Consider the following 282137-nt stretch of genomic DNA (forward strand, 5'->3'; position numbering starts at 1 on the left):
GGGTTATCAGCGCTGTTTCCAGCACAAATCCCAAACAGCCCTGTGGGGAAAATTAACTCTATCGCAGCCCAAACCAGCACAGGGGGTTAAAGCGTCAGCTATCCCAGCAGCCCGTCTCAGCTGGTTGTCTGAGCTATGGAATTAAGAGAGGCCATTTTGGTTAGAAATGTGCTTTTCTGGGAGGAATATCAGTTTACTCCCACCACAGCCCTGCCGCCAATCTTCCAGGCTCCAGGCGCGCGCCATCCCAGCGAGAACGATCCCTCTGCCGCCAGTGCGGGCAGGTGCTCTCTGCCAAAGCGTCAGCTGATGGCGCACAGTGGGCAGCGGCCGAGCCAGGAATCAAGGTCACGAGCACTTCAGGTCTGGGTTTGGGAAGGGAACAGACCCAAATGGGGAAACTCAGGCACGGGGAACTGGGATGAGAAGCTCTGGAAAGGGCAAAGCCCAGGGAGAAGGGGCAGGCTGCCTCCAGCAGCCCTGAGTCCTCCTGCTACGCTGAAGGGGAATCACCAGCCCCACTCTTGCTCCCCAGTAGAGGCAGCGGCACCAGGAGCGACTCAGGTCCCCCTCTTCGGCACATCTGCCCCAGCAGGGATGAGCTGCTCCCAGAAGACTTCCTCCCTGGTCACCCCAGCCCGGGACAGCCCAGCCCTCTGCCATCCCTTCCCCCTGACCTTCAGCTCCAGTTACAAGATTTATGCTCTGGTTGCTCATTACCAGAAGGCACCAGACTTCTCGTAGGTATCACCTCATCACACAGCCCCTTCCCACTCTGAGGAATCTCTGAAAGGAGCCAGGACTTTACAAAAAAAAAAAAAAAACCCCTTTAACACAGGTCACGTCCCCTCCCACACAACTAGCCCTACTTTTTCACTGCCTAAGTTGAAGCATGGCATGTATAAAAGAAAAGGCCCGGTATGAAGTACAACTGGAGATTGGAGAAATTTATTTTCCATCACTTACCAAGGCAGCAAACACACCACAGCTAATGTTTACTTAAAATACCTCTGCTCCCCCACTTGCTTCTTACTCTTCCACTCCCAATGTTTGCAGACAAAATGAGTGAGGCTGGGGGAGGGTTTGCGGACCGAAGCCAAGCAGCTCTGCACGGTTACCGGCTGGGAGGACGCAGCCCCATCACAGGGCCCAGAAACAGCCACCCCATCCCCGAGCGCGGCGCGGGGACGAGCAGGGAGAGCACAGCTGGGCAGCTCCAGCTTTTACAGGCAACTGGAGGGGGGCTGATGTCATGCAGGCTCGGTGCAGCTGGCCGCACCGCCCAGGGGAGCCGCCAAGCGCTGGCAGCTTACCCAGCATAACGTGAGGCTGGAGGATGGGAGAGGTGCTGACGAAGGGGTGTAATTAGCCAATTTTGGCAGGAGTTTCTCCTGGTGGGAGAAAAGGGCAGCCCGTGCCTAAGGTACCAGAGGACAACTTGTATCAAAGTCACCACCTGTAACACCGCAAGCCGAGCATTACTTTTAGAAGGAAACTCCTCGTCCCTGGAGCAAGGGGCACGCTGATTCAGTTCTGCTCGCTCTTCGTGGCGTGCACCGGGGACTCCCTCAACACCGGTACCCCTGCCTGCCGCTCAGTCCCGGGGCTGCTTCTTATGCTTCTTTTTCTTCTTCTTCTTCTGAGCCTTGCTAGTCTTCCCTGAATGCTTGGTCCTCTTGCTGGCCAGCTGAGCCCCATCACTGTCCGAGTCCGAGCTGTCCGAGTCCGACTCGGAGGAGGACTGCTTATTCTTGTGCTTCTTTTTCTTCTTCTTCTCCTAGCAAATGAAGAAAAAATAAATAAAGAGCCTTGCATGTGGGAAAACTGTCACTTGTGCTCACCAGGGCAGCGAGATACTTTCATTAACAAGTGCCTTACAAGCTGTGACAGGGGCGAGCCTGTTCCAACACAGAAGGTGCACACGGCTTCTGCCCCAGTGAGTCAGGATTTAACCACCGCTGTCAGTCCACAGCTGCACCGGGCAGGGTACAGCAGCTGTCAGAGCAGAAGGGTGTCACAGTGTAAATCCAAGCCTGAAGACTGTTAGTCAAATCACACAAAGAGCATCCTCACCATCCCTCCATGGTCAGAGCTTACTCCATTATTTAAGGATATTCTTTATTAATAAAGGTTGGCAGGGTGAAGCCTTTTTGGCAAGGAAATGGGTTTCTAAAATAGCCAGCTGGACTGGAGCACCACCCCAGCTTCCCCACACCACCATCAGCCCCCAGACTGCCAGTAAATGAGCACCGATGTGCTGGAGCACCAACACCACCACGCCCTTCTTGCAGGAAAGCCCAAGACATGCCAGTCAGTTTCTTGCAGCCGTCCCTGGAGGGGAGGCGGGATGAGGAAAGCGCCCTTTTGCAAGCAGCAACTCTTCACACAATCCCAAAACAGACCGTACACCCTCCTGCTCTGGCAGCTTCCCGCCCTCTCCCCCCACATGCAGGCAGAGTCCAGGGCCGCACTGAGCTCCCTGGGCTGTTTTTCTGCAAAGCCCTGAAGCACCAGCTCTGCAGAGCTCAAGACATGACATTTAGATGCAGAATAAGAACAGCTGGTGCTAGAATAAAGCTCGTAAGGAGTTCTGAAAGGGATCTAACCCTCAGTCTTGAGGCATCTGACAGCAACTACCAAGCAGAGATTACTGAGATCAGTATGGCGGAACACCTTTCCTGGGAATCACGTCGGGCAGAGGATCCCAAAGCAGATAAAGACTGCTTGATGATGCAGTATAGCAATTGGTATAGATTTAATTAGAAAGCAGTACTGGGGGAGAGGATCAGGTCCGCCCGTGCTGCTGGCACACACAGCCCAGCTGCTAGCCCCGCTCTGCCCGTTGCTTCATCCCCTGCCAGCAAGGAGCAGGAGGAGGAGAAGCGCTGAGCGCGGCTCTCGGGAGCCAGCCGTGCCCTCCAAGCGCCAGCAAGGGCTCGGCAAACCACCGCCCTGCAGGCGGAGCGGTCCCGGTGCCAGGAATGCAGGCGGCTCAGAAGGCATCGGCCGGCGCGGTTGGCTTTTCTGCACAAATAAACATCCAGACCTGACCCCAGCACAACTCACCTTTCTAATTCTCTGAATCCTCACAAACCCACCACATAGACCAACTCTTGGAACAAGACAGAAAATATTTTTTTCATTGATATTTTAGGAACATGCTTTGAAAAAGCAATAATTGCCTTGCAAAATTGAGGTATTTTCTCTAAGGCCCCTTGAGTGTGGGAAATAAAAGAAACCAGCGTGCAGGTGAGAGGGCCCATAAAAAAAATGTACTTTTAATAGTTTGCACATGCTTAACAAAGCACTTCAAGATTGCTAAGATCAGCACGGCTTCCAGGTTTCCATCCAAGCCCAGCAACACCAGCCTCCAAGGAGGATCCACTGACCTCATCCACAGTCACATCAACATCAAAGAGAGACCTTCCTGTGAAAATGGCTATCATGAACTTGCTTTCTGTCCAAGGACATAAAAAGGACATAAGGAAAGCAGCAAAAGAGGGTTTCACGAAGCGGAGATGGTCCAGCAAGGCAACCCAAGCCATGTGATTGCCTGCAGTGGGCTTAGTCAACACCAACAAGCAACACTGGCCACTTTGACTAAGCCATCTACCAGCATTTTTGCTCAAAGCAAGCTGCATCTTCCCGGGTGATCCCTGTGCGCTCACCGCTCTGGAACTAGTACACCCATAAGACTGGGCACAATCCTCCCCAACTTGCTGCGATCCAGCATCCTCTTCTCTTCCAGAATTTAGCTGTGGAGGCAGGTGTCGGTAATACACGCACTACTGCTCGCTGCACTACATGAGGTTTATCCCCTAGACACAGCCCCGCTCCTTTCCCCCGCACATACTTTATCTTCACTGGATGCATCTCCTGCAGACTGGTGTCACCCTGGGTGTGTAAAAGCACGCCCGCAGTTGCGATGGCACAGTGGCACTGCAGCTGGGCTCACAGCGAGCTCTCGAAGCAAAGCGTGAGCAAGGAGCCGTCGCCACAGCACTGCCTCCCACACTGACCACCACCACTGGAGGGCCGAGCTCTCCTTCAGCAGTGGTGAGAAGTCTGCACCGATGGGTAGGAGAAGCCCAAGGCTTTCAATTCAAGGCATCGCTAGGCCAGGAAAGGTCTAGTCTTGGTAAGCCAGACAGAGCACCGTGTTTCCCTCTCCCTCCCCTCTAATTTAAATGGCTTGTTCAGAGCACACCTGTGCACAGGCTTTGGGGAGCAGCACAATGGGAGACAGACAGCAGTCAAATAACGGTCCCAAACATAACACACAAGCATGTTTTATATTCCACTACAGAACAGAGTGTAATGAGAGAAGCCCAGAGCCCCCAGGCCAACAGCTCCACTTGTTTTCTTTGCCAAGAGTGTCCCAAATGACCTCGATGGCACCCTTGGGCTTGCAGAGAGTTTCACTGGGACAGGTTTGCTCTAAGTCACCCCTGCCTTGGCAGGGCTGTTAGTGCCATGCACTCATTTCACGAGGATGCAGAGAGCCACAGCAAGCCTAAGAGCACAGTTATGCCAGTCTCAGGATTGCAGGCAGGACGAGTCCTTGGGGAGGAAGGCTGCCCTCCTCAGCCCACTGCTGCAGACATCCACAGCCACCCTAGAAGCTAAGCCAAGGGAGCAAAATGAGCACAGTTAGATGAAGGGAAGAGCAGCAATCAGCCACAGATACACGAGATACCTGTACAAAATCAGAATGACTGGTGTGGGCAAGTACTTCCACCTGCTCCAATACAACCAGGCACAGCACAGGGCTGGCCATGGGGGCTAAAGCTCTGAACCCAGCGCTGACATCAGTTTTGTGGGTTCAGCGTGAGATACTCCCTGCTCCCTCAGGCACTCACAGGTGCTGCCTAAGGCCTGTTACACACCCATCCCACCCAGGGGAAAAAGAACAACCCTGGCTGGAAATGGGTTGGAAAGCATCCACATAAAGAAACCTCGCTTCACAGAAGGAAGCCCAAGACACAGCAGCATGTGCACGTTCACCCAGAAGACTCCAAGCTGAGAAACAAGCATTCATCTGTTTGAAACAGAAGCCAGAAGCAGCTCCTGAGCACAGCACAAAAAAATGAAGCTAAGGGGGCGGTGTGGGGTGTGAATCTCCTGCAATAACTAACTTTTACACTCCAACTCTGCTTCATCTGCTGTAGGCTTGGAGGTGTTCAAGTAGCTCACAACAAGGCAGGCAAGCCCGTTAAAGCCAAGCCCATGCTGTATTTAGGTATGCATTAACAGCGAGGACACAGGGTTGCCAGTAGCCCTCCAGTGCCACCCACGACCTCCCCTTGAAGGGCAAATTGTCTTAAAATTGCTTGGGGGAAAAGTGCCCCAATGCAGAGAGCACAGAGGAGGCTGGGTTCCCCCACTCCTCCCCAGAAGACACTTCTTCCATTGGCTTCAGCCACATGTAGTTTCCATATGAAGATTAATATACTGGCTTACGGGAAGACAAGCCGAGCCTTTCTACATTTCATTTAAAAACAACATACTTTCCCATAAGAGTGGGGACACAAAAGGCCCAGCTAAAGACATCAATTTAGCACAGACTGTGTGTCGTACCACCAGATACAGGCTATCAATTAGAGACAACAAAGGAAGGGAGGCAGTAGCTTATTTAATGTGAGACAGAACAACTCTTTTAGGGAGGCTGAGTAGCAAAGACAGCACATGGCTTGGAGCTGAACATCAAGCAGAGGGTCCTCTGGGACTCCAGGAAGAGAGCAGACGATTGAGTTCACACCTAACAGCCCCTTGGCAGGTGTCAGTGTTTTGTAGCTCAACAATAGCACTATGATCATTGATGTCACCCCAAATTTGACAGTCTAAATTTTTCTGTGGGACAAAATCAGACTCAGTACAAAGTCCCCTACCCACAGAGGAAGGGCAGAAGCAAATCCAAAGAGTCTTTAGAAGAGGATGGTAAAGAGTTAAATCTTCTAAAGAAAGGGATGCAGAGCAAGAATTTTCTCAAGCTTTTCCAGCCTGTGCACATGGTGAGAAAGTTTGACAAGACCTTAACAACTAACAGAGTTTCATTCCAGAGCTTGGGAAACTTTCTCAACATGCAAAGGCTGAAGACAGGACAGGATGTCACACCAGTCCCTTCAGGATTACAGGGGAAATAAAAGTACACACGTGGATGTTGAGCTGGATGAAAAAAAAATCTAAAAACACCAACATCTCAGTTTCCCCTTTTTGGGGGGCTTCTAACAGCAAAACTGCTCACAACAACGGAAGAGAAAATACTGCCAGTGCAGTAACGTGAGCACCACACACAAGCACGTGCTGGACTGCAAATACTGCAGGGAGCAAGGCTGCGACACAAGAGCTTAACGTTTTCTGTAGCAGGAGGCAGTGCTGCTGTGCAATCATTCTGCACAAGCAGCATCCTTCTATCAGATCTCAGATTTCCTTCAACTCCAGCACCCTGGTACTGGGAGCCAAGCACGAGTCAACTCTCCGTTGCGCAAGCGGGAGCGTTTCTCCAGTTTATATATCAGAGAGGGTAGTGCAAAGCAAAGGACAGATTTCTGCCTCCAGCAACAGCAGCAAAGCCCTGCCGCACCCTGAGCTTCAAGCTGGTCTCCAGAACTGTTGGCTGCTGACGGATGAAGCTCAGCTCAGCTCTCAAGCACACCCAGGCACTCCCCCAGAACTGCAAACACTTCATTTGTGTCAACATTTTGAGTGGATTTTGCCCAAGCAGACGGCCAGCAAGTATGAAGACCTGCACGTTACGATTCCTTGCACATTCTGCCCAATTTACGTAACGATTCCACTTCTACCGACACAGAACAAACTTGCTTCAAAATCTCTCATCTGCAAAACCCATGCTGGGAGCTGGCAGGCAGAAGAGCAGTAGGCTGGGCTACAGCCTGATAGCACTGGCTTTCCTACTGCTCCAGTTATTTTTAAAAAGCTGGCGCTAAGAGGGGCCACATTAGCACACCAGGCTCTCTCCTGTCCTCTGTAGGGAAAGTTGCTCTGTGCTATGCTTTAAGAATGTTACAACAGTTCATTCCTTCTCAAGGTATTTGATTTTGAGATAAGACAAGAAGACAGGAGTGTCCAGAACTCTCCAAAATGTTTAAATATTTTTTGCCAGACCCTTTTGTGGAGTTACGGCCTCATTCGGAGACTTTATGTCTGTTCTTGTGAAAAGTTAGAAAAAGTTTCCATATATGTCCTTCTGCATCTCCAGAGAGGTGCCAGTATTCTTTCTAGGATTTTTTTTTTTTTTTAAATTCTTAAAAAGAAAAAAAAAGTGAAATTCCACTGCCCAATTTAATTCCAAACAAGATTCGTTATGTAAATCTAAAGGTATTATTGCATCCCTTACTTGAGGACCAGTCAAAATTAAACTCATTAGAATAATCTGGTGTATGGTCATTAAATAAATGCAGCACAGTTCAGAAAAGCACAGATAAGGACAGTAAGAGAACAGCATAGCGCGTGAAGATCTGTGCCCTAAGCTAATGCCATTTAAGAACTAGTAAAACAAGTACCAGCTACAAGTACAAGGATAGACTAAGGTCTGACAGCTACAAATCACTGAACAAACAACAATTAAGAAGGTGTGGTTTTTACATGAAGAGACAACATCTGCAAGCAGATTGCCTGGAAATCTTTTACAAGGCGGGATAAAGAGCAGCAAAGTCTGCCAAAAAGCCGTCCCAGGTCACATTTACTATGCAATTCCAGTGACCTTGGCAAAACTAGCCCAGGGATAAGTTAATCAATGTATCTGAGCAGAAGATGGGGCACTTTTGTAGAATTCAAATTAAAGTGGTTACTCCTAGTGTTGAAACAGCAGATCTTCTCTTCAAAGACAGACAGAAGAATCAGAAGGGTTCATTTCTTCTCAGCACGCCTCCCTCCCACGCAAGCTCAGCACAGGCACGCTGCCGCGTTCCCATAGGAGCTCCTTCACCCTGCGACCCAAGGAGTAAAAGCGAACAGGACGCAGCCACGTGCCTGCCCAGCTGTCAGTGACTTCTTGGATGGTCTCCGGTACTTCTGCGCAGCGCTGCAACTGCAGCATCTCCCCTTCTCCCTCAAGTCACTTATTTTCTCAGGGATTATGGGAGGTAGGGCACTGCTCTCGTGTGCAAAGTACTAGCAGGGTGATCTGTCTCTAGAAAGACTTGGGCCCTTGGACACACCAGAAGCCTGGGCCAGCCCAGGGGCCTGAAGCTTCCAGCTGTCTCCTACTCCTGTGAAGGGTGTGGGGCTCAGGCAGGAGGAAAACGAGGAACCACTGGGAAGGCAAGCCAAGAGAAAAAGGGAGTGAGGACCCCAGCATATCTCTGTACGCAGAGGAGTCTCTGGGGAAGAGCACCCAGGGACTGCAAGGAAGCATCATATCAAGGAAGGAGAAAACGTTGATCATAACCAAAAAATGTTAATACCATTGCTATGACACTAAACGGATGCTTGGTAGATAGCAGTTCCCTATCTACTCATTGAAAAATATAAGCTCTACATTTATGTTACAAACATCATATGGGATGGGGTCAGGAAGGCAACTGTTACCAGGTAGATGGAGCTATTTCTACTTTGTGTAAATCCCCCTGGGGCTCCAGACAAGCAGGGAAGCACATGGGGGGTCCCACAGAAGATCACAGCAGGCACTCAAGGCAACAAGGGAGCTATTCATTTCGGGAATCCCACATCCTGTCTCCAAAAAGCATAAAGTTTTGTTTTCCAGCACTGGAAAACATCTGAAAACTTTTGATCTCCTCCTTAAGAAGGGAGGAAGATCAAAGGAAGAAGCAAGATTTAAAGGAAGGCTGTTAATACACAGACACCCCCCCCAAAATTAGTGACAAATTCAGGGCAGCGACCCACACATCCTGCAGTCTCAGCAGGGCAAGACTCCGCAGGACCTCCCCAGCTCCATGGATGGGCACCAACAGGATAACAAGCTATTTGTGCACCTCTCAGTGTAGTTTTTTCCCCCATAGCATTTAAATAGCTGTTACACGAGTCTTTACCAGACAACCCATCATCACTGCTAGAGGGGAAAGAACCCAAGGCAGGAGAAGCCAGCCCTGCTGAAGTATTACCGATGGCCTGCTCTCACACTGCTCCATGGCAAGGGAGAAGCCCAACGTCTGGAGTCCAGAAAGGTCAGCTGCAGTTAGGCTGGGATCTGGGACAAGACTCGCTTCAATCGCAAGCTTCCAAGATCAGAATAGAAAGAACAGTATGTGTATTTTCTATCACAGCGTAACGACACTCCACAGACAAGTCCAAGACATTCTTGAGTAAGAGCCTACATAGTGGGGAAGCAAAGCACATCTCAGGCTGGAACCAGGCAACAGGATCTACGATCAAGAAAGATGCCGTTCCCACTACTGATCAGCCAACCGGAGCGCTACCGAGCAAACAAGAACTGCAAATTAGGCATCAAATTAACGCTAACTTCGTTTTGTACTGACCGTAGGGCAGACACAGTATGCAACAGGGCAGGGGCTGACACAAGGGAAATCACGACACACCTGGCTCTTCTACTCTGGTGCAGTCACCGCCTACAACCGCAGCTATGCCCCTCTCAAATAACTGTGTACCAAAGCACCAGAAGCCATGTTACCAGTGAAAAACATGACTGGAAGTGAGACTTCAGCTACCAGTGTCAGTCACTCTGAGCTGGTCTGAGTGTCGTCATCAAAACCGACTCCTCTGTTCCCTTTTGCCACATCTGCAGTCTCTCTTGCTAGCACCAGGACTGGTTTAACTCCACAGCGAGCCTGGGAGGACTAAGCCCTCAGAAGTTAGTTCTTGCTATGCAATTGCTAACATTGTCCTTGTCCCTCTCCTGTAAAAATGAAATTAAGCACTTTTTCTGCCTGTTGCCCCTCCCCAGGGAAACAGACAGGCCACAGGGCTGGAAAGAGAAACAGGGGAAAAAAAAAGGGGGGGAGGGGGCTTTGAAAGTGTAATTAAAAGTTGGACACCAGTTGTAAAGGGGCCAATGAAACAGTTTATTTACTGAAGTCTGGAATTGGGGTACTCGTTGCTGTATAAACAGACCAACCACCAAATGCTGTTTTGGATTCAGGTCTCCACTATGTTTTACACCAGCACGCTCTGAAGCCAGAGTCCAAATGCTGGACGTAAGAGGTCTGTTACCTCTTGGCACTTTCACATAGACAAAATTTGCTTTACAGCCTGGAAATGGAGTACGCTCCCTGTGCAAACACAACCAGCGATTTTCCCCGGCGTGTGCAGATAAGCCTAGTTCACATCGCAGCAGCTGGGTCAGGATACCCGCTGCAGCGAGGCACCGGGGCATTTAGTTCAGATTAAAGAAAGGTGTTAGGGCAAGAGCAGCGAGAAGGGAGGGGAAACGGGGTTATCGGCACGATCACAGAAATTCAGGAAACTGAAGCAATTTTCATAGAGCCTCACAAAGACCAAGAAAAAAAAATAATCCTTTTCTCACTGTAAGAAACCTCGTTTGAGGACTGTGCATTATAGCACAAAACCATCTGGAAGACAGTTTAACACGAATAAAGGAAGAAAGTATAAGAATCACTAAAAAGTCTACAGAGGAGATTCCTGTTTTGCTACAGAATCCGCACAAAACTGAGCCACCTTCTCAGCCCAGAACCGGCTACTCATAACCACGTTGCTGTAGTAAATCACAGATGTAACTACAGAATAAGTTATCTGGGTCACTTTTCCAGGCCGGCAGTAGGGCACCTCATACCTTTTTCCTTTTTTTTGAAGAATCGTCAGCGACGCTGCTCCTTTTCTCTCTTTCACATTCTGCTGCTGCCACCTCCTCTTCCTCCTCTTCTGGAATTAGGCTATATTTGGTACCTCCAGGCTGCACGAAACACTCCTTTGCAAAATGACCTGTAAAAGAGTGTTCAAAGGAGCAACCCACCCCCCACTTTTTTTTTAAAAAAGTGCATTTCAGTTACCCAAAGTGCTGCCAATTCTCTCTTTATTATTAGTCACAATAAGACAATCTACACTGTACATTTTTTGTCCCAGTATTCCAGCTAGCTTAACATGCCCTGATTAAACAAGCCAGGGGAGCAAACGCAACCCAGGTCATTCTGGAAAGATTAGTCAGGCAAAAACTAAGACACTCTTGTCTGAACAGGGAAATTGGTAGAAACATGTCTGTGCAAGGACTTAAGCAGCATGGAAAAGTGTATGGGAAAGGGAATTGGTGCGACAGGTAGCTGGCAAATGAGATCCCAAAGCCACACACAGAGGAAACCAGCTTGTTCTGGTTCTACCCTTTCTACTCCAGAGACATCAAAGTTGACCTACTAACAGTTGTAGTGGAAACTGCAGGTAGAGAGCATCTGCCTGCCTGTTATGGGTAGACATCATCATTAAAAAGGAGACTGGGAACACGCAGAACCCAGTTTAAAGTTCTGGGAGTTCTTCAAAAGGGTAAAGACAGTTATTCACCACTACAGAGAACCGTATTTGTTATTAATCTTCTCCGGAACAGCACTAACTCCAGCTTAACTATTTACTCTATGGCTCAATAACGCAAGACGAGTAGGGTGCGGCAAAAACTCCACGTACAAAAAACCTACTTGCAAAAGCTACTGAAAAGGCATCACATAAGCCAACTTCCTATTGCTGAACTAGGCAAAACACAGAAGTTTCGCCAGATTTAAAAAAACCAAACAAAACCACTTGTTTTCAGCTCTAAGACACTGCTCACAAGGTAACGCTGCGTTCCCAACAACTGACCAGTCATTTCCACCGACTGCTCTTCAGGATGAAATGATCTGGGGAAGGCACGCCTCTTTCTTAAAAGGCAAAACTGGAACGAGACCTCAGCTATAAGATATGTTAACACAAATGCTGCAAGAAGCGAACCTGGACTGACCTGCACTCAGTCGGAAGGCTCTTCACAGGAAGCTCAAAGGGATGCCATTTTAAGAAACAAACCTTTATATGAGGAGTTCAGCTAAGCCTTTCCTTTCCATAACAAGAGATAAAAAATTTAGTTCTCCTCCAAGAGAGACACGTGGAAGCAGAATTCAGTCCTTCTACACAACCATGACCAGACGTCAGTACAAGCCTATCTCCAGGTCACTACCTGGTTAGAACAAGGCTACATCAAAAGAACAGGACAACACTGCACAAACATACCTTTGCAGCCGCATTTCTTGCACACGGTGTTCAAGACAGCTTCAAGCGTGATCTTCTGACTAGTGTAGTCTCTGAACGTGCGTTTTTTCCTCTCATCCTGACTGGCAAGAGAAGGACAGTTCCATGTTCAATCCTCTCTCATCTTTAATCCTGTATGTTTATATGGACACAATCTGAACACAAGTTTTTTCAAGTGTTGCTCTAAAAGCACTACTTCATCAGCTAAATCAAAGCAGAGCTGACCAACCACTCGTTAGAATAAACCACATTGTTAACAGCCTATTACCTGCCATCTACCTTTTTCAGTTTAACTGAGCACTCTCTACACAAAGCACACAAACGCAGGGAGCTGCAGTTACGTCCCTCGTATTAGCGTCTGTATTATGTATGTGAATATACACACAGACATACTTGCGCAGTATGAAAATAAAGCGATTTTATTTGACCTGCAAGAGACACCGCAAGAAAACGTAAACAAGGAAGCTCTGAAACATCCAAGCAGATAGGATTTGATTTCATAGTATGTGAAAGTCAGACAAATCCCCTGCTGTAATGAACAACCCTTCCAGCACAAGCACATGGCCACAAGGCAGGAATTAAAATCCTGCCGTGGTGTGAAGGGCTGGAACTCACTGCAGCCTCCTCCAGCTCCTGCCTGCCTCTAGGCAGCATAACGCAGGGAGTGCCTTCAGTCACCCCTCCAGTACAGCGCTGCGGGGCTCGGGAAGAACCCCCCTCACCCTCCAAAGGAGAGGGGACCTAGAAAGTAGTACAGCAGGAGAGCCAGGAATGAAAGGCAGCAAAAAGCAGGCAGCAGCAACCTGTCTGATCTGTTATATTCTGCTCAGTAGATTTACCTACTCAAGAGAAACATTGTTTGGATCAAGGTCTTTTCCCGTGCCTTGGTTAACAACCTTCATGGAGAGGGAGAGTTTCAGTTTGTCATCTTTCATCTGGAAGAGGAAGACAGGGAACGAGAAGAGTAAGTGACAATAATGTTAATTAATACACCATGTCTGGGGGCCTATGGAGAAGGAAGGAAACTCTTGGTTAGCAAAGAGCAGCACCTCAAAGGACATGACATGAAAATGCTTTTGTTCTATTATTTTGTAGCTGAATTTAGGGCATTCTAGCTAATAAAAGAGCTTCTATTAAGCAGCTATCTCAGTAATAAGATCAGACTATAGGTTTGTTCAGATTAACATTCTGCTTTTAATATGATCAGACCCAAGAGCTACAGACAACAGTGCATGTTTGGAAGCTGTGCTATAATTCTCAAATCAGCCACCCCCACAGCAGCTCCCCCTGGACCAGTACTTTGGCTGGCTTGCATCCTGAAAAATAAACTTTATATCCTTTTTTCCCCCATTTCCATCCTCTCAGAAAACTAAAAATCTTTTAAGTATCTCTATTAGGGGGTTAGTTTTTTCTGAATCCTAATAAGTCCTTGGTTGACACACTATCACTTCAGAAGCAAGAGCAGAAGTTGTATGCTTGGGGTTTATTTCAAGCCTTTCTTACAACTTTCTGTATTTTGACCAATGCTGCTATTGAAGGTATTTCTGTTTATGACATGTTTGCAGGCAATCTAACAACAAACTCTTCCACTGTCCACCTCTCCAACACACTTCTGCCCCTTGCAGGCCAGAATAGAAGCCAGGAACCCAACACCTGCATTCCAGATAAAGAAAATACTGGCTTAATAAAAATGTACACAAGCAAAATGCAGATAGTGCAGATGACACCAAACTGGGCAGGAGTGTGGATCTGCTCGAGGGCAGGAGGGCTCTGCAGAGGCACCTGGACAGGCTGGATCCATGGGCCGAAGCCACTTGTGTGAGGTTTAACAAGGCCAAGGGCCGGGTCCTGCCCTTGGGTCACACCAACCCCAGGCAGCGCCCCAGGCCTGGGGCAGAGGGGCTGGGAAGTGCCCGGCGGAGAAGGCCCTGGGGGTGCTGGCTGACAGCCGGCTGGGCATGAGCCAGCAGTGCCCGGGTGGCCAAGGAGGCCACCAGCCCCCGGGCTTGTGTCAGCCCTGGTGTGGCCAGCAGGGTCCGGGCAGGGATGGGGCCCCTGTGCTCGGCCCTGGGGAGGCCCCACCTCGAATGCTGGGCTCAGGTTTGGGCCCCTCGGGACAAGAAGGGCCTTGAGGGGCTGGAGCGTGTCCAGAGAAGGGCAGCGGGGCTGGGGCAGGGTCTGGAGCACAAGTGTGCTGGGGGTCGGCTGAGGGGGCTAGGGGGGTTTAGCCTGGAGGAGGCTGAGGGGAGCCCTTCTCGCTCTCTGCAGCTGCCTGAGAGGGGCTGGAGTGAGGGGGGGGCTGGTCTCTGCTCCCAGGTCACCAGTGACAGGTGAGAGGGAACGGCCTCAAGGTGAATCAGGGGAGGTTTACATTGGAGATTGGGGAAAATGTTTTCACTGCAAGAGTGGTCAGGCCCTGGCACAGGCTGCCCAGAGAGGTGGGGGGGTCACCATCCCTGGGGGTGTTCAAAAAACATGTAGACGCAGCACTTGGGGGCATGCTATAGGAGGCCTGGGGGTGTTGGGTTGGCAGTTGGACTTGATGATCCTAAAGGTCTTTTTCAACCTTAATGATCCTATAACTCCCTGAAACTTCTTTTCAAAAGCACACCACAGGTGGCTAAAAAGAAGCTGTGAAGTCTTTCATATAATTTTTCTATACTGTGTAAATAAGACCAAGTTTCTTAACCCATTTCCCTTATCTCACACAAAATTAAGTCCTTGTTTGTACTTCAACCCGATTGTCTTCTTTCAAAAAAAAGAAAACTAAACAACAAAACAAAAAACAGGCAAAGCATTTATGGCCAAATCCTGTGCAACCTTGAACTGAACGCTTCTACGCCGATCCCAAAGTACAGTGGCCTTGCTTTGTTTCCATGGCTCACCAAAGCAAGAGTCTCTGGTTTTTGTTCCAAGTTATCTTTACTGACAATATGCGTATTGTCACATCTTCTGCAGGGAAAAAAGCAACATAGATTGGGGGGCAGGGAATGTATCATGCTCTTGCTTCAAAACAAACAAAAAGCTTCTGTATTTTCTCTTGGGCTTAATTCACTGCCACTGATCTTGCTTGAAAACAAACAAAGATCTCAGCTGCTTCTAAGAATGCGCCTGTCTCTCAAAACAGTTAATGAACTGCGTTCATATTGGCTCTTATCTTGGGATCCTCTCAAACCATTCATTTAGCCACCAAATCACACAGTTAAGGTGATACAAGCTGCGAAGGGGTGCGCAGGGGAACACAGAGGGGTGTTTTGTTGTTTTTAAGCCTAAAGCTTTTATGAAGCTCCCTCTTTCTGAACTGCGTTGCTGCAAATCACAGAAGTGATGTGCCCAAAGTCACGTCTGGAGGTAAAGAAAATTCACCTGGCTGTGAAACAGAGCCCGCCAAACCCCAACACAGTGCCAGGAACACATGGCCTCTGTGTACAGAGCTTCTCAGTGGTTTTGCAGTATACTTTATCTACACAGCACTCAAGAAACAAGAATTAATGTTACCTCTTTTCCAATAAGCTTCACCCATACTTTGTCTCCAACATCTACTATCTCAGAGGGTTTATCCACGCGGCAGGAGGACATGTGTGTCCTATGGACAAGGCCTGGTCATGGTGTTGGAAGAGAAAGGGAGAAAATAAGGAGTTTCCACTGAATCTCATGCCCTTGAGGACAGAACTCTCCAAAGGGGAGTGGATGCGAGACAATCCTTTCAGGCGTGGGAAGAAAATATTTTCGTACCATTAATAAATGGAATAAAATAATTAATAGAGCTCATTTCATCTTTATCTCACCCTTTTTCAATTTCTGTTTTTGAATATGTTTAATAATGTACATTAGTACAGCAGTACTTGTATATAATTTATAAATAAATACACATATTGGGAGCCATATGCTCAAAAGTTTAACTGATAGGGTTAATTGATTTTAACTGGTCATGCACTGGGGATGCACAATCAAAAACGTTTGCAGACCACTGCTCTGGGAGACAGGGAACATATTCAGCGGTTGCCCTACGCAAAGCAAACCATTTCTTTCCACCAGTACATGACGGAGGTGAGGATTCACTAGTTCCATCAATCAAACATATTGATCATCAGTATCCACTCCAAATTAAGTCAGAGAAGCAGGCCCCAAAGCAATGCCTTTGTACTCAAAACATCAGGCACTAACACCTCTCCCTGCCTCCCTGCCCTCCGAGGCCACCCCAAGCACCGGAGAATAAAGAGCCCATTTCATGCATCAGCAACACACTACTTTGCTAGCAAAGTCAAAAGCATGAAACACCAAGGCTGCCCTGACCTCCTGCACTTGCAAGGTCACACCGCCCCAAAACTGTTATTTTTAATTTGCACATGGGCTACAGGGTTATACAAGGGAGGATAAATACGGAAACACACCTTGCTGTTCAAGCTCATATTTCAGGGCCCGTTTGCATCTCAAAGTGACTTCCCTCCAGCAGCCACACTTCTGTCCAAGAACTTTTATTAGACTTGGCACTACAGTGACCGGGCACTTCAAGAGGTGAGCGGAGACAGGGTTATTTGTGGGCCTACCAGCACCTGGCAGAACATCGACCATAAGCTCCTGCTTTTGTAAAATGAGTTTGTTTGGCTTTGCAAGTCTCCCACAAACACAGATGGAGCTTTAAGTCAGCTTTTCTGGTTTGCTTTTTATCTGAGCTTCATTTCAGTCTTTTTTTGTTTACCTGTTTACACTGGCCACAGAAGAAGTAAGTTGGGCAAACTATCTAATTGGACAAACTATAGAAGCTTTCTACAACACCTTAAAACAATTCACCCAAATATCCCGAAGTTACCAAAAAGCTCTCCAAGTCTTCCGTATTCATGCAAGCATACCATCATATTCTAAATACCTTCTGAGAACTTCAACTTCAATTTAGGGAGAAAACCCCAAACTTCTCTGAGTTTTTAATAAAAGCTAGCAAGCCTTTAATTCCAAGGATGATCGCTTGGCTCGAACATGCCAACATGAAAATACATCTGAACAGAGTAAGAGCAACAAACCTTGTTTCCTGCAGCCTGGAATTTTTATAAACGCCCCATATTCCGTCACCGTAGCAACCTGTGAAGAAAACCAATACAACATCCAATGCAAAAACCTTTCACAAAACACCCGTTAGCAAACCGTAGTTAGAATATGCACAGAAAGTTTACACAGTTTGCCTGCTTTCCTTCAATTTTAGATTTCAAGGCAGGTTAGACACTGCAGCATTTGATAAATCTGGGCGTGCTCAGCCAACCACGCCTACGTTACTCACATGAGTATCTTATATGCATACAGAATCCTAGAATGGTTTGGGTTGGAAGGGACCTTTAGAGGCCATCTAGTCCAACCCCCTGCAGTGAGCAGGGACAGCTTCAACTACATCAGGTTGCTCAGAGCCCCGTCCAACCTGGCCTTGAATGTTTCCAGGGATGGGGCATCTACAACATTTTTCTCTCTATATATATACACATGTATCTATACATATATACAGAAACACACATATACAGAGGTGCGTACATAGGTGGAACACAACTGTCAGTCAAACTGCCACTGAACGAGACAGCGACCAAAACACCACCATAGAGAAGGCGGCATGCCACGGGCCGAGACACTGCCAGGTGCACACCTCGCCCTGGAAGATGGCGTAGAGCTCGGGCAGGGCCTCCATCGCGCCGCCGACGCTCCGACGGTCCCACCGACGCCGGCCGAATCCAGCCCCGGCTGCTGCGCACTAGGCACGCGAGTTCAGAGAGACGCCTTGAAAAGAAATACTTAATTAACGCATGAACTTGTATTTATTAACGCAAAGTCAAACGCATTAATTTCAATTAACGCAGGGAAGCACCGGCGGGCAGACCTATCAGCGGACAACGGTGATCATCCGTCGTGGCTCCGGCCGTGGCTCGGTCCCGGTGCTCTTCGGCCTCGCACCGACGTGGGGAGACCGAGGCTGCCGGAGGCCCCGGCCGGAGGCAGCGGTACCGGCCCAGAGCAGGCCCGGACGGGACAGAACAAGCGATGCCCGTCAGCGCTCGGAGCGGAACCGCCCAACCGCCCCCATGAGTCGCCCCTCTCCGGCCGCCGCCATTTTGTTCCCTATACACACACACCCTCCCCCCCTCACCTTGAGGGACCTCTTCACTCCGCCAATCGCCGCGCGGAATGATGGTGGGTGGCAGCCTCCAGCCAATCAGCGTTACTCATGTTAGGCGGCGCCCTCCCACCGGCGCCAGCGGCCAATCCTGGCGGGGGCCGCCCGCAGGTACGCGGCGCCTCTCTGCCGTCACCCGCGCGCCGGATGTACGGCAGAGGGGGGCGGGCCATCCGGTCGCGCTCCACCAATCGGTGCGGCAGGAAGCGGCGCGGCCGACCAATGGGGGAACGGGAGGGCGGGGCGGAGCGGGCGGGCGCGCGCGGCCGGCGGCGATGATCGAGCAGCACAAGCGGAAGGTCCCGGGCGGCGGCGGCGGCCCCGCTCCCGCCCCCGGCCCCGCTCCCGGCCCCGCCCCCGCCCCCGGCCCCGGCCCTGGGCCCGGGCCCGGCCCTGGCCCTGGCCCCGACCTCCCGCTCGTGCCTGTGGCGGCCAAGCGGCCCCGCCATGAGCTGCCGGGGACGCCGGGTGGCGGCGGTGGGGGGCAGCCCCCCCCCGGGGCGCTGCTGCAGGCGGTACGGCGGGGGGGGCCGTGAGGGAGTGGCGGCGTTTGGGGGGAGGACGGGGGACTGTGAGGGGATGGTGGGGTTTGTGGGGAGGGGCACCGTTGGGGGGTGGCGGGGTTTTGGGGGGGCTGTAGGGATGGCGGGATTTGGGGGGGGGAACGGGACCATGGGTGTTGGGAGGGGGGCTTGTCGGGGGTGGCGGGGTTTTAGGTGGGCGCTGTGAGGGAATGGCAGGGTCGGGGTGGGCCGTGAGTGGATGGCGAGGTCTGGGGGCTCCGGGCATGCTGCCTATGCCCCGGGGGTGCCCCATGTTCCTCTCCATGGCGTTCCCTCACCCATTTACCCCCCATTGTTTCCCACAGGGCCCGCCACGCTGCTCCTCCCTGCAGGCCCCCATCATGCTGCTCTCGGGGCACGAAGGAGAGGTGTACTGCTGCAAGTTCCACCCCAATGGCAACACCCTTGCCTCCGCTGGCTTTGACAGGCTCATCTGTGAGTACCGGCGCGGCTGTCCCGGCCACTGCTGTGTAGGGCCAGGGCTCGTGTCGTTTCTGGTTGTTGTGCTGTGATGGGGCTTTATCTCAGTTCACAGCTCCCTGGGTCCTAAGAATGAAGTGTTTCACAAGGAGCGGAGCAAGAAACTTCTTCCAGCTCCTTGGGCAGGTCACTGTCTTGCTGGTCTTCAGGCGGGGCTGGTAACGCACACCTTCCTTGTCACAGCCCTGTGTTCCCAGGTCCCTCGCGCAGGTACCATCGGTCTGTGTTGGACTCCAGCAGTTTGCAGAAATGCAATTTTTAACGTTTTGGTTTGCTGAGGTGAAGACTATTATTTTTCTTAACAAATTTGACTTGATCTGAAGCTGTAAATCAGCTCAAACCAGCTGTGTGTTTTTCTGGGCTTCACACGATGTGTCTTTATGGCTACATATCACCCTGGGTTGGAGATGATAGCGTGACGGTACATAGTTTGTTTTGCTGAATCCCCAGAGCATCGCTCTATCCACAGCAGGGAGATGTTTCCGTGTTTCCTGTACTTACCTCTCCCTTCCTTTCCCCCAGTGCTGTGGAATGTCTATGGGGACTGCGATAACTACGCCACCCTGAAGGGACACAGCGGGGCGGTTATGGAGCTGCACTATAACACAGACGGCAGGTAAGCGGCGTGCGGGCAGATTTCATCCTCAGGCCCGGCTCTTTCTGAAGGAAGGCGTTTTCTGCTGGCCAGAGTCCCTCAGAGCGCCTCGTTGCTGCCCCTGCTCAGTCCTCGTATGGCAAATGCTTGTAGTGTGGCTTTCCCTGACAAGGAATGGTGCCTGTTTGAGCTTCAGCAAAGGATCTGGTGTCACCTTTGACTCACCAGTGCCCTTGATTTCAGTCTTGAGTAAAGAGGAAAGTTAGTGTTGGTCATCTGGGACTCACTGGGGAGGGAAAGAAAGCAAGGGAGATATTAGTTTATTTAAGAGGCCGTTCCACTATTGCATCTGAGCTACTGCCACTGAGCTTTCCTTATTGTGTTCATCCCAGATAGTGTTTGAGGAATTGGAAGACCAGTTTATATGTATCTTGAAATTGGGGTTAGTGGGAGTGTCTCCAGCGTGGAGCTGCCCCACCACCAGGCAGCCTCCTCTTACACACCACCTTTGTCTTGGCCTATGCGGGGGAATCCTCCTCCGTGGTGTGTTCCCACTGAATACTTCCAGCTTCGATCACAGAACTTGAGTGTAAAAAAGGTGGGAGGGGAGAAATGTTTCCGATATTGTGAACCTCATGGCGATTCCTCTCCGCAGCATGCTCTTCTCAGCATCCACAGACAAAACTGTGGCTGTGTGGGATAGTGAGACTGGAGAGAGAGTGAAGAGACTGAAGGGCCATACCTCGTTCGTTAACTCCTGTTACCCGGCGAGGCGAGGACCCCAGCTTGTCTGTACAGGCAGTGATGATGGGACAGTGAAGGTCAGTGTATCATGTAAGGAAATAGTCTGGAATGAAAAAAGATTGGATCTTTGAAAGAATTTTGGAGGGTCTTCCCATTTAGGTGGGCTAAATTCAGCCTTTCATTACTCTTATAATTTTATTGTCTAAAAATCTTGATTTCAGAAATAAAAAATTCTAAATAAGATTTGACTGCTTCCTTTTTTCTGTAATTCTTGGGAGGGGGTAAGAAGATTCATCTACTCAGTTGCAGTTTTTCCACTGATCTACATTAACCAAAGATGAGAAAAGCAGGCCATTACTGAAATCTTGCCTGCTAGCCCCTTCTTCCCCCTGCCGCCATGTTCCTGTGCTCTAACCACACCAGACTTTTCCTGTTTTTTGTAGAGCTTTCCTGAGATCTAAAAGAGGGAATTTCAGGAGAACAGTCTGAGTGTCTGCCGAGTATCTGTACAACTTCCTGTAATTTTGTCATTAAATATCTATATGCAACTTTTACAACTACCGTGTCTTTTCAGCTGTGGGATATCAGGAAAAAAGCTGCTGTCCAGACATTTCAGAACACGTACCAGGTCTTGGCTGTAACTTTCAATGACACCAGCGATCAGATCATATCCGGAGGCATCGACAATGATATTAAGGTAGGACGCTGCGTCCTCGTATGCCTCTCTGACCATGCACACCTTTTCCATCCCATCATATCTTGCTTGTAGCACCGTGTGAGACACCACGTTGGTCAAGAAAAAACATGGAAGCTTGTTGGTTAGTTTTACAGTCACAAGAACCACACAGACCTGCTTGTGTCTGACCTCGCTGTTGATATAGGGCCAATAAACTCGGAGGGAGTTGCTCCAGGGCTGTTTGCCATGTGACAGCCCTGGCATTCCTGGCCAGGTGTCCCAGCACTGCTGTCACCCGCTGGAGCTGATATGGTATGCTGGCTCTTCTGGCAGCCTGTGCCCGTCCCAGAGGCTCTAGAGCCATATATGAGGTAAACTAAAGAAAACGTGGTGACACATTCACACTTGCTGCCCTCTGCTCCAGTTTGCAACTTACTTTGTCACCTGCTAGTGTGGAAAGTTCTTATTTAAGAGCAAGCTCAGTGTTTCATTCAGCTGGTAACTGAGATTCTCCTGATAGCTGTATGGTTTAGCCTGTCTTACTGTCCTTTTAGCCTCGGCTCCAGCCCTACCTAGGCGTGGGGAACACGTGCTTGTCAGAGGGCCACGGCTAAGTGTAGCACTGACGTGAGATCTGTCCTGACTGCCCCTTGAAAGGCAGTAACTCTTTGGGAAAGAACAGCGTGGAATTTGGGGGACTGGACAACTGCTGCTCTCTGCCATTGGTCAGTGGAACCTGGGAGCTGGGGGAGCTACAGACAGGTAGAGAGGGATTCCTGCATGCATGGGGCTGCTGGCATTTAGCTCCTTGGTTGTTGGACACATTTGGTAAGAAGTCTTTTAAGGGGCAAATTCCATTTTCCTACAAGACACAAAATTCTAGCCTTGTATTTTAGCCATTCAGACCCCACCAACTGAAATTGAAATCCAATATCATCAGCTGACTGATCACTACCAGTGTGAAACGCTTTGGAAACCAGTTCCAACAGTCTTGGCTGTCTTTTTGTTGAACTGCAATGTTGTGTCTGAAAGGTGTGGGACCTTCGCCAGAACAAGCTCACTTACACGATGAGAGGGCACGCGGACTCAGTGACAGGCCTCAGTCTGAGTTCGGAAGGCTCCTACCTGCTCTCCAACGCGATGGACAACACAGGTACGTCCTACCCGCTGTGAGAGCACGACTGTGCAGACAGCTGTCAGACGCTGCGCTCCTTGGTGTTTAGGAAGGAACAGCTCTAATTGTTTGACGTAGAAAAATGAGCCAGACGTGGAGATGGGCTGAAGGGAGTTTCGCTCCAGAGATAAGGCTTGAATTCATGTTGTTACAGCAGTGGCAGTCGCATCCTTTGCAGGGAGGGAGCAGCTGCATTGGAAGGGTTAGACGCGTCTCCCAAAGGGCAGTGAGGACACAAGCTATGGCACACATTATTTGTGCAGACAGTTGAACACAGTCTCGGTCTGGCTCTTGTCAGGGCGGTTTGACTGTCTCCCTGCAGCAGGGGGTGACAGCACGGTTTCCAAACTGCCTGTCTCCTGCGTGGGGGTGGCTCAGCGAAGCTGATCTGATTAGAAGCGTGATCATGGAGTGTGTTAGAATAAAGCAAATGCTCCTGTAAGGAGGTGGTGGCTCACTTGGGTAATAGTTGTTTTGGATTTTTCCCCTCCTGCTGGCAGTGGTCTTGGTGTAATTATAAATTTCTGCATTTGACCTTTCGCATCAAAGCTTTCCGCAGGGGAAAGCTGCTGGTTTCCTTTTGCTTCTGGGGAAACCTAGGCATGAGGAGCACAAGGAGCATGACCGGGTCTTTGCTTGTTAGCAGCATGTCTTAGGAAAAGGAACGTTTCCAGAAGCTGACCTTGCCCCCGCGTCTCTGCCAGCTTCGGCTAATTACTGTGAGCTCTCTGTTGCAGTTCGCATCTGGGATGTGCGACCGTTTGCCCCTAAAGAGAGATGTGTAAAGATTTTCCAGGGGAACGTGCATAATTTTGAAAAGGTGAGTATACGGCAGACTGAAAGATGATTGTTTGTAAAATGCTGCTGCTATTAACTTTTCTGTAAATTGTTTTTTTTTTAAATTCAAGTTTAAACCAGAAAGGCTTTAATAAGAACTCAAAGAAAGATTAATGTACAAAGTGGGATTCCAATTAAAGCCGCAGTAACAAGATTTCTTTGCTCGGTTCAGCTATAATTAGCTGTAAATTAAGTATTTTCTACATTTACTATCTATTTTCTGTAAAATAACAAGGCACTGGATGTTTCCAGCAATAAAATAAAATCTGTAATTACCATCTCATCTTCCAAAGGGAGATCATTAAAGCGGTGCTCGTGATATTTAAAGTCTCGTGGTGATTTTAATTCAAGTAGAAGGGGAAAAGTAAATCTTTCTTTGGAAATAGATCTGTGCATGTTCTTTTATTTTAGAATCTTCTGAGGTGCTCTTGGTCCCCGGATGGGAGTAAAATAGCAGGGGGATCGGCCGACAGGTGAGTTACAGCTGCGCTCCTCCGTTACCATCAGTCCCGAACAGTTTTGCAGGCACTCCTGCAATGAGCTGGATCATGTCTAAAATGAATCCGAAGACTCAAGAGTTGTGCACAGAGGTGCAAAGACCCGAACAAACCCCTGTGGTCTTCTGCGGGCGTTGTCTGCCCTGATGACGGTAGCGGTATCTTTATATTGGCTTTGTGTCGGCAGAGGAGCACCGTATAGTTGTAAAATCTTGCTATTGTCAAAAGCTGACTAGAGATCTGCATTACTGCTTCTGTTCAGCCACAGAATCCAACACCAGGACCAGCAGATGCTTGTGAGAGTCTTTGAGAAGCAGGGAGCCTGGGGAGGTGGGTGTAGTGAGGGATCACGTTGATAAGGACCACAAATACTGGTTAAACTGCTGCTTGGCAGCCTGTAGGAGGCACCAGTGGTGTTCCAAGGATCATTTTTGATCCTTAATTTAATTAATGAGTAAGAAGAAATAAAGATCTGACTAAATTAGCACATATTGGACTTTTAAATGAGATATTCCATAAACTAAGGCAACTGAGGAGCAATACAGGTAGAAGGAGGAAGCCAGCAGAGAGCCTGTACCAGACACTGAAGGTCACCATGAAGGGCACCAGCGTCTGCTGGAGCAAATCCAGACAGACTCAGTGACAAGGAGACAGGAATTCCTGCAGGCTGGAGTCCAGAGCAGTAGTAATCAGCAAATTAATGAGTTTCTGATAGGTGATAGGGAAAACTTTAGCCCCCACTGTCCAGATATAGTGGGGCCAGCTGTCACAGCAAGTGGCTGAGGCGTGACTCTCCTTTCCAGTCCTGCTGGGCAGTAACAGCGGCGCCCGTGGTGGAGGAATGCCCGTGTGTTAGCCTGCCAAGGCCGCGGCTGGTGCGATCGGCAGCGAAGGGCGGCTGGAAGTCTTAGGCCGATGGTTAGTTCTGCAGGTGCTGATGTAGCTCTGTGGTCCGACAGCAGCTTTGTTGTGACGTCTGTGGGGAAGAGCCCGTGGCCGGGTCCCGGGGCAGGATAGACAAGGCCGCTCAAATCTTTCTGCTCTCTCTGAGCTTTTAAATTCCTTTTTTTTTTTTTTTTTTGAGAAGGGTTATCTGCTGGGAAAGCAAAACGAGATTAAACAAATATTTCATTTGTCTGAGGACACAATAGTTCCCCAATGATTACTCTCATCCTCTGCATTGCATGGAGTGTGTTTGTGTTGGAGGGACAATTACCTGAAGGTTTTTTTTTTTGCTGTTGAGCCTTTCAGAAGGGTTGTAGAAGAATCAAGTGCTTGACTGCTTTGCAATGCTGAGTTAAAAACAGAGCAGCAGAGCACTTCGAGAAAGCATTTGATACAAGTCTTGCCTTTGCATGCTAGTTAGAACAGTTGTAATTGAAGAAATGCTGCTTTAGGTAACATTCATGACTTAAGTTGCAGGCTTGAGTTTTTCCCTTGTATGTGTTTAAAGAAAATAAGTCAAAAAATAGCACCAGCCTGAAAATGAATGCTCCTGATAAAGCAGATCTGCTCCGTGCTGCTATCCAGTGTCCTCCCTACCTAGCCAGCCAGTGCTATAAATGATTTAGTGCTTTTTGGGGAGGGGGAGGAAGCTCACTTCTACTTAAACTGCAGGACAGGGTAATTGTAATTATAAAAGCAAATCTTGTTTCTCGTCTGGTCAACAAAGCCCTGAAAAATGGAAAGGAACGGGCAAAACTGAGGAGCCAATTGTTGTTAGTGTTGGATAAGCCTGAAACAGTCAGGCCTTGCTGTTCGGAGCTTGGGCTGTGTGTGGGGCTGATGAAAGGGCTGCTGAGCCCCAGCACGCTTGGACTCATGCATGCGAGACATGGGGATGCGCAGTGGCATTAGCAGCAACCTTTCCTGGAGGAGTGTAATGCAGTAGATTGCTTTTACATGTGTTTTACGGGCCGCCCCCATGCCCTCGCCCTCTGCAGTCTCCTGTAAATAGCCATAGCAATGTCTTAGGGGTGTGTGGGTGGCAGAGCCGCCCTTCACGGCAAATCCAGCCACTTACTGCCCTCCTGTCTCCATTTTCTGCCCCATCAGTTTTTGCTTTAGCTGCCAGTCACCTCCCTAAAGAGCAAAACGAGAGGCAGAGTGAGTGTAATCCAGAACTGGCAGCTTTCCCGAGCTACCAATTTTTTTGCAGAGCTGTGAACCTTGTAACGAATGCCATCTCACGTGGCAAGGCCTTTGTGTTTGGGAGGGAGGGATGCAGCGTCACTTCACCTGGGTTGTAGGATGTTGCTCAGGACTCCTCTCATTTTGATGTATTAAAAACCCCCACTCGTTCCGACGGATGCTTACCATAACCGGGGTCAAAGCATTGCTCTGCTTCCTCACGGAGCCTGTATGTGGCCACACCGTGCAGGCAGCAGTCGGCACCGTGGGGGACAAGCGGTGACTTCGGGTACAGTGTGATTTGCAGTAAGGCACCGTTTACCCCACTCTCTGAGACCATTTATAAGAGTAACATGAAAGCTGATCTGTGCCGGGTGCCCAGCATTTCTTTCTGACCTCCTGCCTGAAGGACCCTGGTGGCTTCTGCGCTACCCTTCAGCCACGGTGCGGTGCTCGGGCAGGGGTGGGAGCCCGTGGCGAGGCCTGCAGGACGTGAATCAAAGGGCTCGGCGCAATCTGATCGGCCCCTAGTAAATGCTGGGCAGGGAGTCATGACTCTAATGGCACAGCAGGAAGAAATACGTATATAAAGCTGTTGGCTGTGAGGGATTACCCTGTAGCAGGGGCTGGGGGAGCACCCAAGCTCTTCCTCGCCGCTTGCCTGCCAGCCTGAACCAAAGGCAGACATTTGCGAGGATGAGAACCTTCCTCCCCACTCACAACGCTAATTTTCTCCCTTAGCTCACTGTGTAGTTGCTATATTGAGGGTCTCTATGGCCTCACACTCTCAAATCCATCCCCGTGCCCCGAGGGGTGAGATGGGGCTGCCGTGCCATGACATGCCGTGACAGTGATGAGGCTTTTAACACCAAGTTGGCATGTTAGCTCCTAGCTGCTCAGACCTCTGCTCTTCTGGTTTTGGCAGCACAGTATTTTGCTCCTGAGAAGCTCCTTGTTTATCCACACTAAGAGCTGCATCTATTTCAGCCCGGGTGGTGAACCGCTGCAGGAAGAAGCCTTTGGTGTGGGAGGCAGCTGCCTTCCCTTCTCAAATGCCTGCACTCACAATGACTCTCTTGTAGGTTTGTCTACGTGTGGGACACCACATCCAGGAGGATTTTGTACAAGCTGCCAGGCCACGCCGGGTCGGTGAACGAACTGGCTTTCCATCCAGAGGAACCCATTAGTAAGTCCTCCCTACCTCAGGTCAGCTGGAGAAATAGTTTCAGGGCTGGCTGAACTGCCGGTTCTCTGGAAAACAGCCCCAAAATTGCCTGTGGCCCAGAGCCCAAAGTATCAGAGGCAAATTTAGGGCTAGCAGACTCCTGCTTTCTCTTCTCCTGCAGACAGGAGTTGGGCTGGGTGTGCCCTGCCATCCGGGGCTGAGCACGAGGGTTCTCCCTCTGTCCTGTCCAGGGGGAGGCCTGGGTGGGGGCACCCGTACAGCAGCAGGGTGGCTGGTGGTCTGGGCTGTTGGTCACCTGTGGGTGGCAGTGAGCCATGGCTTGGCTGCCGCTGCCTAGGCCTTGGCCAGACTTCCCAAGGGCCATGCAAAAAGGTTTTTGGGTACCTGGGCTTGGCCACCGGGGATATAACCATACGTTTGGTGGTCACGTGCAGACATTGGTCGCCTGGGAGCACGTCTCCAGCCTGGGGTCTCTTAACTTACCCAAAAGCTGTAGGAAGCAAAGAAAGCTGGGTTTTGTCCCCAATTTAGAGGTGTCCTGCCTGTGGCGCCACATATCAGTGCTGGTGGCTTTTTTTAACCACCATGCATTGGCTGAGACCAGGTTTCCTGGCACGGTGCACGGCCCAGGCAGGACTGCAGGGTGCTGTTTGTTTCTATGGAAACATTTGCACCATCGGCCAGGTCACCGCATTGCTCCAGCCAAAAATTGACAAGAGTCAACCCCAAAGTGACGCCAAGAGCTCGGTTGTGCTGAGGATGACAGTCTTTGCAGCAGGGCAGTGAGTTATGGGTTTGTTCCTTGGTTATTCATTGCTCTGTCTTCAGATCAGAGACTGTGCTGGAAGAGCAGAGCGATCTCCCCTCTCCGGTTTGGAGCGGGTGGTTTGCAATTGTATTCTGCTGAGCTCCTCTTTGGGAATCAATCACTCAGCTTAAAATAAAAATTAAAAACCTCTCCAGGCATGTCATGCAAGTTATGCAATTGATTTCTATTAACATCTGGGAACGTTAATCTTGTAAATCACTGCACCCGCTCCACGATACTCGTCTGCACAGGAGGGTGCGCGGGGAGCCAAAATGCGGCAAGCTGACAGACACCAGTCTGTGAGTTCCTGCAGAAATCCTGCAGATCTCTCCTGGACTTGAGTGAAACCACTGTCAGTGTCAAGAACAGTGCTTCTGGGGTGGGACTGTCCTATTCCTTCAACACTTGTGTCTTGAATCTCCTGCACAGCCTTTTCTGGGTGAAGGTGGTTCAGGTGCGTGTTGTAGTTGGGTGCCAGCTGCCTTTTGCCTGTTCTGATAAAACAACAACGTCCCGGCGAGGCTTTCCTGGCCAGCCTGTGCCCTCTAGCGGCACGCAGTCCTGACGGCAGTGCCCGGTTTGTAATCTGAAGAGTCCTTGCAATGAAAATAACGCTCCAGGACGCCCGAGAGTGTTAACAGCGTGTTTATACTCCTCTGTACCATTTTAATGCTTAGACTTCACACGCCGTACGGCGTTATGCCTGCCTTGGGACAGGGGAATGGCAGCCACGACGCACAGCGTGTGATGAGTTGTCAGAGTAGTAATTCCATGGAGTGGTTTTGGGGTGCAAATGACGTTTGGCTTTCTAGATCGCTTACAGCAAGCGAAACGAGTAGTTCCATTCAAATGGTGTGTCGCTAGTGGAGGGCTCAAACCATTGTTTTCATTTTCATGTTCCTCCCTTCCCCCTCTCTCTCCCTCAGTACTCTCCGCATCCAGCGACAAAAGACTGTATATGGGAGAGATCCAGTGAAGCCGACGCGGAGATGGTGGCATTCGTGCCCTCGCGATCCTTGGTTTACAGAAGTCAGATTGACTTGCGTCTCACTGGTGCCAGCCCCCCTCACGCTTGTGGCGGTGGGAAAACGTTGAAGCAGCTTGATGTGACAAGCTGTCCTCTTGCAGGCTGTAATGCCTGCGTGGTCTCGCTGTACAGCTTTTTTCCACCCCCCTCCCTTCTTTGGGGAGGAAGGAAAATTTGGAATTGAAAGGAATTTGGTTTTGGCTGTACCACCGACTATTAAATCCTTACCCAGATCACTTGAAATTGGTAAAATTTGTTTAAATTCCATATGTGGCTTGTATATTCCCTGTCCGGTTTCTCTTGCTTTTTTTATATGGTCAAAACTGAAATAGAGAGCTTTTTACAAGAACTGTGTGAATGGGATTTATTGTTCTGTTTTACTTTTCTATTGTACAATACTAAATCAAGGCACTCACTCGTATATAACTTGGGGAAACCATAGACGTTAACTTCAGAAAAGCAGCTTTATTTTTTATTCATGGCAGTAAAAATGACCACACTTGAAATAATTATTGGGCTACTGCTGAATCCTATTTTCATGTTTTGAGTAAAGTCCACCCTCCTGCTATAAATAAATGTAAAGGGAGTGAGTTTTGTGTGACAGGCGCAGTGTATTCAGAGCTCAGGCTCAGCCGTGGGGGAACCGGCCTGGCTGCGTGTCCCCTCTCCCTGAGCAGGCAGGAGGGTGGTACGAGATGGTGGCAAGTCCTTGAGCGGGTTAGATCCATACCTCACATACCCGTGGCTGACTGCTGGGACAACACAAGGGTGCCTTGCACCCTGCCCCAGCTCTAGGGAGGGAACTTAGCTTCTGCCAGATCTTGCCCTACAGCCACGGACCCGCTGCCCGGCCGACTCTGCTTGCTGCGCCAGGGTTTCGGCCAGAAGGCAATGGTCTGCCCCGACTTCTTTTGCCAAGGCTGAAACCGGTCTCAAGCCCATGACTCGGGGCTGAGCCTCAGCTGGTCTTTGTGAGAACGCACAAGGAGCGTTCCCCACACCACAGGTTGTTGTCTGATGTTAATTAACTTGCCGTGAAGAGTACGTGCTGCATTTCTCTTCTGAGTGTGCCCACCTCAGCTTTCATCCGTTTTCCCCCCTCGGTTTTTTGCCCTGCTCCCTTTGCTGCCTCGGCTCAGGTTGTATCAAGGGTTTCTCACCTCTCGCTGCCTTTCTGCCCCTTCCCAGAGGAGGCTGCCTGAGGGCTGCAGGTCAGCTGGGACGATGCAGTGTGGACACGCGATGCTCCCACCCCAGCAGTGCCGCGCCACAGGACTGTCCCGCGCAGTCCTGGCCAGTGTTTGACCGGGAGGAATCTGCTGCAGCTGCCAGGTATTTAAGAGCTGGGAAATGGGAACAGTTTGTGCAGCAAAAAGGGAAGAAGCGCAGGGTCCCTTTGAGAGCTTGTCTTGCCCTGATTTTCTGCTGTGGGCGAAGAGAAGAGCTGGAGGATGGCACACTTGGGGCCAAAACAGACCCATCGGCTTTTAAGGAGGCAGGGAAACATGGCTGGATGTTCCCCGGGAGGCAAGATGATGTCTCCTGGGTGTTGGGTGTGTGGCACTGCCCCCAGGCCGTGTCACCTGGGATGGTTCCTGTCCCAGCGCCGTGTCCTCGGGGCTGCGGGACCTCACCCACCACAGTGTTTCTCTTGAGGCCCTTGAGGCTGGAGCAGAGCTGGTCACGGCTCCTGGTTCCTAAATCATCGCAGTCGAAGCGACATTGGGTGCAGACGGGTGGGCTGGAGACCACAGATGGGTTTAACTGTCGGGAGCCATCGCCCCAACTGTGCCTCCTTCACTGACCCTCTTCATCCGTGGGCTGATGGATTCAAACATCAGCTCCAAATGCTGAGGCTCAGCAGAGCTCCAGGTTCAAATCCAGCTTCACCAGAGCAGATCTGGTCCCTGTTGGCTGCCAACATCCACCTCCCGTCATTCCCCTGATTCCCAGTGGGAACGGCAGGCAGGAGCCTGCAGGAACAGCTGCTGCAGCCCTGGGACTCTGTCCCCACGGGGGACCCGTGCATAGCTGGAGCCAGGTGTCGGGGAGGTGGTGGTGCAGACACGGGAAGACCCATCGCCAGATCGCGGTGAGTGACTGTATCTGGACGCAAACAAATCACCCTTCGGCTGAAGAGGCGGGCGGAGAGAGCTGGAGACAGAGGGAAGATTTATTTTTAACTCTGCAGAGTATTAAATAACATGCCCTGAAACGCATGTAAATGAGAGCTGGGACTCCAGCCAGGAGCGCCGCGATTCGGGGTGGACGTCCCCGGAGCTGCCATCGTGGGAGCCCTGCGCCCGGCGACTGTCCCCTCACCGAGGGCTGCTGGGCAGGGAGGTGCCGGCATATGGATTTAGTGCTTTATTAGACCCTGTTATAATCCTCGAGGGTTTGTGGTTTTATTTGAATATATGCCCAAGTGTCAGAGGGAAGAGAGACTCGGAGCTGAGCCAGTGGTGCCAGGATAACCCTGCGTTTTACTGAATCTTGCTTGTTTAAAAGAAGAAAAAAAGTTTGGATTTTTTTCCTAATTCCCAATGCAGGAACCTGCAGGGAAGCGAGGGAGGGGCGTGCGTCTCCCCCTGCCTGGAGCCCTGGAGGGTTTTGCTGGGCAGTCCCCAAAACCAGAGCCTGGGGGTCCCATGCAGGTTACTCAGCAGGCGGCAGCTCCCAGCAGTGGGCAGCAGGGGCTGGACGGATCCGCACCCCATCCCAGGGCGAGCAGGTGCCACCCCTCTGCCCCCAGACACCCCTCCATTGCGTTGGCACAGGCGTCCACGGAGCCGTGACCCAGATCGGGGAAATGATCCAGATTAACGCTAAATCCCCCGGCCCCGAGGGAGCAGCCCGGCAGATCGAGCCAGGCGGCTGGTTTGCTTCGAGGGCATCGCCCTGCTGCATGCACCGCTGCCACCCGAGCACTAGCGCACTCGCCACAGCAGTGAGCGCCCAGCCCAGCTTCCCGGGCAGGTCCTTGCGCCCGGCCCCGTGCTATCAGATAAATCTCTGTTCCCCAGCACCGGGGAACTTGCGGATCAAAGAAACATCCGATGGCAATGGAGGGTGAGGCGGGAGACGTGGGCGGTCGTGGCTCTGAGTTACTGCTGCCAATTACCATCCGCAATTAGGGCCGAATCGATGCCTGCCCGCTTGGGTTGGTGATGGATCGGACCATGTGCTGGCATCCCAGCCCCCAGGGAGAGCCTGGAAGTGGATTTAGGAGAGGCCCCTACCTGCTTCTAACGGGACACGTGTTCAGTGGATCGTAACTATGGTGCCGTCGGGACAGTTTGTGGATTTAATATAATTTGCTATGGGGAGGTACTTGGAGCTCAGCAGGTTTAATGCTCTGCAGAGCTCCAGTGGTGAGCACGTCTGGCCCTGGGCTCAGCCTTCCTCCACCTGGCTCAGCCTTCCTCCACCAGGCTCACTGCTGGGAGAGCTGGGCCACCACCCTGGGAGGCTGGCACCCACCCTGGGGGGCTGGCACCCACCCTGGAGGGCTGGCACCCACTGCGGGGCTGGCCAGCACAGGACTGACAAATCCTTGCTGTGCAAAGTGAGTGCTGCAAGGCTGTGCCCCGCGTGCACATAGACATACATGCACACGTGTGTATGCACCAGCCCACGCACGTGCGCGCACACGTGCATGCCCATACGTGTGCACGTGCATGCAAGCGCACACACATACACATGCCCATGCAAATGCACTTACGTGCACACAGCTGCATGCGCGCAGGTGCAAACACGCACACACGCACGTTCACAGCCACATGCATGTGCACAGGCACGCGTGCACCCGCATACGTGCACCCACATGCACCCACACCCCCCACCAGACGCTGCCAGGGGCAGCACCGCCGCCAGGCCTCAGGGCCAGGGCAACGTCCTGCCCGGGCAGCGGAGCATCCGGAGGGATTCGGAGCCGGTTTCCCCCTGGTTCCCGGCTGCACCGGGCGAGCGCAGGCCCCTCTTGGCTCCCATCCCACGCCGGAGCGGCACCAGCTTTAACAGCAACAAACCATTAAAGGCATAATCCGAGTGCAGAGAAAATTGTTTTCTTAAACAGGTTTATTCCTCCAAGGGAGGTATTTGCTTGAGAGACTTCCACCATAAATTAAATCTGTCCCGGGATCCAGATAAAAGGCCTCTGTGCAATTGAGCTGCGCTGGCGGGGGGCTGCTGGCTGCCTCCCGGCCTTTCGGTGGGGCCCTGGGGGGACTGGCGGTGACCCCCTGACGTGCTCCTGCGTGTCTGTCCCCACCCTTGTCCCCACCCTCATCCCCGTCCCCAGCCCGGTCCTTGACCCTTTGGCAACGCCAGCATCAGCAGGCGATCCCGGCTGGAGGTGGATGCGGCACCCGGAGCCCCCCGCGGGCCTGATCCTGCGCTGGGTGCTGGTAATTCCTGTGCTGGGCACCACGGGGGTGTCACCGGGGGGTCCCAGCTCCGCCGAGGGCAGCCCCCGCCCTGCCACCCCTGCCAATTACCTCCCTGTCCTTCCTCCAGCGCTTTCCCCACCTTTCCCCGCTGCTGCTTGGAGGCTTCTAATGAATTTTGATAGTTACAATAAGCAAGTGATAATTTCTGAAAGAATGGAAAACAATTATTTGCTCTGTTGGGGGATTAGGTGATATTTAGTCTCTATTTAATGGAAAACTAATTAAATTACATGAGCAAGTGAATAGAAATTTTTTGTTAATTATGAATTTTGCGAGCTACAAAGGCTAAGTGATGATGGATTCTGTAATCTGCCGCGCTTTTCGCTAGACGCTGAGATAAGACGACAACTGAGAAAGAATGGCGTGAATGCATTTTAATTTCTGTATCGATTCAATAACAGCCAGCTGAACAGCGATCCATTAACGGTGATCCGCGGGAGCTGACGTTGATTGGCAGGCTGATAGCTAATTATGTTAAAACTGGGGAAAGGTTGGTTACATAGATGCGTGGTTATTGCTGGAGGTGGCTGGGGAAGTGGCTTTGGTTTGGTATGCTCCATCGTGGCACTTCCCTTAGGTCCCCACGGGGCCGGGTGGGTGGAGGGTGCCCGCGTGGGGTGACACAAGGTGTCCCCGGGGCTGAGTCACTGTGCTTTGGGGCTGCTCCCAGGTGAAGCAAGGAGGGGTGGGGCGAGGGATGTGGCCAGCAGCAGAGGTGCTGGGTGCAGGCTGGTGACTGGCACCCCCAGCATGAGCCTGATGTCTAGATTTGGGCTCCCCATCACAGAAAGCATCCCTGACCCCGGGGATGGGGCATCCCTGACCCCAGGGCTGGGGCATCCCTGACCCCGGGGATGGGGCGTCCCTGACCCCAGGGCTGGGGCATCCCTGACCCCGGGGATGGAGCGTCCCTGACCCCGGGGCTGGGGCATCCCTGACCCCAGGGCTGGGGCATCCCTGACCCCGGGGATGGGGCATCCCTGACCCCGGGGATGGGGCGTCCCTGACCCCAGGGCTGGGGCGTCCCTGACCCCAGGGCTGGGGCATCCCTGACCCCGGGGATGGAGCGTCCCTGACCCCGGGGCTGGGGCATCCCTGACCCCGGGGATGGAGCGTCCCTGACCCCGGGGCTGGGGCATCCCTGACCCCAGGGCTGGGGCATCCCTGACCCCGGGGATGGAGCATCCCTGACCCCAGGCCTGAGGCATCCCTGACCCCGGGGATGGAGCATCCCTGACCCCGGGGCTGGGGCATCCCTGACCCCGGGGATGGGGCATCCCTGACCCCAGGCCTGAGGCATCCCTGACCCCGGGGATGGGGCATCCCTGACCCCGGGGATGGAGCGTCCCTGACCCCGGGGCTGGGGCATCCCTGACCCCGGGGCTGGGGCGTCCCTGACCCCGGGGATGGGGCGTCCCTGACCCCAGGCCTGAGGCATCCCTGACCCCGGGGATGGGGCATCCCTGACCCCGGGGATGGAGCGTCCCTGACCCCGGGGATGGGGCGTCCCTGACCCCGGGGATGGAGCGTCCCTGACCCCGGGGATGGAGCGTCCCTGACCCCGGGGATGGGGCGTCCCTGACCCCGGGGATGGAGCGTCCCTGACCCCGGGGATGGGGCATCCCTGACCCCGGGGATGGAGCATCCCTGACCCCGGGGATGGGGCATCCCTGACCCCGGGGATGGAGCGTCCCTGACCCCGGGGATGGAGCGTCCCTGACCCCGGGGATGGAGCATCCCTGACCCCGGGGCTGGAGCGTCCCTGACCCCGGGGCTGGGGCATCCCTGACCCCGGGGATGGAGCATCCCTGACCCCGGGGCTGGGGCATCCCTGACCCCGGGGATGGAGCGTCCCTGACCCCGGGGCTGGGGCATCCCTGACCCCGGGGATGGAGCGTCCCTGACCCCGGGGATGGAGCGTCCCTGACCCCGGGGATGGGGCATCCCTGACCCCGGGGATGGGGCATCCCTGACCCCGGGGATGGAGCGTCCCTGACCCCGGGGATGGGGCGTCCCTGACCCCGGGGATGGAGCGTCCCTGACCCCGGGGATGGAGCGTCCCTGACCCCAGGGCTGGGGCATCCCTGACCCCGGGGCTGGGGCATCCCTGACCCCGGGGATGGAGCGTCCCTGACCCCAGGGCTGGGGCATCCCTGACCCCGGGGCTGGGGCATCCCTGACCCCGGGGATGGAGCGTCCCTGACCCCGGGGATGGAGCGTCCCTGACCCCGGGGCTGGGGCATCCCTGACCCCGGGGCTGGGGCATCCCTGACCCCGGGGATGGAGCATCCCTGACCCCGGGGATGGGGCATCCCTGACCCCGGGGATGGAGCGTCCCTGACCCCGGGGATGGAGCATCCCTGACCCCGGGGCTGGAGCATCCCTGACCCCGGGGATGGAGCGTCCCTGACCCTGGGGATGGAGCGTCCCTGACCCTGGGCTGGGGCATCCCTGACCCCGGGGATGGAGCATCCCTGACCCCGGGGATGGAGCATCCCTGACCCCAGGGCTGGGGTGTCCCTGACCCTGGGACTGGGATGTCCCATCCCCAAGCCTCTGTCCCAGCACAGCCCCAAGGAGCCGCGTCCATCCCCACCGCCTGCTTGGTGCCGCCCCATCACAAGGTGCTGGGCTGTACCTTGTCGCATCGTCCCTCGCACTCACAGCACTGCTCGGCCACTCCGGCCGCTGGGTAATTAGGGGTTCATTAACATGAATCCCAGAGACCTTCATCGCCTGAGCAGCAACGGTCTGCATATCATGGCTCGTCAGCCAAAATCCAGCCACCCATCAGCCTCTGGAGGGATTTAGCCTGAGCCAAGCGCAAAACCCATCCCCGTTAAGGGGAATTACCAGACCGGCTTAATTACGCGTGACCTGTGCCAATGATTTGCACGTATTTACCCTGCACTGATTTACATAATGCATCAGAATAAATGTCTTTTCCCTGTCACTGTAACCCAGATAGATGGGGCCCCTTCGAAGATTTCTTTGCTGATAAACACACCAAAAATCATCATTTTGTCTTGTTCTGATGCCTTGCTGCCTTTAATTACTGCCTGAGTGGGTAAAAGATGCTCGTGAGTCCCCTTGGCTTTGTCTCCGCAGGCAGCTTGCTCCCAGTCATCGCCAAGCCCAGACAATGCTTTCAGCCCAAAAGAAGAGGGAAAAAAAATCAACCCAAAGAGCCCAGGAGGAAAAGAAGGGACAAAAACCCCAACCCCAATGCCAGGGCTCGGGGCTGCAAAACTGTGACGTCCCTTGTGTGTTTTCTATTAGCCTAAAACCTCCTTTTTTTCCTGGTTTTGCCTTTTTTAAGGCAGCAAACAGCATTCCCAACCCAGCTTGCCCTCAGCAGCTTTGTGTCTGCTTCTTCCCCCAGATGACTATTTGCTGGCTGCATTGGGAGCCTTGCTGATGCTCATCGGGGGGGGGGAGGTGTTTTTTGGTGCCATTTGGAAATATTGAATAATTCTGGTGTTAGATACAAGTGCCCGAAGTCCTGGTGTCCCAGCAGGTACCTGGCTCTTCACAGTGCATCCCTGCTGGGGCCGAGAGAGGGGAGCAGGAGTTGCCAGTGGTACAATTTCTTTCTGCTCCAAAATCTTTGGGGGGGGAAGATAAAAAAGGAAAAAACTAAAAAAAAAAAAAAAACCACAATCCCTGTGTTGGTTTTCGTGAGCAAAAAAAATAGACATTTTAGGGTAAAAATATCAGTTTGGTGAAAAAAAAAAATAATCTGTTTTCATGCGTTCTGTTTATAGCCCTGGCAGAGCGATCTCTCTCTGGCATAAGGATACAGGCAGTTTTTACTTAAAACACCCTTTTTTGGTGGAAGGAGGTGAATTTGTGTACCCGGGGAAGTGATCCCACCTGGGGCCAGAGGGCTTGGCCAGGCTGAATTCGGCCCCGGTGCTGGTCCCGGGGGGCTGCCGGAGGCCCAGGGCGAGCAGAGCCCTCATCCCCCGCTGTGCGACAGCTGGGCGCGAGGATGTCCCCGCGGCCGGTGCCCTCCGCGGTGGCAATGGGGGACATCTGTGTCCCCCCCCGTGGGACGTGGGTGGCAGCGAGGCAGGGGCTCAGCCCCGGGGGCTGACGGCTCCGCTCCCATCTCCATCCCAAAGGGCCGGGATGGGGGCCGAAGCCGCACCCAGGCTCCTGCGGGCAGGGGTGCAGCATTTGGGATGAGGCTCTGCCCATCCCAGTGGGTCTTGGGGAAACTGAGGCTCAGCAGGGCTCGGTGGCAGCTCTGGGTGCACAACAAAGCACATGCCTTCACGCTTCCCCCCATCCCCGTGAATGATAATGTGCCCTGAATTCGATTTCCTCCTAATATTTCCTCCATAATTTTGGTCATCTGTGTTTTTTCTTGCGAAAACCATAAAAGCTGAGGGTTGTGGGGTAGAAGGTTACGAGTGGAGCAAAAGATAAAATGTTGGGCTCCTTTCCCACCCGCTCACAAATGAAGTTATCTCCTCGCCTTCTAGGGAAGCGCCTTGACACACTATATTGACCTCTTTTAATTTAAAATTGATTCTTCACGAAACTCCACCTGGTCGAGAGCCAGGCAGGATCTCAGCACCATTGTATCAGTTTGCAGGGTTTTACATCGGGGTGTTTTGCCTTTCGCTGGTGTTTTTGGGAGCTGACGGGGCGGGCTGAGCTGAGTGGATTTGCCCAGCCATTGCCAAGGAGGTGCTGTGGGGCCGTTGCATCTTTTTTTGACCTGTGGGGTAAAACCGGTCCCTCTGCTCTGGGTTTCTGCTGCGCTTAAATCCCAGAGGAGCCCACAAGCTCCATCCTGGAGATGGGTCTGGTCCCCCCACTTATGCGCCCAGATAACCCCGCGGAGCCCGGGACACCTCTCCCCACAGGATGAGAGAGATAGGACCTCTCAGGCTCTTGGTGAGGACCTGGAGATGATGGAGCCCGGAGTGCTGGGGGTGATGGAGCCAAGCCCAGAGTGGGGGTGTCACAGGAAGGCCAGGCCCATGGGTGGGATCCTCGGCAGCCTGCATGGCGGGGCGTGGGTGTAAGCAGGGCTGGTGGAGGCTGCAGCTCACCATGTGGTCACTTAACCAGTCTGAGACAGCGTGGAACAAACGCAGAGGTGCCTCTGTTTCAAACACCCACTGGCTCAGTCTGGGTTCAGCCACCTCTTCCAGGACCCCTGCTTGAGGGCAGCGCTTGGTGAACCCGCTGCATTTTTGCAGCAAGGTTTTTGCATTCATGGAAGCCAAGCATTTTCTGCAAAGGCCCGTCCTTCAGCCATGCATGGGCCTCCTGAAATGCTCCTGGGAGCCCAGAACAGCTGGGAGGGAGAGGAATTCCCACTGCAGAGGATGAAGGAAAAGCTCCAGGTATGGTAGGTGCTGGAGGCTGGTCCCAGCAGTACACAGGGATGTGTGGTCTGGCTGAGCCCTTCCAAGCTTGGATGGGCCAGGTTAGACCATGGCCAGACAGGCACTTGCACACAAATACATCTGTAAGGTTGGAGCCCCTCGTATCGCACACAGAGCTGCTCGGGCACCTACGAGTGTGTGGAGCTGTTTTAGGAGGTGCTTCCTCATAAAGATTAGGGCTGAGGATTAAGAAATCAAAGAACTAAAGAGCAGCAAACTGTTCCCAAGTCCTTCTGCTGGGTGGCATTACAGAAGGAGGTTTCTAAAGCACTGGAAAAGCAGCATCCCGGTTATTCCTCGGCAGATGTGCACTCTCCGATCCCCCTGAAGGTGTGCTGTGAAAAAAGAACAAAGACGAGCCGGGTGGGTGGTGGTTAGGGGCCATACCCTGCCAGCTCTGTCTGCACCCCCCTCCTTGACCAGACCTGCTGGATTTGAGCCTTCAAGCCCTCTGGGAGCACAGACCCAAAGCAGGACGGCTGGGTGCTGTCTTGCCTGTGGCCAGCGGTTGCTCCCGGCCCTGGAGCCGCGTGTGCTGGGCTGTGGAGCAGGGCTCTGCAGGGGGACCTTGGGAGCTTTCCTCCCAGGGCTGGGCCATCTGTCCTCCCTGCAAGCCCAGCTGCTGCCCTGGCAGGGCCACCCCAGGGACCCCCCCTGAGGAGGTGGCTGCGGGGTCCCTGTGCTGCGGGTCCAAGGGCCGAGGGAAGGGGGAGGGCAGCAGTTCGCTGAGCCCTTTGCATTTGCAAATCTCCGGGATTTAACCCAGCCCCACCTGGCTCCGGAGGGGGAGGAGAAAAAAAAAAAGAAAAAAAGAAATCTGGGACTAAAAAGACCAATACTGACGATAACGAAAGGCGGGCGCGCCCGGGAGCCGCGCCCGACGCCGGCTGCGTGGAAGGGGCCGCGCTGCCCGGCGCCCCCGGAAGCCGCCAAGGGCTCGGCGCGGCGCGGCGTGCCCGGCCTGGCCTCCGCCACGCCCGGCCGCGCCGCCCGCCGGGCCCCGCCGGGAGCGCGTCTCGCCTTGTTCCGGTGGCCGCGGCCCGCCCTGCCCGGCGCGCCCCCGACCCCACCCGCCGCCTCCTCCCCGCCCGCCCCCGGGGCGCGGAGCGCGGCTGTGCGGGAGAGACAATAGAGGGGCCGGGCGGGCTCCGCGCAGCCCTGCGCGCCCCGGGGATGGATGGCGAGGTGTGCGCGGCCCCGGGGCCCCTGCGCCGGGGGCTGTAGCGGGCTCGGGGGGAGCGCGGCTCGGCGGGGGGGGAAGGCGGGGAAGGGGGGCGATGCCCCTTTCTGAGCCCAGCCCGCCTCTGTGCTAACCTGGCAGGATGCGGGAGGCGGCGGGGCTGCTGTGAAGAAAGTCGTGGGGCTGGCCGGAGGCTGGAGAGCGGGACATGTTGCTGGTGCCCCCCTGATGCTCCCCGGGCGGCGGCTCTGCTGGCGAAGGGAAGGCTGGTGAGGAGCTGGAGGACGGCGACGCGAGGCCACGGTGGGGGAAATCCGAGGCTCCGGCTGGGAAACCATGGGGAGATGCAATGGGAGATGTACGCTGGTCGGATTCTGCTGCCTGCAGCTGGTAAGGCGAGGGGCCGTCTGCGCTCATCAGCATGCCGGGTTGTGCTTTGTGCGAAATGTTGGCTGTCACCGTTACCCGCTCCGTCTCGGCGGTGACCTTGCTGTGGGACCGGCTTGGGCATGCTTCGCTGCCACCCAAAAAAGAGAGAAAAAAAAAAAAGAAAAAATAATAATCAAGGAGGAATGAAATGCCACCCTCGTCCCCTGCCTCAGCCCGGCGCTGGCTGGAGTTGCGGCTGGGGAGATGGATGCGAAGCAGTTCCCCGTGCTGTCAGTGCCTGGGGATGTGTCTCCAGCAGGTGTGAGCTTTGTTTCCAACTGCAATCGCTCTCCTCCGAGTTCTCTCCTGCCAGCGGTTTCCCACCCTGGTGACTCCAAGGATGTTTCTTGGGGTGCTGGTCCCCCGAGTCAGGGCAAGAAGGAAACTTAGAGCCTCTACCAGCACTTTGTAAACTCTCCTGCTTTCGAGCGGGACCCGTCTGCCCGTGGCCAGGGGACGCCGGGATGTTGGGGCAGGGAGAAGGGAGAGGTTTAATTTTAATAGGATTGTTGGTCTTCGCAATAATTAGGTGCCGTGCTTGCCGCCGCCTGCGAATCAGTCTTCATCGGGCTGCTGACAGAGGAGCAGGGGAAGGGAGTGTGGGGCGTATTCGGGGTTTTTTCTGCTAAAACCAGCACCGATGAGGTTGCGATTAATTATCCTGGCCGGGTGGTTCGTTAACGGAGAATTGGCATCCTACGACTTGCCCCCGCAGCCATGCCGGGGCTTGTCACGGCGAGGAAAACGAGGGGGGGATCGCCGGAACGTGTGGCGGTCGGCCCGTGATGTCCCCAGGGATGGCAGGGGGTGATGGGGTGGACGGAGGCAGCGATGGAAATGGGCTCCGGATCCGCTCTGGAGATGATGGTGGCATCCTGCTGGCGGGTACTTTCTTCCTGGCACCGCTCTTGTTCAATCTCCATCCTTCGGAAGGCAGCGAGTGGGGAGCGGTCCCCACCTTTGGATGGGGATGTGTGTGTGTGTGTGAGATTTCCTGATGGGACACAGGGAGCTTCAAAGCCAATCCTCGTCCTCGGGGGATCAGAGCCCTGGTGGGCTCATCCCTGAAGTCCTGCCATCCCTGGTGGGAATGACCTCTTGCTTTCCCAGCTGTCCCCCCGGTTCGGTCTGTAAAGTCTTGCTCCGCGCTTCGCTCACCTTCCCCCTAATTCCGGATAAATCTGACGGGTGTTTTCCAGGTGTGCGGGAGTTTCCTGGCTTTCGGTCACTTTTTTTTTTTACCACTCATCTCCCAAACGGGTTTGCCGGTGTTTATTCCCTGGGATATCCCAGATCTGAGAGATTTTAATCTATTTTAAGGGAAGAACTGAATTGGTGTGAGCTCCCGGGCTGGGCGAGCAGCTCCTGCTCGCACCTGGAGAAACTTTGTGCCGCAGATTGGGGTCAGGTTTTCCCCTCTGCCCCTTGCCCTGTGTGTCCTGGTGCTGCTGGCATCCCCAAAGGCTCTGGAATTGTCCTTTACCGGTGGCCTTTCCATCCCAGGTGCACCCTGTACCCCAGCTCATCCCCTCCCAACCTGCGGGGTGCTCTCCCAAGCTCCTTCCTGACTCCGGAGGCAGCAGCTTGCATCCCACCGGCTGTTGGGAGATGCCCACCCCCAACACCCATCCCGCAGCGGTGGCACCCACCTGCCCCTCGGCAATAAGGTGCCGCTGGGTGCCCTGCCCGGAGTGGGGGGGTCCGGGTGCCCACCCACAGCCCTGGGCTGAGCCAGCCTCGGGGTGGTGGAGGGGGCAGGTGCCATCAGGGTGTCCCCTCGGGTGACTGAGGCCAACATTCATCCCTGAGGTGGCATGGCCGGCAGACCAGGCAGTGCCGAGGTTTGGGTGGGGATGATGGGCAGCGGAGGTGATGCCTGAGCCCAGCTCTGCTCCTCTCCTCCGCTTTGGCTGCTCTGTACCCCCACTGACATGGGGACGGCACCACAGGGCTTGTGTCCCCCAGCCCAGGTAGCCCCAAGCCTGCACTCTGCCCTATGGAGGGGCACAGCCATGCTCCCAGTACCCCCAGCACCTGGGCTGGCGTTGGACTGGTGTGTGTTGGGGCTGCCTGGGAAGCCATGCCCCATTGCTGCGGGGTCAGCTTGTGCCGACAGCGAGCCTGCTAAGCACGCTGCCTTGCCAAACCTCATCACGGGCTAGCCCGTGCCTCAGTTTCCCTTAAATGAAGGAGCATGGGTCAGCCTGCCCTGGGGTGATCTATCATCTCCAGGTGGTCCTCGCTGCTGGGCCGCCTTCCTGCAGGCGCCTCTCTGCAGCTCCTTGTGTGCTGCCGTGACCCCACGGACACCTGCTCACATCCCAATTCCTTTCCCTAATATTTGCAACCTGGTCCCCAGGAGGTGTGTCCTGGTCCCTTGTCCCGCCCTGGGCACGGGTCCTGGGGGGTGCTTGTGGTGGCAGAGGATGCTGCAGGGTGCCAGGGTGCTGCTGGCGCCGGCTGGCACGAGGTCTCAGTGCAAGGTGCCCCATGCTGGGGTGTGAGGAGGCAGGTCCAGAGAGGCGACACGCCCCGGCCTCGGGGCAGCCCTTGCACCTGAACCAGCTTGGGAAACTGGTTTTTGGGCTGCGGCACAGCAGGAGCCTGGGCACCTGCTTTGGAGAATCCAAATATCCTACATGCTCCTTCTCCACTGCTCAGTGAGGCGATGCTGCAAGCGCTGAGTGTCTCCGTTCCCAGGGGACAAGCAGCACCCACCAGATTTTGCCTCCATGTATGTTTTCCCTCCAGAAGAACCCCAGGGACCCGCTTGCCAGACACCCACTGGCCCTGGCCCACCTCGAGAGGGGCTGTTGGGAGATCTCTGTGCTGATGAGGTGGGACAAAATTAAAACCCTCAGCTTTTTGCTGGTCCTTCTCCTTGTCTGGGAGACCAAATACTGGCTGTGGGAGGTCGCGGTGGCTTAGTTAACCTTCCTCTGGCATGTCCGTTGTTGTCAGGAGGATTTATCTTTTCTTTATGCGAAGATGCTGCTGCTGAGGTGGTTGGATGGAAAATGACCGCGGAGGTGATACTGCCCCGCTCGCCACTGCTAGCACGGGAACAGGGGTGTGAGAGCTGCAAGCCGTAACTTTTGTTAACTCTGAAGCCTAGTGGTGTTGGATGCAGATCGGGACAGCCGCGCTGCTGCGGGAGGGTGTGCCAGCCTCGGAGGCAGCAATATGGGACATCAGGATGTGGATCGCTGGAAGCTGAGGTCTGTTGGGATCCGGCTGGCTGCTGTCACGTGCCCCTTGGCCATCCCCCCTGTACCCTGGGGCTGTGCTCAGGCACTGGCGCAGGGCAGGCTTGCTCGAGCGGGCTCCTTCTCCATCCCAAAGCGGTGACCCCGTTGCCTCCCCTTGTGGTGTGGGGCTCCCTGAGGGGTGGGGTGCAGCTCCAGCCCCGGAGCTGGGTGGGGACAGGAGATGCTCAGCGCTCCCACCTCTGCCTGGCGGAGCTCGGTGTCGCTCCAACCTGGGGTTTCATTTCCTTCTTTGTTTCTCTCCTTCTCCTTTAATTGGCTGGAACAGCAAAGCTCAGTTGGCACCTCCCGCCCGGCTGAGCCTGCCAGAGCCTGCCGGGCTGGCGGTGTGCGGTGCCATGCCGTGCCACGCTGTGCCAGCACTGGCATCCTTCCTCCCGCAGCCTCCCGGGGTCGGGGTGCAGGGAGAGGGACCGCAGGTCCATCCCATCCTGCCTGCCTGAGCCGTGGTGTTTGCACGGGGCACCAAGAGCCTCCGGGGTGCGACTCCCCATCACGGAGCCTGGAGAAGGAGCTGACACAGTTGGCTTAGCGAAGGGTGGGTGCAGGGAGAGGATGGTCCCATCCCCTGCATCCCTCAACCACCCACCAGCCCTAGGTGACATCCCCTTCCCCAGTGGGACCCCGCTGCTCCCTCGGGGGCTTCACGGCTGTGCCATCCCCTGCTGTCCTCATCACCCCTCCTGCCCTCATCTGTCTGTTTTTGGCCACCAACCCTCCGGATCCGGCACCGGCGAGAGTCAGCCGCCTCTGACATCTGCTGGCATCTTTTGTCCTCGCGCGGTTCCCATCGTGCCCGATCCCCGGCGCAGGGACGGCATGAGGACAGCGGGGCCGGAGCTGCCCCCGGCCACCTTCGCACCGCCGGGGAAGGGGGAAAGGAGCCCGGGCTGAACTCTGGATGGGGGTTTTCAATTACACAATTAAATGCACAATTAGGTATAATTACCAGCGCTCAGAAGGCGCGACTGTTCATAATAGGCATGTAATCTACTGCAGTCACTGTTTATACTGCTCGGCTCCGCTCCCTAATGATTATGGAAAGCTTTCACATTTGCATGGTTGCCATGGAAATGGGGGGCTGATGGAGGCATCAGGGATGGCGAGCCCCTCATTTCCCCGCACCCCCGTCTCGGTGGGATGGGGCACGATGGATGCGGCGGTGCCTCTGGGCCTGGGGATGCTGGTGTGGAGGGATGGGGATGCCCCGAGGATGGGCAGCGCTGAGGATCAGGAGACAGCCCCAAGGTGGGAATTGCGTTTGTTAGAGGTGTGAAAAAAACCCCAACACGCCTTGTCGCCTCCCCGGGTGACCACCCCAAGGGCCGCAGGAGGGACCGCGGGTGTGGGTGGCTGTGGAGAAGCATCCCAGCCTGGCGAGACCTCCGTGTGGACGTGCATCCTCCGGTGCATCCACATTATTCACAGGCAGAGCTTTGCTTGACAGGCCGCTATAAAGGTTTATTGGCGCGCATTGGGAAGGCAGCGCGTTACAGCTCGCAATTAAAACCGCGATTAAAGTGCAGTACGTCTAAATTTGCAGGACCAGCTAATGTACACCCAAGAGTATTAACGAGACCAGTTGGAGAACTCTCTAAATCATTCATGCTGGTTCATAACAGAGCTGGGAGAGATGGGGACTGGAAAATAAATGTCTCGGAGGGCTGGGTTGTAGAGAAAATAAAGAGGATGAGCCAGAAAACAGCCTGGCCCGACACAGAAGCCGTGAGAGCACGGGAAGGAAAGGTTGATGCACGGTGTGATCAGCAAGGCCTAAAAGCCAGTGGCCTAATTGATGTCTGGGAACATGAGTCTCATCCGGCCAAACGTGATCTTGTTTCTTATTCAGCTCCCAAGTTTGGCTGCTGAAAGGGACTGAGCTGCCACAATAGTGTTTAGATGCCGATAAGCAATTTGATTTAATCCCAGGTGGCTTTCTGTTAGGAAAAAAATTAACGCTATAAAAAATCAATGATGCTCGTTTCAGTAATAGAAAGAAAGAAGGAATAAAATAATCACTGGAGAAAACATGCGGACTGATGGGACAGTGGTGAGCATTGCTGGCGCAGGGATGGGCCCCCCAGTACCGTGTCCCTGCTGGCCCGTGGGGCAGCCGTGTCCCCCATCCCATAATGCATCGCCAAGACATCGGGAAGGGATGAGGAAGAGAGATCCAAGACTGGAAGATGTAGCAAAGCGGCCTCTTGAGAAGTTCAGTCTCTGTGGCTGCTCCAAGGAAAGCAGGGAGGAAGAAGAGATTCCTGGTACTGACGGACTTTAATGCAGGAGAAATAAGGCAAAGGGAGCTCTTCTGGGGGAGAAAAGCGACTTTTTAGCTACAAAGGGGATTAACCTTAGCAAGAAATTACCTCCAGGCATGACGGCTTTTCCCCGCTGCCTTTGGCCAACGCTTGCCTGGGTTTGATGCCGTCGGTTGGCTCTGTGTGTGTGCGGGGGATGCGGGGGACCACGGTTTTGCTGCGGGAACTCGCTGCTCGTGGATCGATGTACATCTTGACCGAGCTCCTTGCGGCTTTATTTGCTTGCAGACTCGCGCCCCAGGGGATGCTCTCCCCCAGCCTGTAGGCACGGATGGCTCCCACCGCTTTTCCCCCCTGCAGTGGAGCTGTTGGCTCCTCTCCCTGACGGTTTCTCCAGAGGGAAAGCACAGGGAGGACCCGGAGAGGCTGAATAATCGAGCAGGGAGAAGGATTCAGGGCTCAAACAGTTCAAAACTCATCACGGAGAAATTTGATTCCTGATGGGAAGCCCACATCCCTCTCTGGGACCCAGAGCTGGTGCTGAGCCCACGGCGCTGCCAGCCCTGCGCTGATCCTGCATCACACACAGACGTCGATACAGCGGTGGATTACGGCTGTTGCGAGGGTGCTGGGTGCAGGCTCTGGGGTACCAGTGCTCTGGGGCTGGGAAAGGCCTCTATAACCCGGCAGCCCTCGCACATCACCCCAGGGAGCATGGTTCTGCCGGCATCGCCTCCCTCCAAGGGGCTGGGGACCCCTTGGGATGCTGCAGCCATCGCTGGGTACCGAGGCCTGGGGGACATCCTTATGGAAAGGGGAGAAGACCTCCAGCAGTACACAGCAGGGATGAAAGACCCACAAATCCCTAGCGTTCCCATCAACACTGGCCACATGTCTTAACAGCTCGTCCAGCGCCGGCCCGTGAGATGCAGGTTATTACATATTGATTGCTGCGGCGCCCAGCCAAGCTGAGCTGCAGGTGGGTGGGCAGCTTCAGACCCCTCTCATCCGGCGGTCCAGGCTTTATCCCCATCCCTCATCCCCCTGGGATGCCTGGGGATGTCCTTGTCCCCATCGCAGCATGGAGCCGGGAGTGGTTTTTGGCTGGAAGTGATGGAGTGTTGGGGGTTGTGTGGGGACAAAATACCCTGCCCGAAGCATGGGGGGATGCTTGGAGGGGCCGACGGGCTCAGGATGGGCCCCTTGGTATCTTTTTTTTCTTCCCCCCATTTGAAAGCAGCTATTTATTTCAATTTTCAAAATATGTACGTAACGGCCTGGAAAACTGGAAAGGCAAAGTTGGCAGAGAGCAGCCCCGGTTGTATTTAAACAGGACATTAAACCCCGAGTGGTTTATTAATAAGATTAATAACGGCTCCCATGTGCTTGGCTGGGAAATTTCGCCCGTCTTTGGTTTTTGCTCTGCGGCAGAAGGAGATTTGGGGGGAGAGAAAAACCAATTGCCCAAGTGCTGCTTTGCCTGCACCCGGATGGGAGCGGTGGGGCAGGATGTGGTCTCTGCCTCAGCCATCCCTCCCACCCCGCCCCGATGGGGGCCGTACACCGGCACATTTTGCCTTGTTAATTAATAGCGATTTTTACAGCCAGTTTCCCCTGTGCCAGGGTGGGAAGCGCTGCAGGGACCCGTGTTGGGGTGATGTTTCCCCCTTCCCCATCAGGGATCGGCTGCTGGGACCCCCCAGGATGCTTATGGTGGTGGGGCTCAGCACATCCTGATGATGCCAGGGGGTTTAGCAAGGAGCCATGAGGAAGGGTTGCAGGAGGGTGCAGGGTGGGTTTCAGGGGGTACATCTGGGCTGCTCTGATGCCCCAAAGTGTGCACAGTGTTTGGGGGGCTTTAGGGAGGACCCTGCCCAGAGGCGCTGGGGGCAGTTGCTGCCTGCATCGCTTCTGTCCCCGCGTGGTCCCATGGGGCCTCCATCACTCCATGGCTTGAGGCAACACATAAACCAAGAAACTCCTCCTGATGCTGTTTTCTGAGCCCTGGAGGGGACTGCGGGGTGGGCTGAGGAAGGGGGGTGTCCCGCCAGCCCCTCAGAGACCTGCGGTGGCCCACCAGGAGCACCCCTCAGTCCTGCACTGGCTGGGGATGACCTGCAGCCACCCCTCCAGGGCTTTGGCTGCAAAAGGGGGTGCAGGATCAGGCCCGGACCCCTCCCTAGACAAATATCTCATCCCTGTGTTCCCCAGACAGGGATCGAGCCATGGGAACACAGAACTTTCCAGGGACTATTCCCCACCAAAAAAATCCTCCCCACCACCCTCAGCCCTCCCTTCCTCATCAGGGATCAGCTGCTGAGAGCCCATAGGGAGTTAGAGGGGCTTGGCCTGGGTCTTGGCACAGGGTTTGGGGGGCCTGGCACTTCCCAGAAATGCTGGGAGGGCATTTAGGAAGCAGGAGCTTTGAGGGAGGGATGCAGGAGGGTGTGGGATGGGTTTGGAGGGGTAAATGCCAGAGCTGCTTGGGATGCCCAAAAGCGTGCGAGAAAACACAAGTATTTGGGGGGGCTGCAGCGAATCCAGCTGCATCCAGGGCCAGCAGGACCCCCGAGCTGGGCTGGGGGCTCTTTGCAGCCGATGGCGGGGAATCGCCCAAGCAGGAGACTCCTGATGCGGCCCTTCGTCACACGTGGTTCCGCAAGTTGGTCACTGCGCGCGAGCGGTGCCGCGTCCCGGCTCCGACCCCGCAGCGGGGACCTGTCGCTTGGTTGGGCCGCTGGGGAGATGCAGCCCCCGGCGCCGAGCATCCCTCGGGCACCCCAGGGGCTGGCGGTGACAACAGTGGCACTGCAATGCCCCCATCACTAGGTGAGCTGTTGGGCTCCTGGCCTGGACGTGTCCCGGCACCCTTGTCATCCTCATTGCCCACACTGGGTGTCATCTAAGCAGGGGACACGGCCACCGTGTCTGGTCCGGTGTCGCAGCCACGCAGGGGACACAACCAAAGGTAGGGCAGGGAGCAAGCTCAGGGCGGGACTGCTGTTTGATTCTCAGGCTAATTGCCTTGATTAAGGCTAATTAGTGCTCTGGGCTGCTCTGGTCTCTTCCCATAACTGGATCAATAGTACAGCCCTTTCCCACTGTACGTGCGCGGGGCAGAGCCCATGTCCCGGCGACACCGGGAGTGTGGCGCTGGGGAGCCAGAGAGGAGCTGGTGCAGAGTGAGTTTGCTTCCCTGGGTCTCTTGCCAGAGAAGAGAAACATGGAGACCTTTGGTGGAATGGATTTGGGAAGCAAAAGGACTAGGGGGTGGCCTGGCTCTGCCTCAGAGAGTGTCCCAGTTTGGGGCTGGGGGGTTACAGGGAGCCGTGGGCACAGCATAGTGGTGCTGGAGTGGTGTGTCTCTGCCTGGCACCTCATCCCCTGGGCACGCTCATGCCACCCTGCAGGGATACCCCGGTACAAATCCCCAGCTGGGAAACGTCCCAGGGGAGAGGAGGATGCTTAGGGCGAGAGCCAAGGGCACTTGGGGTGGGAGCGGAGGGTGCTTGAGGTCATCGTGGAGGACACTTGGGTGGGAGCGGAGGGTGCTCGGGCAGCACAATGAGGGATGCTGAGGCTAACGAGCCCACAGGAGAACCTGTCTGCTCTCTACTTCTGTGCAGTAATGGCTCAGATTAATGGTGGTCCTCAGCTATTGCCTGTAAATGTCAAGCTGAGAGTCCTTGTCCCCGTCCCTGGTAATCCCTCGGGGCTCTTTCCCGAACACACATCCTCCCCCTCCTCCTCTACTGGAGCGGTGGGAGGCTGGGCAGCGCAGCAGTGCCAGCCGTGGCCGTGGGGTTCAGCCGGGGTCCCCACTGCCTTGAACTGCATCCCCCAGCCCTGGGGAAGGCACCCGGCACCCATCCTGCGGGTGCAGCAGCCAGGCATGGGGCAGGCAGCTTTGCACAAACTCTTTGCAGGCTCTGATTCGTATTTTCTCTTCCCTCCCCGCTCCTATTTTGGCTGAGGAACCAGCCCTGTCCCCCTTACCCATCCCGGGGGCACAGCATCCCCATCTGCGCCTCCAGGACCCCCCATCGCTCCTGTCCCTTGCTGTCCCCTCCTCTGCTGCCACTTCCAGCCTGTCACCAACTGGTTGCCAATTCCCCTCAGCAGCTGCTGGGACTCTGAGGTGAAACCATCCTTTCCTGGCCCCTTTTTGTAGCATCTGGTGCAGTTTTCCCTTGGCTCGGGGTGGGGGACACAGCAGGATCCCTGGGACAGGCACTGGGGTGGCATGGGGCTGGCACTGAGTCCCCGTGGTGGTGTGGGGACTGCTGGCACAAGGGCTGGTGGGACGGTCAGAGTGCAGCAAGGTTGGGGGGGTCTGGGGGTGCCTGCTTGCTCCCCAGGGCTAGAGGGTGACACGTGTGTGTCAGTGGTGGCATCCCCTGGCAGTCCCATGGCCATGGGGAGTGCAGCCAGGCTTTGGTGGGGACACCGTGGGGATGATGCTGTGGGGCTGGGGCCAGGCATGGGGCTCATGGGGAGCTGGGCTGGGGGCTGGGGGTCCTCGTGCCCAGCCCGGCTGTGCCTCCATCCCCTCCAGCTCCTGGCTCTCCCGCTGCAGCCCTGGACATGGTCACATCCCCTCACCCTTTGCTCCTGGGGGACACCCAGGATGTCACCCCCCCTTTCCCCTGGGAGGGACACGGGACAGAGCCTGGAGGGGCAGGGAAGCGTGTGCAGGATCAGTGCCAGGACCTGTTCTATTCCCTCCTGGGAATTCGCATCACATCCCTGACTCAGTGGCTCCAAACAAGGATTTAATTTGGCAGCAGCAGGCTGGTATTGTTACAACCTGCTCAATAAACACCAATTGATCATTAAAGGCTTTATTTATGCATTTTTATTTTTTTTTTCCGCTGTAGCTCAACAGTTGTGTGGGTGATGGCAAGTGGAGGCTGGGGCAGGTCCCTGCAGGGAGGACATGTCTGCCAGGCCCGCAGCCACCAACCTTCCTCAGGCTGTATCTCACCAGATTTTAAGGCAGTCCTTCCCAGGGCTGCTGCCCCTTAAGCCCAGCCTGGATTTGACCCTGGGCTGCAGGACTGAGCTCAGGACCGCTGCTGGGCAGGGTGCTGGCAGTGCCCGTGCCTGGCGCTGGGAATGGCTGGTCTGGGAAGCGCAGGTGAGCGATGCTACGGTATATTTGGGGTGTCTACCTGGGGCTCTGGTGGGTGTCAGGGGCTGTGTTTAGGGACACCCTCACCCATTTCAGGCCAATTTATGCCCCATCGGGTGCAGGTCCTCCCAATCATCCCATGAGTGCTCCCACCACACCGTGCAGGAGACGGGTGCGGCTGCCAAGTTTGGCACCCACAGAGCGCTGCTGCCCCAAACCAGCCCCTCTTTTGGGTGCACCTGCAGGAGAGATGAGGATTTTAATCTCAGTATTTGGGGGGAAGGCCCAGCCCAGCAGCACCCATGGCCTGAACACAGGACTGATGCTCCTACCACCTGATGGGGTCCCCACATGGGTTCCCACATGGGAAATGGGACTCCAGGGCTCTCCTTGTGTCCCCCTGCTCCATCTTCTCCTCCGCTGGGGGGGGATGCTGACCCCAATAATGACCCTCACCCCACTAATGACACCATCTCCCACCTCGCAGCAGCCCCAGGCCCTAATTATTTTTAATCAAGGCCCCCCCAGCAAAGGAGCTGCGTGGTGGCTGGGTCTGGGGGTCCCGCGGGGAGGCAGCACTTGCCAAACAAAGCAAACCCAGCCCTAACAAAGGGGCTTGAATTATACATGGGGCACGGGCTCGCTGCCTGCCCAGCAATTAGTGGTGGCCTCGTTAGCAGGGTTGATGGTGGGGTTAGTGTCCCCCACCCAGCAGAGGAGGGGATGGAGTGAGGGGATATGGGGAGAGCCCCCAAGCCGCATTTCCCATGGGGCGACCCACAGGGGCACCCCTGCAGGTGGTGGGAGCATCAGTCCTGTGTCCAGGCTATGGGGTTCCCATGTGGGGACCCCAGGAGTCCCCCCCAATCCTGCATCCAGGCCATGGGTGCTGCTGGGTTAGGTTTTCCCCAAACATTTTGATATGGAAATCCTTACCCCTCCTGCGCGTGCACCCAAAAGGGGGGTGGCTTGGGGCAGCACCCATCACTTAGCTGGCAAAGCCATCCCCTGTGGTTATGGGGGCTACAACAGGTTTTTGGGGGAAATCCCGGTTTCCCCAATGCCAGCAGAATGGGCTCGCATCCCTGTTGAATGCAGGGGACTGATGGCCGTGCCAGCCCCACTGCGGGGTTTGGGATGCTTGGGTGACATTGTCTCCGGTGCGACAGCCCAGTGTCATGCCTTGTCATTGAAGGATGCGGCCGAGGGGAGTGGGAAGGCCCCAGGGTGGGCTCTGGGATGGATCTGGGCCCAGGAGCTCCCCATCTACCACCGTGCAACAAAGGGGTTCCTAAAAAGCAACCCCCAAAAACCCCTCCCAAATGCAGTGGGTATAAAAAGAGGACAAACCAATTAATAAAAGCAATTTTTATGGATGTTTAAGAAGTCTCTAATGAGCTCCCATCCGCGGCAGCTGCTAATCGCTGCATTTAATAATGCGCTGGTGGTCACGGCACGCTCTGCTAAGGCGCCTTATTAAATCCTCGCCGCGATGAATGGGAAAGGTATTGGTGAGTTTAACAGCACCAGCTCTTTCACTAAAGGAATTGTTCAAAATATTCAGGTTTCTGGTTTTATGAGGATGGCGCATCCCTTTGGATGCCTCTCCAGCTCCAGTATTCCGGTTTGCAGTCGTTCCGGGGTGCGGGTGGGTGGGGTGATGGCAGCGGTGGGCTGCTCTGGCCCTGCAGGATCACAGCCCCGGGCTGGACCATGGTCCCGTGGCCGGAGCAGTGGGGCTCCACCCCCATCCCTGGTCGCGCTGACAGTGATGGGGAGTTTAAGGAAGATGACGGGTGGGATTGTTATTAGATCCTTCAATAGATAAAGAGCAGCACTGACGATGTCCTGTGCAGACCTTTGCGAATTAAAGTCTTCCAAAAAGCATCATGGGTGCTTGGGGAAACAGCCAAGTCCCTTCCGTGCTGCTCGCTGCTGGCCCCAGCTCCTTTTATATTCAGCCCATGGGAAGATGTATCCTTGCCTCGCCAGCACCCATGGGTGCCTCAAGCATCTTCTCCTTGCGGGGTGCTGGGCTGAGGGACACACCCAGCCAGGAGGAGACCCCCAAACTCCTCCAGGAGCTTGGGACCATTGTTCAACATAGGAATATGAATAAATTCCCAATTCTCCAACAAACTCTGGCCCACGAGGGTTTCGCTCACCTGGGGCTGAGCGGGGGCATGACAGCAGGCAGCGATGCCCCTCGCCACGCCTCATGCCTGCCCAGGGGTTGGGGAATCACCCTGAGGAGAGGGAAACCCACGGGGTTTGTCATATAAATCCCTTTTGTGCTGGCAGCTACCTCCTCGCGGGCTGCTGGTCGGCTGAATCTCTTAAACCTGTGTCTCAGTGTGGTTTTATCCTGTATTTTAAGGCTAAAAAATTGGATAAGTTCTGGAAGAAACACCCACACTTGCAGGGCTCAGTGGGTGCACCCAGTCACCCCTGGGTGCCACCTCCAGGATGCAGGAGCATCCCCTCCTCCTCCAAAACAGCTCTACCCTCCTATAAAAATCAATATTTTGGGAGCCGTGCCCAGTTTTGCCTCCCCACCGGCTGCCACCGGCTGCTCCTTTCGCAGTGACATCGCTCCAAGGGATTATTTTTGCTCCCCGGCTCATTAACGGGGTTGTTACCAGGCAGATTTCCTCACCCGATTTTCTCCTTCCCAGCCTGCGGGTCGTGGGAGGAGGGACTGCCGGTTTCCATAGCAACGCGCTTGGCTTTAATCAGTATTTCTTTCCTGGGAGAACTGATTATGAAAGGTGTCACTAAATAAGTCAGTAAATTTGAATTTTTATATATATTTTTTAATTTATTTATTTTTTCTCCCCACTATCAGATTATATTAACAGTGTCTTTGAGGTGTTGTTTGAGATCTGGGGGAAATTACCTATTTCTTCTTGTAGATGTCAGGCTAAAGAACTTAACCAGGAGAATTAGCATCGATATTGCTCGCGGCTTAATCCTTGTCCAAATGGGCTTGGCCTCCACAGGCTGGTGGGGACATCTCGGCCAGGATCCGTCCCCTCCCACCCGGGACAGTGTCTGGTGGGTTTCTGCAAATTTTTGGAGACAGTGTTGTCCTGCTCCTCCTCTTTCCAGTGGCCTAAAGCAGCTTTTCCCAGGATCCCCCCTTGCGCCAGATCTTGGCCAGATCCAAGCCTCCAGCTCCTGCTCATTCCCCAGCCCGGTCCAGCCCTGGTGTTTGTCTGTGTTTCACCCCCAGAATTTGTTATTTAGGGGGTTAGGCTCCCTGTATCTCTCCTGGTTCCCCATCTTGTTTGCTGTTCCTGTGTGCCACCCAAATTTAAGCCCAAGATCCCCCAGATTTAAGTACCAAACCCCCCAAATTTAAGCCCAAGATCCCCCAAGTTTAAGCCCAAGGTCTCCCAAGTTTAAGCCCAAGATCCCCCAAATTTACACCCAAGATCCCCAGACTTAAGCTGAAGATCCCCCAAATTTAAGCCCAAGATTTCCCAAGTTTAAGCCCAAGATCTCCCAGGTATAAAGGCAAGATCCCCCAGATTTAAGCCCTGGCTCCCCTCCCCGGGCTGGAGCGGGGCAGGATCAGTCCTCCCCTATGGCGTGTTGATGGCTCTAGCATTGCTGAGCGCTGAGCTCCTGCTGGGCTATTCCTCGCCCCGTCGGCTGTGGGACAAGGGGTTGGGTGAGCACTGGGGTCTCCGGGGTGGTGGTGGGTGTCCCCTTTGTCACTGCATCCCACGGGCAAACGAGCACCAGAGGAGACACCGGTGATGCTCTGCCAGGGTCAGGGATGTGGCTCCACTCAGCATCTCCAGTCTCATAGGGAGAAATTCCCCTGCTCCGAGCAATTCCCCAGTCACTTGGGGTTTTTTAGGGCTTTTTGCTCCATTTTAATTAATTCTCAGCCTCTCAGTGGCCATGCACTAATGTGCTTTCTGCTGTGAGTCTCCGGCGTGATGACAAGCCGCGGCTCGTTGTGGCTAATTGAGGCGCTTGATTAATCCCAATTTTCTTCATCCGAAAGGCTGGTTGTTGAAGCCAGCTTTTGTGGGGGTATGTTGCCGAAGGTTCACAGACAGCAAGTGCTTCCAGGGCTGTGCTGGGGATCAGGGATCTGTGTCAGACCAGGGCGAGGGGTTTATCTGGGGTGGGATAGATGGGATGGGGTGGGATGGGGTGGGATGGGGTGGGGTGGATGGGACAAATGGAATACATGGGATGCACAGGACGGATGGGACGGCATGAGATTGATGGATAGGAGGGATGGGATGGATGACTTGGATGGGTTGGATGGAATGCATAGGGTGGATAGGATGGTCTGGGAGGGCACTGATAGGTTGGATGGGATGGGGTGGGGTGGGGTGGGGTGTGGGGGGGTTGGGGTGGGATAGGGTGGGATGGGATGGAAGGATGGGACAGCAGGCTCCGCTGTTCACGCTCCATTCCAGACACAAGCTGGGTTATTCGGGCATGGCACAGGGCTGTAGGGGCCCTTCACTTCCCCCTCTGCTTCCACATCGATTTGCTCCAACCCAAAGGCTAACTTCCTTATTTGTGGCTGCCCAAGGCAGCGTGGGCAGGCTCTGCCCCTGGGTCCCATCGCTCCCCTGTGCCCGTTCCTCCTGCAGCCCTGTGCCGCTGGCTGTTGCCCACATCTCTTGTTTGATTTCTCCTTGTGGCTTAACTTAGGCTAAAAGTCGTAATTCAGCAAGATTCAGCCCAAATCCCATCTCTCCATGCCAACCCAGCCATCTCAGCCCCACTCCCACAGGTTTGGAGCAGCTCTCAGCCCGGTGTCCTCAGGGCACAAACTTTATCCAGGGCTTAAGCTTCTGGTCTTCTCTGCCACCCCTCTGTGCCTCAGTTTCCCTATTAGACCTGCTCTGATGGAGTTGGTCACCTTGCCCAGGAGAACAAATGCTCCCCAGTGTGACACTGAGCAGGGCCAGGCAAGACTTAGCCCCTTTCCGGGTAGCCTGAGGCACAGCAGAGCAGTGCACAGCAGCCAGGTGTTGCAGGACCAGCCATTCCGTGGCCACCACCGGTGGCCTTGGTGCTTCAGCCCTGGAGGTGTGAAGGCTCCTCAGCTTCACGGGAATGAATGGCTGGGTCCCGCTGGGGTCGCAGCCCTGTGCCTCAGATTCCCCTCCACGGCACATGCCTCCTCAGGCACCGCTGCTGTCCCTGCTGCACGTTCCCCCCCAGGAACACTGCTGGTACCTCCCTACCCCATCCCATGGGTGCCACCGCCCCAAGTCACCATCCCTGGAGGGGTTCAAAAAAATGTGTAGTCATGGCACTTCAGGGCCTAAAGGAGGCCTGGGGGTGTTGGGTTGGCAGTTGGACTTGATGATCTTAGAGGTCTTTTCCAACCTTGATGATTTTGTGATTCTAAGTCACAGAATCCCGGAACGGCGGGGGTCAGAAGGGACCCCTGGAGCTCACCCCGTCCCACCCCTGCGTGAGCAGGCACCCCCAGAGCAGGGGCACAGGGCCGCGTCCAGGCGGGGTGTGAATGTCTCCAGGGAAGGGACCCCACAGCCTCTCTGGGCAGCCTGTGCCCCTGCTCTGGCACCCGCACAGGGAAGGGGTTTGTCCTCATGTTCAGGGGGAACTTCCCGTGTTCCAGCTTGTGCCCGTGGCCCCTTGGCCTGGCGTTGGGCACCACTGAAAAGAGCCCGGCCCCATCCTCCTGACACCCGCCCTTCAGATATTGATAAGCATCGATGAGATCCCCCCTCAGCCTTCTCTTCTCCAGGCTGAACAAACCCAGGTCTCTCAGCCTTTCCTCACAAGGGAGATGCTCCAGCCCCTGATCACCTCCGTAGCTCTCCGCTGGACTCTCTCCAGCAGTTGCCTGCCCTTCTTGAACTGGGGGGCCCAGAACTGGACGCAGCCCTGCAGATGTGGCCTCACTGGGGCAGAGCAGAGGGGGAGGAGAACCTCCCTCACCCTGCTGGCCGCGCTCCTTTCCATGCACCCCAGGACACCGCTGGCCCCCTTGGCCCCAAGGGCCCGGTGCTGGCTCAGGGTCACCTCGCTGCCCCCCAGCACCCCCAGGGCCTTCCCAGCAGAGCCGCTCTCCAGCAGGTCCCCCCCAGCCTGTGCTGGTGCGGGGGGTTGTTCCTCCCCAGGGGCAGGACCCTGCACTGGTTCCTGTTGAATTCCCTGAGGCTCCCCTGGGCCCAGCTCTCCAGCCTGCCCAGCCCTCGCTGGATGCCAGCACAGCCCTCCGGCGTATCAGCCGCTCCTCCCGGCTTGGGATCGTCAGTGAACTCGCTGCAGGGACGCTCCGTCCCTGCGCCCAGGGCATTGATGAATATGTTGAGCAGGGCTGGACCCAGCACAGACCCCTGGGGAACACCACTAGTTATGGGCCTCCCCACCAAGGAGACCCCTGTGTCATGGGTTGTTTCAAGGTCATTTGCAAGGTCAGGCTGGGTGGCTGCAGAGCATCACAAGCTCGGGGTTAACAGGATCACCCTGGCTCCCTTCTGCAGGGACACTTAAATGGATTTGGAGCAATTCCCAAGGGGATGGAGTGATTCCCCATGGGAATAAAGTGGGAGGGCATTGCTCCGGAGCCAAAACATCTGATGGGCGAGATGGGGAATTGAGCTGCTTTGACTTCCTCGGCTTTCCCGCAGCGTGGAAATGTTTCCTTGCTGGGAGGCGAGAGAAAGAAAAAAGTCTTGTCTCAGCATTTAAAGGACAGTGCAAATAATAGATGTAATCTCGTATTAAAGTTAAATAGATGTAATATTGTATTAGAGTTAAGCAAGCCTGCTCATGGGGGAAATCTGAAATTTGTGATGTTTGCTGGAGAAAAAACCTATCAAAATTCCCCTGGGGGTAATGACCCCCTGTGGGTCCTCGCTGGAGACACTGGAGCTGGCGAGAGCCAAATCCACCCACAACCCGTAGGTTTGGGAGCCGACGGGCCCAGCAGTGCCTCAGGGCTTTGTGTTAGGGGGATAAATCAGGAGGAGCTGGGGGTGGTGATGAAGGATCCCTCTCCGTGGCGGACGCCCACTGCCCCAGGTTTTAGCGTTCCCGGCATCTGAGAGCACTGCAAAGGTGTGGGGGTGTCTCCCCGTGCCGCGCCTCAGTTTCCCTTCCCCATGATGGAGCCAGAACAGGAGGGGGCTGTGTTTAGTCTGCGTTGTTCAAAGGGCACTTTGCAACCCTTGAACTACATGTAGGGGATATATTATTACTACTATTATCATTATTATTGTTATTATTATCATTATCATCATCATTATTATTATTATCATTACAGCTGTTAGCCACCCCAATGCTGCATTTCCCAGCCCTCATTGTTGGGAACCCCCCCGGGATGGATGGAACCAGGAGCATGGATCTGGGGTGTAGGTCTTGGAGGGCACCTGGCCGTATGGGTACTGGGGTCTCCCGGGGGTCCTGGGGACAGGTGCAATGGGTGAGCTGGCACCCAGGGATGCAGCCCACCCCGGGGCCGTACCCAGCCCATGGAGCAGGTTGCCGGCGGCAGGCTCCCGGGGCGCAGCGTCTAGACAAGTGCATCCAGCCGGGGCTGCCGCTGTGTTCCCATGGCAACGCTGCCGGATGTGGCGAAATGAAATAAATAACCGGGAATGGGGGGGAAAAAAATAGGTGAGAGGAAGGAAAGCCTGTTGGATGGTTGGTGGGTGCTGGGTGGGTGATGGGGAGCCGTGGTGGGGCTCTGCCTGTGCCCCCAGCATCCGCACCTGCATCCCGGACATCTGGGATGCTTGAGCCACGTGCCAGGAGCTCCTATATTGAGCAATGCCGGCACTGGGGGGCAGAAAGCGGCTGCACAGAGCCCAGGAGCCCCCCAAAACCCACTGGCATCAACAAGGAGTCGCAACAGCTGGGGAAAGACCCAATTTGTGCCTCTTTTACCCCGTTTTTTGCTCCTGCCGTGTTTTGCAATGGGGCTGCTCAGTTCAGGAGCATCTTCTCAGCCAGGGGCCGCATCCTGCTCATCACCACCCGGTACCGGGGAGCAATCAAGGCTCCAGCGCCTTTAATTTTTTTTTCCTCTGCGATTTCATGATGACTTTTGCAAGTTGGAAGTAGGTCAAGAACTTGTTTCCAAGTCATTAAATGAAGTCCCTGGGTTCACAGTGGTGTTTGCACCTTCTTAATAGTCAATTCGCTCTCTTGCCGTTCATTTAAGTCGCAGCCAATTTCCCTAAGTGGAGATGGGCGGCTTGGGGGGACTGTACGATGAAAATGCCTCTGACGGTTCTTTGGGCTCCCCAGGAGCAGGGCGAGGGCACTGCAAGAGTGAAAATCAGCAAAATGCCTTAAACTGCCTCAAAAAGAGGGGTTGTGGGATGTGGGTGAGCCTGCACGGGAGTGCTGTGGGGGCTCAGGGTGGGGATGCGGGGCCCTGTAGCATCCTTTGGTTGTGAACGGGGCTGGGAGTGGGCTTTGCTTTTCCTCCTGGGGATGGGGGCAGGATCCAGTTGGACCCTGGGAGCCCCGTGCGCTTCGTTAGTCCCAATAATGCTCCATCTGCTGCGGGAAGTGTCCCTTATGGGGACTGACAGCATCAGGCATCCCACTAGTGGGCCAGATCCTGCCCTGTAGCTCTGCCTGGAGGCTGTCTTCTCCCTAAACCCCAATAATTTTTTCCCAAAACTCCTAGAAATGGGGCATTTCTGCCCCAAACATCCAGGACAAACTCAGTGGCAGGGGAGCGATGCTCTCACAGCATCTTTGGATGCAGCACAGAGCAGAATTCAAGGCAGAATAAAACCCCAAATCTCTTCAAAATGCAGTGAAATGAAAAGTTAAATCCCTGGCGAGCCCCAGGCATATGGTGTGCGGGAGGAAATCACCCGGCTGAAGGATAATAACCCATCGGGGGGTACCGAAGCCCCGCTCAGCTCCTGCCACGCCACAGCGCGGTGGGGAGGGCAGAGGGTTTATTTGAGCCTTATGCACAGATGCTGCTGCTGAGATGAAGGGCAGCAGGCAGCCGGGAGGAGTGTCCTGCCTGCGCTGCCTGCTCCGGCCTCGCCAACACCGACAACAAACGCAGCTGGATTGTCAGGGCTTTTCGGCCTTTAGGGAGAATATTTGCAGGGGGAGGAAATTCTTTTTTTCTGGGATGGAACCTCTTCCCATCTATTTTTTTCCCCTTTCTGGGAAAAATCAGGTGGGAGGAAATACCCCTTTTCCTGCCTGCATGGCTTGTTGAAGACCCTCAGGAGGGCGATGGGCAGGTTTGCTCCTGCCTGCAAATGTCAGAGCCACATCCCTGGGGAGCTGGCAAAAGGAAAGCTGCAGTTTTGGTGATGGGGAAATAAAAATCCCCTAAAAATCCCCTTTTCCCCAACCTCTATCCCTGAGGGGAGCTTCTGGCTCCTGGTGGATCAAACCCCGCCAAATTCTGGTGCAAGACCCCGTGTGCTCAGGGATGTTGGGTGCACCTCTTTGGTGGTTGAGAATCCTCCTTTTGTGGGGTGTCCCATTTGTGGGTTCACCCCTCTGCCCCCTCTGAACCCACGGCCAGGTCCCCAGGGGCTCCCGGAGTCCTGTACCCCGGCTGGCAGCGGGTGCGGGGCCTGGGTGCTTCCTGCTCTGCTGAAAGTTGTGTTCTTGGGAATTGTCATGGGGTGTGGGGTACTGCCATATACCCACGTGTGACGGGCACACGACACACGTGTGATGCCCTCGTGTCCCATTGTGGTGCAAGCAGGGCCAGTGGGATGCTGGGGAGGGGGCGGTGAGGACAGGGCTGGGGGTGTAGGGGAGACCCCGAGCTCCACGATTCAACAGCCCTGCTGCCGGTGAGGTGGGTGCAGTGTGCAGGCAGGCTGTGTGTGCAGGCAGGCTGTGGGTGCAGGCAGACGGTGCAGGCAGGCTGTGTGTGCAGGCAGGCTGTGTGTGCAGGCAGACGGTGCAGGCAGGCCGTGTGTGCAGGCAGGCTGTGTGTGCAGGCAGGCCATGTGTGCAGGCAGGCCGTGTGTGCAGGCAGGCTGTGTGTGCAGGCAGGCCGTGTGTGCAGGCAGGCTGTGTGTGCAGGCAGGCCATGTGTACAGGCAGACGGTGCAGGCAGGCCGTGTGTGCAGGCAGGCCGTGTGTACAGGCAGACGGTGCAGGCAGGCCGTGTGTGCAGGCAGGCTGTGTGTGCAGGCAGACGGTGCAGGCAGGCCATGTGTGCAGGCAGGCCGTGTGTGCAGGCAGGCCGTGTGTACAGGCAGACGGTGCAGGCAGGCCGTGTGTGCAGGCAGGCCGTGTGTGCAGGCAGGCCGTGTGTGCAGGCAGGCTGTGTGTGCAGGCAGACGGTGCAGGCAGGCTGTGTGTGCAGGCAGGCCATGTGTGCAGGCAGGCCGTGTGTGCAGGCAGGCCGTGTGTGCAGGCAGACGGTGCAGGCAGGCCGTGTGTGCAGGCAGGCCGTGTGTGCAGGCAGACGGTGCAGGCAGGCCGTGTGTGCAGGCAGGCCGTGTGTGCAGGCAGGCTGTGGGTGCAGGCAGGCTGTGTGTGCAGGCAGACGGTGCAGGCAGGCTGTGCAGGCAGGCTGTGCATGCCCACGTGCTGCCTCCTCCTGCCGCTGGCTCTGTTGCCCAGCACAGCACACGCAGCCCACGGGCTCTGGTCGGCCGCTGCTCCCCATCCTCAGCCAGCGTTTCTGATGCTGCTGGATCTCCCGGACTCAGCCTGAGCCTGGGAATCCCAACCCCGGCTCACCCCAAGGGAACCCGGTCCCTCATCCCACCAAAGCATCTCACACCCCGCGTCCCCGAGCATAGAGGGTCTTGCCCCAGATTTTGGGGGGTTTCACCACACAGCTCCCCCTGGCCAGCCCCAGAGGTGGAGGTTGGGGAAAAGGGAATTTTTAAGAGATTTCGCTCCCCCCATCACTGAAACCGCAGTGTTTCTGCTGCCGGCTCCCTGGGATGTGGCTCTGACATTTGCAGGCAGGAGCAAACCTGCCTATTGCCCTTCCAAGGGTTTTAATAATCCACATGGGCAGAGGAAGGGGATTTTTCTGAGAACGAGGGAAAAAATAGATGGGAAGAGTTTCTATCCCAGAAAAAAGGGATGTTCCCCACATAGAAAGTGTTTTACCCAAGTACTAAGACTGTGCAAACCCCTTATTCTGCCCCAAAACAGCCCAGCTAAAGCGGCAGCGAGTGGGGGGAGCCCAGGATGGGGAAGGGCTCGTGGTGGCCTGGCCAATGCTGTCGCCACTGGCAGAGGGATGGGGTGACCGGTGTCACCTTGTGCGAATTAACAGGGCTGGACCCCATGTCACCCGGCGCCCCCCCCGCCCTCATGTCACCGCTGCCCGAGGTGCTCTGGATGCCTGGATTCCCCCTCGGGAACGTCGGGGACAGGGGGCTTTTATTTAAAAGCGATTAAATACATAATCACATATCCAGAAAAATCATTACCTGGGCATGGGGGGTGTGGCATGGCTTGAGATGCAGCTGGGGGATGGAGGGGGGCCGCTGCCTCGTGTCCCCAGGCATGACTCCCTGCCTGCTGCGTCCTGGGGTGCTGGTGCACCCCAGGGTGATGGCCGGGGGGCTTCGGGCTGGGTGAGGGCACAGCAAGGAGCAGGGATGTCCCCAGAGCATCACCCAGCACGCAACCGTAGGGCTCTGCAGCTTTGGGGGTGCTCAGGGAGAGACGGGAGGGACCGGCCATGAGTGGGCAGGATGGAGGGACCACCCCCGTCCCCAGCTCCATCAGGAGGTGACGCTCCCCGAGCGCCGGAGCAATCTGCCATCTCTTTCCATCCATTAATTTTCGAGGCTTTAAGGATGCAATAATATATTTATGTATGTGTGTCAGCAAATGTGTCATCCCCATCACAGCTGAGGTGAGAGGATGGAGCGCGGGTGGGGGGCAGCGCCGCCTCCCCCACAGAGCCCAGGGGGGGCCAGGGGCCACAGCCAGCGTCCTTGCCCCGGGCCCTGGTGACACGAGCGTCACCTCCCCGAGGCGCTGCAGGAGGAGGGTATGGATAAATCGTCCCTGTGATTGCCAGGACTGCGGAGCGCCCGGACGCGTGTGCCCCGGGGTCACTCGTGTCCACAGGTGGCCGTGTCCTCACGTCCCTTTGGGTTTGGTGGTAATTAAGTGCGTTTTGGAGAAGTCTCTAAGAGCCATTGGGTGTGACAGATATCACAGAGGTTCTGCTGCCAAATCCTGCTTCCTTCAGCATCCATAAATCCCAGGCAGGGTCATGGGCTGGGGGGGCCATCGTGGCTCCAGTCTGTCCCCAGTGAGGACGGCAGGACGAGGGATGGCCCCGGGTGGCACGAAGACCTCATGGCCACCATGCAGACATGGTGTCCATCTTGCTGGGCAGATGGAGATCTTGGTCCCACAGGCAGCCTGTCCACTGCTGTGTTACTGAGCAGGGCAGGGTTGGTTTTATCTCAGAAATCCAGGGTAGGATGCAATAAGAGCCCCCCCCCCAACATCCTTGTCTCTATATTGGAAAGATGTGGGTTTGATGGGACTGATAGAAGGATAAGGAATTTGCTGGATGGCCACGTCCAAAGAGTTGCAGTCAACGGTTCAATGTCCAAATGGAGATGGGTAATGAGTGGTGTCCCTTATGGGTCCATACTGGGACCAACGCTATTTAATATCTTCATCAGTGGCATAGACAGTGGGATCAAGTGCACCCTCAGCAAGTCTGCAGATGACACCAGGCTGGGTGGGGCGGTTGATGCGGAGGGATGCCATCCAGAGGGTTCTGGACAGGCTGAAGGAGTGGGTTGAGGTTCAACCAGGTCAAATGCAAGGTCCTGCACCTCGGACAGGGCAATCCCCAGTACCAGTACAGACTGGGGGATGAAGGGACTGAAAGCAGCCCTGTGGAGAAGGATTTGGGGGTACTGGTGGATGAAAAGCCGGACATGAGCCGGCAATGTGGCCTCACAGCCCAGAAAGCCAACTGTCTGCATCCCCAGCAGCGTGGGCAGCAGGGTGAGGGAGGGGATTCTACCCCTCTGCTCTGCTCTGGTGAGACCCCCCTGCAGCGCCGCCTCCAGCTCTGGGGACACCAGTACAAGAAAAATGTGGACCTGTTGAAGCAGGTCCAGAGGAGGCCACAGAAATGGTCCAGAGGGTCGGAACACCTCTCCTATGGAGAAAGGCTGAGAGAGCTGGGGTCATTCAGCCTGGAGAAGAGAAGGCTCTGGGCAGACCTTCTTGTGGCCTTTCAATATATAAAGGGGGCTTACAAGAAAGATGGAGAGAGAGTTTTACCAGGGCCTGTAGTGACAAGACACTGGGCAATGGTTTAAAACTGAAGGAGGGTAGGGTTAGATTGGACATAGGGAAGAAATGGCATGCAGTGATGGTGGTGGGACACTGGAAGAGGTTGCCCAGAGAAGCTGTGGACGCCTCATCCTTGGAAGTGTTCAAGGTCAGGTTAGATGGGGCTTTGAGCAACCTCAAAGATGCTCAAAATGTTTCTGTGCTCATGGCGGGGGAGTGGATTAGACGGTCTTTGAAGGTCCCTTCCAACGCAAACCATTCTGTGATTCTAGACTGGAAGTGTTCCAGGTCACGTTGGGTGGCGTTTTGAGCAACCTGATCTAGTGGAAGTTGTCCCTACCCAGGGCAGGGGGGTGGGACTAGATGGATCTTTGAAGGTCCCTCCAGCCAAACCCATCCTGTGATTCTCTGATTCTGTGAGGGCAAAAATGGCAGCTGCTGGGCAAGAAGATTTCTGTTTTAACACTACAGCGTGGAGGGTTGGGGATGCTCTTCTGGCAGCCTGACGCTGCCCAGCTTGGTCGCAGGAGGGATTTCCAGTCTCTAAATATCAAATCTGGTGTGGATGGGACATGGGGGAAGGTGCTCCCTGGTGTCTGCGCAATCCTCCTGGCACAGCTGGCATGGCTGTCATCTCTCCCGTCCTTGTCACGGGGATTAAAAAGGACAGGGAAAGCCTCACAGAGTAACGGGATGGGTCCAAGGAAGGTGAAGGAGCCATAACCAAGGGGTGATTCAGGGGTAGGCGAGCTCCTTCCCACTTGAATTTGCTGCCAACACCTCTAAAAAAATCCCATTTTCCTCCAGCTCTGCCTCACTGGTTCCACCTGCCCAGAGCCCCAGGGCTGAGCCCCGGTGGCTCCCTGTCCCCAAGGGGCTGCGTACATGTCCCCGCTTGCCACCGCCCTCCCTGGGGACTCCCACGTGCTGATGGAGCCTGGTCCCCGCGTCTCGCCTGCTTCGATTTCTTGATTAAAATAAAATCATTGCAGGCAACATGTTTCAATTAGCAGGACTCTGGCGCGTGCCTGCCCCCAACTAATTGATACGATTTGCTGCAAAGGGAACTTTTGGAGCCAATCGATAAACTAGAGAGTGTTTAATTAAGAGGGAGCCCTAAAACTTGTTGCATTGATCGGCTGCAGGTTTATCTTAATTAGCAGCAGGATGTTGTGTGGTTCCCGGCCCCGCACCCCCAGGAGCATCACGGCTTTGACGGCGGAGCAGCAGCAAGAGCTGAAAGGGGAGAAATGAGGGTGGGTTGTTAATGGGGCTGCTATTAGCATGGGAAATGACCCTTACAGGAGGAGGACAGTCTGGGGAGGATGCTCTGAGGTCCACAAATCACCTGGGTTTGTGGGGGGTTGGATGTTGCTGGTCCCCAAGTTGCACAGAGGTTTCTTGCGGAGCACGCTGAGAGCTTGCAGAGCCCTTGCCGTGCTTGCAGGTGACACCGAGCCCCACGGCTGGGCTTGCTCGCTGTTCTTGCTTCATTTAGGGCCACTGTTGACCAATGGCTGCTGGTGGCTGCATGAAAAGCCTGGGTGTCTTGAAGTTTGCTGCTGGGGGACATCTCACACCCAAAGGATAAGGCAAAGATGCTCTGGGTGCTGCACCAGCCTGGGGTCCACAGCAAGTGAGCAACGAGAAGCGCTTGGAGCATCTGTCTGAGCTGGAGAAGGTGCTCGCTCAGCCCTGCCACGTCCCGTGCGAGGATTGCCAACCCTGTGCCACCCACTCCCCCTGGAGCGTGGCCGTACCTCGGTTTCCCCACTTGTGAAACCGGGCGTCAGGCTGCTGAGCTGCCCTTGGGATGCCCTTGGCGCTTTGCAGTGGCAAGTGCCGGGGACCTGCAGCCACAGACTCGCTGCGTTTGGGCTGTGTCTCCGGATTTTCCTTAACCTTAAGCAGGATCTGATGAGGCTGAAAAAAACAAGATTTGCAGATTTGCTTTTCGCATGGAGGGAATAAGCTGAAATAACGGTGCATACAAAGCAGCCTTTCACCTGCCAGGGTGGCTCCAGCAAAGCTTTTTGGTGCAATTAGCAGCCCTTGCTCATCTGCGGGGAGACTGTGGTGTTTGCCACTAATAGTGCCTCTCCTTGGGATGAAGAAGGATTCGGTTTGACTAGGCTTTTCCCAGCTCCTCCTCCTTCAGCCTGTCCTGGCTTCATGGGCTGGAATAAAGGAGCCATGTGGGTGCAAGCCCATTGCTCCAACCTGATGTGATGTTCTCAGAGACTCTTCCCAGCCCCATCCCTTGACTCAGAGACTCACTTGTACCCAAAACTCACAGCCTTCGCATCCTGCTCCTGCTAAGCAGCTCTGTCAACAGCCACCAGATCAATGGATGGCTATAAAACCCTGAGCACGGCTGTGCTTGTATCATTTATTATTTACATTCCTCAATTTAAAAGATTTACGGCCCAGTTGTAAGTATTTCCAAAGGCTGTTTCCTCAGAGAGTTTAAATAGCGTGGAAGTGAATTAAGCCTCAGTGCAAACAGCCTTGGTCCCGGCCCTGCAGATCCAGGGGCTGCCCGGCCTCGGCTGCTCCATGGCTTTGCATCACCTTTAATTGAAATGGGGATCCTGCTGGCACAGATCCAGCAGATCCTATCCCGGGGGTAGGGTAGAGGATGGGATACCACGGTCCTCGGCTCTGCCTTTGACCTTCCTCCCACTGGCGGGATGGAGCTGGGCTAAAATAGGCATGAATTAGAGCCCTCGCTAAGCCAGTTTTCAATGAGTGCATGATGCTTTATGGATGGGGAAACTGAGGCACAGCTGGCAGCTGCACACACAGATGCATTAGCCATGCCTCATCCTCGTGAAACACTTAGGGAAGGACTTTTGCCACCTCATTTATTTCTGCCCTGTAATCAGGATGCATTAAGTTGGGCTGGATGGGCAGGGATGCTGCGGGGCCCTGGGTCAGCCCCGTGGCCGTAACCCCCAGGGGAGCTTCAGGGAGTGCCGGGATGCAGCTCCCCTTAATCCAGGGCACTGGAGGAAGATGGAGGTGAGTGGAGAGGGGGATTTAAAGCCCATTTTCTCCTGCAATTGGCAGGATAAACTCTCACTTCTCTGCCAGGATGACAGTCATTACGTGCAGAGGGGAAACTGAGGCACAGTGCTGCAGGGAGGACTCAGGGCCCCGGAGCTCACAGGGTTTACTAGGCAAATCTGGGGCATCTCAAACAGCAACGAGACAGTGCTGGGCTGTCAAAAAGATAAATGTAAAGAGGTCTTTTGTTTTGCAAGGCTGCTGGAGACACATGTCACTGCAGCCCTGTCCCCGTGCCCTCGGGGACTGCAGCATCTGACGCACCCCGAAGTTCCCTAAAAGTTCTCTATAAAACCACAGTCTCATCAAATCTCCATTTTTTAACTTAAAGCCATCAGCAAATGCTCCAGTGCTCCCACTTCACCTTTGCTACCACCTTTCTTTAAGCTAATCCTGTAATTAAGAGTAATAGACCCTGAGCCAGTAGCAAATAGAGCCATAAATAAGCACTGGGATAACAGGCAGATCACACCAGCTACCATCTCTGATTTTACATGCCGTGCAATTTTTTAAGCTGCATCACATCCTTATTTACGGATTACAAAAGATAATGGTGATCAAAACCCAATGGCGTTAAATAGGGGAAGGCAGGCAACAAGCTGGCCAGGGTGGGCAGAAAAATCACTTGCAAAATACCAGGGGACCCCGTGCATGACCTGAGCAGGAGGTTTTCCCTGGATAAACCGAGCTTAGGAATAAACCCAGCCTGGGGGCTGATTTTTAGCAGTGCCTGAGACCTGGGTGATGGGGAAACTGAGGCACAAAGGGGGCTGGTGGGGCAATAAGCTGACATCTCCCTGCTCCCCTTCTCAGCTCCAGTTATTCCCAATAACCCCTCGCTCGCTGCCATGCCTTCACCCACCGCTGGCTGATGCATCACAGAGACATTTCAGCCTATTGCAACTAATTATCCATGGGACTTCCCATTAATTACGGGCTACACTTTGCCTTTAGCATCCCAGGAGCTGCTGCAGTGACTGATGCCCTGCTTTAATACCTGCAACCCCTCCTTTGCTCTGTTGCAGGTAGCGGCGCTGGAGAGGCAGATCTTTGATTTCCTGGGCTACCAGTGGGCACCCATCCTGGCTAACTTTTTACACATCATGGCTGTTATTTTGGGTATTTTTGGGACCATCCAGTACAGATCCAAATACCTCATGATGGTAGGTACCACCGCAGATGTCGCTCCCGGCGCCCAGGTGCAGCATCGTGACCCCCGGGGTTGGCTCAGCCCCAGGTCCCCTCCTATATCCAAACCCAAATCCCTGCGGATCTGGCGGGATCCAGCGGGCAGGGCGGTGGGGGGATGGACCAGGAGATGCCCGTTCGGCATGGCATGCCCTGACCAGCTCTCTTCTCACAGTACGCGGTGTGGCTGGTGCTGTGGGTCGGCTGGAACGCCTTCATCATCTGCTTCTACCTGGAGGTCGGACGCTTGTCGCAGGTATCACCCCCCACCTGCCTCCTCTCCCTCCCTCCAACCTCCTCCCCTCCCTCCCTCTTCCCTCCATCTTTCCATCCTCTTGCTCTCCTGCCGCTTGCTCTCTTTATTCCCCTGCCTGACATCTCTACCCCCCAAAAAGGGACCCAGAGCTTGTGGGTACCCACACCCTGGTGGCAAAGCACCCACCTGGGTGCTGGGGGTGCCTCCCCAGGGGCCCCTGGCTGCAGCACGAAGCACCCAGGCGTGCGTGGGACAGACAGACAGACTGTTCAGGCCAAGGTGGCAGTGTGGGGGAGGCTTTGAAGAGGGAGTGTAAAATTAATGAGGCTGATGAGTTGGGAATTGCAGGGCTCTCATTAATCACCAGCGGGCCCTTGGCACTACCGGGTTTTATGGGGTGCAGAAATTGGACGGCGCCATTTCCTAATGTGCTGGCAAAGAGATAAAGGGGAGAAGAGACATGGGAACTGGGAATGAGCAATGACAGGAAGGTTTGGGGCACGGTCTCCAGCAGCTTGGCTCACGGTGCAGGCAGGGGTAGGCAAGGCAGGGGGATGGGGGATCTCCTGGGGCTCTGCAAAGTGCTGCTCAGCCCCAGAGCACCCAGCAGTGGCACAGGAGCAGCTGGACATCATTAACGGCTTTGAAAACTCATCCTGGTTGTGATGGGGGTGAGGATGTGAGTCAGGCCATGTTTCTCTGTGTCTCTCCATCCCACTCTGGGCTGCTAAATTATAGCTCTCATACAAAAAAGAGCAAAACTGAAAGTAGTGCTGATGCATCACTAGATGGTTTGAGCATCCTCAGCCCACGGTCGAGGTACCTGTGCTGAGGATATGCCTGCTCCGGCATCCTGCTCCCGGCTCTGAGGATGCTGTTCCCTGCACTGTGTGCAGGGCATCACAGACGGCTCAGGGAAACAGGCTCTGCTCGCTCCGTGGCTGCCCATGGTGGGGAAGAGGGCTGCTTGCAGGGTTTGCAAAGGCAAAGCCACCTTCCCATGTTGCTACAGGTCCTTTGAGGCTCTACTAAAAAGCTGAAATGCTGGATATGTGCAGCAGGCACGGAGGATGAAATAGGGGGGAGAATTTGCTCCCACCAAGTGTTTTCAGTGGAAATCCCCAATTTCTCTGTGATGCTGCAATGCCAGAACACCCCCTCTTTGTGCTTCCCTGCACCTAAACCCACATCCTTTGGTTTTAGAAACTGAAACACACTTTCTTTCTATTTTTTCCATCCCCAGCCACAACAAACTTTTAATCCCAGATCGGTGATTTTCTACAAGGGATGCTCAGCGGGTTTCCCAGCCCCCTGCAGACCCAAGGGCTGGCTGTGCAGAGAGAGGCTGGGAAGACCCTCTGTGGGATGGGTGCTCACCCATCCATGCCAGCAGGGCCCCACTCTGTGATGGATGTCGCCCAGTCATGCTGGGGGGGCCCCACCATGCAGTGGGTGCTCGCTCAGCCATGCCAGGAGGACCCTCCATGGGGTGGGTGCTCACCCAGCCATGCCGCTGCTGCCTGCAGGAGCCCTGCACTGGGGCTGCGTCCCCACCTGCGCAGCCCCCATCGCCTTGCCTGATCCACGGGCAGGGATATCAGCATTAACCATGCCACAGTGCCTCCTGGGATCGAGCCAGGGAGCTTAGCCTTGCACGAGCCTGCTATGTGGATGGCACAGGCAGGGGCTGGGGGATTAGCCCTGTGTCTTATCTGACCCCAGTGACAGCCCACAGCCGTGCCTTGCAGCAGGGAGGCTGCTGCCTACTGCCCTGCCACTTAAAAGCTGCTGGAGGTGAAACAGGGAGAGCCCCAAAGCCCCATAATGGGCTTACGAGGAGGGGACATGTGTGAGCAGGGCCCCTGCAAGGCTCCGAGGGGATGGGGGGATGGCACTCTGAAACCCTCTCTGCTCTGTATCTCTGGACCACGCTGGCGAGGTGATTCCATATTCCCATCTTTTGGATGGCTGGATGTAGCCAGCAGCATCACAAGCGGCTGCCTCCCTGTCTCGAGGCCAAGGTGCCGCGTTGGTGACCGCTCTGTGACATTCAGGGTGTCACCTGGTCATCGTGGCACACCTGGATGCTGCTTGACCAAATGGTCCGTGACACTGGCGTGGGAGGAAGCCACAAACCCAGGGGACGCTGGCTGCGGTTTAGGGAGATGTGGGGGTTCATTGGCCACACTGCATTAATGTGGTCCGCGTCTCTTGGAGCACCCTCGGGTTGGAAAAGCCCATTTTCTGCCCAACCCCTCTGCAAAGATTCTCAGCTCCATGGTCTCTGCCTCCTCCTCTGCTCCCCTCCTGCAGGACCGAGACTTCATCATGACCTTCAATACCTCACTGCATCGCTCGTGGTGGATGGAGAACGGGCCGGGCTGCCTGGTGACGCCGGTGATGAACTCCAACCTGGCGCCCGAGGACCATCACGTCATCACCGTCAGCGGCTGCCTGCTCGACTACCAGTACATCGAGGTAGTGAGCAGCGCCACGCAGATATTCCTGGCGGTAAGGGCAGCTGCCTGCACTTTTCCTCCTCCTCCCTCATCCTGAATTGCGAGAGAGGGGGGATGATGGCAGGGGCCTGGGTGGACAGCCGCTGTGGCCCAGCTGGAGATGTCCCACCATCACCATCCATTTTATAGCATAAAGGGTGGCATTGACTCAGGGGTGGGAAGAGAGGAGCAGGCGGAGCCCATGCCAGCACCCTGGGGGTGCTGCCCACCCCAAAACCTGGCAGGCTGAGGGCTGGGGGCTGCATCGGAGGTTCGGAGGGTTCTCGGTGTAACGCACCCAGACGCGTTGGGGGAGTGTGAGCCAGTGGGATGTGCTGCTTGCTGGAAAGGGAGGGCCCCCCCTTCCCGGTGGCTGTCTCACCCCCTGGGGAGGTGGGAAGCGGACATACCTGGACACGGAGCTCCTGGAGAGCCTTGGGGTCTGCAAGAAAATAAAGCCTTAAAGGGAATTGGGGACCAGAGCAGCTGCCATGCACCCACCCAGGGACACCCAGCACTACGTGGGGCTCCACACCCTCTGCGCTGCCATTCCAGTGTGGTGCCAGCCTGTCCAACCAAAAGCCACCACCCTCGTCCACCTGGTGCAGCTGAAACCATAGAACCTTGCTGCATCCCAAACCAGCGCCTGGACCCACCGGAGACGGGCTCTGGCACCGTGGCAGACCTGATCCTGCCCAGGGTCCCCCCAGGATGCTCCCAGGCATCCCCATTGCAGCACCCACCTCCGTCTCCCCACTGACACAGTGTTGGTCGTGGTGCCCATCACCCCAGTAACCGACTTCTCTCTGCCCGCTTTTGTTTCACAGCTTTTTGGCTTCGTTTACGCCTGTTACGTCAGCAAAGTGTTCCTGGAGGAAGAAGACAGCTGTAAGTGCTTTTCCTGTCAGTCACCGGGGGAGAGCCACAGCGCTGCAAAATAGTCTCGGCTATCACTGGGCAGCATCTCGCCAGGGCGGCAGCTCCCGGCCGGGGATGTGGGAGCAAAGCTGGGCTGCAGGCGGGTGAAGCGACCCCTTTAGTTGGGGTTTTTGCCCTGGTTTTTTCCATCCCTGATGAGGCAGATGCACAAAGGTGTGGTGTGCCACCCGTGGTCCCCCCTGCCTGCATCGCGGAGGGTGCTGCACCCAGGCCGGGGCTGGGAGAGGAGGAGGACGGGGACACCCAGCCCCGAGCTGCAGTGTCTCTCGCAGGACTGCAGTGCTCACAAACTTCGGGTGCAGGAACGGGGACCGGTTTCATCCAGTGCATGGGGTCAGGCTTCATCCCCGCACCAGCCACAGGAGGCTGAGAGGGTCCCCGCTCCCTGATCCCCACAGCAGCACCACGACACAGCCCAGCTCCCGCTGATGTCAGGATGCTCAACCCCGTGCATGGCCGTTCAGGGTGGATTTAGGGCTGGCATTGCTCCTGCTGCTCCCCGCTGACCCAAATTCAGAGCTTCTCTTCTGGGACAGAGCATCACCCCCAGGTCCATGGTCCGGTGTGGCTGGGGGCAGAATCACCCTTGCTGTAAAAAGCCACCTCCAAGCCCTGATCAGTTCACGGTGCATGTTCCTCCTGGTGCGGATCCGGCCCCGTTGGGGCTGCAGGAGAGCCGTCCTCCCTGCTCACGTCTCCAGGAGCCACCCATCACCTGCCTTACCTTTTTGACAGCTATCTGGGGCTTGGGGACGATGAAATGGGAAACATTATGTCCCCCCCAGCCAGCATGCCCATGGACAGCGGGGTAGCAGAGCCCTGCTCCCTGCCTCGAGGCTTTTTACCCCCAAAGCAGGGAGAAAACCAGCAATTTAAGCAAAGTTACAGGCTAATTTTTATACAGTCTATATTGTGCTTTCTGATCTGACAACGATCCCTGCAAACACCCCTCCGGAAGTGCTGAGCACCCTGGCCCCGATTAACCAGGCAGTTAAGGCTGTAGCCATCCAACCGCATTAAATGCTCATCTGCCATTAATTAATTCGCACCAGCTGGCAGCTCCCAGCAGCCGACCGCAGGCAGGGCTGTGCCGCAACCGCCGGCATGGCAAAAGCCACCCGGATGCGCTCAGCATCGGGCTCCTTCCCCGCAGCATCGGGATGAGCATCCCTGCCGGTGCTGTGGACTCGCAAATGGTCCCAGCCCAGCCCAGGAGATGCTGGGGTTCAGCCTCCTCATGTTTTTCCCCCTGCTGCTGGGAATCAGTGTAGCGGAAAAGGAAAATCTCCGTGTGAAATTGGACACTGCCTGTGGTAATAACTTGTTTCTGTACTCGGGGAGCTGGCAAAAGGGTTTATCTACCGCCGCTGGCTTTGAAGCGTGTTTGCATTCAAACAAACTCCCGCATTCAATACACTTTTAATATTAATGCTGCCGGAGTCCAAGATTCAAATGCAGCTTTTTTAATGGAATATCTTATTAGATTTGGAAATGGATGGATGGCGTCAAAATTGAGAGCTGGCTGAATATTAAGTCGGGAAGATAAATATATGGGGAGAACTGGGCTCCCCCCTCAAGCTCACTGATGTTTCCCGGACACCCGTGTGCAAATCCACCCGGACCACATCTCCCTGGGGATTAATATATTTGCTTTGGGGAGATGCGTTGTGCTGTGGCTCCTGTGATGGCTCAGGTAGCCCCACCTGGTGCCTGTTCCTGGGCTGGCTGAGCAGCCGCTGGCTGTGCCTACGGGAGGGTTCTGGTCTGGGGGCACGTAGGATGATCGTGGGAGAAGCTGGGGTACCCCCAGCCACCCATCACTGCCACTGCACAAAGCCAGGGCGAAGGGCTGGGGTCTGCTGCCGCAACCCCTCCGGCAAGCGCCCAGGGGCTCGTGGGGCGGCTGATGGGCTCTGCCGGCCAGCGGGGGATGAGCCACCAGGCTGGAAACTGCAGTCACGAAAACTGATATATCGGTGTCTGCAATTCCCCTAAATGACACGCTTTAAACGAGATGTAATTACCCCATAATTCTCCTTAAACGCCCACTCTGGAGACAATGATAGGGTAATTTTACCCACTTTGTCCAGCCCGCAATGCAAGGGCTGCTGTGGTGAGGGGAAGAGAGCCCGAGGGATCTCTGCAAGTCGGTCCGGCTCCTTTCCTCCAGTTCTCGCCAGCACTTTCCTGGGATGTTGCAGCAATCTGGGAGGCTTCTGCGGCCCGGGATGCTGCGTGTCCCTGGGACGCTGCCGTGACCTGGGGTGCTGCACTTGCCCAGGATGTACAGGGACCTGGGATGCTGCATTTCTCTGGGATCCTGCTGCAAAGTGGGATCCTGCGGCAACCTGAGATGCTGCGCTTCCCCAAGATGCTGCTGCAGCCTGGGGTGCTGCATGACCTGTGCATGCCATTGAGGCAGGGAAATTGCCCCGCTGCCCTTCCCAGCTCACCTCGTTGCTCTCCCCCCTCTTCCCAGTCGACTTCATCGGTGGGTTTGACTCCTACGGCTACCAGGCGCCACAGAAGACATCACACCTACAGCTACAGCCGCTCTACACGTGAGTCCACGCTGGGCTGGGGAAAGCCTTGGGGATGCTCAGGGATGCAGGAGCCCCTCCAAGGTGCCTCATCGCACCATTGTAACCCAAAAGATTTGGGTCTGTGAGTCCGCTCAGCCTCGATATAAAGCCCAGAAGCTCCGGCGGGGCTGAGGCTGGGCAGTTTTAGGGGAGATCGTGCCCTTGTTTTGCTTTTTTGCTGTTTTTTGGCTGCCGAGCCTCGACACGCCAGGGCTGCCCAGGGGAAGCAGCAGCTCTTCAGATAAGTGCAGCTGACTTTTTTTTTCCTTCTCCCTTACCCATTAAGCTCAACTAGATAAACGCTCAAATGAGATAAGGCTGCAAAATCTAAAGGGATTAGCCTCGTGCAGGCTTTGCTGGGTGCCAAAAATTAATTATATTTTGAGCCTTCTATGCAAATTCAAGGGCACGCCATGCAATTAGAGATGCAAAGAGGGGGCTGCGGTAGAACAAATGCATTTGTGATATTGCTTGGCCCTCCCTGGACGTTTGGGCACAGACAGCCTCTCGTGTACCTGCCCTGGTGCGTGGGTGCGGGTCAGTACCCATGGGTGCTGTGCCCCCCCTGCATCGAGCTGGTCCTTCCCTGGGAGGACCCCTGGGAGCCCCCCCGGTCTGAGCGGAGCATGGTGGGATGGGAACTGCCCCGGGTGAGGACAGGGGTGGTGGCACTGGCGTTTCACCACGGTGTCACCGCGGGGTGGGAGTGGTGCCAGCACCCACGTCCTGGGGGTTGCTGTGGATGTGCTGCCCTCCCCCAGCCTCACGCCCACCATTGGGGGGACCCAGGAGACCATTGTCCCCCCGATGAGACATGCCCCATGGATGGTGTCCCCCAGGGAACCCCTTCAGACCTGCCTTGGTGGGATGGTGCGAAGCCACCGTGACAAAGATGGGCAGTGGGGAAGGCAGGGATGGGGGCGAGTGCTGCCTGACCCTCTCCTGCCTGCAGCCTCCAGCAGCAGGGGGGCTGCAGGGGGCTGCTGTAAGCCCAGCGCTCCCCAGCAGCTGCAGGATGAGTGCTGAGAGCTGCAGCATTTGGGGAGATTGGCGGGAATATCAATTTTAGGTGGGGGCAATATCAGTTTTAGGTGGGAGGAGTATCAATTTTAGATATACAGGGGATCCAAAAGCTGGTAGCAGAGAAACTCAGTGCTGAGATTCCAGGATGGGGAGACCTCAGCAGGGTGAAGAGGTGCTGGGGAAATCCCTCTCCTCCCTTTCTGGGAGATGTTTAACCCAAGTCCTGTATCCTCTGCAAAGCCCAGCCTCCCTCCAGGGCTCTTCTGGCTGCCCAGGGCCTGTTTTGGGGTGATGGGGGGGTTGGAGCTGCATGCTTTAGGGGTGGGTTGTGTACCCAGCCGGGTACCAGAGCATCCCGTCATGAAGTGATGCTGGGGACGGTGCCGCGTGGCTCTCCGGCACCGATCCAGCCTCCCCCCCTTGCCTGCAGTAACCCCGTGGGCAAGCCCCAAAGCCCTTCGTGGGCAGCGTGTGTTGGGGGCTGCCATCTCTTGCCCTGCCTGCAGGGCTGGCTCAGGCAGTGCTCCTTGTAATTAGATTGCTTCCTAATTAATCAAGCTCATGGGTCACCCGCACCTTTGTGGCCTTTCTGCAGGCACAGCCCGGGAGGGGTCACAACCGGGACCCTGCCACTGTGCTGCCAGCTCCCCCCTGCCCACAGCCCTCTCCATCCTACCCTGGCAGCTCATTAATAACCCACCACCTAATTAATGCAGCTATAATTTATATCAAGGCACCTCCATCACCCTGACAGCGGTGGCAGGCTGGGCTCATGGACACCAAAAAAGCCAGTGCCCAGGGAACGTGCTCTGTCCCCAAGGTGGGAGAGTCCCACTGGGGTGGCACAGTGGCAGCCGGGGGGACCCGAGGGGTGCCGGGACAGCGGTAACCCCACTGGGGGGAATACAAGGGGGTCTCGCTGCCACCCATCATCTGCGAGAGGATGTACAAGGTGCTGTCCCAGCTTGGTGCAGCAGATCCAGCCACTTGTGTCCCCAGGGGACAGCCGGGCAGGAGGGACGTGGGGCTGCTGTCCTAGACTGAAAAATTAAAGCTTATTCTGCAGTTCGCGATTAGCTATAATTGGATTAATGTGGGCATGGGGGTGGGTTTCCACCCAGCAGAAGGAGGACGGTGTACCATACCAGCACCCGCTCCTTGTCCCCTTGGGTCCCTCCTGCCTGGCCAGGGTGGCACTGGGTCCCCACCACATCGCTTGTCCCCCCCAGGATGGGGGCTCTCGCCTCCAAAATCCCTTCTGTAGCATATCAGCAAGTGGGGAAACACAGGCTGGGAGCTGGGAGCTGAAACCTGGGCACTTGTGACAGGGGTGTGCGGGAGGGGGGTCTGCAGGGGGTCCCCATGCGCTGTCCTGGGGGAGACAGGGGTTGTTTCTCTTTCTGGTGTGAGGGGCTGCGTGCTTGCTCTGTGCCATGGTTGTGTGCAGGGGGTGGGGGGGATGTGTGTGCGACCTCCCGGTGCAGCCAGGGCTGTGGGTGTGCAGCCAGCAGCCGGCCTCCCGTGGTGCCAGCTCTCCCCACGCGTTTTAAACACACACACGTACACATGAGGAAGCACAGCAATGCCCGTGCATGCACCCACGTGCACACACACAGTCCTGCCTGCGCACACGCTCGTGTGCAGACACACGCTCACATGCCTGCACACACTTGTGCACCCACCTGCATGCACATGCATGCACATGTACACCTGCACATGCCTGCACATGCCTCCACACGCCTCCACACGCACACAGGGAACAGCCAGCCTGCAGGTGGGTGCAGCATCTCCCAGACCCCAGCACCCACCAGCTGCTGCCAAAAGGTGTCCTGCCGGGGGAAAGGGCTGGCAGCAAGCGGGGGGGCGAGATGGGCAGCATGTGCCCCGCTGTGGTCAGGAGTCCTGGGCCCCTCCGTGTCCCCTCCGTGTCCCCTCCGTGTCACCATGCTGCCTGCAAGCAGCCGGGGACAGGTGAGCGGGGCAGGCTCAATGGCAGTCCCCATGTCACCATCAGAGGTGGGGACATCAACTCATTGGGGCTTCCCAGCCTGGCCCCGGTTGCTGTCTTACATTTTGGGGGGTGAAATGAGGGTGATGGCCTTGCGAGAGCCACCCCAGGTCACCCTGGCAGGTCCCTGTCCCCCGGGGTGGGCAGTTGGCAGCTGTCCGTGGCCATGGCTCCTCGTCCCCTCACTCAGTGCAGTGTGGGGACATGGGGACACATGGCAGGGATGACTCCCTGGACCCCGGTCTCACCCCTAACACCTCCTCTCCCCTTCTGTCCCCAGATCTGGGTAACCTCCTCCCGCCCTGGATCCGGCTCCGGCCCGGCGTGGGAGCTGGAGGCGACCGGACGCCCCTAGAGCGAACTGTCCCACACCCCATGATACGACCCCTGGCGAGGGGGGGGACGACGCCGAGCCGCCCGGTCCCCTCCTGCCTCCTCGCACCCTGCAAGACCCCTGAAAACAGAGCCGGGAGCTGCACATTCATCCCACCCTGGACGCCTCCGAGCCCAAACCACCCACCCACCGCAGGATCAGGGGGGCTGGATACTGGGGGACCCCCCCAAGCCGCGCTGCCCTCCCAGGCTCCCACTCCCTCCCCAGGATGGGGACATGGGGACACGCGGGGAGGTGGCATCGCTTGCCGGACACTGTTTTCTTCTCTTTCTCCCAGCCTGGTTTTTCCTTGGAGCAGCAGGGCCCTTCCCAGCCTGCCGGGCAGGAGGGGAGCCCAGAGCAGGATTGGGGCGAAAACCAGCCAGTTTGGAGCAAATGGGACTGGGGCGGGGATAAACACCTCTTTGGGGACAGCGGGGCATGCAGGGCAGCTTCGTCCTCCGCAGGGTTGGGATGACTTCATGAAACGCCGGGTTTTGGAGTTGGGCTGGCCCCAAAACTGGGGTTTTTGCTCCCAAAAGGAGTTTTCCAGCCCCGCTGGTTGGATGTAATGGCGTCAAGGGGCTCGGTCTGGGATGGTCCCCTCACCCCGAGGACCTGGATCTGGCCATCAGCATCTTGCCTCACCCCCCCCAGACCTGGGGATGGTGGGGGGGGCAGAGCACCCCAAAATCCCTCCACAATCCCCCCATCCCTGCCACATTTCCAGGGGGTCTTGCTCAAATTTGGCAATACTGACGCTGCTTTTGACACAGCCCCTTTCCGGCTGTTTTAATGAATCTAATGAATGTTTTAGGTTGGTTTTTTTTTTTAATTATTGGGGTTCTTTTTTTTTAATTTAAAGTGCCTGAGTGGACTCTGGCTGAGCACGATGCCCTGGCGAGCCTGCACTGGGCCGCCCCCAAGGCCGACATTGTGCCTTCAGCAGCGCTTTGCCCACCCCGGGGCTGCCTCGGTGCCCCCCAGCCCCTTGCCCAGGGCTGCAGGGGGGCAGCTCGGTGCTCCTCTGACCCCCCCAGCCCCTCCATCCATTGGGGGTCTCGGTGGCAAATCCATCCATCAGGTGCAGTGGCAAAAAAGGGGTGATGTCGGCATGTGGGGAATGATTATTTTGGGGGGGGGGCGGAATGTGCAAGGTCTGTTGGGCAGCAATCGCTTTGCAAAATGAAGACGAGCTGGGAATTAAAAGCCTTGGAAGAAGGTGGAAGGGAGAAAGTAGTTTCAGGAAGCATCCCGGCTCCCCCGACCAACTTGTTCTCCTTCTTTTCCCAGATGTGGGATGCGGCTTCTCCCGGATCCCTGGATCTCGTCCCAAGCCCACCCTTTGCATCTGGGAGCAGGGGGAGTCGCAACAATTTTGCTTCCCAGGAGTTTTTCATCCAGTCCCGGGGGTTATTAGGGGATTATTTTTTTTTTGCACCCTGGAGTGATGTTTTTTTGTCCTTCCCAACAAGCAGCCGTGAAGTGCCAACGACGGAAGCTGCCTGAGCCCAAACCCTGGGCAGGGGACAGGCTGCATCCCCCCGCCAGTCCCTCTGCCACATCCAGCCAAGCTGCGAACTTTACAGGCAATAATTTTTTCTGCCCTTTCCCCTCTTTTTTCCAAGGAAAATTGTGTTTTTCAAGCAACGGATACCCCCCATCCCCCAAAACACATCCCCACACCCAAGCACTGCCCAGCCCTGGGAACAGCAGCATCTCCAGGGTTTATTTTCCCCTCCAGGACCAAGGATGCTCTCACTGACCCACCATGGACCATGGGATGGGATGGGATGGGATGGCAGACACCCACCTGCTCGAAGCCCTTCTCAAGCCCAACAGGAAGCAGAAGGAAAAGCTTGCCGTCATTTAAAACTCATTCAAAAGAGCTTCCCTCCGTCCTGAGCTCGACAGGAGCCAGGCACCGGCCCTCCGTGACCTTGTTTTTTTTCTTTTCCGTTGGCTTGTTTTTATATAAGACTGTATTTGTAATGTGAACCGAGGATTTCTTTTCTATTCTGTAATTATAAAAGTTGAAGGAAAGTTTCATCCGATGGCTGTTCTGGTTTTGGGGCATTTCCCTTGTGCAGTTGAATCGATTAAAAATTGGTGGGGTTTTTATTTTGCCTTTTCTTTCCCTGCTCTTCAATGCTGCCAGCTCGCTCCCGTGGGCTCTGTGTCACCCAGCTTTCCACTGCTTTATAAGCCAGCGCTTCGTTTTAATGATGCCCGGGTGAGGCTCTGCCTCCTCCCTTGCTGCCTGCGCAGGTAATGTCCTCCCCAGTAGTAAAATAGCAGAAAAAAAAATTTTTAAAAAGCCAAAATGCAGAAAAGCAGCGTCCTCCAGGCTGGGTGTGGGTATCACCCACCACGTGATGGGGGATGTCGGTGGCCGGCACATCCCATCCCTGTGCACGGGGGCAGCCACGGGGGTCTGCAGCCGTCCTCCCCCTAAGAGAAATATTAGTAACCCCCAATGAAATAGTAAGAACCCCTTGGGTGTTTTTTCAGGTTGAGCTCCTAAAATAAAACTTTCCAGCCCTGCCAGGGGCTAGGGTAGGAATTCCCCAGCAGGAGACACCAGGTCACAGTCACAGCCCCATGGGAAAAGTTCCCTTTTCTCCCTAGATATTCATGTTTTCCATCAAAGAAGCAATTTTCATTGAGCTCAATGCCACCCCTTCGGGGTGATGCTTGCTTCGCACATGGTTTCATTCGAAGTAGTCAAAGCCATTTCGTTTGCTCTATTTTCAGTTGATTCCAAATGAGAGGCAGCTGCCTCCTGCTCCCATCCTCTGCCCTTGGTTCTTCTCCCCTTTGCTGCCTTTTACAGTGCAGTGGGAGAAGAAAGAGGGCAATGACATTGAATTAAATCTTGTTTTTCAAATCAAAATGGAAATGTGGTGAGGAGGCAGCAAACACGGTGTCTTCGGTGACATCGGGGACCAGAGCAGCTGGGTGCCTCTTATCCCCTGGGCTGAGCTCCCCGTGAGGCTTCTGCTCGGCAGCTCCCTGCCATGGGGGTTTGTCACTGGCTCTTTGGGGACACTGTGCCTGTGCTGACTTGTTCCTGCTTGTTCCCAAATCTCTGGCCCCATGGGAAGTGAGCCTCCATCCCTGTAAGGCTCGTCCTGGCCCCGCCGGGAGCTGGCAGAACAATGCTGTCCCTCGGCCGGGACGGTGGCACTAAGTGCACGTCACCAGGTCACCCGCAGGTCCTGCTCCTCAGCTCCACTGTGGGACCCCATCCCTGGGGGTCTGCTTTTTAACAGAAAAGACTAGAATCAGGTTTCCAGACCTAAAATCCATAAATTTTAGGGGGGTGCCCAGGGATGAAGGAGCCACAGTGTTTGGCCTGGCCATGGGGACAGTGGGGTGACCCAGCGCCCCGGAGGCAGGCGGGTGCTGCCCCAAAGCAGTGGGTGTGAGGGGTGGAGGTGGCCCCCGCTGGGGCGCAGGGGTTTCCCTGAGCATGGGGGGAGACAAGCTTCCGCTGGCCTTGCGTGAGACCCCGGGGGAGGGACCCGAAGGACCCTGCAGGGTCGGGTGGGGACAGCCGACTGCTGACAGCCCACTGCCTCTGTGGGTAAGGACGGGTGTTTGGGTGAGGCCTGCGCAGACAAGAGCTACCTCATGCCTTGTAGGCACCAGGGAAATGAGGATGATTTTTTTGGGGGGGGGGTGAGCAGGGATGGAGGCCTGTTTCTATGACAACAGGGAGGCCGATCGGACCCTGTAGCCATGAACCAGGGAAGAGGGGGGTCAGCACCGCCATGGTCCCACTGGAGCATTCCTTGGCCATGCTGCTGGGGCATCCCTTGGCCATGCTGCTGGAGCATCCCTTGGCCATGCTGCTGGAGCACCCCACAGCCACGCTGCTGGAGCATCCCTTGGCCATGCTGCTGGAGCATCCCTTGGCCATGCTGCTGGAGCATCCCACAGCCACGCTGCTGGGGCATCCCTTGGCCATGCTGCTGGAGCATCCCTTGGCCATGCTGCTGGAGCACCCCACAGCCACGCTGCTGGAGCATCCCTTGGCCATGCTGCTGGGGCATCCCTTGGCCATGCTGCTGGAGCATCCCTTGGCCATGCTGCTGGAGCATCCCTTGGCCACGCTGCTGGGGCATCCCACAGCCACGCTGCTGGGGCATCCCTTGGCCATGCTGCTGGAGCATCCCTTGGCCATGCTGCTGGAGCATCCCTTGGCCACGCTGCTGGGGCATCCCACAGCCACGCTGCTGGGGCATCCCTTGGCCATGCTGCTGGAGCACCCCGCCACACTCCTCTTCCCCAGATGGGGAGGAAGGAGCAAACCTGTTTGCCCACCCACACCCATTGATCTACCTCTTGCAAAACAACCTCCTGCTGCCCAGCCCTGTCCCAGCTCCCGCAGCCTGCCTGGGCACGCCAGGAAACCCTCCAACAGTAACGGCGCTCCAGCCTTCGGCTTCACCACGCCCCGTGTTCTGCCTCCTGCACCTTGGAGGGGGCCGCTAAGGGGAGGTAAGCACCAGACTAGAGGCTGAAATAGGGTTCTTAAAGTGTTTTTCAATTAAAATCTTTACTTTTGGGAGGCATCTTCCAGATTATTGCACAGAGTTTGTGGTCATCAAATTCATTGTCCTTTATCTGACACAGATTGGGTGCCTTCAGAGGTGGCTGCTGCAGCGAAAGGTGGTTGCAGGGCTGGGAGACGTCACCCAGGTAAGGGAAGTAAAACCCCATCGTGTGCACGTGCTGGCTGGATAATGATCACAGTGGGAATTAATTCAGAAATAGGTCTGGAACACACATCAGGGAGGTTTTCTGCAGGTGCTGCGGTGGCGTGGCTGGCGAGCTGCCTCCCAGCAGGGTTCTGTGCACTGGGAAGGTGACACTGGTGGGACTGGGAAACGTGGGGGGTGGCTCTGGGAGCCTTGCTGGGAAGGATGTCATTGCTGTTACTAGAGTGGCCCTAAATCAGAGCACGGCAATGGCTCCCCGCAGCCCTGGGCTCACGCCAGCGCTGGGAGGAGGTTATTTCTAGCAGCCACGGCCACTGTCAGCCTTCCGCAGCCACCATGAGGGAGATGGTTCCCGGCTCCAAAACATCCCCGCAGCCCAGAAAAACAAATAAAAACACTTGGGAAGCTGCTTTAAAAGCAAAAGAACCATCCTGGCTGGGGGCAGCGCCTTATTCCTGGGCATCCCCACCTGGCATGTGGGATGTGGGTGCTCTCGGGCGCAGCTGGAGCCACCGCACGCGTGCGGGGCTGCAGATGGGGCTCAGCACTGCTCCGAAGCCTGGCTCCTCCAGGCATCCTTCCTCCAGCTCCGGGGCGAGGAAGGCGATGGGTTTTCATGGTCCGGCCTGTGGTCATAGACTTAAAATTTAAATAGTTAGTTACTTTTAAGTAATGTTTATTTACTTTTAAAACTTAATTATTTACCTATTTACTTATTTATAAATAAATATATTAACTTATTTATTTATAGTAAATAAAAACAATTTATTCATTATAAGTAAACGTATTGACTCATTTATTTATAGTAAATAAAAATATTATACATAAATGTATTAACTTATTTACATATTTATAGTAAATAAAAATTATTTATGATAGGCAGATATATTAACTTAGTTATTTGTAAGTTAATAAATTAAATACGTAAGTAAATAAGTTTAAAAAGTAAATAAATAAGTAAAAAGGAAAGTGTGAAAATGCATCCATAAAGAAAGGATAAAACTGCACTGGGAGGTTTCGGGGGTTACAACAACTCAGATTTTAATGTCTTATAATATAGGACCTTTTTAAACCAAATCACCAGCCTGCAAAAGCCGGCTTTAAAAGCTTTTCCCAACCTGTATGCTGGGAAAACCCATTTTGGAGGCAGCTTTGTGCCGTTTGCTCAGGGCTTGTGGCCAGCGGGAGCCCCAGGAGGACGGGAGGGCTGAGATTTGCTTTGCAGGTAATAAATCCCCTGGGTTTGGGGCTGGACATCGGGAGGATGGTCCATGTGTCTCCCCTGAGGGAAAGCCAACAGCATCCCGACCCTCACCACGTGGAGGCAGATAGGAAAAGCTCAGGATACAGAGGAAAACCAACCACCCGCTTCCTGGCATTTCCCTCCTCTCTGCTCCCTTTCCACCCCTTTCCCACGGGCATTCCCTTCCAAACTCCTACTTGCGAATTTAGAGCCGCACCGTCCAAGCGAGGTCATTTCAAAATAGCAAAGCCAGCCCAGGGCCAGCTGCCGAAAACCAAACCGTGAGGTTTTTTGGGGTGTCACAGCTCCTTTTCCCTGCAACCTGAGCAGCATCTCCCATGCCAGAGCCGCATCCCGCGGGTGGCTCCCAGGAAACCCAGCCTGCCGCAGCGGTTATCACTGCTGGTCGCCAGCTGCACCTGGGTGCCACGCACCCACCCCAGGGCAAGGCTGGGCGCCGGCATGGACCTGTCGGAGGAGATGAAGGCGGTCGATAACTTGACCTTTAATTCACATCCCAGCATGGCTCATGGGGAGAGCGAACAGCCGGGCCTCGGCCAGGTGCATCACTGCATCTCCTCCATGATTTGGGCATGTTACATTCTCACATAACTTATTTCTCTTGGAAAATGGATACTAAAGCCTCTCCTGCCTTTCTGCCTTCCCCAGGAAAGTCTGACTCCTTTCTCCTCCCGGTTTGCAGCATCCTTTGCCAAGCGGGGAGGATGCTCGGCACCTAGGCCTTTTCCCCAGGTCCCCGCAGATGAAGGGTTCGTCACCCCCATCAGCCATAATCTGATTTTTAGAGCAGCAGGGGAAATTCTCCAAAATAAAAATGATACAAATGATCACCCAAATGGCACCGGCCATTCCTGATACGATATGCACCCCCTCCTGCTCCCAGACCGGTCTAAAGCTGGGATACGGGTGCAGCATCCCCAAAAACTACCAGGGCAGCCCAAATTTAAAAACCACATGAGTGTGGGCATTGCACTGCTACCCACAGCCATGGGGGGGGTTTAGGGGGCTTTGCTTTGAACCCCTTACACCCTGGGCCTAGCCGGTCCCTCCTTAAAGCCACTGTCCCCTGCCTGGCCATGGCTGAAATGTAATTACAGAGTCCAAGCATCTCTTGCCGCTATCATGTGAAGAAACCCTGTGTCACCGTAAACAGGAAGGGCAGGAAGAAAAACGAGTTGATTTTCTTCCATCCCAACCCGAGCAAAGAAATGGCTGAGGAGCAACAAAGGATTAATTTACCCCGTGCAGAAACGCCAGCTCCCTCCCGCAGCCGCGGGACCCTGGCAAGTCACAGATGTTAAGGAGTAAAAAAGCCGCTTTCACAACCTCAAACAAAGGCATAGAGACGCTTTTCAGGGGCTCGAGGAGATCTGTAGATCCGGCTGCTGCAGTCCTAGGTGTGCTGAGTTAAATACGGCTGGTTCCAGGGAATTGGGAGTGGGAGCAGGAGTGAGGCGGGTAGGATACGGTGGGTGAATGGGAACAATGTTTTTGTGCTCGGAGGGGAGCACACTGCTTGCTTTTGGTGGTAAATTGATCAAGAAATGATTCCTGGGCCTTATTTTCCCACCTTTGATTCATTAGTGGGGATGGATAGTTCTCCAGTTGTCCCTGCCATGTGGAAGATGCAGTGGCATCCCCAAGGGACACCCTCCGCCTGGCACCACATTGCCCAGCGGACCCATGCCACAGTGTGGGTGCAAGGCCCCCAGAATGCCTGGCCCCACATCCCTAAAAAGATGCTCTTCTCAGTGCTCCCATCACCTCCGGTCCCAGCTGGAATGTGCTACATGAGCGGGCACTCACCCAGACCAGCGTCGGACGGATGCGATGGCTGCCGTGGGGGGAGTTCTTGGGCTTTCTCTGCCGCCGTAGTGCATCCGTGGGCATATGCGCAATTTTTGGCTCTGGATGCACAACACATGGCTCACGCTGGGCAGAGACTAAAGCGCGTGATGAGTTCCCTGCAGCCTGCCTGCTTACACTGGGAGCTGGCTTCTCCTGAAAGATGCTGCACATAAACAAATAGTATATCTATCCATCTGGACCACAGGCCCCATAACTCCCCAGAAGAGCAGCTAAGATGGCTTTGCAACACCATGCTTCAGTCCTGCAACAGAGAGAGCTCCAAATCAGCTGACTTGTAGCTCCAGAGAATCAAAAAGTGGTCGAGGATGGGCTGAAGTGTGCCTGGGAGCCAGAGCTGGAGCGGAAAACCTGTCAGGGAAAGCTAAAGCACGGTGTGGGCAATGAGGGCAGAGATTGCAAGGGATTTGGTGCCAGGACTCCTGCAAGCAGCACGCCTGTCCCAGTGCTGCGGCGGGCAGGACAGAGGACACATCCAGGTGCTGGGGGGTGGTGGGAGCTGGCACAGGCAGCTGGCTGGGCAGGAAAAGCTCCACCTTGTTCCTGCAGGCAGGGTGGGTGCCAGCCATGTTACACCATTCCCCGAACTTGTCTGCCTGCCCCGTTGCCATGGGACTCCCCGTGTTGTTTCTGGCACCGGTGCCTCTTGCTCCGGATGGTTTGGTTGCATCTCCTGGGCCTCCTCCATGCACGTGGTTGAGCTGCTTTTCCAAACTCCTCCTGCAGATCCTGCTCACCCCTCTGGGCTCCAACCAGAGCTGCACAGCCAGAAAGGTGGGGGTTTGCGTGTGAAAGCGATGGAGATGCGACCAGCCATAACCACTGTGTGTCACCTCCCATGCAGGGGAAGTGCATGCGGAAGGTCTCAGGGCTGGCGGCTCCAGGGCTGGCAGAAGGATGCACAACCCTTCGCCACCACGAGCACAATCCCTGGGTGTGAGCTGGAGTAAATCCACACAGTTACAGTCAAGATGGGTGCAAGAACTGGGAATAATGGGCAAATAACCGCCTGGGGTTGGCTGAACGCGCAGCCAATGCTCAGGACCCTCCAGATCAGGCACCTCCGAGGTCTCTGCAATGCATCATCCCTCTGCACAAGCAAAGCATGGCTCCTGCTGACACCCGTTGTAGCTTTGCTCAGGCAAATCCTGGTCTGCAAGGAGGCACCCCGAGGAAGGCGCCACCGCTACCCTGAAGCCTGGGGTCACCCACATTAGGCACCTCCATCGGGTGCTGCTCCACTGCCCTCGGCTCCCTCTGGCCTCGCAGGAGGAGCAGGGGCAGGTCCAGAGGGTGAATCAGCCTTTCTAAGCACAAGCTTGCTGCCTCCAAATTACACCGAGGGCAATTATGTTTTGAAGCCAGGTGTCTCCAGGGTATACCTGAGCCTCTGTCTGTGCAATGAAGATCAAACCAGTTGTGCTGGTGAGGAGGTGGGAGCTTGCAGCTGGGAAGCGTGGTGCCGTCCCTGCAAGCTCCGGTGCACGGAGGACACGGGAGCCGAGCACTGCTCGGGCAAGGCACCAGTGGGTGGGTTCAGCAAGCACTTGAGAAACACCATTTCTGGCCCCCAGAAAACCCCAGGCCTCCCTCTGTGCAAAACCAGCTGTGCTGGGAGGTTTCTCTGGCAAAGCTGTTGCCTGCAAATCACTCCCCAGTCAGCTCCCCGCTGTGCAAAGCACCCTTGCCTTCAGGCTGAGCGGTTCGTGGAGCTTCATGGCGCATGGGGACATGGAAGCAGAGGCAGGAGGCATCCAGGTCCCTGGGCTGTCACCTCTGGCTGGGCTGGGCTGCAGCAGGCAGGCAGGAGGAACAGCTGCCTGCATTAGGCAGAGCTGCAAGAGCCGCCGGGCTGCCTTCTTGCCTTGCGAGGAGGAAGTCGGAATAAAAGCAGCCTCCACCCAGCGCCCAGGCACATCTCAGTGTCCAAATCAAAGGCTTGCGTGGGTGGAGGGACGGCTTGGAGCTCGGCTTGGCAGAAGGTCTCTGTCTGTGCAAGGGGAAGGGAGGGAGCAGGCAGCAGGGCAGCCCGGGGAGATGGCGGTGAGAGGGTCTGGGGGAGGCTGGCAGCAGTGGGGTTTGGAGCTGGAAGCGATGAGGCTCTACAATCACCTTCACCCTTTCTTGTTCAGCAAACCCTCCTGCAGCACCCTGGATTTTAGCAAAATTACTTGGGTTCTGGGAGAGAAGAAATGCAAAAGCATTTCAAGCATCAGACCTCTGTCCGTCGCGTCGCAAGCTCCTGCCAGCTTGGGCAGGAGGGGACATGGGGGTCCCACATCTCCCTCATCACTCTGCCCGGGGGCAGAGCCAGCCCTAACTGGGCCACAGGTGCCATGGGAAAAACCTCATCTGTGAACCTGTAATTAAAGACTGGATCACAAAGCATGTGCCTAAGGGGGCTGAATTAAGGTTGCGCAGGCAAATGTAACGTTGGTATTTCCTAAATTTGAGCATACGAGTCTGCAGCTGGGATGATGTTCTTCTCAACGTGACAATTTGTTGGGTTGTTTTTTAACTGGGAACATAACAGGAAACGCATCTTGAACGTGTGGCATGCAGATAGCTGTGCCTTGGGGAGGGCCCCGGGAGGCCACCGCGACCGTCTGGCAGCAGCAGCACGTTGTCACCCTGTCTGGGTGAGGGACAAGAGCAAATCGGACAACTTAAACCCTAAGAAATAAGGTCTGGGAAAGCTGGAAGCAAAGGAGAAGTGCGGTTGGGAACTAGGAAAATCTTCTGGCTGACAGACCCCCTGCAAAGTCACCGCTCATCCTCTCGCTCCTGCTTGAGCATTGCTGCCCTGAGACTCTGCCTCTATACACAGTCTATATGTTTTCAGAATAATATATATTTTCCAATATATATATATATTCCAATAAATATCTCTGTCTGCAGGTAAAGGACACCCCAGTCTCAATGCCATGCTCCAGCCTGGCTCGGCTCAGGAGATGTTAGAGAGGCAGGAGAAACTCAGAGCACCCCTCCCGCTCACTTTCCAGTGCCGAGGAAGAGCTGATGCAATGCAAATGGGAAACGCGGCGCTGGGAGAAGGAAATTGCTCCCCAGAAAACACAGTCAGGCTATGGGACTGCAAAAAGTCATGCAGGCTGAGAAGGCAGCAAGCTTCCAAAGGGCTTAGTCATGTAATTGGCTGCCGAGAAAATCCAGTGTTGTTATATTTGATAACAAACAAGGTGGAAAGCTTAATCAGCCTGCTGCTCTGGAGCTCTACTGATTAGACATCGGGGTGAGACATGGTGTGGGGGATGATCCCCAGGAAGGGGTATCTCACAAGCACCCACCAAGGAGGTAGTGTCGCTCCTACCAGTGACAGCGTATGGGGACGATGTGCCACCAGTGGACATGAAATGCCTCCAGGCAGCATGTACCTGCCTCACTGATGGGACCCCGTGTCCCATGCGCTCGCTCCTGGGGGTGTCTGTACACCCCTGGTGCCCAGGAAGCAGGGAGGTGGGTAGGTGTAAGGATCTAGCCTGGATTTTGGGGTGATCTAGCGAGGCCATACATAGGTACGACCCCTTTACCCCCCAGGCTGTGACTGCCCTGGGACTCGTTTGGAGGGACAGCCGCTGTGGGTGGGACGCCCTGAGCAGGGACAAGTCTCCACTGCAGCTTGGCCTAAGTGTTGGCCAAAAGCAGCCCTGGAGCCTGCCAGCTCCCTTCCAGCTGGGTATCGATGAAGCCCTCGCCAGCAACCCGCACTCAGCGGGGACACCACCACTGCGTCCTGCTTGGGAGGAAGGTGCCACCACCTGAGCTCTCCTGCCCGCAGCTGCTTTGCTGAGCCATAGGATTTTTCAGATGCCATCAGCTCCCAGGGCTGCGCTCAAGCCAACCGCTACCCTCCCGTAGCGCATCCCTACCTGCCCACAAGGCTCTCGGGAGGGAACGGCTGTTCATACCCAAAGCGTTCATTTATTTTATCCACCAGCATCTATCAGAGCTCCTGTTTTCTCTGCAGCTCTGGTGTTTGGGTCCCTACAGGGTTCAGTGGCTCATTAAAAAGGCTGATGAAAAGGTAGGAGTGTGGAGCAGGGCTGAGCCCTGCTCCTTGCTGCTGTGACATGTCTCTGCAGCGAGGTCTGGGGGGAAAACCCACGCAGTTTAAAAAACAAACAAGAATTTCCTTTTTCCTGGTTTATAGTTGCTGTCAGTTGTTTGTGCGGCTGTTTTTTCTGTAGGTTTCTGAATTACCTGCTCATTAATAGGCTACATCAGTGGGGTGGCAGAGGGACACCCAAGAATCCTTCCCACTGACACTTGGTCCCGTGTACTAGTGACCCTGCTAAAAACATTTCTCGCTGCCTGGTTCCTGGGGAAAATACCTTCTTGCCCCCATAAAAGTGAGAAGAACTGCTGTGTCTCTTTTCATCCTGTATTTAACCCACTCTGGATCCCATAAATCCATCCTGGATTTATCTCCACTTCTCCAGGGACTTTTTCACTGCCTGCCTCTGGCTGTCTGTCTTCTTCTGTGGTGGCTCTGCGAGCCGTGGCAAACCGGAGGGAGGACAGCAGAGGACATTGCCAGGATGCGGAGGAAGGCAGTGGCACGGCTGTTTTCTATCCGTGGGATGTGTGGCATGGCTTTGCCAGCTGCCTTCCTGCACACAGAGAGGAAACAGTGGGATTTGTTGATAGCGACCCTCAGGGCATCACCCAGAGTTGCTTGGTTGTTGTCCCTGCACCCAGGATCAGGGACTCTGTGTTGGGCTTGGTAACAACCCTGAGCACAGCCTGGTGGGAGCTGTTTAAAAACTTTAATTTTAGGGGTGTGTATTTTTGCAAGAAAAAAAGTGAATTTCCAGCCAAAATGAAACTTTCAGACTTTACTGTTGTCAGGTGGGTCTGCAGCCAGAATTTCCTTCAGCTTGCCGTAACCGCAACGTTTCACCAGCCGCTTTTAGACACTTGGCTGCTGACTCCTGAAAACGTCTGCGTTGGGTTTCTCAATAAGAGCATGGAAACCTGTAGGAGAAAAGTGTCGGTGAAAACCACAGATTTATCTGATCGCTGAAAGCTGCTGCAGAAACGAAGGATGTTTCCTGTCTAGGTCTGCTTATGACGACAGGTCCGGCCCAGAAAGCATTTATGCGTGCGTCCTGCATCTGCGTGCGTGTGGGACTGGGCTCTTATGGGGAAGGTCCCGGGGGAAAGGTTCACGATTTTAGGTCTCTGGCCATCTTTGCAAAGCAGCTGACGGAGCAATGGATGGGTCAGCATGCAGCCCATGTTCACGAACAAGTATTAAAGCTGCCCAGCTGCAGGGCTGGTCATTACTTTTTGTCTCAAGGCAACGTGGTTTGATGAAACACTGTCCTAGTGATGAAGCTGAATGATGTAGTTGGCTCTTAAAGCTTTTTGGTCAAACTGGCATGTTTTGAAAGTATCCTGCATGAAAATCTCAGCAGGTTTTGGCTTGGTTTAGGAAAAAATCAGATAATTCAGTGGATTTTTATTTTCTGATGGCCAACAGAATCGTGCTGCCCCACTGAAATATTTGGTACTGTGGGGGAAGATGCTCTTTCCTCCCATCTGGCTTTTCATTTCAGAGACCAGGTTGTCATTGAAAGAAAAATACTGGACCTCCCCACACTTCCCTGAGGCTGGAGACGGCCTGGTCTGACTGGGGGCAGTGCTGAAGCTGCTCATCTGTGATTTATGGAGTCGCTCGATCTATTTGCTTTTCCAGCTGAAGCCCCTGTCCTGTGCATGTGTCTCTTCCACAAAGCTGTGGGAAGCTCTGCTCCGAGGAGTATGAATCACAGCAGCGCTGGGTTTATTTGCTCTTAGTCTAGAAAGCTCCTTCAAAGAGAAGATACTGTCGTGTTGGGCATCGTGCCACTAGGAACAGAGTCTGGGCAGAGCATGGATGGAGGGTCTGGATTTGGGCATTCGGCTTTGGATGTGTAACTTTGATGTTTAATGAAGAGTACAGTTGACCGAAGCCCCTTCTGCAGTCAATGGAGGTAGAAAGGCGCTTCTAGCGAGCCATTCGGAGGTTAGGAGGACATCAACCACCTTCTCGAGGTACCTTGTTCTCTTTGTAGACTGAAGATGAAGCCCAGGATAACTTAACACGGATAACCAGGACTGGTTCGGAGTGAGCCAGGGCCAGGGAGCTGGGGCTGCCCTTTGTGGCCAACGGTGCGACAAAGATCAGGAGGACATTTCCACCTCCAGAAGGTTTTTCCCATGGAGGCAGAAGTTATTTCACTGCTGGCACTGCCTCTTCCTCCCGCTCTGCCTACCCTCCATGGCTCTGAAGTTTCCATGGATTGGAACAAGCTGGGAGCTCGGGCAAGGTCTGAGCGGCAAGAGAGAGGATGGCAGAGGTGGGAGGCAGAAGAAGCTGTGGGGGGGATGGAGGTGCTGGAGGTGAGACCCAAACTCCAGCTCAGTCCCATGGCCACAGAGCTGCATGTCCCCCTGCGCCATTTTGCTGCCCCCTCCTTCCTAAACCAAATAAAGGACTTACCGGCATAAGTGAGTTTTAACCACTAATATTTCATCCACAGGAGGACTCCTTCCCTCCCCCTCTCACTATACTGGTATAAATGTAATTATCCCAGGTATAATTAACAGAAACCATGTTTCTAATGTCAGCAAGCAGCCTGGGTGTGTGCTGCAACCTGCCACGGCGTAGCTGTTATCTCTGGCTCACAGCAGAGGGTCAGAGCTGCTCAGGGAGCTCTGTGCTACTGCCAGCACGATGGCTCAGGGGCAGGCGGCCCCACCAGCAAGGTGGGGTGCTGAGATTGCCAGTTTGCAAGCACAGCACCCTAAAATCTGGCCTGCAGAAGCGGGTAGGGACCTGCCAGCCCTCTTCCCCTGGGCTCTGCAGTGAAGACACAGTGTGGGAAAGAGCTCTTATGCTTCGCAGCCCAAATATTCGTCACCCAAAAGTCAACGCTGATGCCTTATATCAGCCTGGGATGTTCAGGAGATACAACCAAAGGAGAAGGGTGTCTGGACACGTTTAGTTGCTCCAGTGCCAAGATGACACGTTTTCACTATTCACATCACTGCTACACCACGAGGCTGGCCTTGCTCACACCAGCAGCATTTTGGGGACTTTGTATGGTCCACCATGGCATGGCAGAGCCAGGTGTAGAGCTCTGCCAGCCGGAGGGTGGAGAACCGATCCAGCCTCACCACACAAGCGTACTTCTGAGGGGCTGACTGCATCACTGAGGCCATTTCCGTGTAACAGGGCAGCGCAGCTCGGCAGAATGAGCTGCATCTTCATTAGAGCTGCTCGCCAGAAGAACCTGCTGATGTTCCTATTCTGGTGAAGAGCCTGGAGGCAGTCAGGCCCCGCTAACAGGAGCTACTCGTTGTGCAGGATCCATGCCGCAGATGGTTGCGGGGTGCTCAGGGCCCGGCAGGGATGCGTGATGGCAGGGCGGGGAGGGTCCATGCCGAGTGCCACACACCCATTTGGGCAACATGCTGCTGTGGCGCAGGCAGCTGAACCCAGCAGAGCTCAGTTTATCACAGCAGGGTTTTGCAGGTCAAACAATCCACGCTGGCGCTGGCCGAAAAAAGCTTTGGTGGCTATACAAGGCTTGGCTTAAAAAACAGCACCGACAGCAAAAGCCTTTGCTAACTGTTTATCCTGACGGTCCCCTGTCATGCCCAGGCTGGGGTACTCAGCACCTCCCAGGCCGTGGCCATGAGCTCTATTTCCCCAGGGTTTTAGAGGGCGGCCAGGGTGAGGCCCCACTTCCCTGCAAGCCCCGGCTGGCTGGGCTGTGCTCTCCATCGCACTGCGGGCACCTGGAAAAGGCAGCATGGTAGCGGAGACACCCATCACCCCGGCAGCCCTTCGGGGAGAAAACGGATGCAAGCTATGCAGCCAGATCTCAGCTGGATCCGGCCCTGTTCATGCTTTAACGGCTGTGATAAACCGGGCTTGAAGTAACTTCTTGTACATGAAACCACAACCCGTTTGCTTGGCCTGCAAAAGTTCAGGCTTCAGGGGACTCCCTTGCCGAGCCCCATGCAGTCTGCAGGACCCCGCTGGCTGATGAAGCCCTTTGAAAGGCGGCAGCCGCTGCTCTGGGCTACTGCTTGTTTGCTCTCTGTGTGCATGTGAGGGCATGCCCTGAGCCGCTTCCCTGCGCCAGCAGTTTCCTCCCGTTTTTCGCATGTGGTTCTCTTGCCTGGTCAGGAGGAGAGAAAATATCATACCTAGGCATCAAGTGCAGGTGCTAAATCCCACCCCAAAACATAGAAGCCCAACACCCCAGTGCAGGAGGGTGCACAAAACCAACAGCAACCGCTCCTGAACGAGCTGTCCCTTTAACATGGAGGTGTTATTGCAGAAACTACCGCTCCCAGAGTTCAGCGCTTTGTTTTAATGTCCAGGCTCTGAGAGCCGGGCCGGCGCACGCTGGGCTGTGTAGTTTCCCCCCCACACCCAGTCCTGGCTTTGTGGGGAAGGGGAATGGAGGAGGGATGAAGGGGAAACAACGCAAAATTGTGTTTGGTTGCTGGTGCTGGGCTTATAAAGGTGTGGGGCGAGGACAAGCCACTCTCCCCACCTCGGCTTTGTGCCCCTGGCATGGTTCTTCATCGCCTTTGTGTGAGCAGGCCGCGGGTGGCGGGGGGTGTTTTGGGCAGGGGCACAGGCAGCTGCCCGGTGGCTCCTGCCCGCTGCGGGCCTGGGGGTGCCCAAGGTCTGGGGCGGTGGCGGCTCAACCACAGCACGCTTAATTCAGGGTGGTGGCAGCATGGGGCTGAGCACGGTCTGAGCCCCCAGCCCAGTGGGGGAAGCGATTACAGCCTGAGGCCCTCAGCCCGGGTTTAGCACCAACCTAAACCGGTCCTGGACCTAAGCTGGCCCGAACTTGACCCCAAGCTGAGCCGGGCCTGGCCCTAAGCCGGGCCTGGCCCCAAGCTGAGCCGGGCCTGGCCGGGGAGCGGCGACACCCGCGAGGGGACGCGCCAGAGGGTGTCGGGCACGGCGTGTCCCCACCGCGCTGGTCCCGGCGGGGCGCGGTGCGGGTTTGGGGAGGGGAGGGAAGGGAAGGGGCCGCGGGTAAGGCCCGTCCCTGCCCATCCCGGCCGGGCGAGCGGCGGCCCGGCGCCGCTTGGAGCGGCCTCGCCTTCCCGGCGTGCAGCGCGACGCCCGTCCCCGCCGGGCCGCCATGTTGTCGGAGTGAAAAGCTGGGGGAGAGGCAGGCGGCGAGCGGCCGGGGGGGGGCCGAGATCCGTCTTCATCCTACCGCTCCGCCCGTGAGTATCGGCACCGGACTGGGCCCCCGCCGCGCCGCGCACCTCAGCGGAGCCGCCGGTGGGGCCATATTGGTGGGGGGGCCCGGCGGAGTGGCGCCAGGCCGCCCCGAAGGCGAGTGGCGGCGGAGCGCTGCGCCCGGCTCTCCCGCCCGGCTCCTCGGGGGCTGGGGCCTGGCCCCTATTGTTACCGGGGAGGGGGGGGCGCGGCGGGCCCCCGCCTCTCTCCCGCCAGCGGCTCTCGGGCCGCTCACCGTCGCGCCCCGGCGGGCAGGGAGGGGGTGTTATTGTTGAGGGGCGGCGGGCCCATCCCGGCCGGGCGTCGTCGCCCCCCGCCTTCCCCCCCTTCACCCGGTCCCGGCCCGCCGCGGGGGCCCCGGGGCTCCCCCTGCTCCCGGGGGGTCGGCCCGACGGGAGGGCCGAGGCCGCGCTTTGTTGCGTCGGGGGTCCGGCCCGGCGCTGGCCCGCGTTGAGGGGGGGGGTGTTTCTGCCCTCCCCGCCGGCCTTGGGGGGGGGGTCTTCGGCGGGGCTTGGGGGGCCTCGGCCTCCCCGGGAGGGGAGAGGGCCGGTGCCCCTCGAGTGGGAGGGAAGGAAAATGCAGACAATACTTTTTGATGTGCTGGGTGACCCTGGGGTTTTTGTGTTTGTGTGTTTTTTTTTTTTTAATTATTATTCCTTGTTTTTATCACCATTTCGTATAATACCAGCGTTTGGCCCTTTCTAATTGTACGCGTGTAAATTTAAGAGTTGCTCTCGTGCCCCAACCTGAGAAATACTCGTTTTTTTTCTTTTTCCTTTGGTCAATGTTTAATAACTTTGTTCTGAGCGGAGATTTTATTCGACAGATCATGAGTAAGGAATTTCCTTTATTAAGAGCGAGGGAGGTGGGGTAAGGGGTAGCATTTATCTTCTAATGTTTTAACGCTGGTTTAAGCAATTTGGTCAGTGATCAATTTACCTGCTTCCTGCTGCGTCTCCCCAGGTTTTCAGGAAAACACAAGGTTTAACGTTAAAAGTTCTGGTAGGCCACACAGCTCTCGAACAATGGCTGTGCTTTAATTTCCAGCCTAACTTTCAAAAAACAACCCCAAAAACCACCCAACCCGAACTCTTTTCTAGTTCACGATTGAACTTGTTGAAACCCGCATCTTGTGCCGACTTTATTTTTTAATACTGTCTGTTATTTTTAGAGGAATCTTGGAAAAGAGCAAGGAAGGGGTAGCTGTGCTTGATGCAGATTAAAGCTGCCTTATTCAGCGTCGTCGCCACTTAAGCTTAAAACTTACTCGGAGATTTCTCCGAAGTTTTTGTTGCCTATGGAAGGTCCCATAATCTAAGGGTTTTTTGCTCATAATGATAACACAGGATGGCTTATTTACATGCGATGTTTTGTATCAAGGGAAAAGGAAAATTTTCTGCTTTGAGCGCATTGTTGCAGTGTGAAGCCTTTGTTTGTAAATACGGAACTCTTCCAAGCAAACGGTTTACCGAGGAAAAGTTGATCATATATATTTTACTAAGACTTTGGGAATGAAAAAGGTCCCAGTAGCCATTAGCAGGGGCGAGCCTTGCAGCTGCCAGTTAGCTAATGAATGTGCGTTGTGTAGGTGACTTAACATATTTCTGATGCTCTGTGTGCTTTGAATGACAGGATTCAGCTGTCCGCTACATTTAACATGGCATTTCTATAAAAACACATCTTGGAACTAAACTTGAACTACCCAGAATGCTCTTTTCCCCTTTGCTCCCTTTCAAAATGTCGCCTTTGCCAAGTTTTTCCTCTCGTGTTTGGAGCTGCCTTGTCTGTATTAGATGAAAGAGGAAGCGTCTGGGAGCAGGAGGCACTTGAGTGGATCTTCATAGTACCTTGACTGAGATTTTCTAGTTGCAAAAACCCCCTGTCTTTATAGTAATGTGATTATTAACCACCTGCCTGCAAACGAAAGCAGAAATGGGTTTGTGCTGGTGAACGGTGAGGCCTTGCAGCCCACTGCCTTTTGGAGGAGGAAGGTAACGTTGTGGCTGCGCTGACTTCCACTCGCAACTTTGGGCGTTGTGGTATTTCCAGCTGGAAACGGGGGCTTGTGGTGATATGTAAATACTTGAGAGGTTTTGTGGATTCATAGTATCTCCTTATATTTTTTAAGACTGTCCTGAGATAACTTGTAACCTCTTTCCATAGGGGCTGCTCAGGTTTCATTGTCTGCAATTAATGTACACCCCGACTTGGTGATGTGTGAATTTATTAGTAATTACTTAGTTTTTTTCTTCTTGTGTAGAGGAGCGTTATTGTTTCATTTCACGTTACTGAAGGATTTCGTTTATAATGTTTATTAAAGGAAAGATGCCACAAAATTGTAGCATTTTATTTTTAACAATCAGGGAAGTTTAGTAATACCAGGTGTTGTCACAGGGTTGTATGAAGTATTTGGGGAAGGTGGTGATTTCCAGGCTTTATGAAAGACAGAGGAGTTATTTCTGTTAAATGTTACTGGTATTTAAGTTGTGAAGGTCTTTGAATGTATAAAGCGCCTTGCAGAGTTGCTGGCTTATGTGGCCGTGGAGGCTCTGTGTGTGTGTGTTGGCAAATGCATGTTGTAGGTGCAATAAAAAAAAATCTTAGCACGACAGTTCTTATAGTAATTTTCTTCCAAGTGTTAACACTGTTCTCCATTAGCAGGACAAACCTGAGTAAGTTTGATCAAAGACAGGACTTGGATTTTTTTTTTTTATTAGCGTGTGTGTCAACTTTGTCTCTCCACTGTTAGAAAATTGTTCTTGGAAGTTGCTTGTAGTAGTTGACCGTTGTTCAAAACTACTACGATGAGCAGAGAGGAAACAGAGCTGCCTTTCAGGCCGTTGGAGCTGCTGTCAGGATCAGGGCCAAGGTTTACAGCCACCAAGGTACAAGACTAAAAGCATTCTCATGCTGGTACGCAGCTGTGGTGGGGGTCCATATGGGCTGAATACCCCTGTCCGGGCCCCAGTTTCATCGTTACAGCTCTGTGGTATTTTTTGGGTTGCCTTTGGGTAACTGAAGTGATAAAGTAGCAGTCTTTACAAAATAATAATACTGACTATACTGTGCCTTTAAAAACAAATTTGGCTGTGTGCTCTGTGTTGGCTTAGCACGACATAACGGCGTAAAGCACTTTTCTGTTCACACGTAATGTCTTTATTGCTCTCAGGATCAGCTGATAACATCTTAAAATAACGAACTTGTGTTTTTGTGGTGCTGGCATGCTACCAAAATATTTGGGGGGATAGTAAATTGGTGAGTTGCTGTCAGCCGAGTCTGCCTGTTGCCCCCCTGTGCGCAGATGATTTTGGGTGTGTACAAAGCATTTAGGGTATTTTTGGTGTTGGACAGTTTCTGTGACTCGTCCAGCTTTCCCCTGGCGCTGTCGACAGCGGGACCGGCGCTGCTGGCTGCTCCAGCTCTGGAAGGTTCTGCCGAGATGCTGGGCACCAAAAGGTTAGCTGTTCTTTCTCCAGGGAATCTCATACAAAATGTGTTGGGGTGTTTTACCATCTCACGACCAAAGCCAGCTTCTGAGTTTGCAGGAAGAGTGCACATTGTGTTTGGGATTTAATTAACCGTATAAGCAGAAATCCAGTATTTTAAGTTTGTGTTTCAAAAAAATAAAAAAGGCAACAACAAACCTGTTGCCTTGATGTTTTGCATGACTGAATGAACACATTGTGATACAGTGGGACTCGTGTATTGATTGAAGATCTGCCTCGTAATTTGTCAGGTGTAAACAAGCACGGCAGGCACTGATGGTGTAATTTGTGTTCCACTGGGTTTTTTGGGGGCTTTTTTCTAGCAATTTTCTGTGGCAGCGCTCCAGTGGTGTTTTTTCCATCGCATAAATTGGCATTCTGATTTCAGCGTAATGGGTACCTTACATGAATCTTGCATATACTGATAACACTTTGCAGCACAAAATGTGGGGTTTTGGGCTAGCCTGCATTTTTGTATGATATTTTAGTTGGTAGGTTAATGGAGCAAATAACTATGTTAAAAGGCGTCAGATTTGGCATCGTGGTGTTTCCCTGCCAGTCACAAGATGGGTGTGTTATTTAATATGTAAAGCTGAAGCTGTAAGGATTTCATGTTTTCTTTTCCTTCTCTCTTTCTCGCCGTCTCTCCCCCTTCCCCTCACTCCCCGTAGGTGTTGGTGGAATGAGCGTTGCGTGTGTTTTGAAGAGAAAAGCAGTACTCTGGCAGGACTCGTTCAGCCCCCACCTGAAACAGCACGCTCAAGATACAGCTAATCCCAACATGCCTGTTGTATTGACATCTGGAACAGGGTCCCAGGCTCAGCAACAGCCAGCTGCAAATCAGGCGCTTGCAGCAGGGACGCACTCCAGTCCTGTTCCTGGATCCATAGGAGTTGCAGGCCGCTCCCAGGACGACGCTATGGTGGATTACTTCTTCCAGAGGCAGCATGGTGAGCAGCTTGGGGGAGGAGGAAGTGGTGGAGGCGGCTATAATAACAGCAAACATCGCTGGCCTACTGGGGATAACATTCATGCAGAACATCAGGTAAAAAAAAGTTCAATGTTTCCAAACTCAACACGTGAACGCATCGGGCTTATGATAGATGCTTTAATGACACTGTTTAAAGCTTAAGCTGGTTATTGTGCAGTTGGAATGGCAACAGTTGTACTTTCTGTTTTCTCTTTCCAGGATTGCGGTGCCTTGGTAGCTATAAGCTGAAATGTTTCTGCTCTTGAGGGTGTTGAAAGCCCAATCCACTCTCTGTGACAGTCCAATGCGTGTTTGCAACATTTATTTTATTTTTTGTTTTTGGATGTGCGAACCAGTGTAGCAGCGACTGCTGCTGCTTTTCAGATCTGTTGCTGTAGTTAAATAATTCTTATGTAATGCTATTACAAAACTGCCAATGCATGTAGGCTGAGCTTTTACCATTCCCAATATTGAAAAACACCGATCTGGAAGTTGCTGGTAATGTGTTTTCCTGGGTTTCTTTGCTTGTTTGTTTTGGGTTTGGGTTTTTTTGGTTATAAGTGGGAGGGAAAAGAGCTATTAATGTGCTTAGCTGAACTGAGAAGAGAACAGCCTTAAGAATGTCATGAAATGGTGCTTTTAGAAACACGGCTAACTTCTTACAGGGCCTTAATGTCTCTAAAAGGGTAGTGGGCCAAAACGTGTCGCGGTAGTAGTGTTTACTAGAAGGCTTTTCAGTAGTTGCATTGTCAGATGTGCTGCGAGTTAAATGAGTGCATGACTCACTCTAGCTTTCTGTCTGTGACCTGTAACTCACTCTTCAAAGAAGATGTGCTTCTTCTAAGGAAGAGTGCATGTGTAAGCACATTCTAACACCGAATGATTCCCACAAATACTGTCAGAGCAGCAGACACAAAGCTTTTGCAACCTTTCTGAATATCTCCTGCCTCTGGTTTTTCAAATGAAAGCGAACAAGCCCTTGCTCCTCTGCTCTGCCTCCCCAGGGGATGTGTTGCCAGCCGGACTGTTTAAAAGCAAACATTGCAGTGAATTTTGCAACCTCACTGAAGTCGGTGTGTATATCCACAAAGAAGTAAACACAAGCGCCCTGTTAGTTTGTTCTGGAGGAAAAATTGCATAAAATGTGAACTAAGCAGCTGGAGGAATGGTGTAGTTATTCCCTTATGTGGAAACGCAGTATTTAGTTAAGTTGTGGCTTTAAAGAAAATAACGGCATTGAAAGGAGATGTAGTTTTTCTGTCGACTGCCCAAGTTTTCAGTTACTAAAGGTAAAACCTGTTGCAAGAGACATCGATGGAAGAGATCTTAATGTGCTTTGCATTGTGTAAGAAACAGTAGGCAAAAATTTCTTACTGAAAGGCTGCAACTTTTAGGTTTTTAAAATAAAAACTGTCATGCAGTCTGGTGTGGAGATACTTGGGCAGGGACTGCTTTTGTTTGGGCATTTTGTGGAAAGATGACTTCATGAATTAAGATGAATGTCATAAAATTCCCAGTCCTCCTTTCCTTTAGCTCATATGTTCATCTTCCTTTCTCTGAAAATCCCTGGAAGCACAGACAGCAGACCTCACTGGAGCTGGGGGGTTGGGAAAAGGACACCCAAACCTTGCAGTCATTAAAAACTGCACTGGTGTTTGAACTTTTTCTTACTGCATTCTTTAATAACCAGAAGACTTAAACTTTCACTCGAACAAAAGAATCCTAGCAGTTACAGACACTTGCCCTGATGTCAGTAGGTGTGTTGCTCTTCCTCAGCTTGATTTTCTTCAGGGACTTCTTGAATGAAATGATACTTATGAATGTGCCACCTAATGAAAGAAAAACCCATTAGCTCGTTTAAGTGAACTTTTAAAAAATAATGCAGGTGTTTTTTGGAGGCAGAACAGTTCTGAGAAGGTTGCAGTGGACAAGGTATACCTGCAGGATTAAGCTCACAAGGCTCTCTGTGATGCTTTCTCTGTTTTCCCCGTGTGATCTGAAGCTGAAGAAATACCCACTATAATATAGTTAACATTAGGACCTTATCTCTTCTACTTCCTGTTGGTTTTTGCGTTGGCTGTAACGTATTTGTCGCATAGTCCTGATGTTTTGCATTCAGTATACATCTTTAAACCAATCTCCGCATTTAATTTTTTCAGCATTGACTCTGAGATGGGGCAGTAACCCTTTCCTCATGTGTTTTACTTGATACCGTATACTCCAGTGGTTGCTGGGCAGTTTTATCTATGTATTTATTGCTTCAGCCTTTCTTTAGTGCCTCTTTTGCCATGGTTCTCTCTTTGCCTTGGGGTTTTACTCATGGGAAGCAGAATTCAAGATATATGTAATCCTAATGCTGCCGTTCCCTTTGGCTTTTTGGCCACCTCTGCATCTGCTTCTTAAATTATAAATTCCTTGGAGGAAGAACTAGTTTTATGCATGAAAAATGATTGAATTCAGTTTAGGCTTAGCTGGGGTAGAATTGAATTTTCCTGCAAGAAGAGAAGTGGAAGGAAGTGCTGGGACATGCAGAGGGGTGGGGAATCGTTATGGGTGTCTGCTAAGTCTCAATTTCTTATGGATATACTCATATTATTGTACTCTTGATTTTAGACTTTCAAAGATAATGCAGTGAGGGCCCTTGCCTTGTTGCCTTGAAGACTGGTTAGGAAACGCAGTAGCTAAAAGGTAATGGAAAGTTGAAAAAAATAAGTATAGGGTAATATAGGTTAATGTCTGTCTAGAGCTTGGGAGGTCGTAATTAAAGGTAGAGGTTTTTTTTTTAATTGTTGAATCCCAGTTTGTGTTTTGTTACCCGGGTAGACAGACATCTCCGTCTGTTGGTGATAATACTCCAGTGATTTTTACCAAATGATAGCATTTCATCATGTGTTATTAAATAGCTATGAGTGTTGTGAGTCAGAACTTATTTACGGTATCCTTGCTTTTCAATTTTTATTGTGCTGGCCATTCCTCCTTGTCATGTGTTCGTACTTTGACTAGCAGCTCTGAGAAGTGAGTTGTAAATAGCTTTGGTAGGGGATGTCTTAAGAAGTTTCTCTGCTCCCAAGGAAACAGATATTTTCCTGTTGTTCACAACAAGAGGACACTATATAAAGCTAAGCAATTAAAGATGCTGCTATCATTTTGCATATTTAGGTATGAAAGATACGCCATCCATCCAAATAACATATATTATGAACTCCTCTGTGTTCTTGCAGACACTGAAGTAATGGTGAGATCAGACTTCTTCTTTCCTAGATTGGAATCTCTGAACTCCTAAGCAAACTTGCAGCTGTCTGCAGCTACAAATGCTTCATCACCAAACTTTACATGGAAGACACTTCCATCAGCCAGGTCCTAACTGCAAAGTGTAGTCTTCTTTTATCCACAGAAAGCAGCAAGATGAGGTTGGGTGTCAATGCCCACCAGTCATTTTGAGATTCAAACTGAAGAGGTTTAGGCTGTCGTGCATCTACGATGCCCGGTTACTCTTCAGGTTGCTTGGGCCTGCAGTTATGCTGGCTGCGCTGGGGTGTCTTTATGCTGTTTATCCTGTGAAAAAATGAGGAGAGATCAGAACCTCACGTAGATGAGTGAAGAGGTACAAGATGGCTCCTGACGAGTAATGGCCTGCGTTGGATTTGTTTTGGTTATGAAAGGTCACATTACAAATGCAAACAGCCATCTATTACTCCTGAGGGGAATGAAAAGATGGTCGAGGTATTCAGCTGGGACAGGTTATCAACACCGAGCAGGTTTTTAGGAAAATTGGCTGGGTTCTCTTGGATGGGGTCTCTCGCGGCTTGTGCGTGTATGTTCTTGAACTGGAGTGAAGAGAGAGTGTCTTTGGTGGTGGTCCCTTCTGAATAACAGCGAATGGATATGCTTAGACTGTCTGAATTGCAGTTAGGGTAATATGGGACTTGCTTAGTAGAAGCAAATGATTTTAGGCATTTGCTGTCTTTGAGAGCATGTTTAATTAATAATTTGAGACAATAGAACTCTGCAGGGATCATTTTGTTGAATGTGGGGAATTTTTCACATATAGTTGGTGAAGAATAGTGAGAGCAACAGGGCTGGGACTGGATTTTATGTTCAGTTTTGCCTTTTGGCAATATGACTGTGCAACTACTTAACTGGGAACTTGAATTAAAGTGGAGACAGAAGGTAGTTCTCCTGGCAGCTGCCCTTCTAGAACACAGCTACTCAAACCATGCTGCTTGCTGCTGTGAAAGTGTCTGGATTTGATGTTGTTTGACAATATTTGGTGCCTGGTGGCAGATGTCATGACCAGAGTTTGCCTTAAAGCCATGGCAAGGTCTTCCAAAAAGATCCTGGAGCTAAGGAAGCAGAAGCCCTAGTGTTTGTTCTTCCAAAGTGGAATCCCACTAAGCTAACTCTTCAGGACAGAGGTTTCCTCATCAGCCTATATAACGCACCTAGTGTATGAGTGCCACTGTGGTCCAAATAATCTGGCTTGTTGTCTGGGCTAGAGTTGAAGGCATGGGGTGAGTCCTAAATCACATACACGGTGTGATAGAACACGTGGCTCTCTTCTTGAAGAATGCTTTCTGGTCTATGTTTTGTTAAATCTGTTGAATTTTCAGGGGTACTTCCTTGTATCACAGTGAACTGGTTAAGGCTTTTCTTACATTGACACTGAAGTGGCTGTGCTAACTTGATACCTGGATAATTTAGAACATAATACCTTGCTGAAATGAAATGCCTAGTTTGGCTGATTGTTTTGCAGAGATTTCTTTACAGTAAAGGTGGTCTCTTGTGGGGGGTGGAATCAGAACATTTGATTTAGTTATGTGCTTTACATTGCCCTTTGAAAATCCTTCCTGAGTTAGAAGGAGCATGAGTCGATTGGCTAAGTTGGGTATTGGGAAAAATCCTTCTCTTGCGTAGGGGAGAAAAAACAGCCTAAAATCTTCAGAAAGTCAGTTAAGTCTGCTTCCTCTGAGTCTGTAGGTTTTACTGTCCCTGACAGGCAGTTGCAAGGTATCTGGCTCTAGTTGAGATCACGCAAAAGAAGTGATGTGCTGGCTTTGGGATTGCTCTGTGGTATATCATCTCTGTGGTGCTGCTTCCTTGCTGTGGTGCTTGCTCAGGAAGAGCAAAGATATTTTCATGCTGTTGAATTTGAAATATTTGAAATTTTTTGATGCTTCAAGAAGACAGTTAATCTATTGTGCCCAAGCGTGTTTCGAACAGAACTTTATTTGAGTATAGCTTCTGTCTGTCTTCTTCCTCCCCTCTCTCCAGCTTTGCTTTCCCCTTATCAGCTCTTCTGTGGTTTGCCAAGTTGGCGTGACCTATCTGTGCTTCTGCAGAACAGGTTGTGATACTCGTAGTGTATTTGTAAATTGGTGAAACTTTACAAAAGATACAAGCCATATCATTCATCCACGGTAGCCTCTTCCTTGCAAACTGGCACAATTAATTCCAGCTGCTGGTCGGAAGTCTCCTTAACAAAGAGCTGTCTCAGAGCATTGCTTCTAGTGTTGCCTGTGTCTGAAAACTTGCTTATAGGTGTATGCTGAGACAATTCTCTAAAGCTGTCTTCTCTGAATGATGATTTTGCGGGTCTGTGATGAACAAACTTGCCTTTGTGTGCGGATATCACGTGATGCTGTGCTCCCTCCCGTCAAGCGATCTGCCCTCAGATATCCTGTTACTCCTCTTCCTTTGTTAAGGGTAACTTCTGTTCCAGGGCAGTTGCTTTTATTGGGAGAATCTGGCCATGTTACTTACCTTGTACTGAAGCTGTGCTTCAGACCTCGATTCTGCACTGGGGTGAAACGCAAGGGTTACTAAACCCTCAAATTAGCCCTTTGCCCTGCTGCCAACAGTTGTTGTGGCATGGGGCTGCTTGCATCTGTTCCTGAGAGAAGTACTGAGCTTGGCACTGGAATGAGACATTGCTGCATCCTTTCTTCACACCTTTTTTCCTCTGAATTTAAACCTCAGAGGGTCATAGTGGTGGGACTGAAAGGAAGAGCCTTCCCGGGGGTCAAACGAGCCAGATCTTAGTGTAGCCATGAGTGCTTGTGCAAAAAACATCGATCCACGCATGCATCTGGGAAGCAGAAGACAGTTTTCCCAAGGCATTGCCAGCTGCAGTGGGTCAAAACTTAGGTTCGTTCTTCCATAAGCCAATATTTTGGAAGTTTGCACCCCAACAATATATGCCCAATACATCGCAGAGTAACCTAAATTCCACATTGATCAAGAACTTCCCTTGGTGAATAAAATCTGAGGAAAAACATAATTAGCTAACTAAGCCAAGCCATTCTGAAAGCCTGCCTTTCTTGCATTTATTTCTGTATCCTGAATCATTAATCATTTTGGCTAAACGCCACATAAAGCATTAGCCAATCTGCAATTTCAATAGCTTTTTGCTTCGGATGCTAATGGTAGTAGCAATTCTAATGATGAATCCTTTACTACAAAAATAGTAGTTTAACCACCTAATCCTGTCTAATACCTGTGACTTCACATTCTTTCTTTACCGACTATTGTTATAGGAGAGGGCTAAAAATAGTGCTGTAATCAGTTGATGGAACAACATATTTTAACCCTGGATGTAGTTGTTAGTGGCAAGCCTGTTGTTGACAGTGTGTGGTGCTTTTGTTATTGTCAGCTGGTAAATACTTTTTTTTTTTTCCCCTCCCCTAGATACTATATATGTGTGTACGTATGCACTCAGAGTAGATGTTTTTCAAAGAACTTGCTAATGTGAGCTGTTCAACCAAGACAAATGCAGGCAGTCTCCCACGGCTGAGTAGGAGGCATTTGTTTCCATCTGAAATTTGTAAACCTTTGGTAAATTTAAAAAGCTTTAACAACTTGTGAGTGTATAAATCAAGTGCTACAAAGCCAGCCATATTTTTTTTTTCTCCTCTCCATTTAAACGATACTTTATTCAGGCAGCAGCCTGAATGGTTTTGATATTTCTTGTTCCTAGTGTTCTTGTAGTAATGGTGACCCTTTTTTGAGGAATGTTTTACTAAAAGATAAAAGAGGTTTTGGGTGTTTTTCCCTATTACAAATTGATCAAGACTTAAAATGTGGAGGCCTAATGGATGGAAACTTTAGATGACACTTGCCTTTTCACGCTTGCGGAGCGCACATGAGTTAAAAATAAGTGTCCAAGTAACAATCACACTTTTGAGGTGCTCTGGGTAAGCACTCAAAATGTACCTTTGCAAACTTGGAATCTCTCATCTCTTGCTTTTTCACAGAAACAAACACCCTTTGTCTTAGGAGCTGAGAAATCATAGCATTTTGATCTATCCTGACAAGTATAACGGTAACGCGATTTCCCGCATTACTCTGCAGGAGTAGAAGAGCAAACAGAGTGGTCTTCTAGCAAGGTGGGCCTGTGAAGCTTGTGCAGAGCTTAAATTCTCGGAGCCGGGAGCACAGCTGGCATCTGCAGGGGCTGAAGAATGAGCCCTTGCCATGGATTTGTGGTCCCAGTGCCCGGCCCTTGCCTGCGCTTTTGATTTGCCAGGATGGCAGATAAGTTTAGGGTCCTTTGCCCAGAATTCCTTCTGATAGTATCCGTGGGATACCCTGGAATTTATTTGCTTGCCTGGCAGGACTGAAGGCTGCAGTTGGCTTTGTAATTTACTGTAGATCAAAGAAATTTTGAAGGCAGCCATTTACATATTCCAGGCTACCGAAATCCTGTCTTCGCAGTGTCCATCCTACCTTGGTTTCAGCAGGTGCTGTCCTGGGGGTTTTGCCTCCCGGTCAGAAATAGAATTGGAAGTGAGGGGTAGTGGCAGAATAAGTGCTGTAACCTAAGGGGGAGACAGCTGGGGCCCAGGTAGATCCTGGTGTCAGAAAGTGCTGGGGAAGCAGAAAGGAGCCTTTGAAATGGGGCCACATGGGGAGCGGCATTAGGGAGAGGGGAAATGGAGAAACTGGAGAGCTGAGGCTTACAGAAGCAGTCTCCTAGTTTGCTTTGGTTACCCTATTTAACATAATTGGCTTAATAGAAATAGATAGTTGAAACCCTCTTCAACCACTGTTACCACTAATAAATGCAGATACTTGATCTGATTAACCCTGTCCAACATCAAAAACGAAAACAAAAATTGTAAACCCTCAGGCTTCATAGTGTACTTTTAGAGACAATTTTTTAAGATCATCAGCTATACTATTTCTCATCTGGTTATTTCTCAGCTTCTTCTTTTCCAAAGGACTTTCTGGTTTGTTTATTTGCTTGTTTTTTTCTCCTGTATGCTTGGCTTTTTTTTTTTCTTTGCTTATTTCCACCTGTCCCCTCTCTTACTGGGAAACCTGACTTGCATAAGGAGGAAGAAATAATCCTTTGTGATTAAGAGTAAAATTTAACCTTTGATAGCCTTTCTGTGTCTGTCTGGGTGAATATAAATTCTACGTAAATGAGGATTCCTTAATATTTAAGGCTAGTGTACAATCCTCTGAGATACCTGCAGACCATGAAATGTGATACAGTATTGCGGTTTGTATTTATATGTAAAGGTCATATTAGCAGCCATATTTGCTTAATATAAGGTGCAGTGTTAACACTGATTATTGACATTAATATTTGCTTAAAATTACAATCCAGTTACTTCGCTGGTAGCTGTCAGTTTGGGAAAAAACCCTTGGATTATTCTAGAATAAAAAAATATGGCACTGGAAATCTAAAAGGTAAATATGCTGTTGCTCTCATGTTAATTTGTTAGGTCCTTCAAATCCCTGTTTAGTAATTGTAAGGACAGTTTGGGCCCCAGTTCCTGTTAATTTAACTGACCGCAGAATTCCTTTTGACAAGTGCCATTTAGCCCCGTGGGCCTTGTCATTTGCTGGGTTAAAGCAAAGTGGAGTTTTCAGTACCAGCAGTGCAGCGTGTCCCATCAAGTGCTTGGGTTTATTGCTTCTTTCTGTGGGCATGCTGGTGCTTTTGCAGGTTTCTCGGCTCATCCTTTGCTGTGTTACAGCTTTTTAGCACTGGAGACGTCAGACCCTGTTTTAGGATGGCTTGTTACAGATGTAACAGGAGAGGTTTGGTGCTCTTCTCTCTCTGTCCACCCTCACCCTCTTCCCTCGGTGATTCAGATCCTGGGGTCTTTGGTGGTGCCTGGGATGATTGCCTGAGTCTGCTTTGCTCTTCTGTAAGAAAAAACTTCCAAAACTTTTAAGTACCAGCTATACCTGTGACAGAGCATGTTTCTGGGGGGATGTTTGGAGGCAGGGAAGATTGTCTTGCCTGGTTTGTGGTGTGGTAGGTGAGCAGCAGGTCCAGAACCAAACGGTACCAGCACATAGAAAGAACGTCTTTAGCTGCTGGAATATTGCTTTCTCTATTTCTGGTATAGCTATATAAATTCAAAAGTGTTCCAGATACAGACAAGAACTAGTGTCTGTGTAGCTTTGGGACCAGGAAAGCATTTGCTTCTGAAATACTGTCACTGAGTTTTGCGATGGTGAGGCCCTCTAATCTCATTTAAAACAAACAAAAAAAACCAAAACCAAACTGTAATTGCCCTGCATAAGATGGCTACCTGACATAAATTAGCTGTGTGCTGCTTGAGGGGTTGAAAATCCACAGTGACTATGTTTGATGGAGAGTTGCTGAGAAGCTCTTCTGCTGTGTGGGAGGTTGAGTTCTGAAAATGGCCATTGACCTAGAGAGAAATTGGTTTGCGTGGTTGCAATCCACAGTAGGTGAGAGCAGAAAGCATTCTGTCTTTTGTCTTGTCCTCTCTAAAATAGGCGGTGGGTATCTGCTAATGAAACTTGGAAAGGCCAGAGTGTCTGAAGCCAAGGGGTTTTTATTCAGGAGCCTGAAAATAAGATTTGAGGTCTGACCTAGCGTAACTGTGTAATGAGTAATACAGCTGTCTGTCTCTTTATTGCGTGTTTTTCAGAGCAAAGGTGAAAATTGGTTAAGAGGGCTTTTGAGAGACTGAATTGACTTCAGCCTCGGCAAAGCGATGCGGTGGGTTTACTCCAGTTCCTCGGTGTGGCTCGTAGTTAGTGCACCAGGCGAATCGCTTTGGGGACGCGCTTCTGCCGTGCAGACAGGAAATTATTTATGAGTCAGTGAAGGGGCTCTAAGCTGGAGCATGTTACAGTGACATACATTCATATATTAGTGTGTGTGCAAATTGCTCTTCTTGAATGAGATTCTCATTAATTTTGGTGAGATGTACATAATTCCTGAGTGCATACACAGCATTTAATGTGAAGGGGAGGAATGTTCTTGTGCAATGAAATTGCTTTGTAACTCTCAGTAGCAGTGCTGCTGATGTACAGAGCCTTAATTTTGTTAAGCAGGCTTCAAAAGCAAGCTTGCTGGTTTTCCGTGTTATCAGAAAGAACGAGTACTCTTGACAAGAAGGTAGGGAGGTCTGTGCTTGGTAGTTGGCGAGGATGTGCGCTTTGCATTTTGCTTTGCAGAGGCAGCGTGCCTGGAGGTGGCTGTAATGGGGGTGCGAATGAGGGGTGCTGCTGCTGAGAGCAGGAGTCAGGCTTTTGTTGGATGAGTTACAAAACAATTGGGACTACAGCTGACCTCCCTTTGTTTGATTCCCGACGGTTCTTTAGATCACCCCTTCCTCCAAGGAGCCAGGTTGCCATGTCATATCCAGGTGTTGGGGCATTGCTTCCTTGTGTAGCCAGTTTACCTTGGCATTGTCTTCTGGATTTCTTTCAAAACTCTGGTTCAGTGATAATCAAATCTCACTGATGTTACCGCTCATCTATGAAGTTCTTCCTCTGTGGGCCTCCTTGTTTCTAGTGTTTACACCATCGTGACTCTGCTCTACAAGCCCATGTTCATTATAGGTCAGTGATAGATCCCGATGAGGTGGGAGATCACCTAAAGTCCCATTTAAGTCCCATTTCAGAGTATTGCCTGCCTTTTGGAATACTAACGTGTAGGAAGTCATGGCTGTGGCTTTAAGTTCTGCTGATTGACAAACTATTTGTTCTTCTTTCAAAGGGAAATGAAGGAGCCCTGTGGTACTTGTGTGTACCATATAAGAAAATGAGGTGGAGAGGTGTTGCTATCTAATATTGTAGAAGTGGGGAAATGAGAAGAGGACCTTCTGGGTATGGTCTTTGACAGCTGAATAATAAACTAGTCTGTGTTACAAACAAATAGATACAATGATCGGTGGAGATGAAGGAGCTATGTGACCAAGAGAAAGGGCCTCAAAATCAGTGGTTATGTGCATTTGGAGAATACGGTGCCTGAAAGTCAGCCACAAAGAACTGATTTAGGAAATGTTTTTGTCCCTAATTATTAGGATTGATGAGAGAGAGATGAGTAGGGGTTTGAGTTAAATATCTCTAATAAATAACTTCTTCCATTACATGACCTCTGATAGCGCATAGAGAAGCCGATATTATTTTATTTGTTTTTGATAGTCACTGGGGCAAAGAATATTTGGGAAGGAACTGGAGGCAGCCCATTTCCACTGTGTATCATTTAGCAGGGGAGGCTAGGATGGCAATTTGCAAACTAAGGCATGTTTGAAGGACAGCTTCTTTCAGACTCTTGAGAGGAGTGAAAATAACAGCCCTCTGTTAGGTGCGCAATTAAACCAACCAGGTATGAAAAAGCTGGAGGATGCCTTGCTTTCATGTTTATCCTGCTTTTTGCCCTTTACCACTCTTCTTACCTTGGTCCCTGTCACCTCCATAGTAATTAATTATATCATGGCATCGTTTGAAGACAAACATACTTTTCCATGTTGGAAACAGCCAAATAGTCAGTGCTGAGGAGAGCCATGCGTGCTTACTGGACTCTAGCTCCTAGATGAACAGGAATTGCTAAATTGTGTTTTCTGGTGGAGGATCATGAACTTGCATTGAAGGCGTTGACTGTGCTGGAGATGATGGTGTTGATGGTTACACCAGCTCTAGTTTCTTCACTGAGAATTCAGGCCAGCATGGGAGCACAGCTTCACACGCGGATGTAAATCATGTATTTGTGCCGCTGTAGGTGTTTAACAAGACGATAACGCGTTACTCTATTCAAGACAAACTCTTGAACAAGACAGCTGTAAAAATGTTCTTGCATCTAATGTGAACAAATAAAATACATGATTCTAGCATTTTTAAAAATGTTTGATGGAGTAAGGATGGTCACTAACATGCCAAAGTACCCTAAAGAAGGGTGAGAGAAAGGGTTGAGAAGAGGAGTTCATCCTTGTTTAGAAGCCACCTGCATGTTCTGCATGGGGTTTTCACCAGGGATGTTCGTGCAACTGAAGCTGCAAGGGGAGCTCAGCTCGGCAGCAGGGAGCTGGTAGGACTGGGATATGACCAAAACAAAATGCAAATGTCTCTTAATAACCTTTTGATTTGTGCTAGGAATGTAATGATTATATCTTTCTGGCAGCTTTGTTTTGAGGTTCCCATAGCACAACACCCACCTTTGGGAGTTTGTTTGTTTTGGCGAAGCTGGGGGACACGCACTAAGCAGCCTCTGTTGCTCGACTAGCACTTTCCAAGGCACTGCAGGTCCGGGATCAGTGCCACTGCGGCTGCACCTGTGGTTTGCTGGGACATTGCTTTAGCAGTGAGGGTAATGAACATCACCTACTGAATCTCTTTGTGTAGCTTCTCTATTCCTAGATCTCTCTTTGAAGTAATAATTTGCTACTGTTCAGCCTTTGTGGCTTGGCATGTCTGGGGGTTGCAGCACTTACCGTAGGTTCAGCTTGAAATGCTTCACAGAAGAATTTGGTCTTATGAACTCCTGTCTCACATGAGGCAATGGAGATATGTTTGCTGGCAGATGAGTGGTGGAGTTGACAGTAAAGGAAAGTCTTTGGTGTTGCCCCGTGCTGTAGTTTCTGGAAGGTGGAGTCCTGTTTTCACTCTGCGTTCGTGGTTGATGTGATAAGCGTCACCGCGGAAGGTGGCAAGACTGAGGCATAACTGAAAATAACTTTGAACTAAGATACAGTAATAAGAGGGTACCTTATTTTTAAACTGATTCCAAATGGCTGGCCATTGAGTATTTGCAAATTACATAAATATGTATTAGTAAATTCAACAATATGTTACTTATCTTTTGCAAAGTAGTATTGTCACAGAATAGCAGAATTCAGACTGGAAAGGGCTTCTGGGCATTATCTGTGGTGCTTTCCATGCATCTGATATTCTTGGATGGGGCAATTGAATCTTGGCTTAAAATAGAAATAAAGCGTAATCACAACAAAGCCTTGACTTGGTTCTGCTGGAAATAGTGGTGTGTCAGAAGTCGGGGTTAAGGTCAGTGAACATGCTGTAACTGCTCACAGCACTGGTCTCTGGCAGGGTGGTCCATTAGTATTTAAACCAGTTTTGGGGTTTTTTTTTGTCCTATAAATCCCCCACCAGGTATTATTGGGTTCCTTCCCTTTGCATAAAGGAGGCTGAGTCCAAATCACCTACCATGTCTTCAGTGGTGACACAGCTAAACACTGCATAATAAAGAGAGCCTGTAAAGGACTGCAGTGAATAGAGTTTGTGGATTACTTACAAATAAATGTTTTACAAACTATTACCCCTGCTCTAGCAGTAGGGTGTATCAGATCTGTTGGGTTGCAGGGATATTATGTAAATGTTGAGTAGGAAGCGTATAGTATTGCTTACGTGCCATCGTGTTTGTGGCTGTTGTAATAAGCGCTGCTTTGATACAGGTGTGTTATCTGAGGAGGGCAATAATCTAGTCTCAGTCCTAGCATGTGCTTGAACTTCTGAGCTTTGTCCTCAAGTTCGTCACTGGGTTTTTCTTCTTCACTTCTGCACATGTGCTCAATGGCTGCATCTGTAAGGACTCGCCTGGATGAGATTTGGGAATGAAAAGCAGAAGTGTTTTTTCTTGCATTTTCAACAGGTCTGACTTACTTAGCTAACGGTTTTAAATTGCTGCTTTTTTAATGTTCTAATTGAATCAACTTTCATCAAATCATGATGCAAAGCAGAAGCAGAAAATGGCATGCCTCCCCAGGTAAATGTATAGCTACAGGTCCTCCAGGTGAGCAAGGCCCATGTCACCTCCCGGGTCTGTTCCCTTGCTCCCACAGTGCCTGAGCTCTGCCCGCCGTGAACCTGGAAGGACTGACACACCTTGCGTGCCTTGCCTCAGCTGGCAAGTCTCGGCGCCCCCAGCGTAGCCACTGAGCTGTGTGGCTGCTGTGCCATGCGCCGGCAACATCTTGGGAATGAGGAAAAGGCCATACCCCATCAGGGGTTTTCTTAAGGTGTTTTGCACCCCAGTTTGTGCTTCTGTATTTCCACTTCGAGTCATTGTTGTGGGTGCAGTAACTAAAATTGGGAACTGATCTTACAGCATTTCTTGCTCTCCTTTCTTTAGCCCCCGCCCCCATTTCAAATGCTGTTTAATTTAATTTGCCGTTTGTTTCCACCGTTATGTTTTCTCTTTCATACAAATGTAACTTGAATATAAATCTGCTTGTTTTGTATGAGAATCTTTACTTGATTTTCACCTGAAAGGAAATGATGCTCACTTGCTTGCTTACGTATTGTCTCCCTCAGTTGAAATCATGCAGCTCACTGTGAAATATTAGTCTCTGCACTACACTTAGCAAAGGCAGTTTCATTAGACTGTGCGTGTCTTAAAAGTAATTGCTAGTTTTTCCTTTTTTGTGTGTGTATAAATCTAACACCAAACAAGTTGTAGCTTCTGAGAGACTTAAAGGTAAGTCATCTTTTGGAGCTCAGTGACGTTGTTATATTCTGTAATATGGAACGTAGCTCTCCGTCTGTATCAGAAAGATTGCTATAAACTATGATTATTATTAAGCAAAACAAATACAAGCATTTCCTCATGTGTTTTTCTTACCCATCTATAAATAGGTGCGTTCCATGGATGAACTGAATCATGATTTTCAAGCGCTTGCTCTGGAAGGACGGGCTATGGGAGAGGTAAGTGAAAGGCCTATAGAAAAAAAATCTGTATATTTTGGGGGGAGGAGGAAAACAAATAACAGTTTTTGAGGCTGCTGGAATGATTCTGAACTTGAGAGTTCTCCATTATGGCTGTGAAGCGTGTGTGTATATGTGTGTGTGCGCTTTAACAAAATAAAAACCTGTCAGGCTGGAATACATCTTAGTAGGAGGAACAGCTAAGCCCTCCACCTGTTGTATCATCAAACAGTAGAATGGTGGTTGTAAAAGAACAGTTAGAAATATGTCTTGTGACAAGTGTTACAATACTTGTAGCATGTTTATTTTGGGATCCAGTGACCTCAGACCCCATAATATTGTGGGTTTAGTTGTCTGTCATTGTCTGCTGCCCTGTTTCCACTCCTGGCCACCTTTTGGCTCTTGTCATAAAGCACAGGACTGCGTTTAACGTTTAAAGTAGCTGGGAATTGTAATCAAGGGCTGCAGAAGTGATAAGTACTTCGGACAGGTCAAAGGACTGAGCAGGAGCTGTCAGATAACAGGCCCTTCAGTTCTAACTTTATAGAAACCCAGTGAGGGTTATTTTAATCTCACAGCACAGGAGGAGGTGGCAGATTTGGGGGGAATGGCCATTGGTTTTCTTTGAAAAGAGAATTTACCTGTTTCTAGGGTGACTTGAAGGAATAGCAAGTTGGCTCTGTTAGGTTCCTGAAAGTTGGACGTAAACACTTCTTTTCCTTGCCTCATTCCCTTTTCCTTTATAGTCAGTCCCTTTAGAGGCTTGTAGAAGAACAGAGATGAGAAAGATCATGTCTTGCAGGAGGATATTAATGTGCGGCAAGGCAGCTTGATACGGGTCTGTTGTTTTGGAGAGCCTTCCTTTTTGCGTTCCTGTATGTCAAGTTCAGACTAGTTTGTTTTCTCCATGTTTAGTCCATCCTATTTCTGTTACCTAGTTTATGAGCCATGTTAAAAAAAAAAACCCACTCTTCTAGAACCCCAAAATTACTGCTTTGGAGAAAACAAACCAGGACTGTCGCCTGGTGGGATTCCTAAGCAGATGCGCTTTCTCAGGTGAAGCACCTCAGGGAATTCATAGTACTTGCAGCTTAGCTTCTCTTCTCTTCTCTCCTTCTTTTCTTCCTTCTCTGGAAAATCATAATACTGGGTTGCATTTTAATTTGACAGTACTTGATAGGAAAATCTCTTTCCCTAGGTTATATTAACCTACACTGAGACTATTGACTAAGAGTAGATGAAAACGATTCACAAAGGAGAAAACATGACATTAGAAATCCATCTAAAGCTGCGGAAAAACAGCTGATGTGCCGCCATATGAAGCATGCCAGTAGAATGATGGGGGTGTGAGTGTTCTGTGAATATTATTTTTTTAACTCCTCACTTGAGCAAGACGTTCATTTTCAGATATAAAGCGTACAGGCTCTTTCAAAGCCCATTAAGAGTAAGTACAGCGCTTGTTTTGTATTTAACATGGCATTAAGTCATGTTAGCTTAAATACCTGAAGGCATTCCTAAGTATGCTGTCTGGTAAAACTCTTATTTAGCCATTTCTTGAGAGAAGTGAATTTGGGTTTGTTTCTTTGGAGACCGTGAGGTTTGCCTTCTCATGATGACTCACTTTCCCCTCCCCACCCCGCCTTCTTCTTCTTGTAAAGGTGATGCAGAAAGTTTTGGAGATGGCATCCTTTTGTCACTGGGCTTTTCCACATACCGACTGTAAGTGTTTTTCCAAGAAAGGTGTCGTATCATAGAATCGTTTCACCCTTCTTTTTGAGCTAAGACACTCTTTCTTGTTTCTCTTGGGGGCTGTGTCCCTCAGTTCCACGGTTTCTCTGTTGAATTCTCTCTATTTCCCCGAGGTATTTCAACGTACATCCAGCTGGCCGATTTAAGGAACTGTGTAAGCTGCGATCCCCGCAGGATATGCGTATTGGTTTTCAGGACTGTGTTTGTCAACTACAGGCTTTGATTTTTATGGCTTAGGTGCCTTCACTGATGGTTTCTTCCTCTCCTCCTGCTCCTGGAATGTGAAGGAAACTCATGGAGAAAGTCAGTGTACTAAGAAAAAATTTAAGTCTGAAATAAATGAGGAAAAGAGTAAATTTAATTTGTATTTCTTGATCTTGTGTCTTCTGAGCCTTACCTGCAGGAAGTGCCAATTATCTCATACAGCTGATAGTGAAAAACCTGGAGGAGAAAGGTGCAGAAACGAGTGTTTATGCACTTAGTGTATCTTTTTATCTTCTTGTTTTCTTGCTTCTTAGTAAGCAACTTCATCATAATTTTAGTCATTTAAGGAGTTTGTGCCTCTGAAGACAGAGCTTTTTCTTAAAGGGCACTGTCAAACAATTAAATCTCTTATCTGCATTTTGACAGCAGGATAGACAATATTTGGTGATGAACGGATATTCTAATCTGCGAAAATTAAGGATGGTTTTAAAAAACATCCCACAACTTTAATCTGCTTTGTGGTTGTTTCCATCTTCAAAATCCCACCCTCCCCCACCACAACCAGCCTTGTACGCCCCCAAATTTCTGTGCGAGTGGAAGAGCAATACTTTCTCAAGCGTAAGAGTGAAAAGAACCACAGAAACCCTTTTGCTCCGCTTTAAAATGGAAAAGATTGGGGCCGTTGATAGTGAGCGTGGTCGATAATGTTGAAAGTAGCCTTCCAAAGGGGGGCTATTCTCCCCCTTTTTTTAGCACTTTATCCAGGTTGTTGGCTGTAACGAAGGGATTAATCTCGGAGCCTTTCTACAAGCCATGTTAGCGTAATGAAATCTTCCCTAGTTTTGTATCAGGCTCCCATTCTCAGCAGATGTTGAACTGGAAAGTAACGAAAAGCAGCAGCATATAGCAATTGGTGAGGAAAGAGAGCGGCGCTTCAGAAGTTGTGCGTAGGGGCCAGTCGCTTTTGCTGCTTTAGCACAGAGAGCAGAACATGTCCGTGCTGCTTGTGCTGTCTTCTGAGGTCTTTGATCACCCAGCGGTGATACTTATCTGAAGCTTAACATGAGCTATGCAAGTTCTCTTTCTTTACTGACCTTCAAGACAGGGGAGCTGGATATCTGCTTTTCTTCGCTTAAATCCCTTTTATCTGTAGCTTTGCAATATTCAATATTCGCAGAGTCTCTTTTGAGGATAGTGGGCAGCGCAGAGAGGCTGCGAGGTGGTGTTTGTCATCGGTGCATTACATGCACTTTGAAATGTGGCAACATTCGTGATTTGGTAGTAGGTTATGCTGTGAGATAAGCCTGCGTCTAGAATAAAAGAGCATCTGGGTGAGTAGCTAGCTGTAACTTAATCCAGGAGGGTGGGAGGAGGATGGGAACAGAAAGACATTAGGCAGCTGGGAGGTACTTAACTTCAGAAAGGGAAGGAATTGACCAAAACTTTTGGAATATGAATATCAGGGGTAACAGTGAATTTCACCCTACACTTGAAAAGAAATGCAGGTAAGAAATATTTTGCACTTCATCTGATGAGCATTTAATTACTGCTCCCTGCTGCTGTCCCCTGCTGCTTTTAGTGCTGGAGCCTAGCGTCAGTCTGGCCAAAGAGTGAAACGTCGAAGCTGAAGTGGTAGGTGGTTCACCACGTCCATGTTTGTCCCCCTCCTGCAGTTGGTCCTAGATCAGCTCCTGCCTCTCCAGTGACCAGTGCTGTTTGTTTTTTTTTTAAGCACGGTAGTTGTGACACTGGGCCTAGACAGTCTTTCTGGTTTAAAAAACAAACCAAACAAAAACCAAGGAAAAAAAAGCCCAACCCCCTAAAAAGCCCCCGCATGACTCTGCTTTCCCCGCTAATGATGCCTTTACTCTGTTCTCATAAATTTATGATTCATTGGCAGCTGGGCTGGGGAGTGTTGACAGTTTTGAATAATATTTGTTTGTTTTCTATTATTTTTTTTTTTCTCCCCTTCAACTTATCTAGTGCTAGCAGCATTAGAAATGGGAAAATTGAAGCTGTGTTTGTGAAGCGTGATGGTGCCACAGCAGCTACGCTGGCGTGTCGGGGTGGCTCGGTGCAGGGTCTGAGAGCGGCGGAACCGGGGCAAGAGCTGAGCGAGAACGCCCCAGGGCATGGTTAGGCGGCAGCGGGGGGGCTGTGGGGTCAGTGCAGTGCAGTTAGGCTGCTTAGCAGCTTGCCATCCTGGCAAGGTGGAGATACAAAAAATATTTTTTCTAACCTTCCCCACTGTATTCCCAATCACATGATTTCTTCCCCCTTTTTCCCCCTTGTGCTATCAGACCCTCCTGTGAGCCAGCTTAACTCCCGAGCCTGCAGAAAGCTGCCCGTTCTTTGGGACAGGAGAGCAAAAGCCGTCCTTGCGGCAGCTGTACAGCTGCCAGAGGCAGCTCGGATTGCTCCTTGTGTGCGCAGCCTCCCTGTCTTGTTTGTTTTTTAGATGGCAACATTTATTTTTTTTTAGGGTAGATAATAACATCTTAGTGTTTGTAAACCTGCAGTGCTGCCCAAATGTGACTTGTAAATACATGCCCTACCTGTTGCTGCAGATAAACTGAGTTTTCCAGCTGCACAGATGGCTTCTTTTACCTTAATATTTGCCTTGTCTGAAGGGGATCAGTTTGCTTAATTTGTCTAATTCATAATCTCATCTCAGTGGGATCTGTAAGCACAGGCTCTGTACTCATTGGTTGCAGAATTGCTTTTGTTGATGTGTAAGTTGTCCCTTCCCCTCCTCCCTGCTCTGCTAAATCGAATATTGGCCTAACTCTGTAAGTCCTGTAAGAGGGCTTAGAAGGATTATTTTCATACTAGATAAGGTCAATTTTAACAAAAACTGGGGAACAAATAAACTAGTCTAGTTCTAAACTGCTGCATGTTCTTTTTTAATTTCCAATCTGAAGAACTAGATGATATCAACTTAAAATTATTTTTTTTTTTTCCCCCATTGCAAGAGACAACTTCTGCTGAGGAAAAAAAAAATTGTCTTGGCAGCCTGTTGCATAATTCAGGACAGAAGATTGCTGCTCACTAGACCTCTAGTTTTGGTCAGAGCAGTACATGACAGAACAAGGACCCCCATTGCCATCTGTTAATATTGTCTTTTGGTTTTTCCCCTCCCCACTGTCTCTAAATATATCAGGAATCTGCTTGTAAAATAAAGATTTTTGTTCTGTTTCTTTCTGCTTGTGGTACAGAGCTTCCAGCTGGAAACTTGATACTTCTAGGGGGAAAAGATTAAACTGTAGGGGACAGAGTTGTAGTTGTTTGTGCAGTGAAGGTGCGTGTGCGCACGAGACAGGGAGTACTAGGAGTTTTTCTAATCCTTGTCTGTGATTCACTGCAAAACCGTAAGAAGGTGTTCAGGTGTAGTTCTTCAGGATCTTATTGGTAAGTGGATGTGTTTTCACCCTTAAGAAAGGGGTAGAAGGTAGGTGAAACGGCAAGGTGACCCTGAGCCAGCACCGGGCCCTTGGGGCCAAGGGTGCCAGCGGTGCCCTGGGGGGCATGGAAAGGAGTGTGGCCAGCAGGGCGAGGGAGGTTCTCCTCCCCCTCTGCTCTGCCCCAGTGAGGCCACATCTGGGGTGCTGCGTCCAGTCCTGGGCCCCCCAGTTCAAGAAGGGCAGGGAACTGCTGGAGAGAGTCCAGCGGAGAGCTACGGAGGTGATCAGGGGCTGGAGCATCTCCCTTGTGAGGAAAGGCTGAGAGACCTGGGCTTGTTCAGCCTGGAGAAGAGAAGGCTGAGGGGGGATCTCATCGATGCTTATCAATATCTGAAGGGTAGGTGTCAGGAGGATGGGGCCGGACTCTTCTCAGTGGTGCCCAACGCCAGGCCAAGGGGCCACGGGCACAAGCTGGAACACGGGAAGCTCCACCTGAACATGAGGACAAACCCCTTCCCTGTGCGGGTGCCAGAGCAGGGGCACAGGCTGCCCAGAGGGGCTGTGGGGTCCCTTCCCTGGAGACATTCACACCCCGCCTGGATGCGGCCCTGTGCCCCTGCTCGGGGGTGCCTGCTCGAGCAGGGGTGGGACGGGGTGAGCTCCAGGGGTCCCTTCCCACCCCTGCCAGTCTGTGAAACAATAAAGGACTAAATTAGTCTCAAGTCTCCCTCCAGCCAGAGGAAATTACCTTGCTATCTTTTGTGGTAGTGACCCACTTTGTATCATCAGGAAAACTGAAATACTTATTTGTGTTCCCCCTGCTCATTTAAATAAAAGCTTGCTCTGAATATTCCACTTCATAAACACAGCTTGTTGCTGTGGTTTGTAAAAACATACTTATATGAAGTGTTTGTTTTCCTTCTCTCTGTTAGGAGTGTACATTTGTGCAGCTATATACGAAGTGTGTCTGAACCTGGTGCCTCATGTCTGTGAATGTCCCTTTCCACCTCCTTAGTGTCTAATTCTGTTACAATTAAGATTTGAGAATGTTTCGTGAGGTGCAGCATGCCTGTGTTGGCAGTACTGGTTTAAGGCATTCTTGTTCTTACAGCGGCCAGGGCGTGCTCGCTGGTGTGTTGCAAACTTCTCCCCTTGCCTCCTGGAGCCCTCTCAGCAGCCAAATCTGCGGGCTGCTCTTTGCGAGGGCTCTGACCAATTTGCAATATGGAACTGCAAAAGATTGCTCTTCGTAAAGAGAGGCTTTGAGGGGGGCACATGCTCTGGCCCCTGGGGCGTGTGGGGGGAAATACCTTTGCCTGGTGGTGCTGCTGAAGGCAAAGCCTTGTTGAAGCATGGCCTTGCTCCGATGAATTCTGCTGCAGCTTCTGGTTCGGAAGTGTGTTGTAGATTTTTAAATGGTAGAAATGAAAAAAATCTCATTTTGTTACCACTGTTTGTATTTCATGAGAAAGCGAGTACCTCAGAGTATTAAAACCAAGACGGGAGGTTGAACTTAGCTACCTCTAGTAGCCTTCCTCAGGAAAACTAACTACAGAACCTGTATGCATGTTTGTTTCAGATTTTAGGATTGCTTTAAAAATGTTGCGATTACCTGTTGCTGTACTTACCAGGCAGTTGCTGGGCTCCCTGTTCTCCTTTTCGGCGCTAGTTTATAGATGCAGATTTCCTCTTAGGTTTGCATTATACTTGATTTTTTTTTTTTTTTTTTTGCTTAAGCTCTATCTTGCCTTTTACATTAAAGTAGAAATAAATTTCATAAGTTTAGAACTCACTATTGTTTTCTTGTGTATGTCAGGAAAACTTAATAACATTTTGGAAACTCAAGAGATTGCGCAAGGAGTTAATGTTCTTGTAAACTAGATGCTCTTTCCTTGAAAAATACTCTATTCTGCTCACTTCTTTCCTGTCTCCTTTCTGCAAGCTCATGCCCCTTCTCATCCTTCATGTGAGGTGTGACTGCAGAACAGATTGTGGCCTTCTACACTGTAAGGTATTGTCAGAGGAAATGAGAAGTGTTTAGTTGCAACTAAAATTTGTTTAATCGGTCCATATAGCTTTCTTCTTCAAAATTCATTGAAGTGGAACAAGGAGGAGAGTAGTTCTTTTTGCTGGGGTGGCAGCAGCAGGAGTGAAAAAGCTGGGTTTTAACAAATACAGGAATGACAGAAGCTTAAACCAAATTGTAACACACCTTATGTGTGTTTATTTATAAATATTAGAGAGCACTGACTTAGCTTTCACCTCCTTAATGTCAGCCCCTGGTGCAGATGGAAGAACCGGTTAGTCTGTGTGTTTTGAAATAAGTTTTGCTGGTGGGATTCACTTGTCCTTACAGTTGTCTTGAGTTATTTTGGGGTTGCGTAAAAGGGGAGTGCAGTGCAAGTTTCCCTGCTTTTATTGTTCAGTTGAGGGAATCATGAGCAGTCCTACGCTGTGTTTACGATGCAGTGGTAAACCCTAAAGTCACCGACATGTTTCTAAAGAGTGAGTGATGTGCCGATACCTCATGAAGTTTCTTCTGCTGGTTGCAGAGAAGGTGCAGCTGGGGAAAATACTGTTTTCTACTCAGTGGTCTGAGAGTTAAAAGAACATGTTGAGTCTTGTTCTCTCAGTGGAAAAAGACAGTAAAAACCCAGAGGTGTCTTAGCACTTAGATCAAAATATATTCTTCAAAGTTCAACCTTTCTGAGAGGTTTGGGTGGAAATGACTTGCTGCTGAAAAAGATTGAAACTAGAATGGGATACCCTGTAGAGAAAATAGAAAATTAAGTGATCTTGCTTGGACAGGCTGTGTGGAAGGTGTGGAGTCTGTAGGCATGGATGGTGTGCCAAATATTGAAGAACTGGGGAAACCAAGATTTTGGTGTTTCTGTGCTGAAAGGCTCTGATACTGAAAGCCGGTGTTTTGAACAAATGTTTGACTGTAGGGGAAGTAAGTTTTTTTCCTTCCTTGCACTAAAGGGAGACTTCTTTAACACAAGGAAGAAGTTCTTTACAATGAGGGTGATGGGACTTGGAAGAGGTTGCCCAGAGAAGCTGTGGATGCCCCATCATTGGAAGTGTTCAAGGTCAGGTTGGATGGGGCTTTGAGCAACCTCAAAGATGCTCAAAAGGTTTCTGTGCTCATGGCGGGGGAGTGGATAAGGTGGTCTTTGAAGGTCCCTTCCAACGCAAACCATTCTGTGATTCGAAGCTCTGCATCTGTAATGAACACTGCAAAGCAGGGTGGGTACAAGTCCTGTGTGTCCCTGACAGGTTTTGCACAGGTATTTCCCTAGGGACAGCCCAGGTACTCGAGTCCCTACGTCCAGGTAGGGTTGAAGGGCACATATCTTTGAAGGACTTTGGAGGACGCTGCATTGTGCTTGGGTATAGATGGTGAACGAGCTCACCTCATCCTTAGTTTGAAAAATATGAAAAAATCTGAAGGTTTTTTCTTTTGGATTAGTAGGAAGAACGCTGTTATGAGTTGGAAGAGGAGGTTAGGGTGGGGAAGTAAGTTACGCAAGCGTATACTTTCCGTAAAAGAAAAACAGCAATTTAATTGAGCAACATTCATCCCTAAATAAGTTTTGTTTAGCACTGTGGCAGCGAACAGCACACACACACACGGTGTCTTCAGCCTTGTAGGTGAACCTCAGCTGGTTCAGAAGTGGCGACCTCTGTGCCGGAGCTCCTGGTGTGCCTGGCACAAGAGGAGCGCTACGGGCATGTGCCACCCTAAAATTTGACCTGTTATGTGTTAGTTTGAGCTGTTGATTCAACCTCTGTATGTGAGGATTGCTTTGTTTTACATTCCAGTGTGCTTGTACAGACGATATGCAGGTGTATGCATAAATGTTTCAGTTCAGCTGGAAAATGCCCTTGCGCCAGCTCTTGCTTGGGGCTTACAGTGAGCAGCAGCAGTGAGCCGAGGAGCTGGGAGCGTGTTTCTGCTGCTGTAAAACTTGCGCGTCTGTGTACAGCTTGAGGTTTGACTGAGAGCCCCTGAAGCAGCAGTGCTTCTGCTCCGAGGTCTGCTCAGATGCCGTGCTGGCCCTCCATCTTGTGCCTGTACAAGCTTCTTTTCCAAAGGGGTTGCATTTACTTATTTTCCCTTGTAGGCAACTGCCATGTTTAAGTCGTGGATTGATCTTACCTCTCTGTTGATCTTGGTGCAAAAGCAGGATTACTTTTAGTTAACAGCAACTTTGAGTATTCATTAAGTAGCTGAATGTAGTTGCTCTCATCTCTGGTGGGTTTTTGTGTGTTGTTTTTTTTTAGAATTTGGAAGGAATTCTGCTTTTCAGATGTGGGGTAAAATTGATGTTGCTTTCATTTTAATGCCTGTCTTCTGTGTAATCTGTCCAGTTATTAAACCCGAGGTTCAGATTTGGATCTCATACATACAGACCTGCTTCATGATACGTTTATGAGTAAACAGATCTTCCTTAAGTTAAAAAGTAAATGGTGAGCGCCACTTTTCTCATTGTCTGTCTTAAACCAGAGTACACAGCAATCTGGGAGCTCTTAAAGATGAAGCAAGCATAAATGATTTATCCAGCAGCCTATTTACTCTGTTATGCCATAGCCTTAAATTTGCACGTCTGCTGATGGAGTATAGAGTTATCAACACTTCTAATATATAGGAGACATCGACTAATCTGATGATTCTTGTTTGTACTGTGGTAATTTCAAACAGATGCAAGTACTTGTTAATCTTCCAGTTCTTTTAGTTTTATTCCAACTTCAGCAGGCAAGGCTCATTTATTTTGCTAATTTGCTGTGAATGCACTGTTGTTTCCTGTCTGAATTGCATACATCTCATTCAGCCTGAAGATTTAATTTGGAGATTGTATGCTTGACATCTAAGGCACTTAAGCAGGGCTCGAAATTCCCCGTGCCATATGTAGATACCATGCGGCAGGTGTTTCCTCGGTGAAGCTGGTATTTTCAAAATACATCTGCTAAATAGGGCACGCTGTTCTTTCTGCCATCTTACGAACTTCAGAACAATCTTCCTTGGATTCATTCAAGCCAAGGATGATTTTCTGTCTTGTTCTCGGTAAGAGTATAACCTTCTTTTCTTGTCATCTGGTAGGAACAATACATGCGTGGTAGGTGCGGTGGCCCAGAACTGTTCACTCTTATTAGTGTTTACAAATAACCTTCATAGCATGGAGAGTCCTCAGCAGTCATTAAATATGTGAGAAGTGAGAGCTCTTGGCACCTCTTGAGCTATTCTGTCCCTGCCAGCATCAGAACCTCAGTACTGAAGGCAAGGATTGGTGCTGGAAATGCTGGGTAGTTTCAGAGGTAACCTCACAGCTCAGGTGGAAGTCACGATAATGTCCTGATCAGAACAGGTGCTTTTTTCTGCTAATATTTTTCCTGCGAGAGGCTGTCATGCCGAGAGGCTGGGGAATGTAAATTGTATGTGTGTGCTTACGTGTGTGGGGTTCATAAAGCATTTAAGAATGTAAGAGGATTGCTGAGATTGAATCATTATCTCAGTTGCTGTATGGCTTTCACCCGAGGAATATGTAAATATTTTGATTATAAAGCATGCATCAGTTTGTGTTTAATGATTGATTCATGTGTAGAAGGGAGACGCTTATGGTTTATGTTTGCATTTTATACTTATTTTAATCATGCTTTGTTTTTGTTTTTGTTTTGTTTTGTTTTTTTTAATTGCAGCAGCTGTTGCCGGGTAAAAAGTTTTGGGAATCTGATGATTCCAGCAAAGATGGACCAAAAGGGATATTTCTGGGAGATCAGTGGAGAGACAGTGCTTGGGGAACATCAGGTAGCTCAATTATTTACTTAATTTAGTTGGGGTTGAATACAGAAATGTGCAACTCATCTACTCAAAACTGCTGGCCAGTCTGGATGACACACAGCTTTTAAAAGGCTTTTAAAAACATCTGTTTTACATAATAGAAAACTAACAGAAAACTCCTCATTGCTTTGTGATAGAGTTAAAAGATATCCATAGTTATAAAAAGATTGTCTAATGTGAGCATGTGTACCCTTATGTTTATCTGCTCAAAAATTTTAGATTGCCATTAAAATTTCAACTTAAACTTTCTGGTGTATTTTCTGCCTTGGGACGATTACTTGAAGTTTGAACAAAGATATTAATGACCAAGATTAGTGTTTAAAAAAAAAAAAACACACACACAAGAAAAAAAACCAAACCCAGCCCCACAATTTTTAAAGTACTAAACCAGCCAACCAAAGCCCAACAACATTCCATTTAAAAAAGAGAAAAAAAAGTGATGTTTTGAATTAGTAGCATTGAGGTTTATCTGCCAAGAATTTTGTTCTTAAGTCAGCGACTGTCCTTTATTTTGAATTTAAGGAGAGCGTGTTCAGGTTGGTTTTAGTTAAATGGCAAAAAATCACGTGTGTGCTGAATTTGAAATGCTAACCTTTCACTTTTTATTTCCTGTGCTCTCTATATGTAATGAATATGCTCCTTAAAGACTGCCGAGTGTCTCGTGCAGTTTCCAAACAACTGCACAGAACCACAGCTCCAGGGGAGACGTGATTTAGAGGAACTTCACCGCTGTGTGGGGTTTTTCCCCCTGCTGAAAATAGCCATTATTAGAGTGAAGGTATTGCGATAGCAGTACATGGGCATTTTTTTATTATTTAAATTTCAAAATGGCTGTGAAAAGGGGATAAAGCTTCTCAAAATCTGATCAGCTAAATATTGCAGTCTGGCTGGGTACCAGGGAGATTTTGGGGAGCTGCTGCCTCCAGCCGTCTGACCTGCCTGTCTGCAGAGGATCTCCATAGCCGCGCCTGCGTCCAGCCCTCAACAACGGTTTGTGCCTGGCTGTGTTAACATAAACTGAAGTTGAGGGTGGATGAAAGGGCTGAGCCAGACTCTGAACAGCAACAGCTGAGGAGACTTTCTCCTTTGCTGCCTCTGTTGTTGGGCTGGTTACATCCACCAGACAGGCAGGGTAGACATCTGGGGGAGGTAACTCCTACGCTGGTTGATCACAGATCTCCATGAGTCAAAGCCTTCCGTCTCATCTCTTCCTTTGTTTTATTCTCAATTAATCCTGTGCACCTCAGAGCTTTTATTCCTGAGCCATGGCCTGCACTGCTGTCTGTGAGTCAGGGAAGTCATAGTTTCCCCTTTTGCTCATCTAAAATGAAGAAAAAAGCCATGGTCTGAGCAGTTGCTCAAGGTCGCTGCCCCACAGCAAGGAGCACGACTTGGAGGAGGAGTGTGGAAATGTCTTGGCCAGAAGACATGTGTTCCATGACCAACGGAACTAATGAAGCCTGGTTTTCTGTAAGATGCCCTTCAATCCACCCATTTTCCTTTCTGTCTGTGTTTCCACAGTATGCACTGCAGTCCTCCCGTATGGCTTTCGTTCTTCACTATTGTTCCTTGAAGTTGTAGTTTTAAAGTATTTGAAGCTAGTACCACTAAAAAAAGCAGTCCTGTCTGATGCAGGCCACTCCTTTCTTCCTCTTCTGGTGGTACAAGTAGTTATGCAGCAGTGCAATGAAACCTGCTGGGGAATTGCTCTGGGTTAAAGGTAGCTTTTATCTTTTCTTTGTTAACTTTATCCCAGAAAAGTCTCCCTGGTCCACTTCACTTTGTGGCCCCATAGATTCTTGTGCTGGCTTGAGGGAGAAGGCAGGAAAGCATAGCTGGGAGCAACGATAGAATAGAATTACTTCTTTTGACAATTTATGCCTGCTTTATAAGGAAACTACAGTACCGATATCATCACATGTCCCTTCCACCATCCCCTGGCACTACTGTCTGCTGCCTGTTGCACCTGACTCGCTGACTATTGCCAGCCTGAGCAGGCAGGAGCAGAGTACTTCATGCCTTCCCTCGCTGGGGATGTAAGGTCATCTGCTGCTGCCCAGCCAGAGATTTTTGCAGAGCTCTTAAGGACTTGGAGACGGCTGTCCTTAGTCTCTTCTGGTTGGATCTCGAACCCTCATGCTGCAGAGGGGGTAAAGGGATGGAGCGGATGCAGGAGGACAGGGGATGAGGAGGAAGAAACAAAGTTCTCAAACTCTTTTCTTGAGGAAATAGCAGCTAAGGGAAACTCCGATCATTAAATGAATATGGCAGGTCATATGGCCAAGAAAGCAAATGTAGGCTGGCGTAACAGTAGGATATTTTAAATGACAAATCAAATGATTGTTTTTTCATGGTACTAATGCAAGAGTTTTACTCAAACTAAAAATTAGAACTTTGGTTTTTTAATTGCAACCTTTACTTAGAGACTTAAAATTCTGAAATTTTGTTATTTTAGACTTCAAATGTAGTTATCGCTTGTAGGTTTACAGGTTCTAGTACTTAAAAACTGAGAAAGCCATCCTGCTTTTTCTAATGGACATTGTTAGAGTCAAAAAGTTGGCACTTCTTAGTACAATTAAGACACTAGAGAGTACGTATTTAATGACTTGCCTCCTTTGAATAGTTGGATCTACTTATAAGAATTACACATGTTTTTGTTCCAGATCACTCTGTTTCCCAACCAATTATGGTTCAGAGAAGACCTGGTCAGGGCTTTCATGTGAATAGTGAAGTCAACTCAGTGCTTTCACCACGGTCAGAGAGTGGAGGACTTGGAGTTAGCATGGTGGAGTATGTGTTGAGCTCATCTCCTGGAGATTCCTGCCTAAGGAAAGGAGGATTTGTAAGTGTGCCTGATTCTGACATTTGAGTTCCCATTATGTTATTTTCTCCATTTGCTGCTTGGTTTGTTTGTTTGTTAATCCATTCCTAAAGGCAGATGTTTCTTCTTTCTTTTGTTTGCTCTTAGTCTAGCTTGCTTTCTTAAAACGGGTCGGCTAGCAGTTTAACCGTTGTTCTTGACTGAGGGGATGCGGTATGGGAGATGGGTGTACAGGATGTGAAGGTTGCTGTCATTCCCTGGTTCTTCGAATAAGCACACCAGCAGTAACGCCCCATCTAAGCTTGTCGTTGGAAAAGTATGCAAATATACCTGTGGTTTTTGAATGAGCGTGTGGCTGCTTTGTTGCTGGCTAAGAACAAAAAACTCCATGTAATGATGCTAGAAACATAATGTAGCTACAAAAGCCACTCCAGCTGGGGAATGCTTTCAAGGGCATATCGTTTCCTAAGGAGAAATGGCATTAGTCACTGTGCTTCGTGGGGTGGGGAAGGGAGCACAGTTGCTGCTGCCTTGAATCTAAGGATGTGGTGAGAGGCGTAATCAAGCCCCATCCCTGTAGCGGGGGAAAAGAGGCTGCATCTCAGCTCTGCCTCATGAGCCAAGTGCTAGATCAGGAATTGTTGAAAAAAATAAAAGCGGTGTAGGTTTGTTACTGTTAGACTGCTGTGCTCATCTCTTCAGGGAGCTGATTTGTGGTTTCCCTCGTCCATCCTCTTATTTTTGTCCCTCATCAGTGGGCACCTGATAACCTTGTTGAACCCTCAGCCTAAGAAAGATGATTTTTGAGACATGAATGATCAGTGGAAGGAGCCAATTTCTCATTGGAATTGGGGGGTTAGAGAGGTGTCTGCTCGGCAGCATTGGTAGTCAGGCTGCCAGATCTGAAATGAGGGATTTCACTGGTGACTATAACATTGCGTGGGTGAGAATTGGGCTCCAAATTTCTATTTACAATTGGCATTTCCAAGCCTGCTCTTTAATATTAAGAAAGCACAATTTTGTTTTCTTTGAGAAGAAGCATCAGAAGATGATCGCTTTTAAAACAATCTTTTTTTCTAAATATGGGGGAGCAAATCCCCCTGATTAGAGAGAATGGAAAAATGATTAAGTTGATACAGGGTTCAAATGCTCTGTCCTGTACGGAGTACTTTTCCCTCAAATGAAGTTGAAGACAGGCTTTGAATGTCTGTCTTTGGCAGCACCAAAGCCGTCTCTGATAAATATGTTTATATGCCCCTTGCTGGTTTTTATCATAAATTATGTTGTTTTTCCTCTCCCTTTTGTTGTTCAAAACTCTGCCCCTGGCATAATCACCCTTTATTCTTCTCCCAAGTGAAATAAAATGCAGACATTAAGGGCAGAAATGCTGCTGATGTAATACGACTCATAAAATGCTCAACCGAACAGAAAGCATTTCCTCCCCCTCTTTCTTCTTTCCACCACCCCCCCCACCCCCCCCCAGTGTGCTTTAGGATCATATGAACCAATCCTTGAGCTAGTGATTGACTTGAGAGCTCTTCAGTGAGTTGTACCTTGGAAATCGCTGTGCAAATCACAGTAATGCCCCCAAAACTGAGGTGATCCTGTTCTGCTCAAATACATGCACTTGCCCAGTGAATTACTGCGTCTTTGACACCGAGACAGTGACTTTTGGGGAGATGCTAATTTGGTTTATACCCCTTCAGTACATGTGTTGTATTTAAAAGTTCCTGAATTAATTTTGAAGTCCCTAAGTCCCATCTAGAAAGAGGATTTGGATAAGTATTCTTTAAAATTATTTGGGGGTGGGATTTTTAGAGCCTATAGAAGCAGACCCTGAATTGCTAAATGGGAGAAACCAAATAGATGGATAAAACCTCTCTTGGAAGAGTGAAAACTAGTTCCCATATTTCTTTGATTATGGTTGACTGTTTTGCCTTTTTACATTTTTTTTTTTTTTTTTAAATTATTATTTGTAAGAACTAATGTTTGCGAGTGACTTACTTTATTGTGACACGTTTCTTTGATTTGTTACCATCTCGGAATAAAAGTAAAATTGATCTGAAAACGAAGCTTATTAAAATAATGTCTCTTTTGCCTAGGGGCCAAGGGATGCAGAGAATGATGAGAATGACAAAGGGGATAAGAAAAATAAGGGCACATTTGATGGCGATAAATTAGGAGATCTGAAGGAGGAGGGGGATGTGATGGATAAAACAAATGGTTTGCCTGTGCAGAATGGAATCGACGCAGATGTCAAAGACTTCAGGTACGTGCACCGTTAGCTAATAATTAATCAGTGTCACACTTAACATGTTTTGAAACATTTTTCAAGCTGTAGTGGAAAAGCCTTTGACTCATTGAAACTGTGTCATGAGGACATTATAATGTGCACAGGGAAGCACTGTGAGAAGGTGGAGGATAACATCTGATAGCCCTAGCCTGTGCAGACCTAGTTCTGTACGTTGCAATCTTGTTTTATTTTCACACCTGTTTTTAATTACTCTTTGTGGGATTCCTATGGAAATACCTACTGAAGATGTTGACTCTGCTTATATACTAGGCTAAATTATACTGGGGGTTTTGGACTTCTTCCTTGTAGCTCTCAAGAGATTAAAACCTTCCGAAATTATGGCTGTTGATATAATGAATGCATTTTTATTCGCTGCTAGCTTACCCGCTTGCCGTGCCTCCTCTTGACATGTAGGGAAACTGTAAAAGCAAAAGCAGTGTGCTGCGAGGCGCATACCGCTGGGCCTTGCGTTGAGATGAGCCATTTCTCGCTTGAGTCCAATGCTTATGTTGGGTAACTGGGAAACCATGGCAGCTCCTTGAGAACGGTTTCAAGTGCAATACAGTGCCAGAGTATCACATGGTTAATAATCATGAGTAGGCTTATGACAAAAATTACTTTGGTATTGCTGAAATCCTGTCTTGTTATTACTGACCCTCTCAATTGAGGAGGGAAAAAAAAACACATGAATTTTTTTACGCTTCTCCTGTAACAGGTCTTTGAGTCAGAGGGACTAGGAGTTTTGTGGGTGCCTCTTTTTGGTGTTTTTTTATATACATAAATTGTTCAGTAGAATTCACTTAGGGAACTATTTCAGACCTTCCTTTTATTTTTTTTCCCCTTTATCACAACGTCTGCAAGCAGTTCTGGTGAGTACTAGTGTCTGTTGCTGTTAATCAATGCTGTGTGACACAGCATTAAATGGACGTGCTTAGTGATGAGTGTCTTTCCTTTCTGCACAGCCGTACGCCTGGTAATTGCCAGAACTCTGCTAGTGAAGTAGATCTTTTGGGTCCAAACCAGAATGGATCAGAGGGCTTAGCCCAGCTGGCGAGTACTAATGGTGCCAAGCCAGTGGAGGATTTCTCCAACATCGAGTCCCAGAGCGTCCCTCTGGATCCCATGGAGCATGTTGGCATGGAGCCTCTTCAGTTTGATTATTCTGGCACTCAAGTACCTGTGGACTCAGCCGCAGCCACCGTGGGGCTCTTCGATTACAATTCCCAACAACAGGTAAAGTGTTGGCCGTTGATCCTACGCTACCGCTCCAGTTCCTCCAGGAGAGTCGTCGTGGGGTTAGCATGAGCTCAGCCTCTTGTCCTGGGGAAGAGGGATGGAGGAAGGTCGGAATGGGTTTCATCGTCCCTGTGCCATCAGTAGTGCTGCGTGTGTCCTCCTAGGGAGCTCGATGCAGGAGATCTACTTAAGTTGGCCACCTGTACAGCAGTCTTAAGGACCTCTGATAAACAGCAGTTATCAACGGCGCGTTTCCGTATATTAATCACTTTTAGTTTTGAGTAAGTTTGTTTTGGAGAAGAGCTTTAAACTAGCAAAAACTGCTAAAAAGAAAAAACCAAACAAACAACAAAAGAGAAAACAAAAAAACCACACCCCAACAACCCACCCTTGAGCCCTTAAAGTGACTTGAAGGTCAAATGACTATTCAGCCTCGGTGTTGCAGCCCTGCTTTGGGATCTCTGTGGTACTGACCCGGAGCAGGCTGAAGGAATAATGAGTTAAAACTGGCTTGCTCATACTTGAGCATGGTTTAAAACCTGAAGTCAGAGTCCAACACTACAAAACTTTATCTCAGCCCAGCGGGTTTGTTTGACCTTTTCTCCCACGCAAGCGGCCCAAGCTTCTCATCCCAGACAAGTAACGTGAGTTCTCGCTTTGCTGTTGGCTTCTATTGAATGCTGGGCCAAGATCCAACGATCGACTTGTAATCCACTCCTGTCCTGCTAGTTTGGGTAACGATAGTAAACTTTTATTGCCTTCCTTTTGTAACTATGATATCCCTCAAAGAAGAATAAAATCCTTTGTTGTAGCTGATTGTGCGAGTATATAACTAGCCCCGGGTATCCTGAAATATCTGATCTTTTTTAGCAAAATAGCCTGTTGGCACTCTCTGTTGAGGAAAAGCTGTTGCCAAGTTTGTGCTAAAGGCCCACCTTCAGAGAGTTATCATAGTCTCAAAAGCAATGAAAAGATCTGTGTTATAGTTTATTTGGTTGTTTTATTATATGGCATGTTTGGGAGGTTAATGGAAAATTTTTTAATAATTAAACTAAATAGCTGCTGTGTAGTTCAAAAAAGGGAAAAAAGCTCGTTTCAATTCTTTGTCTTACTCTAGTGTAGGACCTCAAATGCAAGAATTACACATGTTTCATTGTTTGAAAGTATATTTTTTAAAACAGTGTATTGGAGCTAAATCATTGAACTGCTTGCAGGTATGTGAAGTCTGTTAGTGTATTTTATTTAAATTAAGGCTTATTTACAAGTTCAAGTAGTTTTTATTTGTTTCTTCCAGCCTTTAGAAATAGGATTTAAAATTTGTCTTGTCTTGTACCTAGCTAGTGGAAATAAAAAGTCTCGAAGTAAGGCCGACCTGGAAAGTGTGCTGATTTCAGAAGAGATTGCGGTACGGTGCTCTGGCTCCAGCTGGCCCTCTAGACAGCCCTGGGTTTTATTCTTTGCATAAAGTGGATGGTTAATATCCACCTAGAGCTAATGTCATCACCGTGTAATTGTGCTTAAAACTTTCAGCTGGGTTGCCTGCAAATCTGCAGTTCTCTCTGTCTCTTTGAACTGTGAGTTTTGGAGGGGAGCAGGAGGTCCGGGTGTTGGGAGCACAGCTGCCTGCCCACCCCTTTGCTCTGGCATGCTTAGCTCCCACCCAGGTCATGCTGAGAATAAGCAGGCTAGGCTGTTTAATAAGGACTGTTATTTTAGTTTCAGCTTTGTTGCAATAGCTACTTACACCTCCAGTAGACGCGAATGGCAGGCTTTTGTAAGTGCAAGTGCTGTATTAAAGATAAGGATTCACTCCGCTGCTAAATGCAACCTCTCAGTGCACGTTCGTGCAAATGCAGAGTGTCTTGGCTCAGAGTTGTACCCATTTTCTTAATCTTTGATATCCAGTGTTTCTTGGTACTTGCTGTGTGTCAGTTATCACCTGTATGAAAGAAATCAGTCTTTGGCAGTGTAGTCTTTTCCATTTGGTTGTCAGAAGGAAATATGTCCTGAACAAAAGGACCTTGTCTGTAAAAGTGTCTTTCTTGGCCCATTGGGAAGCGTCATATACTTTGAAGGGATTACAAGCAAGTACAGCTAAAAGCAATATTAAGAAGGGAAGGTCTTAACCACGTGTAATCTGATTAGAGATGTCAGATGTTTATTTTGCAGAAGAAACTGGCTTACAGAAACCTAATCTTGCAGTGTTCCCATAACTATAATATAGACTGTGACGTTCTGGTTTCTTGGAATTCCCTCGATGAACTCCCCTGCGTGTTGTAAATGATACTTGAGTTGTGTTCACGTGTGAGAGAGGAAAGCAGCCTCGCTTCTTGAAATGTCGGGTGATTCTACTGAACTTGTCTGAAACTGTGTCAGTAGCTGCTAGGGTTTCACTCTGAGATTTCTAATAGGCTAAAATGCTCCGTGCACACTCTTTCATAAACTTCAGCTTCACTTTGTAGATTCTAGTTAGCATTCCTGTTAGAGGTTTCTTTTCCTTTTCCCACTTACTGGAGGCCACAATTTATTACTGCTACCTAGTTTTTTTTGGAATATAGGTCTTTGCTGTCAGCAGATGGAGACAGTGCATTGAGGCTTTAATAACCCCTCCTAAAATATGTAGAGTTGATGATTCCCAGAGCTCATGTGGTGTAGGGGTTTACCTGGCAAAGTGAAGCCTGAAATTGTGATCGTTTTTGTTTGGCTCCGCTCCCCTGTCTATGCTGCAGGCAGTATGAAGTCTGCAGCTGCAAGAAGTTTTAGCTGTTCACATTGAGTTTCTTCCAGGTAAGCTGAGTCTAGAGTCTGGGTTTGCAGGCTTGCAGAAACTGCGATTTAAAGCAGGCAGAGGGAGAGGTCACTGATTTGAGTCACTGCCCGAGTGTGTGGCTTTAGATACCAACATTTATCTGACCTTTCTTTGGAAGGGAAACTCCATACGCATTGGAGAGGAGGCCTGCTGAAGGAGTCCAGCCCTTCCTCATGCTTGCAACACAGCGTGAATGCAGAATGTTTGCCTGTGGTTTTAAAGAAGCTCAAGCATATTGGCTGAGGAAGTAAGCATTGCTAAGTTGGAGCTAAGTCTTTAGGTTTCTTTGACTTGAGGATGCACACCTACTCTTGGTGATTTTCTTGAGCAGATGAGAGGACTCTGCCCAGCTGCTCTGTTTCTTACTCCTCCCATGTGTAATACCAGTAATTTTAAGTAAAGGAGCATCTTTTCCATCTCCTTCTTTCAGTCTTTAGGTAAACCCTAGCAGCTGTTGACAGCAGCCCTTTACAGAGCATTTTGGGTACTGTGGCTTGATTTCAGCAAAAGAAAAATGCACAGAGCTAGTGTGGGTACTTGTATGTCTGAAAGCCAAATTTAGCAGTCATCAGCTGTGCTCACACATGGGGGGGAGAGCAGGCAGACAACAAAAAAACCCAGCAGCAGCAGGTGAAATATTCATGCTTTGAGTAGCTGTGGGGTTTGTTTTCTCTTTCTGCTAGTACTTCTAATTTAAAAAGGGATCATTGAGATGCATTTGGGAGGTGTGGAAGTCATCACACATGTAAACTGAGTAAAACAAAAAGCAATTTCGGGGAAGATAAGTGTTAAGGCAGGCAACTGATAATCTAGCCTGTTCCTCCACCGTTCACCTTGGTGGAATAGACATCAGCAGACTGGAAAAATGGATCTCAGGAATGCAAAATAATATGAAAATTAAAGGTTTTGATGAAATCTCAGCTGAAGAAAGCTAAAATATTGGATAGCTGAACTCAATACAGAAGTAGGCCACAAAACCCAGGATGTCTGTTCTAGATGTATCTCTACCCAGCACTGAAGCAGTCTAGGGGATATAGATTCCCCCCACCCCCCACCTGCTGATGCTGATCAGCAAACGAGATGTTGCTGGAGACTACTACAGAGCCAGTATCCCTCATTCCATTTTCTGTAGGTCACATTGTCCATGATGTCCTTGCCTTTTGTAACTAAAAGATGTCAGTAGAGCGTTTGATCCAGCTACTAATTACAGATGGTATATTAACGAAGATTACACCCCTTGTAAGTGCTCAGCTTTGTGTAAGTAGGATGTACTGTTGAATGACACGTTTAAAGAAGAAAAAAAAGGTGTGTTCTGCGTAAAGACTGCTAAGAATGTTTTATGGCCCTCCTGATGTTAGGCTCAGGGAGGTGATAAAATAACTGTGGACTCGCCATGTTTCTCCATAAGCAGCATCGTGGTACCCCTTGGATGTATGGAGGGGCCCCAGCGTGAGCAATCTTTGGGGAAAACAGCTCTGAGTAGGGTTTTGGCACACAGAGGATCAGTTCTGCATCCCCCAAGTACTGAGATCCACATCTTAAATCTAATACTGATCCCATACATGTTTGTTTTTTCTCCTTCTGAACTTGTAAAAAGAGAAGAAAATGGAGGTAGGCTATCGCCTATCAGTTTTCATATTTTCTGTCTAAACAGCGGAGTTGCTCATCCTGCTCTCAGGAGAACCAATTCCAATTTTTGCCTATTAAAAACCCCCTAATTTTCTAAATGCTTCCATACTTTTTCTTGATGTTTGTGTGTTTCTGCCAAAAATTTGGGCAGAATTATTATTTCTGCTTCTGACAGCTGAAGTGGGTCACTCATCTGAAAGGAGAGCAGAGATAATAGGTGTGAAAATTGTATGGCATTTAGGCCTGTTTTTTTTACAAGTGAGTGGAGAGAGAAAACATTTATCAGTGGTTTGTGAAGTCATTCACGCCTCAGAAATGATCAGTTTTGGAAGTAAGGCGGGATGAACGTTGCTTCTGGATAGTTTCAGAGTGGCTGTTCAGCTTGTGTATTCCTAAATGTTTTAATTGGAGCTGAGTGATGGTCTGCTAATGGATTGATTCAGGGAGTGTTTCACTTGGGTAGAGGCATGGACTCTGGCGTAGGAAGCTGGGGAAGTAAAGGATGAATGCAAAAACAAAAAAAAAAAGCCATAAGCAAAAATATTTGATCTTTAAAGACTAATGTAACCCCCTCTCAGTTTTTTCTTATTGAACAACTGTTCTCAATTAAACTGCTCCTAAGATTGCAGTAAGCTGTAAGCTGGCAAACTTGCATGTACTTTGGATGACTTAACCAAAAAGGCCCTGGGTCTGGTTTCTGTCTGTGCTCAAAGAAGAATTTACACTCCTTGCCTGGATTCACGTAGGAGATGCTGGAGGTGGAACGCTGGCAGGTAAAGGAAGCATTTTGTCCAGGGGTTCGTGAGCTCCCGAGCGTGGCATCCCATCCGATGGCTCTAAAGCCATCTCAGGCACACCATCTCTCCCACGCCTTGCTCTGCTGTCCGGCTCGCCGCTTCAGACCTTCTGGGAGGGTCGCATGGGTTGTCCGATGGTGTAACTGGGATTTCACTGTACTCAGTGGTGTTCAAGATCTGGAAGAGCTTGTGGCAGCTACTAGTGATCCACAGGCTGCAGTCAGGGGCTGTGTGTCTGAGAAGGAGTCGGGGAAGAAAACAGCTTTCAGGCATTGCGCAGAGAATAACGGAGAAAACCCTGGCTGTGGTTTAGCTGTACTTCAGAAATACATCTTTTTTTTTTTTTTTTTCAGGTGGATTATCATGGGCAATTGATTTCAAAGGGGTTTGGTTTTCTTTCAGTTCCTTTTGAAACGTTTCTCTTTAAAGAGGAGTGTTTGTCGTTGTGAAAATAAATCTAGTGTAAAGGAATTGCTTTAAAAGGAAGTAAGAGAATGCTTTCTGTGCACGAGTAAAGGACCGTATTTGTGCTTTTATCTCTTTAGCTGTTCCAAAGACCGAATGCACTTGCTGTTCAACAACTAACAGCAGCGCAGCAGCAGCAGTACGCCTTGGCAGCTGCCCATCAGCCTCACATAGGTAAGTCTTGCATTTAATGCATTGCATTTTTCTGTTGGTCTTCAGAATACGTGGGGAAAATAGCAGGGAAAAGGATTGGCAGGTTTTAGAGAATCCTAAATATGTTTCTGCGACTGGTAATCGGCGTACAAGCTGAAGTATATTGCTTGAACATTTACTTGAAGCATTCTGGAGGTATCTCTTCTTGCACGCTTTAAAAGCTCTAGAGCATTCATGTCTGGTAGGAATGTGGCACTCTTACCCTTGCTGAGAGTGCTGTTGAGTAATGAGAGCGTTTTGAAGTACGTGCTTGCTTGGAGCGAGGCATGAATTGGGGTGAGCGTTACAGTGAAGTGAGGGGAAAATGCACAATTCAATATACACCTGAATGTGCTTCATGTGGTTCAGCTGCCTGGCCTGACTTTAACTTAAAGCTGTGATTTATGCAAATACATGATTCATATTATTAAAACAGTATAGATTAACTGGGAAGAAAGCACTAATCCTGTGTTTAGACAAACAGGAGAACAGTGAAGGGCTACTCATGGGTGATTGGAGTTAAACTGTCTTAGGGTTAAATGTTTTTAGCACAATAAGCGCTTCAAGTGGCAGTTCTTCCTACCCGAAAGCCCAGTACAAATGTGCTCCGTGCAGTGCTCTTTGTATGCTTATTGGAGTTCAGGGATAGGCCTGACTTAAAATTATTTAGCTTTTTAACTTACTCCCCTTCACCTTCACCTCCCCTCCACGCCCCCCTCCCACCCACTGGTAATTTCTCTAATGATTAAACTGTTTCCTTGCAGAGGAAGGTAGTGCCTACACGGCAGCGATAGTGCCCTGCTACGTTACGTGAATGCTCCTGAGCTCCTTCCAAACTAATTATTTGAAGTACTGGTGTTGTGCGGTGGGCATGGAACTCAGAACGCAGGGTAGATTGGTTCTTGATCAACTTGCTCTTGAAAAAACGGAATAGTAACAAGCAATTAGGTAATGATGATATCTAGCTGGTGTTAAGTCACCCAAACAGTAAGGGTGTATCTGTGCTGCAGATACCTGAGCAAGTATGGGCATTGTATGTAGAGTATTTTACCACTTCAGCTTTCCTTATGGGGCATTGCGTCCTTGGAATTAGGGTTCTTTTATGTAAATTATCCTCTGTAGATTGTTCTGTTCAGACTCCGGGACACGCCGTGGTTGCTCACTCCCTATAGAAAACATCCTGTAAAAAGCTTGAAAATACTCAAGCAACCTGAGCTTTTGTGTTGGCCAGCCAGGCAGCCAGAGGTGTCTTGGTAGGGCGTCAGTTCTAGTTAAGTTTGTTTTTACTGACAGGTGTGTTTTCAGCAGGTTTAGCTCCTGCCGCCTTTGTCCCCAATCCGTACATCATCAGCGCCGCTCCGCCAGGAACAGATCCGTACGCAGCCGGACTTGCAGCAGCTGCGACATTAGGTGAGGTACTTCCGGTTTCCAACATCTGTGACCGTTGTCTTGTACCAAAACCGCTCTTGAGTCTGTGATTGTGGAAATTAATTATTAGGACGTTGTAATTTCTGAGGAGATGTAATTTAATTGTGTATCAGTAAGTTGAAACAGTTTGTGTTGGAAACCCTGTTTTCTGTAGATTAAATGTGATAATTCTTGTATAACACTTGCTGTGGGCTCTCTTTCTGTTGCGGATAAACAACCAGAGCATATCTGAAATGAAACACTTGCAGACATAAATGTTGCTACATGTTTGGGGTTTTTTGGTAACTCTGACAGTAGTGGGAGATACCTTTCAAAATACACTTATTAAATGCTAGAAAGATGGAGGGTGTGTTTTCCTGCCAGGAAAGTTGTATCTGGTTGCTGTTTAGCTTGACTTACTGTAGTGCATTCTGCAAACGTTATCTTTCCCTCTTGGTCGAGTCTGTTAAGGATTTACGCTTTTTAGGTTCTCTAGGTAAAAACATCCTGTATCTGCTGCGAGGCTTACACTATGAATATGCAGTTTTCCAGATGGCGAGCGAAGATGGTGGCTTTTGTCTTTGTGCAAGATCTTTCTCCCAAACGTTCATGTATCAGTTTCCAAATTCTTCCCAACTGTCATAGCCAAAATTGTTGTATCTTGGGATGACAGCTCGGTAAAACAGCTTATCAGGCAGTGTGAAGAACACACCGTACGTTGAACTTTTGCTGCGTACGCCTTAAAGTTCTTGCCTAAGAGTTGAGGACAAAGGAAGAATGTACTTTCAGGAAAAACATTTTTATAACTATGCTTTTCTTTCCGTGAGCCAGTGGGAAAGGAAGTCTTCTCCACTTTTAAATAAAAACTGTTTAGCTGAGAGTAGTGGTGATTTTTAGTGGAGCCTGCACACCACACTCCACTTACAACTTGTATGCTCACTGCAAATCTCTTCCGCTGTGGGATAGCTTGTACTAGCCAGATCAAAACCATAGAGCAGTGGTTGTACGTGAATGCACTGCTCTGGCAAACAGCGCTGTGGTTTGGTACGTGACTTTTCAGCGTGTTTAACAGCTCTTACATAAGCGCTGCTTAGCTTTTAAGCTTTGGAGGCCAGCATCAGGTCAAGCTCTGAAATGAGATTTCAGCAACTGTTACCCAGTTGGATGGCATTTTTAATGGATCATATGGGAGTATGTAACGAATCAAGATTATAGTCTGAAGATGTGGGCTTTGGACTTTTTGGCTGCTGTGAATTTTGTATGCTGATTGCATAATAACAATGCAAGATTAAGTTTAGGTAACAACATGTTGTTGGCAAACAAATGATGCTGTGATTAAATGGAGGAAAGCCAAGAGCTAGAGTGCAAGGATATTTCTAATAGTCAATAAACTATCATGTGGTGATGAATGCGTGGCAGTGAATGAATGACCTGAACTCCTGGTGGCAAATATAAGTAGGAAGTTTCAGTCAGGACTTAGTGGGGAAGAGGTGCTAGAACACCAGCAATTCCAGCTACAGTCAGAAGAGGTGCTTTGTAAATGAATGCATTAGAAAAGGATTCTGGTTGGCCTTTTAGCATCACCTCAGTGCTTTTAAAGCGAGTGCTTGTTCTTCAGTAACACACTGAAGTTCAGTGGAGCAGGAGGTCAGCATCTCGGTTTCACAGAAGGACCACAAGTAACTGCTGCCAAATTTCTAGAAAATGGCAAGCGTGTTTGCGACTTTGTTTTTCTTTTTATCAGCAGTACTGAAGGTGCAGCTGCCTGAATATCTGATTGGGCCCATATAAATTTGAACTGGGAAATTACATACCCCAGGATACGTAAAGCATCCCAGATCTTGGCATCAGGATCTCTTAGAATAATTTTTAAACCTGATGTCTCTTGAAAGCAAAACAAAAGAATGTGTAATGCGCTGCCACGTACTGCTAGTGTTACGCCACTGAGAAATACAAGTGACTTCATCCGTCTCATTGGGCTTTGGACCCTAACAGCTAGAACTGGCAATATAACAAACTTCACTCCTCATTGGTGTTTGTTTTTGGAAAAACACCTTTTCTGTTTTGAAAGCCTTTCCTCTGTAATGACTGAGTGCAGCACTGAAGGGGCATGGGGCAATTTCGATGCTCAGACTTATGTATAAAGTCAGAAGGCCTCCCTGATGAGTATGGGAGAGTTAAGTTGGGAGGACATGGAGAAGTTTATGAGATGCAAGAAATTAGTTTAGAGTTGTTGGTAGTTTATTGCTCACAGTTACCCTTGGAGTGGAGGGGAAACTTTTGTTGTTTTTATGGCAGAGATAATTCTGTCAATTAAGACTCTGCCGTTACGGCAGCTTTTCATGATTGTCAGACTGTCAGCGCTGTGATAATACTTTTTTTCTTCCCAACAATAGCAGCATTTTAAAGAACAAATTTGAATGCAGAAGGAAGTGCTTCCTAGACTCAAGAAAAAAAATCACTTGTGAGTTTAAACCATGGGGAGGATAATGCTGTCTTTAAAAAGTGTTGTGAAATTACCTTCTACCATTTGAGAAAGATGTCACTCAAAAAAGAGAAATCTTGCCTTTTGTAAGACGACTTGGGAAATGTTGATTCCCTCTGAGGTGGTGTGTTACAGGTAGAAAAGTGTTCCTGTTCTTGTAGAGAAGTGGATGCTGGAATAATCTGCATACAGGAAAAACACAGTGCTCCTAGACTGCAGGTAGAGTTGGTTTGGATGTGCCTGCTTCTTGAGCTTGGGTTTCTTAGAAGCCTCATTCACTTGGTGCTGACCTGTGTCCCATGCAGAGCCAGCTCAGAGCTGGAGACAGGTATGGATGCATGCACATACCGCCTAGGACCGGGGTCTGGGGAGCACGTGCAGCTGGCCCTTCCCCAGCTGCCTCAGACACGGTGTCACGCAAGGGTGCCTCTCCTCCTTTGGATCTGTGCTGACCCCAGGCACTGTGCGGCAGGCTTTGCATGGGGCTGCACCAGAGCCGTTTGAGTTCAGCTGTTTCTCACTCCCATCCCTAAAAAGACACCACTTCATGGATATCTGTGGTTGCCAAACAGGTAATTGTGACATGATCAGCTCACAAGTCGATAGTATTTGATAAAGTTGCTGTTTGCAGCCTTGCATTTTCAGACGTGAGGTTCTTGAGGCTGTTTAACCTGGTGGTCACTAAGACCTCATCCTTGGCAAGAGGGGGCTGGCTCTTCCTCCAGAGAGCAGGTATGGCTTCTGCTGGCAGAGATTTGAGTGTGAAGGCTGAGATTAAAAGCAAAAATTTTGTTATGAACACACTTACAGATGGTTTTGCTAATGTTTCTTGAAAGGAATATTTGTGGGTGTCTGTGGCCAACGTGTGAGATGTAGTAGTGGGAATATTTGATTTCAAAGGCACTAGAATGGCTCTTATTTTCTTGTGTATGTGTATCTTTAAGTGTAAAAGCAGGTGCAATATCTCCTGAAGTAAAGAAACACTGTGTGTTTTTATAAGTCTGGCGATGATGACACACTTGCCCTCACTGAGAACGCTGTTCAATAATGAGCCTCACCATGTGCTCAAATGAGCTGAGCCAGACTTGCAGCTTGTTTAAGCCCAGCTGCCTGCAAACTTCAAAGGCTTTGTGTCTTTTAAACACCTAAGGCTTTTGGAGATCTGATGAGCAACCTCTAACTAGGAAAAAAAAAAAACAAAACATCTAGACCATGCTTGTTTGATAATTAGAACTGAGATTAAAATAACCCAGAGAGATGCCCACAGTTTGGATAAAGGGTATTGCAGCAACTTCGCAGTAGCCTGAGGGCAAATGCAGACTAATTACTTGTTGCAACCGCTCTGTTTCATGCTACTTTCCTGTTGAGTGCAGGAGGACCCTGGCAGTTGCCATCTGATCTGCATTGACTGAATATAAGCAGGTTACAATCCACTGATTAGCTGTGTGGCTGTAACTACTTAGGTTATGGGATTGATTAATTTTCTGCAGGTTTTTGAGTTTTAGCTACCACTGCTCATGAATTTGCACCTTGGAAGGTAAGAAACAAGTGGTGGCTGCTCCAAGACAAATCTGAGTAAGACAGACAGGTCACCTTCTCTGACTGACAGTACGCAGCAAATCTGGCAGGGGTGGATTTTATGGCAGAGCTGTAGCGTGAGATGCAAATCCAGCCGTTCAGCATGTATTGCTAAAGTGCCTGGCGTTAGCCAACAGGCTGCTCGTAACGCCTCTGCTGTACGTAGGGCTGGGCGTGTGCGTTAATGACTCTACAAAGTCCTAGATCTGGGGAAAGTGGGGGTGGTTGAAAACAAAATAATGAAGGAGAGTAACTGTTACACCTTTGAAATATGAATTTAATATTTGACATGAAATACGAAATGAGTATCTTGAAGTGTTGCTGAATCTCACCGGTGCGCAGTACTGATCGCGGGAGCAGTGGTTCATCCGGGCTGAGGTCCAGGCTGCTGCATGGTGGACTGTGCTTGCGTTATGTAGTAGCTCATTTGAGGCAAACACACGTTACTGTATAAAAAACAAAACCAAAAGAAAAACGTACTTCCTGGGTTTTTCCCTCTTTGTCATACCTGACCTTAAACTCAGCAGTGTCTTTATCATCGCCCTTTTCACAGTCATCCCTCATTTTTGGGGGAACAGTTTTTCAGTCTCTTGGGGCAAACACGGTCTTTACGTGCGTTCCACTTGTTCCGCTTGCAGGGTCTTACTGTAAGACGTAACTGCCAGCAATACTAAAACGGCTTGGTTAGAACTCAAATGCTAACCGCCTCTTAAAATAGAAGCTATTTTTACTCCATATAAGAACAAGTGTGCAGTTCAGATTCACTAAAGGCTTGTTTATTCCACAGCGTCAAATACGACTGTGGCGCTCTGCCAGAAAAAGGCTAGCGTGCCGTAACCTACCCTGCTGTGGGGAAGGAACCCGTGGGATAGGAGGTGTGCTTGAAAAGCAGCAGAAATACTTGAGCTTTTCTGCTGACCTTTCCAACAGATAGAGAATATTAAAAGATACTATTGAATTCACCTATGTGGTATTTGGTGGGAGGGACGCCACCGCTCAGCGCAGAGTACTCGCCGCTTCCTCAGCATTGTGCTGGCTAGAATTATTTAAGGATCTAGGCTGCCATTCTGCCATCGCCAAATGAAGTGTGTGGTAGCCTAAGACTTCATAAAACTCAATCTTCAAAAGCTAGGCTGTTTCTGGTGCTCTCCAAGATTTATTTATTTTTTTTAAAGACTCTTAATGTGGAGGAGGAGGGAATGTAAGAAGATACAGGATCATACAGCCTCTTTTGTGGTGGTTTGCAAATGCAAAGCAGGACTGAGTGGCTAGAAAAATAACATTTTAAACACTTGAGAACTGATGCTGTCCAGGTGCAAAGAGGGTTTTTTAATTTATTGGGGAGCTCAATGATAGATGTTACTGAGCTGTGAACGTCAGCTGAGAATAGAAGAGATTTGTATATCTCTGTGCTTAAACAAGTTTCCTTCTCTTTTGGTTAGAGGTAAAGTTTTGGTCCTTCCCTGTAAAATTAGGGCACAACAATAAAACCACGGAATTTCAGCAGGATTGCTGGTAGCAGAATTTGGCTGTCATCCAATAAGGTGACAGCAAGTGAAGATGAAATTTCAGGTCTGTCTTCTAAGCTTTTTAAAAAATGAATAATACAAATGCCAGAGTCCCTCTGTATTTGCAAAGGATTTAAAGCAGATCACCCTGAAATAGAATTTGTTAAACCAAATATGACGAGGAGGTATTTTTGGTGACGGTTTGCTGTGTACAGCTTGTCACGCTACGGAAACTCACTGAGTCCCTTCGCGTTTTAGGTCCGGCGGTTGTTCCTCACCAGTACTATGGGGTCACGCCCTGGGGAGTTTATCCTGCCAGTCTCTTCCAGCAGCAAGCCGCCGCCGCCGCTGCTGCAACTAACTCTGCAAATCAGCAGACCACTCAGCAAACCCAGCAGGGCCAACAACAGGTAAGGGGTAGGATGCTTTGCACGTCAAGTCACGTACAGGGAACGCAGCAGCTTTGAAGAACCTCTGTGTGTGTGTATATATATATTTTTTTTTTTTTTCCAATGACCGCTCCTAATGCTCAGTTGTTAATAGAGGAGAATAGCCTTTAGCCTCTCTTAAAAAAAGATGACGAAACATCTATACATTCTCTTATGTCATTTATGCATTGTGCACACGGAGGATAGTGCACGTCCATTTGTGGTGGTAAATTATTGCATGTTAATGCTTTTGGAAAACACATAATCTCATCAGTTTGCGAACGCCGCTGAGCGACGCCGTAGCAAACTCCCGCTGTTGGCGTGCGAGTGGAGATCATCATCCTGCGATCTGGTTTTGTGCCCATTGCTGTGACTTGAAGGCCATGGAGGTGGTGATAATGTGTGTCAGACACTAAACGTCAATAAGCGTGTTCTTATCTTCAGGGTGCTGTCCAGTATAGGAGGCTTTTTTTGGAGAAGACTGGCTTTAAAAGGGTGAAAATAACAACAGAATGAATTGGTTTGGTATCCATGCGAGGACTGGGAGACAAAAGATGAGTGCAAAAAGAAAACACTGAATTTGCTATTTTTATAAGGAGAACTGTGTAGCTGTTTTGCATTGGTCTGCACAAAAATTTGGAGAATTTGACACCTGAAAGGACAAAATTAATGAAGTTAGTGAAGGTTTTTCATATGATCTGCTGTTACCCCTTTAAGCGTGTTAGGGATGAAAACTGAGACAGGTATCTGTTGTTTAAATGGTATTTGCTTTTTTTTTTTTAAATACGAAGAGGTCACAGTGGGGACTGATAAGGGGAACTTTTTCCTTACATGCTTTATAAATGATGCGTGCTTGATGGGGCTTGTACCATCCACCTCTTCTGTCTTAACCCCTTGGCACTGACAGCGTGTTGGATTGTATAGCCTGTACTTTTCCTTCTTTTGAAAATGGTTATGCATTTTTGTGATGAATCACTGTAATTTCTTGTTCAAGTTTTTTCTTTTTCTTCTGTACTTGGAATTTAACCAGGTTAATTTTCCTAACTTCAGTTAGGTAAAATAAGCATTTTAAAGGTCTGGTATTTAATCATAGCTGTACCTGTGGTGCAGGCATCACAAACGTGAATCTGGCAACTACTGCAGCAGAAGGTGGAAACTGAGAGACTGGTACAAGAACTAAACAGGGAAAAGCCATCCTAAAGGTTTTATAAGGTTGTATGGGAGTGCACATTGTTAGCTTGCTATTTAAATCTGCATTTAAAGAAAAAAAAAATCCAAACTTTCAGACTAAACTGGTGGTTGCTAAATCTGTGTAAGTTAAATGCTAGCAGGATGAGAGGCGTCCCATGCTCCTCGTTCTGGTTCTTGTTCCCCTTGGGACATGGGGTTTGATATATTCCCACCTCTCTTTTTTGAGACATCGGGAGGGCCTGTAGGACGGGTGTCAAGAGCTGACTCAGGCTTCTGTTACCTGGCCGGCTCTCCGGCACAACCCCGGCTAGTTTGTCCGGCATTTGGCTAAGCTCTGGTCCTCACCTGATGTTGCCTTTATACAGTTTTATCAGCCTCTATCCCACAGTACTTCCTGCTTGGAAACAAAATGGGTTCGTTACTCAACCCAACAGTGAGGTGGCTTGTTTCTCATAGTAACACAAAGCCTTCCTTCCTGGTCCTCATGTGTTTGAGATAGCAGTTATAGACTTACAGACGATCACAACTGGCAGCTGAATTTATCAGCTTCTGCTTTGAAAACTGAAGCAAAATCCCGTGTTTGGTAGTATTATAAGGCCTTTTCAGATAATAAAAGCAGTGAAGATTCACACCAACGATTCCAGACCAGTGATCGGGAGGAGAACACTTTGCTCCTGACAAAGTTGTTCATCAGACGTCCCCGCTTGGCAGGTCACAGACAGGAGCGTGTTGAACAGACCTCCTGCACGCGCCCAGGCGCACGCTCCGGCGTTGGGAGTGTGTTAAAGCCATTTATGCTTTGGCATTCAAACTGGGAGCCTTTCCCCATGGGGAAGGTGTGTGCTACGAGAGCTTCTGCAAAGGCGTAGGCTATTAAAAATACCAATCATCGGTAGGCTGTATAATATTTTTCATTACCGTGAAGCAGGTGTGAGTGGGGATCTGGGTACCGTTTTTAATGCAAACCTCCCATCTGTAAGAGGATACAGCGTATACTTTTTGGATTAAATTTTTCTAAGTGCTGAGGCAAATGTTTTGGAAACCTAGAGTGACGATCACGGACAGCTGATTTGTGATGCTTATGACACCTTAATAGCGTATTTATAAAAAAGGCCAGCACCTCACATCCCACAGCCTGCCTTCCGTCGCGGCTGTTGCGTGCGGTGCCCTTGCGCAGCGCGTGCTTACCGAGCAGCTGCAGCTTGTGAGACTCCCTACGCTGAAGAGTTCCCGTTCAGGCTTTGACAGCAATAGCAAGCTCTGGGATTCACGTCTAAATCGGTTAACTTCAGGATCCTCTCCCAGCCTCTCCGTGCGCAAAGTCATCTTTTTTTTTCCTTTCAGTAACTTTATCGGGTGACACGCACGGTGCTACCTTTTGCCACAAGGCATGCTGAGTGCCAAAGGATGGCTTTTTTAATAAGCTGACTTCGCTGGTGGGTGCAGACTCTTGCATCACCACTTTGAGTAAAAGGCTTTTGCAAACAAAGCCTGTCACAGGTAATTACAGGAAAGGTCAGTTTGCCATCTCCCCTTTTCAGAGGAACATGTGCGTAAACCACAAGAGCTATGTATAAAAGATGGTGTGTGATCTTCGGTCATTATTTCTGATGAGTAAGTGTCATGTCACTGGGTCGCTGTTTTCTACGGAGGCTGGAAGCTTGGAAAAACCTGTGTCACCTTGTGTCATCAGCCCCCTGCTCCCAGGTCGGGCTTTTTAAGGTTTCTGCTCAAGGGAGCTTTCAGCAGTGCTTTTGTGGCAGAGACCAAATGTTATCTGGGATGGGGCAGATGGCTTGCAAGCACTTCTAGCAAAGGATGGGTATTGAAGGTGTATCAAGAAATGGAAGAGATCAGACGATGAAGAGCTTCCACATGGTGCTCAGAAGGCCTGACAAGGGATGTATTATTTCAGTTGGGTCTTCTGCATTTACCCGTGGTGGTTGTGCGAAGGCTTGTGGTGGCAAAGGCAGCTCTGCCCTGAGTAAAGGGGAGAGCTCGTCACATGCTAGTTGTGACAAAGCTGCCGTTGCATGCAAGAACTTCAACTAGATTGCTGCTGATGCTCCTGCAAGTGTCTGGTGATTGTGGCTTACTCCTGGGTCCCAAAATAAACAGATCAACGTTCCTCTGTCTTCTCCAGGTTCTACGGGGAGGAGCCAGTCAGCGTCCTTTGACCCCAAATCAGAACCAGCAGGGACAGCAGACTGATCCGCTGGTGGCTGCTGCAGCCGTCAATTCTGCCCTTGCCTTTGGACAAGGGCTGGCAGCGGGGATGCCAGGTAGGGGCTCCGTGGGAGCTGCAACTTCTCCAGTGCCCAGGGAGATCTAAGAAAATTATATCTTGTGTCTCTGCATGGTGTCACAATTGCCTGGCAGTCAGCAGTATTTTGGTTTTATTGTTTTTCAGTTTTAATCTGTGGGTGTAGAAGGCATTTTCGTGAGGCAGTTAAATGCGAACCTAACTGCCTATGCAGCGTTTAAGTTAAATCAGGGTTTAGGTCCCAGTGTCACAGACAAAAACAAATGCTATCGACTGAATTGCTGTACGGGTGCATTAGCCGTTTGCGTACTCAAAAGAAGTGATGGCTCCTATTGGAAGCTGCTTTCAGATTTTTTCTGTGGATCATGCTAGCTTATGCTATCTTTATTTTAAAACCTCAGAGATATCTTAGTCCCATTCATTAGCCTTGTTTCCATCCCTGCCAGGTGCATGACTTTATCAGCATAAGGACTTCCTCTTCCTAAGTTCTTCCAGGCAAACACTAGTGGCATAACAACAAGAAAAGAAAATGAATAAAAGGAAGCAGGGTTTTATTTTAACTTATAATTCTGCAAGAGTGAATTTTAGCTCTGATCCATAAGGCTGTGTGGTACGAATGCTTTTGACATTCACTTATGCAGAATATTACTGTAATAGCAAAGGCCAAATGTAAGTATTTTTTTGAATAATGTGGAAGTATGTCCTGCTGGTCAAATGTGGGAGAACAGGATTATTTCGGCCTCAGGTCTCCTCACTGGAACTGTCACATGGTTGTTAACACTGGGGTTTTTTATAGCTTAAGAAGAATGTTGCTGTATTAAGTTACAGAGTGAATTATAACATGCATATTTTCAAGTAATCTGCAGATTTCCTTAAATCTGCATTATTGGGGTTTTGGAGGTTATATTAGCAAGGCAAATAGAGAACATTACCCCACCATGGATAACCACTTTTTTTGTGGAAGTTATATTTAACTGAAGAATTATGTAGGGAGGTACACAAATAGCTACTACTGAAAATCTGTTGCTTTATGCATCACCAGCATATTTGATGTAAGAGTTTTTATTTATATAAAAGAATGCTTTATGATACATACCTTTTGAAAATACGTAACTTTAAGTTCCATGTCTTGTTTGTGTGTGTGCACACACTGAACAACTTCAGCATTCGGTGGGAGAGCTGGAAGTGCGGTGTATTTACATGTAGGAGAAGTCCCAGAACACGTTGTACTTACAAAAGCACCATTTCTTCTCCCTTATATTTTAAGACTTTTTTTTTATCCGTGTAACTCAATTTACACAGAGAGCAAGGCTAGTATAGTAGGTTCAGGGCAGGAGAGTCTTCTCTACCCAAAAGTCTTGCTACTGTAAAGTCATAGACTGTTAACATGGAATTTTTATTTTCTTCAAGAAAAGCAGAGCTGTTGTTACTTTTTCTGTTTCCATTCAGATTTTCCTTCAAAAATGCTATTGCACCGTACTCATCTGAAGACAGTTGATCTAGCGTGTGTTGCGCTGCTTCTTACCTTACCTGTGCACCTGTAATTTGCCTCTTCAGGTTACCCAGTGCTGGCTCCTGCTGCTTACTATGACCAAACAGGTGCTCTCGTGGTGAATGCGGGGGCCAGGAACGGCCTGGGGGCCCCTGTCCGCCTGGTAGCCCCTGCTCCAGTCATCATCAGCTCCTCCGCAGCACAAGCAGGTGAGTCCCAGTCCTGTCAAGTGAAAACCTGCTCTGTCCCCGGCGGAGGGTGGCCCTGAAATCCTCTGGGCTCTGCTGGCAATGATGACACACTTGCCCTCACTGAGATCCATTGCGGGGATTGTTGTTGAGAACATTCTCTGTGCTCACTGTGGGCTGAGCCTCCAGAACAGCGTAACACGAACATAACATCACGTGAACTCTATCATTTTGCAGAGTTTCATGACAGTTATTTAACTTTGTCTGCTGGCATCTAGTTTCCTGTGTAATAAAACGTTTTAGCCTGTGTAGAACTCCTGAGCGATCACCTTGTGTAAAATGTTACACACCTGGCCTTTGCCGTGAGTTTTTTGAGTTTTATTAGGGTTCATTGGGAGTTCAAGGCTTTAAAAGGAATTTTTCGGCAAGAATTCATGTGTGTAAGCAGTCTTTGTCAGTGTCAGTAACAGATTATGAAATGGGCCTTTTAATTGTTTCTTTGTAGCTCTTGTTTATTCTGCCTTTTCTTTTACTTTGGAATGGGTTGAAAAACAAAAGTCCTTGGTTTTGATGTTTTTCGCACCACAGGACTGCGTTTCATACACTGAAGGACAATTTTTCTTATTTCAAAACTTGAGTTTCTTAATTGGATATTGCTAAGTGTGTGGCTGTATTGATTTGGCTCATAGGTCTTAGGAGAAAGGGAGTATTTTTGTGTGTTTGATCTATGTAGCTCTAATCATACAAACAGCCGTAATAATAACTAGGCATTGTTGGTATTCACGTGCTCTGTGCAAGTCTTGTGGAGCTCAGATATAAAATAAAGAGACTTTATGCAGAGTTTGATGTGAAAGGGAGATTTTTATCTTGAAAGAAAAAATATATGGTAACTAAAAGGAACCTGCTATGTTTTAACTTCCGAAACTGCTACAAAAATGGATTTTTCAGTCTATGCTTCCAATTACTTTCTCTGTAGCGGTTGCAGCGGCTGCAGCTTCGGCCAACGGTGCAGCGGGTGGCCTGGCAGGAACGACAAACGGACCATTTCGCCCTCTAGGAACTCAGCAGCCCCAACCCCAGCCCCAGCAGCAGCCCACCAACAACCTGGCATCCAGCTCGTTTTACGGCAACAACTCCCTCAGCAGCAATTCCCAGAGCAGCTCCCTCTTTTCTCAGGGCTCTGCCCAGCCTGCCAACACTTCCCTGGGATTCGGGAGCAGCAGCTCTCTCGGTGCCACGCTGGGGTCTGCGCTGGGAGGCTTTGGGACAGCAGGTAAGAACAGCAGCTTCTTCGTGGGGAAAAGGAAGAGAAGCAGATAGCTCCAAATGCAACTAGTGGGCTTTGAGCCGCTGGAGCTGGCGCTGGTGCAGCGAGCTGCTGAGCCCTCCTCTTCATCTCTCTGAGGTTAAACGGGGTTTTCCGTTAGGGACTGACTTGGCTTTCAAAATCTGCAGTGCTTTCTGGTGAAGCTTCTAGCAGACGATATATCACAAGTACCAAAGTAATTAATTTGTTTTGCTATATGCATTATAAGTCGTCCCTTTGTTGCTACAGATTAAGTTCTGTACAGCTTTGAATTTCCTTGCCTTTACCTGCCGTGTGCTTCGTGGATGTACTGGACTAGCAGGAACTGGCTGCAGTGGTATCCACCCGTGTGCTAACTCTTACCTCAGAGTAATGGCTAAGTCACTTGTGATATAAAAAAAGGTGATCTGAGGTGGTTGCCGTGCTTTATTCTGGGAATTGTCACTGACTGTGGTTGCAAGAAACGTTACATACATGGTTTGTTTTGATTTGCTTGTCAGGCAGTTGGAGGCAAAGATTTTTTTCAGAATAAAATCAAACCAGAATGATGTCCGTGGGTTGGGCTTTTCTCCCTCAGATTTGGTTGGTTTTGGTTTTTGTTTGTTTGTTTTTTCTTTTTTTTTTTTTGATAGTAGAACAATCGTTTTAATTACTGCTTAGTCTCAGAGGTAGTAATTATGTCCTGAACTTTCCTGCTTTCATCAGTGTGAAGGGCAAGTTAAAACATGCCTTTTGAAGCTGCTCCATCAGAAAAGACTGAGGGGCATACTGTCACTGCATCAAATCACTTTTAAATAAAAGTTATTCTAAATATTTTTCCTTAAACCCAGCCTGAGAATTGGAACCATCTTGGATTCAGGTAAACACAGCATTCGCTTCTTTCACTTCAGTTTATTGAACTAATTGAATTAAATTATTAGTTTACTCAATGCCAAGATGCACAAACTTGTTTTCCCTCAATCAATGAATAAAAACGTGAAGCGGCTGCTTCTAGGTAGAACTTGTCTGCAGTCATGAAAAATTAGTTCATTACAGTTAACAATTTCACTGTTTATTAAACAAGATTTTAATGCAAAATTGATTTTTTTCCCCTCAAGTTGACAGCGCGTTTAAAGAGTTTGTATTTGACTATCAAGACAACTCTTCAAAAAAATGTTGGGTTTATGTGTTAAATTGAATTCTGATTTCCATCTCAATAAAGCTCGGTGCAAACAGGAGCTGTTTTCTAATATAATGAAAGGTGAGCACAAGGATTTCAAGGAAATGTACACGAAGCTGTACATGCTCTTAAGTAAACACGAAAGATAAAATCTCGTGTTGGATTTGTTTTTGGCTCTAATGGCCAAAGAATAAAGATGAGGCAATGCTTATAGGGCAATCTAATATCTTCTGTTAAACGAAGTGCTATGCTTAGGGGGAAAGAGCTCTGAAGTATATAAACCTTCTTCTGAAGGCGCGGGAGCAAAGCGTTCAGCGTTGTGTCCAAAAGCCAACACGTTCGCTGCCGTTTCATTCCGTCACTTCCTTTAGGTAGATTTTTATTTTCTTGGTCTTTCTGCTTGTAGATTTTTGGAGCTGTACTTCTCAATGTGTTCTAGCGGTATAAAAACTATAAAACTATAAATGCAAAGACAGGATTCAAGTGAAATTTTTAAGTCAAGGATTTCTGCTTGATCATTAACAACGTGGTTTTAATTAATGCATTTCATTTGGGCACATGCAACACCCTTAGGAAGACAACAGCCTTATGCAATGAAGTTGTTAGTAGGTGCCGTACTGGCTCTCCAGCTAGCCGGTTGTTTTGGGCAGCTTGTTGACATCACATAATTTTACTCTCTCTCTCTTTTCAGTTGCTAACTCCAACACGGGCAGTGGCTCCCGCCGAGACTCCCTTACAGGGAGCAGTGACCTGTACAAGCGGACATCCAGCAGTTTGACACCTATAGGACACAGTTTTTATAATGGCCTTGGCTTTTCCTCCTCTCCTGGACCTGTGGGAATGCCTCTGCCCAGCCAAGGACCTGGCCACTCTCAGACCCCACCACCTTCCTTATCTTCACATGGATCATCTTCAAGTTTAAACCTGGGTAAGAGCCACAGCGCTGCAGGTTACTGCTCTGCTCTCGCTTGGCGCAGAGATGTGAACACCCCGCAGATGCTAAGCAGTGAGATACCTGCTGCCGAGTTGCTGCTCTTATTCCTGTGGCAGGGTCCCTGCTTTTGCAGAAGTAGGTGAAACACTGGAGCTGGAGTTGTAGCACCTAATGTAACGTGTTTGTCTCTTGCAGTAGTTCAGCTGTTAAACAGGAAGGTTTCTGTATTGCCTCCTTATTTCCTCATCTCTAAATTGTAGATAACATTTCCAAGTGTTTGAAAAACAAACAGTTTTTCTTCACAGCTCTCGGTAACAGCACCAGCTGTTTGTTATCCTTGAATAAAATAGATATGTAGGGCTGATCCTTGAACTTGTCAAATGTTTTAAAACACCCATTAAGTTTTCCATAATAAATTAATGAGCTCAGAATAACAGTGTCTTCTTTTAACCAAAACATACAGTGTTATCTGGAGCAGTGATTAGCTTTCAGCAGAGGATTTTATGAGTTTGCTTTTGAAAACTTCCCATCAGTGTGGCCTTATCAAAAGCATAATAGTGCATGGGAGAGGCTTCCTTAGTCTTGGGAAGATATGTTACTTTATGCAAGCTAATGCTCTGGAAGAGCTTCTAGTTAGCCCAGAACTCTTACATGTAATAAAGTAAATCTTAAAAGCAAATACTAAATAATAAAGCAATGCTTATCTGAACTTCCTGCAGTGTCCATTTCCAGGCCTCATAAACAAACAATATAGGTTATTCATTGCATCTGCACCAGATAATTTAGTACTTGCTCAAAAATTCACTTTGTTTGGTTCTGTCATGTATCTGTCTGGATTTAACAAAACTTTGGGTTATCAGAACAGTTTTCCATATATATATACACATATAAAATGCTATGATTATCATGTTTGTTACATGCATGTGTGATAAATTCAGTGCTGGCTAAAGGGTAGCATGGAATAGTAATAAATATGATTTTTTTTGAGATCAGGTTTAGATTTACCATCTTTCCTTGCTCAGAGCTTTAATAGAATTGGAAGGGGTTTTAGCTTTATTTATGCAGCTGTACAGTCCGTAAGCTGACAGTTAAATAGCTACAATAAATAAATGCTGAAGATTAACCAGATTCCAAATCTGGCACTAGAAAAAGTCTGTTGCCCCTGCAGGCAAACAAAAGAATGAAGCTTAAAAACTGGATGGGAGAAAGGTTAATCTGCTTGAGAACAAACTCTGGAAAGAAAGCGGAGTTACCATACATTTACATAAATGGGTTGAGCCCAGAGCAGTTAGCGGGGCTCTAACCATCATGACAAAGTATTCCTCTCCTTGTAGCCAGGTTTCCTCTGTGGCTGACTTCGTGTTTGGTAACGCTGCAAGAGAAATCTCATCTAGAATAGCTCTGCGTTTGTGTGGTTTCACCTTGAAACCCATGAAAGGTCATTTTATTTTTTTAAGTATCTCTTTCACCTGTAATGGAATACAGTGTTAAATGTAGTTGTAGTATCCTTTGTGTATAAGTTTTAATGCTATAAAAACAGCACTGGCATTGTTCTTCCTTATAAGAAGCTTGAGGCTGAGGCCTTTTCTGTCTGGGAGGGGTTTCAGAAGCGGTTTGTGATAGAGTGCGAGGAGTATTCCTAAATGTCTAAAAATGAAAGGACAGATGGAAACACCCAAATGTGTTGTCTGCAAAGAGGGAAATTAGAGCAGTTGGGTTTAGAACCACGTCCTGCCACTGTGTTACATGGGGGGAGACAACCTGGGGAGTCACTTCAAGTGACTTTGGTTTTGGGGTTACACAATGACATATGAAGTTGGCGTTACGTCTGACTTGCGATCAGCAGCTCTGGTTAAATGCAGTGTAAGTTGTGGGTTTGGCTGTGTCACGTCTTACGGTTGCACAAGTCGATTGTTTGTTGGGTTTCTGTTGTGTGTAAAGATTCAGTGCCGGCTCTTCTGGCTTTCCGAAAGCTCATAGCTGTGAAAAATGCTGTGATTTTTATCAAGCTAGGTTTTTATCCAGTGTTGTAAAGGGACCTTGTGAAATGTCTGGGCAATCACGAGTACCTGAAATAACCATGCAGCCGGTTCTTACAAAAAGAACTACTGGAGGAGGAAGGCTGAGCCGAATACATCCTTTAAACTTGAAGGTGTACGCAACATATGCGACTGCGTAGCTAGGATAAAGCAACTGTAAATAAATATGAGCTTTTGGGTGCTAAAGCAGCAGGGGCCCCCTTCTTCCCCAGTGTTGATCGTAATTATAGAACTATAAATTACTAAATAGTTTTTTTTTTTACCAAATTTAATTTTGGCCAGGTCATACCTCACATCAGTTCCTGTAGACCCACAAGCAGGTTTTGTCACCCCTCGTGTGTGTAGCTGGCATGGTCCCAACATAAACACGTATCACGCTGCGGCCTGGGGCTGAATGTGTCCAGCTCTGGGTTTCCCCAGTTTGGAATGGGGATCAGGATCTGCAGCGGATAAGTAATTATTTTAATTTTATGATATTCTTGCAGGAGCTGCTTGGGAGAGCACTGCCCCATACTGTAGTCGGCCTGTAATTTAAAAGGCAGGATCGGTGTGAGGAGGCTGATAGACGCATGTGGAATTTAATTTGTTAGAGGGGGTCTTTGGGTAAACCAGCTTGGGAGCTGATAACCAGTTTGCTGTGACCGACTGGGAGGGGTGCAGGGCTGCATCTCCCTGGGTGGCTGGTGGCACTGAGGTGACAGACTGGGGTGGTGACACTAGGGGTTGTCTCGGGGGCTGGTGGCTCCTTCCCTTCCCAGCCCCGTGGCGTCCCCTTGGCTGGGCGGGCGCTGCCTGGCACCTCTGCACTGAGCCCTCCGAAGGGGAGAGCAGCAGGGGCATCTTCTCTGCCTCCTTTCTCACAGAGCTCATCTTCCTTTTCTTCCCATTGTTCTGGCATTTCTCATACTGGGAACTCCTGCGCTGCAGAGCAATTTGAGGGCCTTATAAAAGTCCTCTGGAAGCTTGCTGAAGAAGCGCTTTGGTTTTGGACAGCAGCCTTTGTGTCTTTTCCTGTGTCATCTTTGACTCATCCTTTCATTGTCTTTTTCTTTCCCTGAAATCCGTAATCCCTTCACGGCTGTCTCAAGTGTCCCCACAAGCACGGAGGTGATACCACTTCAGTATTTTGAAGTGCTCAGTTGTTACGGCCGGGGCGTGCGTCTGAGTATTGTGTCTGCCTTGGAGTCCCAAGGCTACGGTCTGTGCACTTTGTCCTCTCCAGATACAGGTTTTTTTCCTGACATACCCTGGACACTAAGAAAATATGGTCGATATGTTCAGAGATAGAACCACACCACAGCTGTCCCTTCTGTGCAACCTCTGTGTAGTGCGTACAGCACTGGATTGCTGTCATGTGGGTGCCAAGTGCTTTGCACAGGCAGCGTGGTGTTAGCACGGTAAGATGTCTCCACACAGTTTGCAGACCACCTTTTGAAGTTTGTTGTGGCTGAGGATGCAGGAGAAATGATCATCGACAACATCTTGCAGGAGTCTTGTCCATCCTTTGGGGATCTTGCCCCTTTTTTCTACCCTAGTTGTCCCCAAGAACTGCAGGAGCTTCCAGCCTCTGGGTACTGCTCTTGAACAAGGAGCCGTTTCACTGTAGTTACTGGTAAGATCCTGCTGAAGTCTGGGATGTGGCAAAGTCACACGTTGGCATAAAGGAGCCTGAGGTGCTCCAAGGTTTCTGGCCTTTGGTGGTTGACAGGTGGGTTCCAGAAGCACTTGCTTGATTTTAGGAAACTTGTCCCCTCAATGTCTCTTAATTCCCAGTATGATGTTGAACATCACGGGTTAGCAGTCAGCAGATGCAGTCAGCATCTGCACCAGAAGGGAGGGTGACGGGTAGCAAAACTGGAGTGATTTGTGGTTTATTTTGAATGTCCAAAAAGATCAGGAGGCTTTTCTCAGAAAACCTCTGACAGAGAAGACTTTGTACAAACTGTGCTTTCCCTCTTAACTAAGAGATAAGCCATAGGTGATAACAGTGTGAGTGCTAAAGCCTTTCCTCTTCCTGATCGTCTGCAAGCGGCTGTAAGTAGTGTTTTCCACTTCAGTGCGTTAGTGCTATGACTCCTACTTGCTCTAGGCTTTCGAAAAGCAAGTGGTAGTCCTGAACTCTTTGAATGCCATGGAAAAGGCCAGTAAGCCGTTGCTCAGCTTGATGCTGTTGGGTTTCCGGTACCCGAGACGGGATTTACTGTTCCTTTGAATAGCCTGGTCCTTCCAGCAGTAAGGCATATCACTTGGTTACTTTTTGGAGTTCTCCCTCAGTTAAGAAGTTGGGTAGACAGAGAGGATGGTGGTCACACCATTGGCAAGGCAGCATGAGAGAGAGATGTGAACAAGAAGTTCTCTAGTCTCCTCTCCTCGAGGCTTGGCGCCAGCTCCAGAGAAGTCCGAACATGTTTGCCCAGCTCAGAGACAGGGGAACTTAATTAGCCCGTTATCAGATAATTAATTCTCATATAGCGTTACCTGCACGGGAGCTTCCTTCAGGCATTGGTGGCAGAGGAGTGCAGTCCACTCAGATCTTCTTAAGTTTTATTTAGTATTTTTATTTCAGACACCATCGTGTGCACAGCTGCCAGGAGAGGGTCTGTTCTCTTTGCAGACGGCCGTATCGATGTTTGCCTGGAAGCTCTTCCCTCCTTTGCAAAGACTTCATGTGGCTTTTTTTTTTTTTCAGGTGGTTTGCCCTCACTGCTTCATGTCGGCCTTTCAGGTGGCAGGTTCCCATGCGATAAGAATGTTATTCTTGGGAGGACTTTGTCCCACCCAGGGAAAAAAAACGTACTTGCTCAAGGCATGTTGTGGTCTTTGACCAGCAGAGGGATCCCGAGCCCTGCAAGAAAGGGAAGAGTCCTCTGCCGTAGCTCCCACGCAAATTTTGAAAAATTACAGGCAGGGAAGCAGCATTTAAAGGTTTAAGTTGGTTCCTGTCAGTGCTTGCAGTTTGCTGTAACCGTATGGTGAAGCATTACGTGTTCCCCACACACCGGTTACTGGGTAACCCAGCGGCTGTCTTAGTGCGGGTGAAAATCTTCAGGCATTTGTGAAAGCACAGGCTCTTTTAAAAAGTATTTATTTATTGTTCTAAATTTATTGTTACTTACCTGTATTTAATAGTGATTTGTTTTTTATGTCCAAAATTTTTATACTTGCTGCCTTTTGCTTATCTGATTTTGTCTTAATCCTGTTCCCCACCCCCGGTACTCTTCTTTTAAATCAGTCCTCGCACAGCAGCAGGATAGGTGGAGAAAAAAAACTGAGGATGGAGGATAAGGTAATTAGAAACAGCAAGTTAGCAACTGGTGGAATTGACAGTTTGTCTGTTTTAGATGGTTTCGACACAGAGTGAGGAACAGAAGTTGTTAAAGCCTGTGCTCTGCTGAACCTGTACCTGATCCTACCAATACAACGGTGCCGCGCTAAGGAGCCACGCTTGAACACGTCCCTGTCCAAATTATTTTGGGGGCAGCTCCCTTAGCTTAGCTGCGAATACATCCTAGTTGAACCATGTCAGGAACCCGTCTTGGTGGAAAAGGAGTAATTAAACATAAAATGGCATGCACAGGTTGTAAATTAATCCCTCGGCCACTTTATTTCATCTTGTGAAATACCCTTGTTTTTATGACTTTGCAGGAGGGCTCACAAATGGGAGTGGCCGTTACATCTCTGCTGCTCCTGGAGCTGAAGCCAAGTACCGCAGTGCAAGCAGTGCCTCCAGCCTCTTCAGCCCCAGCAGTACGCTCTTCCCTTCATCTCGCTTGCGCTATGGCATGTCTGACGTTATGCCCTCTGGCCGAAGCAGGCTGCTTGAAGACTTTCGCAATAACCGGTACCCTAATTTACAGCTGAGGGAGATTGCTGGACACATCATGGAGTTCTCCCAGGATCAGCATGGATCCAGGTGGGATTAAAAACCTTGCGCTGTGGGAAGCTCTTGGGACAGCTGCTCTTTGAGTTAGCGTTGTTTGCAATTTGCATCGTGTCCTGAAGCAGAGAGGCAGAACAGGGAAAAGGAGGTGTGAAAAGCCAAGTAGTGTAACGTTCTGACCCTTCTTTTTTAAAAGATTGAGTACAAATGGTGATAGCAGGAGTCCCCTCTCTAAAGAGGAGCTTGCTTGCTTCGTAACTTGCTTTGCTGGTCCTGCTGGCTTAGCTTAACTCATTTTAAAGAGCCTCCAGGTTGCGAGACCTCGCTGTACCGTTCTGTTGAGATCTCCTTTGCTTGGAATGAGGAGATTTTTGGGGTACCGACAATGGCATGTGGCTGTGACCACCCGAGGTTTCAGATAGCTGGGTAGGACAACTGTGTGTTAAAGGTTGTGTTTTGTAAGAGCTCAATGCGTGATGCTTTTGAACAGGTTTGTATTAACGAATGCATTGCAGGCATATATGCCAGTGGCATCACACCAGCCCTGTTTTTCAGGTTTATTCAGCTGAAACTGGAGCGTGCTACCCCAGCAGAACGTCAGCTGGTGTTCAACGAGATCCTCCAGGCAGCTTATCAGTTGATGGTCGATGTATTTGGAAATTACGTCATCCAGAAGTTCTTTGAAGTAAGTCTGCATTACCCCACAAGTCTTCCTTGAATGCGTGCTGTCCTGAGGTATTGGATGAGCTTGTAGAAACCCTGCTGCTTGGCTAAAACGGTAGATATCTGTCAACACTGATGTCATCTCCTTCCCACAGGCTGCTGCATCATTCCTGTTGGGGTGACTGAGGTGTGGGACTCATAAAGATTCATCTGAAAAGTAACACTTTGCTTTGAGATGCAAAAGGTGCAGGAATAAATAGCAGCATATCCAGGAGGTGTAGGTCCTACAAGACTTCTCAAGGATGCTGTACTGAGCTGTCAGTGCTCACATATTTAGGAACAAAAGAAACTTTTCCAGTGAACAGCATCCACTGGAAGGAAAGTGTTGTGTTTTTATACCAGGAGGTTGGGCAGACGCCCATCTCTCCTCCTTGAAACTGGACTCTTCCTTCTCCATCAAGCCTCGGTGGTTCTTTTGCCCGGTAACTTCATAGCAACCCTGTCAAGGGTTGGTGAACCGGCACGTGTCACCCTGGTGGCTCCAGCACCTTTGGCTCTAGAGTTTTTCACAGGTGTCAGGCATGTCTGACAGACACAGGACAGACGCCTGGCTTGCGCGTGTCTGCACCCACTGAGGGGTGGTTGGTATTTTATTTCTTTTCAGTAGGCACGGTGTTTCTTGTTTAACACTTCGGTGTGATGGCGTGGGAGGGCTTCGGTGCAGCTTGGCCACGTGAGGGGTTTGTGCTTGTAGTGATTGCTTTTCATCTTCCCAGTTTGGCAGCCTGGAACAGAAGTTGGCCTTGGCAGAACGTATCCGTGGGCACGTTCTGTCCCTGGCTCTGCAGATGTACGGCTGTAGGGTGATCCAGAAGGCCCTTGAGTTTATTCCCCCAGACCAGCAGGTAATTGTAAGTTTCAATTTTAACTTTCTTCTTGATGTTTAACGTTCCTTGCCCTTTGGTGACCTGAGCTGCGACCTTCTGTTCCTCTTGTGGCTGGTGTGCTTTTGGTTTGGTTTATGGCACGTTTGTTACATTTTATGTGCATGATCCGTTTGTGACACCGTTCTTGGGTGTCGTTATCTCCTTGTTCCACTTAACTGGTGATGGTGTTCGTTCTCTGTTAATTCCCTGAAATGAGATTATGTATGTAGGGGAAACGGAGAATGACAGTAAATTAGAAGGTACTTTTAAATCCCTTGAAGGAAGCAGTGCCAGAGTTTTGCCTTTAATATTTGCCGAGATATCACTGCTTTGATATGTGGGTCTATATTCCGCTTTCCTGTGGTGAGATGTACGAGGAGCTCATAGTTCCTGTCGAGCCAGGCCTGACATTGGAGAGATGTGGATGATAGCCAGAGTCCTACGCAGAGCTCATTAATAAAGGAATTCCTCTAGGGTTTTATGAACGGTGAATGAAGAAGAAAAATATGCTAGGCAAGCTAGCTAATAAAGGTGTTAGGAATTGTAATGCAAGAATCTCAGTGTAGGTTATTGAATTGAGAAAACCAAAGCAGGCTTTAGGAATGCACGTTCCCTTTAAGTCAGGCCTGGGCTAAGCTGCTGACACCTGTGAGGAGGGCGGTGAGTGGCAGCCCAAACTTTGGCACTTCTGGTCTGAGGATTTACTAGTTCTCTTCTCCCAGAACGGTGCTTCTGAGAACGCTGCACTCCTGAATGCCCGGTTTTCTATCAGCTGCAAAACTGAAGTCGTCCAATTCTGTAGCGTCACTAAATTCCCCAAAACTGTCATTCTTTGTTTTCCGATTGTGAATCTGTTAGCCTGCATGTGTGTTACTTTAGTCATATCTAAACCTTATCTTCTTGGGTTCCTTGATTATCGTACAATATTACCTTGCCTGTGTAAATTGCTAGCAAGTTCTTGTCCCAGTGCTGACCCCGTTTCAGTGACATATGAAGCTGATACCTGAAAAGTGTGTGAAGTTTGGGCATTTTAGATTTCTTTCTCTTTCAGGGGAGCAGAGGAGGGAATGGGGGATGCACGGGAAAGCTATGTATCAGTAAAATTCCTTAGATTTGGATACTTGACTTGTAAGAGGACACTCATGTTTAATGAAATGAGTGCTGCATCTTCATTTCGTGATAGTATTTTGCTTGGTAGTTTCTGTAGCACAGCAGGCTTCATCTCGGCACTTGGCTGCCGCAAAACTTCCCGTCTGAAACACATCAGTGCATCCTTCATACCTTTCATGTTCTTTACTGCTTTCAGCAGTGAAAACTTTGCATTTATCAGCCGTGAATCCTGGTGGTGCTTTCTGTTTGTCTTTCTCTCCTCCTAATAGAATGAGATGGTACGGGAGTTGGATGGCCATGTCCTCAAGTGCGTGAAAGACCAGAATGGTAATCATGTGGTGCAGAAGTGTATTGAGTGTGTGCAGCCTCAGTCCCTGCAGTTTATCATTGATGCGTTTAAGGGACAGGTAAGTCCTTAACCAAGATACTGACTCTCATTCTTTGTGTTCTTTTATGTTGCTCTGAATAGCATGATAGTGTCTGTAACTTGTTCAGATATTTTGAATTTTAAATTTTAGCAAGCATCAGGTGAAGGCCTTAGGGAGCCTAGAAAACTCTGGTCGTGTCTCTGTTAGCGTTTTTGTGCAGGTATATCACAGTAAAGCATCCTTGCAAAAACCTATTTTCCTGGAACATCACGTGTTTTTTGACTGATGGAGGGGAAACCAAGGCTCTCGCCAATCCATCTTCATAGTAAAGGTGGTGAGCAGGGTTTTGTGATGGCTATAGTAAACTTTCATTATGATCCTCTCTGTGAGGATGGCTGAGAGGACTGCTTTTTCCCAAGGGTCTTGGACCAGGGCAAAAACATGAGTTTCATCTAGAGAAGGGCAGTTACTTGTGCTTCGTTCTCCCAGTTTTTTCTTGGTATCCTCTCCTGAATTGACGTCCTGGATATTAATTGTGTAGCTGGCTTCATTCTGCCTGTAGTCAGCTTGTCTTCCATTACAGAAGCACTGGTTTGGGCGTTTCCAGCTTCAACTTAATTGGCTTTGGAGGGGGACTTTGAAGTATTGAGGGTTTGCCACAGGGATGCGAGGATGGCCTGGGGTTATTGTGGCAGGAACCAGGCTTTATTAGTTTGGCTGCTCCTGGAACAGCTGTGAAAGTGGGGACTTGCTTGGCTATGTCAAAACAAGCAGGATTCTTGCTCAGCAGACTTACTGGTTTGAGTTTAGCTTTGGACCTTCCACTAGGGAGTGAGGCAAGGCAGAAGTACCTCTGGGAACTTGGTTGATGGCACTGACCAGCCATCCCAGTTTCACCTGAACATTCATACAAAAGATTAAACTTCCTGCCTCAAGACTTTGCGCAGTTAATTGCACTTCAAGTCCTGTTTTCCTGCACAGTTTACTCAATAGTTATTAAAAAAAAATCTGTAGACTGTCAATTTAACTGCTGTGCTTGGAGTTGCTATGTTTGCTAATTTTAAGCAACCAAATAGGACTTCGTGCTTTAGACAGAAAACTGTGTAGCAATAAAAAAGTGTGTCATGTTCGTACCAACAGATTTGGTAATCCGTTAGAAATGAGAAAGAAGGTTCTTTGTTGTCACTTCTCCTAAGCGCAGTTAAGGCTTTTAAACAAATCCAAATAGTTGAGGAAAATCCTTTGCTGAGCATTTTTAACCTTTCGGGTTCATGCCATTTCTTACATAGCTTAAAATGCATAGATGGCAAACAGTATGCTGGATTTGTTCTTCTGAAACAGTGTTTTAATACAGCTTCTAATAATGCTTGGCTGCCCCAGTGTTCTTTTTATTAATCAAGAGGCTTTACCATTTGTTTTCCTCTTCCATGAATGGGGAAGCTGAAGCCCAGGTAGGGATGTGATGTGCCTGCGATCACCCAGTTAGTCCTGTGGCAGTGGGGAACAGATGTTTCCAGTTCCGGTTCACGTGATCTGGAGCTGCCGTGCTGCAGGCTGGCATTACCTACCACGCCCTTGGAAAAACCACCATGTGTTCATCTAATCGCAAAAGGTTTCTGGGATTAACAAAGACTAACAGATGTGTTGCTGCCTGTGCTTGCCTGTCCTTGCTGAACGCAGGTTTTTGCGTTGTCTACACATCCATATGGCTGTCGTGTGATCCAGAGGATCCTCGAGCACTGTCTTCCTGAGCAGACCCTTCCCATCTTGGAGGAACTTCACCAACACACCGAGCAGCTTGTTCAGGTCAGTGTGGGAAGGGGAAACATGGGTGCTTGAGGAGATGTTTCTCTGTTACTGCTTTGTACTAGGACAGCTCCTGGCAGCCAGTTTGGGACTGCAGCTGTGTCCCGAGGAGGAATGGGAAGGAACGTGGCAGATAAGAAATGCATCACCACTAATTGTTTTGGCTATGTGCAAATATCCACTAGGTATCAGAGTTGTAGTTCCTTTCCATTTTGAAAAGGATCTTGAGTGGGTGCGTGTCCTAGTGCTTTACTGCAGAAGTTAGAGTGCAAGTAAGATCTTAAGGGAGTTGATGCAAAGAGCTGATTGCTTCCAGGAAAAGAAAACGCCAAGTAACTGGGGTGCTTAAAACGTTTTGGTTTAATGTGCACCCCCTTCCTGGCTGCCTTTCCTCTTCCTTGCAGTCCTTCTGAGAACTTGTTTCTCTAGGATTCTGCTGTTGGGGCACGATGGATGTTACCAGCAAACGAACCCTGTCTTGTACGCTCATGTGTTTAGCACATGGAGAGTGGGAAGAGGTTGGGCACGGAGGTGAGGCGTCAGGTCATGCCTCTGGTATTGTGAATGGGGAAAATACGTGTCTTGTGATCTGAATATAAGCACGTTCAGAATATGAATATGCCTAAGGACCATCTCTCGTAGCTAGAACCATGGTGCAGCCCTCCAGTACGTGTGATTTGGTATGTTTGAACCTGGAGACAGCAAAGAAACTTGAAGTAAGCAGAGTACTGACATTTCATGTTCAGAGAAATTGTTTTGAGTGTTATAACTGGTACGAAGATGTAGTATTTTACCTCCTGGTAAAACTCTAGAATGCATGTTTTTGTAGAAGTACAAAGTATTTACATGACTTATACAGTAAATATTTTAATTAGTGTTTAGTTCAAGCTTTTAAGTCTTAATGCACACTGGGAACTAGTTTGACATTAATGGTTCCTGTCCACCTTTTGTCACACGCTTCTGCTGTCTCTCAAACAGGATCAGTATGGGAACTATGTTATCCAGCATGTACTAGAACATGGTCGGCCTGAGGATAAGAGCAAGATTGTAGCAGAAATTAGAGGCAACGTGCTCGTGTTGAGTCAACATAAATTTGCTAGGTATGAATTCGTTCCTTAAAGTCTCCACGCCCTGTGGGAGCATGGACACGTGCTAGAGTTGAAGAGTTAGGGGTGGGGTGTAGGTAGGTGGAAGGAGGTGAAAATAACTTTTTACTCAACAACAGAGCGCTCTTTATAACTGCTCGTAAATCGGGACGAGTGACTGTCAAGGTAAGTTTTACTTGTAATGAAGGAGGATGAAACCGTGGAAGAGTAGCTCTGTCCCAAGTTCCTGAACTTGACCAAGAGTTTTTGTGTGTTGTGGTTTTTTTTTTTGTTTGTTTGTTTTTTCATGTTTAAGTGGTCGCTGTCCCTTGGATAATAATATGCCATAAGAGCATTTCACTGCCTCTGGGATGCTGTGTCAAGCCACAAGGGAGTTTGGGAAATCACTGTAGCAACAGTTCCTTTTCATCCCACTTCTCACAGAAGAATCTGTGCCTTTTATATGCTAAGCCTTGCGGTCGTTTTTGAGACACGCATAGTGATATCCTCTTAGGGAAGCCGCAGCAGTCCGAGGTTGTTAGTCCAGGTGCTACAGAGCTACGCAGGGGTAGAAGCAAAATCCAGGTGCCAGAGTGGATATCAAGACAAAGCAATACTTCCCCCATCTGTCACTGCCTTTTGTGTGTGTGTGTGTGTGTGTGTGTGTTCCAGCCACCTGAACATGAAGGCTGAGCTCTTCAAAGGCTCAATATTCTCACCTTGTTATTATTAGTAACATAGTGCTTTGATAGTTACGGACACAAGGGGAGTGTAACATTAACAAGAATTTAGAAGAGTGTGGTCTTAATGCTGTTATTTCAGATTCTTTCTCCCTGACTTGCCGTGCTCTTGTTTCTTTTTCCCTAAACTTCTTTCCAGATGGAGCGTTAATTAGCGTAGGGTGTCCCCTGAGCTGAGCACTAGTTGTGGCAAACCACTTGGTGATTTCATGATTCAGGCAGGAGCGCAGAAGATAAGACTAGTGAAACTCTCCGTCCCCTTTCATATATCCTATTTAACTTGGCTCTCTGGAGAGCAGAGATTAGTCATCTAATATATTCAGGAATTTTTGGAAGTTTTTCTGCCTTTGCCAAGATCTTTCATTCCTGAATAAGCATTTCCCTGTTGTTCTAACCTTGGACCTCCGTTCCCGTCGAGCTCCAATACTGAGAAAACCAAACAAAGAACAACTCGTCCGCTTCTCTAGTGGGCACGCTATGAGAACAGGCGCAGGTCTCAAACGCAGCATCGTTGTAGAGCTGCACGTTTGGGTGAGATAAAACCTGAACTGGTCCTTTACCCAAATTCCCACTGAAATCCCAAGTTCCTTGGGCCGCTCTTCTGTTTGACGTGGCTGAACTTCTGTGCCAGCACGTAAGTCTCTCCCAAATGGTTTTCCCATGCTAGAAGCATAAGAGTTCTCCTTGGGGTTGAATGAAAAGCCCAGTAGAGATGTTGCACACTCACAGATTGTCCTTCTTTTATTGTTACAGCAACGTGGTGGAGAAATGCGTTACTCACGCCTCCCGTACGGAGCGTGCCATGTTGATCGATGAGGTGTGCACTATGAACGACGGCCCTCACAGTGCCTTATACACCATGATGAAAGATCAGTACGCCAACTACGTGGTACAGAAGATGATCGATGTGGCAGAACCAGCTCAGCGGAAGATTGTCATGCACAAGGTAAGCAACTGCCGTCGATTGATAAGGACGTAAGGCTTGTCACTGCCACACTGGTTGCGGAGAGAAAATAAGGCTGAGGTGATTGCTTTTGACATTAGAATTTCCCAGCGATGAAGGTATTTCAAAGTTGCGGATTTCAGTAGTAGCTGAAATATGAAAATGTGAAATAATGAGATGCCATTTGGACTTTAAACTAGCTGTTCGCTTCTAGCAATCTCTTCTGACCTAGTAACCTAGTTCTGTGCTCGTGGCGTAGCAAAGCTGCTAAAAACCGCCAAGGCTTAACTGCAGCAGCGCCGTCAGGTTGGCGCCTTGCGAGGGACCCGCTGAAGGTCTGGCGATGACGACACACTTGCCCTCACTGAGAACAGTGTTCGCTGATGAGAGCGGTTTTATGCGCTCAGTGGAGCCGAGCCAGACCTCGGCGCACCTGAAGCCCGAGCACGGACCTGTGGGTTGCGTTTCCGAGGGCAGCCGGCGCTGCCTTGTCACATCATGGCCCTGCCCTGCAGCCCAGATCAGGACAGTCGGGTTGGCTGGTAGCCCCGCGCTGACGGGGCATGTGTTGCTGTAGCGTCTCAGCCTGGAGCCGTTAATCAAATCCTCTATTTCTCAGTTTTGAACGCGGTTTTGACGAGAGGCTTCCATGGTTTAGCATTATGCTGCGGTGTTTGAATGCGTAACAGTTTCAGGACTTCATTTGTCAAAAATGAAGACATTTTGGAATTAAATATGCATTGCTGTCAGTCCTACCTCCCAAGGCTATAAGCCTGCCGCCCAAGAGCAGGAAGCTCTAAAGATCAGGTGATGTCTTCATTTACCTGCTTTTAAAGGTCACATTTGCAGGTCTTGATAATTGTGATGAATGGAAAAATTTATGCTTTAAAATGTGTAGTGGAACTGAGATTATTTTCTTCAGACACATGTTTTAGGGTCTGTTACTTTGTGAAAAATACCAGCTACGGCCAGGCCTCTTATTAGAAATAAAATACTGACTAACGCTGGCTTGGAAAACCCCATATATATTGATTTTTAAGAGGAACTGAAGTGTGTCAGGTATTCAAATCACAACAAAATCAAGTGTATGTAAGAATCCTTGAGTAAAATGGACTGAGTGATTTTTCTGTTGTTAAAAAAAAAAGAGAAGTGGGTATTATCTGTGTAAGGGAGCTGATTGTTAGCCGCACAAGGCAGTTGATCGGTGTATAAACAACATACCTGAAGCTGAAGTAATCTTCAGGGAGGTTAATTCTTAGGTTTAGGAATCATTCAGAGTAGTTCTTTGAAACCAAAATCTGTATTAGTCCAAAAGAAATTATAAAGATAATTAAACAAAAATGTGTGGCAAGGGACATACGCAGTTTAACTGTAGCAGAATGACCTGCAGCTTTGCTTATATATATATATATATATATAAAGATAGATGATAATATACAGAGTGATTTTTACTGATGTGTTCTTTTTTCCTGTCAAAGTCTTTTGAATAAAATGCTAATTAGGTTATCAGTGTGGTTGTCAAAAATAGAACTGGGATGACAGCTAAATAGGGCTGACTGAATGTGAAGATTTCAGCTACACTATCAAGCTGAATGAAAGCCTGGGAAAAGTGAGTGTATCTACTGTTGCTTTTGGGTTGTGAAGATCGCTCTTGGTACAAACCAGCGGTTTGTGTTATTGCTAAAAACAGCGCTTTTATTTAGAAAAACATAAAATATTGAAAAGTAATTTTAACAGTCAGTTCTGTCAGTTAGAAAAAAAAAAGATGATTAACAAAGAACAAACTGTTGGACCTGGGGAGCTTTTCTTCTCCTTAACCTCCGAGCAGCTCTCAGACCTTCTGGGAAATGGCATGTGGGGAGGGCCAAGGCGTCCATTTATGCTTGTTACAAGGGGGGTCCTTGAACTGAAATGGGAATTTGAGCGTTTGGGGTGCAGCTGATGAGGTAGGCTGAGTTTGGGGTGGGTTTCCCGTGGGTGTTCTCCAGCGGGTCCTGGCCCAGGCAGGTGATGGCCATGTACCTCCCCGAGGAGCAGGGAGGGCTGTAATCGCGCTCTGGTCGTTTTTTCATCCTGTCTGCAGCTTCCACTGTAGAGTGAAAAGTCCCTTATAATTGTGTTACTGAAGGAACTGTGGGATGTTTCTCATCTAGTAACGAAAACGAGTTGCTCTTATGTCTCCTTCCTCTGAAACCGCCCAGGAGCACTTCAGCAGCACAGCGGTGCTCCTGCAGCACAACCAGCTTCCCTGGTTTGGGTGCTCTGGCAGCAAAGGCGGTTTTACTCTGGCTACGGTCGTTACAGTGGCCTGGAAAGTGACTTCTGTGAAATAGTGTGAGCAGGTGAAACTTGCTTCCACAGACCTCTTCTCTGCTTAAATTAAATGTTTGAATCGTCAGGTTCAGAAATGAAACTGCTGTCCAGCCCAGGAGCGCTGCATGCCTCTCCCAGTAGCTCATCCAAATCGACTGCTGAAATTCATACTGGCAGCTTTCAGGCTTCTAGCAGTTTTTCGAAGGTCAGCCTGTGGCCTGGAAGGAGGCAGAAGGCCCTGCTCACATTCAGCAAAACCCACTAGACCCTTCGATTGCCTTTTCTGCCTTGGTGTGTTTGTCCCCGGGCTGGGGGCAGAGGGTCAGGGGAAGCTCGAGTGCTCAGCGGGTCGCGTCTTTCCAGCCTCCTCTCTTGGGACAGAGCCTTGTGTTCATCCACGTGCTCGGATCCCACTGGCTTCCAGTAATACGGCTCAGGATGATGCCACTTGCTTGACCAGAAGTTCCTCTTAAAAATAACATCAGTGGGTTATGGAAAATTAACTTGATTCCCAGTAATTTGAGGTGATCCTAGCAAACTCAGTATTTCAGGCATTTTTGTGGTCTTCTCCCGGCGGCCGGCACTCTGACCCTCCGGGACCCGGAGCTCGCTCGGCATTGCCGTGGCCGTAACTCGGGTTCCTAAGCTTCACTCCTCCTTCTTTTATCTCCTAGATCCGGCCTCACATCGCTACCCTGCGTAAATACACCTACGGCAAACACATTTTGGCCAAGCTGGAGAAATACTACATGAAGAACGGGGTGGACCTGGGGCCCATTTGTGGACCGCCGAACGGTATCATTTGAGGCAGCGAACTGGGGAGGAGCTCACTGGCCGTCGGGCATCTACAACCAGCAACCGCCAATATTCCAGTTAGAACATGTTTTATGGTTGCTAAACTGCTAAAAAAAAGGAAAAAAAAAAAAAAGCCTTTGTAAATTTCTTTAATTTTATTATGCATAACATGTACTAATTATTTTTTTTAATTAACTAATTGCCCTGCTGTTTTACTGGTGTATAGAATACTTGTACATAGGTATCAAATGTACATGGAAGGCCACATTTTTGTTCACTGTTGTATCTATATTCCAAATGTGGAAACTTTCAGGGTGGTTGGTTTGAAGAAAACAAACAAAAAAAACCCCGTTTTTAACTCATCTGCCTTGCAGGCAACTTTTTTGCAAATACCTGGGTGGTTGTTTTTTTTTTTTTTCTCATTTTAGTCAAAAGTCAGCAAGAAGTTTGGATTTTAGTTAAATGGCACAAACGACGCATTTAACGTTGTTTATAAAGGACAAACTCAACTTGCTCGAGCTTTGGTTTTTTAAAAAAAAAGGAATTAAGTTTGTGAAACTTTTTAGTAGCTTTTTTTTTTTCTTTTGAGTCTAACATGCTAAAGGAGGTAGCTTAGCTGTCGTTTTGGGGGAGAAAACTTCACGCACCCAGAAGGTTTTTAAAGCGAGGGGTGGGGCCGGGTGTACTTGTTTACCGCCTACTCGGTTTGTTCTGTTGACATTGAGAGACACAATCTGATTATTTAGCATGAGGAGAAAAAAAAAAAAAATCCAACTCGGCTTTGGTCTTGCTTCTATAAATATATAGTGTATACTTGGTGTAGACTTTACATATATAAAAATTTGTAGTATTTTCTTGTTTTGATGTCTGATCTGTATCTATAATGTACCCTAGTAGTGGAACATACTTCTGACTGTACAATTGTACATTTGTAAACCTCTGTAATGTAAATGTGGAGAAGTTTGAATCGACATAAACCCGTTTTTTGGTAAGAAAAAAGAATTAGCAAAACCTGTGCATTTCAGTGTATATTCACACCTTTTATGGTCGTAGCATATAGTGTTGTATATTGTAAATTGTAATTTCAACCAGAAGTAAATTTTTTCTTTTGAAGGAAATGTTCTCTTTATACAGCCTAGTTAATGTTTAAAAAAGAAAAATAAATGCTTGGTTTTATTTGTCACCTAGTTGAACAGTAGCGATCCTTTCTAAATGTTATACAAAAATGATTCAGTTCAAAATAGTGTTTTTTTGAATCTTAAAAGGTAATGTTTTGCTTATTTTGTGACAGTAAGAAACAAAAAGTGCAAAAGTACAGACCCCCCTAGTTTTCCTTACAATCAGAGTCCCTTTTCACCTTGTAAAGTGTGAATCACCTTCCCTTTTTGTACAGAAGATGAACTGTATTTTGCATTTTGTCTACTTGTAAGTGAATGTAACATACTGTCAATTTTCCTTGTTTGAATATAGAATTGTAACACTACACGGTGTACATTTACAGAGCCTTGTGTATATTTCCAATGAACTTTTTTGCAAGCACACTTGTAACCATATGTGTATAATTAACAAACCTGTGTATGCTTATGCCTGGGCGACTATTTTTTGTAACTCTTGTGTAGATTGTCTCTAAACAACGTGTGATCTTTATTTTGAAAAATACAGAACTTTGGAATCTGGCTTTGTGTTTACTTCGCACGCCCTCGATAGAGTGCCACCCCCACCACTTTTTGCCTCTCTCTTGACGGAAGAGCAGCCCTCCCGTGTCGGCCGAGGGCGGCCGCAGCCGCTGGGCACCGGGGACACGCGGAAAACGAAGAGCAGAGGGAGCACATGCCTACGGCTGCTTCCCACTGCTGCCATCCCTGCTCCCGCGGTCTGGGATTTGGGCTCTTTGGATCCCACCCCCCGCCTCTTTGAGCACATCTAAACCTCCTCGGAGCCCGTTCAAACTCGTAGCACCCACAGCCACCACCCTCTGGGCGGTAAGTTGGAGGTGAGAACCCACCACCTGTCTCTTGGTCGCTTTAAGCCCTGCAACCCCTGCAGCGAGGCGCAGGCAAGAGCTTGCCCTGGTACCTCTCTCCTTCTGCTCGTGGGTTCCTCTGCTACTTCCCTCGCTGCAGGCTGCGGTCGGTGTCGGCAGAGCTGAGGGTTGTGCACGAGCTGTTCATATTCTCCTCTTCTTCCTTGCTTCTTGGGGTGGGGGAGGAACGGGGCCCGGAGGGGACTGGGGAGTGGCGCCCCAGCGGGGATGCCTCAGCAATGCTGAGTGCCACGATGTTCTCTGGCTTGTTGGGAACTGCTAGAAAAACGAGCAAACACTGAGCTCCTGTTTGCATGGAGCCTTTCCCCTGTCCCTGGCTCTTCCGAAGAGGAAACGCTCAGCTCAGAGCCCAGCACTGGGCGAGCAAAGTTAGGCCTGTCCTTGCCTGCATCGTGTCCCACCCCTGCTCCGAGTCATCATCTGCTGCCCAGACCATGCTCCTGTGCAGCTTCCCAGCCTGCCCTGGCCTTTATTCTCCCAGTTCCCTGTCTCGGAGAAGCTCCAGCTCTGCGTTTCATCCCCTGGGTGACCCTTGCTCGGGGAGAAAATTTGCCTTTTAAGACCAGTTTTATTTCCTTTACCAAGCATAAAGGACCATCCCTGTCCCTGTGGTGCAGTTCAGCGGCTGCTGGTTTTACAGGCCTTTTCCGAAAGCTATCATCAGAGTAATTTGGGAAATCCCGGTAAGTTTGAGCACTTGTGCAAATAGGGTGACCTGTGATAAATTGATGGAGGAGAAGGAACTTTCCATTTTACAGGAAATCAGGGGTTTTTGGCTCAGGGCATTAAAAGGGTTTGATTTTGGAGTATGTGTCAAATTACTGACCCCTTCCCACGCTGCCATTTCCTTCTCCTCACCCCTCAACAAAAACCAATACCCCCGTGACCCAGCGGAGGGTTTAATCAGTTTTCACACCCGTTGTTTAAATTTAGCAGAGCTTGGGCGTTCTGACACCTTTTCTGCCCTGGGTTTGAAGCCAGCCTGTGCATTAAGCAACAGCCACGAGGGTTAGAGCAGCACTTGGGGTCCTGGAGCTTTTGGGGCTCTTTAATGCTTCGTGTAACCCACGGTGTTCAAGCAGCTCGGTGAGGCGGCAGCGTGGCTGTGGGTTTGGGGCAGAATGTGGTGCAAGCAAGGGATATATATATTTTTTTTTTAAGTTTAATGTAAATTAGTGTTGAGCAGCTAATTTAGGTTCAAGAGTGGGGTGAGAGTCAGCCCAGGCTCCGTCTTCTGCTGGACACCGGTGGGTCTGGGGTTAACCCTGGGCATCCTTCCCACCACAACAGCGGCAGCAAAGGAGTTTAGGAACTGGATCCATGGTTTTAGCTCTTCCCAGACCTGCAAACTCCTGCTCCATGCCTGACCCCGGGGGGAAGGATCCAGCCAGCAGTGCCTGAGCATGGGCACGGCTGGGGCCCGGCCCGGGCAGCTGCCCCACGGCTGAGGGAGGGGGCACGATGGGGGCCTGCCGGGACGGACACGGCTGGGTCGCTCCGTCCGGACCCCAGCTTTGGTTATTCCAGAGCATGGCTGCCAGTGGCTGCTGGATGAGGGATGTGAAGGGATCCATCACATCAGCCAGGGTCCACCACGACACCCACACCAAGTCCATCGCATCAGTGATGAACCACCACATCAGCCGGGGTCCGTCACATCAGCCGGGGTATGTCACGACACCCAGGCTCCATCACGACACCCAGGCTCCATCATGTCACCCGGGATCCGTCACGCTCCCCCCGCCCCGATGGCACAAGCTCTCCCGCTTCCAGCGGAGCCGCAGCGGGTGGAAAAAGACCCTGAGGCAGCCGGGCAGCGCCCCCCCCCCCCACTCTCGCGTACAGACGCCCCTCTCGCCCCTCCACGCGTGGGGGCCGCCCCGCGGGTGGCAGCCCCTTGGTGGGGACCCCGGGCCGGCGGCCTCCGGTGCCGCCCCCCGCGGGCGCGTCGCGGCGGAGCTGCAGGGGCGGCGGCGGCCACGGCGGGGCGGTGCAGGCCCAGCTACGCGCCGCGGCCCGCTCGGGACCCTCCCCCGGGGACCCCCTGCCCCGCGGAACCCCCCTGCCCCGGGGACCCACCCTCCCCCGGGGAGCCCCTACCCTGGGGGAGCCCCTGCCCCGGGGACCCACCCTCCCCCGGGGACCCCCTACCCTGGGGGAGCCCCTGCCCCGGGGAGCCTCCTATGCCCCAGGGACCCCCCGTCCCCTGCCCCGCGGACCACCCCCCCAGTGACACCCTCCCTGCCCCAGGGACACACACACACCCACCCCGCCCCGGGGACTCCCCCTCCTCTGCCCCAGGAACCCCCCCTGCCCCAGGGACCCCTTTCCCTGCCCCAGGGACTCCCGCGCACCCACCCCCCCCCCCTCCAGGGACCCCCTCCCTGCCCCGGGGACTCTTCTCTGCCCCAGCTACCCCCTTGTTTGCCCTGCGGACCCCCCTCCCTGCCCCAGAGACCCCCTGCCTGACCCAGGGACCCGGACCCATCCTGCTACATTTTGGCACCACCCAAAGCTTTTCCCTGGGTTTTGTCCCCTGCCAGCTTCTCGCTGATGGTATTAATACACCTTTCTTTAAAAAAAAAAAAAAATTATTAATTTGGACCCTGCTAATTGCAGTGCAATTAAAACAGAGAGAAGTGGCTTAGGTGGGGACCCGGAGGCAGAGCCCCCCCTCTGTGATATTTCACACCCCCAAAGAGGAGGGTTGCTCTGAGCTTCCCATCAGCCAGGGACCAGGGAAGATGCTCCACCATGGGACGTGTCCCAGCTCTCCCTGTCCAGGGGCTGCATCTCAAATTTTAGCTGAATTTGGCTGATTTCCCCTCGTAACCCAGCAGTGCTGGGAGGGCAATGCCCCTTGTTCCAGGTAATCCCCCTTGCTCCCCCTTTGACCCCCTCCCAGTGTGTATTTTGCATTCAGATGAGGGTTTTTTAATGAGAATTTGAGTATATTTTTAGTCTTTTCACAGAAAGTATGTGAAAGCCATTAGGAGGAATTACACGTGTGTGAGAAACGACTCATTTATATCCCATCCCGTCTGTTCCCTGCTCACCCACAGCTACCGCCTCCTGGGCCCATCGGGGTGACTGAACACCCAAATCCGGAGCAAAGTCACCCCAGGGTTACCTGGCAGCCACGTGAAAGTCACTGTCATGACAGGGGACTGCCCCATCCTCTGGTCCCACTGTTATTCCCTTATTTCTTGAAAGGGGAAACTGAGGCACGGTGCTGTGGGGCTGCTTGAGCTATTGGCCCAGGGCTGGGAGCGAGCCCTGGCTCTGCCCGGAGGATTTGCCCCTCCTGGTTGTACCCCCTAGGGGCGGCCCTGCGCCCAGCACCCATCCAGGGGTGACCGAGGGTCCCACGGTGGGGAGGCATAGAGGGTGGGGGTCCCACCCAGGAGGCAGATCCCAGGGCCCCCTTCTGCCTCTGGTTCCTGTCCCCTGTCCACCCTGAGGTAACCCCATCTGCCCCAGGATCCTCCCATCTGTCCCTGGGCCCCCATCTGCCTGTTCATCCCTCCCCATACTCCCGAGTCCCCCCCTCTACCCCTTCCCCCGCCCCCCCCAGCTGCGCCCGAGTCTCCCCATTGCCTCAGCACCACCCTGTCTGCTCTGGCTTCCCCCATCTGCCCCAGGATCCCTGCTCCACTGGCCCCAGTTCCCCCTCCATCTACCCCTGAGTCCCTGCAGTCTGTCCCAGGTCTCCCCCATACCTGTCTTTGGGTCCCCCCTTTGTCCCAGGTCCCCCCCGTCTGCCCCGGTCCTCCTCCCATTATCCCTGGGTACCCCTCATCTGCTCCAGGTCCTTCCTCTATCGACCCTTGCCGCCCCCCCCCCCCATCTACTACTGGATCTCCCCCAGTCTGCCCCAGATCCCCCCTACATCTTCCCCAGGGTCCCCCCATCTGCTCCAGGCCCCTCATCTATGCTTGGGTCCCCCTCCCCATCCGCCCCAGGACCCCCCCCATCTCCTCCTGGATCCCCTCAGCTTGTCCCAGTCCCCTCCTTTACCTACCCCAGTGCATCCCATCTACCCCAGGATCCCCCCAGTTTTTCCCAGTTCCCCCCCTTCTGCCCCAGGGACCTCCCAGTCTGTCCCAGTTTCCTCCATCTACTCCAGGGTCCCCCCAGTCTGTGCCAGTTCCCCCCCATCTGCACCAGGGTCCTCCCCATTTCCCCCTGGATCCCCCCGTCTGCCCCGGGGTCGTGTGTCCCCCCCCACCCCGCTCCCCCCGGGCCGGGTCCGAGGCCCCCCCGGCGGCGGGGCCGTGCGGGGGCGGGGCGGTGGAGCCGGGGCGGGGGGGGTGGGGAGGACCCCGGGACCGGGGAGGGGTGGGGGGAACGGGGACGGGACACGGAGCGGCGCTTCCTGCGGGGGGTGGGGGGGGGGGGGCGCGGCGGGGAGGGCGGCGCGGCGGCGGCGGCCCGCACCCACACCCGCACCCACTCCCACGCCGCCTCCCGCGGGCGGCGGCAACAAAGGCCCTTCCCCGCCCCCGCCGCCGCCTCCCGCCGCCGCTGCAGCCGCCGCCGCCGCCCGCCGTCCTTGCGGCAGGAAGATGCCCGGGGAGGTGCCGCCGCCGGCGCCCCGGGGGCTGCGGAGCCTCGCCGTGCTGCTGCTGCTGCTGCTGCTGAGCGCCCGCACCGCGCGGGTGAGTGCGGCGGGGGGCGGCGTCCCGCGTGGGCCGGCACCGGGCGGGGGGCACCGGCACCGGGCACGGCCTGGCCCCGGGCGGGGGGGGTCTGGGACCGGCATCGTGCTTGAAGGGCCCCGGGACCGGCAACGTGCGTGGACCGGCACCGGGCGGGGTGGCCACCGGCACCGGCATCGTGCGTGGACCGGCACCGCGGCGGGGGGGAGCACAGGGACCGGCATCGTGCGTGGATCGGCACCGGGTGGGGTGGGGGGGCACCGGGACCGGCATCGTGCGTGGACCAGTACCGGGGAGAGGGGGACCGGTACCGGCACCGGCACCGTGCGTGCGTGGGGAGTCTGGGACCGGCATCGGCATCGTGCGTGGAAAGGCGGCAGCCGTGGGGGGACCGGGACCGGGACCAGGACCGGCACTCTGCGGGGGTGTGTGTGTGTGTCTAGGACTGGCATCGTACGTGGACCGGTACCGTGCGTGGGAGGCTTGGGACCGGCACCGTGCACGGCCTGGCCCCGGGCAGGGGGACCGGTACCGGGCTGGGGAGGGACAGACGGACGTGGGACCAGCCTCGGGCACGGACCGGTGCCAGGCGGGGGGGGGCTGGGACCGGCATCGACACCGTGCGGGGGGGACAAGAACCCTACTGGGAGGGGTGGCGGCAGCCTGCCGGGGGACGGGGCGGCACCCCCGCACCCGGCGTGGGGGTCCCGCAGCCGGGACCCTGCGGGGGGGCAGTGGGGAGCGGCACCCTGCGCGGGTGGGGTCGGGCGGCACCTCGCTGGGGGGTCTCTAGAACTCCATCGACACCCACCCCCACCCCCCCCCCCGCGGGTCGCACCCCGCTGGGTTGGGGGGCGGGCACCCAGCTCCCGAGGTGCTCCTGCACAGGCGCCCCCAAAGCCGCAGACCCCCGGCGGGCAGCGCAGGCAGGAGCCGGTGCCCCCCCGGGGATGACCCCCTCCCCTGCGCCCCCACGCCCCCGCCCCCCGGGGTAGTGCTGGGGCAGGGGCTCAGCCCAGGGGTGCAGGCAGAGCTAGGCGGGTGGGGGGCAGGCGGGGTGCTGGGGCGTGGGGAGGGGGATGCAGGCAGATGCCGTTTGAAGGTCGTCGGGAAACACGCCTTAAAAATAACCCTGGGCGGGGGGGGAGAGGGAGGAAAATCGTACTCCTGCACGCTCCCGCTTTCCCGTGGCAGAAGAAACTTGGGGGGTTTTGCCCTGTCCCTGCCCGCTCCCCGCCCCGTCCCTGCCTGCCCCCCGGAATCTCTCTTGCACCTCTAGCCCTGCCCAGGCATTGCCCCTCTCTGCCCAGGCTCTTCCCAGGAGCTTTTCCCAACCCTTTTCCAGGAGGTTTTGCCAGCCGGCTCACGGGAGAGGATTTCAACGTTGGCAGAAGGAAGGGGTTATGTCCGGGGTTTCTCGCGGCTCTTCCGAAACAGCTTCTCCCCACTGCTGGGGCACGCTCAGGTTGGCAAACCCTCCACCGGAGCCACCCTGCCCTGCCTGCGCCCTGCCTGCGCCCTGCCCAGCGCTCGCTCCTCCACCAGCCCCTTACGGGAGCGTTTGGGGGACACTCCGCGGGGCACTGGCTCTTGGGTGATGCTCTACGGGAAGGATCATCCTGCAACCAGGAGGTGCTTTTCCCATGCAACTGGTTGTGCTCCAGGGCGTCAGGAGAAGCAGCTGCTCCAGGAGGGATAGGAGGAAGGCTGCCTCTTCCTCCTCCCTTTAAGAGGAGGAGAAGTCCCAGGGCCTGGCTGCTCCCCAGCACACGACCTGCTGCATCAGATAATTCTGCTGTGTAGGTGCCACGGGCCAACACCCCTATTTTTGCAGGGCAGTGGGTGTGTGCGGGGTGTTTGCCCAGCTTTCCCAGCAGCGGTCATTCCCCCTCCCAAAAGGCCAGACGCAGCTCCGGTGCTTCCGAGGAGGCTGCTGAGCAGTAATTGAGGAGACCATCAGGTGTGTGATTTACTTGTGTGAGCGGCGATAAATACCGTGGCTCCCGGCGATGCCGTGCGGCCGTGTGTGCGGTGTATCAAAGGGCAGTTTATTAAGCTGAATATTGCGCTTTGCCATTGATCCGGGGAAGCCCGAGCTGCGCCGGCAGCTCCCTACCATCGCTGGGTGCCCGTAGCGGTGAGAGGTACGTGTGTAGCCATGCTTGTGTCTCCAGCACCCGTGGCGGGCATGGGGTCAGCTGTATGGGTGCTTGTTCCCACCACCACCACCCCAAATAAGCTTTTCCTCCTTCCCCATTTGGGGTCTTTCAGTTGCTGGCTGGTGGATGGCGATGCAGACGGTTGCTGGCATTTGCTGAAGGTAATTAGCCAGGAAAGGTTACGAGCTTATTAAATGCCAGGGTAGGAGGTGATGGGATGCTGGGGTGCTCCCGGGGACTGTGGGGCAGGTCTGGGGCTGGGGGGAGGCAGCCCAAGGGAGGCAGGAGGCTGCTTCCCCCTGTGAGGGATGCTCCAGGGGACATCGGGCATCCTCACCTGGAGGGGACCGAGGTCTCTCATCTCCCCTCCTCTTCGCCAAAGCTTTTAAATCTTTTGGTCTCATTGGACAAAGTCTCGGCTTCTCCTTGGGGTCACCGAGATGGGAAGCAGTGACTTGGCACAGCTCTGCTGCACCCCAGCCCACTGCTGTGATAATGGGATGGGGGGTGGATTTGGGGACCCCTGTCCCCCTGGTGCAGTGGTGCAGGCAACGGGGTAACACTGTCTGCAAACCCTGCGCCAGGTCCTGGTCCCTGCCGGGGAGCCCTTCTCCGGAGCAGCACCCGGAGAATTAATTGATATTTGTGCTGCAGAGACCGGACAAATAACTCCAGCTCCCGCTGGCAGCGAGCCCACGAGCTCCCCAGGGTGGGCCCAGCGCCGCGTCTTCCCGGCACAGGGACGTGGCACTGCTGGAGCGGTTGGGAGCCATAAGGAGTCTCCCGGGGCTCAGGGCTTCCCTTTGATCTCTTTGGTGGCTGTGATCCCTCTTGGCCCCGGGTTCGGGGAAGCTGGGATTGGTCTGTTTAACCCTTTGTGTGCCTCCGTGGGAGTGCTGAGGAGCAGGGGCTGCCTCTCCTGGTGAGACCCGATCCTGGCAGTGGGTTTTCCCAAGTGTCACGGACACGCAGGTCTGGTTTTGGCCAGGATTCCCCAGGGCTGTAGGGCGCAGGATCTCACCCTGTCTGTCCCTGCTGACCCCCATCTCCTGCCTTATCACTCTGCAGCTGTCTATGGACCACTCAGAGAGAGGACATGGTCTGGACCTGTCTGGGAGCTGCAGGCAGCTCCATGTTGAGGAGCCCCCGCATCAACGGTATCCATGCCAGGGGTGAGCTCAAACCCTTATTAGACACCTGAGAATCCAAGAGCAGGCTGTTTTCTGCACAGCTGGGAGAGCTGGCTGCTTCCCACCCTGCAGACCACATGCAGGCCAGTGGGGTCGCTCCTTCCTCTTCCTCTTCCTCCTCCTCTGTGCAGGGCTTCAGTGGGGTGCTGGGGTGCTGGCAGCCGAGTGGCATCTGGGGACCGTCTGGGGATGGAGAGGGCAGTGCCAGGCAGCACCGCTCATGTTAATTAGATGCAGGCAAAGCATGAGCCATGAGCTTTAATCAGCGAGGGTGGCCCGTGAGCTGGGCTGCGGTGAGGTGCCGGGGGAGTGGGTGTGACACCCCCTGCCCGGGGACCCCAAGTCCCTTGGCACGCTGGGGGAGGCTGCTTTGCCTTGGCCCCGCCTGGCTGGCTGAGCCGTGAGCTTATGGATCAACTCGTCACCTTAATTACTGAGAGCGTTGATTAGCCGTAACCTTTCTGCAGGTCCCAGCCGCTTGCGTCCCTGTCCCTGCTGGAGCTTTGCCTGGGCCGGCTCCAGGGCCGGCCTCATCCTGCTCCTCTTCGTAGGGTGTCGGGGAGGTGATTTTGATCTAGTCCTGGAGAGTGTTTCCACAGGGCTCTCCTGGCGGGGTAAATGTGGTGCGTCGTCCCTTGCTCTGAGTCGATACGTGGGACCCAGAGATGCCCCACGGCCCTGCAGAGGTTTCGGGTGGAGCATCCACCTCCCCCTGCGGAGGATTTGGGGGTTTCGGCATCCCCCACAGCTCTGGGTCCCACCGGCACCGCCGTGGGGGTCGGGGTTGACAGGGCACCCATGTTCTCACAAGGTTTGCTGGTGGTCCAAGGTCAGCAGCTCCCCAGTAGCCAGTCTGGCACCGGGGCCACGGCGGGGATCTTTCCCTTCCAAGGCTTGTGGGTGCTCTGGGGGCTGTCGTGAAATTGTGTGGCATGTAACGAGTTTGCTAGGACTTGGCCTGGCTCCCAGGGACTGGATTTGAGGTCCCTGGTATGAGCTGGGGTAATGCGGTAGTTCGACCCACCCCTGTTTGTAGGGACATCCCAGCTCTCCCCACCCACCCACGCTCAGCACCCAGCTCCTTCCTCTTATAAGCAAGAGGTGAAGCAAGTTCACAGAGAAGCTGAGGAAAAAAAAAGAAAAAAAAAACAAAACCAAAAACCAAAAAAGGGTCCCAGAGCTTCACAAGGGGTGCAGGGTCCTCTGACCACTGGCACCTCCCGTGTGTGGCATGGGTGAAGTGGGGGTTAAGTCCCCAAGTGTCCCTAAGGCTCCTTTTCCCCTCAAAGAGTGGCCGGGAGAGGCTGGGAGACGCGCGGCAGCCCTGGGAGACGGCGACCGGGCCGGCGGAATGCCCGTCCCCGGCACAACGTGAGCCGGGTACCAAACCCTGCCGGGCTGGTCAGGCTGCCGGGCACCGAAACGGGGGCTGTGCCTGGGGAAACGGGAGCCTTTCCCTTCCTGAACCTTTAAAGACTCTTAAGTAGTTTTAAGTGGCGGCATTAATTCTGTACACACGTCCTCTTCCTACCGAGCTTTCCCCATGCTCAGAGTGAGGCAGGGAGGCTGGGTCTGATCATATCCTCGCACCCTGTGTGGCTCTGGGTGTGTTTTTTGCTTTTATTCTGCTCCTGGGTGCATGAACCTGGCACTTGGCATCTCTGCAAACCTAGCCTCGGCACTCAGGAGATGGGGAGCAGTTATTTGATGGGAGAGAACCCCCTTCAGCACATGGTTTGGCATCCCCTGGGAGCAGTGGGCAGGTACCTTTTGCTGGAGGTGTGGTCCTCAGCATCCCTCAGCATCCCTCAGCATCCCTCAGCATCCCTCAGCATCCCTCAGCATCCCTCTTCCCTCCACCTGCTCCCTGCTCTGGTTAATGCCTGCATGAGGCTCCTTGGGCTCAGCACCCCACGGAGCTGCTGGAGAAGGATTTATCCTGCAAAAGGGGTGATGCCACTGAGCCTCTCACAGGCAGAAAGGGGGTCGTGCCTCTGTTTTTCAGCCCGGCGGTGTCAGCCTGGCCCCAGCAGAAGATGCTCGTCCCTTGCCGGCCGTGTCCCTGGAGACGGTGCCGCAACACGTGTGCCGAGGGAGGAGCGGCGGCTGCTGGGGAGGTTTTCCCAGCTTTTCCATCCTTGCTTTGTGCGTTTCCCAGTTCCCTTAATGAAGTGCTTTCTGGGTGGGGGGGGGGGGAATTATTTGCCGTCGGGAGTGACCAGCGGTCCTTCGCCTCCCCTGGCCATGGCTTTTGCAAGCCGCAGCCAGTGCCCTGCTCTGGGGAGGGAGGAGGTGGGAGGAAGGGCAGCGGGGCAAAACAGAGAGCTTTTTGTGACAACGCATACATCTTTCCCAGTTAATTAATTTGACATTTACACTGAGCTTCTCGTGCAAAGCTCCGGAGCGTTTCGGCGACCTTCGTGTGCAGAGTGGGGGGCAAAGGCCCCGCTTTGTGCCCAGCCCCGCGGGGCAGGACAGGAGCAGCCTTTCTGCTGGAATTCAAGGCGGGGGGGAAGGATGTGGCCAGATCTAGGCAGAGGGCAGCTCCTGGAGCTGCTGAACTCAACCTGGCTGCAGCATCTGCCCACCCACCCCCAACAACTGTGGGTTTTGGGGTCTTGTTGTGGTCGGGAAGGAATGGGGTTGAACCCAGGGTCATGCTGGTGGCACAGGGATTCTCCTTTTTGCTGTTGGGAAGGTGAAAGCATTTTTAGAGCTGGTTCTTTCGAGGCTTTTTGTTAAAAATGGCTCAAAGTTAATTTTGGTCCTGCTTAAACCAGTATTTAACGCAGCTGTGGCGATGCATGCAATGCCTTGAGCAGATGGAGGGGACACCGTTGATACGGGGGTGAACAGCGATGGGTGCTGCTGCGGTCCCCACCCTGGGGGTGATGCTCCCCAAACCTTGCATCCTACTTTTCCACCTCAGCATCCCAGAGTAGGTGACTTCGTCCCTCTCCGGTCCGGATCGGGATGTTCGCTCTGCCTCAGCCGTGCGATGTGCCCCTGCCGAGACCGAGGCCGCGTGTGTTTACATCTCTGTGGCCACGATGCAAAGCATCTCCTTCCCTCGGAATGGCTTGGCCGCAGCTCAAACTATTTATTTCAAGATAAAAATAACAGCAGCAACCTCAGGGCTACTGCTTCTTTCCAGGCCGATGGCAAAACAAGGATTGTTTTATCAAGATGGGGGGTAAAAAACCTTGATGTGGGGGAGCCTGGGTGTGAGTACCCACCGCTGCAGCCCCGATGCGGGACCCGAATCGGGGCCCGTTGGGGTGGGGGAGGCTGGAGCCAGGGAGAAGCATCGTCTCTCAGGCAGCACAGAGCACAACTTGTTGGCAAAACACTTTATTTGCCAAAAAATGCTGTTTTCCGGAGGAGGAGGAGGGGAATGAAACTGTTCCACGAGCCGCGTTGGTTGGGCTGAATAACACTGAGAAGGGCAGGCGGTCCCGAGCGCGAGTTTGGCTGGGCTTATAAGTAATGCTCGCGTTAGCAAATGTCAAAACTATAGCAGAGGGCTGCGTTTTGGGGAAAGAGAGTGGGTGTTTTGGTCCAAAGTGGGCATTTAAGAAAAAAAATCTTATTTCTTATTTTTTGCAAGGAAAGCTATAACTGAACAGAAAGCCCCTGTGTTTCTCTCCTACCCTAGAGCAGTTTTCCCTGAAGAGGCAGCAAGTGGTGCCAGCACAGAGCATGCAAAGAGCTTTACTGCCCCAAACTAGGGGTCAGTCCACTGTTTCCAGCTCATTTAAGGCAAATTTGGATCTACTGGGCTCCTTACAACTTTTCTAGGGACTGCCTGTCCTGGGGATGTCTGTCATGTCCTGAGATGCTGCTGGGGAACATCTCCATTGTACCCCATAGAGATTAATCAGAGGAAGCTGGAATAATGCTTTTTTTTTTTCCCCCATTTTGGGGGCTTTTTGGCAAGAAGTATAATTTGGCCTTTAATTTTCCTTTTCCCTTGAGCACAGGCTGCACGTGCATTTGCTTAATGCGAGGTGAGGGTGTTGTGGGAATCTCCTGCCACCCGGATGAGGGTATTTAAGAGCCAGAACTGAGTGTCACTGGAGATGGCACTTATGGGGAGCGTGGGGAGGAGGCAGGGACCGGCACTTAGACGGCTCCAAAACCCTGGCCCTGGCCCAGTGGAAAAACCCAGAGCTGCCAGGTATTTGTTGATGAAACGGGATGATTTTATGCAGCTCCAGCAATGCTTTAACCCGTGCCCAGGAGACTGTTTGGACTGCAAGGTTCCCTTTTTTGGAGGTGCTGGGAGAGACATGACTTTGGGGTGCTTTGGTGTCCTCGGCTGGTGTCACCGCTCCCTCGTCTTGCCTCCTCTTCCGGCACAAATAATGCAGAATATAATAATAAATCAGCTTTGCAGGACATTCCCTTCCGCCTGAGGCCTGGCGAGGTTGGTGCACCCCAGCCTGGGCAGTGTGCTTGGGTGCCGGGGGGCTGTGTCGTGGAGCACCCGCTCCTTGTGCTCCCATGGCACTGATGAGTGCTAATTAAGCCCTAATTAGCCACCAGAGGTTGCAAGTCGGTGCCCTGCCAGCACGCATGGCTCATGCCCTGTGCGGTGATGCTGTTGCTCTGTCAGAGGATGATTACAAACATCCCATGCAAAGCTGGGGGGGGGGGATCCTGGCATTGATTAGCCTGGTGTTAATTAGGGAGCCTGCCGACATGTATTTGCTGATGGGGAAATTGAGGTGTTAAATGAGGACCTGGGGCTCAAACAGGGACTCGAGGCATCAAGTGCAGCGAGCTGGGATGAAACAGGGGCCTGTGCTGGGCTTAGTGCCCGTGGGTCGTTGTCGTCCCACCGGGCTCCCCGGGACCCACAAGTGCTGGAGGTGTTGGGGCTGCACCCGGCTGGGATGCTCAGGTGAGTGGAGCCGCCTGCGACGTGGCACCCAGCCTCTGTAATCAGTTGTTTTTGTTTTCTCCTAGTGCTGAAAGGAGTTGTTTATCCCCATTTATCAGTAAATAATTGTTTTGGGTGCAACTTGCTCGTTAGCTGCCTGGCAAGCTGCAATTAGGCTGTGGCAGAGGGCTGTAGGGAGGGTTGGCAAGCTGCCCTGGCTCCTCGGGGTGTCCCCTGTGGCACTGGGCATCTCCTGCAGTACTGGGGTACTGGGGCTGCAGGGGCTCGCATTGCTGGGCAGGACCCCCTGGATTTTTGGGGTGTTGAGCCACAGTCCTCAGTGCTGTAATGGGGGAGATGCAGCTGGTTATTCCTCTTTGCCCTCTTGCCTTTAATGGGGATTAATTAATGCCTGGCCCATCTCCGGGCCGTGGACATGCACAGGACCTTGCAGCGTGGGTCACGCCGTCCCCAAATGTCCCTATGTAAATGTCCTTACAGCCATCATGGGTGATGCCCAGGGATGTTCATGTGGAGATGGGTAGAGGCTCTCCATGCCAGGGGGCTCATTGCAGCTCCGCCTGCCCTGGACGGGAAGAGGTCCTGGCTGTGGAGCATCCTGAATCCCTTTATTTACCATGGCAAGAGCTCTTCAAACACCCAACCAAAGGCTGGAGGAAGAGGAAGGTGGGAGGGGAAGGCTCTTGCTGCCGTGGAGGAAGAGAGGGAATCCATTGAACGTGGCGTGGGGATCGGACGGGCATGGCTGGGTTTGCAGGCGTTGCCTGGTACCCACGGGCAGGTCCCTGGCACATCATCCCTCACATGGACATACCCATCCCTGCGGACATTTCTGCACCGGTGGCATCCCACTGCAGCTGCGCCTCCCCGCCTTTGGGCTGAGCTCAACCAGACCCTGCCTGCTTAGCCTTGCAGTAAAAGGAGGCTGCAAAGTGTCAGCGGGGAGGATGTGCCATGGGGGTCTGCATCTTCAGAACAAGACATCCCGCTCTGCTGGCATGAAATCCTCCAGATCCCCCAGACGCTCACGAAACGCCCCCGCCACGCGCCTGCTCGCCCGACCAGAGACGTGTGTGCAAAGGGTGCTGTTTACCAAAGTTTGGGCTCATTTTGCAGACAACCAACCTCTATTTGTGTCTGTAACATCCCAAACAAGACCCAGAAATAGTCTGCGAGGGGCATGTCCTTTGAGTATTTTCAGCTGATGTGCAGAGAAGTGGGAAAAAAAAAAAAACCCTGGCCAGGCTCTGGATACAGCAATCTGGCTTCAGACGTGCCCCGACCCGAGGAAATTGGAATTACACCAGCTGTAAAGGAAAGGCAGCAGGCAGGGGGTGGCTGGGGCTGAAGGCAGCAGTAGCTCTGTGTCCTGCCTCCCTCCTGCCAGAGGAGCGAGTGTTTGGGTCTAAACAGTGACTTTTTGGGTTTAAATGGTTGGGGCTGTCTCCTCAGGGTTCTCCCTTCCAGCCCTCAATCATTTGGATTTTGTGCTGGGCTAAAAACACCAGCAAAGGGACTGGGGAAGATCAGCCCCATGGGCTCTGTATAGACTCTGACACAATATTTGGTAAAAAGAGTTTATTTCTGGTTTGGTTTTTTTGGGATTGGGTTTTTTTTTCCCAAGGAGCTTTTTGGCTGCTGGTCCCCCTAGCCTGGTGCAAAGCTGAGGATCTGGTTGGAGCCATCCTGGCTGCAAAGCACCCGGCAGTATGGGAGAGGGTACCAGGAACCCAAACGTGGGGGGTTTTCCTTCTTACCCAGCTCCAAACTCCCTGTTTACCCTCGCCAGCTCCAGCACAAGCAAAGGATGCGTCTGCAGCCAGGACAATTCCCCTGGCCCCGTGCATCCCGGTGCCGTAACCCCTGGATGAAAAGCACTACTGACTCCGTGCCGGACAGCTTCGTGCCGCTAGTGGTGTCGGTGATGCTGGGACAGAGAACAGAGCAGTTGCTCTCCATCAGGCAGGATTGGGGCGCAAAGCCCCCACGCTCCCAGCCTGCCCCTCGTCCCCACTCGCCTCATGCCGGCAGGATTTTTGCATCCCCCGGCTCAGGAAATGGCTGCTGCCCGCAGGCAGCCGGGCCTCCCCCTCCTCATCCCTCTCCACACCAATTTTCCTTCCTTCAGCTGGAGTGTTTTGCCTGATGGACTGTATTAAAGTCAGGATGTGAGGAGGACAAGCTGCCAGCAATTAGGCTGTGCGAGCCCTCCCCCAGCCGGGCGCGTTAGAGGAGCAGGGCTGGATGCTGAGGTTTTGGGAGAAGGGACAGTTTCTTCCCTCCTGCTCCATTCTGCATGCTTGGAGCAGATGAGGGGCCACGTGGGGTGGATTTCCCATCCCCTGGGAAATGCTTTTGGAGAAATGGCTTGGGTTTGGGCACCTGCTTTTTTTTGGATAGGAGCCACAGACCAGTGGCTGGGCTGTTCCTGAGCCTCTCAGCTCTGTGGGTCATCCTCTTTGCTCCAGATTTGGCCAAAATACTCCCGCTCTCTCCCCAGAACCCCCTGGCAGGTAAGCACCTCACACCTCCTCTCCCATGGCAGTTCAGGAGACTGGCATTTTCGGGGCCCATCCTGGCTGCCAGGTGGGCTACTCACCCCCGTGCCCACTCCCCTGCTGCAGGCGCGGGCCGGATCCTGCCTCTCCCAGTGCAATTCCAGCTGCTCCCAGCAAGCGCAGTCAGAGTTTGCCTCCAGCTATAAATATCTCGGAAAGCAGCAAAGCCCCCAAAGGGTTTAGGCACTATATATAGTTTTCTGCAGCAGAAAGACATCTTGCACGGAGGCTGGGCAGTGGGATCTCCTTCTAGGAATGGGGGGAAAGGAGAGGACACATTGAGGGCGATGATGACTTTCCATGTGGATACGGGGCTGGAACCTCTCCCTGCGGCCGGTGTCCCGGTCCCTTTGCACCCTGGCAGCACCCAGCGGCTCCACTCCAGGCCTTGCTTATGCCAAACGTCGGCAAAAGTTGCTGTCTGAGTGTAGAGGAAAGGGACGTAAAGCATTTATAGCCCTTGAAAATTGTCAAGGAAATGTCTGTCTCGGTTAAAATAGCAAGAGCAATTAGAGAGGGGGAAAAAAAACCCAAACCCAACAACAGGGTTTGTGTGTTTTTCCAGCTCTTTTCTGAGTGCTTCCCATCCTCAGCCGGGGTTGTAGGCTCCCTGCCTCCTGCCCTCCCATCTCCTGCTGGCTCTGGAGGCTGAGACAAGCTCTAACCCCCCCTCCCATAACGAGGAGTACCAAACCCATCTGAAAATTCAATCTTGTGGCTCTCCCAAGCACGTTGAATATTCAATCTTGACTTAAAATGCAAGGGCACCAAGAAGTTAATTGGGTTCCTTCTTCTTTTTGGTGTTTGCAGCGATGCCGGAGCAGGGTTGGTGCCTCCTGCGTGTCTCTGGACGCCGTTAATTAGGGAAGCCCCGAGCTTGAACTTCCCCAGCGCCTTTGCCAGCTGCAGTGGGATTTATCGTGTGCGAACAGGTCCTTCCCCTCCCTGGGTTGCAGGGGGGGAGAGGATGGGGTGGGAGATGAGGGAAAACAGGCGCTCCCAGAGAAACAGGCCAAATCCTGCAGATAAGGGGAATTTTGCTTTGTTTGACCCAGTATCTTTCAGGGAAAAAAATCCCCAGTCCTCCGGTAGGCAGCAGGGCTTAAGAGTCACGCTCGTTTGCTCAAGAATGCATTTCCCTGCCGAAAAAATCAGTCGTTTAGTGGGTTTTCATTATTTAATTTCTTTCCTTCTGCAAATTTAACCTGGCTGAGGAACAGAGCTGCTTCTGTGGGTTAGAAGACAGAGATTCAAGGTCCACCGTGGTCGGGGAGCGGGTTGGGGCTTTTTGCCCTACTGAAGGTTTTGGGGAGCAGGGCTTATCTTGGCAAAGCGCCCCGAGGGTTTGCATGCCCCGGGCGGGTGGCTCTGGGGCCGAGCGCCTGGCACGGCACGGCATGGCTTGAATCTCGCTTGTATGAAAAAGAGGAAAGAAAACCCCAGGAGGAGAAACCCGGGGAGGAAGGGCAGTTCTGGGCGAAGCAGCCAGAAGGACGTTGAGGGGTCACTGACCGGCGACGGCAATGGGCCCTGCCTGAGGGAGGGGGACCTGGAAAGCCACATTTTCCTGGAGATGGAGTGTAGAGAAGTGGGTTGGTTTTTTTTGGGGGGGGGGAGGGAAACCCCAACAAACCTGTTACAAAGACAGGCTGTTTTGACTTGAGAACAAAGGGTTGGTTGGTGTTTCAGGCTAATAAATATCTTGATTTTTTTATGTTTGCTTTTGTGACAGTGTGCTTTTCCAATGGGAAAGTGGTGAAACTCGCATGAAAATCTTCCCATTTTGTGAAATCAGAATTTTGAGTCCTTTTGCTTCACCCGCTGGGCTGTGAGAGCTTCTCAGGGGTCCCGTTTTCAAGCTCTGCCTGCTGACTTAAGAGCTGGAAAGACTTTTCCAAAGCACACGGTGAATCCCTGGACTCACGGAGCTGAGGCTCAGAGGAAAAAAAAACATGGTCCTTGGTGGGAGATGGTCACTGCGTGGTGAGGTTCTTCCTCACCACTCTGTACAGAGGCCAGAAACGTCTCCCCAGGGGAGCAAGTGGAGCATAGGGTAAAACAAGCCCCGTGGCTTCTGCTGGTGGCTGCTGGGGAGCGTGGGCATCCCGGTGCCCTGGGAATGTGCTGACCTGGGGTTCAGTTCTCCCTACTTTAATTTTCCTCCGGGTCTGATGGCTTTTGGGTTGTGGGTGAGAAGAGTTGCAGGGCTTGGGACAGTGAGGCTGGGTCCTGGGTGTAGTTGGCTGGTATTTGCCTGGGAATGCTGGTACCCTGTGTGAGGGTACCGGTGTGTTTGACAGGCCCCCCGTGGGGATGCTGGTGTGTCTGACGGTCCCCACGCAGGGATGCCGGTACCCGACCCTGTGCGGGGATGCTGGTGCATTTGACAGGCCCACCATGGGGATGGAGCTACCCATTCCCCCATGGGGATGCTGGTGCGTTTGACAGTGCACTGACCACCCACCCTCTGAAGAAAGGTTTCTCTTCGTTCTTCCCCTCTCAACCTCCCTGGCCGGGCAGACCATTTCTGTCTTTCCTTTTGTCTCATCCTCTCATGCTTTCAGCCATTAGGCACTAAAGCAAACTGGATGGAAAAAAAGGCCTCAGATGCAGTGAAACACCCTCCTCTTGCATTCATTGGTTGTTCCTCACCTGCTTGCAGGGACTACATCTGAGAGCTGGTTGAGGTGGCTTTTATTTTGCCTCTACAATAATAAGTTTTTCTTCAACAGCAGAGACTGGAAGCCCTGAATAGCTCTGAACAAATAACATAAAACGTGTCAGGAAGGGGTATTTCCACCAGAAGGCTAAAGCTTCTCTGAGTCTTTGCTATTGTGGAAAGATGGAGCAGAAACCTGGATATTTGCTGAGGGGAAACAACAGGGTGTGAAATAAATATCGGCATTTCTGTCCTGGGGGACTTCCTGGTGCTGTCCCCAGTTCAGACCCACAGGTGAAGGCTGCTGAAGTGCCTGTGAGCAGGAAGATGCTCAGCAGTGGTGGATTATGTTGTGGGGTTTTTTTCTTAATGGAAAAAGCCATTCTTGTACGGAAACCAATTGGTTTCTGTGGTCCTTAAGGGAAGGAGCATCCCAGAGGCACTGGTAAAAGCTTTCTGCTTTATGCTCAGTGTTGCAAAAAGGCTTATGAAATTAAAAACAGTGTGTAGAGGCTGTGTGTGGGTCTTTATACCATGTGCCCCATCTTGCAAGGGATGCTGGCAGACTCTGGAATGGCAGTGAGGGCTGGCAGACGGAGACGTGCAGGAGCTGAGCCCTGACAAGTGACACGGGTGGGAACCGGGTCCTGAGCTTGCTCAGAGCTCCCGAGCAAGTTGCAGCAGGCATGTACTTATACCCAACGGATGGTCTGAGCCCACCAGTCCCTTTCCGCAGATATTGACGCTGGCAGCGCTTTGGAGGTGCGAGCAGCCGTTGCATCCCCGGGAGCTGCCGTTTTGGGTGCAAAAACCTGTGGATGTGTCAAAAGCGGGAGTCCAAACCTATTTCTGCTCATCATGGGGGGTGGGATGCTCTGGGGGAGGCCAAGCTGAGCCTGCTGCAGCCCCCGAACACACCCACATCCCACCAGGGCCGCAAGAAAGTAGGTCGTGGCCGCGCTGGCGTGGCGGGCTCCGTCCTACATATGTAAATCGGGTCTATTTATGGCCGCTCGGATGACTGCGGGCTCAGGCGGCTCTGAGCAATACCTCGCTCTCCGTCCCCAATGCGGGCCTTGTCCTGGTGGTGCCAGGGCCCTGTGGGTGGGTCCAGTCCTGTTTCTACCTCTGGGGTGAGCAAGTGGATGCTCATAGGTCTGCACTTTTGGGGTGAAGCTTTGGGATTGCCTCCCGGTCCAACTGGGCAGGGAAAGTGAGATGAAACCTCTCCCCTCCACTCCTGGGCTGGGTGCTGATCTCCCTGCCTCCATCCCTGCCTGCACCGGGCATTTCTGGCAGCAGTTGCTGGCCAATCCCACCCTGGCTTCCTGCTTCCCAACGCTTTGGGGCTTTTTCATTCCTACTATTGACAGGGCAGAAAAAAAATACCCTTTAAAGCTGCATTTGCAAAGCATGGAGCTTGTCTGGGCAGACGTGAGGAATCTCATTTCTCTCTCCATCCCCATCTCTGGAAAGGGGACGGGTCTCCCTCCAACGGTCCCCCTTTAACCCAGTGCAGGATTACTCTGGCTAATCTCCTTCAGGCTGGAATCCCTCTGAAAATTGTGGCACGTTTGCATTTGGCAAGCGCAGCATCTTAATCAACATCCATTACAATTTCCATGACAACTATGGGGAAGGTAGGCAGAAACTCCTTCCCATTGAATACATGCAAGCTTGCAAACACCCCGTCCTAGTGCTCGGGCCACTGGTCAGCAAAGCACCACCCTTGATTGATTAATTATTCCTAATTAAATGCCATAAGGAAAAGGGCTGCCTGGGAAAAGGGCTGCTTCATTTTTTTTCACCAGTGGTTTGGGGGACCTGCTGGTGGGGAGGGGGCATCGGTATTAATCTTAAGCCAGCAAAGCTGCATGCAGGAGGCTCTAATATATTCCTGATTAATCATTATTAGGAAGTTCATTAGCTGTGGCTCAACACAGAACAGATCAGGAGGAGCAGCAGGGCTCCAGTAACTGAACTGCGACAGCTTTAGGTGCAGATAGATGATGGTTATCATGGCGTCAGGACAGCGATGGCTTTTCTCCTTCCCATGCTGTTTAAGTGTGGTATGAACAAACCGTTTCTCCTTGCTCCCCTGCATCCCTACGACCCCCCTTTTAAAAGTATTCATTGCCATTTTCACAGTTGCTGTGCAAACTGGACCAGGATGCTTCCTGCGTCCCTAAAAATAATGCTTAGCTTGTTCACCCTCCCATGGCTGGGGGTGATGCCCGTGGGTGGGCTCCCCACATCCGAGGAAGGGGCAGCTTGTGGGGGGAGACGGTGGGGATTTCCTGAGTGTTGCAGGCTGGTGCATCGGGAGCAGCTTCAGAAAGTGGTTTTCCATGTGCCAGAATTGGTGAGTTTGGCACAAAATACTTGAAAAGCTGTTAAAACATAGAGGACTGCGTGGCTATGTGGGGTCTGCTGCCTGCCCTTGCCATGGGGCAGGATGTGGTCCCTCCGCCTGCTCCACGTTGCTGACCCAGCATGCTTGGAAACTGTGGAGAGAATCCCCCTTAATGGTGATAGTTGCTTTGCTCTTGGAACTCCTAGCTGGGAAAGGTCTCGGGTCTGGCTCCTCAAGGGGAAAAATCCCACCAAGGATCCCTGCCACGGCACGTGGAGGGCTGACTGTGACCACTAGTCCTCGGTTAGGGGACAGGGAAACTGGGAGGGAGAGGAGACGGCAGCCAAGGGGGTGGTTGGGAGGAGGAGGAGGACGGTTTGTAGGATTGGAGGATCTTCCCTATAAGAGCAAAGGGGCTGAGATCTGTCCCCATCGCGCTCCTCTCCTCACCCCAGCCCGTTCCTTGGAGGCTCGGTGTTCCCCTCGCCACCTTGATGACCACAATTGAGCCAATCCCAGAAAATGAAATGGCATTTAAAAAAACCGAAATAAAATTAAAAAGCCCACAATTGCTTTTTGTGGTCATTAAGAGGCTTTTTAATCCCACGGCTGCCTGTTCTGCGGTTTCAGTGGAGCATCCCTTGGCTCGGTGACAGCACCCCGCTCACCAAAGCCATCCCATGCTCCTGGGGGGGCTGTTTTGGGGGAGTCAGATTTCTCCTTAGTCCCTTGGGGGCAAAAATTAGTTATAGTGCATCCGACCTCTGCCAACATCCCCCACAGTGGGACAACTTGCCCCGCAGAGGTGTTCCCCATGGAGGGAGGTGACACGGTGGTGGCCTCAGCCCAGAGGGATTTCTGCCTCCTGAGTCACCCTGGCTGCCCCGGCTGGGAAGGGCATCACGTGCCTGAAAGTGGAAGAGGTTTTCCGCCCGGCTCGTGGTCCCTGCGCTGTGTCCCCACGTCCCCGAATAACCGTGCTGAGCTCATCCCATCGCCGCCAGGCCTGGGGAGGGCTGAGCCCTTGTCGCTCCCCATCGGAAACCTCACGGAAAAGAGATTTGAGGTGTGGCACAGCTGGTTCCTGTGTCCCGCCTCCGACGGGGGGTGATTTCCCTTGGCATGCAGGCGTTTCCAGCTGAAACCTTTTCTTCCGCGAGCAGCTGTGAGATCATTTTCTTCTTCCCACAGCACAATTAAGCATTGTTCTCCCTATTCCACTGAAAATTAAGGAGGGGTTGTGAGCGAAAATACAGCAATCAGTGGCCTGATGGCTGCCGGTTCTTCTTCCTAGCATCGAAGGAGGTGGGATGTGGCTCCCTAAGCATCCCAGAGCCTTTTCCCTGCTGCAGGGAGGGGTATTGCCCTGGTAGAGGAGGGGTCCTGCCAGGTCATGGGGAGCAAATCTATGCTGCTGGTTCCTGCCTGCATCTCGGCACTAGGACCCACCCAGCCTGGTACATGGGTGGGAGGGTTGGGACTGCGCTTGGCTGGCTTTTAAAAAGGGTAATTGCTCTTTTCCTTGCATTTTCATTGTTTAGCAAAGGGCTGTTATCTAAGCAGGCAGGGAACAGCAGTCTGGCAGTGCTGGTGCTTTGCTGGAGGGAGCAATTCAACATGCCCGAATGAACTGAGGCTTCAGGTCAGAGGTTTGGGAGACGAAAAAAAAAAAAACCATCCCTTTTTTTTTGTGGGGCTCTGGAGAGCCAGCCCAAAGAGAGCAGAGGCTGGCCTGGATTGCTTGGGAAGGGTGTAAAGAGGTTCCTGGGAGCCCTGTAAACTCAAATGCTGCTCACAGGGTGCCCATCTGGGCACACACAGGGTGTTCTGAAGGGTGCTGGTATTGCAGTATGAAGCCCATGAGCAGCCGCCCTATGTGATGCTGGCGGGAGCAGAGATTCCCTCTGCTCCAACCAATGGGTATTTTTTTGCTGTCAGGGATTCAGCGTTAGGGAGAGCATCTCACCCTTCACCTCGCTCATCCGCCTCCACGCAGCACCCACCACTCAGCCCACGCATCACGCAACACCATTCTCCTCTACCACGCGCTACCAAACAGTGAGATGCACACCCTGGAACACAAAGACACCCCAAAACCCCATTATCCCCAGCTGGGAGAGCCGTGCCGGCATCACCCATGGAGCCAGCGCAGATGGGGATGTGCCACCAGCCCATCTTTGGAGCCCATCTGCTCGGCATCCCGGTGCTGGCCGCGCTTTGCCAAGTCCCTGTGAGTCACCCACGGCTCATCCCCACACGGGGTATTTTTGCATCCACCGCTTCAGGCTCCCATGTTGCACATCTCCCTCCACAGCTTGCTTTTTTTTATCCCCCTTAATTAATGGAAACCATCCAGGTGTGCAATAATAGCGCCGGGTGACCTGTATTTTGCATGCTCTGCATTGTAATTAGGAGCCGGAGCACAGAGACCGTGCTCCCCAGTGCGGCAAATCTTTCCTGGCCATAATTAGGGAGAGAAAATCGGGGGATTTTTTTTTAATCCATGGTGGGAAATGTGGCAGGAGGGGACCAAGCCTGGATCCAGCCCTGCTGCCTCCTACCCATTTCCAGGAGCTCCCATACCTGCTGTGCCATCCCAAGGTGTGGATCTGGTGGGATATATGTTGGTTGGTAGGTTTTAATCCTGGAAAGAACCATGCAGTCATCAAGCCCAGGGTTTTATGCAGCTCCTTCAGGCTCAGAGACTGTTTTTCCTTGGAAGGATGTGGGGTGCGTGGCCAGAGCCCACCATGGCCTCGGCTCCCTGTTGTCATGCGCCGTTCCCGGATCTTTAGCCACAGTGAGACAGATTGTGTCTGTTAACGCGCGTCCCTGATGAGACGCCAGGTGCTTAACATATACCACAATTTTATTATATTTTCCACTGTCCTTAAGCAGGTTATTTTAACCCATACAGTAAGCCCAATACATAGTAAGACAGAAACTGGTAGAGCAAGATACATGGAGTTGGGGAAGGGGAGTACAACCTGCTCGGTGGTCCGGCAGTCCGCAGCGAGGTCAAAGGCGATGGGTGTCTCAGACCAGCTGAGAGGGAGCTCCACCAAGTTACTCCCACTCTCCGATTTTATAGGTGGCGTGAAGCCCCCGGTCCCCACATATCTTTGTACCCAGAGTCTTAATCACCGCAGCACACCCTGCTACGAGTCTTGGAGCTGAACAGGGGCTGTTTGGGTGGATAAATGAGGGGCAAGGAAGGAGGAAGGCCTCATGGTTCAGCAAAAATGTTCACACTTCTGTAATTTAAAGGAGCCACACAAATAAACCCTCAACCACGAGTTGTGCTTGTGATTAGTGTTTAGTTGCAAGTGGGTGACAGCTTCTTGATTTGGTTTAAATACTTCCCCCAGGGTGTTCTGTCAGAAACTGTCCAGGGTCTTGACTTAAGTTTAGGCCTAATTTTCTGGCAGCTGGTGGCAGCGTAGGGAGTGGCAGAGGCACATTATCGGAGCCTGCACGGCTGGGGCTGGGGGCTAAGCAAGGGGCGACCACCAGGTCTTCACCTAGTTCCACCCCTCACCTTGGCCTCATCGTGGCGTTCCCCTCTTCAGCAGACCCCTGGCATCGGTCCAGTCCCAGGGTCGGGACCCCACACCTGCGTGTGGGGGAGGTGCACACCAGCAATATGCAACCAGCGCTTGAAAATGTGCCCGGGGCAGCATTGTGTTAAACCTGGCTTTGCTGGGGACCTTTCCCATAGCCGTGTTACATCATTTCACAGGGAGGGGATTAACCCTCCAAGAGCATGACCGAGCTCTTGGGCAGCGCACAGCCCATCTCCCTCCAAAGTGCCCATGTTTTGGTACTGTCCCTTGGTTTGGGACCTTCCTATCCCCTGTGGCTTTTCTGCTCCACAAGCTGTCTGCCCAGAGGCGCCAGACCCCTCCTTGCCCATGCTGGGAAGGATTAGGCTCCCTTGAGCCATCTGGTCCCTGCAGGAACAGACCCCGGCTCAGCTCCCTGCAAGCCCTGAGCCGATCCCTGCAGCCCCATACCCACGCTGGGGACAGCCTCCCGTGGCATCCAGCCAGGGGGTGCCCTGGTGAGGGGCTCACCCACACAGGGACAATGACCCTCAGCACCTTCCCATGTCTCTCCCTTGGCTGCAGAGGGAATGGCTGTGCCTGGCTTGGGGGAAACACCTTGTGTCATTGGTCTGTGCCACCTTTGGGGACAGAGTTTGGAGCCAGGCACATATGTGCTTGTGGAAGTAGAGAGGGTAAAACACCCCACGGGCACCTCTCACCTGCATTTGGATCAGAGATGCCTGCTGTCGTTGAGAATAAGGTGGAGGATAAGGGGACCTCTCTCCCCGTGCTCAACGGGGAGCCCTGGGGAGGATGCTCTTGGCTGGGGACCACTCTCCCGTGGCACCTTGGCTCCTGCCTTGCGGCTGGCTACTGCTCTGTCTTGCTGTCACCAGTGCATTTAAGCAGTGGCTATTATTCTCTTTAATCCTTGCAGACAGGCTCCTGCTGCAACCCTCAAAGCGCCACTCGCTTCACCTGGCGGCTGGCGAGCCGGCAGCACCCTGGAGGTTCACCGCGGGTGGCCCCGGCACCGGCGGCAGCACCAGCAATCGGCTTAAGGAAGATAAAGCTGCAGAGATGGGAGGGACGAAAAGAGGTGGTGGGGTTTGGGTGGGGAAAATGAGCCACTGGGGGTCTTGCAAGTAGAGCTTGGGGGCCTCCTGGGTGACACTGGGCAGGTCATCCCACGGGGGCTGGATGGCAGCCTTTGCCCCCTCAGGACATGCCTAGCTCAAGGCTGGGCTGGGGTCAGAGGATGATGGATGCCAGTGCTGAAGAGCATCTCTTTTTTTGGGGGTGGGGGAGCAGCCCTGTACGTGTGAGAAGGGGATCGTGGCATTTTTTACCTCTCTGGGTAAAGCTTTGCATTGAGATCCCTGCTCTGCCTCACTCCTGGTATCCAGGGGCTTTTCCCGGAGGGTTTTGGAGCAATTGCCCCCAGCTCACTGGCATGTCGCATGGACGTGGAGCATCACCCAAAATTGAGGGTGAGAGCACTGGAGATGCTCGCTGCCTTCTGCCGCTGACAAATCCCCCACCTCCAATTGCACCTTCTTACTCCCCTGAGCTGCGTTGGCATTCTGCAGCGGGGACCCCCAAAACTGAATGCCTGTGTGGGGACAAGTGATGCCAAGTGTCCAGCCTGAGCAGCGGTCGAGGAGGGAACCCAGGGGCCCGGGGTGCTCTGCAGAAGGCAGGGGCAGGCAGGAGCAGGCAGGCACGGCTGTGGTCATGGAGGCACAGTGAGAGGCATGTGCTACAGCCAGAAAAATTTGGGCCAGGCAACGGGAACCCCATGTTGATCAGGATGTGCTGGGATAGAGGGGCTGTGAGATGCTGTGCAAATCCATTGCTGGAGATGCTAAAGGCTGGGTTAGCTCAGCTCATGGGGAACCAGAGCCGCAGAGCCGATCCCAACCCAGGGATGCCTTTGGGTAGGGAGCAGGGCTCAGGGGAGCCCAGCTAGGTGAGCAAAGGGCAGAAATCAGGATTTCTATGCAGTGCATGTGGGCAGCATCTTCTGTAGCATCCCTGCAGCAGCATGAACGCAGGGAGGGAACTACAAAAGGAAACTCTGCATTAATCCTCAGTGTTTGGCCAAGCTGCACGCTCAGCCCAGCCCTGGTGAGGTCTGGGGGCCAGGGAGAGCAGATCCATCACCACTGTGCCAGTGTTCCCAATTCCAGACCAGGATGTGGCCAGAAATCCACATTTTTAGAGCAGTCTGGGGTGTGTAAACCCCTATATGTCAGATAGTTGGGACGCCCTCTTCTCCACACCAGGAACATGCAAATTTGTAACCTTATTTTTATTCTGGCTAGTGTAAGCATGCCCTCCCCATCCCTGGGTTTGATGCATCCTTGCGAAACCTTGTCCCTGGGGATGCCACACGTAGCAGCGAGTACCAGAGATTAATGACACAAGATGCTAAAAATAGCACTTTTTATCTACAGACACGCATCCTTGTGCATGTGGGAAGCTGGCAGGAGGAAAGGCAGAAGTGGAGCCTGGATGAGCACGACCTCTGGGCTGCTGAGTGCAACATGGAGGTTGGGGTGCTCTTTGGGGTGCTCAGGGGTGCTGATGCTTGTGGCTGTAGGAAAGAACAAGGGAGATTTCTGCTCATCTCCAAGGTCTTTTGTTGTGAAGTCAATGGGAGAACTGATTTACAGCCATGCTGGGGGTTTGCTCCGTGACTCAGTTTCCCCATAGGTGAAGAGGGGGTGGAGGTGCCTTGCTGAGCTGCTCAGAGACCGGCAGAGGGTTATGAATTCCCGGGGAAAAAGTGCCCCTTTGGTCAGACGAGGATTGCTCACCCATCGCAGCATTGCAGTGGATATCACTCGCTTCTGTCACCACATGCGCACCTCCCTGGTGTAATTTTAGCATTTAGGTAAATCCTCCATTTTATTACACCGTAAAAAAATCCATCAAATGCAAAGGCATGAGGTTTTATGCTGCCCTCCCCCCCGGCACAGGCAATCTGCTGGGATCTGGGCGCCCAGCAAGGGCTTCGGGTAATCCTCTCCGCTATCACATCCTTAATCCTCTCCCTGTCCCTTGCTGAACTGGCCGCGGGCAGAGGAATCGAGCATGGGGTGAGCTTGGGTTTGCTTTTAAGTGAGCGATCGCCAGGGTTGGATGAGAATGCTGCCCAGATGGGGCCAAAATCTGCTGGTGGGGGGCCGGGAGCTGTGCAAGCCCAGCTGCTGGGGTTGCGGTGGGCTTGCAACAAGGTGCGTGTCCCGCTGCTCTCCTTGCACCAGGGAAGGCTGGAAGGGACACCAGCCGCTGATGTTCCCAGCAGGAGGGAGATAGCCTGGATTTGGAGGACCTGGGAGCCCGATTTGCAGGAGCATCACCATTTCAGCCTGGAGTTTGGGGTCTGGGCACCCAGGGAGAGCTGGTCTGTGGGACTGCGGTCCCCTGTCCACCACCCATGCCGCAACCCAGTGTTTCAGTCCCCCATCCCCACTCTGAGCATCCAAACATGCTCCCCAGCACAGTCCTGCATCCCTGGGTCTCCTTCTCTCAACACCTGCAGCAAAACAGCCAAGGGGACCCAGACGCAGCCAGGCAGCTGCCTTCATTCAAGGCTGGGCTCCAAGCCTTGCTTCTTCCTTTGCATGTAAATCATCTCCCATGGCTTTTCCAGCATCATTTCTGCTGCTGGGTGGGCGCCCGGGATTTGTGCTGAGCCCTATGCAGGGCTGGGAACGTGGTGGGAAGGTCACTACCAGCCATGAAAATAAATAGGGAGAAGGAGAAAGAGTTTTGAACATAAGTTCTTGCGCTTTTTTTTTTCTTTTTTTTTTTTTTTGTGGGCTTAGCAGCAGCTGGCTGAATTGTAACCTTGTTGCTCCTCTGCTGAGCGATAGCGGTTGGGGTCCTCGCTGCTCGCTCCAGCCAGCGGAGAAATCGTGGTAGGGGTAGCTGCACGGGTGGAAGCGCGACAGTCGAAGGATGTGAGTGCGGGGAGGGTGGCAGGGAGAGTTCTTTTATTAGAGCAGCCTATATGTTTGGGGAAAAAAGCTCCAAAGCAGATAAGCTTTTGGGCTCACATTCCTTATTCAGGTCCTAAATAGAAACAGCTAAGTCAGATCACTGGGTTTATTGTAATCAATTTTAGATCTGAAAAAAAGACTGGTGAGCTGAAAATCCTTTTTTTCTTCTTCCTTCTTTTTGTCTGGTGGTTCTTTTTTTTTCTCTTTTCTTTTTTGTGTTCTGAGGAACCCCATCACTGTGTAGGGCTGGATGGTGCTGTGAGCACGTCAGGTGAGATGCTGGAGTGGGTCATGGCCCTGACACCCCCAGACACACCAATTTTTGGCTTTTCACATCCCCCGAGGAGAGGCTGTGTGAGATGGAGGCCAGGACTCCTGGGACCCTCTCCCAGGAGCTTTTTCAGGCTTTTGGGGAGATGCTGCCCCATTGCTTTGTGACTCAGTTTCCCCACCTGAATGGCAGAGAGGATGCTTCCTGCAAGCCAGGCCGGCCCTACAACTTACTGCTGCCCTTCTGAGGTGCGTGGAGCTTGTGGAGGTGCATGTGTCACCAGCATGCTGCCATCGTCCGTGGTTTGAAGCATGGTCCCACTGCAGGGCTCCTGCTCTGCTAACCCCCCTCTCCAGCTGGACTGCAGGGTCTCTCCCTGCTCCAGCACAGGTTGTTGTAAGTGCACATAATCGTGGCTGTCCCCTGGGTCATTGCAACCCCACCCTGATCCTGCTGCAGGATGCTTTGAGGTGCCCAGGCCGGAGATGCTCCACTCTTCAGGTGCCATCCAGCCTCCAGCCTGGCCTGAGTTGGGTGCAGCGATTCCCAGGGTTCATCCATCCATGGTGGACATCAGCACCACTGGCTGCTTCCTCCTACTGCTGGAGATCACTCCTTAGGAAACACATCTCCTCCCCCAAGGAGAGGGGAATTGGTGTTGGGTGTCCATCCTTGGTGCACCCTGCGGGCACAGCACCCGGCACCCACTGGGCACGGCACCCAGCATGCAACCCACCTTCTCTGCTGTTGGCACAGTGCTGCCCTGGGCTCTTGCAAGCGTTGAGCAGATAGAAATCCTTCCTGCTGCTTAAGTGACCTGTCTTCAAACTGCACAGGTTGGAGAAAGACCAAGAGATTTGACCAAGAGGTGAAGGAAATACGGTGGAGCAAGGACTTGAACCTGCCTTCTGCTGGTAGCCCTACACACTGGGACATCTTGCTGTGTCCGCCTGATCCCTGCCAGCTGGAGAAGGTGGAGGAGTGCAAAGGCTGCCAGTATTTATTAAGAAGATGCTGGACTCTGCCACTGATGTCCAGTCCCTTGCTTTGCCTCAGTTTCCGTCTCCTTGTCAAGCAAGGGAGGATGTTTTTCCCTTCCTATCACCAAGTGTTTTGGGATGGGTGAGATGGAGGTGCCAGGAGAAGCTCTGTAAGGGGCATTTCCCTCCAGACAACTCAATGACAAATACCAGCTCCAATGTGTGCGGCCTCCACCCCTGCACACGGTCCCGCTGCTTCCCTTCGGCTGCTTATGCCCCAACAAAATTAAACACCTGCTGTGATGATGGTAATATCCCACACAGGGAAGAGGATAAAAAGCAACCGGGGCTGGGATGAACTCGGTGGCTCTCCACAGCCAGCGCACAGAGGGACCCTTGCTCCAGGACCAGTGATGCGATCTCTGACCCATGAACGGCCCAGCTGGCCGGATGGGTGCTGGGGTCCGTCTTCCCAAAGCTTTGGGGCTGATGCTGCCTGGTAAATGTTGCCTTAAGGGTGCTGGTTTTCATCTCTCTGGCGGGGTGTTGAAACGCTGCCATCCCACTTACTGTATCAGCCGTAATTATCGTTGGAAAGGCAGAATGGAAGTGGCTTGTTTAGTTACATTTCATTAAGAGGACTTCATCTGGGGGCAGGAAACAAGGAAGCTCAGGCTGTATAAATATTTGAACAACTCTTTCCAGCAGCATAACCCCCTTTCACACATACACCCATTGCACGTGGACGGGATACCTTGAAACATTTCCCACTGCATGCAAAAAGCCTTCAAATCCCCCATTCCTGGTGTGGGGGCAGCGAGAGTGTGGCGTGGTTTTGTCCATTGGCAGAGGCTTTGCTCATTTATAAGGCTTGAAGCTCTTTTATTTTCTCGGTAAGCTGAGCCCTGCAGGGCTGGCGGGGTTTCCTGGGCAAGAGGCAGTAACCAGAGATGGGCAACGCTCAGGTCAAGGCTCTGATCTTCAGCAAATTCGAGATGTTTTCTTTCATCTTGAAACCTTAGCTTTATTGGCGCGGTGCAGATCCTAAGCGCTTCCAGACGTGACGCATGGGGAGCCAGGCCCCGGTGCCCCAGCTGCTGTGCCCTGTCCCAGCGGTGGCCGTGTTTGGGGTGACCCCATTGCTGGGGGCTGTCCCGGTGCTGCTGCAGCTGGCCCGGCCCCCACGGACCATTTCTCCTCTCTTTGCACAAAACAGGGAGACATCCCGAAAGGCAGAGTTTTAACAAATGCATGAGCTTCCCCATGCATGGAAAATTGGGGTTATTTTTCTAATTGCATTTTTATTTTTCTTTCTCACACATCACGTCTGATTGCTTAATGCCTCTGGAAGCAGAGAGGGGAGGGCAGCTGTGCAGCCGCCAAGCTGAAGGGGCCGGTGCCGTCGGAAGGGAGATTGATTACATTTCCAGATGAATAACTGCAGCAGATAAAGTTCAGGGCAGATAAATACAGGCTGAGGGCTCTTTGTGCATGGACTAGAAAGAGGAAATACCTCTTTTTTTTTTCTTTAAATCGAGGAGTTCTAGTGGTGATCTGCTAGGGGTGGGAAATGTCGACCTGCTCCTGAGCCCTTTTGGAGAGAGGCAGGATGATTTTGCAGCTGAAAAGATGCAAATGAAATGAATTTCATGGCCAGGATGGATGCTGTTGTGCCCAGAGGAGCTGAGCAGAGCCAGACTGTGGCCCCAGGCTCGCTGCTGGCCTTTCTCTGCTTCATGGCATCACCTTTCCTTCCTGGGCACGGCAGGCAGGGCAGGGAGTCCTGTGTGAACCCCCCACCCTGCTCTAATTCTTGTTGGAGAGCTGAGTGATGAAGGAAGACAGCAGAAATTGGGTTACTTTCAGCGGTGAAAAGTACCTCCGTGTGTGCGAGGAGCCACTCGCTGTTTGCAAGGTGCCTGAGCTGGGGTTTTCGCCCCCCCTTTGCAGCGCTAACGCCTGGTTGCTCTGCATCTAATCACCCGGCAATCGATTTCTAAGGTGCAAAAAGTCGGGTATTTAAGTGTCAAGCAAGCAACACTTGGCATTTGCACAGCTTTCAAGTGCTGATTGATTAACTTTCTTGACAGCCCCAAAATCAGGTGCCTTACCCACCCCCCACCCGCCGTGAGAGTGACACATCAGTCCCAGGAAATCACTGCGCCTCACTGGGGGCCGGATAGCCCCAGCATTATCCCCACACTCCAGTCACCCGTGCGTTCCTCCCTGCGTTTTGCTTTGGTGTCTTGTCCTCAGGATGGTCTTGATAAGGATTAACCCCTTTGCCAGTGTCCGTCCCGGCTTAGGGGCTTGCAATAAATGGGAGCGCAGCACGTGCACAGCCTCGGTCCATCCCTGCCTTGCTTTTAATGCACGGGGCATTAAATCGTCGCATCTTGAGGTTTGGCGCCACCATAATATTTTGTTAGCGCTGCTGCCTGCCTCGTCAGTGCATTAACACAGAAGAGCTGGGAAATCCAAGTGGGGAGGGGGAAGGATTAGGTTTCCCCCACTCCGACTCTGCAGCGTGGCTGGTGGAGAACAAGGACTCCAGTGTCTGAGGCAGCGGGCGTCAAACCATCCCAGCACCTATTTTCCCCCCCTGAGTCAGAGTGTTCAGGAACATAGGTGTATAATTCGCTTTGTAGTTTAAGATAACATAGTCCTCTAATTGTAATTTGATGTGACTTAGAAACATGCCAGCAAGAGTAAGTGACTTATACAATGCCCACAAATGTGCTAAGGTTAGATAGGCATCAGAAACCCAGAATGATGAAGGAATCCCCTTGGTGTGCACAATATATAAGAGGAAGTGAAAAGGAAAAACACGTTATGAGGCCAGCTGTGAAACCAGACGGAACCGGCTTTGCAGGTTAAGTCTACGAAAGGTGAAAAGGGCAAGGGGAGGAAGACTTGGAGCCTTCATCACCACGACCACCAGAGAGACCACCCGAAGACTGCACACGTGCGCAGGCAAAAGAAGTAAGGGCGGGGAGAAATGTAAATTAATTCTGGGAAACCATTACCATAATGCTGTAATCAGTAGCAGAAACAGTGTAAGAGGATGAATATTGGAACAAGGGATGTGTGTGCCTTTGGAGGAGCGATCCCCCGCGCACCCGGCGCCGAAATAAACATACCTACTTTATACCTCTTTGGGTTGTAAAGTTTGTTCCGCAGCTCCATTTGGCGACCCAGATGGGACCCGCTCTGCTCGACCGCAGGACCGGCTGAGAGGGGGACGTCTTCGGCGCGCCCCGAGCCTTTCTCGGAAGAACTCCCTCCCTCGCCCGATCACTGCGGGAGCAGACAAGGACCATCAGCGGACCACGTAGGTCAGGAAGCGGATACCTGTAAGCCATGAGGAGATGTCCTACGCGAGGTAAGCAAGAGCCATTGCTCGCCCCTGGGCGTTTGGATTCAAATCCTGTAACGGGGGGAGGACTGTGGGAATCCCTTACTGAGGGCAGTACACAAGGCCGTCAGGCGAGTTGAACACTTCTTGCTGGAATAGTGGAAGCAGTAGGTGGGATAACTATCGTTCATGCCATCCATCACGATCCATGGGAGTTGAAATTTATTTCGTTGTGGTTTTAATTTGAATATTCGTGATAATTGTTATAAGCAGTATGTGTAAGGAGCATTGTGTCCGGTATTGTGTGTTGTATGATAAGTGTTACAGGTTATGTTGTCATTTCGAATTGTTGGGTGTTTGAGTGAGTGAGACGCAGCCCAGCTGCCGAGCGAGAGCGGAGTCCTGATCCGCGGTTCCGCGTTCTCCGCGAGGAGAGCCGCCGGAGACGGACGAAGCGTATGACAAAGAAACTTAACATTCAAGTGCAATTTGGAGACGATTTCTTGGAGTAATAGAGGTCAAGGAAACTTCCGACTAGAACAACAGATATTTTGTAGGGATTCAGAGGATATAAGAGATTAGGAAAAGGGTTGCTAGTGTATGGGGGGAGGAATAGAGCACAACAGTGTCAAGACTATTTGGCAGGGAGCACGGACAAGTATCTGCCTGCTTTGTCGTCGGTGCTGTTTGTCCATGCTAAGTGTTCGCAGTGTCATAAGTATATTATCTCTTCTAACGGGAGGCAGGAGTTTTGCCTTGATAATTGTCTTGAGTTCAGGTGCATCTGTTGTGCGGTATTACTGCTGTCAGTTCAATCAGGCTGTATACTTAGGTAACGGAGCCTGTAGGATAATTATCATGGGAGGAACACAGAGTAGCGGAATATTGAAAAGCAGCCCCTTAGGCTGCATTTTGGCCCACTGGAAAGAGACAGAAGGACTGCCGGGGGAAGTGTGGACAGAAAGACTCTAATAAAATACTGTAATCAGTGGTGGCCCTTGTATAAATTAGGTGATGTGGAGAAGTGGCCCTTTAATGGAACATTGAATTATAATACCTTGTTGGAATTAATGCTGTTTTTGAGGAGAGAAGGGAAATGGGATGAGGTCATATATGCAGACATGTTTTTCACCTTTCAAAACCACTCTGAATATCAGAGGGACTGTGGATTGAAGCCATGGTGATGGCTTTGGAAAAGGAGGCTGAGAGAGAGAGAAAAGGAAGGATGAAGTGGTGCTGTTCGGCATGTAGCACAGGGCAGAGATGCATAAAGTCAGGGAAAATATGGGATTCTAGGATGGGAGACCTGCCAGAGCATTATAAACTGCTGGTAGGAGCACAGCAAGGAGAAAGTGAATATTCTCATTCAGAAGCCCCTCCAGACAGCCCAGTGTTCTCCAGCACCTGAAGAAAGAAAGAACAGGTAGTGGTGCAAGCACCCCTCAGAGAGGCGGTGGGACCAGAGGGAGGCCCTGTTTTAATAAAAGTCCCCTTTAATTCGTTCGATCTTGAAACATGGAAAGTGGTAGCAAGAGACTACTGGAGCGATTCTGTAGGGGTCACTAAATATTTCCAGTTTCTAATGAAACAACATAATCCTGACTGGAATGATGTCCAACTGTTGCTAGACTACATGACAGAAACTGAAAAACAACTGGTATTAAAGACAGCCCATGACTTAGCTAATGACCAGCTAAAAAACTTGGGAGAGGATATAAAGGATCACTTTCCCCTACAGGACCCACATTGGGTCCCCAACAGAAGCGCCCATGTGAAATTACTGAATGAATACAGGGAAAGGGTCATAGGAGGAATGGCACCGGCCATCCCAAATGCAATCAGCTGGTCAGCCCTATAGGCCATTCGGCAAGGCCTGGAGAGGACCCCCTCAGAATTCCTAGATAAGCTACGAGACACTATGAGATGACCCAGTATCTGAAGTAGGAACACAGCAGTTACTGTCTCTAGTTATAGAACAATCAGCAAGTGATATTTAAAGGAAGTTGCAGAAATGAAAACTGGCGGAGAGCAGACATTTGGAGACTCTAATAGATGAAGTCTGGAGAGCGTTTAGCAATAGGGAAGAGGAAGATTGGAGAAGGGCAAGACGGAGGTTGGCAGCGGCACTACAAGAGAGGGACACTGGAAAAATGAATGTCCAAAGAGATGGAAAGGGAAAGGAGGGATACAGGGCCACGTCAAAGAGGATTGACGGGGACCTGGGGAATCTACCCTGGCAGATCCACTGGTTATATTAAAGCTGGGGAAACAACAACAGAACATAGCATTTTTAGTTGATACCGGGTCCACATTTTCAGTTTTAAACTAAGCTTTAACACCTATAGATGACGACTTTGTAACAGTAAAGGGAGCTACTGGCCAAAGCCAAAAGGCAAACTTTTTAAAACCTCTCAAATTTCCATTGGGAAAGCAATTGGGAATACACAAATTTTTGTATAGGCCTAACTCACCAAAACCTTTTTTAGGACAAGATTTACTGGAACTATTAAAAGCAGAAATAAGATTTGAGAAGGGGAAGGTAGCACTTCGAGTAGGAAGTGACCAGCTAATTGAACTTTTAAGTCTGGCCCTCATAGATACTCCTGTTACCTCAGGAGAGCCGAGGGAAATCCAGAAGCAAGTATATCCAGGGGTATGGGCCTCAGAGACACCAGGAAAAGTGAGAAACGCCTCCCCAGTAAGGGTCAGACTCAAGCCAGGGGCACGGCCGATAAGAATTAAACAATATCCCCTGAGGATAGAAGACAGGGAAGGTATCTGACAATCAATCGGTTTATCAAAAATAAACCATTAGTAGAGTGTGAATCGGAATATAATACTCCCGTCTTACCAGTTAAAAAGTCGGATGGCAGTCATCAGATAGTATAAGATCTCAGAGCTATTAATAGAATTGTTGAGGATCTGCATCCTGTGGTTGTGGATCTGCAAACCCGCAAAGATTATTAACAAAACTGACACCTGAATTGGCTTGGTTTACTGTCCTGGACCTGAAAGATGCCTTCTTTTGCCTACCCTTGAGTCCAGAGAGTCAGTTGCTGTTTGCCTTTGAGTGGGAGAACCCCAAGTCTGGCAGAAAGACTCAGCTAACAGGGACTGTGCTACCACAAGGGTTTAAGAATAGCCCCACCCTTTTCGGAAATCAGCTAGCCAAAGACTTGGAGCAGTGGGAGCAGCCACACGGAGTTGGAATAATATTACAATATGTAGATGATTTATGAATAGCCACGGAGACAAAGGAACTATGTATAACATGGACAAACAGTTTGCTAAACTTTCTTGGACTTAATGGCTAGCGAGCGTCTCCACAGAAAGCCCAGGTGGCCCAGCGACAGGTAACTTACCTTGGATACGAGATAACTGCTGGCCAAAGGGCCCCGGGAACAGCAAGGAAGGAAGCCATCTGTCAGACTCCCCGACCACAGGCAGCTAAGGAGCTCCGCACGTTTTTAGGAATGACGGGAGGGTGTCGCCTCTGGATGTATAACTATGGACTCTTGGGAAGGCCACTATATGAACTGTGGAAATCTAGTCCAAAAAGCCTCACCTGGAGGGGGAAAGCAGAAAGAGCATTCCAGCAACTGAAAAGGAAACTAATGGACGCCCCTGCCTTGGGGTACCAGATACTACCAAGCCGTCTGGCTGTTCTCCCATGAGAAACAGGGAATAGCCCTGGGAATCCTAGCCCAAAACTTAGGACCATACAGAAGGGCAGCGGCGTACTTCTCCAAACAACTTGATGAAGTAAGTAAGGGTTGGCCTAGCTGCTTAAGGGCAGTAGCAGCATTGGTGCCAAGTATTCAAGAAGCTCGTAAGTTTGCATTGGGTCAAAAGATTACGGTGTTGATTTCTCATACTGTGTCTACGGTATTAGAGGTAAAAGGGGGCACTGGCTCTCACCACAGAGATTCCTTAAATACCAGGCTGTTCTGGTGGAACAGGATGACGTGGAAATAGTGGTTACTAACACTGTGAATCCAGCACCTTTTCTCAGTGGAACTTCAGGGGAACTGGTATCACAGGACTGCCTGGAAACAATTGAAGCAGTCTATTGCAGCCGGCCGGATCTAAAAGAGGAGCCACTGGATGATGCTGAAGACTCCTGGTACACAGATGGAAGTAGCTTTGTCTGACAAGGTGTCCGCAAAGCAGGGTACGATGTAACCACTGAGGATCAGGTAATAGAATCTGCAGCCCTTGCCCCAAATACCTCGGCACAAAAGGCAGAAATAATAGCCTTAACCTGAGCATTGGATCTAGCAAAAGGCAGGAAGATTAATATCTGGATGGCCTCTAAATGTGCTTTTGGGGTAGTCCGTGCCCATGGAGCTATATGGAAAGAGAGAGGACTTCTGTCCACCCAAGGGAATATATCAAACACGCTGAAGACATTCTTAAGCTACTGGAAGCAGTACAGCTGCCCGAGAAGGTGGCTATTATGCATTGTCAAGCTCATCAGAGAGGAAACACCGCTCAGGAATTGGGCAACGCCATGGCCAAAAGGGTGGCTGAGAAAGGTGTAATAGAATCTTTGGTCCCAGGCGGCAAAATACAAATTGATTGCAAACCCAGGTATTCTAAGGAAAATCAGAAACTAATTGAAGACCTAAGGGGAAAAAGGGAGGTGGGCCAAAACTCCACTAGGTAGAATAATAATACGATTTGCATAGGTATGGGCTGTAGTTATGGCAGAGCATAGACAATCCATTGGGGAACAGAAGCCGGTAACACAGCGATGTGAGATTTGTTTGCAGAATAATCCCAAGACAAGGCCTAAAGCCCAGCTTGGACAAATAGGGAGAGGGAATTACCCAGGACAACAGTGGCAAATCAACTTCTCAGAACTCCCAAGAAAAGGGGGGTTTCGGTATCTGTTGGTTTTGACGGACACCTTTTCAGGCTGGCCAGAAGCATTCCCTTGCCAAACCAATAAAGCTAGGGAGGTAACCAAAGCGCTGTTACAGGAAATAATACCGAGGTTCGGAGTTCCTGCAACAATCTCCTCGGATAGGGGATCACACTCTGTTGCAAAAATTGTTCAACAAACCAGTAAATTCCTGGGAATGGATTGGCAGTTGCATCCTTCATACAGGCCACAAGCGAGTGGTCACGTGGAGATGAATCACTTAATCCAATTACAAATTGTGAAGTTGGGACGGGAGGCTGGCTTATCCTGGCCACAATCATCACCGTTGGCACTTCTAAGAATCAGAACAAAACCGAGCGCTAAAGAAGGGTTAAGCCCTTTTGAAATTTTGTATGGAAGGCCTTATATTACACAGGCAGGAAAGTCAACCCAGACTGGGGATGAAATATTATCTGACTGTGTAATTAAGTTGCAAAAACAACTTTGGGAAGCAGAGAAACTGGTCTTGGGAACTACAGCCTGAGGTCTTGATGGACCAGTACATGATATTAAGCCTGGTGATTCTGTGTACGTAAGATTCTTTATAGAGTCACCTCTGGAACCAAAGTGGGAAGGTCCATTCCAGGTATTACATCCCACAGTGCGATCAAGACTAAGGAAAGCACTGCATGGCTACACCGTATGCGAGTTAAAAAGGTGAAAATATGGCAGTCCTCAATAACTGGACACAACAAGCTAAGACTGTACTGATTGTAATGTTACCGGTGGGAGCTGGAACTTTAGTAGCAGGCTGGGGCGACAACTCATATCTGAAGATATTAACGAAGATAGCAGTGGACTTTAATTTGGCTGCATGTTGGGTCTGTTCGCAGTTACCCGAAAATGCGCTTAGGGGGTTCCCATTATATGGTGTGGGATTTCCCAACCAAGCTGCGGTATTGGCGGCATTTAATAATTTTAACATCTCCACGTCTACCCAGATTCCTAAAATGGCTCTGATGTGGAACTTAGAACTTGTAGACCCACCTAATGTAACTCAGAGCACCTTCTGCGTACAAAGATGCTCTTTACCATCGGTAGTCAATCATACTAATAGCGGAGGGAATGCAACAGACCCCAGGTGTGGAGAAGGAAGATTCGTTGGAAGGTTTCCTAACTGTACCAGTTATGTGAAATAGGGGGGAGCAAATATGTGGGCCCAAAACCAAATGTGGAAGGGAACCATCCCTAGGTGTTGGCCAGCACCACGGGGATGGTACTAGTTGTGTGGGAATAAGGCTTGGAAAACTCTACCCCTTGGATGGAAAGAAGAATGTGCAGTCAGGCCAGCATATCCCCATGTATGGATACATGCAGATGGGGACGTGGGACAAGGGTATCTGAGATCCTTCATTCGCCAAACTAAACAGGATGCCAACAATCCCTTGGCAGACAGGCCCACGTGTTCTCATAGGTTTGCTAGATGGTTCATACCACGGTTACAGTTAGTGAATTAGAAAAAGCAATAGTGAATCTATCAGCCACTGTTGAGATAGCTTTAAATGCTACTGCAGAGGCAATCTGAGCACAGCAATCAGAGATAAAAGGGCTCACCAGGTTAGTTTTGCAAGACCGAATAGCATTAGATACGTTATTAAGTAAAGAAGGAGGAGTGTGCACTGTCATCAACAGTAATTGTTGTTCCTATATTGGTCAAACCTCCCCTCCCTTTCTGTTGCTGGGGTTGTAAAGAAAAACTGAACCTGGGGAGATCCAGTTGCTCCAGTGGGATCATGGACATTGGGTGCACAGCAGTGGCTTTTCTCCAGCTGCAGTGTCCATCCTTCCCTGGCCACAGAGAAGGGAAGCAAATGGGCTCCTGTTGGCAGCAAATAGGGTGGAAAGGGGGAAAAAAGGCACTTCTTCCCTACCTGAGGCTGGAAGAGTAAATATTTTCTCCTTGCTCGGGAGCTGGTGGGCCTGTGGAACCGCTGGCGTTGCCCTTGGGTGACCTGGGAAACGTGTAATCAGCCCAACCATCTGGCTGGGGAGATTTGGATATGTGGAGGAGCTCAAGCTGTCGCCAAAAAACACCCAGCTCTCGACAGGGCTCGGGCTTGGCTGCAGCCAGCACTGCCGGTGGCTTTGCAAGGGCTGAACCTCTAGTGAACAACCAAAAGGAACTGACCCGGTCCTTGGGACTGGACAAAAGGTCTTACGAGGCCAAGATAACCAGGGAGCTATTTATCTTCACCCACCCTCAATGGGCAACAGACAGGAGGATGCATGATGGTGTCATGTTAAGTGGGAATAATTAGTCCAGATCCCCACCAAAAGCCTCTCGGGTGTAATTAGGAGAATAATTAGGAGAGAGGCGGCTGCTTTCCAGCAAGGTGCAGCACCCCGTTTCTTCCCCACTTGTGTGCCCCTGCAGCTCCTCGGCATCGGGTTTGCTTCTCTATGGGACAAAACTTTGGGTGTCCGTTGGGTGTCTCTCACATCACAGGTCTGACTCAAAAGTTCTCGAGGATTTGGGTTTTTTCTTTTTTGGCTTCCAGTTTTGAGGAATTAAGGTGCAAATTTCTCGTCTTCGCTTTCCAGTAAAGGGGGCTGGAAATGAGTTTTTCTCTCCATCTCTTTGCCAGGGACAGCAAAGAGGTTCAGTCAAAGCCCTGGGTTAGGAGTGTGGAACTGAGGGGAAAAGGTCAAAAATAAAGGGGAAAAAGGGGAAAGTAAAAAAAAAAAAGGAAAAAATAAAAAGATGAAAAAGAGCTCAGGAGGGGAAATGCTGTCAGAGCCGGTACCCATCCAGCTGATAGGAGCAGCTCTTGGAGGCTGGAGCCCTTCTGCTGCCACCAGCCTGGCTGTCCAGCTCACTGGCCATGGTCCCAGCATGCAGCACCCACTCCAGCTTTGCAGGGTGCTGTGCACCCGTTAGGAGCAGAGACCAGGGCTCTTCTCCCCCCCAGACCCCTCCCTGTGGCAAGCACCTCTTGTTTCCTCTCCCAGCTTGCAAACACCATCTCTGATTCCACCTCTTTGGATCAGTATGGGGATTTTTTTGTCTTTTTTTTCCCCTCCATAAGGAAGGGGCCCAGCCCAGGGGATGCTCCCAGCAGCACTGGCCGCCACGGTGTTGTCACAGCTGAAAAATTCCAACCCCCATAACAGGGTTTGTAACCTCTCTTTAACATGATGGCAGGCCCTGGTGTCATTCAAGTATCAATTTGATTTTTCAAATATCTGCTCTAACAGCGAGGCTGTCGCACGCCCTGAGGCTCTGGCAAGGTTCAAGCAAGACACAGGATAAACCACCAAGCCCTGAGCAGACCCCCCCCACCTGTCCCCCTCCAGCTCTGCCACCCAGCTCATCCCTGCCATCATCCCACCCCAGGAGGTCGAGTCCTGGTTGGAGAGGACGACACAGCGTTCCCCCACGGTCCTTGGGGAAGGGGGAAACTGAGGCAAGGGCTGACAATGCCCTTTCCCACAGCTGCTGCCCACCGGCACTAGCAGACATGGGGTGTCTAGTGGGGAGATCCCCCATGGGATGTGGGTGGGGAAACTCTATCAGCCCAGACTTGTGGCCAGGGGTTGGGGGAGCAGAGAAACATGAGCTGTGGGACTCACAGCGGGGTGTGGGATGTAGATGTCCCTCTACAGCGATGCGCTGTGGTCCCCAGTGCCCTGGGGATGGGAGAGGAGCCCTTGCCTATTCCCTTCCCTGGCCCTGCACTGTTTGTACCGACTTCACAGGCAGGCAAACAGGCAATGTCTTGTCCCCTGCACGTACCACCCGGGCATGTGGCCAAGTCCACGGGTCCCTGTCCCTTGAAAACACCAGAGATGTTTGTCTTGGCTGAACTCCATCCCCATGGCCTGGATATGGAGCATGGGTCCATCCTCCCCTGGGCTGGGTAGGGCGAGAGCTCCCAGCAGCCCGTCTGCACCGCTGGGTCTCTGTAGAGGAGCTGGAGGCGAGACAGGGAGCGTGTGAATCCCCAAGTGCCAATTAGCAATGTCCTGCTGCTGGGAGGCCTCCGGGGAGGTGTTTAACAGACACAGCAGCAGTCCCTGTGCCAAGCGCTTGAGGAAGGGCAGGAAAAAAATATATATAAGTCTGCTTTGCAGCTCTTTGGAGAGCTCAGGCTCAGGGAGGGGAGTGAGCTCTGAAACACGCCTTTGTGGAAGGTGAGAAAAGCTTGAGACAGTTTTGCGTGTTAAGCTGCAATAGGATTATGGAGCAGAGCAAATTAGATCAGTTCTGTAATGACTGGGGGGGGAGTTCCCGCCGACGGCAGCGGCTCCTGAGGCCCAGGAAGGAAACGGTGGATGGAGCTGGGGGACTGAGACCCAACATGAGCACCCGTGGATGGTGACCTGGGGTCTGCGGGCAGTGTGCCGGCGAGGGCAGGGTTTTCCCAGGGCTGCCTGCATCACCATGGCAATGCACAAACCCATGGGAATTAATGAGTCTGGAGCACACCGTGAATCCTTTGGGGCGGAAAAGAAATCAGCCTGGCCAGGTAGAGTGGGAGATGGAGGAGGGCAGGCAGCAGAGCTGGGGATGCAGGCATCCTGGCTGCTTGACCCCTGCCTACCAGTCTGGCTGGTTTTGCTCCATCCCATGCAGTTTGTCTCCGTTGCCCTGCCTGGGGTAGCAGGATGCTCTCTGTAGGATGGAGGGCATCATAGGTTTGGGATTTTTCAGCGAGCGAGTATATCCCCACTCCTGGGTACCAAGGGGGGTCTGTAGACCCCACCTCCAGCTTGGCTTTTCCCCCACACTGGCTCACCCAGGCTTGGGGGAACGTCCTGCCCAGCTCCCGCATCTGCCAAGACGCTCCGTCAGTTCTGGTGACACCCGCAGCTGTGGGGCGAAGGGCCGCGCTTTGAACCGCTGCCGATCCGGCAGGAGCCGAACACAGCAGTCCCTGGGGGTGCTTAGGGCTTGGAGGGGACATGCCACCCCGGGGAAGCCCCAGAAAGCCACCTCAACTGCCTAATGCAATCCCAGCCAATGCGTGGCAGAGCCTCGCTGGGCTCTTTTGTGCCTCTTTATCTGGCGTTTTGCATGCAGCAGGAGGTGGGGACTTTTGCTTGTGTGTTTGGTTGTTTTTTTTTCCTCCTCCATCTCCGGAGGTAAAAAGCGGAGCGTGCTGGGAGATGAGGTGTTAGCAACAATTTACACTGGGAGGTTTGCTATTTTTCATGCCAGCCCTGGCTCGGGGATATTTATTGTGTAGTGGGGTAGGATCTGGCACTAATCCATTGAAGAATTGGGATAAAAAATGACGGCAGAGACAAATGATCCCGAGGAGGAGGAGGAGGAGGAGGAAGAGATGCTGTTTGAAGAGCTGAGCCTGGTCCAGGGTACCTGGGCCTGCTGGTTCATTATATTCCCTGAGCGATGATTAAGCACTCACGAGCATATGTGTCCAGACTCAGGTTTTGGGATGCACCCACACCCAGCCCAGCTCCTTACAGCGTTGCCTGTGTTGGCAGCAGAGAATCGATACAAAGCCAGAATAATTGCTGCTCTTCGGTAAATGTTAATGATTATTTTACTTGCATAAAATAACCGGCCTATTAAATCAAAATGCACTGGGGTTTAGGCAGCTGTTATTCAGGGGCTTAATTAATCTGCGAAAGAATGAAGTTATACCAAATAACTGGCTGCTGCTTGTCTGCGCTCACACCATGTTTTGCGAGTGGGGTCTCTGCTGGCTGTGAGCATCAGCCCCCCGCTTTCCACCAGCATCCTGCACCCCCAAAGCCCAGCCGTGCCGTGGCACTGCCTTCTAGCCCAGCCTCCTCAGCTTTGCCATGGGCATCTCCCTCTCGTGTAGCTTTGGTGGCCTCTAGCATCAGTCCTCGGGCAAAATGTTGGCTGGGGCTGACCATGCTAGGACGCTGAGGTCTTGTCCCAGAGCGGTGGGTCTCGGTGACACTGAGGTGCTGTCTGGAGCAGCTTTCCAACAGATTTATTTTTAACTTGCAGCCTTGGATGAAGGAGTGGAAATTCAGTGACTTTTTTTGTAGTGGGAATAGAATTGTGGAGTTTTTAAGGTTCAGAAACAATGTTTTGATTCCAACTTTATGTGTGAGGTAATATTATTTCAACTGTTTATAGTATCACTAAATCATGTGATGATGAGTTATTAAGGTTTTCTTTATAAAACACCACAAAAGTACTTTCAAGGGGTGATTAATTTAAAATATCCCATGGAAAATATCATAGAATTAATCAATGCTTTTCCTGTGATATGTTCTCAGTTTAAATGTGTTTTCCTGGAGAAAACAGCTTTCTGCCTCCGAAGGACGGCTGACTCTGGCTGCATCTTTCTGAGCTGCCCAAAGCAACCAGATTCAGCATCTCCCTTGGAGGACACACTCTGGGTCGCTGTTGCTCTTGCCTGTTGCCATCACCATTTGCATGGCTCCGTCTTGGCAAGGGCAGTCTCCTGCCCACCTTGTCTTCTCCCCTTGGCCTTGCACCATGCAGGGCTGCTGCTGGGAGCAGGGGGTTTGGGCTTCCCAAAGCTGTCTGACTGAGTTGAAATGCAAACAGACCTTTAGCAAGAGCAGCAGGGCTTTGGCTTTCAGTTTTTGCAGTTCCTTTTGCAAGCAGGATGGGCAGGAAATGGGATGCAGAGCCCTGGACAAGAACCTTTGCTTGACATCAAGGGCCAGGACGGTGAGCTGATCCTCACGCATGCCTGCACCATCCCACCCCACTCTCCAGGCTGCTTTTATGCTGATTCAATCTTCCTTTCCCTCTTCAACTGCCCACCCGTTGTGATGTGGAGCAGGCTGGTCCCCTGCATCCCTGCTGATGGTCTCCACGTGCACCCCTTCCTCTGCCTCGGCCCTCTCTCGAGCCCCAGAGTTGTGCCAGTGGCTGCTGGATGGCCATGGACACCCGTCTCATGGGATAAAATCACCTCCATCCCCAGCTTGCCATGCCAGTTCTCCCTGCAGCAGGAGTCTCCCCATCTGAGACCTCAGGCGTGGTGCTGGGGGCTGCAGCCAGACTTGGTTGGAGGAGGTGCGTGGGCCCCTGAGACTGCGAAGCTTTCCTGGGGGTTGGTTTGCCCCGGGGTTGCTCAGCTCCGCTCTCCGTGCATGCTGCCTGTGAGCCTTAGGCGTGTGCCAGGGAAAGGACTTCACCACCCAGCGTTGTCCCCCATCACCACCAACCCAAGCTCCAGGCACAAACCCAGACCGCATCCTGGCTGTCTTAGAAATCACCAAATTTAATCCTTTTTCATTTTCTTTCTGATTCCTTCAGGGAAGACTCTTGAGCTGCTTCTGTCCACAGCCAGGAGGTCTCGGAACAGCCACAGCCTTCCATCACTTCCACTACCCAGACTGGGTAGATAAATCCCGACCAGTGCTGCTTGTACATGGGGAGATGCTCTGATCCTCCACAAAGTCCCACAGGCAGCAGATGCCGGGACTCAAGTTGGGATTTCTCCCCCCACCCGGACCCCTCCTCCATGCTTTCAGAGGCAGCTCTTCTCCCCGTCTCCCCCAACAGTCCACTCCATGAGGCCGTTTAATTGCTCCTTCCCCGTGACACCCCCTGGGGAGCAGATCCCAGCCCCAGCTCAGGTGGATGTGCTGGAGAACACCACCCATCGCCCCGCACCAGCGATGGATGCGTCGCCATGGAGGAGGTGGTTTCCATGGCGACCGTTGCCATGCCAATGGCTACCGGCAAAGGGCCTGAGAGCATCCTGGGAAGGTTCACCAGCCTTTCCCCACGGTTAAAGATGGATTGATTTATAAGGCTCCCTTCCTCCCGGTGCGAAAGCCAGACGCTCAGCAGTGAATATTGCTTTTGCAATGGCAGCACATTTCGGGTTTAATGTTCAGGGCAGGTGTCGGGAATTTTAAGAATCTCTGAAAGCCATGGAGTGGCAACACCCTAAAAAATATAACCCCCTAATCCTCCCTGCCTAGGGAAGGAGGGACGTGCAAGCAAGGGTGTGCAGGGAATTTAGAAAGACCCAAACCACCTGGTCCCCATCCCCCAGGACATGTCCAAAGATGTACAGGGGTCTGTAGGAGCATGTTTGTACCGTACACAGAGGTGGTGGCCAGGTGCTCTCTGTGCCTCAGTTTCCCCATGTTTTAAGTCCCCAGATGCTCTGGTGTACGTAGAGAGCTGCTCGTGGGAGGGATGAGTGTGTCAGTGGGATCCTATTCCCAAGTTCTAAATATTTTTTCACCTGTAAAATGGTGTCACCCACCATGATAAAGGGAGATGAGAGGGAGAGATGTGGTGCTCACTGTGCGGGGGGGGTTAGATGTGCATAGACGATGGAGAGGGACTGACTGAAGCCTCTAATCTCCCAGCTCAGCTCTGATGGTGCCGGGCCAAAGGGCCTGAGCTCTCGCTTTCCAAGGCTCTTAGCACAGCATTTGGGTGTGAGCTGCGCTGCTGCAGCCCCTTGGCTGCCATTCCCGGCCGGTCCAGCCAAGCCACGGAGCAGAGGCATCAAAGGGGACAGCCAGCAGCCAGGTGGGTGTCATTGCCTGCCAATCTCGCTCAGCCCCACGGCAGCTGCGGGAGCAGAAGAGTCCTCTGGGATAAAGTGCGCGATGTTTTTCTTATCCAAGCTCACTGTAGTGGCCGTGTCACCTTCAGAGCTGCTGACATCCAAATCCTTTGGGTCTGGCACTGGCTCGGGGTTATTCAGAGCACTGGAAGAATGTTTACTGAGATTTTATTTTCTGGCCTTGTCCTATGGAGACTGCTTTGCATTGGGGATTGCTTTTGTAGCAGCAGATCTGTGACCTTTTTGGACATTGGAGAAGAAATAGGGCAGGCAACTGGGGTCTGGATGACGGCAGAGCTGGATCCTGGCCCGGGCTGCCCCCATGGCTGGCATGGCAGTGACTGGCTTATGGGCCGAGCCATGGGGATATGCCATGAGCACTGCAGGACAGTCCTGAGCATGGCCATTGCAGAGAGCCAACACCTCACAGGGCACATTTGAACCTTTCTGCTCCTTTCTACCTCCCACAGACTTGGACATCACCAAAGGCGATGCAAGCCCCCAGTACCTCCAGCAGCTTTGCCTTGACCCCTGGTTTAATTTCCCTAATGAAGCCCGTCCAGGGGAAGCAGAGCTGAGCTGGTTAACGAAACCCCCTGCCAAGAGCCATTAGCTGGGAAGTTGTAATTGCATGGATGGGAGCTGCTGTCCCTTGGCTCGAGCCAGCTAATCAGTGGCCCTCAGCATGCCGCTGCAGGCAAGGCAGGCAGGGGCTGGCATGGGGCAGGGGGCACTGGGGCAAGGATGAGCATCACGCTGGGGTTTCCTCCCTGCCCTGGGGACCAGGGGTTGCAAGGGATGGATCCAGCGTGCCCGGGGGTCCTGCCAGCCGGCTCCCTCCAACCTTGCTCTGACCACGTGGAGCCTGCTGTGTTGGGGATAAAGTCTGGGTGAAGTTTCTCTTTTGGGACACATCCAGCCAGCTGTGTCTTTGCTGCGATGCAGGCTGTGACGGATGGGGAGGCAGCCGCAGGTCAGGAGGTGGGAGCTGCCATCCTACATGATTTGTGATTTCCCGGGCTGGCAAAATCACCGTTCCTTTCTGCTTCAGCCCGGCTGTGCAAGGGGGAGCAGCCCTCTCAATGACGGGGGAGGCTGGGGGCCATGCACGACTGTGGGGCTTGGTGCACGTGGAGTATTAACGATCTAAGCAGCAGTAAATCCAAATAAACACTGACTGTTCCCAAGATTTATTGCATGAGCCTGACCTAATACCATCAGGGCTGCAGCTGGGGCATCCTTGCTGAGAGGAGGTTTACATCAGTGCCTCGGGAGCGGAGCGGCATGGGGCTTTTTTTGAAACAGCCGTGTCCCAAACACCCCCTCTCTGCACCAGGAACATCTGGAGATGTTTCACAAGTCTTATCAATAAATTTTTGTGAAGCTTGGTGTGCTGGGGCTGTGCTCACTGGGGCCAGGGAGTCCCTCCATGCCTGGTCCTGGCTGTGTGGTCATTTAGGGTTTTACGCTGGGCAGATGCAATCCTAGGGTGAAGGGTGCTGGAGAGGAGCAAAGGGTTGCCCAGCATCTGTTACCACTTGCCATGAGTTTGTATCGCCAGCTTCCCCTGCACGTAGGAGCAGCTCAGTGGCAGCCTCTGGAGACTTGCAGCCAAGGAAGAGAAGGGAAACTCTCTGCCATCCCACTTTAGGTCCCGTTTCACCTCCCCTGAGCAGCAGAAATGCTGCATCTTCATCAATATTGCAGGACAACATCAGTGTGGTGCCTGGTCGTGCAGGAGCTGGTATTACATGCACTGAGCTGGCCAGGCAGCAGCGGGAGCTGGGCTGCTGGCGGGCTGCCCTGTGCAGCGGGGCTGCCATGGTCCCTCCTTGGTATAAACTCCCCTGATCGCTGCCAATCCTCTGGAATCCACTTAGGGCAAAACCTGGCTGAGAACATCTCTCCTCTTCTACAGGCTGGCATGTGAGGGGCAGGCGTGGGAGAGACGTCTCTCACATTGGGGGAGTTGTCTCTGGAGAGTGAGTTTTGGCCCTGCAAGGTGTTTTATTGCTGTGAAGCTGTTCCTGTTGCAGTCAGCGGCTCCAGGAGATGGATTTCCATGGGGCTTTGGTGTGGATCCTGCTCCCTCAACCTGGAGGGAGGGAGTTTGCACAGTGCAGGGGGTGCAGATCTGGGGAGGAGAAAGACCAGGAGGAAGAGCTCCCGGCTCCAAAGCTGCATCGCACCGGGGACGCACACACTGCAGGTCGGAGCACAGCATTGGTCAGTGCCCTGGGAGGATGCTGGAACCAGGCAGTGGTGCCTGGGGAGTCCTCGGCCTCGTGCTGAGCAGTGGGGTGCTGGGCTTGGCTGCCGTCAGAGCAAAATACGGGGGTGTTATTCTCATGGGAAGGTTTGCTTTTGGATTTGGGGCTGGGCAATTCTCACTGGCACCTACCCATTTGCCCTCGCTGCATCGCTCCAGGCTTTTCTCCTGGGCAAAGCAGATCCAGGACACATGCTGGCTGTGCTGAGTGTCTCCACCCTGTGGGATGGTTGGATGGATGGATTTAATTTCCTGGTCTGAGCACAGGGAGCTGGAGAGTCGGTGGCTGGAGCTGCCTCGTCTGGTTCCAATTTAAGGGAGAAACGGTCTCGGCAGAGCTGGGCCATGTGGCTCCCATTACAGCGAGGCTTTGCAGGTCACGCAGAGAAAATCTGGCCTCTGGGGAGCTCGCCTGGGTTAGCTGGCAGTGGTGAGGGGTCCTTGTTCCTTGGTGAGCTTCAATATTTTTGGTGTAATAATCAAAAGGCAAATAAAAGCAACTCCAAATATTTCTTCCTCCCATCCCTCAAACCTTGCAATTCTTTTGTGCCTTCCCATCAGTTTTGGTGGCCTGTCTCCTAATTTATGGGCTGCTGTGGGTAGTGCACTCCATCAGCCTTCAAAAGACGCTGAACCAGCCCTTGAATGTCCCCTGGCATGGCCTGGTCCTTGGCTTTCCTGCACTGGACACAGGGTCAGAGAACTCCTGGACAGGCCATTTTGCAGTCAATAAGCTCCATAGCTTTTTCCTACTGATCCAGGACGGACATTGACCCAAATGTTTTGGAGTCAGTGCTGAGGAGTCATGGAAAACTTGCATGATGAAACCAAAGGTGGTTCTTGGGTTATTTTATTCTCAACCTTCCCCCCTGGGCTACGGCAGATCCTGCCCAGGCATCTATTTGTTATTGCATTTAATTTATTTCATTGTTGCACACCAGTGAGACATCATTTATTTAGCAAAAGCACTTGCACTGATCCTTGGTGCATCAGTTTTCCCCCTACTTTTTACCATCTATCTCCCCTCCAGGAGTTCGGGCCTGTTCCTCCATAAATCAGGGTAAAGGTTTATTTGAAATAATTTGACAACACCGAGCTCATCTCGCTTGTCACCCATTCCCCAAGGAGGGAAAGCAAGCTCCTGCCTCACAGGGATGTGTCCCTCTCTCTCGGCTACCTCCTGCCTCTATCCCATCCCTCCTGGACCCTCCTGTCTCCAGGCTGTTTCCCCAGCACCACGGCCACTGCTGGGCTTTCCAGCATCTCTGCAGGGTTAATCGGCACCAGGTCCCAGATTCAGAGCACTTTGCCGCTACCTGCAGCCGTGTGCTGCAGCGGGGTTTGGCCTCTGTGGCTCGGCAAGGGACCACAGGATTCCCAGTTCCCTGCAGATTAATTCTGGTGGATAACAGGCTTCAGTGAGCTGCTGGCAACTGTGTATTTGAAACTCCAGGATGGTGCATTATCTCTGGGGCAAAGACTGAGTCCTCCCAGAAGTCTGGAAAGCACATGGCCTATTTGAGAATGGCAGGATATAACCAGTGGCTGCAGTGATAGGGGAGAGCGGAGAGTGCTGCTATTGCTGGAGATAAAGGGTCCAGCCCAGAAAAGCTCATCAGTGCTATCAGGAGAGACAGACACTTAAAAGCCCAACTCCCCTTGTCTTTCCCGAGAGATTTATGTCCCAGGAATGTGCTCGTGCCGTCACCGTGGGTGTATGACACAGGTGGTACATCTGCAGTACCCCAGTGATTCTATAGGCAGGGCTTGGGCGACAAACATCTCGGCTTGGGCCCCCCGGCAGCAATCAGCCCCCAGCCCCTGGGAAGTGTCCGCCACCTCCCAGCCCCAGGCATCCTGCTCCAGCCCAGGGCCGCCAGGTTTTCCCTCCCCTGGCAGCTGATGGGCTCCAGGAGAGGAGATGTGGGGACAAGTTGCAAGTCCCAAATTTCTATGCCATGGGACCTGTTGGCTTTTCAGAATTCCTTTTTGTTCCAATCTGGAATGAAAACAAAGAAACTTGAAGCTGTTGTCAAGAGGTAAAATGCCCTAATAGGTGAAGAGGACCCTTCTATGCCTTTATTTTAAATTTAAGCACTAACCTGGCTTGTTACATCTTGAAACATCTGATGCTATCTTGCAGATCAAAGCCTCCTTGTCTGGGTTGTAATGAAGTGTCAAACTGTTTCCTTGCAACTCTTTGATCTGCAAAACAAGATGCTTAAGAGCCCTACTAGCAAGGGCTCTTCAAGTTTTAGCTGTGGCAGAGCAGTGGAGTACTTGAAGTCTGCTATTGTTTCATATTGAGACTTTCCAAGTTATGGCAGCTGATAGTGTGCGTTACTGTCACGCCTGTGCCAGGAGTCACATGAAAATCATCTAAAATGAAACAATAGCAGGCTGGAGAACTAAATCAATAATTTTTCTAACAGTTTCCAAAAGCAGTTGGGTTTTGCTCCCTTTTTTCCAGAGGGCTCATTTCCATGGGAAATGTTATCAGAGTCGATGCGAGCTCTCCACAAAATGTCAGCTTGTCTGAAAGATTTACAGCAGCGAATTGTTTTGGGGAAAAAAACCCTATGATTCTGGGTGGTTCGGCTGGAGAGCACTGCCTGTGCTCCTGATCCCTTGGTCTTGCTTTTGCCTGGCCTGTTTGACCTGTGTCCTGATGACTGTCTGGGGGTGTCTGTGCAGGGACTGGTCTTGATTTGGTGGGGTTGGAGCTGCTCATGCATCTCTCCCCACTCGACTGCAGGCTCAGCGCTGGCGCAATGAGAACTACGAGAGGCCTGTGGACCTGGAGGGCTCTGGGGACGATGACCCCTTTGGGGACGATGAACTGGACGAAGTCTACTCGGGCTCTGGCTCAGGGTGTAAGTAGCTTCAGGGCTCCTGGGGAAGGGTCCCTGGGGAGCCTGGCCATGGGTTTCACTGGCACAGGAGAGGAGCTTGCCATGGGATATGAGGGAGGACATCTCCCCTTGGCCATCTCTGCCACCCTCCTGCTTTCTCCTAGACAAAATCAAAGGGAAGGGTCCCACAGGTTGAGCTCAAGTGACTCCATTTCCCATTTCAGTCTCTGGTCCTACTGGGCAGGATTAACCTTTCTCCAGCATGATAGCATGTGCCAATGTTATAGAGGTTTCACTGACCCCAGAGAAGGAGAGAGGGGCTTTGGCCACCACATGGGAATTTGCAGCCCTTGGTTTCTGCTGAGCCTGTAACCAGTCCATGCTCTTGGTTTTTCTGGGGTCAGGCCAGGTGGGTGTCAGCCCTGGGAAACGCCAGGGCAGAGGCAGCTTCACCCTTTGCTCTTCTCCCCCTCTTTCAGATTTTGAGCAGGAGTCAGGGCTCGAGACGGCGGTGACCCTCATCACGGACACGTCCATCACACTCCCCACCACAGCAGCCATGCTGCCCATCACCTTGGTGCAGCCCGTGGCAACCCCCTTTCAACCATTCCCTGCTGAGGACACCACCCCCGAGCAGACAACCAGCACCTTGTATATCCCCAGGATGACAGAGACACCAGTGATCCCCAGCTGGAAAGCAACCACCACCAGTACCACTGCCAGCGAATCTCCTTCCACCACGACCACAACTACAACCACAACCACCACGGCTACCACCGCCACCACCCCAGCCACGACCACCACCAGCACTACTATGGCCACTGCCAAGCCCACCACCGTCCGGCGGTTCCTGCTTCCCTTCGTCACCAAGGCAGCCACCACCCGGGCCACCACCCTGGAGACACCCACCACCTCCATCCTTGAAACCAGCACACCAACAGAGGTGGCCACGTCACGGCTTGTCCCCACCAGCACGGCCAAGCCCAGGTCCCTGCCAAAACCAAGCACCTCCAGGACTGCAGACCTCACAGAAAAAAGCACTGCCTTGCCATCCAGTCCTGCCACACTGCCGCCCACAGAAGCCCCCCAGGTAGGAGGCAGGAGCCCTTCTCACCTGCTAAAGGGCTCATGGGCCATGTTTGAAGCCAAGTGATGGTGATGGGAAGCCTTTGGGGTGGATCTGTCCTGAGCCTGTTGCTCAGAGGGAGATCAAGGCCAGGCTGGGCTCCCCCAGCTCTGTGGAGAGTGGAACATTTGGGGAGCTGGAGAAGGAAGATTAAAGGGTGGGGGTTCTCACACAGGCAGAGCATGGTGATGGGGCTGGTGCAAGAGCTGATGTAGCCATCAAAGGGCCGTGCATGGCATCCCCAGTGCCGATGCCCCCAGCTCTGCCTTGCCCGGCTGCTCAGGAGCTGCTTCCCCAGGCAGGAGGGGAGCAGGGCTGGGGGTACCACCTCCCCATAGGGAAAGAGTGGCTTTCCTCTGCGTTTGGAGTCTGAGCTCATCACACCGCTTCCCAACTTGCAGCCCATCATGAGCCAAACAGGCCCAAATACTCTGTAATTATGGCTTGACAGTGCATTTCTAGCTTGTAGGGTGTCCTGAGCAGGGGATTTAATCTGCTGATCCATCTTTCACTCAGAGCCCCTCAGGGGCCCTTTGAAAACCGCTTTGACTGAAAGGTAGAGTGATTTGTCTAAACTAGTCCCTTTTTTCTGTGTATGTATATGTATGTATAGTGCTCTGGGCTCTCGCTGACCTTCAATTAATCTCTGTCACAAAAACGCCTGCTTGTGGGAAGCAGCGAGGCAGGCACCCGTGCCAGGGGCAGTGTGACATGGAGAGGGCTCCTGCTCGCCCTCCCCGGCTTCAGCCCATCGAGCTCTTTGCTCATCCCATTTGTAACGTCCTGAGGCAGCTGTGGAGGGAAGCGTTTACGCTGCAAAGGAGGGATCCCAGGGAGGTTTTGCTGAGGAATGCTGAGTAGAGTCCAGATCAGCATGTGGACAAGTAGCAGGTCAGGCTGCCAGGACAAGGGGGAAGGTCAGGGGGGATTTGGCCCTGAGGGACCTGCAGGTGTGGGGATGTACAGGAGGCAGTGAACAGGTCAGGGTTGGGCTGGAGGGGGCTGGACCAGCTCATCTGCCGGGCCCATATTTGCTATCCAGGCTGGGTTTGTCTCCTTGCCAAGGGGGCTTGGTGAGGGACCATGGTGGGGAGCTGGGCTGGGTCCATGTTCTGGGTGAGAAGGACTCATCTTCCTGCTCCTGCCGCAGGACTGCACCCATAAAAACAGGTCAAAGGGAGAAAAGTGAGAGGGAAGGGACCCCCCTGGGGCTCAGCTGATGGCATCCGATCCTTACATTTGCGATGCTGCTGTAGCACAAACAGTTGCACCACTTCATGACTAGCAAGGGGGCATCTGTGAGATGTTTCAGCCAGCCATCGGTCTACACTGGGGTCAGAGAGCTCAAGTGAGGGCCTGGGGTGTGGGGCTCTCTTTAGGGGAAGCTACAGGGAACAGGTGAGAGTTTGTGTGTCCCAAGGGCACCTGGGATGGGGACAGAAAGGAATGGTCAGCTCAGTCATGGTGGCCTCAGCTTTTTGGCGACCATGGAGATGTGGGGTTGTGTTTCTTGCTGCAATATAACGGTCCACTTCAATGGCACAGGGAAGGGACACCCCAAAGTTATCCCCCATGGTCCCTGCTGAGAGGGCCATCCTGTTATTGGTGCTGTGATGTCCTTCCTCTGGACACATTGGAGCTGCTGGAGGCAGGAATCATCATTTGGTCCTTGTCCCCTACTCCATCTTGTCCTTTCTCCCAGATGGAGCCAGGGGAGGTGACGACAGTCCTCGACAACGAGCTGGAGGTCCCAGTCAGCAGCGGCCCCAGCGGGGACTTTGAGATCCGGGAGGAGGAAGAGACAACTCGTCCCGAGCTCGGTAATGAGGTGATGGCCGTGGTGACGCTGCCCTCGGGACCGGGGCTGGGCAAGAACGCAGAGCCAGGGCTGATCGACAACACGATAGACTCCGGGAACTCGGCCGCGCAGCTCCCTCAGAAAAACATCCTGGAGAGGAAAGAAGTGTTGATAGGTGAGCCCAGAGGCTGCAGGATTGCAGAAGAGCTGGTGTGCTTGGGGGGAGATGGGCAGCTGGGCTGTCAGTGCCCTGAGAGAGGGTCAGTCTTTGGCTGGGTGCTGGGGTAGCGTTGAGCCTGGGACAACCTGTGTTCACCTGCCGAAATAGATGGCTCCAGGGCCTGTGCTGGGGGGTTCTCAGGGGTCTTCACATCTTTGCAAGGAGAGCATAGAGCTGTGCAAAATTTGCTTTTGCTAAGATGGGTTTCCAGGGAAAAAAAATAGGCTGTTAGTGGGAAGACGTGCTATGGTGCTGGCTGAATGCCACCCAGCCACCTCTGACTGCAGGGGAGGAGAGGGGTGCCCCGGGAGGGCCACTCGTCCCAGCCAGAGGGACATCAGAGATGGGGCAGAGGTGCCAGTGTTCCACCGCCAGCTAAAGGGAACGGAGGCGATGGCACAGCGTAGTGACTCCTGTTCTAGTGGTCTCCGGCTGAGCGTGGTGGATGCTGGCAGGCACCCAAATGAGGTGCTCTTTGGGGGACTTTCTGCACCCTCCTTGCATGAGGTTACAGCTTGTGCAGCCTTTTTGTGCCTGGGCTGCCTCGTGCCAGTCCATTGCCCACCATACAGCAGTAAAGTCGATGCTTTTGGGTCCTACCCAGCCTTCAGCATCGCTGCTCTTAGGAGCTTGTTGAAGCTCCTTGAATCACAGGACTGCATTAGCCCCTCGCCTTCATTTTCAGCTTTCTTAACCTAGATTTCAGGAGAAAAAGTTGCTCACAAACTTGCAAAGCACAAAACCAAGATGGAAACCAAAGAGATCCCCCCAGATTATTTTCACTGACAGCCGTGCTGCTTCTCTGTGTTGCAGCGGTGATCGTGGGCGGCGTGGTGGGAGCCCTCTTCGCTGCCTTCCTGGTCATGCTGCTCATCTACCGGATGAAGAAGAAGGACGAAGGCAGTTACACGCTGGAGGAGCCCAAGCAAGCCAATGTGACCTACCAGAAGCCTGACAAGCAGGAGGAGTTTTATGCGTAGAAGGAGAGTCCGGCGTGCCTCACGCTCCCTCCCTCCCGCTCCAAACTCTCCCTCCTCCTCTACTTCATCCAGTCTCTCTCTTTCTCTCTCTCTATCGCTCTTTTTTTGATCAGACTGTGAATTTAAAAAGCAAAACCCGCAACAACTAAAGGAACAAAACACATCTTCGGCATGATGAAAAAATCAAGTGCCCAGAGCGTTGCCGAGTTCAGACCGAGTACCGCTGGCCTTTCTGCAGCGGAGGGACAGGTCAAGGAGCCAACGCCAAGGAAGCTGTGGCCGGGGAGCGCCCCGGCGAGCATGGGATGGGATGGTTGGGCCGCTGAGGCAGCTGGAGGTCACTGGGCTTTTCCCACAACAGACTCTGGGATCTGGACACCTTCTACCAGCCCTGGGGCACAGGGGGGTTGGTTTGGATTTATCTTCCTTTTTTTTTTTTTTCCCTTTGGAGTGGAGGGAGATCTTTTTCCCTCTCTCTTGTTTTTATTTTTTATTTTGTTTTTGAATGGGGTTGGTTGCTTTGCAGGAATTGCCTTGCTCCCTGCTTCTGTTTGAAGAGAGGACGCGACTCTCAAATACGCTTCGAACCTTGACAAAAGCACAAGGGGCTGGAATACCTGATGCCCCAGGGTTTGCTCTTGGAGTGGGGAAAAATAAATAAATACAAACATGGCCAGTACGCTGGAAATGATCTCTTTAGAGCACCTTTTTGGAGAGTTCGTGGAGCAGCAAGAAGCCACATTGGGGTATCTTTTGCTGCTCCCCTCTTACCACCACCTCACTTCACTGCATCGCTGTGCACAGCCAGAGACCTTAAATCTATAGAAGCCGCACGGCACCGGCCGCTGAGGGGTTCGGTTGAGAAGGGACATTGCTTTTGCTGGGTTTTCACTGTGACCAATAAAACTCAGCTTGCGCAGTATGACCGAAAGCACTGGTTTTAAAACGGAGCGGGATGTTGCGTGGTGGGAAGTTGGCAGGGAGAGGATTTGGAAATGGAGAAGCTAAATCCTCCCCCCAGTTCCTCCAGAGGGGGATAACAAAGCTCTACATGGCCTGAGACAGCAGCATAAGAAAAGAAATGCAAAACAGAGGCAATGCTCTGTCCCCTCAGGGGCCGGGCAAGGGGTCCCTGCCTGGCCACTGGCGCCCAGAAGGTGAGGAGGGTGGTTTTCCACCAGTCAGCCCCAGGGCAGGTCAGCTGCTACTTCTCTTTTGTAAGACCCAGGACTGATGGTTCATGTTTCTTTTGTTGTTGCTTAATTTCCAGTATAACCCACAGGCCCGTGGATCAGCTCTGGACACCCAGGAACCTGAGAGAGAAAGATCCTGGAAGCCATCATCACCCAAGTGCAGTGGTTTCCCTTCTGAGGCTACCTAAGGTGCAGAGCAGCAGGGCCTGATCCAGAGCCAAACTGTGCCTTCTAGAAAGGCTAGAGTTTTTTGGAGCAAGCTCTCTGCACAGAAAAGTCAATTATAGCTTTTAATTAGCTGAAGCGCTGTTTGCAATGCAGTCAAAAGGGGCTTTGTTTTTGTGATGGTTGCGAGCTCGATGGTGTCCCATGGAGACCTTGGCTTTGCTCTTAGAGCAATTTAAACAGTAAAACGTAAAAAAAAAAAAAAAAAAAATAAATCAGTTGCTTTGACTCAGTTGCATCATGAATTAACCTGCACAGACACAGTGACACTTTGTCCCCTCGGGGTGTTAGTGGATATAGGGATTTATGACCCTGGGGGAGGCTACAAGGCAGCAGCGCTTCTTTATGTGAGGAATTTGAGAGGCCAAATGTGCGTATTACATATATATATGTGTGTATATATATACACACACACAGTTTTATATATATATATGAAACGAAATCCCTGTAAATTCCCATTGCACTGCACGTGGTGGCTGGATGGGACTTTGAGGTTGTGAAGATGTGCGGTTTGGGCTACCCTCCCTTGGGGTGCGCAGTGCAGGGTCTGTGACCCAGAACGCCAACCTGGTTTTACTTCGTGGTAGGGAGCAGAGCCCCTGCACATGGCCCAGCTCTAAACCCCCTATTTTAGAGATGTCAGGCTCAAAATCATCATTGTTTAGGTTCTTTTAGTTTGGAGAAGACGGTCCTGTTGGATGTCTTGGAGGGTGACACTGAAAGGCAAATGGGGTGTGTGGGTGTGTGCCCATTTCTTGGGTCCCTCGCAGCTGCTGAGGATGAGGATGCTGTGAAGGGGAGCCCACACGTCTGAAGAAGGCTGGTGCCAACCTGGCTCCAAGAGCCACTTTCTCTGACCTGCTTGAAGGAGGGAGTTTCAACTCGTGAGTTTCATGGTTTGGGGGTTTTTTTGGTCCTGTTGGGACTGCACAAAGGGCCCTAGCTGTTGGGGAGTGGCAGAAGTCCAGCCGTTTCACGATTTAATGAGCTGGGCATGGCAATTACCAAGGCCACCCAAAATCACCATCTTTTGGAAAAACATGGGCTTAATCTTTTGAGCTTGCATTAAAAAAAAAAAAATACCCTCCCAGCTTAATCTTTTAAATGCTGCTTTTCTTAGCTGCTTCCCTAATCTTCTTCATTCCATTTTTTCCTATTTAATAGTCTGAAGTTCTATTATACAATTTTTTTATTCACTCAAGCTTAACCTCGCTTCGCTCAGCTGGTGTTAAGTTGTAATCCCGGCACTTAAATCCGTTACAGTTTCTTAACTGAGGAAGGGTGGAAATGGGAGGGCGAGAGGAAGCTGGGCAGTGCTTTCCCTAGCAGTAATTAAAAGTACAAGATGACCACATGCAAAAAAAAAAAGGTGAAGGCAAGTAAACTGTTTATCAGAAGTGACCAAAGTCTCAATTCATTGTATGTCTGCTGCTTCCATGCATTTGCTGTATTGCTGTCTGCCTGGAGAGGGGATGTGAGCCCAAGGAAACTCTCTTTTGGGCTTGGAGCCCACCTTTTTTCTGGCGATAAATCATGATGGTGCCTTTCGTGTCACCTCAGCTCCCCAGAAGCATCAGGTTAGTTGTTGGAGTTGATGTTTGGAAGGAAAAAAAGCCTTGTCTTGCTGGAGGATGGCTGATCATGTGCCTCCTTTGCAGGGTAGGGGGTGGTAGGATGAAGCTAAGCGTAGACTGGGTTTATTTGGAAAAGCCCAGCTCCAAAAATATTGCAAATACCATTGGCTCTCTATTACCAGAGCAATGGGGGTGGGCAAACCCCCGATGAAACCCAGGTGCCTGATGCTGCCAGGGTCTGTAAGGGGGTTGTGGTGGGTGGGCTATAGCGTGGGCATCCCTGAAGCTGTGCATGGCGCCGTGGGAAAGCGGCGTGTTGCAGCTCCCGTCCCCGTGCCGGGCGGTGGTGCTGAGCCCGCGGCTGTGCCGAGGGTGGCTGAAGGCAGATGGTGGGCAGCGGGGCACAGCTGCTCCCTCCAGCAGGCGCTTCTGCATGGGCGCGTGTCTCGCCGCGCTCTGGGGCTTTTGAGGGATTCCTGGTGTGAAGACGGATGGGGAAGAGGCGAGAAAGCACAGGGGAGAGGAACGAAAGCATCTTTTTCTCAGCTGTTGATTTGGCCGCAGAGCAGGTTTTTAGGAAAATTAACTCCGATGGTAGCTTGAGCATCTCCTGCATCATCCCCTCCCAAAGCCTGCCAGATTTGGATCATCTCCCCCTGCACAAATTCAGCTCCCTCCCCAGCCTGTGCGTATCCCTTGTAGTGATATCATCCATGAACAGCTGCAGTCTCCCAGCTGGGGCAGTGCCCAGATGTGCTCATCCTTCCAGCTGTGTGCCCCGAGGACGTGGGCAGCCATGTGGGCTTTTCCACTTGCTTTTCCATTTCTTTTCTGCACGCCTCTGTGTGTGTGTGTGTCTGTGTGTCTGTAATACACTGGAGCTGAAGGAAGACTCTGCTAGGCCAGTTTCATCATTTTAGGAGAGCTGCAATTGCAAGGCGTGAAAGGGGGCATCGGCTTCTCTCCCAGCTGTGCTGGTTTTCAGTCTCTCTCTGTGGTGATTTTGCAGCATCCAGTGCCTTGGAGGAGAATGATGAAGTAGCCAGTGACTCCTGGGCCACATAAATAAGGAGGAGGGGGAGGAGGGGGTTCAAAGGGAAGGCAGGACCAGAAAATATGTGTGAGACCCCAAAAGAGGGACTGGAAGCAGGAGGATAGGAAAGGCAGGAGATGGAGTTGGCCCTAGGTTTTGCAGGGCTGGGAGTGAGTTGTCCCTTTCCTCAAGAAAAAAAACCCAAAAGCAAAAACCCACCTCTTTGATTTTGGACCTTTCAAAAAGAAGCAGGAGGACCCTGTGCCCGCGGGGACCCCACTGCAGGGAAGGCGATGGAGCTGGGCTGGATGTGTGCTGTGGTGTGCTGGTTTGCCTCCAGATTTCCCATTCCCTCCTCATTTTGCCTGGTGGGTGCTGAAGGTCCCTGTGCAGGAGCTGATTTGCTCCATGTGAGCTCCTGCTCCTCAGACTCATAATTCAGAGCTATCCGACCCCTGCCATGAGTCACCGGCGTGGAGGCTTTAATGGAAACAAAACCATTAGCTAAAAACAAGAATGGAATTTTTAATTATTTATTTTTCCCCCCTCAACCACCCTTTTTATGATTATAAGCATTTCTGGGCTTGGAGGTTTTCTGTGAGGCTCTGGCAGCTCCTAAAGTGACATTGAATTTTCAACACTGAAAGGTTTATTGGAATAACTGGCTTCTCTCTGGGCGCCTCGCCAGCTGCTCGGCCGGGCTGGAGGCCACGGCGACAGGGATGGGTGTGGTGTGTGTGTATGTATGTATATATATGTAATTAATATATATGTATATATGTATATACGCATGTGTGCAAAGCACGCACGCGTGCGCAGGTTCAATGCAAGCTCTGCACCCAACGAGGAGGAGGGGGGGTTTATCAGCTGGCGTCGTGCTGGACTCTGCAGCCCTTGGACCCCGTCCTCTGCTGGGGGCTGCAGGATTTGGCCCCGCGCTGCTGGCTCCTTCCTTCCTCCCTGCTCTTTGCCCTGTCCTAGAAGGGCCTGATCCTGGCCGGCACTGGGTTGGGGTCTGCCAGGGTTGGGGGAAAGGAGCCTTTTGCCAACCGCCACATCACCAGCAGAGCCGAAGTGAAGCCCAGGGGGGTGGCGAGGCAGCCAAAGCCCCTCCAAGGCTCCGTGTTCGCTCTGGGTTGTCCCACGTACCTTGTGCCTGCAGCTCCGCGGACGCATCCACGCCCAGTCTCTATAGAGAAGTCTCAGTCTGGAGCGTACAAACTTTCGTGGGTGAGGGTTTTTTGGCTTTGTTTCATTTTGTTTTAACTATTTTTTTATTTTTGGGAAAAAGTCACCCTAGGAGACGCCTGTGTGATGCCCAGATGTTTTTTTTCACCCCACATTCCAGACAGCTCATCCACCGCATCTCCAAAGACCTCAAGGGTACCAGTGACTTTATGTGCATAAGCTACCCCTGTTCTGGGTTCCCCTGGTCTAAGTCATAGAAGTACAGCTGACAATCAAACCAGACAGAACTGCTGACTTTAGAAAAATATATATCCATTGCAGTTTGATAGAACTACTTTTTAAAATCACATGCTTATCTTTCAATAACGCTCACCACCATGTCTCCGGGATAAATCGCCACCCATTGGTTCTTCTGTAAATAAACATGAAACATTCTTGTATAAACTAGAAAACAAACAAAAAACAATCCATTGATATATGTCCAAAAAAGTATCCCTTTCCAGAAGATTTAAATAATTCAAAGAAAAAGGAAAGCCCAACAAGTGAGCCCCACTTCGCTTTTTCTTTGGACCTGATTTAAATTCCCAATAGGAGAACAAAAAACCTTTAACAGTAGAAGAAACTACAAGTGTTTTACCTTTCAATGAATATGGGAGGGAAAAAAATGCATGTAAATATTTTTAATAGGAAACCTATCTTAAACAGAATTTTTTTTGTATGTACATAACTCTTCTAGAGTTTAGTACTTAAATTGCTTCATAGTGTCTGTTAAAAAAACAAAAATAAAATAAAATAAAATGTTTGTTAATTGTTTTTGTTCTTACTCAATGGCCAAAACTTTAAAAATAATAGAAAAGACTATAAAAATAATCTTTGCCAATGGATCTAGCACTGTAATGGTACTGTCTATTTTTTTTAATTATTTCTGTGCTGTGCCCATTTATAAAAGGAGAAAAAAGAAATAAAGTCATTTAAACATTGTCTGCCCAGGGCTTTGCCTGCTTTCTTGCTGCGGACTGCCTGCCCCGAGGTTTTTGTCGTGCTGGCGCTCAGTGAAGGTGAAGGGAGAAGATCTCACTTGTTCTCGGGGCTCGATACTGTCAGGCGAGAGATGGTGGTTAATTAATGGTCTCCATAGCAACTCTGCAGAGATGCTGAGGAGCCGGCGGCAGCGTGGACCACCCCAGCGCAGCCCAGTCGTGCCTGTGCTGGACCATGGGGGAGGTTTGGATGCTGGGGGGTGCTGCAAGTGATACAGGTGTGCCTAACAGCATGGAGCGCTGCAGAGCATTTCGGCTGAGCCGCCGCATCCCCACATCCCGCGAGTGTCGCCAGCAAGCTGGAGAAGATGCCCAAGGTGTGAGAGCCATCCCCTCCCCAAGCAGGAGGTGGAAGCAGCCTTGGCTGTCGGCCCGGGGTCCTGCTCCCACAGCTCTCCTTTCCAAAGCGATTCCTGGAAGCGAACACGGTGAGAGACTTGGCAGCGATGCTGTTGGCCTCCATACGGAGATACTTGGATGTATGTAACCGGCCCCTGCGTTGCAGAGGCCAGACCTCCACGGATGCACCCCGGCTCGCAGCAGAAGGCATGGTTTGTGTGGCCTCATGTTGTCTCGAGATTCAGCCACGGCCAAGGGCAAATGCTGTGCCCCAGGAGGCTACCAGCAGTATTTCCCCAACCCCACAGGCTGGATGTGCTCCATGCTACGTGCCAGAAAATCTGCACCCAGCCCCGGTTTATGTTGTACTGCTGGCATGAATTTCAGGGAGCGTCACTTTGGGTTTGGGGTATGGTTTTTTTGAAGTGTTGCTGGTTTTTATTAGCAGCCCGGACCCTGCTTCCCTTAGAAATCCCTGGCTGAAGGTTCACATGCTCCATCGCTAAATGCTTCATCCACTAAAAAATTGTGAAACTGCTTCTCTGTATAACCCAACACTCAGCCTTTAGCAAGGGTCACAGACTGCTGCACTGGACAAACCCCATCGTTCCTTTGAGGCCAGGCTGCTCAGAAGTACCCTGCTGGATGGTGGTAGCAGATAGAGCCCCAAATCACTTCCCTTTTTACTCCAACCATCAGCTCTGGGAGCCGGGCAGGTCTCGAGCACCCCCAGGGCTGCTCCCTGCAGCAGTTCCCTCTGCCTACAGAAGCATCACGGATTTACCAGGGCCACCCATTCAGGTTTTCAAGCCTGTCCCCAGCCCCAGCAATAATGATTTCACTGTGCTGGCGGTCAGACTGCCCTGCTTGGCAGCAGCCGCAGCCAGCCCCCGTTACAGCTGATGTGAATAACTGCTTGCAGTGAGGTGTTGGTATTCAGGCTTAAGGCTTGAAACAGCCTCTAATTATATCCTCATCCCCATTTCTTGTAAATTTTTTTCCCCCCAATGGCTGTTATGGGAATGTTCCCTTCCCACAGCACTGTTGCAGACCCCCAGGATTAGGTAGGATAACCCCAAATGGTCCAAGTGGGTTTTTTTTTCCCCCCCCAGCAAAAGGGGGTCCCTGTGACTCACCCACTATAAATCTCTGTGGCATGAGCAGAGTGTCCAAAAATAACACTGCAACTAAGATTTCACCTTGCAAATTAACAGGCCAGAAGCACTAACCCCGCCTTGGTTCAAAGGGCTTTTATAGAATCGCACGAGAAGAGCCACGACACATAGCCTAGTGCCCAGCACTGACCACCTCATGGAGACACGGCTGGGAAAGATCTTCAGACACCAACCCTGAGCTGGAAAAAGCACGGAGGGAAACAAGATTGTCACTTCTGTCCTTGGCAAACTGTCCCCAAAACCTTCAAGAACCAACACTTGGGGCAACCCTTGTGCCCATGCTGCAAGAGATGCCCACTTTAGGGGTAAAACTAAGACTCCAGCTTAACCTAGGCTTGGGGAGGGGAAGATCCAGGCTGATATGCAGTGCCACTGCTCCTTGAAATTGGTATGTGAATGAATAACCCTAAAGCAATAACAACCACCACCTTAGCTGAAATAAAGCATTTCCTTCTAGTCAGCTTTAGGAGATTTCTAAAAACACTGAAATCACTTGCATTAGTACTAATAGGCTTCAGGTGGAGTGGGAAAATGCTCTGATCAGCCTCCAAAGGAAAGGATCAAATAGCAGCAAGCCAAAGGGTCAACACTGGGCTTGGCTTTTTAGGCACTTTGTTGACACGGGCTCTGAAGACTGGCTTACCAGTCCCGAGGAATTGAAAAATCAGGTCTAATTTATCCCAGAAAAATGTAGTGAGTGGTTTAGAGAAAATGGATGTGGAAGAGCTCCCCACGTCTGTCCCTGCACTCAGGGGACGCACAGTGAAGCAGAAAGGCAGCAAAGTCAAACCTGACACCAAGGTCCACGGTGAGAAGCCAAATCAGGAGCTAAGGAATGAACAAGCTGTTCAGAGATAGATGTTTTCAAACAACCTGGACCCAATAAGCATCTTAAAAACCTGGCTGAGCCATCTGGAAGCAGTCATTCCCACTGAAGATCTGTAAACGGACTTCCAAAAAAGGTAGCAAAAGAAGAACCAGGCTGTTTTGCACTTCCTAGTTTACTTTAAAAAATGAGAAAAATATTGGATGAAATAGTCACACTGCTTGCAAGCACCCCGAAGATGACAAGGACATTAGTTTTGATGGACTTGTCAAGAACAGATGTGTCAAATCAATCTACTGTCCTTTTGTGACCAGGAACCTTGCTCTGTGTACAGACAAGGACCTGTCTGTGTCAAACATGGTCCGGGCAGTGATGTTTTGTCACTGTCTCACAGGGGACCCTCATCTATAAGTAGTTTATTGTAGGATGGGTGAAAAATCTGTTTGTAAGGTACCTGGGGAGCAGTTATCAGCAGTTCACTGTCAAAACGGACAGATGGATTGAGTGGGCATCCACACAGGGTATCTCCCAGGGGCAGGGTTTTTTCAATATTTTCATTAACAGTTGACTGATGGCATAACACTGATGATTATTAAATTTGCAGACAGCACCTCGCTGGAAGGGACAGCAAGTACATCAGAGGACAGGGCTGGAATTCCAAGTGATTTTAATAAATTAGAAAGTTATCATTAAAAAAAGTCACCTCCATGGTCAGTGGAGAGGTCAGTACCACCAGAGGATAGATCATTCACCATGGTCTATCCAAGCAACCAATACAGAAACCTCGAGAAGGCAATTTGTCCTGCCTATTTCTTTGCTGAACATAGCAGGGGTCAAAAGATTTTCTTCAAAGCAATTTAACACATTCTAAAATTTGGGAGATAACATTTACTGAGATGCAAATCAAGGTACAGTGCATCTCTGATACAGAGCCAGCAAAATCACAGCAGCCCACGACGGAGTGGCTCCATGTGCCACGTCCACACCTGCACTTCGTCCCAGGCCGAGGCAGATGAGTGCTGCCCTCTGCGAGTCACCAGTCCGGAGGTGACCCGGCTGTCCTTGCCCATGGCCCCAGCACGTGTCTGCTGTCCAGCTCAGGGAGAGCCCATTTGGCATCCACCATCCAAAGCCATCCCGCTGGTGGCTCTTGCTTTCTGATGTGCCTCAAGCCTGGAAACAGGTTCAGGGCTCCTAAGTGCCCCTCACCAGGGCATGAGACCACCGGCCCGTCTTGCTTTCTGGCATGGATATAGTCAAGGCAACAGTGGGACAGAGGGGGCATTTTTTACAGCCATGAAAGACGCGTTAGCATATCTGAAATGCAGCACACCTGCATGAACTCCCTTGCTGGTTCAGCTGGATTTCACTTTTCATTGCCTATGCCTGCCGTGGAGATGTGCTTTTGTAAGGCAGCATTTCAAAGGCATGATGGAGTCAGGTGCCAGGCTCCAGGGACATTGGCACCACAAGATGCCATGTATTCATGTCCTGGCACTCCCCAGAGCCTGAGCCATGCCCCTGAGGGTGCCCAAATGCTATAGGATATTTGGGTGCAATAGAAGAACATTGCCAGGGGCTTGCACACTGGATGGGGGCCTCCTACAGGAGCTGTTGGCGCATGCTGGAAGGAAAGCACGGCAAGGGGGGATATGTACCACTGCCTGGGATTTGCTAAGACCATAAATCCACCTAAAAATTCAGGTATTGAAGAATGAGGTCAGGCTCAAATGCCCTCATGCCTTTACCCCCACTCCCATTGCACCGCCCCAGCACCAGCCACATTTCAGCAGTGACACAGCCATCCCCGTTAGATCCTCAGAGGATTACAAATCCTTCCTGAGCTTTTCTGCGTACTCCAAATAAACAGCATTTACCAACTGCTCTGACTAATGCTGACTTACTGCTCCCAAGGCAGCTTTGCTGGAGGCAGTGATGGGCTGTCCTGCCTCATCCCAGAGAGCAGGCAGCTGCTGCTCTGCTCCCACCTTGGTACGTGGGCATGGTGGGTCATCTCCCGCCTCCCTTTCCCCCAGTTCCCCGGCAGTCCTGATCCTGTATGCACAAAGTCCTATTTCAGAGACCGCTGCATTCCTGTAAATAAATAACCCCCACATCTTCATTTCTATCTTTTCTCATTTCTTCTGAGGTCCCTCCCACCATGCTCATCTCTGGGACTCAACAAATCCCCCTCACCCAGCTGTCTTCCCTGTGTTTCCCCCTGTCTTTTGTAACTCCTGGACTCCTTCCCCTGCTTTCCAAGGGCAGGAAAAAAAAAAAATATATATAAAGAAAATCCCAGCAGAGAATGGCCAGCTAAAGCTCCTTATCCCAGTCTGCAAGACAAGACTGCCTGCTGGGAGCGATGGATATCTGGGCATGGCGGATACCAATGGCTCCGGAACGCTGCCTTGGAGTATTTTTAGTCTATTGTAGAGGATTTGAGGCAAAGAGCAGGCTATTCCTGCCCCACATGACAACATTTCCTGAGCATCAGCAGATATTAATAGTCAGCTAATACAGCAGTCAAACATTTCCCATTATTTACTTACTTCAAGACAATTGGCATCTGTGCTGATAAACACGCCTTTGGGATTTGCACATCCCTCACCTACTCCCAGCCCTGCTCAGAGGTATTTCCTCCCCTCCACAAACCAGACGCTGTTTTTCCTGAGGCTGCATCCATCCCTGTGATGGGTGGACAGGACAGGTCACCCTGTCTCCTATATCCGTGAGGACAGAGAATTCCCTGGTGGGATATTTCCCCCTATAGAAAGGTTCAGAAAAATCAGCATTTGCCAAGGACTGCTGGAGCCTGGACATTTGGTGCCTGGATTTGCATTCAATGAGAAATTCTGCTGGTTGGCAATCTGTGTTCAATCTAATGAGGAACAAAGCCAATTAAAAATAATAGGGACGCTGTGCTACTGCCTGTAACAAAACAATAATAATAATAAAGGCTAAATCAATTTAAGTGTTCCATTTAGATAAAATCCAAACATTCTAATCTGATTCTGCCTTTCTCATTATTTCTTTTTTGCAATTCTCTCTCATCAACACCAAGTCATTGGAAATGGAGGATTGGAACAGATGGTTCTGATAAAACTCAGACCAAATTTCATTCCTGTCAATGACTTCAGAGAAAAACACAAGCAGCCCCACTCCTCCCACCACGGCCAGTGTTTCCTGACATGGCCATAGGATTTCTCTCTGGGCTTGGCCTGTTGAGTTACAGGAAGCTTCTTCATCTTCCACAACTTGAACTTTGGGGAAAGGATTGTGTCAGGGAGAGGTCATCATCATACTCTTACAGCATAGGCGGGGGGGCTCTCCTGCAGGCCTGGTCTAAGTAAACTTACCTGGCAAGAGGAACAGCTGAGCAATTCTCCTTACATCCTACCACAGGAATCATCAGCATTCAGTTTAAAAAACAAAGCTGCAGAACTTCAGAAACACTTGAGAAGGTTGTTAGCTGGACCCCATAACCACCACACCATCCAGCTGGGTCACATCTCCTCCATAACCTTCTTCCTTTACATATCAGGACAGGAACTCATGTAAGGAATGGGAGAGGTGGTCTCTACATGCAAACGATCCACACAGCTGCAAATCGTCGCATTAAACAGCTTGCAGGACATTTGCCACATAGGGTAGGTTGTTTCTTGTGAGCAATGTTGTTATGGCTTTGCATTTCATGCTTTTCACGAGGTGGGAAACTGGAGATCTGCTCCCTTCCCTGCAAAGCTGGGCTGGTGATGGCTGCTTGAAGACCACCTGGGTGGCATCCCCTGGGGACAGATATGTCCCCACCATCACTGCCAGCAAAACAAGCAATCTGAGGGCCAGGGGCAGCAGGAGGGGGACTCCTCCCCACCACCTCATCTGGAAAAGTCTACAAGAGAGGAGGTGTTACAGAGGGAGACTGCTCTGATTTGAACTTACTGAGGTTATGTGAAATGTGTTCTTTTTCTTTATTCTCTCACCTATGTCTTCTACAAACATCTCTGGCTCTGTTGCCTATTTTTGGGTGCTGAGAATTAACACCTTTATTTGCATTTTACCTCAATTTGGCCTGAGTTAAAAGTGATTTCAAGGTAATTGGATAATGACAAGGCTTTCATCAGCCAAGGCTGTGGCAAGCCTCCACATCTGGGTCACAGGAGAGGCTATAGCAAGTGCCCTGGCACCCAGGGGTGCTCTCCAGATAACTGTAGGGCAGCAGTGTCCACAGAGGAGCTGCTGTGGGTGGGGAGAGGAGGGTCTGGGGGAAGACAGGGAGTTTTCTGGCAAAATCCTACAATCATACTCAGTGTGCTTGAACCAGGAAGGTTTCTGAGTTTTAGGCTTTTTGGCTGAATTGTTTCTCTAGCTTCCTCTTAGCCACATACTAGGGAAACTGAGGCACAGGCAGTGATTGCTCTCCTATGTCTCAAATAGCATCAGCTAGGGATGCAGCTGGGGGTGGACGTGATTCTTTCTGCTGCTCTCTGAACTGGAGCTGAAAGATTCTTCCTGGCTGTGAACGGTTAAGAGTTAATTCTTGCTCAGAAACATTAGGTCTTGTGCCCAGTCTGGGGCTCGGGTTTCAGTCTGAATCCATATTATTATACCCCAGGGCTTTTCCCTTTGTAATAGCCCAACACTCTTTGAATCCAAAATGACTCAAGGCAATTAGTTCAACAGCAAATATCTGTAAAAAAGCTCTAAAAGTGGGCTTGTCTTTAGGTACTTCTTGGCTTTGTGTTTTGCATGAAGAGTGGTGCCCTGGGAAGGGAGGTCTCTGAATCTTGATAAGGTCTCCATGGCTTGATATCACAGAATAATGGAATGGTTTGGGTTGGAAGGGACCTTAAAGATCACCTAGTTCCACCCCTCCCTGCCATGAGCAGGGACACCTTCCACAAGACCAGGTTGCTCAAAGCCCCATCCAGCCTGGCCTCGAACACTTCCAGGGCTGGGGCATCTGCAACTGCTCTGGGCAACCTGTTCCAGTGCCTCACCACCCTCACAGTAAAGAATTTCTTCCTTATATCTAACCTAAATCTGCCCTCTTTCAGTTTAAAGCCATCACCCCTTGTCCTGTCGCTACATGCCTTTGTAAAAAGTCCCTCTCCAGCTTTCCTGAAGGCCCCTTCAGGCACTGGAAGGCCACAATAAGGTCTCCCCAGCGCCTTCTCTTCTCCAGGCTGAACAACCCCAGCTCTCTCAGCCTGTCTTCGCAGGAGAGATGCTCCAGCCCTTGGATTATCTTTGTGGCCCTCTAGACTTGCTTCAAGAAGTCCATGTCCTTCCTACATTGGGGGCCCCAGAGCTGAGTGCAGTACTCTGGGGGGGTCTCACCAGAGCGGAGTAGAGGGGGAGAGTACCCTCCCTCGACCTGCTGGCCACGCTTCTTTGGATGCAGCCCAGGATATGGTTGGCTTTCTGGGCTGTGAGTGCGCATTGTCGGGTCGTGTTGAGCTTCTCATCAGCCAACACCCTCCCCAGGGCTGCTCTCTATCCATTCTCCACCCTGCCTGTGTTTGTGCTTGGGATTGCCCCGACCCGTGTGCAGGACCTGGCACTTGGCCTTGTTGAACTGTGAAGCTGGAGGATGGTTTAGGTGGAGAGAGCACTGCACGTCAACGTGGACATGCACACGACGCCCTGATCCTGAATGGTGTGATACACGCAGCATGCACTCTGTGTCCTCCTGCTCTACCAAGAGGATTTTGGACCACAGCCTTCCCATCTCACCTGGTTTTCTGCTTCTGCTCACACTCTTAAACTGTTCTCTATGCTGCTACCACCTCTCCTATAAGGTAGTATAGACTGTGTGTACTGCTTGGGCAGGAAAATTAATACACATGGAAATCCTGGCCTGCTAAAAATAACATTTTTAATTCTGGAGGCAACTGAAGAGCCCCTCTGCCTCCTCTCCCTTCCCCTGTTCATGCTCACCTCAGGGCATGGTGTGGAGCAGGGCTATAACAGGATCACGTCTCCTCACGGCAGGCTCTTGCCATCTGCAACTGCAGTCCCACCAGCTGGAGCCAAGCCTGGTGCCAAGCAGAATGTCAGCAGTTAATAATTATAATAAATTAATAATAGCCTAATTAATAATTTTTAATTATTTCTGCCTCCTCCAGAGCTCCCGGAGGCACTGAATAATCTGCTGAAACGTTTTGTAGTATGAGTAAAAATAAGCACAAATATCTGGGAGGCCAAGCAAACGGTGGCTCCCCTCCGAGCCTGGGCACCGAGGAGCTGCAGCCCGGGGTGGGGACGTGGGCATGACTGCCATAGCCTGGGTCCCCCTTGCATCAGAGGGACTCTGCCTTGTGGAGCAGAAAACTCATCTTTTGATGCATACATCTGCTTTAATAGCCAAGGCAGCACAGTAAAAATTAGCAGTTGAATTGGTTTTGACTGGGGAAGGAGGGGAAACCTTGTTTTTCCTGGCTGTGGTGTTTGGAGTGCCTTTTTATTTGTAACGCGTGGTACAACACACCCAGTCAAGGACAGGGTGTCCCTCCTAAAAGCCACCTGAGACGCTATGTCAGCCCAAGCCCCATCTCTGGGCGGGGAAGAGACCAGCTCCTCCAAAGGGCAATTCAGCCATCCTTCGGTGGTTGGTTGTGTCTCTCCCAGCCATGAGTCTCGACAGTAGCTTCGGCCAAACACCTGGGCAGGTGTAAGAGACATGATCCAAAATCTGCTCTCTGTGTGCAGTTTGTATCTCTCCAAAGTCAATGTGAAACCAGAAGAGGAGCCACAAAATGTTCTTGGGATGTTTGGAGAGCCCCAAGCATTTTTGTCTGAGAGACCACAAAACCCTGAGTTCGACCCTGTAAACAGAGGCTGAGCAAGAGCTTTGGTTTCTAATAACATCCGAAGGATTAGTGGGAGGGAGGGAGAAGAGCTTTTTAAGCTCAAAGGCAATAATTAGGAAATAAGTAGGTATAAACTAGCATAAATAGATTTAAACTAGAAATTACAAGCTTCCTAAAAATCTAAGCAGTGAGGGCTGGAAAAGCCTCAAACAGAGACCTGGGAGGCAAAACCCAGAGCCAGGTCAAGGGCAAAGACCGTGATGGCTTTGGGGTGCTATGGCCTCCATCGCCTGCAGGAGAGCGCTGCGGGGTGAGAAATTATGAAAGATGTGAGATGCTTTCCCTGCCCTGGAATGGAACAAAAGACCTCCATATCAGGTCTTCATGTGTCTTCTGCAGAGCTGGAGAAAAACCATCCCACCTGGTTCAATGGGAAGATTTTGCTTTAGTAATTCTGAAATATCCCAAATTAAAGCAGCGCCTCTGAAAGAAAGCAGTGTGGCAATTGGCTTGCGTTTCAAAATGGTTTGTCATTTTAAAATGGGAAACCTATCTTGTGTCATCTTTGTAAATGGCAAACCGCACCGTTTCAACTATTTTTAATAAATGACTCTAATTCACATTAAGAAGGGTAGTGAAGTAGATCTTTCCCTTAAAAAGTGTTGGCTTTGTTGAATATTAATTGTGTGATGAAAATGAAATCTGATTTTTGATATCTGCGGTGAAGACGACAAGACATCGTAAATTTAAGTTAGAGAAAGAGGGAGCAATGTTATCCTAGAAGAAGAGATAGCGGAGCAGGGACTGGATTACCTAGGGCAGTTGTGGGATCTCCACCATTTAGCCTTTCGAGGGCTTTTAATGATTCTTTCTGGTTTGAATTTCCATATTTCTACATCTGTGTAGGAAAGCTGCTGTCGCGCACCTCTGACAGAGCTGTGTTCTGTCCTGAAATCACAGGGAAATGGACATTGCAAGCAAATATCTGCTCCCCAACCACCTCTGAAACGCCTCAGATTTCACCTTGTTTTGCTAATTCTGGGTGAGGTGAAGGGCAGGGAGCTGAGGTGTCTAGGGGAGCTCTCACCTTCACAGCCAAGGGACGTTGCTCCCAGTAAATCAACTCCTGCAGCAGATGGTGAGGGCAACGGATGGATAGGCTAAAGGCCGTCTGATTTTTACTATTTAATGCGTTAAAAATAAAGCCAGAGGTTACATTTACACCACCCTGCCCCTTTAAAAGCAGCAGACGTTTCCTTGCCTCCATCAGCCTGCAAGAAGACAAAAGCAGATGGTGCTGCAAAAAGGGAAAGGAAAGCTTTTAGCATCCTTCATGGTGTCTCACCAGGCACTCAGCAGTGACAATTACTGAGCAGGTAATGAAGACAGAGAAGAAACACTGATTTGCTGCTTGTGGAGAACAAAAGAAATTGCTTTTTTTTTTTTCCCCCAACATAGATCAGGGCAAACAAACAGCGTCTTTAATAATGAAATCTGCCTTGATGTGCCCAAGATAGGATGTCTCCTGCTGGGACGAGCTGGCCAGCTGATAACAGGCAGTTTTTCTTTATCACTAGCCCCAAACGGCAAAGATTATCTCCCATGGTAAATGTACTAGAGGCTGCCAGATCAAATACTTTACAAAGAGATTTAGGGGGGGAAGAAAAATGTTTAATGCTTCTCCTTCCTCGTCACCATAGTTTGCACATCTCAGAGCCCCTTGACTGTACTGGGACATGACTTTGTCCTTCCTGGGGGAGCTGAGGAGAGGACAGAGCAGAAATGCAACTGCAGAGGTGTCCAGGACGGGAAGGGGAATACACAGCAGATTTGAGGCTTTGCCAGGGGTTCACATTATAATGTCTGAGTAATTCTTATTTGCTAAAATGCAAATTATCCCACTATGTCTTGGTATCCAGGAGGTAATGTTATATTTATAGCACTGAGGCCTGGAGATGGCCACTGTGGGGTCAGGACAGAGCTGGGAGATGGACTTGCCAAGCTGTAGTGTCATGCTGGGGTGCAAGACCTGGCAGAGCAGGGCCTGGGGTCTTCCCCCAAGCTCCTTTCCAGGAGGGTTAGGAACATGGAGAAGAGGAAAACCGTAACACCAATTTACGCACTGATTTTCAGTGAGTGGACAGAGGGATTCATTGCCAGGTGCCCACTGAGGCTTTACATCTCCTCTCCTCTGCAGCCTGTGAGAACAGGAGGAAATAATTCCCCAGAGCTGCACTTTTTTTCAAGAAAAGGGGGAAAACTCTTGATTCCTGCTACATTTAAGGGAGCTTTTAAGGAGCAGCAAAAGCAAAGCCTGGGGGCTCCTGCCTGGCTTTGGTAGGAGCCTGCTGCTCAGGGCCACTCTGGACATCTCGAGAAACCTGCAGACTTTTTTTCCTTACTGCAGCCCCAGATCTTTCACCTGGAGAAGAACCTGGGAACGAAAATTCAACCGAAAGGATTAATTGTGGCTGGCAGAGGGGAGTGTTAGCCGAAGTGAGCCGCTGAGGTTTCAGGCTGGCCAGAGAGCAGGGTAATTTAGTGGGAGGTGATGCATATAAGTTTCTGACTGGCATAGAAGAGGGTAATTTAGTGGGAGTTGATCCCTTGAGGTTTTTGCTGGATAGAGAAGAGAATAACTTGCAGAAGGAGACTCAAGGGCGGGTCGTCTTTAGTTTCAGGCTTCATAGTAAGTTCCTTTTTTAACTTCAGGGCTGCCTTCCCCGGATGACTCTTCTATTTGCTGTTTCAGATGCCTGATTAAAGAGCAGCTCTTTGAGGACGCTGAATGGCTCAGGGGCATGGGAAGGGGGAACAGAGACTTTCTCCAACCCACGGAGCCTGTGACCCCTTGGATGGTGTGTCAGGAAGAGCTGCCAGCTCACGGTCCTCCTTCCTGGGGCTCTGCTGCCATTTCATAAAAACCCACCCGTGCAACTGGCCTTGGCAAAGAGGTTGGGCTGGATTGTTTGATCACCACAGCCTTATCTTCTTCGTATGGAAAAGGTCATATCTGGGTACCTCTCCAGGTCTGATGCTTCGTTCTGCTCCACTGGAGCGAGGATTTCAGCCTCACCACGTGGCTCAGAGCACTTTAGCTGTGTTTTCCAACAGCAGGAGCACAGATAAAGGCCTCCATTTTCCTAGAGATCTCATGGATCAGTCCTCTGGTCAAACCAGAGAAAGGAAGATTTCCTGTGGCTGGGACTTTTATAGCCTTTTCAGCCTATAGTGAATAGTCAGGAATCTAATAAAGGCTAAATCTATATGGCAGCTTTTTTTCCCAGGATTTTCTTATGACCTGTTTCCACTAAACCGGTACAGAAATTATTTCCCTGAGACTTCTTACCCTATGTCAAATGGTGTCGAAGTCAGCCAGCAGGTTTGCAAGTTACTCAGGACGGACAGATACAATAGTAGCTGCTAGTGTGATCATGCACCAGCAGGGAGAAGATTCAGTGGGTGCTCTGGTCTTCCAGCTCTCATGTCCCAAGTCAGTTCAACACACGCATGGACAATGCTTTTGGTAGAGACCAATTTCAGTAGCCCCAGGTCCAACTCATGTTTAATTCATCTTCTAGCTTGAAAGAGACTCAAAGCAGACCTTCATTTCCTCCTCCCAGAGGGCACGGCTGAGAGGCCTCCAAGCTTAGTCTCCAAAATCAGCTTTGGATGGAGTGAGATGTCTCAGCTGTTGGGCCTGGCGCCAGCAAAGTCAGGGCAATGGACTCCAGGCACCGTAGGCTGAAGTCAGTGTTGTCATGAGATGCATCAAGGGCACACAACCTCACAGGCTCACTAGGACTATGACCACACCAAACTCTGGCTATTTAAATGTTACATGTCTGTTTTATGAAGCCCCTTTTTCTGAGAAGAGAGAGGGGCCTTTCAGGAGTGTGTCTGGGGTGGGGGGCTCAGCAGTCCTCTGGCATTGCTCGCCTCTTGGGGAAACCCTTCCATTTTAGACAGCTGCAGTTATTGATACAGTGCCTAATACAAGGAGGCCCTAATCCCCTGAGACGTTTCAAGATGCTCCTGTCATATGGTTAATATTTAGATTAAATCCCTCTTTTACTAAGTAACAATATCCCTCAAAATTCATTTCAGAACACCCCACCAGAGCCTAATTTTGCAACAGTTTTCCTGCTTTAACAGAGAGCTCCTGTCTATTTATATACATCTCCTCCACACCTAATAACCACAAGAATAACTAATAGGAAGTGCTTGAAGCATGTCTTAATTAGTCTGACATTAGCAAGCTCCAATGTCTTTAGTTAATTGATAGATTTTAGCACGACTGAATCTCAGAAATTGAGTGAGGGTTTCATCTACCTTCATCAGAGGCTGAACGAACTGTATTCATATATCTCTCGGGGCAAGGATATTTGACACAACAGCAGTTGATTGAATGGTGAGGAACCACCTCTAAGAGCAGCTGAAGGAGCGCCCAGAATTGCCTCCCATCTAGTCTACATTAGGTGTGACTAAATGCAAAACATATTATTCATGCTTCCCTAACAGCTAGAGGATCTCTAGAGTGGAGCCAACATTTGCCTTACAGCAGTCGTGCTCTCCAGAGACAAAGCATATAACACAGAGAGAGGCTGATTCATCAGCATCACCCAGCTCCGAGTCCTTCCCTGCACCCCATTTTCAAGGCCACAGGCCAAGGTGGACCAACACATCATGTAGGGAGGGCCCATGGGAGCAGGGATGGCACATGCTGGTGCCAATGGGGATGGAAAGGGAATTGTGTGCCCCGATCAGCTTCTGCGCTGGTACCTCTCTGGGCTCCTGGTCATCCCTGTTTGTCGGAAACCAGTCTGAGAGCTATATGAATCCTCACGGGTCTTGGTTTGCATCTGCCCACTACTATTAGTCATTTCATCTAATGGTTGGACTTCTCTTTTTTGCACCCTACAAGCACTGAAGTGCTCAGTGGAGAAGAGCTCATGGTGCTCCGGAGCTCCCAGGACTTGACCAAGTCATTGCTGGTGTTGACGTGTGTGGTAAGAGAAGAAGTTAAGTCTACCAAAGGCAGGAAGGGGGACACCTGCTCTCACAGGCATGTCCTGGCAGAGCAACCTGTACTTAGGTCAGTCTTCTGCACTACTCAAGCTGCCAGGAGTGGTTTCTGTAGGCAGCTGACACCACCAGGGATTGCGGAATTTTCATCCATTTTCATGGAGGCAGTAGGATGCTGCAAAGTGAGGGTGCCAAATGTCTTCCGAGAATTGACCTTACAGATATAGCAGGGGTCCCAGTCCCGCAGACCATTTTCTGAGCCTCTAAAGGGGGCTCATCCAACACTTGTGAGAAAGCGTTTTCTTGGCAGGCATAATCCAGTGACCTTCCCGTCCCTCCTCCAGCTCCAAGGAGCAGGCAGCAAAGAGAGACCCCGTGATTTGAGGCAAACCTCAAAGCTTTGGAGTATATTTGCAAAGCAACTGCTGTGCTGCCGAACTCATTTCACTGAATAAAAGGTCCGCAAGGAACATCTCAGGCCTATTTGCTTTGGATTTATAATGACGTCTCAGCAAGTTAACCCAGCTTTTGAAAAAATTTCCCCCATGTTAGAGTCTGCAGAGTAGGGGAAAGGGAGATGAGGAAAACATTTAAAGGAAGCCCTGTGGGGATAACTCCTGATTTAAGCCCTCATAAAACACAACAGGTTTTCCAAAACATGCAGAGACAGATTATTGTGACAGTAAATACGAGGTGAGGGGGATTCGGCCAAGTGGAATTGTCTTAATGGCCACTAGAAAAGTAACTGCTGTGCAAATGTTGTAAAAAACATTAACAAGTCGGACACTGCTGTTTTGACAAGCCGCATGTGTAAAAGTGAGAAGAAATCCTTGCAGCACCTTGTTCGCAGCATCCACATTCTCAAAGGGTGTTTCGTGACTTAATTCCCATCACATCGTGCTGACACTGGGATGTGCGCCTACCCCGTGTGCTGCAGGTCCCCATTAGGGACCCATTCCTTATTCCATGCTGCATCAAAGCTCATTTGTGCAGTTTAACATCAAAGATATCATATCCATGATGTCCCAATACATACTTGATTTAATAATGAATAGAAAACATGTTTCTTGCCCTAATTTGAGATATCAGATTATTAGAGCAACTTCAGAGCCGAGGAGAGAAATGTTTTCACTGGTTAAAACAAGTCGCCCCACAAGTAGTTGGGGTTGGGATACTTGATTTCCTTTTCTTTTCCCTCGCACCTGTGCCTAGAGAAAAGCCATTTCTGACCAAAGCTTCTCCTGAGGTTGGATACAGTCCTAACAATACTTTCCAGTGTGGGCTTGCTGGTGCTTGACACCCCTGATAAATTCATCCTGCAGCCATCCAGAGTGACATTAACAGGATCTCCTCTCCCAGCCATCTAATTCCACACAGTTTGTAGGACTGTAACACATTTGAAACTTTTCCCACTTCATCAAATTCACTGGAAATTAATTGGCAGGTTCAAAAGCTACTGGGAGGAATGGAAAGCCAATTAGATTTTCCTAACTGAATGGGCCAAAAACTAGGAAACTCTGCTGAACCCTCCCCAACAACATTGAATTATTTCCAACCATGCCTCTGTTCAGCTGAGGAGGGAAATTTAATAGAAGCATCTCTCCGGCAGACATCAGACACTGCAGTGGTTGCTCTTGCCTGTGGCAGCCAAGGAGCGGAGCTAACACGAGAAGCTGCCAGGTGGAGAATCCTGCAGCTGGACATCCAGTCAGAGTCTGCTGGGATGTGGAAGACCTCCATGATAGGCCTCCTGCATCATCAGTCCCCACAGAGGGATTTAGAGTGCCCCATCCCCTCTCTTTGCTGCCAAACCTGGGTTTTTAGCTAAGATTTCCATCCACAATATCCCTTAGATCTTCAGTTTCTGCTGGTGAACATGTGACTTATCACAGGCTTTGGTCTGGCAGAGCATCTCAAACCATGGCCATGGGCTTTCTACAGTCCAACACGCTGCAAAGTGCAGGTGTATCACAATGCTTCCCAGGGGCTGTGAAGGAAAGCCTAAATCAGGCCTGGCCATACTGTGCACAAGCCACCTTTCACCCAGGTCCCCAGCGGGTCCCCAGCATGGCCTGGAGCTGACCTTGTAGCATGGAGTCAGGCCTCTATTCCCTGCCTGGAAAGAGGTTTCCAGCCTACTCATGGGTGTCGATCCCTCTGCTTTGCCCTATATCATTGGACCTACAGCAGAAATATGGCTGTCCCTCAGGGCTCAGATATTCTGCATGATCCCAGATCACGGCCTTCTCCAGACACTGGCTGCATCTGGAGCTGGAAGTTTCCCACTGGCAGCCAGAGGAGGGCAGGCAGGGGTACATGTTTAGCATTGTGTCCCACTCCCACCAAAGCAGCTGCATCCCTGATAGGTCCTCCAGAATTCCCCCTGGTTTCATATGAGTGTCACAACTATGACAAGAAGCAAAAAAAATCTGATTTCTAACAGCTCTGCTGGCACCCTTTGGGCTTTCACGAGTGAGGCTTTGATCGACACAGTGCACCAGCGGCTCCATGCCAGCCTGATGAGAACCGAGGAGATAGTAATGAGATTCCTTTTGTAATACTTGTCAAGGTGCAAAACCAGCGAGCCTCGGTAAATCAGTGAAGCCTTTCGTGTTTCCTGTCTTGATGGAAACATCAGTAGAGAGACACTTGGTGCTAAATTGCCTGCTCATTGGCAGGTATCCAGTCCTGAGAGCAAGACCAGGGTAGAGGGAAATAGGGGAGGGTAGCGCATGGGATGAGACTCTTCCTCTAGCCACGAGGGCCAGAACCAGCCATGCGATGGTGTCATGGGGCACATCCTTGTAGAAGGAAAGTACCCTGCAGGTAACCTCATACCCGTGGGGCTCTTTGAGCTGACAGCACCAGAGAGACCCAGAGGCTCAACCCAGGGAGGGATGCAGGGAGAGAGCAATGAGCCCTTTGCATTGGTGATTACAAGGCAGTTCACCACCTTTTTTTTCTTGTCCTGGGTCATCACAGTCACAGCAGAAAACAGAGGTCTCTAATATCAGCATCATGTTTTCTTAGTGTTTAGGAGTTACTCTCTCTCTATATATATATATAAGGCAGGAAAGAGAAGTGAGGACTAGGGTTTGAGGAGGACTTGGATCCTCAGGATGCTGAAAGTAGTTAATGAAGTGCCTGCATTGTCCTGAGGGCATTGAGGATCTGTATCTTCAGCCTTGCTCTGCTACTAGTCCCATGACAGCAGGACGGGGCCTATGGCCACTGCTTGAGGAATAGCACCTGTGGGGCCCAAACCTACGCGGTCAAGTGCTGTAGGGCTGTCATCGCAGCCGATGTGATGGTTCAGATGCTGCTGGGCTTTCTCAGGGCTGTGAACTCAACTCCCTTCAGTCCTCTCACCTACCCCAGTCTTGTTTGTTGAATTATTAAGGTTTCCTTGTGAAGATTTAAAACATCTCCTCATTAGCCTGGAGAAAAATGTACCTAGTTAGCAACATCTATCCTGCCTGGATCCATTTCAGGTATGCCTAGCTGTGATGGATGCAGAGGCTGGGAAGGCTTTTCTGCTCCCTCTCTCCAGCCCCAGCCTTGCATATTCCCTGCTAGAGGATGTTGTTCCAGAGACTTTATTTATCAACCTTTGAGAGGCTGTGCATCTTCTGCTGCTGAGATCCTGCCAGGTTTATGAGCCACCCAGCCCCTCTGAGCTTGGCTGCCTGGATCAGCATCCTGAGATGCTGATGTCCTCTGGAACGGAAGGGGATGAGATGGGTGGATATGTTGGGAGGGCAGCAGCAAAGTTCCCATTGTCGGAACCGACACTGCTAAGCCAAGAGGACTCAATAAACCAGCCCACTTGATAGCTAAGCTCCCTCAGCACCAGTTCCTGCAATCTGTATAATCTGGGGGTAACTAGCAGTTTCTCTATCTGCGACTGCGTAGTGTCTGCTTGTGCTCAGCTCCGATCTGCCTTTTGATGGTTCCCGGCTTGGTGGAAGGTGTTGCAGTTAAACGCTCTTTCAGGTCAGACTGTATTTCAGGGAGGAAAACAGCTGCTAGCACTAACTGGAACGTTAGAGGCTGCTGGGTGGCTGTGCATACCCTCGCAGCGCTGTGATGGGAAGTAATGTTTAGCACTTGAATACCAACCAATTCCTTCTGGCGTCCCTACAAGGAGGCAGCAAACCCAGGTTTCTGTGTCGGTTCAATCTATCAGACAGATGATGCCTTTCTGGATGTGGCGGCATGAATTCTGGAAGGGAAATTCAAGTAGTTTGAAAATCTGCATCTTTCCAGGCTCCTACCCCTGCCATTGCACCATGACTGTTCCTAAATGCACTGTATTTCATCCTGGTGCCTAGTGGGCTTCTTGGGCGTCTTGTCCTCATTGTCCTCATTGTCCTAAGCCTTTACCTTCTCCACCTTACACAGAAATATAACTCTGTGATAAGTGTTTACAGAAGAGAGGTGACACCTGGGACAGCCACACCGTGCCCTGATGGGAGGCTGGAGTCAGTTAATGTTTGGGGGACACATGGAGAAGGTATGGAGAAGGTCTTTACTCTTCCATGTTGGGACATGGGCTGCGCTTTCTACCTGGACCCAGAAAACTGTTGAAGACTTTGGGAACATTATGCTGGAGAAACGCCCGAGTGTCTGCTTTAAAGTTCTATTAAAGTTCTATTTCACTGCATTGTGTTTCCATAGACTAAGCTACTGCAGGGAACAGCCACCCTTACAGCTCTTACCCACCACTCCCTCCCTCCTCCCTCTCTCGCAGGAAAGCAGAGCTAAGCTTTGTATAAACTGCTGCTCTCCAGATCCCTTTGAATATTGTCAGAGCCCCCTTGTTCTGTGTGAGCAACGCAGGTTTCAATATACATGAGACTAACCAGGCACTAAAAAAAAAAAATCCCAAACCACAAACATCTGGGTGAGTTCTTGAATAAAGGACTCTCTTCCTTCAGTTTTTTTTAAAAAAAAAACAAAATTACCACCAGCAACACAACAACAAAAAGCTTTCAAGTCTTTTTCAGACACGTGTCTGAGATTTCCGCCTTTGACAGAGGATGCTTTGCGTAGGGTACTTTGCCTCAAATTGTGCTCATTTCAGATGTTTCCAAAACAACAGATGCTTGTAAAACAAGCTGATCCTGCTTTGTCTTAAAAACTAACTTGCAAGACACTCCTGTCTGCTCTGCTTCTCTGGAGATGTAGTAGTAAAGGCTCTGCCTACTTGGATGGCAGTGATGGGCTTCTGGCTATGTTGGATGGAGCCTGGATTTAACCCACTGTAACAAGTGCGCTCTGGCACAGTCTTGGAATAAAGATGCTCAGAACGAGATGCATCTTCTCAGACATTTGGCTGCAGGGCCTGACGCTCAGCCCTGCCACCCATGTGCAGTTCCTCTCATTGCTGGCCAGGATCCTGGAGAATAAATATCTTTGAACATCAGGCCCCTAAACTGCATTTTTGCGTGTCAAGCCTTGGAAAGAGCTTTGCTTTGGAGTCTCCTGTAATCCCAAAGGAGCTGTCTGCCAGCTCCTCACAGTCACTCTGTCCTTTCATACACATTGGAGTCAGAGCAGCAGATGAACCACAGACCAGGTGCAATTTCCCTTCCCCAGAAACATTATATTTATTTAACTAATGGCATGCACTCTGCAAGCACCCTGCGAGGGAGGATGCTGACACTGGGAGAGGATGCACGTGACGAGAGCCTACTACCATGCCTCGTCTCCCTCCTAGAGATGCCCGCTCGCTTAGCCTTTTCTGGTCAACAAGAAAAATCAAAGGTATCAAAACCATCACCTAGAACAGCCTGTGTTCCTCCTCCCCCAGCACCACGCTCCTTCTCTGTGGAGCTAACGAGGGCTCATTTACATCATGGGATGTTTTGCATGAGGTTGGAGAGGTCCAGTGGAGGTCTATGGCCTGCGGGATGGTGTAAAAGGGATCAGTGCTGAGGCAGGTGGACCGAAGGCTTTGGGTAGTGGGTAGGTGAGGGGTGCAAGACTCAAGAGCGGTCTTAAAAGGTGTTAGAATAAAGATAAACAAGAGGAGCTCAGGAAACGTGGTTTTCTCAAGCGTAATGTTCGAAGCATTCAGGAGAGGGATGGGAAAGCAGCAGAGAATTGCTGCAGCTTGTAAAATACCTGGTGGGGAGGAATGGTATCTCTCTCAGTGCTTGAAGGGGACCCCAAGCATCCTGACACCTGGTTCCCAGCTCAATCAGTTGAAGGTGCCTTTTGCAGGGGAACCAAGGGAAGACCTCTGGTCTGGGCCCCACGGGTTAAGCATCCCCACAGTCAGCTCATCCGCTGGCAGATCAAAGCGGCTGTTCTCCCCAAGCCCTCGCCTTGGCCATGTGCTCTGTGGTGACTCCATTGTATTCCTTCTACAATGAGAGCTCTGTGGCGGCTGGGAAACCCCCAGCATGTCCTCACCCAGAGACTGTCACACTGGCGAGGGGTTTCGCCTGCATCCGGGTGCATGAAAGGGGGAGTCACGCAAGGAAGATGATGTCTGTATTTGAAGTCTCTGGCAGGGCAGGCGCTGCTGCTGTATGGGGGCTGGGAGTGCTTGCTGCTGGTGGGGGGGCGGGTGTTTTCTCCAGGACTTTGTCTTTCAAGCGCAGCCGGGCTCTGTTCAGCTGCCGTCGCTGGCTTTTGATGCTGGGGCTCAGCAGTGTGCTGCCCAGCTGGAGCAGCCAACAGCTCAGCACTTGTGGATGCAAAGAGGAAGGGACTTGCCCCAGCCCGGGCAGCAGGACTGTGGCAGGGACAGCACTGAGAGCTCTGATTCCTGCTCCTGGATTTATGCTGGTGTGAAATGGTGTCTTCACATGTGGGTGGGAGCATGAGAGAAAAGGAACACTGTCTGATGAGCTTGGTTTGCCAAATCTCTGCCATCCAGAGCGCGGGCAGTGACACCTGATGGTTTCACCAATGCCAAGCTGATGGAAAATGCTTGCTATACATAGTCCACGTGCTCTGATTGACAGCTTTTTAGGTTATCATTGCATATGCAAATCCTTGCAATGTGATTTCCAAAAGCTCCGAGCAGTTGCTAACTCCCTTCACAGAGGGCTGTGTACCGAGTTACTGTGAATTTACACTCGTGTAATTGAGAACAGGATTTGGCTTGCTGTCAGTACATCATGGGGTTCTTAAGAATAGGATGTGGCACTCCTGTCGCCACTGCATTTGGAACAAATTGTGTTTTAAATACTAAAATGCGGTTACTTAGCGCCAACGACTGATCACAAAGAAATCTATAGAAGAAGATATTATGTTGGGTGGGTAGAGGTAGCACCCCCCTTTGCTGCACTCTCTAGTAGTCCCCACAGCGAGCCTCTGATTTCAATTGTTTATCGTTTTGCCAAGTGTTTCATCTTTGGATTGAAATGTCCCAGGCTCAGTTTTTACTTCAGGTTGAAGGTTGGTGGAAATGTTCAGGAAAAGCAGCTTGGCTTTTGTGGATTAATGCTTAAAAAGGGTCAGGCCACTGGGCTGACCTTCTGTTTTTCAGTTTTTAAAACCAAACCCAAAGGTTCGCAGTGTCCTGTGCAAAGTTAATTTGGAGGTCAGGAAGGTGCCTTTAGTTGCACCTTGGAAAACAACTCCAGATTTGGTCAAAGTAGGCTCTGAGGATGCTCAGCTGAGAGCTTTGGAGGCTTCGCATGTTCCTGCACATGAATGTGTTGCTGTTCCAAGTAGCTCAAAAGATGATGCTGATCTCAGGTAATCGCTGGCTTGTGATTTGGTTTCTGCATGGGAATGACTTGAGGCTGGTTTTATGTGAGGCCTTGACTACACTTGACCTTCTGTGGCTTTGGTTTCCCAGCTGCCCACATTGGTTCCACAGCTGCTGTATCTCCTGCTTTCCTCCTCAGAGAAGGTGCAGAGCTCATCCAGACACAGATCCAAGCTCACACGGACATACGTTTGGAGATGCAGATGGACCTGGAGCTGGAATTGTTCCTGACTGCATGATTTTGGTTGATTTAATCTAGTTTCTAATCGCAGGGCTTTGTCATCGCCTTTGCAATCACATGTCCCTGTGACAAGCAGGCCGCCGCATCGGCTGCCGGCCGTCAGCGCGTGAAGGGGTGAAAGTCTCACACTGCAGTTCACAAAGAGCAGGGGGGAAGTCTCAACATTTTTATCCCCAAGTAGTTTCTGTCTTCCTTTGGGGTCCATTATACCAGGCACTGAAAAAACACAGGGAGAGTCCTCTCCCACTGCAAAACATATTTTTCAGGCCCTGGTTCGGCAAAACATTTAAAAGTACGCTTAATTTCAGGCTGTGTGTGTAATCCCCTTGAAATCAATGGGAGTTAAGCATTTGCTTAAATGCTTCGCTGAGCTGGACCCTAAGCAGACAAGCCAAAGAGGGGATGAAGGAGAGATTTTGATTTTCTCCTGGGAGTGGCAGCAGTGAGAATCCATCTCTTTGAATCATTACCTCACTGCTTCTTCATGCTAGATGGGATCCTTCCTCTCTGGTAGATGCTGCTGTTAGCCTGGGGTACCTCCTTAATCAGCCAGCTATGTCTGGGGAGGAGAGGAAAACCTCGGAGGCTCAAAACTCTCATAGGGTGCCTGCCGCAGCTGTAGGCATGTGCATCTCCACACACGCATGCAGATGTTGTTTAAAGTAAAGCAGCAAGTTGAAACGAATGGAAATACAAGCAGGAAATCCTCTTCCACTCACAAATCTGGCCTTTTTCCAGATACCATGTCATCACTTTTTGCCTATGTTAAAAAAACTGACCTTCTGCTGCCTTTGCTTGCAGCGAGTTTAAATTACTTAAGACTTTTTTCCAGATGCTGTTTTCTTAAATTACTTACTGAGAAAGCCTAAGTCAATCTGCATATTAAACATATCGGAGATTGGAGTCCAAGTCAATGTGGCTCATGACAGTCCTATGAAACCAAATCTCTCTCCCTGTGAGCCTGCACTCCCTCTTCTCTTTCTCCTTTAGCTTAAGGCGATAAAACTTTGAAGATGTAATCTAGGCATTATCTGCCTTTTTGGATAATGTTCAACAGTAATTTTAGCATCGCCTTTATCTCCAGAATGGTTGCTTTAAATTCAGCTGCTTCCTTCCCAGAGGCTGGTTCGGTTTTTAGGCAGCACAGCATCTTTCCCTGCATATTTCCTTCTGGTGGGTCAGATTTTTCTTGGTCCTGGTTTATTCTCCTGCTCGTTTCCCGCCTCTGCCATACCTCCTCATTAGCATTGTTTGGCTTTTATTATATTGGGATTTATCTTCCCTATGAAAGGATTCACCCATACAGAAAAGCTCAGAACCTATTCCAGAGGTGGGACCTGTTTCCCCACCAGCGCCCTTCCAGCATGTGCTGCTGGAAAGCAGCACGGCAAGAAGGCATCCTCTTGCAGGGATTGACCCAAATTTTTAAAACCTCCTCTCAAGATAAATAACACAGGATATTACCCCTCATCCTAGCCTGCTTCCCTCCTGTCTTAAGTTCATCATAATTTTGGTGTGCCTTTCAAAGCTCATATGTTAGGACAGGAGCATCGGTGACAAGGTTACTTCTCTCTGCGTAAAAAAGAAATTTGAAAACTGGGTCAGTTCATATTTCCCTAATCTACATAATTTTCTGTGGGGAAACTGAGCCGTTCCCTCCTTCCATTTTTTTTCCCTCCTGACAAATCCTTTAGCATTAGTATGCAGTCTCAAATATATATTACCTTTCTTCTCACAGAGACAGAACCTGCTTCCAATAAAACTTCCCCCGAGACACTGGATCTGGCTTTGACTTTCCTGATTAAATGGGCTATGGATTTAATTTGACAAGAGAGGGACCTGATTTAGCAGATAAAGTATCTTGTTCAAGAGGTGATGTTTCTATTGCAGCCCGATCTCTATCAGGTCCCCCCCGTCATGTATGGTTGGAGCCTACTATGAAACATCGCCTTTGCTAAATTGTATTTATTGCAGTCTCTCGCTTTTCCCCATATGTTTGATTAGATCTGTCTGAAGCTGTGTGATTCCGTAAGCAACGTGGCGTGTGTTTCTGTGGACTATGGGCAGGCTGAAGGACCCCCTGACAGGTGACAGGGAACCCCCACTTCACCAAGTGTCAGGGGCTCATCTGATGGATCTGGAGGGATGTAGATCTTCCCCTGGCTCAGCGTAGCACAGATTTATGTGCAACTCTTGCTTTCCAGCATGGCTCTGGACATAACCGTGCTTCCTCCCCTTCTGCTGTGGTTGCATCTGCATGGCTTGGGCTGGGGCGGGGGAAGGCAGGGAGGGTCCCTCCCTTACGGAAGGCACAGTGGGGTTTTGGGACCAGCTGCGAAGCCCCAGGAGCAGAATCATGCTGTTTTCAAATATCAGGTACCTTCCAAAGTTAAATCGGGGGGCCTTTGTCCTTGGCAGTGGCTGTTTCAAGCAGGATGGGTTTGGCAGAGATTGCTTGCAGGCACGTAACACTTTGCTGCAGGAGGGGCAGGATTTGAGAACATCCCACTCTGCTCCCTCGCCAGGACCTATGGGAGCAGCTCAGCAGCAATAAAGGGCAGCTGTCCGTGGGGTGCTAAAGCAGGGAGTGTTGACTGGGGAGGGTTTATATGGAGTTCCCAATAAAATCCACTTTTCTGCTAATGGCACCATTTGCTTAACTGTGGTGTCAGCAAGCTGTGCGTGATTGCATCCTCTTTAACACGGGCTGTTCTCCAGCATTTCAAATAGTCGCAGCCTTGCCGGTGGCAGGTGCGGGACAGACCCCCACCCCACCCATAGCATCTCGGCAGATCTCAGCTTCATCGCTGGCACATGCCGACGCACTCGTCCATGTCATGAAACCAAGGCATCAGCAAGCTCTGCCAATGAGGGCTGATGACCCAGGCAGAAATCCTTCATATGTCAGTGTCTCTACAACCGAGCCAAGGCATGTTTCTCCCCTTAGCTCTGACTGGCATCCACTGCTCGCAGCTCATATGTAGGTCACCGGTTCTGAAATAGCACGCAAGTCAGGCACGCGTGTCCCCCGTGTCTGCCTGCCCACAGGAGGTCTGGCGAGGAACATACTGAATGCTGAAGGAAGACCTGGTAAAAACCAAATTAATCCTTATTGCTGCTACCCATACAAAAGAACAGATTTTTTTTTTTAGAAATCAAGACCATTAGATGCATGTGTGGCATCCACTGTAGCTTATTCCCATGTGTGTTTCTAAATTCTTCTTACAACTGCTGTTGCAGCAGTCCTAGAGAAGATATCCCTTGTGGCACATACATACTGCCACAGCATGACTCCTACCTCGTACCGTTTATTCCCACGTTACCCGAGTGCTGCACAGCATACACCAGGCTCTTTCTGCAGGTGGGCTTTCTGGGGGGAATGGAAGGAGAATGGGCATCTGTGGCTGGTTCTTCCCACAGACAACCCGTGACCACTTAAAGAGTTGCCCAGCTCTGTTCAACACTAAATTATAATCTCAGGCTCACTGAGGTGGAAGACTTCTGTAAAGGGTCATCCCTGCTAGGAATGAACTGCCTGGGAGCTGCCTGAAAAGGAATTGCTGGAAAATGCTCTACATTAATATCTCCTCTTCTGATCACCTTTCCTCGGACACTTCTTCGGGGGGAGATGTCCCCTCTGCCAGAGCTATTCTCACAGGCCTTTGGTCTTCGGGTTCGTAGGGGTTTTTTTGGCCACTCTGGTAAAGCATTTCTCCTTCCCCTGCTGATGATGAGGGAAACCATCAAATTCGTGGTCATGTCACAGGTAATAGCTACTTCTTTGATTAAGGGCCACCTCAGCAAGCAGAATTTCACTGGAGGAGGCATAGCTCAAGAAGATGCATTGGTGCACCTGAGCAATTTTTTGCAAGGCTAGCAAAGACTCATTGCCCTTTTGTCTGGCCTGCTGTAATTTAGCTGCTGGTTATATTGTACCATGTTAGAGACACAAAGTGGCAACCTTAACCCCTCTTTCTTAGTAGCAGCTTTAAAGAAAACATTTTGGAAAGCTGTAGTTCATATTAAAAATGAAGTAAAAGCTATTTGCTACAGATGAAGGTGAACTGAAGATAAATATAGATGATTTCCTCATCACCAGCTGCAGGGATAGTTTGGTGGGTATAAGAATTTACGTTCTCCCTGATCCTATACTGCTTTAGTCTTGGGTCATGGGTTCAGCCACGGCCTGTTCTGATGTTAAAAGGTGCAGGTGTTTGATCCAGTGTGTGTCTTTGTGATGTACAGTCTGAAACCCCTGCATCAAGAAGACCATAACATTGGTATTAGGAAACACCTGCTCAGCTTAAGATCTCTACCTGATAAGCAGAGGCACTGGAAGACGGACATAAGGCAACAGGTCGTTATTGCAGTTTAATGAATATATTGTTCTTATGGGAGATGCTAATTTGCCCACTTTGTACAGACACAGGAATTAAGACATTGCCCTGATAAAGCAGGGGTGGTATCCATCTCACCATAACTAGATGTCTTTATTCAATCCAGTCCTCTAAGTGCCATATATGGTCTGCAGAGACAAATAGTGGACTCCAAAATACTTCGTCTCAACTTAAAGCAGACTTCTGGAATAACACAGCTGAAGTCAGCCATGAAATTTCCTGAGTGTGAAGTGAGCCCAAAATAACGATCACCAAGGTGGATAAATATGCCTTAGAGATTTGAGTCTGCTGCTGGATTTCTGTGTGATTTTGGTTTAGTTACTCCCTCTTTATGGACTTCGTTCTCCTTTCCTACTGTCTCGTCTTGTCTCTTCAGGATGATGAGCTCTTCTCAGCAGGCACTGCCTTGACTGTAAGCAGCCACCAGCTCAGTAGGGTCGGGATTCAGCTGGGATGAATCACACAGCTACCTTAATAACAGCGATGTGTTACTGGAATGCTGCGAGGTGAGGAAACAGCAGATGAATTGGTGAGAAGAGGAACAAGAACAAGAACATCTCACGTCTTGAGTCAGTGGAAAGAGCTAGTGTCTCTGAAAGACCCTTTCTGACAGGGGCTCCAGTGATGGAAAAGGCGAGCCTTTGGACTGCTGGAGAGAAGCCTGCGTGGCATGAGAGTTACTGTACAGAACGCGCTAAAAATGGCAACCATAGAAACCACAGACCAGAGGAGACTGGGGCAAGAGGTGATGCAGAAGAAGAGAACATGTGGGATCCTTGTAGCTGTACCCAAGTGCATGCCTGCTTGAGCAGCTTTTTACCACCCAATAGAAAGCTGATAAAATGTGTCTTTAATGCCCATTATCACCAACCTTTCTTAATTGCATCCTTCCGGGAGTGTTTTGCAACGGCATCATTAAAGATATAAGCTTCATGACTCATTAGCATTGCCACAAAGAAGTGGTTTGTATGAAGTTACTACAGCCACCTCCCTTCTGAAATAATAGCTCCAATGTCCATCAAACTTGATAGAAAAACTCCCAGCGTTGCATGGGGCTTTGCAATAGGTTTGATTTATGGAGAGTTCCTGAGCCTAGACTAAGGCAAGCAACAGCACAAGTTTTGGAAGAAAGCACGTGTGTACATGTGTGTGCACGTTCCCGGCACGTGCCTGTGCAGACAGTGAGTCTGGTGCTCCTTCCTGGCCCCAACCCTCTCACTTCTACCCGATCTCACTGCAAAGTCCCTCTTCAGAATTCATTGGGTGTTGTGGTTTAGCCCCAGCCAGCAACTCAGACCCCCCAGCCCCTCGCTCACTCCCCTCTGGTGGGACGGGGGAGAGAATCGGTACAGTAAATCTGAGGAAACCCATGGGTCGAGATCAAGACAGCGTAACCGGGAAAGCAAAAGCCGCGCACACACGGGCAGAGCAAGCCCAGGCGTCCCTTCACCCCTCCCCACGGGCAGGCGGGGCTCAGCCTTCCCCAGGGCAGCAGGGCTCCATCCCGCCTAACGGTGCCTGGGGCAGGGAAACGCCATCCCTGCCAGCGTCCCCCCTTCCTCCTCCTCCCCAGCTCCGTGTGCTGGGCATGAGGCCGTGTGCTGTGGGACAGCCCTGGGTCGGTTGGGGTCACTGTCCCGGTCATGTCCCCTCCCAGCTCCTTGTGCACCCGGCAGAGCACGGGAAGCTGGAAAAGTCCTTGACTGGTGTAAACACTTAACAATAACTAAAACATCTCAGCATTACCAACACTATTTTCAGCGCAAATCTAAACCATAGCCCTGCATTAGCTACTACGAAGGAAATTAACTCTATCCCAGCTGAAACCAGGACGTTAGCGTCTGCTTCCACCTTGCTTGTCTTTGAAAGAAATAACATGTGTTGCTGCAAAGCATGAATTAAAGGAAGGCAGAAGGATGCAACCCAACCCTGCTCCAGCCAGGGTGCGTCCATAGCCCGCACTAACAGCAGCAGAGCCTGGTGTGAGCAGGGAAGCCAGCATGATAGATAGGAGCAATTACTTGGGGCCTTTTCTTCTCTGTCATCTCTGACTACCTCTTTACACATGCAGTACTTTTTACTTGTTTCAAATGCTGTTGAGGCATTGAGAATCTTCAGTAAATAATGGCTGGTCCCTGTAAACAGAGGAACAGATGAGAGTCATGCCTCAGCGATGGCTCCCAGAAGGCTCCATGTAATGGAAGGAGAGGGTAGCAGCCAGCCAGGCCTGCGAGGGCTGCTCTTCACGCTTTGCTGGGAACATGGCTTAGATCAAGGGAAGGTTTTCTCTGCATTTTGTCTCTTTGTAGATTCATAACCCTCAGGCTGTTAGTCCGTCTCATCTGGCTTCCTGGAGACCGAAAGTTCATCTCGTCTGGCTTTCCAGTATGGTGAAATTGTGTCCCCCTCCCATTCCTTGCACAGAACAAAACAATTAGTGTTTTGGCCAAAACAGTCACAGGGTCGAGCCTCCATCAGCCTCTTATGGCTGTGTTGTTGAGTCCGGGAAAGACAGCAGGTCAGAGTCACGCCTCCCCTTTTTCTGTGCTCAGCCGCCCTGGAGCCGAGCCAGCTGGGAGCTGCGCCGCGGGTCCTGCTCTCTCCTCCTGTGACCCACCGCTGCGGACGCTACTTTCCAAACTGCTCGCTCAGCATTTAGACTGCACTGAATCTGGCTGGGATGGAGTTAATTTTCAAGTTGGGTGCCCAGCTGCCCTATCAGTTGAAGAGTAAAACAGGGGGTCCTGATTCCATGCGATTGTGTAGCAACCCTCTTGTTTATAAGGGACTCCTCTCCAGGAAAGCTCCAGCGCTACTGCCTGAGGAGAACCTCAGCACATGTAAATCAGTGAGGCATTTGTGTAAGTCAATGGAGCATCATTAGTTTATCCAACTGAAGTTCTGGCTTTGTTTGTCCATAGATTCTGTACTGTGTTTTACGCAGTGGGACAATGACGCTTGGCTCAGCAAGCAGGTGAGAAGCATCAGGTTTGATAACACCCTGTAGGACCCCTGAGACATCGTTAAGTGAAAGGGCTGGTGCTGTGGAGTCGCCCATCTGGTCCCATCTCACATTGAAACCCGGTGCTGGCCATGAGCCTCTGAGCATTTTGGGTAGGGATGGCTCTCGCTGCAGATCCCAGAGCTGCTCCCTGGAGAGGACTGAAAGAGTAGAAGAGCTTTTGATCTTCTGCAGGTTCTTGCCTACCCTCTTTCTTCTCTTTATATTCTGGTGTGTGTGTTTCTCAAAAAAAGATCGATCAAGACAGTTCCCAGTGTATCCATGAGTGTTGCCGTTGGAAGAGGAGGGCACACGTGAGAGGCGCTGCTGGTCTCTCTTTCTGTGACACTTTTTATTTACAGCTTTCGGTATTTTGCTGCAGGCTTAGCCGTGCTCTGGGTGTCAAGCTCTACAGCCTGGAGATATGCAGAACAGGCACACTTTGAATCCTCTGGATTTACCAGCTTTCCTGTGATAACAGGTGATGGAAGGGGGCTGTATGGTCCTTCTTCCTTCTAGTTCCTCTGTCTGGTTATTTCACTGGGTATCTGTGACTGAGAATTTGTATAGCCTTTATAAATTCAATGTGACCATGGGAAGCCCCGTGACATGCTATCATGGGGCTTCCCATTGCAAGCCAGTCTCCTTGGTGGTGCACACTGCCTAGGCATGGGCTTGCAGGCTAGCTGCAGGCTGAAGGGCTGGCTATCCCAGTGGGGAACCCAAACAAGAAGAGAGACACCAGCTCATATCTGAGCTCCTCCATTACAGGCAGGAGGGACACAACTGTCCTAAGTCCTTTGTCTCTGAAAATTTGACCTGGGCTTGAATTTACCTCCTCAAGATTGAACAAACTGAATTTGTGTGGTTTATGCAGGGCCAGAGGTTCCAGGCATGAAGAAGACAAGCATGGTTTTCCCTCAGAGCAGCCTGCTCTAGTTCACTGAAGACCATCCTACTCAGGCCAGGCACCAGGGCATCTTCCAGTTCTCTGATCCTCCATGGCCCTCTTTGATCCGAGCCTCCAATAAAAGCATGTGGGAGGCCTTATCAAGAGAGAAATCCTCTGGCATGCGTGCTTGAAAAGCACGAAGGCAGTGCAAAGTCAGGCTGTCAGGAGCGGATTTGTCACTCACACGAAGCACAAACACTGCACGCTGGTTTTTCATGTCACATTTGGTATGATTTACTCTGGCGGGAGGTGCAACGCTGTTAACTCTGGAGACTACAGTGCTCGATTTGTCCAGAGGGCAGGCACAGCACAGATGCTCTCAGCTTTCAGCTATCCCTCTATGGGGATGTTTGGGAAACGAGATGGAGGTGAGGCCGTTCATGTGCTTGCATATAATAGGCACCATGGTCATTATGGTATTGTTACCGGGGTGCTTTGCTGGCTGTCTTTTGTATTCACTAGCTGCCTTTCATCTTTTATTTAGACCATGTTGACTAACTTTTCTATTTTTGTACACCTATCACCAGGGGAAATGCCAAAATGATCCCTCAAGTTTTCTCCCAGTAGGATTCAGCCTTTTCCATCCTCACCTCAATCTTTCTGCAGTCTCCATTCATCCCCAAGACACATACTTCTCTAGGTTTTCTCTGAACAAGGACCAGAAGTGTGATTTTTAGAAGTTACCTGGTCTGCTGTAACCAACATTTTCTCTGGTACTTTCAGGATGTTTCAAAGGAAATTGAGTTGTCCTGACTGGGGTTTTAGGAGCTGCCAGGTTATATCCAGGGAGATAACAGTATCTAACCCCCTTGCTTCAAAAGCAAGCTCAGAAAAAAAGATCTGGCTATTAAGATATCATGTTAGAATCCGTACAGTGGCCAGCAGAGCTCTGTCCCCACAGCAGAGTGGTCCCTCCAGGAGTGGCTGATGATGGACATAGGTCTAAAGTAACCAGCCAAGATTGCCATCTCCTCATTACCTAGCTAGACCTGCGGGGAGCCCAAGGATATCTGCAAAACATGCAGTAATAAGGCCAAGTGATTGCTGAGGAGTTACATTTCCAACTTGATCTCCTGTAGCCCTTTCTCATGCTGCGTGCATAGTCCTGTGCCATGGAAGGCTGAGTGGATGGAGGGGACACCATTGACCATTCCTTCTCTCTGCCTGCTCCTACCTGGCCCTGGGAGAGGAGGTGTGAAGCCAGCACAGCTCACAGGGCTGAGGGAGGGGAAGGCTGCTGGCATGGATTTGCTAGGAAGCAGACAGGCTGTCCTTATATTCCACCCCAGGCACCCTGCTCTTTTCTTAGGAAAATAAAAAATGCATGTAGCCAGCAGCACAAGGTGCAATAGTCGGCTCTGGAGCAATGCTGGCTGTTCCCACGAGGATGCTGAGTCTGTCAACCTCTTCATTCTCTGCAGCTGATGAACTGGCTCATTTACTCTGCTTGGTTTTAAGACCTCCCTTATTAACCTATTGTAGTGCCTGGTGGCTGAGCAGAGAAGGCCCAAGGCAGGTGAAACCCCTTGAGACCTGAGGATCCTGGGTCACTGCATGTCTCCAGGGGATAGTTTTGCCTCAGGAAGGTGAACTGAGTTTACTGCATTTAGTACAGATTCAGACTTTTTTCCCTGTCCCCCTTTACCAGGTAGGAGGGGGTCTTTGTTTCACCAAATAATACCTTGAGGGGCGGCTCACACTGCTGTGGTTGGTGAATCACTGCATGCCTTACTGACAGCCCCAGAACCTGCTGAGGGGTAGATGGGCTTCCCCCCCTCCATGGAAGAATCACAATCCTCATCCAGTGTCTCCAGCTGCTGAACATTATTTTTCATTGCATTAAGAAATGTACTGGATACAGGCCACTGAAGTGGTGGATGCAGCTTGTTGCCAGCTCCTTGATGAGGCTGAAGTGTTTGTCATCCATGAAATGCTGGGCTTAGAGACTTTGAGTGACCCAGTCCCAGACTGACCCTGGAAGGAGACAGCAGGTTTTGTAAGGACAGCTAAACTCAGGCTCTATCTCAGAAAAGCTACCTGGGATAGCTCCCTCCTTTCCCAAGTCATGCAGACCGATGGTTTCAAGCTTCCATCACACCAGGGGGATGATTAGCAGGTTAATTATCTCAGTCATCATCTGTATTCACACCTCTCTTTGCTTGCTAGTTCTCATTATTTCTCCCAGGGGGAACATCATCCTCTGCAGATCTGGCTTTAGGATTGTCCACCTCAAACTGTGCCTGGAAGTAGGGTTAGACAGTAGCATCAGGAGGATGGAAATTCACTGCATGGTTTAATGAGCTCTGTGGGATCATTACCTATCGATTCACCTTCTCCTTCAGCAGTTTCTGCTACTTGTCGTATAGGACTCCATACAGCAGCCTTCCACCTCCAATGCTTTCCTACCAGATGACACGACCCATCAGGGAACAGGGCATATTGCTTCTCTTTTTCTGGCAGTTTGTTGTACAGTGGGGCCTCTTCAGCACGTGCCACCTCCTCCTCTGGTAAGATTCCGAAATCTTTGCCTTCTGGCCAGTCCATGATCACTTCCATGGTTCCTGGGCGACTGGGGTTTCCTACTCGAGCCCGCTGGGTGATCAGTGTAACCCATTTACTCCACGTAGCATCAGTTGCATGGTGTGTAGAGGGGATGTTTCCTTTGAACATCCAGCACCGGCAGTCGGGGTGCCAGGAGCAACTGTGCTTCAGTACCAACCACTTCCAAAGCAGCTCAGATCCCTTCATATGCCACCGATATCTCTTTCTCAGTTGGAGTATGTGGGCCTTGGAACCTTTGTATCCCCGACTCCAAAACCCTAGTGGTCATCATCTGGTGTCCCCCAGTGCTTTCTACCGGAGGCTCCAGGTAGGGCCATTCTCCCTGGCTGGGGTGTAGAGCACATTTTTTACATCTTGTCCTGCCTGGCCAGCTCAGTCAGTAAAGCCTGAGACTCTTAATCTCAGTCATGGGTTCAAGCTGCATGTTGGGTGCCAAAAGGGGCCATTGTGGTTTAATCCAGCAGGCAGCTGAACACCACACAGCTCATGGGGGTGGGGAGGGAATTGGAAGGGCAAAAGTAAGAAAACTCGTGGACTAAGAACAGTTTAATAATTAAAATAATAATAATAACAAACAGCAATAACAATAATAATGAATTGTAATGAAAAGGAGACTGAGAGAGAAACAAAACCCAGCGAATAAACCCAAGTGATGTGACCGCTCACCACCTGCCGACCAACAGCCAGCCCGTCCTGGAGCAGCGATCGCTGCCCCCCAGCCAGCTCCCCCCAGGTTATACGCTGAGCATGACGCCATGTGCTATGGAATATCCCTTTGGCTGGTTTGGGTCAGCTGTCCTGGCTGTGCCCCCTCCCGGCTTCTTGTGCACCCGGCAGAGCACGGGGAGCTGAAAAGTCCTTGACTAGTGCAAGCCCCGCTCAGCAACAGCTAAACCATCACTGCGTTATCAACATCATCCTTACCCTAAATCCAGAGCACAGCACTCTACCAGCTACTAGGAAGAGAATTAACTCTATCCCAGCCAAAACCAGGACACTAAGACAGAAATTGGTCTACCTAAAAGGACAGCAGCCAAGAAAGGAACAGCTGGTTCCATCTTGCCTGCCCCATGCTGAGCCCCAGCTCACAGTGGTGGCCTCTCTTTCTCTCTCTTTCTCTCTCTTTCTCTCTCCCTCTTTCTTTCTCTCTCTCTTTTTCTTCTCTTTCTCTTTGTCTCTTTCTCTCTCTCTCTTTCTCCCTTTTTTGATTTGCCTTCCCTTTAATTCATTTATCTCTAAGCAAGCTTCTCCTGTTTACAGCCTCTCTAAAACACTTACAAATGATATATCAGGAGGAATATTAATTGTACATGCAGCTTGTTCCATTCATAACATTCATCTCACAGCAAGCATCACCTAGAGTCCACTTATGACATATTAATAACATAGATGACAGAATTGACATTTAAGCACTCTTTCTAAATGACTTCTCCCACTCCCAACCGTACTCACATTGGTTCAGGAGAGAATACACTGTCACATATAGCTTTCTGATGGAGAGGGTAATACATTTAATAGATATCATAAAGCTAAACTGGGTATCAGTATCAATCTTTAAATCTGTTGTGACTGCAAATATGTAGATGAGATGTCTATATAAAATGTTGATATATCAACACATCAGTCCTCATTTACATCTATTGCATTATTTAGGATGAAGGGGTTTTTTAAAATTATGTTGGTGACATCCGGGTTTATGGAGCAGGTACTGGTATGTCGAGTCTTATCTGCCTGTTGTAGGTTGAACAGTCCTCATCGGCTCTGTTTTAGTCCCAGAATATATATGGGCAGAACTGGAGATTTTCCATTATCAAGTGTTTAGAAATGTCACCCAACTCAAAATCTGCTGGGGAATTTAGTCCTTTTCTTCAACAGCTGTGTTGAGCTAGGAATGGCACAGGCCATCCATTTGTGGGCATTTGGCATCGCAGAGAGCTTGATGGATTGGAGCGTGTTAAGAGAAAAGCAACAGAAAAGGACATAAGAGTTGAAGAGACTGATTTATGGGAAAAGATAAAAGGAAATCAATGTAGAGGGAGAACTCTCTCAGGCTCTGATACTTAGATGAGCTCCAGGATTTCTCAGCTCTCATGTCCTTACGGCCTGATGCCCTTCTGAGAGGGAAACACTTTGATCCCTCTCTACAGAGTCCCGACCTGGGAAAATCAGACTGTTTTCTGGAGAGCCACAGAAGACAAGAAGCACCTTGGCTCTTCTCAGATCGAGCCAGCCTGCCCCGTGCTTACACCTGCCTTTACATCTAAGCCTTTAACCATCGTAAGGACTTGCTGAAGGTCAGATGCTGTTGGGAGCAAATTCTGAGCATTTTGGGTGTCCCCGTGAAAGCCCTGAGGGTGAAAGGCTGCAGCCATGGGTAAACGGGGCTGAGATGATGTGGCATGGTTCCTGGCTCCAGTGTGAGGCATTATAGTGCATAAAACTGGAGTAACATGGTGACGGATCAGAGCCGTGTCCTGGGCGGAGGTGAGCTGTGAAGTTTCCTAGAGAAGGAAAAGGGAAGGGGGACATACACAGAGGGCTGGTGTCACTGCTCTGGGAACCTCCCACTGGAGACAGGCGCAACCCTCCAGCCCGGCAGCGAGTGCTGCAATTGCTTGGGTGGTTATAATGTTATAATCTAGAGCTCTGAGGAGGGTTGCAATATGTCGATCATGCCAACACAATTTCTGCATTCACCCAGGGCCCTGCAAGCTACAGAAGTGGTTCCTGCTGAAACGTGGAGGACAATGACCTGAAGGTTGTTGATGGAGCCATGCTGGGCAGCACGATGTACCCTCCTGCTACTCAGGCATGGGATGAGAGGAATCTGTGATGGTCTAGAAGTTTCAGGGTAAGAAATGGGACACTGATCTGAAGAATTTGGGACCTGGCACCCAAGAGGTGGAAAGTGAGGCCAGAGCTGCACACATGGCTTTCACACCAGCATCCACAGGACACTGCAGGGTTTGCTGGGAGGAAACCCTCAGCTCCATCCCTGATGCCAGGGCAATTCATGGTGGGGGAAGGCTGGGGCTGTGTCTGCTCCTCTGACCTTGCAAGCGCTTGCTCTCACTGCCCTGTTTTTTCTCAAAGCCCTTCACAGAGCCAGTGCTGTATCCATGGCAATCGGGGATTTCCTTCTTGTGGCTTTCTTGCATGTCATGGTCAGCAAGAACCTTCTGAAGATGCAGGATTTCAAGGGAAGTTCAGATTTTCCTGCCTGGAAAGCCACAAGCTCTTGACACAGGAATGCAGGAAAAATCCCAGTTATTAGCAGCTCTTCTACCATTTCTGATTGTGCCTGGGAGAATAATGGTCTCAAGATCTACGTATAAAACAATTGCAGCCACAGAAGGTGCTGAAGGATTGCCCTGCACACACAGAGAATAAAATATTTTGGCACCTAAAATATTGTCTGGGAGCTGTAAAAATGGCAACAGTGATTTTCTTCAGTAAACAATACTGTAACCACTCCTAAGTAGGCTGAATTTGTCACCAAAACTGACATAAACATGTATTTTATGGAGCAGTTAGCAATGTCCAAAGGAGGGGAATATTCAGGGCATTTGTGAAGGTTGTTTTTTTGAACATCAGAGTTTATTAGGTGAAGAAGGTCAGGGTACAGGGCAGTGGGCTCTGGATAATATATTCTGTTTTTCAGCCTTTCCTCACTTTTGCTGCCATTTCCCAGCTTTTAGCCTCTAGTGAATTCAGCAGTGGGGTTTAGATGGCAGAAGCTGCAGGTTCTGTTTTGCTCAGGGATGTATGTGGTGCGTTGGGAAAACCATTTCAGCTCCTGCACAGTTGTAATCCCTTCATCCCTCTCCTCCTCCTCCCTCCTTTCGCACCTGCCTTTGAAATGGAGATAGGGGGAAAAAAAACCCAGTTTTAATTTATTATTGTTTGCAAAGGGGTTTGAGATCTTTAAATGGGGGTGAGAATGCAGGGCTGAATGGCAGTAGCTAGCTGTAGTGTTGCTCAGTGTTAGTCTGGAATCACCTTCCTTGGATATTGAAAATAGTTTCTGCTCTAATTAGTGTGCTAAGTACTTGTCGTCTTTTCTTGTTTGAAGTGTCAAATTTTCATTACAGAACAAACAGAGGACTCCTTCGAAAAAATTCTCTCAATTAGTAGCAAGTAGAAACGGGCTTAGTTGTTCAAAATGTGGGAAATGGTCAAAATAAAGCTATAATTTGTATTGGTTCCTGCATTTCCAGTATGACACACTCTGTCACGCTATGGCATGGCAGGAGTAGCAGCTCACGCGTCATGTTCTTTCTGTCACCACTAGCATGGAGTGGCGTGTCATGTTATACAGTCACTGAAGTCATGTCATTAAACACTGGAAACATAAGAAAAACTACACATGATTAAAACCATCCTGGGGCAAAAAAAGAAAATCCATTTAAAAGAAAATCAAACACAACATTTTCTTACATAAAATTAATTCAGTTTTGTTTACACAAGAATTGCTATTGAAGCTGCTAGAATTTCCCGAAGGTCTTTGTCTCTGCTTCAATTATTTCCTGCTCTTGGAGATTTTGACAGTGCTGTTCAGGCCATTGCAGTGGAGGCGTCGCAGAGCCCGTCAGCTCCTGCGCTGCCAGGTTCCTGTCTTGCTGTGATACCCTACGGGAGACCAGGAAAATGTAGATTTTGCTCTGATGTTGCTGGAGGAGATGAATACTGTTCTCTCCGGCTGTACACCTCTGCCTGATGTAGAATCCAGGTAGGGAGATATATCCAGGTAAAACCTACAAGGTCTTGTCTCCTCTCTGGTTCCATGCATGGCAGCTAGCTCTGTTTGTTATCTCAGGAGATCTTCTCTCCTTTGAGGGCAGGAAGATGTGCAGCGCTGCAGTACCAGTATGAAGATCGGTATAACCTGGAGCTTTTCTACCGGACAGTTTTTTTCCCTTCCTGATGTCAAGGCTAATTCATAGCTTTGTATGAATGATCGAACACATGGAGGTGTTCACTAGCCTTTTGCGCTCAGGCTGCTTCTGGGGTCAGGGTTGCTGGGATGATCGGGGAAGGGGACACTTGGGGTACCTGTTCAAGCCGGGCATTGGACAAGATGATCTCAAGGGGTCCCTTCCAACCCGCCCCAGCCTGTGATCCTGTGATTCTGTGACACTCAATAGCGCAGCTGGGGATCAGCTATTCATGAAAGGCTACTTCAGCTTAGGCAGCCTAACTTCTTTAAATTCTGCCCTGTCGATGAAAAGAGAACTCCTTCAGCAGGTGTTTCAGAGCAAGAATCACAGCTTGCCAGGTTGGAAGGGACCTCAGGGATCATCTAGTCCAACCTCTCTAGGAAGAGCCCAGCCTAGACAAGATGGCCCAGCACCCCGTCCAGATGACTCTTGAAGGTGTCCAACGTGGCCGAGTCAACCCCTTCCCTGGGGAGATTATTTCCATGGTGACTGTCCCCACTGTGAAAAACTCCCCTCTCGTGTCCAATCGGAATCTCCCCAAGAGCAACCTCTGTCCATCCCCCCTTGTCCTCTCCATGGGACTCCGTGGAAAAAGGGAGTCTCCATCTCCTTTGTAGCTGCCCCTTAAGTACTGGTACAAGGGGATGAGATCCCCTCTGAGCCTCCTTTTCTCAAGGCTGAACAAACCCAGCTCTCCCAGCCTATCCTCATATGGCAGCTGCCCAGTCCTTGGATCATCTTGGTGGCCCTTCTCTGGGCCCCTTCCAGCCTGGCCACATCCTGTTTGTACAGCGGGGACCAGAACTGGACACAGGACTCCAGGTATGGCCTGACAAGCGCTGAGTAGAGCAGGATGACGACTTCTTTCTCTCTGCTGGCGATGCCCTTTTTATGCAGCCCAGCACCCTGTTGGCCTTCTTGGCCGCAGCAGCCACTGTTCGCTCATGTTGAGCTTTCTGCCCACCAGGACCCCCAGGGCCCTTCCCACAGAGCTGCTCTCCAGCCAGGTGCATCCCAGTCTGTGCTGCACTCCCGGATTATGTTTTCCCAGGTGCAGGACCTTACACTTGACCTTGTTGAACTTCATAAGGTTCTTGTTGGCCCTCTGCTCCAGCCTATCCAGATCTCCCTGCAGAGCAGCTCTCCCTTCTGGGGTGTCTGCTTCCCCACTCAACTTGGTGTCATCCGCAAACTTCATCAGGCTACACTTGATGCCGGTACCCAGATCACTTATAAAGATGTTGAATAACATTGGGCCCGGTATAGATTTCTGGGGGACTCCAAGAAGCCAAGGTGTCTGCTCCAAATCCCCCTCTGGAAAAGCCACTTCTCACCCCATTGCCTACAGAGGGGCCGCGGGGGGATCCTGTGCCGCAAGCGCTCCCTTGTATCCCATCCTGGTCTGTCCGGCGAAGCGCAGGAGCAGATGTGAGGGTTCTCCTTGAGCAGAGCTGCGCAGCGCAGGTACGTGCCATGCAAGGAGGAGAACCGAGGGACGAGGCTGGCCCGTGACCAAATAGTTGCAAAATGACCATCAATAAACCAAGTCCGGAAATTAGAAGGTCTTGAAGCTTGGAGGAGTGAGGTCCTGGAACAGGTTCCAGCAGGAGCGGTGGCGGCAAGAAGCCCACGTAGTTTAAAATGGAGCTTTATGAATAGGTTTTATTATGTGGCTGCCAGCAACAGCAAGGGCTGAATTGATGGCCGGGAAAGTTCCCTTTAAGGCATTTTGGTCTTTGCTCCATGCTTTGCATTCTCCTGGGATTTTTTAAGGTGACCTTCAAAGGATGTCTTTTAGAAAGTGAACTCTGTCATGCTGTGATTTCTTCGCAATGTATAAAGAAACCCTGAAAGATTTTTAAATATTTGTGTTAGGTTATGCTTGACTGTTGCTCCTGAATGAACAGGAAAGTTGAGTCTAGTTTTGCTGGAAGCCCTGCTGGTCTTCTAATGCATCTATTGGGAGAGAGGCTTTAATGTCTGGACTCCTCTAGTGAGTTCCTTGTTCAAAGAATTTTAGGTAGGCAGAATCTGGGAAAAGAATAAAAAATACTTCATGAAACCATCTACCCTTTTGCTTATATTATAATGACAAATACTTTTTTTTCCCTTTGTCGCTGTCTCATTTAGGTGACTCATAGAAATGTCTTAATCTTTTTATTGATTTCTCTTTCACTTATCTTTATCCTGTATTTACTTTTTGAAAAGCTGAGTTCTTCCTAACCTTATCTGGTCACCAGTTTAGGAAACCAAAATCAGCGATAGATGGATTATATGGCTAATAAGAATATTGTTAATCAAGAATACGTTCATGTCAGGATGGGAAATTTGCCAGGCTCCTCAGACTGTACTGGGGCTGTCATGCAAACATAAGAATTACCCATCATGTGATTAATCACACATAGTCTTGCATTACGGTGGCTAGTAGTATATACTTAAATACCTACTATAATTTATATCTTTACAGGAACGAAGGTCGTTTTCTGTGTTATGTCAGGCTGTCAACCAAACTCCCGTGGTGCTTCAGCACTGATGTCGAAGCTGTAGCTAAACTCTGTGTAACCTCTGTATTGTAAAAGATGCCAAACGCAATACAGTTATGAATTTGTAAAGGTGATTTCCCAGGTGCAGGTGATGCACATGTTCTGTGCCAGCACTCATTTGGCACCAAAACTGCAGTGCCCTTGTGGATTAAATGTAAGAGTGTATTGCAAGACAGAACAAAATGGATTATGCCATTGATTCCTAGCAAGCACGTCCCCCATGGCGAGGCAGGTTAGCGCAAGCTGCCTCTGAGCTCGGCTCAGCCTCTCACGTTTCTCTGCTGGAAATGAAGTAAGGACTGATAAGTGCTTCACAGGCGTTTAGTGAAGATATGACATATTCCAGCAATCTTTTTGATGGGAGCAAGGGATCCGAGTTCAAGAACTTCCAAGGGTGGCTTGGCCCAGCGTGCTCCAGGGATGCTGCCAAGCCACAGCACACAGGATTGGCGATATGGGCTTTATCTAAATATATGTTTGAGTTTATATAAACAAGGCAGCAACATAAAGAGCTTTATTTACCAAAATCAATAAACTTGTTAACTTGCTCTTCTCTATCAGAAAAGATAAGTAACTAATCCTTTCTCCTTCACCCTGGGGGCAGTCCAGGCATATTTATTACAGAATAGGAACCCTTCTGCATCAGCCTGGGGGATCATTAAAACAAGCCACCAATGCCCAGTCACCAACATAGCTGTGCCAGCGCCCGCCCCGTGGAGGGCACGGTTAGCTGAGACTTCCCAAGGTAAACAAGGACTCAGGAAATTTTTTACCGAGCTCAAGGACTGAAGGACCAGGCCCTTAGCACATTCCGCGTGCACACGCGTGCTCACAGAGGGACGCGCGTTTGCAGAAGCGTTTCTGTACTGTCTAAGCCTGGCTATTGAGGGTGCCTCAAATGTGCAAGGGTTAATAGGAGATTTAGGGGGTTCTGCATAGTCGTGGGTGAGAGGGAGCTGGGAGGGTGGCGTTTGGTTAAGTCTAGGATGAACCATTTGCTTAGAGCAGGTAGAAGTCTCTGTAATCCACTTGGGCTTTGTCAGGCTGAGCTTTGTATCCAACTCAATGAACCGTTAAGAGGGAGAATTTCCTTTTGTTCCTGGATTGTTCTTTGTATCTTCATGAGAGACAATAGGGAGATTATTATTTTAAATAATTATTTAAGAGTTCAGTGAACACAGATCAAGCAACAATAACTGGTTGCAAATGAAAAGGCACTTGATGTATGGCATGGATAAAGGTTGCTGGCTATGGGAAGTTATACATCCAGCACAATAAGCCAGGATGAACATGTATTACCAAGGTTAAAGATCCTTGCATTTATTCTTTATTTTACAGGGTGATTTAAGATTAAATCCTGGCTTTATTAAAAAAAAAAGTGGTGGTTTAAAATTTATTTCAGTGGGGCTAGTTTCTACCTCCTGAGATTTAAATAGAATTATTATAGTTCTTGGAAATGGAGGAACAGACTCACTAAGAGGGAGAATATGGGACAGAGGAGGGGTGAGAGGCAAAACTGCCTGGGGAAGAACAGACGCATCCTGGAAAAGGAAAGTCACAAGCTGAAAAAAGATCTCAGAGAAGCTTTCAGGAGAAGACTCAAACCAGGCTACTTTTTGCAGCTTCTGTGCCTATAAATTTGGGGGAAAGACATGTCATGGGTTTTAAGAGGGAGCTTTAAAAAGGGGAGCTAGGCTGAGTTATACAAAGTAAAGGTCAGGGGACAGCTAATCCTCTCTGCACAAGGAGACAATCTGGACCTTATTCCACCAGGTTGCAGACAGCCACGGCCAGAATCTCACCTACTTTGGGTTAAATTGGAAAAAGCGCATTTGAAAGCAGCCGCTCTGTCCCACACCACTCTTTCAAAAGCCTCAGGGAGCGAGAAAGCTGCTCACAGCCTTTTGTTGGAAAAGTGTTGTGCTTATTTCTAGGCAGAGAATGGTTAAAGGGCAGCCTAAAAATCATCAGAAATGCATCAGAAGATTTTTTTTCTTTCCATGCGCCAATCAAAGCATCTGGTGTAATTGGTCTTTAGTGGGATGATTTATTCACAGTGTTTTAATGTGACCTAAATCCAATCTTACTCATCATCAGCAACCATTGTTCTTGGCGCTCGTTTTAATCAGATGTCTCGCTAATCCAGACTGATTGTCTAGTGGCTTTCACACATGCTGAGACAGGGTTCTTCAGAGCAAGAAAAAATCCAGGAAAAGTTCTTTTCTTGGCAGTTGTCTTGAGCTAGACCTTGTGTCCCATGTATTTTTCAACTCTAGGACACCCCTGTTGTTGGATGTTACCAGCCCAGACTCTCTTTCAGTTTTGTTCAGCTGCTGTTTAACTAGGACCCAGAGTCACTTTTTGTCCCCTTTAATTTTACGGCATCACAGAATCCCAGGTTGGAAGGGACCTCAGGGATCATCTAGTCCGACCTCTCTAGGAAGAGCCCAGCCTAGACAAGATGGCCCAGCACCCCGTCCAGATGACTCTTGAAGGTGTCCAACGTGGCCGAGTCAACCCCTTCCCTGGGGAGATTATTCCAATGGTGACTGTCCTCACTGTGAGAAACTTCCCTCTCGTGTCCAATCGGAATCTCCCCAAGAGCAACCCCTGTCCATCCCCCCTTGTCCTCTCCATGGGACTCCGTGGAAAAAGGGAGTCTCCATCTTCTTTGTAGCTGCCCCTTAAGTACTGGTACAAGGGGATGAGATCCCCTCTGAGCCTCCTTTTCTCAAGGCTGAACAAACCCAGCTCTCCCAGCCTATCCTCATATGGCAGCTGCCCAGTCCTTGGATCATCTTGGTGGCCCTTCTCTGGGCCCCTCCCAGCCTGGCCACATCCTTTTTGTACAGCGGGGACCAGAACTGCACACAGCACTCCAGGTGTGGCCTGGCAAGCGCTGAGTAGAGCGGGATGACGACTTCTTTCTCTCTGCTGGCGATGCCCTTTTTGATGCAACCCAGCATCCTGTTGGCCTTCTTGGCCGCAGCAGCCACTGTTCGCTCATGTTGAGCTTTCTGCCCACCAGGACCCCCAGGGCCCTTCCCACAGAGCTGCTCTCCTGCCAGGTGGATCCCAGTCTGTGCTGCACTCCCGGATTATGTTTTCCCAGGTGCAGGACCTTACACTTGACCTTGTTGAACTTCATAAGGTTCTTGCTGGCCCACTTCTCCCGCCTATCCAGATCTCCCTGCAGAGCAGCTCTCCCTTCTGGAGTGTCTGCTTCCCCACTCAAAATGGTGTCATCCGCAAACTTCATCAGGCTACACTTGATGCCGGTACCCAGATCACTTATAAAGATTTCCAAGTAACCTAAACTACATCAGAACTTACCAGCAACACTAGGCAGGAATTCATCTCTCCTCTGCTCACCTTCAAAGCTGGGTTTCATCCTGGGTCCTCTCACGGAATGAAGTGTAAAATCATTCTAGTTATTTCAGAGATGCATTTTGGAATGGAGGAAGCGCCTCTGAAGGGGGCCAGAGCCACCCCAGTGTCTCAGGGTGGTGAATTTAAGGGAATCTTTCCATTGGCCTCATGCAATTCAGATGAGGCCAGGAAGGGGAGTGGGCTGCTGGAACCTTGCTGGTTGTGTCATCCTGCACCCAGCTTTAGGTGAAGAGGTGGCAAAATTTGGCACTTCCTCTTTCCTCAGTGCTCAACTTTGCACCTTTACATGCATCCTTTGTTGTTGATTTTGAAGGAACATGAAGGCTAATAATTAACAAACTTTGACTGTAGAAGTCTAACGGGAACCCGGTCTGTGGAAGATCCCACATCAGAGAGGCAGAGAACTGGGGGAGCTTCAGTGGCCCAGTTTGCCCAGACCAAGAGCTGGTGGGTCCTTGGTGGTGGGGTCCGGGCATTGGGACATCCTTCACCTCCATGCTGTGAATGGGGAGCGCAGAGGGGGCAGCCGTAGCACCGCAGCTCTGGTGACAGTTTGGGGGAAAATAGGATGCTGATGACTGTTTTGATTGAAAGTGATAGCAGATCCCTATCTAAGTGGGGGGGGGTGTGTGTGTGTGCAGTTTGTTGGGGTTTTTTGTATTATTAATCTTTGCTCAGGAGGGTGCCGTGGTCCTGTTCTAACAAGCTGCTGCTTGTGTAGGTGTGGGGAAAGGCAATGCAGACAGAATGGCTTCTTAAGAGAGGTAACGGCTGCTTTTTTATCGGTTGCCTTTACTACTTTTTTTTCTTTTTTCTTTTTTCTTTTGGCTCCCACACTGCTGTAGAGCCAAACTCGCAGGCCCCATGCCAACCCGTGACTGTGCAGAGCAAAGTCAGGGCTCCTGGTTCAGTTCCTGATGAACCGAATGGCATTTCTAAATAATGTCTCCAAACACAGATGTTTTCCCTCTGATTTCCCCATGTCCTGCATTCCTTGCTCTCCCTCTTACAGTACGTATCTGGCTGTTGATCAAGTGGTCATATAAATAAGAATAGCAGTGAGTGCTTGAAACCCTTAGGGCTTCATCCTGGTGGGCTGAGTGCCCTGCCTGGTCCACTGCAGCTTTAAATATGTGAACGCCCATTAGTTTTGATTAGCACCGTAATTTTGCACTGCTCTGCACCATTCAAAGCTGTCCTACCCCCACCGCAAACTGTCTGGTCAGAGATGTCGATGTCATTGCCATTTCAAGGCAGGAGAAACTGAGGTACAGGGAAGGAACCGCTGTAAATGAAGTCATCGGTCATGAATTTGGTGTCAGATTTGGGGCTGAAAGAGATCACCCGGCTGATACAACCTCCCAGCTGTTGCAGGGGTTAGTAAAGCCTTTGTGCACAGTGAGGTGAATCTTCCTGTTTCTGCAAAACAGATTTCCACTGAGAACTGCTCTTGTGGGCTCTGCTGGAGGCATCCCGTCAGAGAGTGTGTATGTGGACACAAGCTCTCCTTGCACCCAGACCCCATTTGCATGCTCCTGCCAGGCTTTGGGCACCTGAGGGACTGGCAGGAGGGGGATGTGGGTTGCCCAAGCCAAGGTGGGATAAGGTCTTTCAAGTCCTGCAGGTAAAAGAAAGCAATTCCCTGAAAGCCTCTGTCCTCCACCGACTATGCAGACTTGGCAGATGTTCCCCATTAAAATGCAGAGGTATAACACAGATTTTGGTATCCATTCCCATCATGATCTAGGATCTCAGATGCTTCATTTGTTTATGCTTAAAAGCATTTCCATTCACCTTTGACATAATCTCTCTTTCTCTTGTCCATCCCCGCCCCCCCCCCCCCCCCCCCCCATGGCTTGAGCAGTTAGGCGTGGTTTAAATTCCCTCTCCCTTCTCTCCCCCCACCACTGCTCCACTGCCTCTGTGATCAGGTAGCTGTGTGCATGCGTTATCGGCTGTCTGATAGTCCTGCCTGATATGATAGTATTGCTAAGTACCCTCTGAATGCTTAATGCTGCAATTATTATTCTGGTGGCCATCTCCAGAAACTTCTAGCAGTTGGATGAGTCTAGCCTTTTACCTCAGCTCCATTAACAAACATCTTCATCATCCTGAATGCTGTAATGGCCTACAGGGCACGTGCCTCCTGGAGATGCTCCCATTGTCCCCCCATGGAGAGGATGGACAGACTCCTCTGAATACAGGGACCTCTCTTATCAGGAATAATCTGTCCAGGAATCTCAAAATAACATTTCCCTTAGCACAGCACTTCCCACCCCCTCCTTTGTGCCTGGCTGAGGGCCAGGAGGTAGCTCCCCCATCCTGCTCCCAGCAGCAGGCCTGTCCTGCGTGATGCATGTTACATGCAATGTATATTTATCACATGGATGCACTGACACTCAGCTGAATATTTCGTGGCAAAGCACCTCAGTGCCTGGCTCTTTGACCTTGAGCACCCCACGTTACCAGTTGCTGCCGCTCCTATTTTTGTTGGATTATTGCATCTAGAATATGTCAGGCACCAGGAAAGTGGGAAAAGCCTTTCAGCCCATCCTTTCTAGTCCAGCATCCTCCTGCCCATCTCCTTATGCCTCATCATGGATGAGGCATTGCCATGGCCAACCCAAGGTCTCCAAGGACTGTATCTGAGGCTTGGAGGCAGATGAGGTGCTTGGATCCATATTCAGGGTGCTTCCATGGCTGGGGATGGTATGAAGGCTGGATGGCTCCATCCTGGAGAGCTCTTGGCTTTGCACTGGCCTCAGCATCCCTGTGGGAAGCCTTAAAAATGGTCACTACTGGTTGTTTCAGAAGGGGATGGAGGAAGAAATCATGGTTCAGCTCCTAATAGAGAAGCTTAGTTTGACAGGTTGTTTTCAGCTTGAAAGCACAGAGATAAATATCCTGCCAGTGTCCGTGTGAACTGCTGCCACCTGGGACACACTGGTACCCAAAGTCACCCCTTCACTCACAGTAAGCAGACTGATTTGCTGGGTGTGCAGTAGGCTTGCAGCAAAACGCCGCAGGCATCATGCAGAGCAAGGCTGCTCCCAAAATGCAACCCTTCCTTGCCACTTCCACTCAGCCCTCCATCACCTTAATGAATCATTCTTCCTGGTGACAGCAGCACCTCATAACACATCAGGCTCTTTCGAGATACAGCTGAAGCCACTGCCTGGCCTGGAGGAGATAGATACAAATTAAACCCATCTCGTCCTGGAAATTAGACTCATGAGAGGAGGGGAAAGTGCTGCTTCTTCCCACGGCTGTTGCAAGCCAGTGAGCTTCATGGAGCAGCACGCCTGGCGGGTGATGCTGTGGGAAAGGCACATGTGCTTGGAGCAGCTCACATTCCTCATGGCCAAAACTGTTCCAGGAAGCAACTCTTCCAGGAGTCACTGGTGTGTGTTCCTCCCTTCTTGCATCTGCCTTTGTCTCTGGGTGGATTAATAGCACGGGCTGAATGTTTTCTGTTGGTTTATTCATTCCTTGGCTTGTTTTGTCAATTGAGCAGCTCTTGTTACCCCAGAAGGAGCCTGGGGGATGATATATGGCCCTGACAGCAAGATTAAACATCCCATTTACTGCACCCTGTCTCCAGAATTCAGACAGTGGTGGCATGGGGAACAGCAATAATAGTCACAAAGCAAGCAGAAAACAGATACTTCTCATCTGTAGTTCATTTCTTTAGGGGAAAAGGGCAGGGGAGAAAGGGA

General features: G+C 50.7%; 5 protein-coding genes and 3 non-coding genes across 20 annotated transcripts; 7 read left to right on the forward strand and 1 right to left on the reverse strand.

Annotated features, from left to right (window-relative positions):
• Positions 1–932: 932 nt before the first annotated feature.
• Positions 933–18291, reverse strand: ZCCHC17 (zinc finger CCHC-type containing 17). 2 transcript variants are annotated; one of them, XM_075115114.1, is made up of 8 exons: positions 18023–18291; positions 17792–17922; positions 17184–17241; positions 15661–15761; positions 13006–13097; positions 12145–12245; positions 10730–10878; positions 933–1777 (listed from the first exon to the last, which is right to left on the reverse strand). In XM_075115114.1, the coding sequence occupies exons 2-8, from the start codon at positions 17831–17833 to the stop codon at positions 1595–1597; spliced, it is 726 nt and encodes a 241-aa protein (XP_074971215.1). In that variant the 5' UTR covers positions 17834–17922; positions 18023–18291; the 3' UTR covers positions 933–1594. The 2 variants fall into 2 exon arrangements, with proteins under 2 accessions (XP_074971215.1, XP_074971216.1); XM_075115115.1 differs by having other exon boundaries at positions 18011–18285.
• Positions 18292–18523: 232 nt separating this feature from the next.
• On the forward strand, positions 18524–29382 carry SNRNP40 (small nuclear ribonucleoprotein U5 subunit 40). Its single transcript, XM_075115117.1, is given in 11 exon segments — positions 18524–18577; positions 18580–18831; positions 19185–19314; positions 19882–19975; positions 20610–20775; positions 21273–21395; positions 22407–22527; positions 23286–23368; positions 23797–23858; positions 27095–27198; positions 28933–29382. Coding segments are annotated over 11 exon segments (1224 nt in total). The 5' UTR covers positions 18524–18538; the 3' UTR covers positions 28983–29382.
• Positions 29383–40347: 10965 nt separating this feature from the next.
• NKAIN1 (sodium/potassium transporting ATPase interacting 1) lies at positions 40348–80382 on the forward strand. The gene is made up of 7 exons (XM_075114749.1): positions 40348–40453; positions 68487–68624; positions 68825–68905; positions 71219–71416; positions 72231–72291; positions 74822–74903; positions 78236–80382. The coding sequence occupies exons 1-7, from the start codon at positions 40400–40402 to the stop codon at positions 78243–78245; spliced, it is 624 nt and encodes a 207-aa protein (XP_074970850.1). The 5' UTR covers positions 40348–40399; the 3' UTR covers positions 78246–80382.
• Positions 80383–95261: 14879 nt separating this feature from the next.
• PUM1 (pumilio RNA binding family member 1) lies at positions 95262–172563 on the forward strand. 12 transcript variants are annotated; one of them, XM_075114993.1, is made up of 22 exons: positions 95265–95446; positions 99619–99992; positions 114777–114845; positions 125897–126005; positions 128702–128880; positions 130962–131128; positions 132115–132385; positions 138169–138262; positions 139574–139690; positions 145517–145668; positions 149021–149159; positions 150698–150841; positions 151797–152093; positions 153977–154213; positions 159904–160171; positions 160694–160823; positions 161578–161712; positions 163107–163244; positions 164886–165011; positions 165990–166111; positions 167590–167782; positions 170767–172563. In XM_075114993.1, exons 2-22 carry the CDS (start codon positions 99630–99632, stop codon positions 170896–170898), a joined length of 3582 nt encoding a protein of 1193 aa, XP_074971094.1. In that variant the 5' UTR covers positions 95265–95446; positions 99619–99629; the 3' UTR covers positions 170899–172563. The 12 variants fall into 12 exon arrangements, with proteins under 12 accessions (XP_074971106.1, XP_074971094.1, XP_074971097.1 ...); XM_075114996.1 differs by having other exon boundaries at positions 161578–161706; XM_075114997.1 differs by having other exon boundaries at positions 139586–139690.
• LOC142066991 (small nucleolar RNA SNORD103/SNORD85) lies at positions 143173–143256 on the forward strand. The gene has a single exon (XR_012663861.1). It is a non-coding gene; the product is annotated as a small nucleolar RNA SNORD103/SNORD85 (small nucleolar RNA).
• Positions 150916–151007, forward strand: LOC142066993 (small nucleolar RNA SNORD103/SNORD85). The gene has a single exon (XR_012663863.1). It is a non-coding gene; the product is annotated as a small nucleolar RNA SNORD103/SNORD85 (small nucleolar RNA).
• Positions 168116–168201, forward strand: LOC142066992 (small nucleolar RNA SNORD103/SNORD85). Its single transcript, XR_012663862.1, has one exon. It is a non-coding gene; the product is annotated as a small nucleolar RNA SNORD103/SNORD85 (small nucleolar RNA).
• Positions 172564–177354: 4791 nt separating the features above from the next.
• SDC3 (syndecan 3) lies at positions 177355–229875 on the forward strand. The gene is made up of 5 exons (XM_075115110.1): positions 177355–177589; positions 224022–224139; positions 224598–225208; positions 226947–227217; positions 228076–229875. The coding sequence occupies exons 1-5, from the start codon at positions 177497–177499 to the stop codon at positions 228240–228242; spliced, it is 1260 nt and encodes a 419-aa protein (XP_074971211.1). The 5' UTR covers positions 177355–177496; the 3' UTR covers positions 228243–229875.
• The last annotated feature ends 52262 nt before the right edge of the window (positions 229876–282137 follow it).

This window comes from Phalacrocorax aristotelis, chromosome 20 (assembly GCF_949628215.1).
Source record: "Phalacrocorax aristotelis chromosome 20, bGulAri2.1, whole genome shotgun sequence".
Classification (NCBI taxonomy): domain Eukaryota; kingdom Metazoa; phylum Chordata; class Aves; order Suliformes; family Phalacrocoracidae; genus Phalacrocorax; species Phalacrocorax aristotelis.

What these genes read in the sequence shown, in the direction of transcription:
- SDC3 (XM_075115110.1), top strand. Translation starts at nt 177,497, where the DNA reads ATGCCCGGGGAGGTGCCGCCGCCGGCGCCCCGGGGGCTGCGGAGCCTC. An exon ending in CGCCCACAGAAGCCCCCCAG is followed by an intron (nt 225,209 to 226,946) that starts GTAGGAGGCAGG and finishes CCTTTCTCCCAG; the next exon opens with ATGGAGCCAGGGGAGGTGAC. An exon ending in GAGGAAAGAAGTGTTGATAG is followed by an intron (nt 227,218 to 228,075) that starts GTGAGCCCAGAG and finishes TCTGTGTTGCAG; the next exon opens with CGGTGATCGTGGGCGGCGTG.
- ZCCHC17 (XM_075115114.1), bottom strand. Translation starts at nt 17,833, where the DNA reads ATGGAGGCCCTGCCCGAGCTCTACGCCATCTTCCAGGGCGAG. An exon ending in TCCAGGCTGCAGGAAACAAG is followed by an intron (nt 15,762 to 17,183) that starts GTTTGTTGCTCT and finishes CACCATGACCAG; the next exon opens with GCCTTGTCCATAGGACACAC. An exon ending in CCAAACAATGTTTCTCTTGA is followed by an intron (nt 12,246 to 13,005) that starts GTAGGTAAATCT and finishes TTCTCTTGCCAG; the next exon opens with TCAGGATGAGAGGAAAAAAC.
- PUM1 (XM_075114993.1), top strand. Translation starts at nt 99,630, where the DNA reads ATGAGCGTTGCGTGTGTTTTGAAGAGAAAAGCAGTACTCTGGCAGGAC. An exon ending in CCCCAGACCAGCAGGTAATT is followed by an intron (nt 161,713 to 163,106) that starts GTAAGTTTCAAT and finishes TCCTCCTAATAG; the next exon opens with AATGAGATGGTACGGGAGTT. An exon ending in ACACCGAGCAGCTTGTTCAG is followed by an intron (nt 165,012 to 165,989) that starts GTCAGTGTGGGA and finishes TCTCTCAAACAG; the next exon opens with GATCAGTATGGGAACTATGT.
- NKAIN1 (XM_075114749.1), top strand. Translation starts at nt 40,400, where the DNA reads ATGGGGAGATGCAATGGGAGATGTACGCTGGTCGGATTCTGCTGCCTG. An exon ending in GATTCTGCTGCCTGCAGCTG is followed by an intron (nt 40,454 to 68,486) that starts GTAAGGCGAGGG and finishes GCTCTGTTGCAG; the next exon opens with GTAGCGGCGCTGGAGAGGCA. An exon ending in AGGTCGGACGCTTGTCGCAG is followed by an intron (nt 68,906 to 71,218) that starts GTATCACCCCCC and finishes CCCCTCCTGCAG; the next exon opens with GACCGAGACTTCATCATGAC.